The sequence below is a fragment of the Globicephala melas genome, chromosome 6 (assembly GCF_963455315.2).
Source record: "Globicephala melas chromosome 6, mGloMel1.2, whole genome shotgun sequence".
Taxonomy (NCBI): domain Eukaryota; kingdom Metazoa; phylum Chordata; class Mammalia; order Artiodactyla; family Delphinidae; genus Globicephala; species Globicephala melas.
Window position 1 is genome coordinate 109437537 of NC_083319.1, and position 241380 is coordinate 109678916.

Sequence of the window (241380 nt, forward strand, 5' to 3'; positions counted from 1 at the left end):
ATAGCAGCATTATTCATAATAGCCAAAGGTGGAAATCCAAATATCTAAATGTCCATCAATGGATGATTGGAAAAACAAATTGTGACTTTCCAAATGTGATTGGAAAAACAAATTGGAAAAACAAATTGTGAAAAACACATTTTCCAATCAATGGATGACTGGAAAAACAAATTCACACAATGGACTGTTATTCAGCCATAAAAAGCAAAAAGTACTAATATATGCTGCAATTTAGATAAACCTTGAAAGTATTAAAGCAAAAAAAATCCAGAAACAAAAGGACATGTACTGTATGATTCCCTTTACATGATATATCCATAATAGGCAAGTCCATAGAAACAGAAAGATTAGAGGTTATCAGGGGATGGGAAGAGGTGGAATTGGGAGTAGTTACTTATCAGTGTTTCTATGGGGTAAGGAAAAGTTTTTAAAATAGAGCTCTGGTGGTTGCACAACATTGTGAATACACTAAATACTACCAAATTGTATTAAAGGCTAACATCAATTAAATAAAAAACTTTATGTAGAAATAATAGAGCTTACTTTCTTAAAGAAATTTATTTCAGACATTAATTTTTAGCCTTTTGCTAAATTATCCAGTAAAAGGTAGTTACCAAATAACTTATTTCTTGAGCTGCTGCTACACATTCTACTCCAATGGTAGTCAAACTTGGATTCTTTTCCTGGTGCTCTAATATTAAAAGTAAACCATATACTTATAGAGATTTACTTTTTCTTGTTCAGATATAGATAAGTAAAAAGGTTTCCACTAAACTCGTAATTTTTAAAACCCAACAGCAAAGAATTAAAATTTTTATGTAAAACTTGTACACTGCAGCTTCTTGAGTCTCTCATCTTTGGGGAGGCTCTTAAGTTCTCAATTTTTCATGTTTTAAATTGCTCTAACGAGGATTTAATTTCACTGGATAATCAACACTCAACTCTTACTCTTTTCACTTTTTTATACAACTACATTTTATGCACATAATTCTATGAAACTAACATTGATTCATTGTATTCATAAACATACATTTTAATGTCAGCAAATAATTTCAAGCTTTTTTCATAAGAATGGAGTGTGGTTTTATAGGAAAAAATAAGCCTACAGACAAGTTTCGATTGAAAAACTAAGTCTTTATAGATTTAGGTAAAAATATAAAATATAGAGGTAATACTTTCTTCAAATAAACCACCACATCTTGTAGCTATGTGGTTCATCTTCATACAGCTAAGAAAAAAACTTCTCATGGAGATTTCTGGAGTACTGGAAACCAGAGGTTTCTGTAATACCAATTATTACAAGCTCTGGCTCATCAATAAAGTAGCAAGTAAATCTTTAAATGGTCACAGCAAAAACAAAGACCAGTAGCGTTAGAGTTCACCATTATTTTCTAGCTGTCAATACACTCAGAACAGTTAAAAATACAAAGACTCACCTTCTATTGAACCAGTATGTTCTCTTTTTTTTTTGTTTTTGAACCAGCATGTTCTTTAAATTTGGCTACATAGCAGTTCCCAATCAGGGGTGATTCTGTCCCCACCAGGGACATTTGACAATGTCTAGAGATATTTTCGGTTATCACTTTTGGAGCTCTACTGGTTCTAGTGTGTGGACTCCGGTGAGTCTGCCAAACCTACAACACAAAGGACAGCCTCCCACAATAAAGAATTATCAGGCCCAAATGTCAACCTTGAGATATCCTGAGCTACATTAATGGTCTCGGCCATTTCCATCCTGAAATTTGTACCACAATCTCAGAACACTTCACTGAAACTGTTGTTCTGTTCTGATGTCACAAGCTATAAATTTGATTTGTAACTCTAAGACCCTGGTTAAATAATACAATCTCAGGAAAAGCAGAGGTTAAAAATATTTAAGAGAAAACTGATAGAGAATGAAATATAAAAAGGAAATAAAATAGAACTCAAGTCAGAGCTATGTATGACCAAAATTTTAAGATCTTGTTAGATTTCTAGATCTCTCCAATTTATTAGCTTTAATCTGCAGTGTAAACAGTACAGAACATGACTGAAAATTAAGGGGCAGGGCAGAGGTTCTTTCTATATTTGTGCCATATAAATACCTTTTCACTAAAACAAAATTTAAAGAAACAACAAACTATTTAATTCTATGTTCAGGTTTCAATTTTCAGCACTGTGTTTACCTTTGCTGACACATCACGTCTTCTTTGGAAGGAGGCAGGCATTAAACTATTTGTTCTTCCTGATATTTCAAACCTGTTAGTACTAAAAAGCACTTTAAAAAATAATAGTATTTAGGATATCCTTAATTCCAAATCAGACTGTCCCAGAGAAAGCAAATGTGCTACATCTGTTACTTCTGTTAGTTCCTCAGAATTAAAAAAAAGAAAAAAGGTAACAAAATAATCTTCACATTAAAATCTCAATTAATACTGGTCCCTAAATAAAAGTCAGTTTAAAATAAAAATCAAGTTTCACAAAATAAATACACTGAAGCAACTATAATAGTAATAACCTTTATTTAAAATATTTTTTAATCTAGGAAAGCTCATTTTACATGAGTTTCCAACTAAATATTAGACTCAGAAACAAAGAAAATAAAACCAGAGAAAATCTTCTGTAGAAAAAATACACAAGGAACATTTCTACATGTGAAAAAGCAGTAAGCAGTCTTAACATGAACATCCAAGTCTTACTCTCAATTCCATCTCTCCTAGTGAACACCACTATCAACCTTGAGATCTGACTTGTTCTTGTCATTCTTCACTGAGTAGATGAAATATGTTAAGGTGTCTTTTTCATTCACTGGAATTGACCTAAAGTGGCAACCAACTATCTATAAAGAAAAAAAAAATTGAGGAAATTAAATTATAGATATTAACAGATTTTATAAACTAGGTAAAAAATACTGTCATCAAAAGAAAATGTGTGATGGTAAGAGCTATTTCCTTTTAAAAATAAATTTAAATTTAACAAAGAACCAACAGGATGAAAAGCATATAAGAGTAAGATATTGTGAACAAGAGATAGTGTGATTTCAAAGGATCCCTTGGCCCACTCAATTAACTATACATTAATTAGAATGTGTATTTCCTTTTACTTATTTTGAATTTTATAACTGAGATCTAGATTAGGATTTAAGTAGTTTTACTTTTAAACTTCAAATATCAATGAAACAGAACAGAATGTAGGAGTCCACATGCATCATATAATGGTTTAGTCTCTACTTATGGAAAAAGGATAAACATTAAGTTGAAAAAGCTTTGGTACTATAGAAACAAATCATGAATTATCTTACAAATATGTCTGCTACAACTTACATTCATTCATTGGCAATATTTTTTGTTAAGGTTCCCTGAAAATTATTCTGAATAAAAATTATTGATGGAAAATGAGAAGGGAAAAAGGGATGTCCACTGAAGAATGTTTACCTGCTTTCTTGCCTTTTCATTCTGTGCACTGCAACTACGAATAGAAGTATAATAGACTAAACTGGGGCGCTGATATGCATATTTAGATTCTAGAAGATAAAACTTCTTAAAGAGAAAGATAATTAAGAGACTTAAGGAGGACAGTCACTCAACTCTGGAATCATTTGTAAATATCTGCATTTCTGAGTAAGTTATAACACTCGTGACTATTTGGATTTCTCATTTCTAAAAAAGAAAATAACTCTAGAAATAATTTAACTTTTTAAAAAGAAGATCAGATTATCAAAAACTTCAAGTTTGATTTCCGCATTTAAAAAATATATACATTTAAATGTAACATTTAAAATAATCATTTCTTCAGTTCTCATTTGTCCCAAAACAAAGGTACCTTCACTTGATTAGTAAACTGTATATATATCAATATAGTTTCATCATGGCAGGCAATATCTATATTTATGTTAATATTAATGTACTATACAATCTAAAAAGGATGTGATCTTTTAAATCAAATTTAAAGAAAAATTAGATTTTTGTTGCCTAGGCAAGAAGGAAAGATGCAGCTCTGGCTAAAGCCTTAATATACCGGACCTTAATGTTAAAAAGCATTCTACTCATCTTCTATCTTATTCAATATGCACATTTTAGAAAATGTTGGATTACTAAATTCAAGCTGAAGAATATAAGAAAACTTATTTATATATTTACTTATATCCTGTCGAATAGGTTAAGCATTTTTCTTTTAAATATGATTGAAGTACAAACATATAAATCTATAAATATCTTAATATGATGTACAGATTTCTTGGCTCTATTATTTCCTGAGAACACAAACACACTCAATTTTATAAAATTCACTGAAGTACTACAAGTCCTATATCAAGAAACTATAAGTAAAAGCTTGGATACAAGTCTTTGCATCTTCTAGATGTAAAAACATGGGTGCTTCAAATAAAACTAACATCAACCAGGACAAGTTCTGAAATAGTTAAATCAGCCAGGTATGGGAATACTGTTTAGGGGCTTATCTGTAAAACCTACTCCATCAAAAACTTCAAAAAATAAATTCTAACAAAGACATCAAAGTTTATTAATTTATTTTATTAAGCCTCAATTAGGTGTTCAATAAATGTTTACTTAACAAATAGAATTTTAAAAAAAACAGGTTTCTAGAATGAGAATTAAAAAACCTTTCACTCACTATTTCTGAAAGTCATTATTGGAAGATGCTTAGAAAACTGCACACAATCCATTGAGTAGTCATTACACAAAGGAATTTCCTACGTGGTAGACAAACATTTCTTCCACAATAGCTTTTTTTACTAACTTTGATTTTTCTAACTCCTGATAAAAGGTATTGTTATATATGCTACATTAACAATGTCATTAGCATTTAATGACCCTTTTTTATATGAACAGGTTCATTTAAAGGTTAAATAGCTTAAAACTCATATATACCTCCACAAGCTGTGCTTTATTAAGTCCTGGTCTGGTTGGGAGTTTGAAGTGTCTTTTGTATCTCCTAAGTGTATTCACCTGTAATTGGTATAAATCAACCTGGAAAAAATTAACATATCATTTGTTAAAGACTTAGCTTTGTTATATATAACAACAATGCAATTTCAACACAATGAAAACTTAACTCCATTATTAAAAATGCCTTTTATATAATCAAAACTACAAATGTATTAAACACTTCAATCTTTTGAGCATAATTATTAAAGACCAGGGACCAAAAAAAGAACTTATAAGACAACAGAGCTCTAAGAGTTGTCAATTGAAACTGTAACAAGTCCAATTGTGTAACTGCATGTTAACTGGCCATATTTAATTTTGCTTTCATTTTCAGATTTTTCAAATGTTTTAAGTATTTTTAAAATTTGTTCATATTTTTTAAATAAAACTTTCAGAATGGAGGACTTAAGATTTACATTTAACATACGAAAACTTTCACCTACCTCTGGAGTATCAATATCTTGAACAGGTGAATCTCCTCCATCATCATCACTCCCTTTTCTCTTTCTTCTGTTTCGAACGCTCTGAATTAAGTTTTTATGATAATCACAAATGTAAAGATGCCTTGCCTGAAACAGAAAAGTTTCACAGACTACTTATGATTGCCGTAAAATGTGTCTATGTATTAAAAATATGTAACAGTGAATTATTAAAAATAAAAACAGTCCAAACAGGCCATTGTTAAGACAACGCACGTTTCTTTCTACTCCAGTCCTGAACCCAGTTAAAACCTACCATGTCTGGTAATATTGTTAAGAAGATTGGGGGTGGGGCGGGGAGAGGTGCCAATAAGGGAAGCGAGACACAGAGAAGAACGAGAAATTCCTACCGTCTGGATTCTGTCATCAAATTGCAGCGATGGTGAACTAGATTAGTTCAGTCATGCTGTTTTTTTTTTTTTAACAAGGGGAAAATGATGCTGTTCACAATTTTGCTATTTGATAGCATTTTCTCTACTTAAAGAGCATTTTAAAATACCGTAATGTATGCTTCCTAACCTTGCTAACTTAATACTCAAATTATAATCGAGCACAAAACTATCCATTTTTACAAATAAGTTGCTGATTTCACATCCTAAATTTAAATTTGAACTATGAACTTCTCTGCGTATTAAATAAATGCATTTATCAGTAATACGTTTTTCCAACCAAAGCTATGTGAAATTATTCAAGTATACCTGAAAAGTTTCTCATGAACACGACGGAGGAACTAACTGAATATGCAGAAAACTTTAATTACATAGTTCTGAGAGCTGTACCGTAACATCTGAAATACCGGGTTTCGTACATTAGCAGTTACTCCTTAAAAAAAAAACAATTGAGGACTGAGCTAATAGGCTTTTAAATTAACCTCTAAGCTAAGGGCAAGCTAAAAAGATGCACAATGTGTGCCGGTTCTGGCATCTTGTTATTTATTACCGTCGCCCAGAGCTCCGGTAAGTGGAAATGGCCGTTTCTAAAAACCTCAGCGACGGTCAAAAGAACAAACGTGCGAAAGGACGAAGAAAGAAACCCTGATGGCTGCCAAACGGAGGGCAAAACCGCAGAGGCTGCGCGCTCCCCACGTTGGGAGCGGCTGCCCGGGATGCTGACACGGCCGCTCGGCTCGCAGCCAGGCGTCCCCTGCACCCGCGCCCGCGGGACGGGGAACGGGATCCTTGTCGCCCGCGGCGTCAGGCCCTACCAGCACTCCACTGTCCCCAGACCGGGGGAGCTACTCCCCGGGGCCGAGTGCCGGCTCGGGCAGCAAAACAAAGAAGGCGCCTCCGTTCCACAAGGAGCCGCCGGGCTGCAGGACAGCTACTCCGGGCCCTCTGCTCGGCCGCCCCCTTTGTTTCGCGCCCCGGCCTCCGCGGAGGAGGAGGGGGAGGCAGGGCGCGGGTGAGGTGGCGCGCGAGCCTGTCGGCTGCGGGCGGAGGGCCGAGTTGCAGCACATTGTTGTTTCCTTCCTACTAGAGACGCCGGAACGGGCTCGCGCTGCGCCCAGGTCTGGGGGCCCCGCACCCCACCGACGTCCCGTCTGCTCCACTCCCCAAGCGCCCGCGGGGCGCGCAGGGCAGGCCCGTCCCGCCGTCACTTACGCTCTTATCCAGCTCGATCTTCACCTTCTTCTGGGAGATGCTCTTCTGGATCCTCTTGCTGAAGCTGGCGTTGCCCGCCGCCCGGCCGCACCGCTCGCCGTCCTCGCGCAGACAGCACAGCTGCCCCGGGCCCGGCCCGGCCGCTCCCGGGGGCCCCGCTGCCGAGACCCCACCGGCGCCCGGCACCTCGGCCCCGGCGCCCGCGCCGGCCCCGTTCCCAGCCGAGGCGGCGGCGGCGGCGGCAGCAGCGGCGACCACGGCGGCCATGACGACGGCCGCGTCCCCGCCGCGGCTCATGTCTTCGGGCGTGAAGCCGTTCATGTCCCCGCGCTCGCGGAGACGCGCTGACAGAAGCCCCGCTCGCCGCGCCGCTCGCCTCTCGGGAGACGTCGGGGTCTAGGCTGTCCCTCAGGCACCTGCCCGGCGGCGGCTACTCACTCTGCGCCCGCGGCCTCCGGACAACACCGTGGGCCCCCGGCCTGCCGGTGTCTGCTGGCGCCGGGACAGTGGACGGGGCTTGGGGTCGGGAACCAGAATCTGGCGTCGCCTGGAACCGGGACGCCGCTCACTGTCACATGGAGGAGACTCCTCAGCAGTTACACCACTGCGCCTCCGCCTCCCTCCGGCCCTCGACCTGCGCAAGCGCGTTGCGCCCTTGCCCGTCCCGCCCCTTCCACTCTGTCGCATGGCACCACGGGAATTGTAGTTTTCTTCCGGGGAGCCAACCTGAGCTCCAATCTGACCCAGCGCTTCGCGGTTTAGGGGAACTACTTATCCCAGCATTCATGGCGCGGAGGCGGGTCGGGCCTTTTTTTTTTTTTGGGTGAAACACGGCGAAAACAGGGGCGTGTGTTTGGGGTTGCGAGGTTTTCTGGCTTCTGGTCTCTCCCGGGAAGTTGGGCTGTGTTTAGCTACTGAATTTTGCAGAGCTGGCAATTTATACGAAGAGGTTACTCAACTCCTGAGGCGAAGCACAAAACGCGGGGGGGCGGGAGTAGGAGGGAAGGGGAGGGAGCTTGTGGGAAAGCAGTTTCGGGCTGTTTTCGTATCTGTGGAAAAAGTTTTTGGTATGACTACGTTTTTGTGGGAAACCCAGACCGAGGAGAAGCCCTGGCATTTTTCGGGTCCCGGAGGTCCCGCAGCTAACACACGGGATCTGATAGCAGTTCCGCTGACTGACGCCCCAGACTGTCTGTGAGGGCGCCTGCCGGGGGGAAACGCGCGTCCCGACCTCGGCGCCGGGATGGGGCCGATGTCGGGCTGGAGGCCGCCTCCAGATCCTCGCATTGTCCCTGCGAGGAACGCGCTGGCTTGCGGGGCGCACACTGTCGCTTCTTGAGGTGGAGCTGCTGACAAGTGGACTTAACGGGGCTGCTTTTCGCTTCCACCCCCTGCCTCTCCGCTTTCTCCTCGAGGGAACTGGGAGCCGGTCTAATAGCATTTAAAAGGGACGTGTAGCCCCTCCGAGTCTCGGTCAGCCTGGGGCTCCCGGAGCCCGAAGGCGCGCGCCCGACCGACAGCGCAGGGAAAGCGCAGCTCCGGGATCGTCGTCGGCGCGCGCGTGTCTGTGTACGTGTCTGCGTGCGCGCGCGTGTGCATGTGTACGTGTGCGTGCGTGCGTGTGGAGGGCGGGGTGGAAGGTTGGGAGAGGCTAGTACGAAAGCTGCGCCTTTGCTAATTGCAGCGCGTCATTATTTATCAGTACGTATATCTTGTTTAACTATCCCATTGTTTAAACAAAGATAGAAAGCAGTAGGGTTTTTTTTTAAAGTTCTTTTATATTTACTGAGTAAACTTATTGATAGATGAATTTTTAAAAATGTAAACTGTCATCTGCCCTGAAATTCAGTGCCATTCAGTCCATCTGTGCACTTATGTTTTAGGATATAGCAAAGGAAGAAAAAAAAAATGTAGTGGGCAAAAGAAAGATGCTGAATGGTGAGTATTTGTGTTATCTTTTCAAGCTGCACTGCCCAACGGTGTGTCTGCTAGCCTTATGTGGATATTAGCACTCGAAATGTGGTTATTGTGACTGAAAAACTGAACTGTTAATTTTAATTCATTTAAAATTTTAAAACTGATTTCAGTTATTGGAAAACTTTTAAATATGTTTGGAACAACTTGGTTAGGAATCTATTTTTTCAACTTAAATTTTATGAAATCTAAATTTAGCATCTGAACTGTGATGTGCCGGTATGTATAAACTACCAGCAGGATTTCAAAGACTTAGTACCAGACTTTTTTTAAAGAATATTGATTAGCTTAGTAACATTTTTTATATTGATTACATGTTCAAATGATTATATTTTGGCTATACTGGGTTAAATAAAACATTAAAATTTACCTGTTCCCATTTTTCAAAATGTGCCTACTATAACATTTAAAACTACACATGTGGCTCACATTATATGTGTATTTAGATATTGTTGGCTTGAAGTATTAAAACGCAGAATAATACTGTTTATAGATGTATTTTCTTAAATAGTAAAAATGAGACTATATCGATAGAATGGACACACACCAGCTTCAAGGTGGTGGTCATCTCTTAGGAGAGAGGCCAATGGATGGTATCTGGGAATGGCTAAAAGGTGGTTTCCATTTGTAAGTTTTTATTTGTTAAAAACAGTCTAAAGCAAACGTGATATTGGGATGTTGGATTTTCATATTTTTTGTAATTTTATATAATTTAAAATAATTTATAATATTGTTTGGTTCTTGCCCTTAAAAGTTTATAGTCTACCTTCTGCAAATGTGATCAAATCAGTTCATGTATGGTATAGTTATATATCAATTTCATATGAATTTTACTGAAGTGACGAATTGTGACTATGCTTCCTTTACAGACAATACAGTAATTTTAGAAGTTTCAGTCACTCATTTATTGCATGCTAGGATCTTTTCTAGGCTCTGGGGGTACAAAAATAATTGGGAGAGGGTCCTAGCCATTTTGGAGCTCACAGGTAGCTTAACAAGCACATGATACATGCTATAGACTGAATGTTTGTGTCCCCACAAAATTCATATGTTGAAACCTAATCCTCGTGTGATAATATTTGAAGGTAGGGTCTTTGGGAGGTGATTAGGCCATGAGGGTGGAGCCCTCAGGAATGGGATTAGTGCCCTCAGAAAAGAGGCTCTAGAGAGCAACCTCACTCCTCCTGCCATCCATGGGAGAAGACGCCCATCTATCAACCAGAAAGTGGACACTCACCAGCCATGAACCGGTCAGCACCTTGATCTTGAACTCCCCACCCTCCAGAACTGTAAGAAATAAATTTCTTTTGTTTATAAGCCACCTACTCTATGGTATTTATTTTTTATAGTAGCCTAGACAGACTAAGACACATACCTCAATAAAATTAGAGGAAAAGTACAGACTTAGCACACAGAAGGAAATGATTCACCTCTGAGAAGTAGAAAACATTCCTGGAGTAGGTGACATGTAAATTTGAGATTTAAAGTATCTCTTCAGTGAATCTGTCCTCCCTACAAAGAAATTTTCTTAACAACCATGGATCATTGTTTATGTCTAAAACTCCTCATATTCAGGGCAGGTAATAATTTCTTGCTCTAAGTATAATTCACAGTCAAGGTTGGAATCAGGTTTTGGGGAGCTTCAAGTTTATATAATCTGAGGGGTCTTCTTTAAGAAAAATATACAGAATTATGAATGTAAAATTAGATACAAGCCTTTTAAGGGACTCTGAACCTTACATCCATTAGCTTCATGGTAAATTTACCTCACAATAGACAATATGGAAAATGATTTATGAAACCTAAATTATAAGAGTGTTTTTGACATCATCAAAATATTCTTTGCTTTCTGAAAGGATTCAAAATATTCTTTGAAAAGCATTTTCCCCTGCCTTTCTTCCCTCTAAAGCTTTTAATATAATTGAACTTTTCTGGTTTTATTGCAAAATAAGCAATTAAATAAATTAATTTCAAAATATGCAAATTAGTACATAATCTTCACATGAACATAATGGTAAATTCAAATAATACAAAAAGTTTCAATATGAAAAATAAAAGCCTATTTCCGCTCATCTCCCCAAATCTGTGTCCCTAAAAGCAACCAATGTTAGCAAGTTCTGTGTTTCCTTCTAGAAAAACAATTATATGCATATACCAGTATATACATGTCTATACATGAATAATTCTATTTTATTGCAGCTAAGGATCATGCTGTTTTATACCATGCTTTCTTTTACCTAGTTTAAAATACAGCAAGCACACCAAAAAAGTGCACAAAACATAAATGTCCAATTTAAGCAGTTTTGGTAAAACAAGCATCTATATAAATACTTCCCAGGTCAAGAAATAGAACATTGTCAACAGGGCCAGCTTTCTGGGCATGCAAACAGCGCAGAGGCACAGGGCAGAGGCTCAGAAGCCCACCCCTTCCGACCCCTTACTCTCTCCACTCTGCTTGTGGTTCAGTGCTCATCATCATCATGAAATTCTTAACCATTCATCTTTGAATTTCTGGGTTCTGGCGGATCTCTCCTTGCCCATCTCTGCACTGGCCTGAGCACTCCGAGCTGACGCAGGATGTAACCGCTGTGGTGCGCAGCCCCTCCCTCTCCCCGCCCCTCGCTGAGTTGGGGGTCAGGCCGCGGCTGCCTGTGAGGGTCTGCCTTTGACCAAAAAGAATCGCTATACCCAAGGGAGAGCGACGTTAAATAGCAAATTAGAAAACACCATGACATGTCGAGAGAGAGAGAGACGACGGAAGAAAGAAAGAAGATTTTTGCATTGGGTCCCACCAGTTGTGCCGCTGGCCTTGATTGACAGCCCTGAGTGACCGCATGTGCTCCTCCTCCATCTAACCCCTCACCGGCCAGCAGCAGCTATCCTGATTTCTGGTATTCACTACCTGCCTTTTCTTTATAATTTTACCGCACAATTATGAACTCTAAAAAGACATTTTAGTTTTTTGTCTGTTTTTGAACTTTTTTAAAGTGGAATCGTGTACTTTGTTATTGTTTTCTCTGGCTTCTTCACTGTCTTGAAGATCTGCTTGTACCTCGCTTAACTAGCTCTTTTCATTGTGGATGAATAAAATACACTTTATTTAACCATTTTATTGTTGATGGACATAGGGGTTGTTTCCAGTTTAGGGATATTAAAAGCAACCTTGCCATGATCATTCGTGTACATGTGCCCTGATACCTCTGTGCTTACAGTTTAATAGGACAGGTATTTAGGAACAGAATTGCTGAGTCATAGAGTATGCATAGCTGCAACTTTACTGGGTACTTCCAAACTTTGACACTTCCACAAGCCTTTTTTTTTTTTTAAACGATCCAATGGATTTGTCTGTTATCTCTCGATTTTACACTGAGTGTTCCTGATTACTAATGAGGTTATATGTTTATTGGTCTTTGGGCTTTCCTCTTTGGAAGCTTCTGTTTAGGACTTCAGCTGTTCTTCTATTGGGTTTGTGACTTTTTCTATTGATTTGTAGTTCTTTATATATTCTGAATAAGAGCTGTTTCTCGAAGTTATGTATTGCAAATATCTTTCCTACTCTATCACTTGCCTTTTGACTGTGGTGGCGACTTTAGGTTAAAGTCTTTTAATTTTTTAAAAAATATTTATTTATTTAATTTGGTGGCACCAGGTCTTAGTTGCGGCACTCGGGCTTCTTAGTTGTGGCATGCGAACTCTTAGTTGCAGCTTGCATGTGGGATCTAGTTCCCTGACCAGGGATCGAACCCCGGCCCACTGCATCGGGAGTGCGGAGTCCTAACCATTGCACCACCAGGGAAGTCCCTAAAGTCTTTTACTGTGGAAAAAAATATATCAATCTTTTCTTTTATGACTGGTCATTTTTGTGACTTAATAGTTCCTTAGTATCTTAGTACCTTCAAAATCATGAAGATACTTTTCTATATTACCTTCTCACCAGAGTGTTTTTATCAATTTCATTAGACCTTTCAAAGGACTGATTTTAGTTTTGTTCATGGTTTCTATGGTATTTTTTTCTATTTCAGTTCTTCTCTTTTATTATTTCCTTCTACTTTGTTTATTTTGCTATTCTTTTACTAATTTCTTTACAAATATGTTCATTAGAAGGTATACGTTTCCCTATGAATACTATTTTGTCTACATCCCACACATCATAATATTATCTAAATTCCTTCATGATTATTTTTGATGCCTAAATTATTTGGATGGAGATGTCTTAATTTCCAAACATATACAGATGGTCTCGTATCTCTAAATCCACTAAAATTTAATGAGGTTTGCTTTTTAACCAATATGGTTGATTTTTTAAAATATTCTGTATGTACTTGAAAACAATGTATATTGTGCTGTTAGGTCAGTGTTCTATTTATGTCCATTGGGTATTATTAAATGGACTAATCAGTCTTATGTATCCTTACAGACTTTTTGTCTCCTTGTTCCAACTAATTACTAAATTAAAATGTCCCACTTAGCTTGTAGATTTATTTCTCTTCTTAGTTCTGTCAATTTTTCTTCTGCATATGTTAAGACCATATTATTTATACAAATTAAAAACTGTTATGTAAACCCAGAACTGAACATTTTAACATTCTGTAGTGACCTTCATAATCTCTGTAATGATTTTAGCCTTAAAGTCTATTTTGTCTGGTTGCTATCAATATAGTTACAACACCTGTCTTTTACTTAGTGTTTGCATGATATATTTTTCCATCTTTTTACTTTCAGCCTTTCTGTATCCTGATGTCTTAGATATGTTTCTAAAACATGTGGTTTTGCATATTTTCTTTTTAAATCTCGCCTGATAATCTTCGTGTTTAACTAGGGCATTTACTAGGGTTTTAACTAGTCTATTTACAGTTATGTAATTACTAATATATTTCAATATATTTAAACCCAAACATATTAATCCTTCACTTTTTGTGCTTTATATTTGTTGTGCCTACTCTACATTTTTATTCTCCTTTTTTTTTCTTTCTTTTGGATTTTTTTTTATAATCCCATTTCCCCCCCAATTAGTTTGGAAATTATACACTCTTTTTCTATTCTTTTGACCCTAAAACTTACAATATGTTTTCTTTACTTTTTTTAGCCCAGTATTAATCTTTACTTTGCCCTCTTTCTAGAAAATGCAAAGTTCCTTTCAGAATCACCTTTTTTTTTTCTGGCTTCTTTAAAAATTTTTTTTCTCTCTTTGATTTTCTATGGTTTCACATAAAGTAAAATGCCTTTTATTTTTTTTAATCCTGCTTGTACTTCACTGGGCTTCTTATAGATTAACATCTTTAATCAATTCTCAGAAATTTTCAGCCATTATCTCTTCACATATTGTCTGGGTCCTTATTCTCTCACTCATTTCTGGGACTCCAGTTTGATATATATATTAGGCTATCCCAGTGTATCCTCCATGTCTCTTGCTCTATCTTCAATATTTTTTATTTTTAATTTTGTCTCTCCTTCCCTCATTTGGGATGTTTCTTTTAACCTATCTTCCAGTCAGTCATTCTCTATTTAGGTGTGCCTAATCTGCTCTAAAATTTACCCATAGTTTTTTATACCTTTAACTATTCTATTTTCTAGTTTTATAATTCCCATTTGGTTATTTTTCAAATCTTAAATGTCACTTTTTATGATTTCCAGTTCCTTGACAAAATTTATAAGCTTGACTTATTTTCATGAACATAACAAGCATAGTGGTATAAAGACTATGTTTGTTATCAAGTCTTTTTGTCAGTTGTTTCTGTTGGTACTGGCTAATTCTTGACCCTTCTTTCATCCCATTATCTTTGATTGTTTTCTATTCATTTTATTTGAAAACTTAATTATGGAAATAATTTGAGGCATTGGATCATGTTCTGTTCTTCCAAAGAGGAGTTTCATTGCCTTCTTTCAGGTCGTTAAGGGTTCCAATAGTCCTGAACCCATGCTTGAGGATTTCTGAGTCAAACAAATGATTATAGTCCATATCCCCACTTTTGGCCTATGCTTCTTGGGGGTCCTGTCACAGAGTGGGAGATATTTCACTAGGGTTACCCTCCTTAATGTGTACTTGACTTACGCCTAGATCCAAGTGACTGCCAAATGCTCAGCTTTTTTCTCACCTTTCTTAAGTTGCTTGTTTATGACTAGTACTGTTTATGTTAAAACAACATCTGCAACCTAATAGTGTTCGGAGTCTAACATCTTGGTCAGCCCATCTCTGCTGCTTCCACCATGATTTTCTTCTCACCAGAATGTGAGGCATACAAAATGCAGAGGTAGTTCCCAGGTAATGCTGGAGTTTGCTCTACAAATACAAAACTATCTGTGGCTGACTACCAATTTGGAATGGTATTAATCTTCAAAAATAAGTTGAACGTAGCTTTAAATCCCCAGGATCAAAACAAGAATTCTTGGGACATCTCATCCATAATCCAACTAGATTATGATAAGATCCAATAAGACCTTCTTACACATTCCCATACAATGCTCTAGTTTCCTGGGTTCAGGAGAAACATTTTACTAACAGTTTTCTTTTTAGCGTATCAAAATAAAATGCTGCTTGTCTCTGAGCCTCTTGCATTAAAATTTTTAAATCTAAACTGTAGGCCTTATATGATTTTCCATTAAACTACTTTGTTACAGTATCTTCTAGACATAGCCTTAATGTCATAGTAGGTGTGAACATCTATATAATTGGCTCTAATTAGGCTGGTGATAACCAGAACATTCTTGTTCATTATCTAAAGCCAATAATCATAGTACTTTCAGAGAATTTCTTCATTTCTTTTGAGAACATGGGAGAAAAATTAATTATATCATCAATCTATAAGAACATGGGGTCTGCTTAGTTCTTAAACCTCTTATTCCTTTTCTTGAAATCTATCCACAGCAACAAGGAGAATGAAAATAAGTTCATGAATTTTCAGCAAACAGCTGACTAACAAAACCCCAAGGCTCCAAAATTACATGTGAACGCTGTAGTAGGCAACTGAGACCAGAAGCACAGTGCAGCAAGTGTACGTAGGAATTCAAGAAAACATTTTGGGAGAGATATGAGATTGAATAGGGTCCAAATACCCAAGAGGGAGAGAGAGAGGATAGAAAGTGCCTAATCAGAGATAGCAGATCTTAGAAAGCACCAGTAAAATAACTTTCTAAAAGTGATAATATTATTTTGGAAGGCAAAGCCTCGGTCCCTGCAGCCTGTGAATGAATCAGGAAATTGAGAACTGTGTGCAGAAGCTTTTCAGAGCCAGGTTAGGTACTGAGAGGCAGAGGAAATGTGATTTCACAGAGTTGCCATCTTTTAAGAAAGTAAGTCTTTTGCTATAGCAATGGAGGAGAGAGCCCACGAATGATTAGTTCTGTAAAGCTATCCTGGCCCTTCTTTCCACCTCCTGATAACAGTCTAGGAAAATTCAGCTCTTCCAAATATGAGGATTATGAAAATCATATGCACAACAGCTACTCAAAAATACAGTAAGGAAACTGTGAAACAGAATAAAACGATTTTCTTACAGAAGATGAAAATTTACTGGGAAATTGTTACCATAAAACAAATGAAATTTATAACTCAACATGAATTTGAAAAACTTAATGCAACAATCCTAGCTATGAAGTAAAATCACAAAGAAGTAATAAACATAAGACTCAGGTAGCTGGGGGCCAGACAATAGGTTATTAATGCCTACTTTTTATAAGAATATAATCAGAGAATTGAGTATTTTGACCTTTTGGGGATGTGTAGTAAAGAATTAACCTGGACTTCCCTGGTGGCGCAGTGGTTAAGAATCTGTTTGCCAATGCAGGGGACACGGGTTCGATCCCTGGTCCAGGAAGATCCCACATTTCGTGGAGCAACTAAGGCCGTGCACCACAACTACTGAGCCAGCACTCTAGAGCCTGCAAGCCACAACTACTGAGCCCACGTGCTGCAACTACTGAAGCCTGTGTGCCTAGAGCCCATGCTCTGCAACAAGAGAAGCCACTGCAATGAGAAGCCCGCGCACTGCAACAAAGAGTAGCCCCTGCTCACTGCAACTACAGAAGGCCTGCGTGCAGCAACGAAGACCCAATGCCGCCAAAAAGAAATAAGTAAATAAATAAATTTATTTAAAAAAAAAGAATTAACCTTACTGGTCTGGTCTTTGCCCTCATGTCCTGGGAGGTAATCTCCAGGAAGAGTAGGTTTGTTTACCTGCGGGCCTTGGGCCACATGGTATCCTCTCTACGTCCAGAGGGGATGGAGACTAAAAATCAGCCATGAGGGCTGTCAACCATGTCTACATAACTGAGTCCCAATAAAAGCTCTGGAAACCAAGACTCAGATAAGCTTCCCTAGTTGGCAATATTCTGTGTGTGTCATTGCACATTGTTTCTGGGAAAGTAATGCTGTCCGTGACTCCACTGGGACAGGACAACTGGAAGCTGCACATTTGGACTTTTTCTGGACTCTGCCCTGTGCACCTATTCCTTTGGTTGATTTTAGTCTGTATCCCTTTGCTGTAATAAGCCATAAGTGTGAATATAACTACTTACAGTGAGTTCACTGCATCCTTCAAATATATTATCAAACCTAACAGGGCTCTTGGAAACTGTGAACTCTGAAGCTGGTGTCAGATGTGAGGGTGGTCTCTTATGGACCACTTCCCTAACTGTGCAGGAAATTTTTGAAGTTTTGCCACAAAGTATATAATCAGATTTTTAAGTCATGCCTACTGATAGGATATATTTTATTTGTTCACAACAGACTCCTATGAGAGGTTGTGTGGACTATTTGTGTGTTTCTGTGAATTTTTGGTAATACCAATAGTTCTTGCTACATTTGTTTTAATGCTGTGTTACCTTTAATGTGGGTGTTATATATGGTTCATAAAAGGCCTCTTTTTGTTTAAAAAAAGAATGAGGGTGAATTAGATACTGTTCTGATAAGCAAACATAAATAAAGTCCTTTTTTTTTTTTTTTTTTTGCCATTGGCACCTTCTCAGTCCCACTAGAGAAACTGTCACTCCTATATCCAGCAACAGTGCCTTCAGGGTGTGGCTACAATGAGGAATTAACATTTTTCAGTTACTCTTCTATTCATATGCTATGTTCTGTCACTTTAGCCACTTTCAATTCTCTTGAAAACCTTCCTTCTCATCTGCTTGGCAAAACTCAGCTCTTGTTCAGTCCAGGCCTAGTGACCACTCTTCCTCCACAGTGTTTCACTGCAGGTCCTTCTGCCCATCCCTAGCGAGTACTGAATTGTTAGTACTCAAGAGTATTGAAATGTCTCTGGCCTCCCATTCCACCATCTATCTCCTCATTTTCACCCAAAGACCAACCTGCTATTTAACAAGAAAATTGATACTAATAGACAGAAATTTGTTACCTGTGCTTACCAACAAATCTGTATTCTAACAAAACTTGCCTTCTTTGGTGGAAGAGAGAAGAATCCTTTTATTTGTGTCCTAGATGTTATTACCTCTCACCTCCCTAAGTGTTTTGTCCCATTAGTTATCTTCCCCTCCATCCTATATCTTCAGTCTTTTCCTACAACCTGCAAGTTGCTCAAGTTTCTTGCATGTTAAAACAACACCCCATACAAGCCAATCCTCCCCTTAACTCTAAGAGGCAGTCTAGATATTTATCTAAGCTCCCTCACTGCCTTAATAGTCAAGCTCCTTAGAAGGGTAGTGAGCATTTATCTTCAGTTCTACACCTCCCAGTATGTCCTATGCTTGAAACACTTCTTCCATTCTCTCCCCACCCCGCTGTTTCCCATCACCTACAGGATAAAGTCTGAGTCCTTCCAAAGTTGGCCCCTGCCTTGCCTTTTTCTACCACTTCTTGCCTTGCACTCCACGCTTCTGCATTACTGAGCCACCCAGAACACACCACGCTGTCAAAAGCATCTGTGCTTTTGAGTGTGCTATTTTCTTCTTTGGCAACTGTCATCCCTTGCTTTTATGCCATCCATCTATTCATCCTTCAAGCACTATGCTGGAGTCATCTTATCTCTGAAACCAGCCTCTTAGAAATTCGATGGAACCAAGTAGATAGTACCAGTACTCCTCATCTGAATCTTGAATCTATTTATAAAGAAGACCAAAAAATAGGGCTGGTAGAGAACCATAGGATCTCCTTTCTTACTGATAAAGCTAATATTGGGGAATGCAGTCCCCCTCTGTAGGCAATAACAATGAACTGGTCAAATCACAGGTGAGCTGGAAAACCACAGACTGCCTTTCCTTTGCCACGTGGCAGAGAACAGAGCAGAATGTGTGCAGTCTGAGGCAGGCTGACTCCCAAGACGGACGGAGGAGGGGCTGGAAGAGGAATACCCAGTTTCTTTCCGACTCACCAGATAAGTCATCCCACTTCCTCAGGGCAGGAGTGAGTGAGGGAACTGAGTGAGGTAAGGAATCATTTCCCCTCCCCTACTGGCCATTCTGTGGGTTTCCTTCTGTTGGTCCACCGTGCTTAGACCTTAAGCCCAGAGTCCTCTGGGCATGGGGTTGTCCTCTTCGGGAGGAGCTCAGCATTCAACCAGGGTAATTTTGCTCCCACTTTCAGAAGTCTGTCCCCCTCTCAATACTCATCACCACCCCTTTGTGATTTCTCCTAGATCACAAAGTGTGTGATGTAGGTCTGTTCCCACAGAAGGCTCTGAAATGGTTCAAAACATGACATTAATCCAATCCCTTCCAAGGACTATTCTGTGCCCAAGGCTGAAAATTCACTCTCTCTTCTATTTCCTACCTCGAATTCTATCTAGGCACGTTGTGACCATAGTAAGCAGAGACTCTTTACTGACTTAAAATTAAAACATAAAGATACTTCAATAATAAAACCACATTTGAATATAAACAACCTCCCATTGTCAAGTTCCCAAAGAAAAATAAAATTCCCTGCAAGTCAAGCCCCAGTCTTTAAGAAGTGCTTCCCTAATTGTCCTTACAAAGTCAATCTATGCCCTTAGAAACTGCATCTCAGTTCTCCAGATCCTGATTCCTTTTGGGGAGTCATTCCAGTCTGCCCCTTTGAGATCTTGCCTTTCTTCCTCTGTCAGATTTCTTTGGGCCACAGTCATTTTCTGATCTAATAACAGTGAAGGTGTTTCCCCATTTTATAAAGTTTTAAGAACACTTAAATCCAAGTGCATCTCCATTTCTCTCTTATACTTGTCTATCCTGGAATTCAAGATCTCATTTTACCATTTTGCATCTTCCTAGCCTGTTCCCCCAGAAGCTGTCTCTCCAAGAGGTCAGATAGTCTCCTAAGGAAACCTCTCTCTTCCTCCAGTGCAATCAGCCCATCTTCCTTATTTTTTTAAAAAATTAATTAATTTATTTATTTTTGGCTGCGTTGGGTCTTCGTTGTTGTGCACAGGCCTCTTCTAGTTGCGGCGAGTGGGGGCTACTCTTCGTTGTGGTGCACGGGCTTCTCATTGCGGTGGCTTCTCCTGTTGTGGAGCACAGGCTCTAGGCGCACGTGCTTCAGTAGTGGCACACAGGCTTCAGTAGTTGTGGCTTGTGGGCTCTAGAGAACAGGCTCAGTAGTTGTGGCGCACGGGCTTAGTTGCTCCGCGGCATGTGGGATCTTCCCAGACCAGGGCTCGAACCCGTGTCCCCTGCATTGGCAGGCGGATTCTTAACCACTGCACCACCAGGGAAGTCCCCCATCTTCCTTATTTTGTCTCTATACTATTATTACTGTTCAGAAGACAAGACTGACACGTACTTTTCAAGCCACCCTAGCTTCTCCTTGACTTTCTAAGCACATCTGATTCCTAGAGACAATATTCTAAGCACAGTCTTCTAAACTCCCTTTTTAACCTTCGGATTTGTAATCATTTCATTGAGTTATTTTTCTAACTCCAACTCAAAAAGATGGCATAGTCTTTATAATAAGAACTCCCATTATTTATTAATATAAGTCCTCTCCCTTCCTATAAACGAAGCTACAATTTGACTGTAGCATGGCAGATAAAGCCATGGTCAGAACAAATGGAGTCAAAGAATTAAAGTCAACCTAGTAGGTAATGAGTGACTCTCAAGAGCCTGTGGACAAGCCACATGAATCCAGGAGGTTAGTACTGAATAGTTTCCTCCTTTGGCCCTGTAGGTAGACAAAAATAAAATACAAATGGGTAGGATTTAGATATGCCTATCCACATTGTCTAACTAGGCCTGGCAGTGACAATTTGAAGCTAGAAGTTCAAACATAAGTCCTTTATAACACACATGAAACTTGGGTGCAGGATATGTCCTTGACTGTAGACCCAGCTGAAAAAATACAGTATAAGCAGCAAATAATTGACTGCCTCTCATGTCTGATGGGTCGGTATAGGGGAAGACTCTTTTGCCTACAATCATGTCCTTGTTTATTAGGGTTTCCACAGGCTGTAGAAATCAGCTGATTTGTGGGGGGCTGCACATCCACAAGTGGGCAAAGGTGCTGCTGTCTGCTAAGACTCCTGTCTGCTAAGGTCCTCTTGGCCTTCCCTTTACTGAGGCCTCTGAAGGTCTTATAAGTTTGCTGAGCCTAGCTTGACCTGTGAAGCTGAGGCTTCACTTGCTTAGGCCAGCCAGCAAGGCCCACCTGTCTTTGCTGGAGGTTATTTGCTTGTTAGAGGTATTTTCTTTGCTGGGACTCATGCATGCTTCCTATGGCTAGCAGGGCTCTTCTAAAAACAGCTATTTGCCTATTACCATAAATTTCAGTAGCCCACCAGAGTGAAAGACCCACATGACCTAAGAGTTAAAGACACCCTCAGAGAGCACAGCAGTTAAAAGCAAACTGTGTGAGTGTAAACATCTACCACATTACAGAGTATGAGCCTCAAAGGCCAAGGTCGAGAATTCATATGGTTTGGGCTCAAAAACTTCAAGCTACATTCCAAGCTCACTCCAGAAGTCTCAGTCTCTGCATGTTTGGTCTCCATCCACCTCACTTTTTGTCTTATTTCTTGATGATTTTGGCCAATGCACCAGATTTGGGGACCTTGAAGGGGCCCATTAAATAATATGAAGCAATAGGGAAACAAAAGACATCATATATGGAGACTGAATATTCCCTTATTTCTGATATATAGAGAATTGACTTGTACAGCAGGCAACTGAACTTAATTCAAAAACCCCAGAATCAGAGAGCTAACCTTTCAACCAAAGGCCACACCCACACAGGACTTTGAAAAAGAAGGCAGGAGGCAGAGAACAGAATGCATGTTTCCTGAAAGCAGCTTGCTCCTAGGAGAAAAGGGAAAAGAAGTGGCTGGGCTGCCCACACCCAAGTTCCTTTTCTAAACTCTCCACTTAGACAATTCACTCCAACTCCCTATGAGTGATTTTTTTAATCTATTACCAAAAAATGCCATTAGAAACATTCCAATATATGTTTATGGGACTATGTTTACATATACATAAGCATTTCCGAGGACATAGACCTAGGAGTAGAATTTCTGGGACATAATTATGTCTACGATCAGCTTTAGTAGATGCAGTCAAATGATTTCTCAAAGTGGTTCTGACTACCAGAGTCTAAGAGTTAGATGCTCAGCATCCTTGTTGACATTTTGATATGTCCAGTTTGTAAAATTTTATCCATATGGTGATATATAGAGGTATCTCATTATGGTTTTAACTTACATTTCTCTTACAGATGTGGAGCATATTTTCACAGCTTTATTAGCCGTTTGGAAAAACTTTTTGTGAAATGTCTGTGCAAGTCTTTTTGAACATTAAAAAAATGACGTCTTTTTCTTACTGATTTGTAGGAGTTCCTCATATTTTCTGGATATGAGATCTTTGTTGGGTATATTTGTACTGCAAATATCTTTTCTCCCGCTGGGGCTTGCCTTTTCATACCCGTAATTGCACGCTTTGATGAACAGAAGTTCTTAATTTTCAAAAATCTTGTTTATCAATGTTTTTCTATGTGATTAATGCTTTTTGTGTCTTATTTAAAAATTTTTTGCCTACTGCAAGGTCATGAAGGTATTGTCCTCTGTTATCTTCTAGAAGCTCCTGTTTTACCTTTTACATTTAGAACTGCAATCCACCTAGAATTGATATTTGTGTATGATGTGAAGTACTTCAATTTAATTTTTGTCTATGAGGATACTCAGTCTAGCACCATTTATTTTAAAAAATGTCATCCTATCCCCATTGCACTGTAGTGATTCTTTTGTCATAAATCAAGGCATTTTATATATGTAGGCCTTTTCTGTTCCATTGATCTACATGTCTATATTTTCACCAATACCACACTGCTTAGCTACTGCCACTTAATAATCATCTTGATATATGATAGTGTGTCTTCCAACTGCATTCTACTTTAATATTACCGGCTTTTCTTGGCCTATTGCATTTCTACATAAATTTTGGGATCAGCTTGTCAAATTCTTTAAAAATGTGCTGGGAATTATATTGTGATCTCACTAAATCTACAGATGAATTTGGATTTTTAAAGAGTATTTAAAATTTTACTTTATATTATACATATATATTACTTTACGTATTACACTGTTGCTTTCTTTCCAGTTCTTTTACTTATGGAGGGGGCAGGGGGAAAAGAAGGGAAGGCTTTATTACACCGACCAAGACCTCCAATACATGATTGAGTACAAGTGTGATAGTGGATCTCCTTGTCTCATTCCCAATTTCAGGGGAAAACTTACTTCAACATTTCATATTAAATGCAATGTTTTCTGTAGGGTTTTTGGAGTTATATTTATTAGATTAAGGATGTTCTCTTTTACTATTACTTTGCTAAAAATTTTAAAAATCATAAATGGGTGTTGCATTTTATGAAATGCTTTTTCTGCATTTGGAGATGATTTTATGATTTTTTTTCTTTTCAGTCCATTAATGTAGCAAATCACAATGACTGATACTTTTAAGTGTTAAACTAATCTTGCATTTCTGGAAGACTACCAAATTTGTCATCATGTTATCCTTTTTCTATGTTGCTGGATTTATCAATATTTTGTTCAGGATTACTGCCTGTAGGTTCATAAGACACTGGCCTGTAATTTACTTTTCTTGTAAAGTCCTTATCAGGTATTGTTACCAATACAGTAGCTAGATTTAGCAAATAAAAGTGTGGGACACCCAGTTAAATTTGAATTTCAAATAAACAATGAGTAATTTTTAGCATTATAAGTATATCCTGTGCAATATTTTATACTAAAAAGTGTTCATTGCTTATATGAAGTTAGTTTTAATTGGGCAACTCTAGTACCAAGGTTCTGTTTACTTCATAACACAAGTTCAAAAATGTTTCCTCTTTTTGTATTCTCTGGAAGAATTTGTGAACTTCCTAAATGCTTGCTAGACTTCACTGGTGAAAAAAAATATGTGCCTGGAGTTTTCTTCATGGGAAGGTTAAGTACAGGCTAAGTTTATTAATAGATGAAGGACCATTCAGATATTCTATTTCTTCACCTGTCAGTTTTGTTAAGGCATTGTTTTTCAAGGAATTTGTCTATTTGGCCTAAATTTTCCAGTTGACTGATCATGATATTTCTTATCTTTTAATATGTAGGGACTTTATATTCTCTTGATATGTTGATTCTTTTGAGAAATGTTCTTTTTGTCTCTAGTAATAACGGACACAAATTTGACTTTGTTTGATGTTAGGGTAGCTATACTAGATTTCTTTGGCTAACGTTTTTATGATACATCATTTTCCATTCTTTTACTTTCACTTTTTCTGTGCCGTATTTATGGCGTATCTTGTTTAAACAGCAGAGGATTGGGTTTTGCTTATGTAATAAATCTGACAATCTTTGTCTTTCAATCGAATTATTTCGTATATTTAATTATGCACTTGAATTTTAAACTACCATCTTGCTGTGTGTTTCGCATTTGTTGCATCTTTGTTCATGTTCTTCTTTCTTGCCTTTTTAAAAAATCAATTAAATATTTTTTATTGTTCCATTTCCCCCTCCATTAGCTCGTTATTATAATTTTTAAAATAAAACTTTTGAGATAATTGCAGATTGTCATACAGTTGTGAGGCACATTATAGAGATCCTGTGTACATTTTACCCAGTTTCCTCTTGCAAAACTATATAGTTCAATATCACAGCCCAGAATTGACACTGACAGTCAAGATTCAGAATATTTCAATCACCACAGAAATCCTTCATGTTCCCTTTTATAGCCACACCCATGTCCCTCTTGACCCCACCCCCTCTTTAATCCCAGGAAACCACTAAACTGTTCTCCATTTCTATAATTTTTGTCATTTGAAAACAAAATATATAAAAATACATGAAATTACACAGTATGTAAGTTTGGGGATTTTTTTTTAACTCAACACAATACTCTGGAGATTCACCCAGGTTGTTGCATGTGTCAATAATCTGCTCCTTTTTATTGCTGAGTACTTTTTATTTTACAGTACCAATGTAAAACAGTCTGTTTAATCATTCACCTGATGAAGGACATCTGGGCTGTTTCCATTTGGGGGCAATTATGAACAATGCTGCTGTAAATATTCATGTACAGGTTCTTGTGTGAACATAAAGACTTCATTTTTCTGGGATAGATTCCCAGGTGTGCAGTTGCTGGGCTGTATATAGTTTCATGCTTAGGTTTTTAAGAACTGCAAACTGTTTCCCAGAGTGTCTGTACCATTTTATATTGCCAGCAACAATGGATGAGTGATTGATACAGCTTCCCTGTATTTTTTCCACCATTGGGTGTTGTCACTAATTTTATTTTAGCCATTCTGATAAGTGTGTAGTGATATGTCATTGTGGTTTTAATTTGCATTTCCCTAATGGCTAATCATATTGAACACCTCTTCATCTGCTGATTTACCATGCATATACTGTACCTGCTTGGGTAAGTGTTTGTTCATCTCTTTTGTTCATTGTTCTAATTGGATTTTTTTTTTTACTGTTGAGTTTTGAGAGTTCTTTATATAATATAGACATTAGGCCTTTCCCAGACATGTGGTTTGCAAATATTTTCTCCCATTGTGTAACTTGTCTTTTCATCCTCTCAATGTTTTTCACAGAGAAAATCTTTTAGTTTTCATGAGATCTGATTTATCAGTTTTTCCTTTTATGGATTGTGCTTTTGGTGTTAAGTCTAAGAACTCTTTCCTTAGCTCTAGATCCCAAAGATTTTCTCCTGTGTTGTTGTTTTTCTAAAAAGTTTATAGTTTTGCATTTTATGTTGAAGTCCATTATCCATTTTGAGTTAATATTTGTGTAAGGTGTGAGGCTTAGGTTGAGGGGTTTTTGTTTTTATTTATTTTTTGGTAAAGCACAACTGCTTTTATTTTATTTATTTTTTATTTATTTATTTGGCCACGCCCCATGGCATGCGGGACCTTAGTTCCCTGACCAGGGATCCAGCCCTCAAACCCATGCCCCCTGCAGTGGAAGCGCAGAGCCCTAGCCACTGAACCGCCAGGGAATTCCCTGTGTGTTTTTAAATCTATGGGTGTCTTTTATCAGTTGTGCAAAATTCTTGGCTATTATTTCTTCAATTATCTTTCCTCCATTTTCTCTCTTCATCTTTTGGAACTCAAGGTACATGAAGCTAGACTTTTTCACTTTGTCACATTTATCTCTGATGCTCTTCTATATTTTTCATGTTTATCTCTGTGTTCTAACTGGTTATTTTCTATTTCCTGTCTCTCTTTTCTCATACTGGCAACTATTTTTTTTTCCTTTAATGCTAACTAGTCCTTCTTGTATTCATACTGTACTTCTAGGGTTATTTTCCTTCTTCAGTAGTACTTACTTTAGAAGTCCTGTTAGGGCTAGTCTGTTGAGTCTCACAACTTTCTTTAATCTTAAAATATTTTTATTTGCACTTATATTGCAAGATCATTTTGCTGGGTGCACACAGTTCTAGGATGACAGTCATTTTCCTTCAGCACTTGACATGTATTATTTCACTGTCTTTTGGCTCCCATTGTTGCTATTGAGAAGTCTGTCTTCCTTCATAGGGAAACTGTCTTTTCTCTCTAGCTTCTTTTTAAATCATTTATCTTTGATATTCTGCAAATTCAACTTGCAGTATTTGTTGTTGGTTTATTTTTATTAAACTACTTGAGTTATTTTGTGCTTCTTAACTTTGAATTCATATTTTTCATTATAAAAAATTCACCTACAATATTAAAATAGTACCATTCCTTGTTTTCTCTGTCTCTTTTTTTCTCGAACTCATTAAACATATTGGAATAGTGATAAACATTCTATTTCCAACGTTTCTCAACTTCATTTTTGAATATTTTTCATGTCCTTCTTCTGTGCTTCATTCTAGGTAATTTCTTAATAACATCTTCCAGTTTAATTTTGTTTTCAGCTCTATCTTATCTGTTTAGCCCATTCATTAATATGTCAACAATTATGTTTTTTACATCTGGAAGATCCAGTTGGTTAATTTTCAAATCTTTCTTGCCGTTCCTAATAGACACCTGTTACTTCCTCATCTTTATCATTTTGTCCTTTTTCCTATTAAGGATTTTTATATTCCAAATCTAATGACTGCAATATCTGAATTCCTTGGGTTTGTTCAACAGTGGCTTGCTTCTTCATTTGCTTGGTCATCTTTGATTTTGTACTTAATTTGATCTGTGATTTTTCCGCAACATTAAATTGGAATGTTCTCCCAACTGAGGATTCTCATACGTTTCTGTGAAGAAACAAAATGTGCTACCAATATGCTTTTTAGTTTCTTCAAAACGCCTGAGTTAATGTTGGCTCCAGTTAGTTTCCCTTCCTTGTTGTGGGCCTACAGGTTAGTGTCACACATTAAACTGCTGCCCTGGGCATTTGTTCTCAGGGCTGACCTGGGCCTCAGGTTTACCTAGCCCTCAAAGCTACCACTCCTGAGTTTAGCTCATGTTTGGGGTCTCCCCCTACCCTGGCCCTTATTTTGGCAGAGGGGAATTCCTTAGATATTTCCATTTTCTGCCATCCTAGTAATGCATTAAAAAGAATAATTTACTCAGGAAATAATTCTTAGAAGAACACAAAAATACCCAAGTACTTAGTTTATCATAATGCTGAAAGCTGCAATCACACATCCCTCTTTTACATGGAAGGACAAAAAAAAAAAATCCAGTTTGGATTCTGGGGATTGCTTTCAAGTCAAATCAGTACTATTACTTCATTGATTAATTCATTTAATTGAATTTACAAGCACTCATGTACCAAGTGCTGTGTTAAAGGAGAAGAAAAGAAACCATCTCTGCCCAATTGGGGTCTAGCTGAGAATAGACCCCCTAAACTAATAAGCAAACAGATACACATATTATTACAGTTAGTGATGAGTGTGATAACTGTTATGAGAGAAATTTGGGCAGCAACTTTATAGTTAAGCTTAAACCTGAAGTGAAGGAGCCAGCTATGATGAGAAAGAAGGTAAAAGTCTTCTAGGCAGAAGGAATAGCTTGTGCAAAGGCCTTGAGGCACAAGATTTGGCGTTTAAGGAGCTGAAAGATAGTCTATATAACTATGGCGTGAGGGACAGGGAGCCATGGGGGCTGATGTCAGAGACAGGATGATGCAGGGCATTGTGTGCAATGGTAAGGTGTTGGATTTTTTTTTTTTCCCAAGATTATTTATTTATTTCTGGCTGTGTTGGGTCTTTGTTGTGGCACATGGGCTTTCTCTAGATGCGGTGAGCGGGGGCTACTCTTCGTTGCAGTGCATGGGCTTCTCATTGCAGTGGCTTCTCTTATTGCAGAGCACGGGCTCTAGGCATGCAGGCTTCAGTAGTTGTGGCACACGGGCTCAGTAGTTGTGGCTCACGGGCTTAGTTGCTCCGTGGTATGGGGGATCTTCCCAGACCAGGGCTCAAACCCACGTCCCCTGCATTGGCAGGTGGATTCTTAACCACAGCACCACCAGGGAAGTCCAAGGTGTTGGATTTTATTTTGTGTGAAACGGTAGGCCACTGAAAAGTTTTATGCTGGGAAGCAATTGATCTGACTTATGTTTTGAGAAGATCATTCTCGCTATTCCGTGGAAGAAGGATTGTTAAGGCCAAGAGTTCCTGGAATTAGGGAGACCAGAGTCTATTGCTGTATTCTGGGTAAGAAATTATTGCAGCTTGAACTTGTGTGATTATTGCAGAAATGGAGATAATTAGAGATTCAAAATATATTCTGGAGGGAGAACAGAGAACGTATGTTTTGAATGTGGTGGAGCCAACCCAAGAAGCTGGGCAGAGGAGACCATGGTGACTAATTATGCTACATTAACTGATATCTGAAAGGTCATCACCTCACTACCACTTTCTGTGACAGAGCCCTGCTGAGCTTCTTGAGACGTAAGTTTTAAAATATCAAAGTGAATGCTGCAGGGAGAGCACAGGAAGAGGGCTGCGGGGAATCCTGTGAGCTTGCCTTAGTCAGAGGGGAATGCAGAAGGATTACGACTAGTGTGTCTAACTGCTTACTGCTCATCTGTGTGTCCTGATAAGTTACTATCTTAAATAATTTACTCCAGAAATAAAATGACTTGTCCTGGGATTGCTATGCAAAAAGAGGGGAAAAAAGTTATTTAAAAAGTTATGAATCACTGGCTGCATAAAACAGAATACCTGCTTAACAGTATTGTTGGGCGTTTATTTTTCTGAAGTAATAGAAGACTGGTGATGCTTCAGGAGTTCATCAGTGTCAGGGTCGGTACCTGTGATTTTCCTGACTTTCCCCCATGCTGTTTAGAGTAGCATTCTCATGATTGACTTGAACCAGCAATAATCTATGAATACCCTATTTATTATAATCAAGGTATTTCTTAATATAAGAAGGAACAGGAGAATGGTTATTGGGTAGGTGATTAATAGAGTTATCTACCACTGTCTAGAGTTAAGATGAATAATAGAAGGACTAGAACAAGACCACGTTACTTAAAACTCTTGAAACATGAAAAATTCTTCCAGAAGTTAGCAGAAGTGAGTTATTGATCTTAATGAGAGTTTAAAAATAAGTCCACCTTTTGTAAACCTAAAAGGAATATGTTCAGTTATTAATTAAATTGACAAATTCACTCGGTGAATATTTGAGCCTATGACATATATACAGCACTGTGCAAGGTCCTAGGAGAGATATAAAACATGATACACATTCCTTACCTTCAAGAAACTTCCAAACAATAATTGTTTGTATTAGACTTTCTACTTCATAAAACTCTTTCCAGGCATTATTTCCTTTGAAATCATAACAACTCTGTGTAGAGGAAATTTTTATCTGATGAAGAAATTAAGTGCAGTAGACCCTTCAGATCCTTGCTGGTAACTCTCTGGCCTTCACCACTTCAATTCCTCAGGCTGCTTTCCTGTTACTGGTGTCTGTATCTTTGCCCGAGGGCTTTCTCCCAAGAATGGAAGGCAGCCCTGTCCCTGGGGTCAGGGCAATTCGGAAATGCAGGGAATTATCAGGCTCTCATCTCAGCAGCTCTCACCTAATGACTGACAGGGTCTGTTGTACAGATACCCCAGCTCTCTTGCTCCTCAGGTAGGTAACTTTGAGGCATGTGTTTCATACCATTTCCAAGTTTTCCCATGGGATTATGCTCCAGGCATTACCAGTGGTAGCTGGCTTAATAAGGCGCCCTTTATTTACTGCCTTCCCTTCTTTGTCTCACTTCCCCACCTCCTACTGGTGTTTCCTGAATCCTCCAGATAAACTACCTGCACTCAAATCCTTGTCTCAGGATTATAAAGGGCATTTCCACTAGGTTATTTCCCCAATACTCACACAGCAGCTAAAGCGCTTGGTCCAGTGGGTGGGCCCATGATTCAAGCCAAGCCAGCTGGAATCTTTCCCAGAGAATTTTGTTCAATCTGAAATAGGGAGAAAGGAGCTCTCTTCCCTCTTTTCTGTTCTTTTTTTCCCCTCCCTTTCAATGTATTTCTAGTAGAACAGCACCTGGCACAAAGTAGGAACTTGCTAAATATTTCTGGAATATTTAATGTATACAAGTCCTACAATTTCTTTGCTGCTGATTGACATTTATGATCAGATGTTAATTTAAAATGTATGAAATACTCTTGTTACAGTACATCCTAGTGCCATAGCACAGCGTAGTAGTTGAGAGCATGGACTCGGGAACCAGACTGCTTGAGGTTCAAGCTTGGCCACTTGCCAGTTGTTTGACTGTGCAGGTTGTCAATTGTCTCTCAGTTCCTTTCTCGCTCTACTCTCTCCTCTGGATTCTGGAACCCTAAAGGGTTCTGGAACCCTAAAGGACATGTCCCAGACTCACTTGCCAGGAGGTCTCCAGTTCGGTTCTGCTGACAGGAGATCAGTGGGCAGGAGGAGAGTGGAAGGCACTCCTCCTTTCTTCGGGCTCCAGCAGCCTCGGCAGCACTGTGCTCCTCTATGATGACTCCAGGAACAGGGGTGCCCGAAGGCTGCTGGCTTCCTGCAAAGCAGCTAGCAGAGATAGTTCTAGTAACGCCAACAGTTACGTTCCAAAAACCTCAGAAGCACACATTTGTGGGTTTTGGATGACACTGCTTTCTGTTTTGTGTCCCAAGAGCAGGGATGCTGGCTTTTATCGAAGTACCCTGTGGATAGCCACACTCTCTCCCTTTTGCTCCTCCAGTCCTTCTGTAGGGATTCCGTCAAAAATAGAGGTAATAACATTCCTTCTGAAATACCCAAAGTGGTTTTTCTTTTCCTGACTGGATACTGGCTGATACTGTGACCTCAGGCAAGTAACTAATTCTCTTTGCCTCAGTGACTTCCTCTGTAAAAGTGAAGATAACACTAGTATTTCTATCTCATTGGCTTTAGGAGGATTAGATATTTTTAGAGCACTTAGAACAGTGGCTGGCACACAGCAGACACTATGTTTATTAAATAAATGGTACCGTGTATCACATTCTGTTGTTAAATACATATGGCATTAGCCATAAATTTTATAAAACCTAATGTCCCTCTGTATACAGCTACCACTTTGTGCAACCTGGCCCATGACCCGCCCTTATCATTACTGCTTGTCACAATCACCTCCCTGCATCTTCTGTCTTCTCCTTGGCTCATCTCTTGTGTCATAAATCAGCACGTGTGTTTTTACAGTGTCTTTTTCTCTCACTTGCTTTAGACATAATACAGACATTTTGGAGGCACGCAGGTTTAAGGTTTTTATGAAGCGACTGTATTTTAGGAAGCTGCAGTGGCGAGAGGGGTGTGCAGGTTGGGAAGCAGCATTGGCACTGGAAGATTTGCATTGGAACCTGAAAATGAATCCAGACTCATGAAAGTAGGATGCCAGGAATCTTGTGCAGGAGAAAAGATTGAGAAATACAGATTCTTTTGGTTAAATCTTATCCACATTAAGAGTATTTCACATTTGTGTGGAGTTACCTCACTGATTTCTGTTTTTGATTTTTGAGAATAGACTTTCTTTTGATTTCCTACTCACCAGGGAGAGCAGACTCAGATTCTATGTTACATTCACTCCATTCCCAAGATCCTTCAGACCAACCCTCACCTTGCCACCCCCCTCTCAAAAAACAACACAAAAAAATGTGGGAATGAGACAGGCTTAGAGGTTACTGAATAGACAGAGCACTGCTGTGTCTGTACAAAGGTGGGGTCATTGTCCAGAGACCTGGTTACAGAAATTCCTAGAATGACAGTTTTCCACAAAGTAAGATCAGTTCAATTTTTTTTTTTTTTGCGGTACGCGGGCCTCTCACTGTTGTGGCCTCTCCCGTTGCGGAGCACAGGCTCCGGAAGTGCAGGCTCAGCGGCCATGGCTCACGGGCCCAGCCGCTCCGCAGCATGTGGGATCTTCCCGGACCGGGGCACGAACCCGTGTCCCCTGCATCGGCAGGCGGACTCTTAACCACTGCACCACCAGGGAAGCCCGATCAGTTCAATTTTTATTGTCCTTTTAACTTTCAGCTTGTCCTACTAGACAGAGTAAATACTCTTTCTTCTTTGCTAATTAGTCCAATCTTCAACTCTGCATAAGTGCATTGTTTTAGTCTAATTAGAATTCTAGACTTTGAATTTTGATGGATATTTTTTAAAGTACATCTGAAAAATCTCATATTGTTTGCAAACAATTTTTAAATACCATCAAACTACTAAGCATAGAATCAAAATTATTTAGGGGGCAAAGTTGTAAATATTTCACCCTTATGAGTATTTACACCAGAATTTACAATTTTTAGTCATTACCAAACTTAAAACTGTCATTGGCTAGATATAAGATCAGCACAGTATTAATATATCACAAATTTACTTTAACTGGAAACACCTACAAAACAGTAGACAAAAAATTATTTTCAAAAAAAATTACAACAGAATTATCTTCCTCCTGTATGAAAGCCATAGATATCCAGCTAAATATGGGCTAAATTAACAATGTTATTATACAATTCAATAGCTGCTGACTCTCTTAACTACTGTTTCCTAAAACAGAAGAGTAGTATTCACTCCCTCCCAAATGATGCCTCTATTTTCATACTGTATTCTGCAGCTCTTACTGTTAAAGTTTAAATTGTTCTTGACTATTTTGGATTCAGTACTCTGCAAGTGGAAAAATAAGTCATTGGCCTTTAAAAAAAAAAGGCTTCACTGAGGCATATTTTACATATCACAAACTTTCCCATTATAAGTGTACAGTTCAGTGATTTTCAGTTAATCTATACAGTTGTGCAACCATCACCACAAGCCAGTTCCAGAACATTTCCATCATCTGAAAAAAGTTCTGTTGTGCATCTGTGCTGTCAGCCGGGCTCCCACCTCCAGCCCTAGGGCATCACTCTTTAGCTTTCTGTGTCTATACATATATTTGCCTTTTCTAGAAATTTCATATAGATGGAATCATACAATAGGTTGTCTTTTGTGTCTTGCTTGACTTAGCATAATGTTTTTAAGGGTTCATCTATGTTATAGCTTTTATCAGTGTTTGTCCCTTTTCCCCCTTGATTCTTTTTTTACTGATGAATAGTATTCCAGTGTATGGATACACCACATTTCTGTTTATTTATTCATTAGTTAGTGGACATTGGGATTGTTTCTAGCTTTGGGCTATTACAAGTAAGGCTGCTATAAACATTCATATACAAGTTATTTTTGTGGACATAGGTTTTCCTTCCTCTTGGGTAGATCTTAGGAGTGGAATTGCTGGGTAAATATGTTTAAATCTTGAGAAACTGCCAAACTGTTTTCCACAGTGACTGTACTATTTTATATTCCCATCAGTGATGCATGAGTGTTCCAATTTTTCCACATCTTCACCAACACTTGCTATTTTCTTTTTGATTATAGTCATCCCAGTGGGTGTGAGATGATATCTTACTGTGGGTTTAATTTGCATTTTTCTAATGATTAATGATGTTAAACATATTTTCATATGTTTACTAGCCATTAGTCATTGGCTTTTGAAGCATAGACTTATTCAAGACCTGGTATCCGGGCTTCCCTGGTGGCGTAGTGGTTGAGAGTCCGCCTGCTGATGTAGGGGACACAGGTTTGTGCCCCAGTCTGGGAGGATCCCACATGCTGTGGAGCGGCTGGGCCCGTGAGCCATGGCCGCTGAGCCTGCGCGTCCAAAGCCTGTGCTCTACAATGGGAGAGGCCAAAACAGTGAGAGGCCCGCGTACCGCAAAAAAAAAAAGACCTGGTATCCTACATACAGGAGGATGAATTTTTGCACATGCACATACCTACATGTGTATGTATATAAGTGTATATATACACATACCTGTGTAACTAGGACCCCAATCAAAGTACGTACATCATGCTAGGCATATTACAGCTTAATACAAATGATTACTTTTATCATATTCTGAACAACAAAAAGATGCTTACAATTTAACTGCATTTATTCCTCCTATCTCTTCTTAGAATCTACTTCTACATGTTATAAAAATGCACAAGACATTATTATTCTGTTTTAAACAAATAATTTACATAATTACCCTTGCCTGTGTTCTTTTTCTCCTCCTGAGGATTTAGGATCATTTTCCTTAAGCAGGACTGAGGGAATGAATTCTCAGCTTTTTCTTGTCTGAAAACATCTTTATTTTGCCTTAATTCTTGAAAGCTTTTTCCCTGGATATAGAACTTTAGGTTAGCAGTTTGGTTTTTTTCTTTAGTAATTTAAGGATGTCCTTCTATGATCTTCTGGATTTCACAGTTCTGTTGAAGAGTCAGCATTCAGGCTTATTGTTGCTTTTTAAAATTTACTGTCTTTTTCCTCTGATTCCTAAGATGTTTTCTGTCTTTAGTTTTCACATTTTTTATTATGATTTGCTTCAGATGACCTCTTCTACTAGAGAGGATTTGACCTTTCCTCTGTAGGGCAGAACGAACCCCTCTAATAGGTAGAAGGATAAGGGACTGATTATCTCAATCCAATGAGGGACTGAGCTGTGTGTATCCAGGCTGTGTTGTAAGACCCAGTTCACATCTGGCTCGTTCCTGATCCTTAGACATTGTCACATGCCCTTTTGCTTTAGGTTTTGGTGGTCTCTGTCTCCTTAGCTCTGAAAGACTATCAAAGATTCATTTCTGTTCTTTCGGTGGACGTTTAGTTCACACTGATTCACAAAAGTAATAGTTGTTTTTTTATTTTGAAGAAAAACAAAATACCTTCGTTTTCTTATCATTTTTTGTTGAAAATGCCAGCAGCAGAACGAGAGGCTTTTGTTTTTTCTTTACCTGCATTTTCATTTCTTCAAAAATTTACTGTTGAGCTGCATCACTAATGTGACTCTTAACAGTTAGGCCTCAGAACTAGTGGTCTACTCACAAATGGCTGTGCCCATGTGATAACACTTGAGTATGCTTTTTCTTCTCCTCTGCCTTTCAAACAACTTGAAAATATTAAACTCCAATGTAAGATTCATCTTTCAGAAAGTAATATGTATGCAGAGCAAGTAACGGCTTTCCGTTTTTTACACTAACTTTGCAACTTGAGAGAACAATAATAATTTTATATGCAACTTACCTTACGGAAAGTATACTTAATTTGGACTAACTACATGAGTTAATCAATCAATAATAATAATTATTGAGAACTTATCACTTACTGCTTTGTGTGTATGAGGGGAGGTTACAAAAAATGTATATATTTTCTTCCCCTCATGGTTTTCCAGTATGATTTGATGATTATGAAAAGTACAAGTTTTTAGGATAACTGACTGAATAAATGATATGAATTTCAATAGGTAGCACAACCCAGATTATTTCTACACAATCCTGTCAGGTTGACATTGTTGTAGATAAATTCCAGGTTATCTACAGAACAGCTATTTATATTATAGGATAGGGGACCTACTTTGGAAACAGCTTCGATCTTAGCTCATAATTAATTTATTGCTAAATATCTATGCTGTTACAGTTTGTGAGATGCTGAACTCAGGCAAAGTTTGGCAAATAAAGTGATAGATTGGTATCGCCTAGGGGGAAAAACCCTGGTAAGATCATTTTACTAGAAGACGAAGATAACTGAGCAATAGTGTGTAATCTAAAGTTTGTTCTATGTAGTTTATTACATTTGAGTAGCTATAAAACTCTTACTTCATTAAATACTGTTTTGAAGTAACTGGGCTCACACTTATTGGTACTTATAACCAAAGGATTTCCTGGAAACAAATTATTTATCTTTTAAATTTTATTTATAATCTCTTGACCACCTAACAACTGCTAAAATTAAAATATTTCCTCACATTATGATCACATATTTGCAGAATTATAGCATCATAAAACTTAGAGATTATCCCCCAAATGTCATTTTACAGTTTGTCAATCAAAAGTCTAGAAATGTTAAGTGTACTGTTCAAAATCACAGCCCTTGTTGGATTTTAATTTATACATTTTTTATGAGAAACATAAACACTTTCCCCTTTATCATCTTTTAGGAAGATGTAGTATTCTAATAAAAATAAATTTGGAAAATTAGTTTTAGAATATATGAAATTGATATGTTTCTGAAAAGAAATGGCTTTAAAGTTGAGTACAACCTTTTTTTTTTTCTTTAGAAATACAATCTTATTTTCCCATTTAGAACCATAACAGGATTAGTGGCACAATGAGAAACACCTTTAGTACTACCTCTTCATAGGACATTTCAGTTTTCTGATAAAGTCATATTAGTCATGACATAGTGAATATACCAAGTAATTCATAATAGTGAACTAGGTCTCTTGTATATTTAATCCATTTTTTTTGAACAACCTTTGGGATTAGAGTTTTGTGTGTGTGCTACAAGATTCTGTATATAGTTGCCATTAAAAAAAAAAAAAGTTGTTCTATAACCAACCACTGTCTAGATCTCACTTAAGCCTTCTTTCATTTATGACTTCACTGTGCATCTCAATGTTACTTTTAGGTCAGGAAGTACAGCAGAGTGAAGTCTTGGCATGGAGGGTAAATGCAGATTAAATATAGAAATGTTTTCCTGTTCTCTGCTGTGATGGAATAAAGAATGGAAATTGGTGTCAGTGGGGTTGGCTCCTCCTGATGGTTGTACGGGAAAAATCTATTCCAGGCCCTTCTCCTTAGCTTGTAGATGGCCATCTTCTCCCTCTGTGTTTTCACATCATCTTACCTCCATGCTTGTCTCTATGGCCAAACAAACCCTTTTAACAAGGACACCGATCATATTAGATTAGGGGCCTACCCAGCTCCAGTATGACCTCATCTTAACTAATTACATCTGCAATGACCCTATTCTCAAATAAGATCACAGTTACAATCGTGCTATAAAAGCACACAAAAATCCAAATGGAAAAAACAAATCATACATTATTCAAATAGCAATGAACAGATCACTGATGTCTTACTTTTCAACTTTATTTTAAAATTCAGTGGTATTGAGGACATGCACAATGTTGTGCAACTAACATCCATTTCCGTTTGCAAAAACCTAGTTTTTAATTAGTAAATCTAGAAAATTAGCTGCTGGAACTGAGGTTCTAGCGAGTATGATCACCGTGTCCAAACCAAATAGGAGCACACAGTCTAACAAATGCCAGCGAACTTACTGAGAAAGGAAAGAATATTTAAAATCTGTTGAAACCAACTGTCACTGTTAACATATGGGCCAAGAGGAAAAAATAACCCTCAAAACTAAACACAACACAGAAATAGCATAAGATGTCAGTCAACGTCCTCCTACCCCGGGAAAGGCGGCTGGTGATGCCTGGAAGCAGTAAGCTAAGGTCGCTTGGCTGCGCTCTCACCAGACACTAAAGCGAAGATTCTTAACCTGGGCTCTGAGGAGCCTGGAAACGCCGCGGCGCGCAGTTTGGCGCATAAATGCAACGGGGGGTGCGGAGCTTTCACGCGAGTCTCGAAGGGAATCTTTGATAGGGAAAAGGTTTTAAAAACGATCGCGTTGCGGGGACCAGACAGTGACCACTGCGGTGACAGCGGGCTGGCCTCGGGAGGGGGGCAGGGGCGTCGCAGCGCTCAGGTGGAGAGGCTGAGGGGTGGAGGGAGGGGTGTGGGCCCGGCCCCGGGGCCGCGGCCCGGGATCGGAGCCCGGATGCAGGGGCGGGACCGGGAAGACGCCGCCCGCCCCGCCCCGCCCCGCCGCCCGCGGGCGGCCCTGTTTACCCCGGGATTTGACGCCGGGGACTAAGGGGGAGGGAGGAGTGGCCCCTCGCGGACTCCGTGGGCGGAAGGCGCCCTGCTTCGCGGGCGTGCGGTACCCCCATGGGGACGGTAATGGCTCCCTCCGCCCCTCCCCGGTCCCCGCCACCTCTCTTCCTCGGGTCCTACCCCAGCCTCAGCGACACCCGGCGGCGCCGGCCGTCGGCCGCAGCGCAGGCTCCTCAGCCTCCGTATTTGTTATTCTCCAGACGGGGCGGCGACCACCGCTCCGGGAGCCGGGGCTCTGGGCCGTGCTGGCGCGGGGGACAAACAGGACCTGGGCCGCCGTCGGGGTCGGCGGGGCGAGCCGCTTCTGCCCCCTCAGCGCCCGCAAACCGAGCGCCGTCGACCCCGGAGAGCAGCCCGCGGACTCGCGACACGGTATTTTTAAATCTGGCGGGGCTTCTCCACGGGCCAACCGCGCCCCCCGCCGCCCGCCCCAGCCAGTCAGCGCCAGGCCCGCCATTTTTCAAACCCTCTTCCGGCCGCCAATCAGGATCGAGCAGCACATTCCTCTCCTGACCGGTTCTAACGGGTCTAGGAGTTAACTACCCGGGCGACCCACCGAACCTGCTAGGCTGCGGCCGGGGGGACGAGCCTGGCGACACACCGGCCATTCGGAAGCCGCCGTGGCGAGGGGGCGGGGCCTCTCTGAGTTTGAATAATCCCCAGGGCCAATAGGAGCGGCGGGGGGTGTGGCCTGTGGCCTGGCTCGTCAAGTTGCCGTGGCGCGGAGAAGTCTGCAAAACAAGAGACGGAGGATTGCGTTAGCGACATACCACTTCACGCCGGAGCCGCGGGTAGGAGCGTCGCGGTCGGACCCGGCCGCTGCGCGGTACTCTGAGGAAAAGCTACCGCCAGGCAAGAGCCGGACCCGGGCCTGGGGTGCGTGGCCGGCCGACCCCCTTGCCTCACGGCCGGCCCGGGCGCCTGCGGCTCTCGGGGCTCGCCCCGCGGGCGGAATCCGGGTGCTGGCCGGGCGGGCCGGACTGCGGAGGCGGGAAGCTCGTCCGGGCCCGTCTCTGGAGTGTTTTGGACGCGGGGCGCGAGGCGGCAGCTCGGAGCAGGGCTCGCGGCGTGGAAGCCGGGGGCTTTCCTGTCAGGAAGGGCCGGGCGGGGGTGGCGGGCCCGGGGGGTGGGGGGCGGCGGCGTTTGGGCGGGAAGGCGCCTCGCCCGCTAGCGCCCGCCGCGCTCTCCCGCCAGGTGGACGCGCCGCCGCAGCAGCATCATGGGGAAGGGCGACCCCAACAAGCCGCGGGGCAAGATGTCCTCGTACGCCTTCTTCGTGCAGACCTGCCGGGAGGAGCACAAGAAGAAACACCCCGATTCCTCGGTCAACTTCGCCGAGTTCTCCAAGAAATGTTCCGAGAGATGGAAGGTGAGAGCGAGGGTCCTCACGCGGGCAGGTGGCCGTGACATTGAACTTGTCTCCGCCGCCGACTGGCCCCAGTGTTTTATTCGGAGTCAGAGGCACAGGACTTCGGGGTGCTGGTGTATTTTAAGACGACGGAGGCAAATGTGGCCCTGAAGAGAACCCTGCCTTTTCGGGGACGGATGTCGGTTTACAGTATTGCATTTTCACTGCTGCTTTCATGCCCACAGACCATGTCTGCCAAGGAAAAATCCAAGTTTGAAGATATGGCAAAAAGTGACAAAGCTCGCTATGACAGGGAGATGAAGAATTATGTTCCTCCCAAAGGTGACAAGAAGGGAAAGAAAAAAGATCCCAATGCGCCTAAAAGGCCTCCGTAAGTTTTTTTTTGTTTGTTTTTTTTTGTTTTCTTTTCAGTCAACTGAACTGCCCCCATGATTTTTCATTCAGGTCATTACAGCTCTGTTCCTTCCTTTCAGATCTGCCTTCTTCCTGTTTTGTTCCGAACATCGCCCAAAGATCAAGAGCGAGCACCCTGGCTTATCCATTGGCGATACTGCCAAAAAATTGGGTGAAATGTGGTCTGAGCAGTCAGCCAAAGACAAACAACCCTATGAACAGAAAGCAGCTAAGCTAAAGGAGAAGTATGAAAAGGTGTGTTGTCTGCATTTTTTGGGGGCAAGGTTGAAATCTGGTAGCCAGTTTCTAAATGAGCATGTTAGAAGTAGGTGTAAGCTGTATGTTAATAGGTATAAGCTGTAGTCAGTTTTCCCTGACTAGCAAGTGGGGAACCTTCCGTAGGTCAGTGTTAATGGTTGTCAGCTTTGCTTTGAAAAGGTCTAATGAGAGTTGTACACTTAAGGAGTATAAGCTAATTGGAACCTCCTTTCTTTGGACTGCAACCGGTGTTTGTAGCCCTGGGAGGTTGCTGCATTCAAATGTATTTGTGGTAAAATGCATCTCTTAGTTGAGAATGGAGGATTAAATGTTTCATGTAGGTGTATCTAAAATGTGAGGTCAGGGGACAGGCTATGTGCCGCTAACAGATGATGGTAGTGAAAGTACTGACAGACATCAATCTGATACACCCCCATTATTTTACATCATTAGCTTTCGAAGGCCTGGAGGGAACAAATGATCTCAAAACCAAGTTTTAGACAGTCATCGGGGTTATTGGCCAATAATCTTAGATTGTTTACAACTTAGTGGTTTTCATGGTTGAGTAATGACACCGGATGACGATTTTATTTTTTTGACAATATCTCAGGATATTGCCGCATACCGTGCCAAGGGCAAGAGTGAAGCGGGAAAGAAGGGCCCTGGGAGGCCAACAGGCTCCAAGAAGAAGAATGAACCAGAAGATGAGGAAGAGGAAGAGGAGGAAGAGGATGAAGATGAGGAGGAAGAGGATGAAGATGAGGAATGAATGGCTATCCTGTAACGATGTGTGTGCAGTGTGCGTGTGTGCTCAGGCAGTGGTTTTGCTAAGAATGTGAATTCAAGTGCAGCTCAATATTAGCTTCAGTATAAAAACTGTACAGTTGTTTGTATAGCTGATAAGATTCTTTGTAGAGAAAATACTTTTTTAAAAATGCAGGTTGTAGCTTTTTGAGGGGCTACTACATACAGTTAGAATTTAAAGCTTTTGATGAATGTTTCTGAATATTTAATGGTTTCTTTAACTTTTTGACTTGTGTATGGTAGCACAGCAAACTCATAGAAATTAGTATCAATAGTGAATTTTGTGTTTTCTAGAATGAGAGTGTTGCATTGTTTTTTTTAAAAAGTTTTTGTAATAAAATTATGTATATTATTTCATTTGTCTTTGTCGTATATGCTCAATTAGCTTTTGCTTTAAAAGTCATGGTCTGGAACCATGTCAACTTTTTTTTGTTTTTCTGCCTAATAGTTCTCAGACATGGTTGATTTAGTATAATGTTTGTTTAAAAGTCAAACATGCCCATATTATTCATATTTACAAAGTGTTCTTTAAAAACCAGCGGTGGAATTTAATGAACTTCAAAAATTTATGCAGTTTTATAAAATGAGCAAGGTTTGTTCTTGACATTTATGTTCATTTGTTAGCTAACTTGTCCCTTTTTTTTAGGTGACATTTTATTTTGAGAGAAACTTTCTTTTTTAGTACGAGGCAGAGGAGCTCATACAGTGACTCCATACCTAAAAACACATAAACTTTTAAAAACAATAGGAACAGGTTTACATTTTCTGTTGATAATGATCTAGTTTGGGGTAGAATACCAGAGTGAATTTTGAGTTAAATCTTAAAAATCACTGTGGTCTTAAGCCTAGAATTCTCAGTAACTAACCCAAGAAAGCTTTTGAGATGGTGGTTGTGATTTTCCATGACTGTAGTTAGGCGAGATTTTACGAGGATATTTATTTACAGGTGAAAGCAGTTACTAGGAAATGCTCATTTGAGGAAGCAGTTGCTTGCATTGGAATTTAGATAACTATTGTAAATAGTTATCAAGTTATTAGTGAAAGTTAGCCATCTGTTGTCTAAGAGATTATAGAAGAAACCTATTTGTCGATAGTTTCATAGTTAAACCTGACAATCTTGGTTACCTATCAATTATTAAAAATAGGAGCCAAAATTCTTATTACCCAACCATGGGAGCCTTGGTTGTCCATCTTATGCTATATTTGGAATTATTTCTGACACAGGAAATACTAACCAAACTTGTTAAATGGAAGGTAAGGTATTAGCATAATTCCCAGAGCAGATGGACTGAAGTAGAATCTTCAGCCCTCTTAGAGATTGCCCTCCATTAATATCACAGTTGTTGTTTTGGGGCTTTTCCTGATCATAAAATGAAAACTAGTTTTATGTATTTAAAAAGTATTTCCTGGTGTTAGGTGACTTAATGCTAAAAAATTGGGGGTAAGGTGTTTTAGAGACACGCCTAGGTCTGGATCCCAGTTCCCCAGCTGTACCAAATGCTAGCTGTATGGACTTTACCTCTGGGCTTATTTCTCCTTATCTGTGTAGGGTGTCAGTACCTACTTCGCAGTGTTTTAATGATTAAATGAGAATGTTAAGTATTTACAACAGTACTTAATGCATAGAAAAGATACTAAATAGGAGTTTTTAAAATTGAAATAGAGTCTGTTTCTTAAGGATTTCTATATCTATAAATTAGACCCATGAAGCAGACCTATCTGGTTCCTTGTCACCTTTCTTTTTGGGAGTTTTTGTGTTTGCTTTCATTCTGTTCTTTAAATGAAATATAGTTTAAATGTCTAAGAGTGACTCATTCTTTTAAAATCAAGAGTTGTTCCATAATCTCAGCATTTGAGATGAGTCCTCATATTTGATATTTTCTCTAAGTGTGGATCAAAATTTAAAATACCCTTGTTTTCAGGACTAAATGACTTCAAGGAGTGGTTATGTTGGAAAGCTCTGAAATGGGGGTAAGAATCAGGTTCTATCCCAGTCCAGCCAGTACTTGGGGATGTGTTTATGAAAACCGCCTGCCCCCCCCTTTTCTTTTTAAAAATAAGTCATATCTTGATGGTAAAAAATGTAAAAGGGCTATATAGTGGGTAGTTTACAACCTTGATTTCCAACTACCAGGTTCTCCCAGGGGGCAACTCCAGTAATGTAATAATTGACCCTTCAAGAGAGACTGAAGCACAACAGTCATATGTGCATATATATCAATGTTGCACAAAAGGAAGCTTATTATATATGTTGTTCTACCCCTTAATTCTCATCATTTTAGATTCTTAGCACAACAGAGCTGCCACATTTCACTTCAATAGCCATCTGCATAGTAGCCCATTGAATAGATCACAATGTAACCAGTTCCTTAAAGATACTTATGGTTGTGGTTTTTTTTGCTTTAAGAACAACATTGCCATGAATATCCTTGTATGATTTCAAAAAGTTCAAAAGTTTGTGCATTTAAAATTGTGCTAATTATAATAGCTAAAACCTGTACTTGGTATATGGCAGAAACTGCTCGCTCTCAGAAGTTTTACTAATGTGTACTGCACAGCAATGAATGTCTATTTCCTCATCTCAGCAACATTATCATTCTCAAACTTCATAATCTTTGCTATTCTGATATATAAAAAATGGTTCCTCCTATTATGAATTCAGCATATTTTTATGTTAAAGAGCCATTAGTGTTTCCCGTGGTCTTCTGTCTCATTGGTCTTATTAGTAATTTGTGGGAAATAAGGAAAATGACCCTTTGTGACCTGCATTGTAAATATTTTTTTCTATGTTGTCTTTTGACTTTATGATGCTTGTCTTCATGCAAAGATTTGTTTTTATGTAGGCAAATTTATTCCCTAGTGGCCTTGGGAGGCCTTTCCCACTCAAAGATTATAAAAATTGTCTTTGCTTTCTTACTTTTTATTACTTAAATCTTTGATCCTTCTGTAATTTATTTTGGTGCAAGAACTGAAGTAGGGTCTCAAATTTCTTTCCAGATGGTAGCCACTACTTTTGGTCTTTTAATCTATAAAAGCTGTGTTAGAAGATCCTGCGGTCCCTTATGTAACTTGCAAACTTGCTCAGTATGGGACAGTATGCCTTTTTGTGTTTTGCTCTTTAACAGCATCATTTACTGTAAGTACTAAACCATAAGTTTGTCTTAGCCAAACATAGCCTTATCTTAAAGCTGACTTTCTATTACTACGTATGCCACTAAAAATGTTTACAAAGCAGTAATGATTTTATTTCTTGGGGAATAGCAAGAAGAAAGCTAAAGGGCCTGTTTTGCCGATGCATAAGATCCAGTCCTTTTAAAAATAAAACATCTCTCTCTAGAAATAAGCCATTTTTGTACACTTCGTGCCAGAAAGAGTTAACTATTGTATAAACATTTGTAAACATAAATGCCCAGGATGAAGGGGACAGCCATTGTTTAGCTCAGTCCTGTTGCTGGATGGAAATGTGGGTCTAGGATTCCCAAATCTCCCCAATTTTCAAGTGGAACCAGAATTCTAGATATTTAAAAAATGTGAAATCTGAATTGTAAATATTGGCAATGAATTCAAATGTCAGGCTCAAAGAAAACATGTCTGTAGGTAAGATTCTGTTAAGGGTCACCAGTTTGCCACTTCTATAAATTAGTGTAGGTAAATGTAGGATTATTAATAACATTTACTTGAGTTACGGCTGTTGGTAAAAGTATAAGTACAGGCCTCCCCGCTAAGCATTATTTTCCTAGTTGTCTAGAAGTGCTTCTCGCCCTGACTGGAAACTCATCTAACTTCTTAACCTGTTGTAAAGGTAAATATAGACATTGTCTCTGAGGTCTTAATGGAATATTGGGCTCCTGAACCTTTGTTCTTCAGGACTTAGCGCAGACCTCTCTTAGCCTCATCCTGGGAGTTAACATGTCTATAGAATAGTGGCTCAGGAGCACGATTAGTGTTATATTAAAAGGAAAAAAAACAAAACTTAAGCAGTATGTAGTATCAAATTTCAGAACTGGTCCAGTCTCCTTTCTTCAGGAAGACATAGCAATCAACGAGGACAGTGCCCTAGGGCAGTAGGTAAAGAGAAAGCAAAATTGTAATTCATAGATTCATGTGTTATTCTTTGATTCTCTACATTTTTGCAATAAAGGTGAGATGGCTTATACAAAGAACAAACTATATAAAATACATACAAAAGGAAAAACGAAGTTAAGAAAGAAATTAAGAGTGAGCTGATGAGTTTACACTGGGAATCAGATCAGTATGAATAGGGCTGTTTCTTATCAGTTTGGTAACGTCAGACCTCACGTGTAACCTTTCAGTTTCCTCAGGTGTTAAAATCAGAATTTTTTTTTGAGCATTAAATGAGACAATACATCTAAGACATCCTAGTGGCAAGAAATAGTGAATAATAAATATTAGCTAAAAGTATGCATAATAATATGTATGTGTTAATAATATACTTGCTATGATAAGAGTACCAGATTCACTTCTGAGATTCTTAACAGTTTAGGTGGAGAGGAAAACTAGTTATGTGGAAAGTACAATAGACCTTCCTCCCACAGGGCTCTGGGGATACTGAGTACTGGAGTTATGTCCTTGACTCCAATACTAAATTTGGGAATTTGGACAAGTTATTTAACCTTTTTTAAATTGAAGTATAGTTGATTTACAGTATTGTGTTAATTTCAGGTGTATAGCATAGTGATTCAGTTTTTTTGCAGATCATACTCTATTATAGTTTATTACAAGAAATTGGGTATAATTTGTGCTATACAGTAAATCCTTGTTGCTTATCTATTTTTACATCTAGTAGTTTGTTAATCCCACACCCCTAATTTGTCTCCTCTCCCCTCTTCTCTTTCTTGTCTGGTAACTATAAGTTAACCTCTTATTCAATCACATTTTATCCACATATATTTCATCACATATAAATGTGTGACTTACTGTATGTTTTAGTTGCTTCTGATTTTACAAAACGTATTTGTTGAATGAAGTCTTCTGGGAATTGCCCTTTTCACTCAACACTACCCTACTGGCTTGTTTTTAACTGGTTCATTCACGTTCACTGCCTTGTAACATTCCGTCATGTGATTATACCACAAATGATCCACTCTCATGTTGATGGGTCATTAGGTTGTTCCTGGAGCTTTTGCTGTTATAAATGGTAGTGCTATAAAAATTGCTGTACACGTCTCCTGGTGTTCAAGTGCAGCCCCCTCCAGTGACCTGCCCTGTCAATTCCAGCTGTCTCTGCAGCCTCTTCAGCTCGGCTGAATCACCAGGGTTGGAGCTCCTTTCCTGTACCGTGGTGGGAAAAGTTCTCCAGGCAGGCAGACATGCTGAACCGGGGTTCACCCTGTGTGCTTCCTTTTTCTCAAGTTATCACAGTCTGCTTTGCCTGTCACCCAATTCCTAAAAACAGCTGCTGCATATATTTTGTCCTGTTTTATAGCTGTTTAGGACAGCAGCATTCTGTTTAGGACAGTAACAATTACTATGCTATGGCCAGATGAGGAAGTCTATTCATCTCTATTTTCTACTGAAAGTTTTAGTTTTGTTTTGGGCATTTAATCATTAAGACAGCTGGAGTTTATTTGCTCATATCAAAAGCCCAAGAGAAATTTCATTTAAACATAATTTAAAGAATGTTCTTAGACATTCTTCCAGATTCACTTAGTTCTATCCAAGGGTTAAATTATAAATTCGACCACTGAAAACTACGTTCTACACATGAACGGTGTGAGGTAGAGATAACAACTTATTCTCTTATGGATAACCATTTCACCCCCAGTGTATAAGCTTAACTTATGAGCTTAAATTCTTCACTTGGAAAGTGGAGGTAATGATATCTCACATATGAAACAGGTACACACACACATAGCCTTTATAGAGGGTCTGCAGTGTAGCTGTCTTAGTTCTGATTAAAGACCGACTTTAAGACTTTGAAACCAGGTTAACAATAGCTACCATTTATATTACCCTGATTATATGCCGGAAACTATTCTAAGCACTGCATGTATGTTAACCCATACAAGCCTAATAAAAATCCTATAAAACAGGACTATTATTTCCCCCCTTTTACAAATGGGGAAACTGAGGCATAGAGAAGCATCAATAACTTGCCAGGGTCACACAGGTAATTTGTAATGGAACAGGGATTCGAATGCAGACAAGTGCACCATACTGTACTATTCAGATGAGCAGATTGTAATATCATTCTGTTATGAAAATTAAGGCACCCTTATGCCACCTCTGCTCAGACGTGGGCCCAAGGCCTGATCCACTTACAAAACCAAAACCCACCTACCACAGTTATGGGCATTTCAAACTTTTTTTTTTTTTTAATAAGCTTTTTTTGGGGGGGTGGCTTCCCTGGTGGCACAGTGGTTGAGAATCTGCCTGCTAATGCAGGGGACACGGGTTCGTGCCCTGGTCTGGGAGGATCCCACATGCCGTGGAGCAACTAGGCCCGTGAGCCACAACTACTGAGCCTGTGCGTCTGGAGCCTGTGCTCCGCAAGAGAGGCCGCGATAGTGAGAGGCCCGCACACCGCGATGAAGAGTGGCCCCCGCTTGCCACAACTAGAGAAAGCCCTCGCACAGAAACGAAGACCCAACACAGCCAAAAGTAAAATAAATTTTTTTTAAAAAAAAGGTTTTTTTTTTGGGCCGCACCGCACAGCATGTGGGATCTTAGTTCCCCAACGAGGGATCGAACCCACACCCCCTGCATTGGAAGCGCAGAGCCTTAACCACTGGACCGCTGGGGAAGTCCTCAAAATCTTAAAAAGGAGATTGGCAAAGGAATTATCGAATTTAGTTCAGAAACAGCCCTTCTGTTAATCTCTACTCCCAGGGACAGTGGTCCCCCCCAAATCATTCTGACTTTTGTCCATTTTTTGGCAACAGATTCTAATGAATAATATGCATTCTCATAGTGCTCGGTACTTCTAAAAGTGCTTTCTCATGGATTAATATTCATATACCCAATTACTGGCCTATTAGCCCTCTGGCTCAGGTCAGGTACTTGTCATGTTCTCCACTGAATTTTAAGTGGCTTTTTTCCCCCAATTACAGTCTGTCCAGAAATGATGAAACATATTCCCAGATCCCTGTGAAAGGCTATCTCTTAGGAGATAAATGAGCCCCCATTCACTTCAGTCTGGTGTTCTGTCACTTTTCCACGTTTCTCAGGCACAGCAGCTGAGAAATGAAGCCATGACAACAGCCGAGCTTCCCAGACCAACATGGCCCCTCTCTGGAAAGCTGGCAGCCATAGTACCTTCTCCTGAGATGTCGTGGGTTTTGCTATAAGGTCCTACAGCCCGGTTCTCACTTCATGTTGGTAGGCTTCCCTTCTTTCTACTCACTTGATCTATCAGGTTGTAAAGAATTTTGACTTAAATTTTTGCTTTCAAAGGGCAATGATATAGTAGAATACACTGCCAAGGAAAATATACGTTGCTGGGTTGTTTTTCGTAATTGGTAAGTGATTTTTTGTCTGTTTTTTTGTTTTTGCGGTACGCAGGCCTCTCACTGTTGTGGCCTCTCCCGTTGCGGAGCACAGGCTCCGGACGCGCAGGCTCAGCGGCCATGGCTCACGGGCCCAGCCGCTCCGTGGCATGTGGGATCCTCCCGGACCGGGTCACGAACCCACGTCCCCTGCATCGGCAGGTGGACTCTCAACCACTGCGCCACCAGGGAAGCCCTGGTAAGTGATTTTTAAAAATTTTCTATACATAGGCAACCAGGGTCAAAAATAAACCTTTATATTTCCTTCTTAGATAGGTAAGCTCTGAGTACTCTAAACACACTCTAAGCAGAATTCTAACCAACACTCAAGCACATACTCAACATATAACTGTGGTCTATGATATTTTAACTATTATATTAGTGTATCTTGTAAACAATAAAATCAAGTAATTATTTCAAACATGTGGTGTTTAGATAACAGAAATGATTGCAAGTACTAAAAAACCCATGGATTAAAATACAGTATTTTATTTTTTTCTCACCTAAAAAACAAGCAACCCAGAAATAACATATACATAAACTTCTCAAATGTATCCCTAATAAAATTTTGAATATTTATACAATTTCTACAGAAACATACAGTGTATCAAAATCTGCATAAATCAAATTTATAAAATGTGTAGAAATGCATAGTGATATTATCAACTTACAAAGCAAGGATACGGGAATTATTTCCAAAGCAGCCTACAGTAGAAAAGTCATTATGGCAGCAGCTTCTGATGTGTTTTCGTGTTTGGTAAGGTTTCTGATTTCAATATATAGAATCATTTTTTATAGAGTATCTTAACGAATTGCACAAAATACCCATTTAAAATTTACATGCACAGTTTATGTGCCACCTTTCTTAGGCCTATGCATAGTTAACAAGGTTATAATCTACTCAACAAAGAAAATGGAGCCTTTTTGCAAACACGCAAGTAATTAAAGTACCAATTCTCTTAGTTTCTTATTTATAGTTGATTTATTTTGCAGTTATATAATCATATAAATGTATTCCTTTTTAAACATCCCTAGAGATGAATGAAAGTTCAAATGGTTGATCAGAGATCAGTAGCAAAATACAAATTGGCAATTCAAAAATTATAAATAAAACTCTGTTTAGGATGTTGAACTTTGACTCTACGAATTTAAGAGCTAGGCTTGGAAGAAACAAATCTGTAGGCTTTTCTTTTAAACAAATGTAGGGTTTTTTCCCTTTTCTTTTTTAGGCTTTAATTAAATATATTTCCCTCTGGTAGTAGTTTGTGAATTCCTTTCATTGATATGATTACAGGATCAAAAATCTTAGTTTACTTGCCATTCCCTACCTCATCACTTTTAAAAAAATTTGTTTTGCATTCGACATAGCATTTTAACCTTGTAGGTAATAAAAGATTATTTAGCAATTAAAATCAATTGACCACTTGCAGTATTTGGTTTTCTTCTAGTAGGTACTATCTTAATAAATGTGTAAATTCAAACAAGTCTTCTTTTCACTGGAAAAATACTAATAGAAATATGCTTTCAAAAAAATTAAGAAACACTAGGGAACTAACATAATCTAACAGAATTCATATTTGTTAATGAACTATAGTTTTAAATAGCTTTTTTAAAATTTAAAAACTGTGCAGGGAATTTCATGAAGATATAAATGAAACGTCTACTCACCCTTGGCTTCGTAAATTGCACAGCTTACGTTGTAACACACAGTAGTCTTGTAAGGCTTAATCCAACAAGGGTTTGGAAATTCTCACCTCGGTCAGAACAAACCTTTGATGTGTTTACAGTGGTGTTTTGTTGTTTTTGTTACCCCCTCTTCAAGGTTTCAAAACTGAGAGTTATCTATAGTTTTCTATGGTGACAGGGAATGGGGAAAAGTCAATCCCCAATGTCAGGGGACATTTTTCTCTAGTTAGCAGACCCCCTGCTGCCTTAGGAGTTGGTACTGATAGAGGACACTGGGAATGCCAGCAAATAGGGGAGTTAATGCCGTACAATCTTCAAACCCTACGGAATAGCTCTGGATGTTCCATCTTGTCATTTCTTTTTTCAAGCAATACAACGTTCAATTTCAGAGCAAATGGTAGCACATTAATTCAGTTCTGAGTGGTAAAAGTATTCCTCAGACAGGTGACAATTCCATCATTAATATCCTACAAATTGCATCAAAAGCTCTTGAAATATACCAAGAAATGAAAAGAGGCACTAAATGTGTTGAAATTCACCTTTCAAAAAAGCAGCATGACTGTGAAGGAAGGCCACCTTGGCTAATAACCTGTGGCAGTGCTTCAAAAAGATGTAAAATTAAATAAAGATACAACAGGTTGATAATCACCAAGTTACATATGACGATCTGGTTACTCCAACCTTTTTTCAAGTGTGTTAAAAAAAAAAAAACAAAAAACAACAATCAAACTGCCTTTCAGACCCCTGAGTGTAATCCCAAAGAAGACAACAATGCTTTTTACTCTGTTCTAAATAAAACAGAGCTAAATGCACAGATTACCAACATCATCTTAAAACAAAACAAAAAAAAGATGTAAACATCTACAAAGTTTAAGGTAAAAGCAGTTTTGTAAACAGTAACTGCAGATGATAATGTTATCGTAAAATCACAGTTTATCAATGTCCTCAGACTCCTCAAGAGCCTCTGGGTTTGGAGCTGTAGTTGCAGCAGGTTTCAGGAGGTTTTCAGTCCTGTATAAATTTACGTGTCAGTAGGTAGGTTACTGGTTTCTTTCATTCCTTCTAAACACTATGGATGTTATTTATTTCCCACTTTTGAGTCATTTTGCTGGAGTCACAGTCGGAGATGAACACTTGATGGAGGACCTCCGAGCGATCCAAGCACTTTCTGGAAGGAATGTGAGTCAGTCTGTGCAGGTTCTGGAAGACACAGGGAAACACAGTGTTACATTTGCACTGTGTGATATCACTGACATTAGACAAAGTCACAGCCTGGCTTTCGTAAGAAGACTATTCAAGCGAATTGGGCAGGCATGAACCAGGCACACCCCAGAGTCTGTGTTTCTCTTGATCGTCAGTCTTCCACATCCTGTTATTGTTCAGTCATGATGTACTGCTGGTACCTCCAATTCAATACATACAAACTTAAATTCATCATCTTCCCCTCCAAACCTGCTCCTCTAGCTCCTATCCTACTAATGACGATACCAGCTTTCCCGTGCTCAGGACAGCACAGCTCAGGCTGCATTTCCCTTCTTCTTTCCTCCAAGTCGCTGGCTGAGGACGGACATCTGCAGTGGCTTGGGCGTGCATCCTTTCCCCTCCCCACCGCCCTTGCCTTGGTCGAGCCCTGGTCACCTGCTGGAGGTTCCTTCAGTACAGCTCAGGGCTGTTCAGAGTGTGGTCGTCAGACTAGCTAAGATTGGGTCTGTAAGGTTGAAACGATTTCATAATAATACACAGAGCCCCATCTGCCTTCTTCATCGTATGGACATTTATACTGATGGCGCAAAAGCCATGCTGGGTGAACGTGCTGGGGCCGTAGCATCAATCACACAGTCATGTTCTCCATGGACGAACACTCACAATTAAAAAAGAAAAAAAAGCCAGTTTCACTTGAGAACGCCCTTGACAAAGCAGTAAAAACGTATTAGTTTTTTTTTTTTTAATGATAATAACGTTTAACATTTATTGAGCACTTGCTCTATGCCGGGTAGACGCATACCAGATGCTCTAGGTGTATTAATTCACTTAATCCTCATAATGAATGGCCCTGGGATGTAGATCGTCTCCTATTTTTAATTTTTTTAATTAATTAATTTTTTAAATATTTATTTTTTTTTTAATTGGGGTATAGTTGCGCGTCACAGTGTTGTGCTAGCTCCTACTGCACAGAGAAGTGAATCAGACATATGTTTACACATATCCCCTCCCTTCCGGATTTCCCTCCCATCCATCCAGGTCACCACAGAGCACCGAGTAGAGTTCCCTGCGCTGTACGGCAGGCTCTCACTAGATATCTCCTCCATACTCAGCGGTGTATATATGTCAATCCTAATCTCCCAGTTCACCCCCCACCCTTTCCCCCCTGGTGTCCACGTATTAGTTTTATTAAATCTTGACCCTATGAGATAGTATGGGAAGAGTGGACAGCACATGAGCAGTTGTCGGGACCCGAGGGTTGAACGAGCTCCTTCTCTCGTGGGATGTCATTCTGACTTGAAAGGACAACCTGCAGGCAGATTACAATTATGCAGACTTGGGACTGGGTAGCCATCTTCCAGAAAATAAAGTGAGCCCATCACTTCAAGGAAAAAATATAAAGCTGACAGTATCTGTTGCCATTGGTAAAATTTGAGTTTTCAAGCAAAAATTCGAGTTGTAGGAAACTTGTATCCATTACCGTGAACTTGACAGCTGCACAAGACTTAAAGACTTTTCTGATGAAATCGGTGGTTATATTTGTGATTTATTTGGCATTGTATGATGAAATGTGCCATCGTTTGGAAGATTTACATGACTTAGTGAGCCACTGTTTTCCAAATGAGCAGCGAATGTGTGATGTTACAAAAGATCCACTCCAGTGTGAGACAGACCAGTGGGTTTAACGCAACAAAGAACAAAATGTTCACTGATAGGAGTTCAGATTGCAAACTTTTAAGAAACATTGCAAAGCTTTTAAGAAACTACCACTTACGCACTTGTGTAGCACTGAAGAAGAACAGCCTCAATTATCTGAAAAGGCTATTAAATTACCCCTCATTTTCCAACTGCACGTCTATGTGAGGCCGGATTTTCCTCAAATACGCAACTAAAACAACATATCGCATCAAACTAAACGCAGAAGCAGAGTAAGAATCTATTAAACCAGACATTAAAGGCATTTGTGAAACTATAAAACAATGCCACTCTTCTCACTTTTTGGGGGATTATAAAAGTATTATTTATATTAACGTGTAATATGGTTATGATTGTTACATTTACGTGAATACATACATAAATACAACAATTCTCAGGTTTAATTCCCAACTTAGGAAATACCGTTAGCTGTAACCTCTATAACACATCTATCTGTCTGGGGAGCGTGTCAGTGGTTTGTAAGGATGTAAAGGGGGTCCAGAGACGGGGCAGAGTGGGAACCACTGACCGAGCTGGCCTCCTGTTCACCAGTCCATACTTGACAATATTTCCAGAATTATTTTCCTAAAAGTATCCACTGTTTCCTATCACTGTGATCCTTAACTAATGTCAGTCACTCCCTAAAGCCCACAAAACAAAGTTCCACGCTCTTTCCCATGGAGAACAACTTAGGGAACCAGAGCAAACGCAGTTCCTAGAATTCTCTACACTTTGATGCCACGCCTCTGCTCACCCGTTTTCTCATTTATTCTCCATGAAAAGCCTTTTTATACCTCAAGACCTGGTGCAGTGATACTTCCTACATGAAACTCATCAGAAATAACTCCTCCTATTAATCTCTCTTTTGCTGTCCTATGGCATTTTGCTTATTTTTACTTCTGCATTTTTTTCCTTCTCTGCCATTATAGTATGATGGGCTTTAGATATTTTTTGAAGGGCCCCAGTGAATATTTAGTAATGTCTGATGCACAAACGGATATTCAGTGCTTTGCCCTTTAAAATATCTAAAATATGTACATTCCATTCTTATCCACTGCTTCTTGTGTCGTTTTGCATCTGCTAACCTTCTTTTACTAGTTTACTAATATTGTCCTTACTCACCCCTAGCCTTCATTGCTATTATTCATCTTTCTTTGTGTAAATAAATGTTCTCTTCTCTGGGGTTTATGTTAATCTTCTCCTTCCTAACTTGTTATAAGAAAAATATCAGCAACTGACACATACTTACCACTTCATAGTAATTATCTATGCACAATGATAACTGGGAATATTCAGCTGGGTCATATCACTATGTGGCAAACAAGCATTTGCTGACAGGGAGGACGTGACAACGAATACAAGATGCGTAAAGAAAGTTCAGGGCTGCCAGTTTCTTCAATCTGGGGCAGCCTCCCCAACTTTTTGTTTCACAATAAATTGATTTATTTTAGCCAAGTCTAGACTTTGAAAATTATTCAGAAAACCATTATTATGTTGGAATCCTCAACCTGGCACAGAACTCTGAATATTCACAGCTGAAACAGAAAAACTGCTCCCACAGACTCAAGTGAAAAACTAAACATGGGGCTTCCCTGGTGGCGCAGTGGTTGAGACTCCGCCTGCTGATGCAGGGGACACAGGTTCGTGCCCCAGTCCGGGAAGATCCCACATGCCGCGGAGCGGCTGGGCCCGTGAGCCATGGCCGCTGAGCCTGCGCGTCCGGAGCCTGTGCTCTGCAACGGGAGAGGCCGCAGCAGTGAGAGGCCCGCATACCGCAAAAAACACACACACAAAAAAAACTAAACATGACCTTTAAAACAAACAACAGGCAACACGTATCCTGTTGCATTTAGCAAGCAGCCATGATGAGAAGCTTTGAAGGCCTTGAGTCCAACATGTTATTTGTTCGTCTCTATCCCCACCTGCTGGACAACAGGCAGCAATATTTTAAAAGTTAATAAAATAAAATGCAAAAATAAATGCAACGTTTTCTATGTGTCATACATAGGTATACTTACACATTATATAGGTAATTTTAATGAATGACTCTTTTGGATTAAAAAGATCGACTTTGATATTAGAACAATGGTGATGACTGCCTCAGGGAACACTGGTTTTCCTGTGTTGATAAGTTAGCAGTGGGTCTGCATGGACTCCAGGTGGCCTCCTTCCATGACAATACTACACCAGAGGATAAAAGTGATGCTTCAGTATGGAACAGTGAGTCACTAGTGCTCAGGAAAACAAATGAGTGAGTGAGACGGACATGCAAGTCAGTGTGAATGCAGGTTTTAAGGTTTATACGTCTAAATTCCACACAGTAGGTGTTATTAAAATGAAATTGCATGTATTTCAGAACTGAAACACAGAATACCTTGAAGTACTGCCATTCCTTAAATTCATTCAGATTACAGTGTGTAATCATAATTTTGGATCCATCAGGACCCTTCGTCAAACACTGGTCATACTGCATGAGTTGATTGGCTTCGTTGATTCGGAAAAGCTATTAAAGAAAAAGAAAGAGAGAAAGAAACTTAACTCCTATAATTAAACTCAATGGCTATGCTATTTCTCTACCATGTTTCTGTGTGTTCAGAACTGTAAGTCCAAACACAGGAATTATTCATTTTGATGGTAGTAAAGACCCCTTCTAACTCTTAAAGGATTACGTTCTTTAGCCTCTTAGATACAGAATGGGTCACTAACATAGGAATTTCGTACCAACGATGTAAGAAAATGAAAATGTGGAAACAGACCTGATAATGTTTCACAATGTAAATCAGAGACAAGAAAAATACTCACATAAGGTAGTAAGAGAATATACTAGTGAAATATACATGATTGGCAACAGCATCCCAGCCTACTGGGGGGAAGATGTGGATACTGTTAGGGAGCTAGGCTTACATAGTTACACACTCATGCAAGAATATATTCTAATCTCCTACATCGGACATAAATTCTAGATTCTGGTTGTTTACATGAAAACCAGTATTGCTCTTATCCCCTCATTTAAGTAAACGTTTTAGCACTGTCAGTTTTTCACAGGATGTTTTACTTTACCAAAGAATCACAATCACCAAATGGAAAACCAGGCTAAACCCTGGCTCAGTCAGCTCAGCTGCTTCCAGTGCAGACGGAATTAATCGCAAAGCCCGGCTGTTTACCTGATTCCCGCCCATCCTGTGGCAGGGGCCCAGCTCAACAAAGCCTCCGTTTGTCTTCCCCATGCTGTCAATGCAGTACACAGTTTCAAAGCCTCTGATCTAAAAAAAATGAACGAAGAACCACAGGGAAGGCGACAGTTTAGACTCTAATAAGCTCTCACATGGCTTCAGAGAGCTTCAAGTTAACCGGGTCCCCACTGTCCTGTCAGGCCTTGAGGAGCTCGGAGCTACAGTCGTCTCTGAAATCACTTAAGTCTTGAAGTCAACACGAATGAGCTCATTCCAACTGAGGGTCTTGGCCTCCAGATTTTGATAAAATACCACAGAAGAAAAAAATACAAAGATACCATTAGTACCATTTCAGATTCATGATCATTCACGTGAATGAGAAGGAAATAGAGCAAAGGGAGCTGACCATGGCGGTCACAGACACTGGCCCCCGTGTCTAGGCCAGAGTGAACTTGGGAGGTAAGGCTCCCACTGCCGGCAGCAGCCTCCAGGGCCTGGGCAGTGAGGCTCCTCTGTGACTACGGATGTCGCAGGTGGGCAGCAAACACGCGTTTCCATGTTTGAAATGCACATTTTGTATAAAAAACAAAAACAAAAAAACCCACAACTTTTTCCTTATTGGAAATATTATAGATTTATATCTCAATTATAAATTACTACTGTATTTGGATAAAATGCTTTATTCATTCCTTCAGTTGGCAAACACTGAGCACCCAGGAAGGTAAGAGCTTCAGAGGAGAAGCAAGTCGGGGTCGGAGGCTCTGCTGTCTGTAGAGAGGATGTGGGCGGAGCTGGAGGCAGCCCCGGGAGAGGACAGGGCAGGGGTTCACCCTGGAAGCTGCAGGGAGGGTGCAGAAGTGCCTTGTGAGGTGCAGGGGCCAGCGTGGGGAGGGTTAAACCGAACGTGTGTTCAGGGTGAGACTGTAAAGGGAGGATGGAACATTCCATCTGTTCATTGGCTCACGCTTTTATTTATTCATCAACTATTACGTGAGTGCTGTGTCAGGCATGCTGAGGGCTCTGATGCGCCAGTGCACAGAACAGATCGGATCCTCGCCCCAGGGAGCTTACGCTCTAGGAGGGAAGGCCGAATATAAGCAAAACCGTAACAGACACGTTAGAAAGTGACAAGTGAGAGCCGAGAAGAGACAGATGAGCAAGTTGGCGGGTGGGAGTGTCTCGGGGGGCAGGAGGTGCACAGAAGGCCTGGCCGTGCCTGCAGACGCTCCCTCTGCTTCCCCAGGGAAAGCATACAGGGGGAGGGAAGAGCAGGCGGGTGCAGGTCTGCGGGAGGAGGATGAGCGGGGAGGCCAGCCGGGCTGTAGTGCGGCGGGGAGTAGCAGCGGGGGAGGCCGGGGGCAGCGGGGCCCCCAGAAAGGGCTCTGCCCCCAACCAAGGAGTGCCCGGGGCCGCCTCGCGGGGCTTGGAGGAGTGACGTGGCCCGGCGGCCATGTTGACAGCAAAGCGGGGGCAGACAGGGCTCGTCTCAGTGGGAGACGTGGTGGCTGAGAGCAGAGGGAGGAAGGTCGGTTTCTGGAACTGGGTGTGGAGTGTGAGAGGAGAGCAGTCAAAGAAAGCTCCGGAGTTTGGGGCCTGAAGCATCAGCACGGGGGTTGGCTGGCGGGTGGGGGGGGGCGTCCAGCCTCACACACCCTAGTCTGGGCTTTGGGACAGAGATTTGGGTTGAAGGGGGGGGCATTTGAGAGCCCTCAGCATGTGCAGGGTGGACTCTGAAGCCTCTACTGGGCAAGCTCACGGAGAGAATTCATCCCTTCCACGGAGAAGGCGTGTGCTAATGAGATGTTCCCCAGAGCAAAAGAGAAGCACATCGCGGTCCCGACTCCCAGGGGCTTTGGTCTACTTGGGAGTTAAGACAGAGGTGCAGAGAGAGCAAGAGCGAGCGAGAGAGAGAGGGTGGGGGGAGGGGGGAGAGGGAGAGAGAGAGCGAGGGGGGGAGAGAGAGAGAGAAAGAGAGAGAGACAGAGAGAGAGAGAGAGAGAGAGAGGGAGGGAGGGAGGGAGAGGGAGGGGGAGGGAGAGTGAGAGAGAGAGAGTGAGAGAGAGGGCAAGTGCAAGCGCTAGTGCTGGGGCTCCTTAGGGACAGATCCGGCCTCTTTCCTCTGTATTTTTCTCATTCTGTCCCATGAAACAATCTACCTGCTGTTGGATCCAAATAAACGTCTTTAGATGCACATGTGGCCTCCTTTCTGGGCCTGAGATCTGGACGGCCCAGCGGGGTGTCTGCTGGGCTCTTCGTGCCCCCCTGGTCCCTCCGGGTCCCTCCCCAGCCGCCCCCTCTGCCAACCTCCCCACCCTGGCGGCCACCCAACCCGATACTCAAATAAAACCAAACCAGCTGTCCTGCTGGCCCACACCCTCCACTGCCCTGCCGGTCAGGGCGCTTCCTCCAGATGAACTAAGCACCCTGACGGGGCCTGCGTCCCACCACCTCCACTGTCACCACCCAGTCCCAGCCACCATCACTTCTCCCTGGAACTACCCCACTGCTTCCTAACCCGCATCCTTGCTTCCACTCTTAGGCCCCACTGTGACTGAAAACACAGCATAAATGGAATCCCATCACCTTTCTGTTTAAAGCCCTCCTGTGGCCTCCCACTCTCAGGAGGACCGCTGCCCTCCCCATCCGCCCCTGCGCCTCATTTCACCTCCTCTGTTCTGCTTATCAAACACGCAGAGCCTTCCCGGCTCACAGCTGGCAGGCACACCGGCATCCTTCCTCGGAGCACCCTTTCCCAGCTCTCTGATTCGCTGGCTGCTCATCGTTCAGATCTCAGACCCACCGTCACCTCCTCCGAGAAGCCTCCCTTACCGGGTCCCTGAGTCCCCTCAAACAGCAGCTGTCTATTTCCTTCACAGCCTTTTCCACCACCTGTCACTACACTCTGTTTTCTGTTTCTCTTTCTGTCCCACTGGCATGCACACTCCCTGAGGAGAAGGTCCTTGCTTGTCACATTTTCTGTCTAGCGGCGCTCAACCGCTATTTGCTGAAAACATAACTAAGCAAGGTCTTGTGGGCTTGAAAGTTCATGGGGTGTTTAATGCACCTACAGGGCAGCAGATAAGGCACAAGAGTGGGTGCATTCAGAAAGGAGGCTATAGAGGCAAGTTTGAAGAAACAAAGACAAAGCAACACAGATCAAGGCCTTTGGTTTTCATTGTTTTCAGTTACCCTCAATGTCTGGGTGCCTACTGCACGTGGGGCCTCCGCGTAGGTCACTGGGACACGGCGGTGAGCAGGGCCCCGGGGCCCTAACAGACGGTGATTCCGAGTTAGGACAGGATGGCAGGCCTGAGTCTCGGGATGGAGTGGGGAAGCATAGAAAGGCTTTTCACTGTGGGCAATCTCCACATGGGCAGTGTAGGGTGGGTAGGAGGTCGCCGAGAAGGGAGTCGGGCGAGGGGTGGGGAAAGACAGGAGCTGAAGGGAGCTGACAGAGTCCCGAGCAGAGCAGACAGAAGGGACTTGGGGCGGGAGGTCAGTGCAGGGGAACTATCCAGTGGAAAGGCTGGGAGGTTAACAGCTTTTCACCAAAGTTTCCCCCAAGAATTCTTCTCTCTCCTCCAACATTCCCGTCTCGCTCTGCTTTCTCCCAAGCTCAGTCTCCATACACACACACTTTGAGATCTGACCCCCGGCTGATACTCACTTCTCCCCAGTCGACATTTTTGGGCGGCAGAGGGTAGTGTGAGGTGATATCATAAGCTATTTCTTCCATGAACCATTTGAAACTTTTGCAGTTGTGATCTTCTCGAAATTTCTTCAGCTCTGATATATCCCCATATGGTAATGCCTTTGATTCAGGGCGACTGGCATAGAAGTAGTCTTTATACTCATCCCACCAGACCTCTACAACTCTGACGTAATTCTGGGAAAAAGAAAATTAGCGTCATTATAAAAACCAAAAATATTTGTACTGTCATAAACAGCCTCTCGTCGACATATGAAATATGACCAACATACGACAAATTCGTTTCAGTAGGACCCGATACTTAATTACAAATGCAAGCGAGCTCGTGACTCTGACATGTCACTGTCACGCGTGTTCAACCAGAGTGACGGACACAGAATCTGGTGTCACTGTGCCGAAGGTCCCATACTCTAAGATAATACATTCTTTTTTTTTTTTTTTTTTTTTTGCGGTACGCGGCCCTCTCACTGTTGTGGCCTCTCCCGCTGCGGAGCAGAGGCTCCGGACGCGCAGGCTCAGCGGCCATGGCTGACGGGCCCAGCCGCTCCGCGGCATGTGGGATCCTCCCGGACCGGGGCACGAACCCGTGTCCCCTGCATCGGCAGGCGGACTCTCAACAACTGCGCCACCAGGGAAGCCCTAAGATAATACATTCTTTCCTGCTGATGGAGCTGAGCGCAGAGGGTTGGTGAGAGAGGCTGGCTGGCACCGGGCACCCCCCAACCCCTGAACAATCTCCTCTCTGAGGACCATGCTGCTGGCACGTGCGGGGGGAGGGGTCTCCCATCAGAAACCACTGGGACAAACAACAAACACATTTCTGAAAGTGGCTCTGCCCATCTTGTAAGAGCTGTAACTGAACCACTGAACCCAGAATTAAGTGGATATTTTCCCCATGGGGTGCATTTTGAAAAGCAACTAAAGAACAATCATGTAAGTTGACGTGTGAGAACTCACAAGGATCTAACTTCTACTGTTTCACTGAGTGAGCACTCGTAGGCGTGAATCGATGCGATGGACGCAGCACAGACCCAGCGAGGCCCTTGCGCTTGGACATCACGGGGCAGCAAACTTTATAAAGGGCCCGGGAGTCAGTCTTTTCAGCTGGGTGGCCATCCAGTTTCTGTTGCAACTACTCACCTCTGCTGCTACAGTGAGAAAGCAGCACAGGGAACATGCGAACGAACGGCAGAGCTGGGTTCCGACACAACTTTATTTACTGAAGAAGGCTGGGTTTGGCCTGCTGGCCGCAGAGCAGGAACATCTAGTGTTCTGATTAAATTTTCTCTTGGCTACAAGATAACTATCAAAAGGGTGCACGCCTGGCCGTGGGCATGTTTCTGCAAAAGCCCGTGGGCTCAAAAAGCTTTAAGCGGCAGCCTCCTAAAAGAACACAACATTATTGCTAAATATTTTGAATTCTTGCAAATCCACCCAAAGTTAGACACAGTCCGTGTCTTCCAGGTAGTCGTGAACATGAAGAATTAAGTGCACACGCATAAGGTTACGGCAACAAAAAGGAGGAGCGTTTAATTGTTTGGGATGGAGAGGCGGCGACGGCTCAGTCCTGAAGGAGCGGTCAGCCAGGAGGGACTGGGACCTGGGGCAAAGAGCAGTGCAAATATATGATAGATCACGGTGCATGTGGCGTCCTGAAAGAGGTCTATCACCACAGCTGGAATGCAGGATTCACTGAGAAAAAAGCTGCCTCGGTTTCCTCCTTTTAAGATGAGGATAATTAAGAAGTTAATCGGTGCGAAGTGTTTAGATTTGTACACACAAAGCACTCACGAAGTGTGAGCTATTAGTGATACTACTGATCGTCTCCAAGGGCTTTGCATGTCACCCATTAGCTGACAGCCATCCGAAGGGTCCTCGCAGGCAGCAGACATCAGATTCAGATTTGAGGGGAATAACCGGGGCAGGGAGTGGAGGTGGCCCGAGGGGTGGGACGGAGGGTAGAGAGCCACCTCTGAGGGAAAGTTAAAAGCTCTGCTCTGAAGAGGCCAAGTCTGAAACATCTGAGGGCCATCTAAGAGGAGGGTTCTAGGGACTTCCCTGGAGGTCCAGTGGTTAGGACTCCGCACTTCGCTGCCAAGGGCTCGGGTTTGATCCCTGGTCAGGGAACTAAGATCCTGCGTGCCACGCGTTGCCACCAAAAAAAGAGAGAGAGAGAGAGGTGTTCTCTAAGACAGCTGACCGTAAAGGTCTGCAGCTCAGAGAAGACCACCGGCTGGAGAAACAGCCCTGGAGGGTGGAGGGGACACGCAGAAGCAGAGGACAGAAGCCGCTGGTGAAGGCTGCGTTTGCTGGTTAATCTGACAGTGTTGAGTGTTTCCCTCTCGTCTCTTTTCCATTTCCTTGTAGCACCGGCCTTCCTGAACTGACCTGACTTTCCATCAGTTCTTCGTGGTTGTGGGGCGGGTTCCAAGGGCGGCTGTCTTCCTGCAACGCTGTCGGGCCCAGTGTTAACTGGCTGCTATCTCTGTCTTACTGCAGAGATTTAAATCTCGTCCCCTGTCCTAGTGGGGCTCCGTTTGGCCACTTCTAAAAAACTTTGGTCGGTTAGAGGGCTGTGTTGGTTCTTAAAGCCTAGTCTCTGCTTCTGTTATCTATTCGCTTTGGGGAACGGTCCTGAGTTGCATCCGTAGCCAAAAATAGACTTCCTTCTGCTTTTGACTTGGTTAAGGGCTCCAGAAAATGAAAGACACCACAGTCATACGCTCTTAGAGTCTATGAAAGCCGCCCAAACAAAGGGCTTCTAAGTTGTCCCATCAAAGAGAGAGGCCATCGTCCTGCCAGCATTGGGGCTGTGGCCTCTGTGTGAAGCTCTCCTGGTCTGTCCCTGGTTTGAGGGACAAAAGTTATTCATTCACCTTTTGCAAGCACTGTTGAAAAATGTGATTTTGTTTACTACACAAACTTCTATTATAATTACTTTACTTTTCCAAAACCAAACAAAAATAGTGTTTCACTCACGTGTGACTAAGAGACCTTGGTATTTCCCTTTCAACGACTTTCCTACACGGTGTCAGGTTTTAAAAATTTGAGTTATCATTTTTTTTTTTTTTTGCGTACACAGGCCTCTCACTGTTGTGGCCTCTCCTGTTGCGGAGCAACAGGCTCCGGACGCACAGGCTCAGTGGCCATGGCTCACGGGCGCAGTTGCTCCGCGGCACGTGGGATCTTCCCGGACCGGGGCACGAACCCGTCTCCCCTGCATCGGCAGGCGGACTCTCAACCACTGCGCCACCAGGGAAGCCCTGAGTTATCATTTTTTTAAAAAAAATTTTTACTGAAGTATAGTTGGTTTACAATGTTGTACTACTTTCAGGTGTACAGCAAAGTTCATCAGTTATACATATATTTCCACTCTTTCTGTTAGATTCTTTTCCCATATAGGTCATTACAGAATATTGAGTGGAGTTCTAAAATCTGAGATATCTTGACGGAGAACATTCAATACCATTCAATAATGGAATTCTAATCAGAGTGGGATACAAGGAATAATCCTAGAAAACAATAAGAAGTTTCATGAATAAGCCTAGTCTAAGTGAAAAGTGAGAGAAACAGCGTGACTGCTTCAAAGATGTCGCCTGGCCAGCGAGCTGACATTCCGTGGCCACGTGGCACATGCGTGTTAGCTCCCTAGCCTTCCCAGTTTTAACCGAAAGACTCACCTTTAGGGTAGGAGAAGACCCGACATAGACAGGTGGAGGGTTCCCCTGCCAGCCCTCAAGACGGTAGATGTGCCCGACACGGGAACAAGGGACAAACAGTAACTTGCCACCGCACTGCCAGATCTGTCAGGAAAGACACACGTGGCAGCTGTCTCAAACGCCCAATCTGTCCTGTAAACGTAAACCTAAAATCTAAATTAGACAAGGGTCTACGGGGAATTCACCAGCTAAACAGATCCTACGATAACTTCTTGTTTCTCAAGCTCACATACTAACAAAGAGGCCGCTGGGGAACGCAGGCGCACAGGGCACCCAGGGGCCTGTCCTGAGCCCCTGCAGAGCCACGCAGACTCCTGCGTCCTAACGCGCACTTCATCTCTCCCGGCGCTAACACGCCTCCTCCCACCTGGGGGATTGTTACCATAACCGCCTAACCGGCGGCTCCTTCGCCTCCGCTTGCCTCTACTCAGGCTCCCTTATTTATAGCAGGAGATTAGGTTGCTGAAGGGCAGCTCTGGGTCGTGCTCTCCCGGGCTTAGTCTCTCCCATGGGTCTCCACTGCCTGTCAGATTAAGCCACAGTCTCTCAGCTCAGCACTGAAGGCTCTCCTCACTGTGGACCTGGCGCCCCTGCCCATGCCATCTTCCTGGATGCCCGTCGGATTCACACTGTCAGCTTCTGCCAGACGGTGGGTCCCATGCCCGCCCTGCGCCTTTCCCCGTTCTACCCCCACCTTAGCTCAGCCCGTCTTCCTCGTTCTGCCTCGAAAACATCCTCCAGCATGCTGCGGCCTCTGAATCACACCACCTGAACGTCGGTCTACCTTCTGATCGTACTACGAATTTAAGCAGAACTCTCATCTCTCATCGGCTGTAAGTTCATTGACAGCGAGGACCGAGCTCCTCCTCTTCTGTCCCTCAAAGTGCTGAGCACCGGACATTTAAGACAAGAGGTAACGCCTATGTGTTCAGCTCACACTGGAAAATACTTCTTTCTTTCGGGAAGTGGCGGGGGGCACGGGTGGGTGGGTACTGCAGGAAGGCAGCTCCAGGGTCAGTGTGAGGACACACGATCACTGTTGGGGTCTACCTCTGTCCTGAGCTTCAGCAGTGGATGGTCAAACGGAACCCCACACCTGCTGATTCCCGCAAGGGCTCCTATCACAAAAGGCTCCGAGGTACGGAAAAGCCTTTGCGGGTGGGGCGGGAGGGGAAGGAGAGGAGGTATTTTTACTTCTGAAGCTCGCTGGCTTCCGTTTTTAGCTGAGCCAAGTACGTATGTAGTAAGTTTGGAGCTTGCATTTTTGCCTTATTTTTCCCAAAAGGCAAATATTTTTGTTAGTCTTTCCTTATAATTTAGAGAAATGCATTAAACAGGTTTTTTGTTCTTTTTTCCCCCAAAGAAACCAGCCTTATCTGAAAGTCACAAGAATCCATAACTGCTTAGAAAACTGCATTTGTTTCAATGAAATGTTACCTTGTATGAGATCTCAAAGTTTTCACCACCCCAAATCTGGAGGCCTGGATCGTAGAGACCCAGCTCGAAGAAGAAGTCTCGTTCAATGGCGAATAATCCTCCAGCCATGGCTGGGGACCTAAGAAAAAGAAACGCTGAAATAACTTTTAAAGACAAACCCCCAATACCCCTTCAACAACAGATAACAAGCCTTTATGGAATACAGTATAAGTAGTGCATAGAAGAGACAAAACTGATGGCCAAACATTAAGAAATTATAAAGCCTTCATGAAACAATCTGTTCATAATTCCTTATGAATTTACTATAATTTCTAACTGAAATCCTGTTATAGTTCGTTACAAATTAGAGCATTACATCATTCCGCCATTAGAGGGCGCCTTGGTTCCTTTGTTTATTTAAAAATTAAGCCTTAAGAGTTAGTTAAAATAGAATTTTCTCTTTCACTCCTAAAAATACTGAGCCATACAGCCGTGGTCTGCTAAATGTTCCTGAAATGATTTATGAGTCATTCTGGGATGAGTGAAACCATACACCATGGAAGTAGTCTCTCATTTTTTAATTTTATAGCTCAGTGGTTTGCCAAATAAGGGTGTAAATCATGGTAGAACAGCCACGGTTCATTCAGAGTTTGCAAATATAGCACAGAAATGACACAGGAGCATTAGACACAGCTATTTACTGTGTCAGGAGGCAGGGCTGCCAAAGAGTGATCTGTGGTCCTTCTTGAGTGGGACCTTGAATTGGGTTCTTTTTAGAGACAAGAGAAAAAAAGACTTGATAGCTTTTTAGGGCAAGCCACTCCCACCGTTGGGAATAATTTTCACCCCGTACCGTTAGGAATAATTTTCACTCCGTTCCCCCTTCCCCTGGCAACAATGAATTATCACTGCACTCGATTCTTAGGTAGACCCCTCCATTAGAGCCTCTTCATCAGCACACCTGATATTCAGTCTATCACCAATTCCTACTGATTCTACCATCAACACACATCTTGAACCCACTTCTTTCCAGCGTCACTGCTGCCATCCTAGACCAGGCACAGGAACCCTGATTGTGTCCTCCGCTCTCTTCTGCCCCACCAAGCCCCAGCAGGCAGCAGGCAATGCCTCCGTGCTCTGCCCGACCCCGTCCTGTCCCAGGACCCTGGCTATGCTGCAGTCTCCTGAACGGTCCTCCCTCCTCCTCCACAGGGCAGACTCATCCCTCAGGGCTCGGCCTCAGCGTGGCTTTTGAGACACTTTCCACGAGCTTTTCTTCTCACCACTCGTCACACTTGCTGCTCCAGTTATTCGTGCAGTTAACTGTTTAATTTCTGTCTCACCCACTACATGTTAAGTGCCACGAGGGAACACATCTCTTTAAAATTTATCCCCAGAAAATAGCACCTGGCACATAGTAAGCATTCATTAAATATTAAATAAATAATGAAGCACGGGGCTTCCCTGGTGGTGTGGTGGTTGAGAATCCACCTGCCAGTGCAGGGGACACGGGTTTGAGCCCTGGGTCCAGGAAGATCCCACATGCCGCGGAGCAACCAAGCCCGTGCGCCACAACTACTGAGCCCACGTGCCACAACTACTGAAGCCCGTGCACCTGGAGCCCGTGCTCTGCAACAAGAGAAGCCGCTGCAATGAGAAGCCTGTGCACCGCAACAAGGAGTAGCCCCCGCTCGCCACAACTAGAGAAAGCCCGCGCACAGCAACGAAGACCCAGCAAAGCCAAAAATAAATAAATAAATATATTAATTAAAAAGATAATGAAGCAAGAAATATTTTCGATATTAAAGGGAAGCCACATCAGGGGAAAGTCATTCTTTCATAAGGCTTTTCTTCTTGAAGGAGAAACAGCCCTATTGCGTTTTCAGTTATACTTTCATGCCAAATTTATTTAACTGTCATTTAACATTACTCTATTATAACTATGCCTTTTTGATCTTTAAATATATTCCCACTTATCTCAGTACATATTTGAAAATGTATCTTAGCATGAAAACCAGGGAGTAACGTAAAGAGAAACCTTCCTTAAATTTTTCTACCACATTTAAAAAATTTTCTTTCCTAGCCCATGGGATTGGTAGAAATAGAACTATAGTTATTAGCCCTTATGTTTTTCCTCCCAGAATTATTTGTGAGTCAGGGTAAGTGGGTAAGCAGTAGATTCCTGGACAATTTTTGAAAAAGAACTTCAAAGAGAAATTTGGAAAATGTCAAATAAAGCTGAAAGTTGTATAATTTCCTTATGTTTGCCATTTCAGTATCCTGGTATCATGACATGCCCAAATCCCACCAGCTTTTTGCATGACATTGGAGACACCTTCCCCAAACTGAGTTTGAACATCATCAGTAGCGTAACAGTAAGAGAGAGACCAAAAGCAGAACCATAAGATCAGAAAAATAAAATCAGACACATTTAGAAGCCTACATTAGCATTTATGCAAACATTTAATTTGGGGCCACTCTTTTGAAAGATGGTAAAATGTTCCAGTGAAAAGACCAAAGAGAGAGTAGCACAAGTTGTTCTATTTGAAGAGCCACAAGAAGGGAGAAAAAGGAAGATTTTGGAATGAAATTTCCTTTTAAATCAAGTGCTCTTCTGAAAATGAAGTAATAAAGGATTCTATGTAACATTTCCCAAAGTCATGTATTTTTATTCATCAGATTTAACTGGGATGAAATTAGTATTTAAGAGTTAGCATATAAAACCAAAGGAAGAAAAAAAAACTCTTGTTACTGTCTTTCATTGTCAACACTACCTGCAAAGCATCAAAGTGGATATAAAACTTGGATCGTAAGCAATGTGAGCATCTTAAACTTACAGAATGACATAATCATCAAACGAACAAAATTTCATGTCTAGTCTACTAGGACATGATGGCAAAGATTTTCTTTTTTTCACCTGTATTTGGAACTAATGCCATAAAGCGTGCTCACCCCCAAACGGAGTTTGCTTTTAAGGAAAAAGCAACCACAAAGAAGCAAGTGTGAGTTTAAACCTCTGAAACAGCACAAAGAAAGAAAGCCTTTCAGAATCTGAGACAGCATCTACAGTTTTAATAACAAGTTTCTTTTTTTTTTTTTAGCTTGGCAAGAGGTTAATAGGTTAGCAGCAACTGGAGAAAAGAGAAACAGGTAAGTGATTTAGTGATTACCGATATGGTTCAGTTTTTGTCTTTCTCATTCTCTTCTCTTGAGGGGTCAGAGGCACCCGTTTCCAGAGCATACTCCAATCCCATGCTCCTCGGGCATACCCATCTTCGTCACCACCCCCTTGGGGTACAATTTCATAAGTGTTGCCATTTATGACATCTATAATCGGCACAGTGCAAGTGGTTCTGTATTGTGTTGATGATGGCAGCGAAGATGAAATGCAAGGGCGTGTAGGGACCCACATGTTTACACGAGTACATGGGGAAGGAAAAAAAGAAAAGTACTTAGGTAAACGTTCCACATAAGAAAAGGAAGTAGTAATCTTTACCGATAAGGTTCAGTTTTATGTTTTCTTTTGGCCTTTTCCTTGTGGCTTAGAGGAATACGCTTCCATAGCAAACTCCAGTCCCAGGCCCCTCTGGCAAAACCATCTTCATCCCCACCTTGCTGTGGCTCAATGGAATAATCATTCCCATCTATGTAATCTATCAGAGGCACAGTGCATGTGGTTCTGAAACATTTACAGAAAATGAAAAAGCATTTAAGAACCCAAAACTGACTAGTTGAGCATGCCTAACTAGATTATCTCTTGTTACTGTGGGTTTGCTTTTTTTTCTCCCCCACTAGGGGATTTTCATATCTAATGGGAAATGAATGAATGCTTTGAAAAGTCAAGGAGGCTGTTTTCTTAAGGGAAGGAGAGAGGAGATGTCCCTGGGCTCACAGACACATGTCATGAACGAAGAGCCATGAACTTGAACTTAAATAGGATTTCCTCATTTTCACTGTGGTCCTACAGGCAACACCCTCTTGGTAACTTCCCATTATTTACCAGATTTCCCTGCCTGTTATTTTCCCTCCTTACCCCTCCATTAAACATGAGTGTGTGTGTAGAAAGATAATACCTGCGACACGTTCAGCAGTGCTCCCAACTCTTTGCTGCTTCCTACTTCTTTGGAAGCAGTGACTGTGAAAATCTGTTTTTGTACATTTACTTGATCTTCTTTTCCTACTTCTTTTATTGGGAAAAAAACTTTTCTTTTATTGTAAAAAAAAAGTACTGTATTGTATTCTGGCTTTTTAAAAAAACAAGGAAAGAAAAATCCCTCAAAACCTGCTGAAGAACATAAATAGTGGCCTGAGAATTTGGAGCAAAAAAATATTATACCTTTTATGTGGGCTTCATGAAAATGCTAGAACTATATGACCAATCAGGTGTAGAGCCAGCTCTACAAAGATAACCGGTATCCTGCTTGTTCCAACGTTCATTTTATCAGAAAGAATTTTAAAATGCATATCCTAAAATGGAGATTATAGTTTTTGACAGCCACGTTAAGGTGCTTTTTAGATGTTTAGAAACCAATGAGAAGGGGAAAATTAATGGGGCTTAGAATTTCGATACAGGGGAAAGGTACTTTATTCCCTTCAGACACTGGACTCCCATGGGCGAGTGGAGGGTCCCTGTGGTATGACCTCCCCTCACCACCCCGAGGACAGCCAGCTTTCACCAGGAGAGGTGAAGGCTTGTTATCTCTCCTTATGATTCTCAGATTTCTAAGTATGTGGTGGAAGGTGTCCCAGAGAGATCTCAGTTGGGTAGTTTATAAGCTGTCTGATCTGGGGCAAACTAATTAATTTCTGTTAGCCTCAGCAACCTCTTTAGTACAAAGGAGGTAGTAACATCTATCTTGCAGGGCTGCTGTGAGGATTAAATCAGACAGCACGTGAAAATCGTGTCTGATAGATGCTCTGATGATAAAATCCTCCAAAAGTTCTCCCTCTGTCTCAGGCCATTGCCACAGGGACATGTCTTATTTCTTCTAGATTCTGAAATAGTCAGGATTCTGGACTAAAAGCAAGGAAGGCTTTGGGAACTCAAAAACTGCTGCTGCCCATCTACTGTTTCAGACTTTCTGTAAATTGGTGATTACCACATTTCCACAGGATAGCTGTCTACTTCTAAACTTGAAAGGTCCTATGGGAACCCAAGGCCTTGCCACAGGTAAGAGCTGGCCCTTACTGTGTAAAATAATCACTTCAAAGGGCATAAAACCACCCATAGGCAGAATTCCAAAGCATGCTCCTTCAAGCCTTTAGAATGTTACCACAGTGTGCGGGAACAATTAATATTGCTCTTAGAGCAAAGCTTTTGTAGCCAGAGGAAGATGATTCCGAGTGAGATGCCCTAGGCTCATCCCAAATGTCTAACTGCCCGCATGTGAATCAGCCCCAAGTAGCCACCTAGATCCACCCAGGGAAACAACTAGCTAAAAAAGGAAACTCAACATACAACTTGATGCACTGAATGGAACTGGAATCAGAAGAATGGGAACATTATTTGTCCTAGGATGAGGTTTACTTTTCAACCAGGAAAGAAAAGAAGCAAGGCAATGTTACCTGTCCTTTGATATGGGAGCTACGAGTGGTGCATACCAGTTAACTGCCACCTCACAGTGGGCATCGAGGTATATCAAAACCTGGAAAAAAAAAAAGAGGCAGGGTGAAAGAAAACTCATATACAGCACGACGTATATCACGTACAATTTAAAATTAGATGCTAATATAAACTGGCATTAGAGTCAATTTTGATATTTAAGTTATGTGTTTAAGGTAGCATTTTCAATTTTAAAAAATTAAAAATTAAATGGGTACTTAAAAATGTAGATGATCTTTTAGTTACCAAATCCAAAATGTTGACATAATAGATATCAAATGTGTCCTACCTGTCCAAGTTTAGCCTTCTGGGCACCGATACTTCGTGCCTGAATTAAACCTTCTCTTCTCTCATTTCGAAATACCTTGACTAGGCCATTCCACAGCTTAATATAGTCATCCAGTTTTTCTTTTAAGTGTTCTATGAATAAAAAATTCAGTCAACATTATAAATTATAGTTATGGCTAATAAACCACTTAAGCTATTTTTAAAAATTAACTAATTAATTTATTTTTGGCTGTGTTGGGTCTTCATTGCTGTGCGCAGGCTTTCTCTAGCTGTGTTGAGCGGGGGCTACTCTTCATTGTGGTGCGCGGGCTTCTAATTGCGGTGGCTTCTCTTGTTGCGGAGCACGGGCTATAGGCGCGAGGGCTTCAGTAGTTGCGGCGCACATGCTCAGCAGTTGTGGTTCGTGGGCTCTGGAGTGCAGGTTCAGTAGTCGTGGTGCACGGGCTTAGTTGCTCCGCGGCATGTGGGATCTTCCTGGACCAGGGCTTGAACCCATGTCTCCTGCATTGGCAGGCGGATTCTTAACCACTGCACCACCAGGGAAGTCCCCACTTAAACTATTATTTTTCTCAAGAAATGAGGATAGGCAAACAGGTCCTTTGAGTACTCAGTAATTTTACACAGACCATACTGAATGTTAAATGTATAGGGAGGTAAGGTGAAGTGTATTACTCGAGTTAAAATTTGAGCTTAATATACCTACGGAGAACTAGCTAGCCTGAGAATTATCAAACCTCTCTCTAAACATTAAATAAACGATGACTATGCCAACTGACATGAAAACTGAAAAAAATCAAATGTTAATATCATATCTAGAAGCTTTCAGGCACAATAGTATTTTTGCTTTTGGAAGAAGCAGTGGTTCAGGATTTCTGAAGATGTACTGCCTATAAAATAACATGACATGGCCTTTGGGATCCACACAGGGTACAGGTTAATATTTGTTTCTGAGCCATCTTTCTACTACAATCAGTGTTGAAGGGAGTAGTCTTGGTGTGGTGATGAATATAGTTCCCATCCAGTTGGCAAGTAACAATAAAAGATCCCATTTTCTCTGTATTTTAAGCATCAAGTGTCTGTATATATATGTGTGTGTATGTATATATTTATAAATAAATCTTTACATATTAATATAATAAATACATATATCATTTCCACACATATGCCTGTATTATATGTACACACACACACACACACATATATGTTTGCAGTTTGGTAGAGAAATTTTTGTGTTATAAAAACAAGATACATTTGCCAAACTTTCCATCTTGGCTTCCTAGTTGCAAGAGAACAGTTTTTGTTTGTATTACTATGAGCCAATGAAACTGACTCATCACAGCCACAACTAATTCCTGGATCCTTAAAAGATGTTTCTTGAAGACACAAAAATTATTTTTAAGTTGTTTAAAATTTTGGCCCATGAATACAAAAACAACCCCCAAAACAGCTGCATTTAGTGATGAGCCCGTGGTTAAATGGGCAAATCAGGCTGTACATTTAATACTTTATTCGTTTTTAAGGAGCTTATAATTAGCAAGATACTCACACATGGGTATTCAAAATTGAGAAGAAAAAATTTTCCATTCTCTACTTTGGTGTCCAGTTTTAATGAGAATTATAAATAAAATTCTCATGCTGAATTACAATGTTTCCCCAGAAAGTCTTGGTAATTTTCCTTTCAATATAAGTTTTTTTTTGTTGCTGTTGTTTTTTTTTAAGAAAAGCTCTTACCTTCCTATTTTTTTTTAGTTCTGTACAGTCCTAAGTTTTTTTTTTTTTTCTAAAGCCCCTTCTGACTTGCATTAGGTACTTTTTCGGATATGTGATCTAAATATATGTAAAATAAATTGTTACGGCCAGAAATGAGTTGATGGTGTGCTCTTTAAATTTAGATTCTAGTTAAGATGACCTTGGCTGCCCTTGGGTCTCACTACAGTGGACAGATCAGTGCCCCGAAGGAACACGGCCCCTGCTGGGGGATGATCAATCCTCCCCAGCCCCAGCCCGGACTGCACGCTGGGCCACCTGACTTGCTGTGGCCAATGAGAAGCAGGCGGAAATGATGTGCTCCCGCAGCTTCCTTCCCTGAGTGCTGCGAGTAGGACACGTTGTCCGTGTAGCCCTTTGCCCAGTGCACAGGTGGAGAGGAGTGTTCTCTGTTCAAAGGCCCCAGACCCCTACGTTTTGAGGACACTGTAACTTCCAGAAACCCGAGGGTTCTGAGCAGCCAGCTCTTTTGTGAGGTTTTATATAAATTAGTTAAGTATTTTGTCTTTAAAAGAAAAATTATAACTCAGAGGTTTAATTACTGAATATATTGGGGAAAGAAAACAATCCAAGTTTTCACCTAAGGCAGATTTACCAAATGCTGTATAGTTTTACTGAGGATAGGACTGACAGATGTTCAAGAGTGTTTTGAAATTGGGAAGAGTAATTAAAGACCTTCTGTACTTCTGTCCAAGGGCAGCCCCAATCAACGACCTTCCCGACGCTGTTAAGCTAAGCAGACCCTATATGTAATTGCTTTTAAAATGTGTTACAAGAGGCTGTTAGAGATTTGTAACAACAGAAGCACTGATCACAAAAAAATTAAACTGGACAAAACACTTAAGCCCCCAATTTTGTTCTTTCCTCGGGCCAAGCAAGAAAGCAAGATTTTAGAATGGGAAACACCTTTTGGTGTATCTTCACTTTTTTTTTTTTTAAAGACTATTCTGAGCTTTTTAACTTGTATTAATAACATAGTGGTTCTTAAAATCAGTACAATCATAGACATGGGATTTCTCCAAGCTGTTTTTGTAGACTTAAGTTTTGCTAAATCTAAAACATTGTTGGCACCAACAATATCACTTAAAAACATATTTTCAAATATTTATTTGAGACAGGAATAGTATTCTTAGTGAAAATGATCCCGTTGTAGAAAATTGCAACCAAGATGTCTAAGCTAAAGGCATTTGATGACTGAAAATCTAAAGTTATACATTCCCTGCTGTAATTAAAAATGATTAGTTGAAGAAAGTGGTAGGTCATATTTCTGTTTCTCTCCATGCTAATATATGTATACAAGATCAAGATTCTGCCTCTGTCCTTGCAAAAACAGCAGAGGTTTATCCAGACTGCAAGAGTTCTAAATTAAGTTTTGGAGGAAGCTTTTGTAAAGCCATTTTGAATGGTATTTTCATGCTGCCTATGTTCTGACTTCTTTTCTAACATTATATCCAGTGGCATCACTACTTATACACAAAAACTCTCTGCAAAACTCATTTGCCAAAAACCAGATATCCTGTTGTCATTGAGTTGTCTGCGCTCTTTGGTCAGTTTTCAAAGGTTTCAACTCAGCTTTATGACAAGCAAAGAAGAATAAATAACTGCCCAGACTTGGGTTTTAGCAGCATAATTACATGCTGCTTTGGGGTCTGAGCTATAGCATTATCTATCTTTTGATATTTACATCATTAAGAAGATATATTCAGCTTACAATAATGGATCTATTTGAAGAAAAATATTTTAACTTAAAAAACCCCACTTATCTGGAAAATCACTGCTCCATCTCTCTCTAGCCAAGTTGAACCAAGACTAACCGATGTCTCCCTAAATGTGTTAGAGCTTGCTCCACAAAGAGAGTAAAAAAATAAAACACAATTTCCTTCTATTCAATTATCTTAAATCAAATCTAGAACAAAATAAGCTTTAGTAGCTACTTTCTTTTATAAATAAAAATAGTCCATGGTTTCTGGTCAAATTCAAAATACACTGAAATGCAAAATACAAGCTATTAAACAGGTATATAGGTTTCAGTATATAGATGTGGACGGAGCTTTGGGTGGCACTGCAATATACCTGCCATTGCATTTTTTCAGTCATTCAATAAATTACCTCTACGATTAAATTTTTATAAAACCCAATGCCCAAAGAATTGGTATAGTATAAGACCGCGGTTAAATACACAGACTTACGAGCCTATAGATTTGGATGCAGCTGTTAATTACTATCTCTGTCACTGCTGGCAAGTTACTTAACATCTCTGAGCCTCAAGTGCAAAATGAGGATGAACGATATGTATCACAAGGCTTACTGTCAGAACTAAACAAAATAATTCACATACAATGCTTAGCATAGTGCCAACTTGTTGATAATAGATGTTAATTATTAATTTCTGAAGACTATTTTGAGATCACCTTTTTGCAATTGCTTATAATTATTTTATAGACAAAATGCCGATTCCATAGCCATTACCTTTGTTACTGAAATCGTCAATTAACACGATTTCTGCTAAGTATTTCCTTGGAGTCCTTTTAATTACGCTGTGAACTGTTCTCATGAGGGTGGACCACCCTTCGTTATGGAAGACGATGACAATGCTGGCCGTGAGCAGGTTTTCATCATAATGCCAATACTTGCATCTACAAAAGGAACATTTCATCATATTTATTCAGAGGTAATCTGCAATGTTTGGTTCCAAACTTACTATGACTACGTCTTCTGATTGGATTAAATATTATGGACTTAACTAAGGTAAGTGAATGAAATACATCTTATATTTTAACAGAAACCCAAGGTAGAAGAGAGACGCTGGTATGAGATGAAGTTACTCATATTCAAGCTACTTCTTCACCAACCGGCACTTATTGCGACAAAGAGAACTAATTTGTGAATTTATGCTTCTCAGCTGGGCATGGTATTAAGGTTTGTTTTCCATGACTTCAACCTCAGTTTATTTTCTGCTTTAAAACTTGAGCTTCTGGTGCAAGGAATTTATTTTACTTGCTGTGAATAAACCACTGTATAACTGTGTTTGAAAGCTGTCCTGTTCTAATATGGCTAAAACATTCAGAAAAACATGAAATGGGCTGAAGTGCAGCATACGAGAGACATTCCAAAATTAACTGTTGGATGAATAAACAAAGTTCTAATAGTGTTTAGAGTTATCAGATTGACTAAAGAAGGGTCTTTAAGTGTTTTACGCAAAATTACTTCAAATAACTGTAGCAGGGATAAAGTTGCCAGAAACCTTTTTCTAGTTGGAAAGAACCCCCCTGCCCCCCTACACGGTCGGCCCTCCATATCTGCTGGTTCTGCATCTTAAGATTCAACCAACTGTGGATCAAAAATATTGGAAAAAAATTCCCGAAAGTTCCAAAAAGCAAAATTTGAATTTTCCATGGCAACTATTTACATAGTGCCTACCTTGTATTAGGTATTACAAATAATCGATTGAAAGTATACAGGAGGGTGGTGTGTATAGGTTATATGTAAATACCATGCCATTTTATATAAGGGACTTGAGTATCCACGGATGGATTTTGGTATCCGAAGGGGTCCTGGAACCTATCTCCCGGTGGATAACGAGGTACAGTTGTGTGTATATTATACATATACAAGCATATGTGTATACACATATATGTGTGTATGTACACACACACACCCACTTTTTTCTGTTTGGTTATGGGAGAAGAACAAGACAGTAAGAACACGGCAGACGAATGAGAACAATCTGAGACCCGTGTTCTTTCTGCAGGAGTTAGCTTTCAGAACTAGCATCTGGTGCCTATTACCTTCTCCTTGGTAAGTGGAAAAGAAAGATTTTTTTTTTAATCCCAAAGCTTTTCATGGAGGAGTAAAAAAGCTTGTTCCCAAGATTAAATTTAAAACCATTAAAGCAGCAATTAACATTATCAGCTTGATAACCTATACCACCATTATCTAAAATAGGACCTGGCCCAACAGAGATGCAAACAATGTTTTCTCTGGGTATTTATTTCCATTTCAACGTAGTTCTCAATTGTCTGTGTTCTTAGAGGTTGCTTTTATAGAAATACAGACTGAGTCTGGAATCCATCAAATCTTATTTCTTACATCTGCATTTTCTTGTTAAAGGAGTAGTAAGTACCTGCTACGTTCTGAGCTAGGCACTAGCTCAGCATCAAGGAGCAGACACAGTCTCTTCCCTTATGAAGCCCACCGCGAGACACAGAGCAAATGTCTGCACTTTCTCTGCGTGTGACAGTGGGGAAACCATGGTGCTTTGACAGGTGGCCCTAATTCAACCTCAAGACAGGTGGGCAGGAAGGCGTCCGGGAGCCATGAGGTGAGAGTGAGACCAGAAGGATGATTTAAAAAGTACTGACACCAAAGAAGTGAGGAGGAAAAGATAATAGCACACAATGAATTGTGTGCATGTGATTCAGATAAAAAATGAATAGACGGAAGATCTATACCTTTGGAAGGTAGAATTAAAATATGAAAAAAACTGAAGAGGAAAAGTTACAAAAGGGCATTTGCAGTATAATTACAAATACCAGCATACTTATTATGTGTCAGGCACTATTCTCTGTGCTTTACTTTTATTAACTTATCTAACCTCCCAACATCACAATGAGGTTAGTACTATTAATGTTCCCATTTTACAGATGAGGGGACTGAGGTCAGGGATAAATGACTGCCTAAGATCACTCAGCTAGAGAGTAAGGAAGCCAGGACATAAACCTAGGCTATCTTGGGTTTATAAGAAATCTTGTTAAAAGTAAAATGAAAGAAAAAGAAAAAACACTAGCTATACCTATCTATGAATGGCTAAGAATTGATCTAAGGTCTAAGGTCTAAGAACTGATACTGACATTGAATATAATTGAATATAATGTCAATACAAGGCACTCATCGAGCTTATTATTATGTGATGGGAGCTCTCTCCCCTCCCCCTCTTCCCTGCCCTTTGTGGCCTGGAGATACCCCAGGAATGGGGAAGGGGGTGGGGGCATGGTAGCCTTCGGCAACAAAGAGGGCTTTTCAAGGTTGGGAGGGGCCACGTGCTCTTTCAGAGTACCAAGTTGAAAAATACAGTAGTGGAGGGATGCAGATTTTGAAAGAAGATGTGATGAGTGTTTCTGGAGAGAAACTAACCTGGGCAGGTATGTCTAATTTTGGAAGGGTAGGGACAAATGATCTCCCTCCCCGAAACTGCAAAAACAAGCAAACGCTCTGATGGAGATTCAGGCAATAATTTTCTTCCCTGAGTCTAACCACTGGGCCTAAAGAAGCAGAACTGGATGGGAAAGACACAGATTTTGGTTTACAACAGACACCAGAATTGGTGAAGATATTTAAGTCATGGAAGGAGATTTGGAACTTGCTGATTTCTAAGGCAAAAAATGACAGCTTGGAGAAATGAGCCAGATGAGGACTGTTGGAAACAGAGGGAATGAAGGAGAGGAGGAAGGAGGAAAGTGAAGACGAGAGGGGGCCCACAGCGGACACCTTCCTGTCCCAGGGACTGCTTGGGCAGACCGTCCATCGGAAGGTCTGGACGTGCTACCTTGCATTCCTACAGGACAAGGGGACAAGAGCTGGAAGAGAGTGTGTTCCCAATTTCTCCATCTTCCCTCACCTCTGTACGGTTTGGAAATAACTCCAAAGATGTAAACTAGGTTATGTGCCAGTAACTACAACTCTTGGTATATATTTTTCCTATTTTCTTTGTCTTAAAAATTACCAAACAAAAGCAATATTTTTTTTGAGTCCATCTCTTAAAGTAAGGGAAATAAAAGCAAAAATAAACAAATGAGACCTAATTAAACTTAAAAGCTTTTGCACAGCAAAGGAAACCATTGACAACATGAAAAGACAACCTACTGAACGAGAGAAAATATTTGCAAATGATATGACTGATAAGGGGTTAATATCCAACATATATAAACAGTTCATATAACTCAACATCAAGAAAAACAAACAACCCAATTAAAAAATGGGCAGAAGAACTGAATAGAGATTCTTCCAAAGAGGAAATGCAGATGGCCAACAGGCACATGAAAAGATGCTCAACATCACTAATCATGAGGGAAATGCAAATCAAAACCATGATGTCACCTCACACCTGTCAGGATGGCTATCATCAAAAAGAACATAAATAACAAATGTTGGCGAGGATGTGGACAAAAGGGAACCCCTGTACCCTGTCGGTGGGAATGTAAATTGGTGCAGCCACTGTGGAAAACTGTATGGAGATTTCTCAAAAACCTGAAAACAGAACTACCATACAACCCAGCAATTCCACTCCTGGGTATATATCTGAAAAAACCAAAAACACTAATTTGAAAAGATACATGCACTCCTAAGTTCATAGCAGCATTACTTTCAGTTGCCAACATATGGAAAAAACCTAAGTGTCCATCAACAGGTGAATGATTAAAGAAGAAGCAGTATATATATATATATATACATATATATATATGTGTATATATATATATGTATATATATATATATACACACATACACACACACACATATACCATACACATACATACATACAATGGAATACTACTGAGCCATAAAAAAGAATGAAATTTTGCCATTTGCAGCAACATGGATGGACTTGGAAAGCATTATGCTAAGTGAAATAAGTCAGAGAAAGACAAATACCATATGATATGACTTATATGTGGAATCCACAAAATACAACAAACTATGTGTATATAACACAAAGAAGAACACTCATAGAGAACAAACTAGTGGGTACCAGTGCGGGTGAGGGGCAATATTGGGGGCAGGGAGGTACAAATTGTTGGGTATAAGATAAATAGGCTCAAGGATGTATTGCACAACATGGGGAATATAGCCAATATTTTGTAATTACCACAAATGAAGTTACCTTTAAAATTTGTATAAAAAATTTTTTTAAATTGAAAAAAATTACAAAAGCAATACACACTTTGTTGTATAAAATCCAAACAATATAGAAGCATATAAAGTAAAGGTAAAAGCTGCCCCCTTCCCTCTCCCCAACAAATCTCATCTCCTAGAGGAAATCATTGTCACTAGTTGTTGTGTTTAGACATTTTATGCTCATGCAGACATATAAATGTATGTCTAGATATGTCTAGATATATTCAGATGAGTATGTATAGATTCTTCTTTCACGTGAGTATGTATAGCTTTATCCTGTTATCTAATTCTTTGTAACTATTGCACAACATTGCAAAGTATGGCTGTTCCATCATTTTTTTAAATTAATAAATGTTTTTGGCTGTACCACGTGGCTTGCGGGATCTCAGTCCCCCAACCAGGGGCTGAACCGGGGCCTTGGCAGTGAAAGCCCAGAATCCTAACCACTAGGCCACCAGGGAACTCCTGGCTGTTCCATAATTCATGTGACCTTTTCCTTATGGACATTTCCGTTGGCTCCACACTGTGACAATGATCATCCTTATGCATAAATCTCTACACTCGCCCTTGCCTGGAATGCTTCCTACAAAAGGCTCAAGACTGTAAGCCCATTAAGGACAGGAACTTCATCTGCTTTGCTCACCACCATCTAACACAGGGCAGTTGCTCAATAAATATTATTGAATTGCTCTAAGGGTAATTTTGAAATGCCTCTAGATGTGTTTTCTCCTCTGCGTAATGTCCACTCTCCACCCTACGGTCCAACTATTTTGAGGTACTGTCAAGAATCAGTCAGTCCATACGGCAGGTGGAGACAGAGGCTCTTCTAGCAGGAGAGGGGGAAAATCTGGAGGAAGACCAAAACAGAGCAGATAGTTGATAGACCAGAATAAAAGCAGATGGAAGGAGGGGCTCAAGCCTGGCCTCCCTTTCTGAACCTTAGGGGAGAGGCCCATTGGGGAGGCTGCAGCATGGGGTAGAGATGATGTGGGTATGCGGGCAGGGGGAGCTAAGCAGTCCCTTCCCACCTCTTCTGTGCAGTGTCCTTGGCTCTCGATGGAGCCAGAGAGCGTAGACGTTTTCCACCGGCTGTCAGCAACAGAGTTAAGAACCAGGGCTGCCAGGAGCCACCATGTAAGGAGTAAGGCGACGTGCAGGGAAGCGACGGGGTGGACGGCTTAAGCCGGAGCCTGGCCCGCGGGCTCAGAGGATGCCCATGAGAGCCGGAGGGGAGATGAGCGCCCACAGCGGGGCAGGCGTGGGGAGGGGCCCACAGGCTGGGGTGCAGCAGGTGAGCAAGGTCAGTACACCTGGGAGCCAGGAGTGGGTGGCAGGGATGGCGGGTACTGGCCAAACTGCTGCCAACACCTCGAAGGCGCCACCCTCCTGTCGCCCCCCGGGCACGGGAGCAGCCGGAGGGGGACGTGCACTGCAGGCGGGCATTTGCGCTGGGAGAGCGCGCAAGCAAGTGCCGATGACACTGCAGAGCCTGGACCAGAAGACTCAGTCCTGAGAGAAGCACCCTGTGTTGAGGTCAGACCTCCATTCTGCAGCATTTCTCTCACTTTACTGGCATAAAATCTGTAATAAGCTCCAAGAAGGAGGGCCAACGGAAACATGATGCCACCTTGCAATGGATGGGTTCTGTTACAGACTTCTGAGTAGTTTCTCCTTTCTGGCGCTTCATTTTCCAAGAAAGCTTAAAGACCCTCGGCACCAAGGGCATCGCGCTCCGTGCTAGTTATTGCAGAACTCTCTGGCCGCACATACTTATAGCTGATTCACAATGCTGTGTTAGTTTCAGGTGTACAGCAAAGTGATTCAGTTATACATATATATACACATTCTTTTTCATATTCTTTTCCATTACGGTTTATCACAGGATATTGACTATGGTTCCCTGTGCTATACAGTGGGACCTTGTTTATCCTGCAGAGTTTTTCTTAAAAGTAATTTTTACATAATATTTCCATGGCACCTATGTGGTGTCAGGTGCTTGTATCAGAAGACAGGAATGACGAATTTTCATAGTGACTTTTCTATAACTTAAAAAGTCAAAAATAGATTTCATAACCGAAAATGCCATGCCTATTAACAATTTCCTTCCATTTTCTGTGTCCCAGCTAGGTTTTTTTAACTTCTTTAGTTTGATATAAAGCCTTTATGTATTTAAGCTTTATCAATAAATAATATCTAATTCAGCAGACTATGAAAAACTGGTTACAGTCGGAAGGTTGCTTGGCAAGCCTGAGATCTGATCATCTTGCTGGGGTTTTTTTGTTGTTTTTTTAAAAATTTATTTATTTATTTTTGGCTGTGTTGGGTCTTCGTTTCTGTGCGAGGGCTTTCTCTAGTTGCGGCGAGCGGGGGCCCCTCTTCATTGCGGTGCGCGGGCCTCTCACTGTCTCAGCCTCTCCTGTTGCGGAGCACAGGCTCCAGACGCGCAGTTGTGGCTCACGGGCCCAGTTGCTCCGCAGCACGTGGGATCCTCCCAGACCAGGGCTCGAACCCGTGTCCCCTGCATCGGCAGGCGGACTCTCAACCACTGCGCCACCAGGGAAGCCCCATCTTGCTGGGTTTGAAATCTCCATGCATGCTCTTCCACAATAGGGATTGCTGAACAGACTAAATTCAGACTCAGGCCACCTCTCCCATGGATAGCTGTGGGTACAATGACCACGTCTCTTCTTTGGGTCCCCTGTTCTCACCCCCAGGTAGACTATTCCCTTCTTGATAATATATTCTTTCTTTTGACTGGGCACATAAAATTGAAGCAGGAAAAATTATTATTATTATTTAATCATTTTCTCAAAACTCTACCTCTATGCCTTGAAGAGCTTGTATCCCTTTCCTTGATTATTAGAAACTCTAGGATGGTCTAGTTATTTTTCCCCAATGTTCTTATCAATCCTTCTTATCAGTCAGTCTTCCCTTGAAGGTCAAAATTAAGTCTGTACTAACAGAACCCATTCTTCCTCCAAGATGAAAATGTCAGCTCATCACCACAAGTTCTGCTCATAGCTGGAACAGTGTTTTCATATATTATGTTAATATTCCATACATATTGGTTGATTTGATTTCAAAAATTTTTCTAGGAATACTCTTCACAATGTTGTACTATATCATAGAATACCACACATTTTCTTCATTAATGAATTAGATATTAATGAAAAGGAGAATAATAAATCTCTAACTTGTGCTCCATTGGGGTTGAAAGTCAAAATCAATGAACACAGGATTAATGGTTGGTTATGCAAAAGTTTTTCAGGATGAAACTCAGTAACTGAGGAAGCACAGTGTCTGCCATGCTTCCTCTGGCATGCTCCATATGGTGCCACAGTTGGGAGGCAAGAAACCAGAACGGTATGAAGGCAGGGATAATGGGTGGCTTTAGCTCCTCACGCCTGTAATCTCCATCAGGTCCACACTCCCAATCAGCTCAATCTAAACCAAAAACCACATGCTGGCCACGTGTGCAAGCTTTTAAGCAAGTGCCCTGGTTCCAACCGGGTAGCTGCATCTCAACTTCATCTTCCGGGGGAGAGACGTGAGGGGCTCAGGTTTATTTCATGTCCAAGTGACCAATGTGTTGGAGAAGAAGGGGAAATTCTTAGCAGAGCAGAATGACTTGGACCAGAAATTCTCTAGCTCATCAAGGCTGATTCCTAAGGCAGGAAGCTACAAAAACCACTGCTTTGCGTAATTCACAGAACAAGCAGCAGGACCGTTATCTGCCCAGATTGCTGGTGGCCTCCTGTGGCCCCGGGCTCTCTGAAAAGCTTGTATCTGTCCTATTTCCATTTTCCCCTAGCCTCCTCGGGTAGGCAGTTTCCTGGCATCCCCACAAGTAGTGGGGGACAGCCGTCCCGTCCTTACCCATGACAGCTCAGCTGTCAGTGACCATCAGACAGTCACAGCACAGTTGGAATTCACAGCTCCAAACAGCCAGCGGCTTCCTAAGGTTAAGGTTACATGGTTGTTGGCCTCTGCAGCAACCGTGGACCGTGTACAAAAACCCTGGGGCGGGAGCCTTGGACGACGGCTTCGAGAACAGCTCCATCTCTGCCGCCCCACCGATGCTCTGGCTTATTTAGTGTCCTGACAAGCCAAGCAAGTGTGAAGGGCATGCTCTCCACGAAGATGGGTACTTCACAGATGGCAGGTGCCAGAGTGGCTCCACGGGGAGACTCTGTCCCTGTGGTGGGGATGAGAGTGGCACCAGGGACCTCGGGCCAAGGGTTTGGGGAGCACTGGCTGGTAGGCAGCAACAGGAAGCCCCCTGCATGAAGGAGTCCGGGAAGATTCGTTCCCAGGGAGTTCAACAGCTGACTCCAGAGCTGGCTGGGAAGAATTTGAGGGACCTCAAATTCTAGCACAGCGGATAATGTTTGAGCCAAATAAGTGGTATTTTTCGTATTAGTTACTGTGATCCCATTTCATCCCGGGCTGAAGAAATGAAGTTCTACTAGCTTGTACGGTACATACACGATCATACCTGAATAGTCCTGCGGGAGGCCCCGCTAGACCACCTGATTTGCTCAAAGTCACAGCTAGTGACAGAGGCAAGATTTAGAAACGAAGCCTTTAAGATTCTTTCCCCTAAACCACAGATTTACCAAGAATTACTCACCAATATATACTTAAAAACAAACAGGAGGGTTTCCCTGGTGGCGCAGTGGTTGAGAGTCCGCCTGCCGATGCAGGGGACATGGGTTCGTGCCCTGGTCTGGGAAGATCCCACATGCCGCAGAGCGGCTGGGCCCGTGAGCCATGGCCGCTGAGCCTGCGCGTCCGGAGCCTGTGCTCCGCAACGGGAGAGGCCACAACAGTGAGAGGCCCGCGTACCAAAAAAAAAAAAAAACCCAAACAAACAGGAAAATGAATTCCTTATTTTTGCTCAACACCCAGGGGATATACAGCCATGAACAGACGGCTGCACTCAGCTCTGCGGAGTGATTTGTGCCTGATCCCAGGGCTGAGAATGCCAACTGCATCAGGGCAAACTAAGAATGCTGACTCTGTTGCTGGGTAGCTGTCTTCAAATGATCTTTTTTTTTTGAAAAGGAAAACAAATTCGGACAGATGTGTCCACTTAATGATCTGAAATGTCAAACCACAATTTAGGGAAAAAATCTGGCAGGGAATCCTAGTACTGGACATATGTTCTTGTACATTTCTCCAAAACTCCCTGGGAAAAGAAAAAGAATATTTCACAGTGGAAGCCGAATGCTTCCAGCTATATTGGACTCTCATGTCACACACGCGCTTTCACGCCATATTCTGATTTTACAGAAACACCAGCTTAGACACCAATATATCTAAGCTGAGACGACCACCGCTACCAGGAATAAGGGTCTGGGTGCTGTGGCATGGATGTAAACGACGCCAGGGGCATGAACCCATACAGGTTTGCATCTGTAACTTATTTTTATTTTATTTTATTTTTTAATAGAACTTCATATTGGAGTATAATTGCTTCACAATACCCTGTTAGTTTCTGTTGCACAACAAAGTGAATCAGCCATATACATACACATGTCCTCATATCCCCTCCCTCTTGAGCTCCCCTCCCACCCTCCCTATCCCACCCCTCTAGGTGGTCAGAAAGCCCCGAGCTGGTCTCCCTGTGCTATGCGGCTGCTTCCCACTAGCCATCTATTTTACATTCGGTAGTGTATATATGTCGATGCTACTCTTACTTCGCCCCAGCTTCACCCTCCCACCCCATGTCATCAAGTCCATTCTCTATGTCTACCTCTTTATTCCTGCCCTGCAACTAGGTTCGTCAGTACCATTGTTTTTTTTAGATTCCATATATATGCGTTGGCATACAGTATTTGTTTTTCTCTTTCTGACGTTAATTTATGCTGCACCTTATTCCACAAAGGACTTCAAGCAGCTTACAAAGACACACAGAATACAACAATATTACAAAACTCTAAAACAGGAGGGGGAAAAGATGGATAAAGAAAGAACAAGAAGAAAAAAGAGGAAGCAAAAACAAGATTTTAAAAGTGCATATGTGAGGGCCAAGGGGTCCTGTGTGTACAGTCCTGGGACACCCTTCACAGAGAAGACACTCAGGCGGCACCCCCTGAGCTGGGCAGCAAGGTGGCCTCGCACCCCACCCCCGCCCCATACTTCGAATGGATGGGCCACAATTTGGCTTGAATTTTCTAGCAGGGAAACCTGGTCAGGACTGTGTTTAACAAACCGGTTGTTCGGAAAGAGTGCGATATTCTTGGCGCGAAGACCAGCTGGGATGTTTTTTCCAGGGGGCCTCGTTATGGTAAACGCAGTGATGAGCCTCCCTGGGCTGTCTTCCTGGAGGCTGTCAGTGGAGACCAACGGCACTGTACCAAAACACAAGTCAGTGTAACAGTTGCGTGGAGACCAAGTTGGGAATTTAAGTTCAACACTGATTTGGAGATCACACTTTGCAAACATTCCTTAAAATGTTTACTGAGTATTTGTAGTGAGGTGGATGGACCTAGAATCTGTCATGCAGAGTGAAGTAAGTCAGAAAGATAAAAACAAATACCATATGCTAACACATATACATGGAATCTAAAAAAGCAGTACTGATGAACCAAGGGGCAGGACAGGAATTAAGACATAGACATAGAGAATGGACTTGAGGACACGGGGAGGGGGAAGGGGAAGCTGGGACGAAGTGAGAGAGTGGCATGGACATATATACACTACCAAACGTAAAATAGATGGCTAGTGGGAAGCAGCCGCATAGCCCAGGAAGATCAGCTCAGGGCTTTGTGACCACCTAGAGGGGTGGGATAGGGAGGGTGGAAGGGAGGCTCAAGAGGGAGGGGATATGGGGATATATGTATATGTATAGCTGATTCACTTTGTTATAAAGCAGAAACTAACACACTATTGTAAAGCAATTATACTCCAATAAAGATGTGGGAAAAAAATGTTTACTGAATCATCTCCTATTCCGTGTTTCATCCCTCAGTGAGTGATTACATGCCTTCTCCATGTGCTCTGATTTCAACAAGGAAGTCACCTTGACCATGTGCAGGACCCGTATTTCCAAAGGCAGATTCTGACCCTGGTAATGACGGAAAAAAAGATGTAAACTTACAGGGCAGCATGGTGACTTTAGGCTGGACTGAGCAAATAATTTCCCCACCAGAGCACTGTTAGGTATTAAAGGAGTTATCAATACAGGCCAAAGAACATTTATTTATGGAAGGTCTTAAACACTGATACTAATGTTCCTACAGCAAAATGAGGATATAAATACACTAGATCATTTTTTTGAAGACTGAACTATAAAACTCTGAATACAGATGTGGAAAAGAGTACATAATGTACAACAGTTAGCAGAACAGGCAATTTCTGGGGCTCTAAGAATATATGCAGTATGTTTAGCGATTTACCTTCATAAAGGTATTAAAAAGACATGTTGCCGGTTTAGCACGTGGTATAATGGATACATATGTGATGTTTAATAAATATTGTGGAAGAGGAAGTGGGTAATAGTGTTTCTAGAAATCATTAAAGCAGTATCCTTCTTTTCCTATATTAATTGAATTATCTTCTCTCTTCCATCTTTGCTTCACTGTAATTTTCCGGAACTTAATGCATAGCCAGAAGTAAGCTGAAGTTAGTTATCAAAAGGGTTATGCTCAGAGACGGGATGTTATTGTGAAGGTAAATGAGTGACAGGGAATGTTCATTCTCACCCCGAAGAAGGCAGACAGATGCCAGCAAGTCTCAAACCACCACTCTGGAAAACACTGTAGCTCATTAAACACTGCCAAAGGAACTCAAGGACTGAACAGCTGTGAGATCACAAGTGAGGTGACTCATCAATTTGTTAACTTTTCTCCTCAGAGGCCCTGGGTTTCTAATAGGTGTACAGATGGGCCACACACAAGGGAGACGATGACCCAAAAAGAAAGGAAAAAGGAAAACGGCAACACGAATCTGATCTGTGTGGGGTGGCAGCTGACAGAGCAGTGGGGACCAGGGGTGTGTTGCATGGTGAGAAGAATCAAGGAAGCAGCACCAGGCACGAGGAAAGGGTTACTAATCCTTTGTTCTGGCTGGTCCACGGGGATCAGTCCTGCTGAATAATCCTTGTGTGGCACAAACACCGAGCCAGTAGCTCGGTCATCACAGCAAGCAGGGGACCGGTGAAGGAATGTGGCCCTCCCTGCACGGCGCACCTGTGTAAAAACTCCTGCCTGGCTGCGAGGTGATTTTTATTTTCCTCTTCTAAGTTTTCTGTTCAATATATATACTTCCCTCTTTCAGAATATTTAGGAATAAAATTGCTACTTAAGACAACTACAAGTGAACAGAACATCACTTGGTAGCTTCGAAAGCTTCACAAGCATCTAACCTCTGGGCAAGAGGTCCGTCCTGGTACCTCTTTTCTAACTAAAACCATCCCATGAAGGCTTCCCAGACCTGGAGTTCCCCGTTTCCCCCGGCATTCACCCAGTGGGCGGCTTTGCCCCACTGCATCTTTTCTAAGCAGCAGGGGGCACATTTTATAGAAACACTACTATTTATACCCATTTGCATTTTGATTCAATAGTAGGCTATTGGACAGATTTGCAAATTAGACTGCAGGTGCCTGTGTTTCACTGCTGCCATTTTTCCCTCCTGATACCAGCTGGTTAATTATGCCATCGAATCCCATCACCCTGTTACACTGGTAGAGCAGGGGGGCGACACAGAACGGGGTGCAGGAGGATGGCTGTCCCCAGAGCAGACACCCCACCCAGGGGGGGAACGGGACGCACACACACAGAGATGTGAGAGCTCAGGGGGGGTGGTTAGAAATCTTGTGTGGGGTCCGGCTGCCAGCTCGTGGAGGTTTATAAATCGGAACAGTAAAGTCAGCTCCTTCAAAGTGCCAGGATAGTGTTTCCAGCATCCCTGAATAAGTATGTTTAATTATCAGCATTTTAGATGTGAAGTATTTCATGTGGAAGAAAAATTATACTTCTTCAAAATCCACCCAAAGTCTCAGAAATCAATCCGAAATATTCTGAAGCAGTTTTTAAAAATTATATACATTTTGCAGCAATTGAAATGTGTTCAATTATGTTGCTCAGGGGTAAAAAGGTTTGCCTTTTAAATTCCTCTCAATACCTAAGTGGACATCACTGGTTTATTAACACATACGCCCACCCCCAGTTCCCGCACTCTGAGCCCCTCTGACAGGCCTGGCCATGTGCCCACCGTGCTTGCCCGGTGTCTGCTGACCGGAGATGAGCTTCATAGCACCGAACCCCACAATGACCTTTTATACTAAGGCCTTCGTGAGCGAGGAAGCCGTTTCTGCAGCTTCCTCATTTCCTAAGACAGTAGGATGCAGAAACCATTTTCCCCCTGCAATTTCTACTCATAAAACACTGTCATTTAAAAAAAGGGCATTTTTTTCCCCTAAGCTGCTAAACTCAAGACCTCAGAGGAGCAATTTAATTGAACTCTGTGGCTATGTAAAGTCTTGTTTTCTGAAGCTGATGCCAGTCTGTTAAGTCTTTCTTTTGGCGAGCACAGACAACCATAAGGGTTACCGTCACAGTTGAAAGGAAACAAGTTTGACTGTATTTGCCTCCTAAGTATTCCCACTTTAATTTTAAAGATCTCTCCATGAAAGGATCCAGAGCCTTACATACTGCCAATAGCAGTACTTTCCTGTACCTCTGCAGAATTGTTAAAAACTAGAGGCTAGGGCTTCCCTGGTGGCTCAGTGGTTGAGAGTCCGCCTGCCGATGCAGGGGACAAGGGTTCGTGCCCCGGTCCGGGAAGATCTCACATACCGCGGAGCGGCTGGGCCCGTGAGCCATGGCCGCTGAGCCTGCACGTCCGGAGCCTGTGCTCCGCAACGGGAGAGGCCACAACAGTGAGAGGTCCGCGTACCGCAAAAAAAAACCCCCAAAAAACTAGTGGCTATACTTCAAAGTACATTTCATTACCATTTTGTATTTTCCGGTTCTAGAAATATGCACACATGTACGTTATCTTGCTCTTTTCTGCACAGGACTTTTGTAAATAATTTGCCCACGGGACTTCCCTGGTGGTCCAGTGGGTAAGAGTCCTCACTCCCAATGCAGGGTGCCTGGGTTCGATCCCTGGCTGGGGAACTAGATCCCGCATGCCACAACTAAGCCCCGGCGTAGCCAAAATGAATAAATAAATAAATATTTTAAAAAATTATTTGAAAAAAAAATAACTTGCCCACAATCAGCTGGGGGCGATACCTGCGGTTTTATTGGATCCCGCTGGTATGTGAAACCTTCCCAGCACCAAGCCTGCAACATTCCCTTCTCAAAAGCTGTCCATCCCTCTTCCTGCGTTATGACAGCTGACTTCATGGCCATGGCCCATTAGACTGTGTTGTGCTCCTCTGAAATGAAGGCTGAAGTAAGAGTCAGGTGGGATGGTCTTTGTTCATGTGCTACTGGAAAGAATTTCAATCACTTCTCTAGAGGAAGAGGGGAGATAAAATCTTGAAATTAATATATGTTCCTGGTAAAAAGTCTAGACTAGTTACTAGGAAATTAAACACTCAATACAGCATCTAACCACGTGGGTGAGTGATGCATTGGGGCCTGAGAGTAAGATACTACCACTTTTACACGGTCACCGGTACCTGAGAAACTCAGGTTAGGTCTGCTCATCAACAGAGACTATTTCAGCACTAAATCTAATAAATATTCTGAACAGTGCAGCATACCTCCTGGTTCATGGCCCCTGCGCTGACTGCAGCAGCCTCTGTGAGCCCATCCTGGCATGATTCCAGCTCCTTCCTAAGCCTCTTTAGCAAGAAGAGTAAAGGAGGTATGGGGGGAGGGGCGGGAAAGGAGGGGTGGGAGGAAGAAAAGAAAGATGAATGGGGGGGGTACACTGAATCACAACCAGGCCAGTTTATTTCTGTTCTTTGAATGGAAAATCTTAATAGTCTATGCTCTTTGGTCTTGACATTTCTAAAAGCCATTGTCAGATTTTCCTTCCAGTGTAAATTAACAAGTAAAAATATTTGGTCTATTAGATTTACTATTTTTCAGTGTTACAAAGATTTGCATTTACTCTAATGGGATATTGGGCGCTTTGTCCATTAACTCTATACTAAATATTTCTGTGATTAACCTGCACTCTGTACTCAAATATACAAAAACACAGTGGCTCCTTATTATTCGTGGGTTCTGTCTGTTAATTTGCTTACTCTCTAAAACGTACTTGTAACTCAAAATCAGTACTTGGGACATTTTTGTGGTCATTTGACGACACGTGCAGGGCAGGGAAATGTGAACAGGTGGGCACAGGACGACGCTCTTACTCTGGTACTGTAAACATGTCCTTTACAGCGCCTGTTTAGTCTACTTCTTTCTTTCTTTTTTTAAAAAATTAATTTATTTCTGGCTGTGTTGGGTCTTCGTTTCTGTGGGAGGGCTTTCTCTAGTTGCGGCGAGCAGGGGCCACTCTTCATCGCGGTGCGCGGGCCTTTCACTGTCGCGGCCTCTCTTGTTGCAGAGCACAGGCTCCAGACGCGCAGGCTCAGTAGTTGTGGCTCACGGGCCTAGTTGCTCCGTGGCACGTGGGATCTTCCCAGACCAGGGCTCGAACCCGTGTCCCCTGCACTGGCAGGCAGATTCTCAACCACTGCGCCACCAGGGAAGCCCTAGTCTACTTATTTCTTATTTTGTGCTTTTGGTTGCTGATTTCGCTGTTTCACGTGGCCCCCGAGGTTGGGCTGCAGTGCTGTGTGGGGCTCCTATGTGTGTGAGGTTGTGCTGAGCCTGATAGAGAAAGCGTGTGTGTCAGACAGGCTTCCTGCAGTCATGAGTCCTAGGGCTGCTGGCCTTGGATCCAATGTTACGATGCAACAGCACACTAAATAAGGTGCCTTTAAATAGAAACACACACAAAACAAGGTGATGCACAGATCAGTGATGCAAAGGTGCTAGAGGCGTGTGAGCACCTATCCCCGTGTTTCCTCCGGCAGTGACGCTTCTGTATCCCTGACCCTGTGTCCACAGCGGCTTTATGAGCATCACCACCATGAATGATGAGAACTGACTGCCCATCAAAATGCACACGCACAGAAGCTACATGTCAGTGGCCAGCTATGAAGCCTGTCACTCTGGACTGCCCACTACAAAGGGGAAGCATGGGGGGGGTGGATTTCTATTTACGGGCAAACGCTTCTGGCTGTCAAAACAACCTGCAGGGTGTAAGAGGTAGAGATTGAATTACATTCTCTCCATTAAAATTAAATTTATGCTTCGAAAACATTTATTAGACCAGAGAATAAAACTTTAACCAGTAGGGTCATAAAAAGTCACGGTAAGCTGGGAACATTCTGTAAGATATTCAGGGAAGCTTTGTATAAAAATGTGCCTTGAAAACTGCAGGAAGCTGTCAAAAGAAGAGAAAAAGAGATTGAGAGAACAAGAAAAGAGGGAGAGAAAGACACAGAGAGAGAGAGAGAGAGAGAGAGATTTTCAGCACTTCGCAGCGGTAGGAACAGAGAAATGAGCCTGTTTCACTGGCAAACCTACCCTTTTAAAGGACAACGTGGTCTCTTGCTTACATGACAGTATAGGCTCCAAAGAAGCTTAGAGTCAGAAGAAATACAGGGTTAACTTGGAAAACAGATCTACCTCTTATGTGACAGTGAGGGTGACGTGCCCTAAGGATGAGGCTGAACACACACCTCGTGCGATGCGAGACCCTCGCAGAGCAAGAGCTTTTGTAGGGACTCTGCCACACCAGGCGGGGGTGACCTCCGACAAGTGGGGCTCACGTTACCGACTGTGTCACATGCCTTTGACGTTCTTTATCACATTTAATGCTCACAATAATTTTATGAGCCAAGTGCTATCACCCACATTTGCCAGAAGAGGCTCTTCTGACCCCTCTCAGCTCTGTGTGAGGTCCCCGCCTCTCTGCATCCGTGGGCCTGGGGCTCCCAGGCACCCGCGGCCCCTTCTCCTTGGGCTCAGGCCCAGCCTGCTGCCCCAGCCACTCCAGGGCAGGGCCACTGCAGAGCCCACTGGGTGGGGGGCTGCCAGCTCCGACACCCCTCGGCCATGGAGATGCGCCATCCGGGAGGTCTACAGACAATTTAGGGAAAAGCTCCTTCGCAGCATCTCCTCAGCACTCAGGTGACAGGGTTGCACGACATTGGTGGGTCTGCCAGATCCCTTAACACTGACCCTCTGCTCGGGGACCACACCCACCTGGCCCTCTGCTCTCCCTAGAACGGCTTCTTCCAACTTAGATACAAGCAGAGGCCCTTGCTACAATGAGTCAGGATTTTCAGTGCCTACAGTTAAAGAGAGTCACTTTGCAATTGATAAGATACTCCCCTTTTACGCAGACGTAGAGAATGGACTTGACACGGGGCGGGGAAGGGGAAGCTGGGACGAAGTGAGAGAGTGGCATGGATATATATACACTACCAAACGTAAGATAGATAGGTAGTGGGAAGCAGCCGCATAGCACAGGGAGATCAGCTCGGTGCTTTGTGTCCACCTAGAGGGGTGGGATAGGGAGGGTGGGAGGGAGGGAGACGCAAGAGGGAGGGGATATGGGGATGTATGTACGTGTATAGCTGATTCACTCCGTTGTACGGCAGAAACTAACACACCATCGTAAAGCAATTATACTCCAATAAGGATGTGAAATAAATAAATAAAAGGATACTCCCCTTTTGTTCCTAAGTAGAACATTTTATTACTGCAAAGACGCTTCATAAACACAGAGCACAGATAACATGCTTACACGACTCTGATGAGCAGACCTCCCTGGCCTTCTACACGTGTGGAGAGAGGCCCGGGGAGACAGCACGCCTCCTGTGGCTGGGTCATCCTGGAGACGTGCCTGCTCTGGATTTCCAGTTCCCTGTCCACGAAATGAAGGAACAGTGACCTCTCCGGCCCCCTTTGGCTCTAGAATTCTGAGTCAATGGAATATTCCACAGATGACGAGCACGGTTCCTAAGGTGCCCGCGCCATTCCCTGTGAAAGCTGCCATGTGATCGCGAAAGTGGGATCTCGGGCCCTGGTTCCCATCCACTGTGACTGCTGGTTTGCTAACCGTGTCATCACGGGGAAGAGGCTGCTGAGGCTCCAGCATAAGCCACACGAGGAAGCGCAGGGAGTGATGAGCTTTCAGAACATAAAGCAAGTCTTTCATGCTCTAAAAACCATGAATATACGTATGCACTTTGCGTGCGGAAAGAACATGACAAATATTCACCAAACAGTAGCTGCCTCTGGAAGGGGAAAGAGGGGACCCCTTCCTTGGTCGATGCGGCAAAATGGGCTTCCTCCACCCCCGGGGCTGGCACGCAGGAAGGGTAACAGGGGCAGCTCTCCCAACAGGATCCTGTCCTGGAGATGCTGGCAGGGTTGGTCTTGGTGACACGGAATGGCTGACTGCCTCCTGGTTCATCCGTCCTGGTCCCCTTCCTCCTTCTGTGGAAACCAAAGAAGGGTGAGCCTGGGGTCCTGGCTCACCCTGAGGACCTCACCTGCCGGCCGGCCTGAGGTCTCCCCGCCAGGGCAGGACAGTGTCATGTTGCTGCAGGGCTGGAAACGATGCAGCACGTGCCTCTGCCTGGATTCTGCACCTATTGTGACTTTCCAGGAAGAGCTGTCACACCTGGTAGGGCCTCAGGGCCCCCGGGGGCAGAAAGAGGCGGTACCCACACTCGGCTCAGCTGGAGTGATAACAGCTGCACACCAGCTGCTTGCTGGCTGGTTCTACTTGGCTCTGCATCTAGAGGAACGTGAGGAAGACCCAGGGGAGGATGTAGAAACGTAGAAAAAAGTACTTTGAAAACGGAAAAGACCTTGGTGGACGCCTAGTTCAGTGGTTTCCAAACCAGACGGAGGAGCCGGGGGGTGGTTTCAAGGAGATGCGAGAACCAGAGCACAGAGGTGCTCCCTAGAAAGCCGTCGGCAGAGAGGCTTCTGCCGACTCTGTGCAGGAAATGAACTAAAAACACTGACCACCCCCTCTCTTTACAGATGAGGAAACGAGACTCAGAGAGGACTGTGGGGCGGTGTGTCCTCAGAGAACTCCCGCCCTGTCAGGACAGAGCTGTGTCATCCGCGTGTTACACTTCATAGTGGATACTGATGGGACAAAGAAGACAATTCGGTCGTCCCGCAGGGTCTGCTTTGTCTTATCGATGACATTTTGTCCTGTATCATAACCACTCACGTCTTAGTCTTAGTTACTATGGCTTTGAGTGCATTCTTCTGATTCCATTGTATACCTGCTCAAAGTTTTGCAATCATTAGAATAGAAATAATAAGTGCCTTCTGACTACTCAGGTATTATATAGAAGACTTTTGTTTAAATGCAAGAGGGGGTGAAAATAATCAATGCATGGCAAGTCCTCAGGTTGCTATAGTTCCCTCATTAAAAACTTGGTCCCAGGCTTCCCTGGTGGCGCAGTGGTTGAGAGTCCGCCTGCCGATGCAGGGGACACGGGTTCGTGCCCTGGTCTGGGAAGATCCCACATGCCGCGGAGCGGCTAGGCTCGTGAGCCATGGCCGCTGAGCCTGCGTGTCCGGAGGCTGTGCTCTGCAACAGGAGAGGCCACAACAGTGAGAGGCCCGCATACAGTAAAAAAAAAAAAAAAAAAAAAAATTGGTCCCAAGACTAATTTTAACTCCAAAACTTAATTTTTTTTGTCTATATAAAAACTGCAGATGATAAAGCACCATTTTCTGTCTGGTAATTTGCTTAGGGGGAAGGTGTTGCATGGACTAGCTTTATAGATATCCCCAACCAATGAGTGAGCAGTTTAGAAGCTAACTTAGGTCACCTGAATCATGTCTGACCAAACGTTTTCATCATGTTAATACTACTGACCTCATTTTATGATACATTTATATGATACAATTATATGATAATTTATATTATCTGTAGAATTTAGAAAACATAGACAACTCGTGTGCACTGTGCTATGAATTCCTGAAATTGTGATCAATACAAAATATTGATTTAATAAAGTATCCAACTAATAAACTGTTGAACTTTGAACCTTGGGGTCTGAATCCCTGTTTTCTCCCATGAGTTCCTTTTCTGAATCATTTAAATTATTACGATGACGGTAAACTACTCCAAATTTGGGGGCTGATCGCATCATACCATTTGAAAACACTGCTGTCCCAAGAATAGTAAAGCTGGTCTTTTTTCTTTCTTTTTTTTTGGCTATTACTTTATCCCTTAATCCCATGTAATTAGAGATAGGATCTCATTCATACTGTCAGGCCACCTACCCTTTTGTAGATGTTCTAGCACTTCTGTAATATAAAATCAAGTTCTTATTTATCAGTTAATTAAAATAGAGTTCAATTAAATTTTGGATTAAGGATTTAATGATCTAAATCATTGATAACCCTAGAATCTGGTGAAATTACCAACGAATCAGGTAGGAAAGATCTCCTTGAACTTTATAAAATGTCACTGTATTCGTCAATGATAAAACTAGAAGACTGAAGACGACAATTTTTTTTTTTTTTTTTGCGCTACGCGGGCCTCTCACTGTTATGGCCTCTCCCGTTGCGGAGGACAGGCTCCGGACGCGCAGGCTCAGCAGCCATGGCTCACGGGCCCAGCCGCTCCGCGGCATGTGGGATCTTCCCGGACCGGGGCACGAACTCGTGCCCCTGCATCAGCAGGCGGACTCTCAACCACTGCGCCACCAGGGAAGCCCGACAATTTTTTTTTGAAGTCTCATTATTTTTATTATTCATCTAGTTGATTCTAAAAATCTGTAACAGTGGTTCACAAAGTACGGTCCACAGATCCCTGGGGCCCCAAGACACTTTTCGGTTAGGTCAAGATATTTTCATGATAATATTAAGACCTTAGTACCTTTTTACTATGTTGATCTTTAATCTGATGGCACAAAAGCAAAGGTGGGTAAAATCGCTGGTGCCTTAAGGCAAAGCAAGGTAATGGCACCAGCAGGTTCCTGTGATGGTGATGCCCCTCACCCTGCGACAGCCAGCGTTAAAGCCAGTGCTGCTTACACTGCATGTCCTGGATGAAGGAGTGAGTCTTCCTTGGGGAGGGTTTATAATTTTTACTCAATCTCAGCCCTGAGCACATGCTTCAACGTCCTGTGAGACAGGTGGGAGGCGTGCAGAAAGGGTTTCTGTTCCCACCGAGGACGGCGGTCATCTCGAGGATGAACACCATGCGTCCGAGCTCCCGAACCCGCCGAGTCCCTCACAGAACGCCGCTGCACTTGAAGGGACCTGCAGACAAACCGAGGCCAGTCAGGCTTGGGGATTTGGCATTTCCTCAAACACAGATGAAGGGAGCCTGTCACTTCAAGGAAAACAACTGACATCATTCGCTGCCGATGATAAAACTTGAACATTCAAGCAAAACTTAGACTCTTGGAATTATGACAGCATCCCAGGAGTTGAAGACTTTTCTGATGAGATCGATGATGACATTAACACGTGGGGCTTTGTTGTGCTTACAGTACAATGAAACTGTCAGTATTTGGAAGATCTGCATTGCTCAGGAAACCAGTATTTTCCAGATGGCCAACACGTGATGCTACAACGTCATGTAAGAGCAGAAGGCCCGTCTAAGGGCGAGACTGACTAACAACAGGGTAGGGAAGGGTCTTCGGAGGGATTCAGATTCTACGTGGCAATTACTTTAAAAAAGCTACCACTTGTGTTTTGGTGTAGTATCAACGAAGAATATCTACAACTATCTGAAAAGGAGATTAGATTGAAAGCACTCCTTTTTCCAATTACAAGTCTGTGCAAGGCCAGATTTTCTTCATCCAAGACAGCATATGGGCACAGACTGAACGCAGAATTCAGCAGTCTTCTACAAACCAGACATTCAAGGCACTGGAAAAAATCCAGGGCAATTCTACTCTTATCAGACTTTTTTTTTTTGAAAATTTAGTTATTTTTCATAAAATATGTTAACATGTAATAGCTTTTTCTTATTATTATTTGAATTTAAAACTTCTGTTTTAATTTCAGTATGGTAAATTGTGATAGAGATAGTCCATATAAAAAAACCTTAATAATCTGGGGCTATCGATAATTTTTAAGCAGGTAAAGGGGGCCTGACCAAGAAGGTGAAGAATTGCTGGTCTATAGGCTATGAACAGGCCAAGCTGTTAAAACAGGTGGACTGTTACACGTTCTACTTTCACATAATTCATTCCGATACTTGCTGATATGTAACTAAAATATCAATTCCTACAATGACCCAGATAAGTATGGTACAAAATTATCTTCAGAGGTCAAGAATATAAGCATCATCAATATTTTTCTCGTTACTTGGAATAATTTCACTCGCAAGTATTAGTAATTCTCCCGATTAGAAGGAAAGGGAATGGAAATAAGGGATAATTCAAGGGAATGGGTTGAATAACTTAGAATAAAGCTCAGAGAAATATGCACCAAATTCTGAAAGTGTCATCAGTGGCCCCCACTGACTGAAAGGTGGACGAGGTAAAGGGCAGGATAGGGCCTTTTTACAGTGGGATGACGGGCAGCTATCTCCATTCCAACCCCCAGTGTTTGTCATATTAAGAGAGAGAGAGAGAGAGAGAGAAAGAGACCCATGTATCCAGGAATGATTACTGAAACACCACTGATAATGTTCAGATGTTCTGCCATGATGTAGCCTGAGAACCCATCACAAAACCCTCACTGCTAATACCTAACTTCATTTTACCTTCATTTATCTGGCGGTTCAACCGATCTGTGCCTGCTGTCCCCACAATGTTCTAAGTCCCATCTCTGTTCTTTCCACTGTGTTACACACCCTCCACCCCTGCTTGGCACCTCTGGCCAACGTTACCTTGACTGGCCCCTTAGAGCAGTAGGGATTATTAACCAGGGGGGATTCTGCCCTACAGGGCCATGTGGCACAGTCTGGAGACACTCTGGGCTGTCACAGTTAAAGGCAGGGAGGGGCGGTGTGTGCCACAGGCATCGGTTGGGTGGGCACAGTCCAGAGATGAGGCTGAACATCCTACAAGGCACAGGACAGTCCGCCTGACAGAGACCATCAGTAGTGCCGACGGAGAAAACCCGGCTTAGAAGCAGGAAAGGATCCTGCAGTAATGACATATAAGGCCTCTGCCTTTTACCTTTTTCTAACTTTCTGTTCTCCTCTTTCAAACAGTTAATGTGATGTATATACTGTAATATCCACCTCCACCCCCGACCCTGCTGCCCCGGGCCACTGGTTTAGCGTCACTAACAAGGCAAAGCGGTGTGGAAGCCCGAACTGGGATCCCGCCACCCCAATCTTCTAGTTAATGTGACCTTCAAGTTATCTGCTTCTGAGACTCAGTTCCATCCTCTACAAATACAGAGAAAAAATAATAACGCTGTTTCCGCACAGTTATGAGGATGGGAGACAGCGTGTCAGAGAACGGAGCTCACTGCCAGACATACAGCAGGCGCTCCACAAGTGGACAAGGGTGCTGTTGACCCCCACGGGCACTAACTGAGCACCCCTTTCTCCACCAGCCGCTGCAACGGAGAAGTACGGAACGAAGAAGCGGCATCGCGGCGACAGCTCCTCATCTGGGAGTAAAAGACAGGCTTGGACCTCAGGTAAGGCGACCGAGAAACATCCCCACCGCTTGAACAAGTGTAAATGAGCGCCCCGGGGCTGGAGCCTGGAGTCCCGCGGTCACGGCACCGTCCCAGCCCGCGCTCGGCCCCAGCCGAGGCTGCGCCACGGTGCCACAGGCAGCCAGACCCCAACCGAGGTGGCTTCAGCCTCTGCTCAGGACAGACCCTTCGCGGTGTGCCTTGAATAAGAGCACCCGATGCTACTTCCCCACTCAGCCGGCGTTCACACGGCCCGGAGGGACAGCCGGCAGGAAGGAGTTCGCGGGCTTCCCGGAGCCCCGTCCTGCTGCTCCCCGCTCTCCCAGGAGAAGCCCCAGCAGGCCTGCACCGAGCGCGTCCGCCGCTGGGGGGAGCGCCTGCCTCGCGAGACGCGACGCAAGCGCGGGGCGGTCCCGTCTTTCGCGGGAGACCCCCCCACCCCCAACCTCCTGCGTCTGCGGGGACCGTGGCGTATCCCCAGGGTCTTAGGAACCTGGAGCTCAGGCGCTCAGATCTGTCTCCGGAGCCCTTTTACCCGGCTCTGGTTTGCTCGCTGGGACTTGCCTTTCTGCAGTACGTGCGGGTGTTTTGCTTCTGATTGAAACGGCAGTGCTCATTCTACAGCGAGTTACTGGGTTATTAAAAAATGAGTCTCCTCCACATTGGCTACGTTTGGGACAGTGGACGCTCCCCTGGGATTCCATGAAGAGGAACGCAAAACCGTGGCCATTTCCCAGTGATGAACTAAAGATATTACTGAATGTGAACTGTGTTTTTATATCATTTTAACTCATGTAATAACTTGTTCCTCTTGTATGTTGCAAGGATGACAAAAGAGCAATTCTATTTGTGATACTGAGTGCATTTTTAACATATTTGGCTTCAAGTGAGCAAAGGTGATGGACTTACTGACAAGTGTACCCAGGGAGTCATACAAGTTATTCCTGTTGCTCCTCCCCCAGGCCCTGCTTGAGAGGAAACAGTGCTGCTGACCCACCTCACAGCTCTCCCCAGGGACCTTCCCTGCCCGGAGGGGGAGCTGTCAGAACTGCCCCCCTGCACGGCAGGCCCCCAGGACAGCTGTTCTCTTGCTCTCTGGACAGCCCCTGCCTGACTGGTCCCACCTCACCTACACCCACTCGCATGGCTGGCCTTCTCTCCTGGAGCCTGATCAGTAAAAATGCCTACGTACTCGCCCCGGGCCCAGCTGGTGGTTGCTGGTACTGTGCTTCCAGAACAAACGGTTGGTTTATGCGTGGCCTAAAAATAGCCAGCTTCAGGTAGATGATGCCTCTTAAGTGTGGGCAGCACCTCGCTGGGTGTTTGGCTTTGACTCACTGCAACAGGGGCACTTCTGCTCCAATGCCATACACATTTTTTCCCCTGGAAGGCCTTCTGTTTTGTAAAATCATGCAGAAAGAAAGAGAAAGAAAAAAGAAGAAAACAAAGGAAGGAAGGGAGGAAGGAATGGAGGAAGGAAGGAAGAAAGAGGACTTAAAGGAACAACAGGGCTAGGACCAGACCACTGGAAACCCAGGGCGCATGGGGACCAGGGCCCTAAAGAAACCAAAGTCAATCAGTTAAAATCGCTACCAACGTGCAGTTTCATCACAGCTCATCCCTTGCATCCGCGCAGCCTTGAAGCCCGGGGGCTCATCTTCTCCTTGTGCAGGTCCTGGGAGATATTATCTTCTAGCGCAGGGCAGTGATACCAGAACTAAAAGGTGGTCCAGGGCAGCCTTTCTCCTCTATCATGTTCTGCTTGGCTTCTCGGGGACCCCTAGGGTCCACGCCGCCCAGCACAGTGCAGCGCCGGTGTCCTGAGGACCTCACCCCGTTCCTGGCGCTAGAGAGAAAGACTTTCTTCTCCGGATCTTCATAAATACACTGTCCTGGCGGTCACTTTAACTGTGGGACACCTTGCCGGCCCACCTCCAAACATCACCACGCAGGAGGAAATGGAGGACCCCCAGGACCACTTCCCTGTTTACCAAACACCCGAGGGCCCTACGCACAGGGGACACAGTGAGGGACCAGGCTGAATCTGACGGTCTGGTGGCCGAAGCACCAGGGGTCGTGCCAGCCTCCGGGTGGAAGGGCCCATGCCTGACGTCCACCGGGCACTGTGGCAGTTCAGACGCTCCCTGCTGAGCGACTGATGACTTTTTAGCAGAGGATAATGACCAAACACTCTGAAATGACCGTCAGCTCCAAATCTCAGATGCTCTAGTAGGAAAGGGTACCAAACCCCTCCCCCCCTTCATCTCCATGTCAGAGCTCTGGATGGGTGGGAAACTCACCCTGGAGAGAAAGAAAGAGTCAAGGTCTCCCTGACTCTGTCACTGGGGTGGGATGTAACCAGGTACCTCGCAGTGCCTCCATGCACACAGCTAGCCTCCAGGGACTTACTGTAAACTCCCGGTTGGGGGTGGAGAGCTGTGCGAAAACAAGTCAAGCACCCGGGGTTACACTTTTACCAGGCAAACCCTGTCCTTTTGTAACGTGGTGGGTGGGGTGTGTGGGGAGATGAAGCTATGTTCATGGGAGAGACCTCAGTGATCACATGGGGTCTCGGCAGTACAGAAACGTCCCCCCTGGGGACGGGAGCCACCCCTGGAGGCTGCTGAGGAGGGGGCTTTGAGGCTGCTGGTACCCTGCTAACGGTGGCCCGGAGCAGCAGATGACCTCCATGTCCAGTTTCTGGAGGCAACCCTCTAAACTGCTGTGTGAACTGGGGGTGACCTAAGTCACCCCAATAGCTCCAGTAACTCCCATTTGGCTAAATACGGCTCCTGTGGTCAGCCAGGACCTGGAACAAAAATCGGCTGTGCCCCCATCATTGAGAAAATCCCAAAGTGCAGAGTGTGTGTGTGTCTGTGTGTGTGTGTGTGTGTGGTGTGTGTGTGTGTGTGGTGTGTGTGTGTGGGGTGTGTGTGTGTGTGGTGTGTGTGTGTGTGGTGTGTGTGTGGTGTGTGTGTGTGGTGTGTGTATGGGTGTGTGTGTATGTGGTGTGTGTGTGTGGTGTGTGTGGTGTGTGTGTGTGTGTGGCGTGTGTGTGTGTGGCGTGTGTGTGTGTGGTGTGTGTGGTGTGTGTGGTGTGTGTGTGGCGTGTGTGTGGTTGTGTGTGTGTGGTGTGTGTGTGTGTGTGTTGTGTGTGTGTGTGTGTGGTTTCAGACGTGTATGTTTAGAAGAGAAAGAAGAAAAGAAACTAAGTATCAGAACACAATTTATGCTTAAAGTTCATGTGGAAAACCTCTGAACTCACAAAAAAGTGGCTCCCAAGAGTAAAAACTTTCAGGCCAGTTAGAAAGCAACACTTCTTGGATGTAAAAGCAGCCATGTCCACTGCAGGTCACCTGAAACCAATGTCAAATGTGCTTCCTGCAGATTAGCTCTACTGCTGCCAAACTGCAGTCTGGAAAATGAGACGTGCTTTGGGTAAAATCCGAGAGAGGGAAGGGGTGCACGCCAACGGTCGCGACCCGTGCCGTTTGCATGGCGTCGTACAGAACCAGCGCTCACTGTGCTAACAGAAACTAGGACGCAGCACTGAAGTGCATGTGCACATACGTGATCCACATACACATGTGTGTCCATGATGCACAGACAATTCTAATAATTTGTTTTAACCTCTTACGAGCGGCTCCTTACATTTAGTCAGTGTTAATGGAAACCCATGGGTCACAATGTATAGGAACTGAAATTAGAAAAGAACCCTATAGCCTATTTTGAAAATACCAACTATTTGATAAATTATATTACTATATTCTACACAAAGGTATCAAAGAAAGCCCTTAACACAGACGGAGAATGAAAAAAGCTCACGACCATAACTACCTTAAATAAAATTAAATATCAGTATTCTGGTATCAGGTAAGAAGAGAATTACCTAGTGTATAAGGCAGGAATGTCAATGTATAGTATCTTTAAAAAACCACCTCAGTTTCTCACAGACAAGCTTAACAAAGTTATTAACAATCATATTAACATTTGCATGGCTCTTAGAGTTTTTGAAGCACTTTAACATCTATTATTTCGCTCTGTCAATGCAACTGAGATAGCTTTCTACAAAATAGAAATGCAACAGGAGTGCAGGCAGGAGGAAAGGTTAAACAGTAGAAGCAGATGAATTTGTTCAACAAGTCAAGATACTTATTAATTCATTTGTTTGAAACAAAATAGCTTGGATTAGATACCCCTGCTTGTCTGCCTTCTTGGGCAGAGAAAGGGCAAGAATAATTTCCACATATTTGCATCCGCCGTTAGTTCACAGTAAAGGAAATAAAATCCTACGCTTTATTAGAAGAAAACCTAACGTAACCGCAAACAGCACTTCCCACAAGTGGGCTCGGCCCCCTGCGGGGCTCAGCACGGGGGAGGGGCACTCGCCCGAGGCCCAGGTCTGGGGCACAGGTGCTCTGTGCAGAGCAGCTTGTTCTGATCCTGCCCCCTCCTTGGTCAGTGGTGGCCTTCTCCCTGTTTCTGAGCTTCAAAGCCTTGTACCGATGTCTGATTCCTCCTTCCCCTCCGTCAGCTGCCGGCACCTCCTGTTCTAACTCTTGTTCTCCCCCTGAGTCTCCTTAGTCTGGTTCTGGGGCCTTCACTCAGGTTCCTACTGTGATACTACGGACCATCTACCAGGTCAGGCCCCCACCCGCTCCGGACACCCCAGCAGCCTGACACTCCTCAAGTTCTCTCGGTACCCCTTCAGTGGGTCTTCCCTGCACCGCATTCAGTGCAGACTGTGAAGAGCGGCACTGGGGGCCTGCAAACGCCACCCTCTCTGTCCTACCAGCTGTGTCTCTATGTCTCTGCACTCACTGCCCCATCCACGTAAGCCACGGCACCGGACTTCCTCCCGGTCCACGCCTACCGTCCTGCCCTCTACACCTGTAACCTCCTCCTGGGAAACCTCCTCATCGACGGGCCCGTCCCTAGTGCTCACCCCGTAAATCCTTTCCTGACTTCCCTGTAACTCAGTGCGGCCCCCCTCTCCTTCCCTCAGGCTCTTTACGTCGCGGTAACCTTTCCCTTCTCCCCAGGGATAGATGGCGAGCCCCTTGAAGGCAGGGACTGTACTTTCTTATTGCTGCATCCCTGACGGGCTAGCACAGTGCCTCGTTTATTGGAGAGACTCCATCTCCGCTGAGCTGTGCAGAAAATCATGTATGTTTTTTTATAGAACACAAGCGTGAAGGCAGGTGAGGTCATTCTTGGCTCAAGCCTTTAGAAAAGAAGGAGGCCTCCCGTTCCCTCCAAACACTGTTACTCACCCTCCTAATGAGCGATCAACAGCCAGTAAGTGACTCAGCCCGGGGATGTGATTCAAAGCTGCAACAGACGTGAGCCTGAGTCACACTGGCAGCTGGGCAGTTCTGTCCTGCTTTTCATCCGAAAAGCCGGAGGGAACGGCCACAAGAACGAGTGAGTGAACCAGGGGCAGATGTTGTAACTGGACAAACAGCTCGAAGCTGGGTTTCCAAGCGTGGCAGGTGGCTCATTATGCGTGACAGAGGCAAGAGAGCAGGCTAATCAGGCCTAGATCCCACAGCTGCGGAGATTCAAGCCCTGTGCAGTACGCTCTCCGGGGGGACCGAGTGTGAGGGAGGGCGTGTGTGTGAGGTGGGCCCGTGGGATGCTTTCACTTTGCCGGTAGAGCAGAAAAGTGCTAATATGCACATCAGATACTACGTGAAAATTAGCAGTGCTGTATTTGCTGTTGACCTTTTTATTTTGGCGAAAACTCTTAAGATTGACCACGTTCTAAATTATGAATAACTCAACTTAGAAATTATTTACGAGTCTACACTGAATTTTACAGTGTTCAAACAGGAAAGAAGCCTATCCCATTTTTTAAAAAAGGGTGAGAAAGAATCAAATTTAAAAAATAATCTGGATTGAGTTAAAAAATCTTCTGGGAGTATGTTTGCACATTTTGAGTATAAACAAAAGTTTTCTCACTAACACAGAATTTTAGAAAGGGGTTTAGGATCATCTGCTAAGATAGCCTCGGTCCTTTTATCTGACTGGGGACACAATCCTTGCAGGAACATGCAATAATCTTATTTCTAAGCACTGCTCCAGTTATGCCAGAGAAAAGAACAAAGAAATGATCAGCCTATGGAAAGGCATGGCAGGAGGAAGGAAGGAACATTAGAGGAAAGAAGAAAAGAAGGAAGGTGACGGGTTGGGGGGCAATGCAGTTAGGAAAGACAGCGAAAGGCAGGAAGAAAGACGACTGTAGGAGAGCAAGACCCAGAGAGATGGGAGCTTCAGAGGCGCCTGGCATGTCTGAAATCATCAAAGGGGACGAAGGCTTTGCCATCAAGGGAGGTGCGAGGAGATGCAAGATGATGCAGACACGGCGGTGTGGGGGGAATCCACACTTTCCAAAAAGCAACAGAGGACCTCAAAGCTGCATAGTTATAGAAACATTCAAGGGTAGACAAACTGTGACCTGAAGAAAGTGCCACAGCAATTAAGAAAGAAACAGCCACTAATACTTAAGTTTCTAACCCCCAGGCGTGTGGTACGACTTTTAGTCTATTATGTCCTTTAATCCCAATGCCAATCCAGGGGGTAGGCATGGGTAGACCCACGTGATGGATCAGGTAACTGATAGGGAGGGTAAGGAGCTGGTCTGAGATCTCGCGTCTGGTAATGGAGCCAAGGTCTGATCCCAGCGGACTCCTTCATTCACTCCTTCATTCACTCACTCATTCATTCACTCTCTCAACAGATGTTCACCACTGGACACGGCCAAGCTCCTGGGTGTCACTTACTGGAAGTAGCTGGTGAAGAAAAAAGACAAATTCCTTGCTCTCGGGACCTTATCATCTAGTAAGAAAGACAGTCAATAGCTAAATTAACCAATGTCTAATTATAAAATTTGAGAGATACTAGGAATGAAACGGCCAGAGAGGAGTAATGGAAAATAAAGCAGGCCAGAGAGTCTGACGGAGCCTGAGGGTTGGGAAGGGGCCACAGAGGAAGGAAAAAGCCCACAGAGGTGAGGGAGCTCGGGGGGGGGGGGGACGTGCAAACGCCCTCCCGCGGGAGAAGACGCACGGCCAGAGCGAGGTGGGCAGGCCCGGAACGTTTTATTCTAGGTGCTCTGGGAGGGCAAAGAATGATGTTACCCGGGCTAGGTGTGAACAGGCAGGAGGCGCTGGCGGGGTTCTAGGAGAGATGACAGTGGCGTGGCCGTGGCTGGTGACAGGGGAGGTGGAAGGGTGGACTGGAGACGGAGCGTGGTGGCAGGAAGAAGAGGCCTGGGGGACAGAAGGGATGTGAGGGGCGCAGGAGGGGGAGCCACCGAGAACCACGCTAGTCCTGGGCGCTGCCCTGCCGTGTATGCATGTATGCCTTTGATCTTCTTGGCATGCTTCTTTCTTCCTTTTTTAAAATTATAGTTGATTTACAATGTTTCAGGTGTACAGCAAAGTGATTCACTCACATATGTACATATATATATACATATGAATATATCTATTCTTTTTCAGATTCTCTTCCATTATAGGTTATTTCAAGATACTGAGTATCGTTCCCTGTGCTATACAGTATGTCCTTGTTGGTTTTCTATTGATATCCTACATCTTAGCACATTTCTTATACCGAAGAGTGAGCTAGATTTTAAACTGATTTTCAAACTGGTGTTTTACTTGTGTATCTTTTATATTTAATTCATGTGCTAAAATCTCCATTTCCACACTGAGCTCACCCTAGGATGGCCACCCTGCCCTGGTCCACACTGTCCACGAAAGGATGGGGCAGAGCAGGGAGAAGTCCTTTCTAACCGGGCCACCTGGGGTAGGACCACAGCTCTGCCATTTCTCTGGGCAGATACAGAGAAGTCACAGCGCTAAGCCTCAGAATTCACATTCACACGTGGCAACTCTCTCACAGTTTGCTTGTGAAAATCAAATAAGATCACTTGCAGGAAGTCCTGGCCTGTAGCAGGAAGTCAGTGTTAGACTCTCCCCTTCCTTTCCTTCCCCATAATGGTAAGGAGAAGGCCATCAAGAGGTCCTCCGAGAACCCCCCCCGTGACAGACGCACGGTCTGAGACTGTCTCGGGTAACTGGGATGCACTCCAGGGAGGACTGCAGATCCCGTGTGGGGTCCTGAAGTGTCCATGCACGGCAATTCTCGCTCTATAACAACGACCTCAGCCCCTGCCTAGGGGGGCTGCCAGATAAAATACAGGATGCACGGTTAATTTGGCTTTCAGATAAACCACAAGTATTTTTAATGTATAAGTATATTCCAAACACTACTTGGGACATACTTATACTAAACATTTTCCATTGTTTAACTGAAAGTAAATTTGACTGAGCATCTGCTATTTTTTTTTCTTTCTAAATATGGCAAATCTGCGACCAGGCAAATCTCTGCATCGATCAGGAATAACTGCTCCCACACTCTCCCTTCACAGTCCCCCGAGATGCTCCAATTCTTCTCTGTACTAGAGGTTATGTCCCTCACCACCCTGGTTCTCTACTGCTTCTCTTTCTTTCTTCTCTGCATATTTCATGCACCCCCCTCTCACTCCTATCATATCAATATAGGAAGGTCCAAAGTCTCTGGAGTAGCCCTCTGGTAGGTCCGGAATTTGACTGCAGGGTCATAAAGGATGCTGCTGTGGGGACCGTGTGTGTGTGCGTGCGCCTGCTGTGTCCACTTCTTAAAACGAGGACTGTGTTAACCACGCATCACAGGGAATACATCTGGAAAGTTTTGTAGTAGCAGTGAATTAAACTTGCATCCACACCACGGAAGCTAATGGAAGCTGCTTAGACCCTCTGAGTAGAATCAGTTAGTGAATAAACTGAAGGAGAAAAAGCTTTGAGTTCATTCAATAATCACCACTATCAAAAGTCAAGAGTTGGAAACCCTTTGTTTTAAATCACACTACAGGAAAAGCACTTGAACGTGAGGGCTACGGTTTCATCTGTCTGAAGGCGCCTTTTATACAGTACATACTCGGGAGCTTCCGTTCCCAGTTTCAGTGCTGAGGGTAAGAACGGAAGAGGGCAAACAACCAGTTAGTTCCAGAGGCATCCCGAGAAGCATTCCTGTTTACCGTCCCACAGCAAGACAAGGAGCTTTGTCCAGATGGAGAAACAACACACAGAGAGAGACAGCTCTGTTATTTGCACATTGTCAGGTGAACTTAAAGCACCTCCTATCAAGAGTTACTTCACAGCCTGGTACACGCTCGTTTTCTCTCTGTGGACTGGGAACAGAAAGTTCAGACCGGTGCCCGTCCGGGGACAACACTTTGAGCAGCAGTGGTAGAGGAGACCCCAGAATTTTATATGCCACACCCTCAGTAAAACAACACAAATGGGGAGATCTCCCCCTTCTGGCCACTTCGTGGACCAAAGACCCTCTTATTCCCTTTCAGTGAAGGCACAAAATATGTTTTGCACTCTAACCATCTAAGTAAGTCTAGGTATCTATGGAAACGCGCGCCCAGGTCAGAAAGGGGAGGGGTTGTGCTTACTCTTCTTGTCGTAAGTCACTGACGCTGCGGTCCAGGGAGATCATGTCACTCGCCACCATGTTAAATCCAAACTCTTTAATGCTGGCTTGAACTGCATGTTTGAATTCTGGTCCCAAAACCAACGGCTTGGCTTTCTCTCCAGGGCCACCAACCACTCCGTGAGGCTCGGGCTCTTTGGGTTCAAAGTTACCGAGGACCCCTGGGCGGAGCACAGGATCACGGTACGTGAAAGTCTGAGGCTTAAATGTGAGATACTGCCTCTGCATTATGTCTTTCTGGTTATCTCCTCCAGCATGCCGCTCTTGTTCATGTTTGGCCTTGTTTTTTCTTCTAATAGACTCTAAGTCCACTTCTACTCCTTCAACATGAGGCCAGGGCACCACGGGTTTGAATCTGTCATCCCCAGGAGCTAGTCCATTGCCCCCTCGGTCAGGCATGGGGTTATTAACAGCTCTGTCTTCCTACACAAAAGGGAGGGGGATATACAGTGAGTACATGAAGGCAACCACAACAGAGTTTATGACACCAATTTTCATGTTTTCAAAATAGCTGAGGCAACAATCAAATGGTCTGAAATATGAAACAGAAGCAGGCCATGAATCAGGGCCCCCATTAGAAGGTACCTTTCCCAGGGGGAGCCAAGAAGAGACTATTTCCTTGCCTAACCGTTCCAAGACAAAGAGGTGGATGCATTTTTTTACTTCTCCCCTTATAAACACGACTCTATCAAAGACCCCTTAATAAAGCATATTGCTGTTTTCTTTCTTTTTCCCTATTTTTTTGGCTACGCTGTGCAGCATGTTGGATCTTAGTTCCCCCACCAGGGATCGAACCCATGGCCCTTGCAGTTGGAACCACGGAGTCTTAACCACTGGACCGCCAGGGAAGTCCCAAAGCACACTGTCACAGGTCAGAGCAAGGAGGTTCTAGGACCTGTGACTAAAGGAGGCACTTAACAGGTCCTGTTGTACAGTGTGGTTTTCCCAGTTATCTGGTGTACGAGGAATATGATGTTTTGTCGGTCACACAGCCACGTGGTGGCCGTGCTGTTAGGCATCGCCCACCCCGAGGCTGGCTTCGTGCTCCAAATGCCAGAGGAACAGGGCTGGGATTTGCACTCAACAGCCCCCATTAGGTATTTCCTGCTCAGTGAAAGTTTAGCTGAGTTCCAAACTATATTAAAAAAAAAAAAAAAAAAAAAAAAGCCCTAGTGACTGTAACTGAGTCAGCTGGGGCTTTTAAACCACACCCAGTACCTAAGTTGGCCACGTTCCAGAAGCGTCCCAAGGAAACACAGACGCTGTGTGTACAGGTATTCTGGGAGGGGTGTCTCCCTTTCCTCACCCCCTGCACATATCTTCCCGTCAGAAGTCCTGAGTGCACGGTGTCCCTGGTGGCGCAGTGGTTGAGAGTCCGCCTGCCAATGCAGGGGACACGGGTTCGAGCCCTGGCCCGGGAAGATCCCACATGCCAGGGAGCAACGAAGCCTGTGTGCCACAACTACTGAGCCCACATGCCATGACTACTGAGCCTGCGCTCCAGAGCCTGCGAGCCACAACTACTGAAGCCCGTGTGCCGCAACTACTGAGCCTGCGGGCCACAACTACTGAAGTCCGCGCGCCTAGAGCCCGTGCTCCGCAACAACAGAAGCCACCACAATGAGAAGTCTGCGCACGGCAACAAAGAGCGGGCCCCCCCCCACCCCCGCTCGCTGAAACTAGAGAAAGCCCACGCACAGCAACAAAGACCCAACGCAGCCAAAAATAAATACATAAATAAACAAACATTAAAAAAAAAAGAAATTCTGAGTCCTTTTGCTTCTGGGGTGTCACATGTGAAGTTTTTCCTGAATCCATGCACAGAGCCTTGTTTCTCAACGTCAGCATCACCTCCGTGGCTTTAAGTATACTGACGTCTGCGTCCCACCCCTCAGACACTGTGATTTAATTGGTTGGGGCATCAGAATTTTAAAAGCTCCCCAGGTGATTTCAATATACATCAGGATTGCGCTCCTCTGGCTTAAAGGGAGCACCTCCAGCTATAACCAGCAGAGGTCGATAGAGAATGTGTGCAGCTGGGCTGCAGCGAGGTGAAGAGGTCAGAACCGGAACCGCAGACGGCCGGCTGGTCTGCCACCCACCTCACGCCAAGATCCCCTGGTTCCTTAAGAGATTCATGAAAGAATTAGTACCCCCCTCCCACTGACATGTTTCTACAGTGTTAGAGCTGTCTTGAAAAATGAAGTTAAAAACTTTAAAGAGTACAGAAGTAAGGCTCCAGGTGTGATGCTGATATGCAGGTTGCCGTCTACCAGTAGTTTATCTAGAGACAACGGTCTCTTTGGAAAGTCAGCTAATTCAAATGTGAATTTAGTCGATGATGAAGTTTTGGTAACGCCTAGCTAAGGATTGACTTGAGAGAGTTCAAAAAGGAATTTAACAAGTTTATCTCTTTGTTTAGGTAACACTATAAGCATGTGATACAAAATTCAAAGGCTCACAAAGGGCATACAGTGAAAGGCAAGTTTTCCTACCTTCCCTTCCGCAGAGGTGCTCACAGCCAGCACTTCCTTGTGAATCTTCCTAGAGATATTACATGCAGATATGAACACACATGTGTGTGTATGACAAGAATTTTTTTCTGAACGTGGGACACAGATTTTAATTGACCGATTAATTTTAAAAGGAACCGTAAGACGTTACAACCAGTTCAAAGGTGAATCCAAAGAACAAATACATAAATATCAAGAATACTGCAAAGAATTTACAAATAGAGGCAAAACTGGTAAAACTGGTCAATATCCAGAGAGCAGTAACCGACTGCATTCCACAGTACATGACTGCCATTTCAATGGACAAGACGTCTGTGCATTACTAGCAGATTTCTATCATTTACAGGACGGTAAAACAGCTCAGAGATAATGAAAGGGTGAGATAACATAGAAAGCCGAGTTAGATAATGCACCCCATAATCTTTTTGGTCCATTTCAAAGCTTCTCCACGATTTTCCTCCTGTAGCACAAAACAACATAAGATGCAGCACTTTGCCTAACCATCTAATGTGATGCCTGTCCAGGTACAGGTGGATAAGGCTTCTGGATCAGGTTTCTGACCACCGCACATCTGAGTCAAGTAGTAGGGACGTAGCTGAAGCCTAACCTGTGAGCTCTAAGGGTCAGAGTAGGGCTAGTCTGGAGGCAGGAAGCAGCCTTGCCCAAGATCCGTGTCCTGAAGCACTGAGGGCTCTGGTGGGAATTAACCCATCCTGAGGAGAGGAAGCCAAGCACGCCTCTGTCACAAAGAGGCAGGCGCGGAAGCTGGGGGTGATTCCGGTGATGGGAAAGTGTCCTTTTCTCCACTTATCTCCTGGCTCTTTCCAAAATTATACTATACAACCACAGTGTTGTAATAAACAAATTAAAATAGAGAGGTCATTATAAAACTCTCAGATACTGGACTCAAGTCGTTGATGTTGAACAAAGTACCCCACAAAAAAGGAGGAAGACATGGTCCCCCCACTTCAACTTTCCACATCAAGGCTCCAGTGAACCAAAGAATGAGGGGAGGGGAAAAGGGACAGAAAAGTACACTGAACAGGTCACTGAAGGTCAACAGAGCATCCTCTGTAGTGCCTAACATTCCACTGGGGGAAAACGGCTTACTGGAAGAATGCGCAGCATGAGAGCACGTGAAATCAGGTACCCGAATTGTGAGAGACGTGCTGTGGTTTAGGTGCGTGGGGTCTGATGTGAGACTCGCAAACTTGAACGTTTCTCAGACTCCCCCACCTCAACAAGAGAACGTTTAATGGATTCGAACTTCGTGCTCATCTTCCTCCAAAAATTGTTTCGATCTTCCCTTTGTGTAACCTTTGACTCTTTTTGGCCGCCAGGCTCGTGCGATCTTGTTTCCAGACCAGGGACCGAACCCAGGCCCTCAGCAGTGAGAGCTCAGAGTCCTAACCACTGGACCACCCGGGAGTCCCCTAACCTTTGCTTCTTGGTGTTCTCTGTAGATCTGTTAGGGGCCTGCCTGTCACTCCTACTCACTCTGGCGTCTACTCTCCCGAGCGAGGTGCAGGTTCATTTGATCTTTCCTACCCCCGTTTCCTCAGCCCACATCTCACTTCTCATCTCCGGGCCCACAGTCAACTGCTTCCTCAACATTTCTGCTTGAATCAAACTGGCACCTAAACTGAAAAGACCCCAGAATGAACTTCCCATTTACCCCACGTCACACACCCGTTTCCATTACTGTCCTCCCCACCTCGGGGACGGGAGCCGCTGCCCACTCGACCGATCAAACACCAGTCCTACGTTGCATCCCCAGCCGCTTGTTCTGACGGCCTACCAATCCCTGACTCCTGTCAACCCTACTGCCTTGTGTAGCTCCTGAGCCCGGCCACTTTCTCCATACCCTCACTGCCGTGAAATAAGATTCGTATTCTACGGCAAGACAAGAAAAATTTCAACACAGAAGTTCTTCTCTGCCCCTTGGCCTCCTCTCTCCCCCACTGTGCACTGTGTGTCTGCATTATACATCAACCCAACCCCCCATCGGCAGAAACACCTGCTCGGCCATCAGGAGCGACTTTCTCCCAGCATCAACAAGACAACTGCTTAAAAGACAACCTTCCGTCTTGAGCTTGTAAGGGCTCACGTGACCCACCACGATGCCACTTAGATCTGGATCATGTAAACTGTCAATGATACGGCATTGGACGTAGCGCCCTCTGTCTCAAAAAACTTATATACCTGTGCCCGGACTCCTAACAGGCAGAACAGTTCTCAGAGCTTTCTGAGATGCTCTTCCTGGGTTATAATCCTCAAATTTGGCTCAAAAAATTTTTTCCATTTCTTTCGTAGATTGATTAATTTTTCTGCCAACACTGCCAAGGCCACTCTGCCCTCTTAACAGGATGACTAGAACAGGAAGAACAGTGACGACTGCAAACACTGTGTTCTAAGTGCTTCACGCATATTAACCTATTCAACGCCAAGAGTTAGGTTCTGTGATTACCACCCCCATTGCACAGACGGAAGAGCCAAAAGAGAAGTGACCTAATGTCGAGATCAGTACAAGGCAAGGCTGGAACGTGCATCCGGGCAGAGCCCGTGCGCCTGAACCCCAGGCATTAGTGCTTCTCCCTCCAACGCGTGTACTCGCTGTCTCTCGTCATTACTGTTCTGCACAGCAGCCGGTGTGACTTCCCTGAAATTCAAGTATGAACACGTCCCTTCCCCTGCTTCCAGGCTCCACGCCGGCCCCCTTCCCTCAGGAGAGCAGACACTCTTCCCAGAGCTTTTCCGGCTCCAGCCTGCACTCATCTCTCCACCTCACCCCCTGGGGCAGGAGCAGGAAACACTCCAGGCTTTTTAGACCTCAGCGTCTCTGCCGCAGTTACTCAAGATGCCATTATAGTGCCCAGAGCAGCCAGACAGTACGTAACCGAATGGGTACAGCTGTGTTCCCACAAAACCTTGTTTACAAAGACAGGCTAATGGGGATGGATTTGCCCCCAATCCCTGCACTAGACTGGAAGTTCCGTGGAAGGGGAGGGACCACGTCCATGGGATGCACCACTGCACCCCAACGCACGCAATCCTAAGTATTTACTGAATAAATGCATGAATCCTACAATATCTGCCTGACTTATGAGAGAGAGTCTGAGAGGGAAAGGGAGAACACGGACAGGCAAAGAGGGGCTTGATCAGACAGAAGCTTCCTAGCGATACTTTATATTCTCTGAAGAGAGGAGGACCTAACTTTATATTCTGTGCACAGTGCTGTATTCTTAATAACGCTGTATAACAGACACCAGAAAAATTGAATTTGCTCACTTCTCAAAGCCTCCATGTCATTAAATCTGAAGGCAAAACCAAATACGAGAATTGTCTGCCTAACCCCAAGTCAATTAAGAATAATCACGTCAAATCGTCATGTTACATGATTCAAAGGATGACTGTAAAGTAGTACAACACTCAACTCCCCGGAGAGGGAGAACTACAGGCTCCTTCTGCCTGGGAGGGAATGAGAGTCAGCAGTTGCCTTTGTGATTTGCTGGTGTTCAGATACCTTCATAAGCACGAGCTGATTTCCTTAACAGTCAAAATCAATGGATCACTATTGATGATTGGAAATGGAAAATAGAATCGGGAGATAATCTTCTAAGATCAGTATGTTTGTAAAGGTGGAAATGTACTGAAAAACAGAATCACGAATCACCAGATGGAAATACGGGGTTAACAGGAATCAGGGCAGACTACTCACTTTCCATCTTACAATTCACCAAGCTCCCCCTTGACCCCAAATCGCCCTTACGCACGATATCTTTCCAGGATGGTCATGCCTCGGTAGAAATGATATGAATACAAAGGAATTTAGAGCAAAGGAAAGTAACACAGCCTTGGATCTAAAATTCGAGGTGAGCCTAGAAAGCTAAGCTCATAATGAGGAGCTTCTGCAGCCACCAGATCTCCTGAGAAATCAGCTCTGCTTTGGGACGTGGCCGCCACTAACAACTGCTCGCGATTTGGCTGTCATTCTGCCTGAGCCACAGAGTTTACAACATAACAGGTCAAATTGAATTCTACAGTTTAAAGACCCTCTTGATAAATTAGAAAAATCCGATCTGCATCCCTTCTCCAGCTGCACTCACTCACCTAGGAGGAGCAGAAGACAGCAGGGAGGGAGGGATGAGAAGAGGCAACGAAGTTCAGAAGAAACGGGGTGAGCCTGTGGGCGGGGTGTCCCCAGACTCTCCCCAGCGTGCGGCAGGATGTAGGCATGGGTGGGGTGCTCCAGCCTCAGCACCCGGTTTCTCTCTGGTTACTACGGCTGGATTCTGAGCTGGCCCAGCCCCTGCTGACATCCTGTGCTCAGGAAGACCACCCACTCTGGCTCCTTTCAGAGGCCTGAGAGTTGACCGCACTGCCCTGGGCGTCGGTGGCCCTTCTGGGGCATGGTGGGTGGGGTGGAGGGGAGTGTCAAGTAATCTGTCTGCTTCATCAGGGCTTGAAATGGATACACTCAAGATGAAACAGAGGACTCACCAATCCTTGAATACGTAGGATGTCCTCCCTTATGGAAAAGGACCCTATTCAAGTACATTTGAAGACCAATGGCAATGTCTCTGTTAGCAGTTACGGCAGAACTGGAACTGGAGGAGGGTCTGGCTTATCAGTGAGAAAAAGCATTACATTCCGACAGAATGACTATCTGCCCTAAGAAACGGACTGACTCAGTAGGGATGCCAAGCACCAGGCCAGGATATAAACCAAAAGGGAACAGCACGGAGAAGGCAGCACAGCTGACATCACAGTAACTGCTCCACCAAGAGGAACTCAGGTCAGCAGCCCTAACACCACAGGCTAGACCTGGGCAGGTAACCACCAGTCACAGGCCACTACACAGTAAGCCAGGGGGACCGAGACTTACTCTAGGGACAGTGCATCCCTGGACTGTCTGGAGCTCCTGTTACATCGGAGCTGCTAACATTGGCAGCCAGTCACCAATGGGAAAGGCAGTGCTGCACTTTAACCACCTACCAGGTTCAGAGTCAATTAAATGCCACTCCTCCTTAGTCAAATGAGCAGTATATGATATGCAGTATATAATACAGATCTGTCCTGTAGTTTGTAAATTAATAGGTGTCCTCTGGACTTCCTGGTGGTCCAGTGGTGAAGAATCCACCTTCCAATGCAGGGGGACGTGGGTTGGATCCCTGGTCAGGGAACTAAGATCCCACATGCCACAGGGCAACTAAGCCCGCACACCACAAATACCGAGCCTGCGCACCAAAACTAGAGAGCCCGCGTGGTGCCGCAACGAAGAGCTCACGTGCCCTGGAGCCCGCGTGACACAACTACAGAGAGAGAACCGCAGGCCACAACTGGAGAGAAGCCCACGCACCTCAATGAAGAACCCGCGCGCTGCAATTAAAGATCCTGCATGCTGCAACGAAGACCCCCCCCAGCCCACCTGTCATAATTAAGACCCCATGCAGCCAAAAAAATAAATAAATGAAAAAAAATATTTAAAAATATAGGTGTCCTCCTAAAAAGTGGCTCTATGACATTTTTGAACATTTACTCATGTTAATAAAGGGAGATTTCCGTTGTAAAAGTGCCTCCTGATAAATCTCATGGTTGTGCGGCTAGTCGAGATCTGTAGATTTGTATTTTTGTGCATATCACATGGTATTCTTAAAAGAAGTGTCCATCTGCACTGGCACAATGATTTTCTGAAGACAAATTTGCGATCTGCCTGACTTGTATAATGAGAAACTTTCAGTTTGTATGTAAAATACTACACAGTCAGTAGAAAAGTATCAACTATTTTGGGGCAACCAACTATGTGAGCTATTGAAGACAGCCCCGTGAAGGTTATCTAAAATTAGCTACATTTTCTGATGCCTGGAGCCGGCTCTCAGTTGATGCTGTCTAGCATCCTTTAGTCCACTCCCTCTGGAGGCTGCAGGTTCCCTTTTTAAGCAGAAGGCAAAGGCAGGCACTTCATCCCAGCTGTTTCTAATCCACTCAAGGTTTTTCCTCCAGGTCAATGATGAAATCTGGATGCTGAGAGTGGGAAACACTGACCCCTTCCAGCCTTTAACATTATCCAAGAAACAAAACAAGAGTTAAGTAGCTTTCTCCCCACCACTATGTATAAAAACATTGCCACGTCAGTTTCATTATGTTCCACCTTTGGATAATAATTATGCACTGACAGTATCCCAAGTTATAAATTAGCCGGTGTCCAATTTCCATCGTTTTCTCTGGTTCAAGTAAATACTTCAGTACGTTTCTAATATTTAACATCACTCATACCATTGGACACTGTATGTGGGTACACTTTTCTTCTTGTGTTTGTGGGCGCACCTCTTCATTCAGGGTTTAGGAACATCACTCTTTAACTAGAAATATTACCTTTATCTCACCAGAACCCAAACTTAATGGACAAGTAAGAATTTCGTTATAGGACATACATTTATTTAAACTGTTTCACAGATGAGAGGCAATACTAAAAAGAAAGACTTCTGAAATATTAAAAAAATTCTAATTTTTAAGTTTGATCTCTTTCAACTCTAGATTACTCCAGTGATTAGGTATAGTTTAAAAGCGGTTGACAGTGATATTAGTAAGCGTGGGTAACAAAATCCATCACGTTTCCTCAGAAGCATATGGTACACTTTAAAACAAAACTTAGTTTAACAAAACTAAAATAAGTGATCAAATTGGTTAAAATTATGATAAAATTTACTTTTTAATAACCATGTCAATGCACTGCATTTTTTAAAAGGTATCAGGGTAAACTGCAAATCAGGGTAAATTCCTTAGTAATAAAAACTTTCCATTTTCAACATATAAATTCAAATTACAACTGGAAAAAGGGAGATTTCACACAAGATCCTTCTCTGCATTAACACTATAATCTCTAATGTTCTATTTTGTAAATGTGAAATTATCATTAAGCACCAGCTGTTCAAGCCAGCAGGTCTGAACGCCCCCCGGGCCCCCATTCTCCCAGGTCCCGAATATTTCTAACACTGTTCTTCCCAAATTGCCTTAGGATCTGTTCACATGTTTCTCCCCAGTCAGACGAGGGCTCTCGGAGGACGGTTATCTGTGTGTAGACAGTAGGTACTCAATGCGTGCTTCTTCATGGACTGAGCAAATGGGGAACATCTAGCTGGGGGGGGGGTCACATCACCTGTTTATCTGCTGGAATATAAACTGGCTTTGAATCCACTGTCTTATGCCACTGCTGGACTTGGTTTAAGTTAGCATTTTGAGAATCCAAATGAGATAACTGAAAACATTACTTTCCCTACAAATCTAAAATTTGAATAATCCTTTTTTTAGTTTCTCTTCTTCAGATCTGAATAAATCATGTCTGCAAGTGAAATTTGTTATTTCATGGAAAATGAGTACTTCATTTAAACACAACAAAGTAAACCTGCTGGTGTTAGTCTGAGCCTCTAGTCCAATTTATCTTGCCAATGGTCTCCTGCTAAATTTGGTCCTTGTTTTTAAAACAGAAATAAGCTAGAGATTCTAAATCAGGTCAGAAAACGACCAGATAGTACTCAAGAGGGAATACATTAAAAGAAGAAATGGGCAGATAAAGGACCAAAATATAGGTTAATGTCTACAAATAGGAAAATAACAAACTGGTTATCCTTTTACAAAAAACTTTTATTTCGGGCTTCCCTGGGGGCGCAGCGGTTGAGAGTCCGCCTGCCGATGCAGGGGACACGGGTTCGTGCCCCGGTCCGGGAGGGTCCCACATGCCGCGGAGCCGCTGGGCCCGTGAGCCATGGCCGCTGAGCCTGCGCGTCTGGAGCCTGTGCTCCGCAGCGGGAGAGGCCACAGCAGTGAGAGGTCCGCGTACCGAAAAAAAAAAAACAAAAGACTTTTATTTCTGAGACTGTTTAATGGCCCAGATCAAAGTTATTATCATAGACAACTAACCAAGAGGTCTATGAAACATGCAATGTGAACACCTTGACGAAATCCAAATAACTTTTATTTTTCATGCCTTAGCTCATTAACGGAGTCATATACCTACTTTACAGGTTTAAAACAATATTTATTATTGTGAATATTTAGTATTAAATCTCTAGCTGATTCGAACTGAATTTTAAGAATCAAACATAGGTACTAAACAATTGATCAATAAATCGGGACTTCCTACGTGGTCCAGTGTTTAAGACTCTGTGCTCCCAATGCAGGGGGCATGGGTTTGATCCCTGGTTGGGGAACTAAGATCCCGCACGGCGCGGCCAAAACAAACAAAAAACCAAAATCAATAAAGCATTTTGTAGTAGATTTCAAAAGGTGACGAAGCTATATTTGCCAAAGTTTATGCCATCATTTCAGTGGTAACAGCACAGATGTCGAGACAGGGCTGTAAGAACGAGGCACATCAATGTCACTTAAAAGCCCCATCTCCCACAGGTAATGAAAGGTGGATTATAATACCTCTTAGAAATCATAAAAGGATATAGTGGGTAACTCTGTGTTTGGGAGCTAAGCAATTACTGAACTTTAAAAAGAAAGTTCTTAAGTGGTATTTTCATTCTAAAATTTCTTTTTAAATTGTCAACATTTCATAATAAATATCCTACCACATTATTCCTACAAAATGACCTGTCTAAAAATAAGAAAAGTATTGGGGAAAGAGTGAGGAGAAAAAGATGAAAGCAAAGCAAAGAGAGAAAGAAAGATGGTAGATTAAAATCTGTGAAGATTTTTAAACACATGAATAAGTTATGTATGCATATATATTATGTATGTGATGATGGAGAGTGGTAACACACATTTAAAAGCCGAACAGCTTAGTAGGATAAGATGCGAGAAATGAACCCTGCTGAACAGACCCTGTGAAGGAACCATCGCAGCGTTCTGTCAGGTGGAGACCGGAGGACCCACTGAGAGCTGAACTGGCAGAAGATGAGGCCCCGCCTGGCCCTCCTCTGCCCACCTGCCCACCCACATACTTTGGGACCTTCTCTCAGCCTGGGCCAATCAACTCCACTTTCTTACCTAGAAGAGCTGACACGTGCTCCACTCTCTTTTCCAGATCACCTTTAAAATATTTTAGAAGAGCGAGCGCTACATCCGTCCCTGGGGACCATGCTGTTAAAACTTCTTTTTTCTTTTTTAAATCCAGGCACATGCTTATTTAATCCTATCCTTTGATTCTTGTTTCCAATATAACAATACACTTCATAATCTAATACCAGTCAACGCCAAACAGTTTAACTCTTAATTTTCCTTCACATCTGGTGATCCCAGTGAAAGCACTAATGATTTCCAAATCTTCCTGAAAACTTTCTTGGAAATTATGTCACCAAGAGGATCATCAATAATTCTTAGTATGTTAAGGAAAACATTTTACTAGGGGAGAGCAGAACGAGGTCAAACGTGGTATCTGTGTCAAGAGAGAACTACTGTAATACCCTTTTGAAAGCTGAGAAAGCAATGTCCTATTACCTCTCCAGGGGAGAAGTTCTAGAATGAACACAGCACTCCCACGTGAAGTGCTGCTACTTTGCAGAGGGAAATGCATCAAACAGCCTTTCCTCCAGGGCTTCCTTGCTTTGCCCCGAACACAAAAACAGCATAAAAGCATATAAAACAGCTCATAAAACAGCATGGCAATGTGGGGCTTTACCACACATACACTGTGATTGGTATAAAATAATCTTCTCTTGCAAATCTGAAAATAAAATCACCTCAGGAAAGAAAATACCTCAAGATTTTCAGGGCAGATGTATCATTTTAAAGCGTGGAGTAACATTTACTACATGTACTACCACGTAACATTTACTACCCTGTGGACAAGAAATCCATTTTGGGAGGGGTGACAAGGAATTGTAACTATGTGAGAAAGAAAAATACCCTCAGAGTAGATCAGGGTTATTCATGTAATAAACTTTCTGAGCTTTTACCTTTCATCTACAACAGGCCTGCTCTCAAGAGGGAATGCTTATCCAGGGATCCTCTAGTTTATCATGAGCGGTATTTGGCATTCAGGTTAATATTTATATGTGTCATTAAAAGGTAAAAGAACTAAAAAAAAAAAAAAAAAAGAAAGGTAAAAGAACTGTCCTTCTAGTTATCCAAGTATTTATTATAGGTCTGCTACCCACCAGGCGCTCTCTGACGTGTTAGAAGGCGGCCCAGGCTTCTTCGCAGGGGAAGGGAAGCCGGAAGCAGCATGACCTGGGTTTGCAAACATTCCCCATCCCAGAAGCGGTGGGAAGGATTGCGAGATGGGAGGAAGAGTGGGGCCTGGCAGCCTTTCTAGACCGAGGCAAAGGCACCAAAGCATAAAAAACACAGGGACTCTTCAGTGAATGCAAATGGCCTGGTGTAAGGAGTGGAGAGGACCAGTGGGGAGGTGGCAGGAGAGATGCTGGCGGTGCCTCTTAAAGGCCAAGAGGTTCTGACAGCATCCTGTGGAGTGCGGGCGCCTTGCGGGGAGCAGGCCGGCGCAGAGCTGAAATCTGGAGCGAGGACTCTGATGGAGCAGATGAATGCGGAGAGGGGGCCAGATGTTTTCAGAGTAGTAAGAAACCAGTTTAGAAATAAAATGCTGGGAAAAGCTATGCAGGAGAGAATTTCAAGAAAGGAGTCATCAACAGGGCCCAAAACTAGGCGTGTTGTTAAACTAACGAGAACCCCAAGGCCTGAGGGGTGGCTCAGCTCTGCAGCAGGACCCACTCACTGGCTTCAGGACACACGGTGACACCGGCCGAGGCCCAGGAGCCTGGGTCCCGAGGCCTCGGGGCTCCCATGGTATCTCCTCTCCACGCGCAGATGCAGAGAGCCCACTGTTTCGTCATCCCAGTGCTAGGGGCACCCTGTGGTCCTCGTGTTCTGCCCTACACATTCCTCTGAAGCGTCCGGCTGACGGGCTGTCGAGTACGTGCTGAGCCCCTACTCTCCCGGCCGCGGGGACACAGCGGTGCAAACGCACCCCTGCTACTGGGGAGCCCTCCGTCCAGGGGGAGACAGGCAATCAAGTCATCACACAGGTGAGGTGCCACGTGAGGGCTGGTCTAGCCGGGGAGGTTAGGGAAGGCTCCCTGCGAAGGAGGGCTTATGCAGGACGAGAGGTCGAGAGAGGAGGGGAGAGTCCTGCAGAGCCCCCCAGGGACTCACGTGGCTCCAGCACAAAGAGCGGGGCGGGGGGGGGGGAGGGATGGTTACCCGTGTGCAGACGGTAGGTACCCAGTGCATCTTTCTAGGACACCGCACAAGCCATTTGAGCGACTTCTCGGCTCTGTGGGAAGCAGGGCCACAGCTGCTGGTGAGGAAGGGGAAGCACCTCGTCACCACGGGGAGAAGCCGGTCCGTCAGGGACGCTGCTCTGACACACCCCAGCCAGCCTCGGCCGGTCACACGCGAGCGCCACCAAGTCTGACAGCCCTTCGCGACGAAGGGAACGGAAGAATGCTGGCAAATTAATCTGCGTGGTACTTGGGACAGTCAAGTCTCTCCAGATACTTTGGTTTTATTTGCCAAAATCTTCTGATGGCCCTAAGTCATTCAGGTTAAAAGAAGGAAATTTCCTTCCTTTACTTGGTACTTCGAAGGTGAGCAAGACATTTATCTTGGTATCTACGAATGAAGGAAAGCAGGTAGGAGAGGAAGACAGCAGCCAAGTGTCAGACAAAGCACAGCCCAAGGCAGCAAAGTTCACACAGAGCCTCCAGAGGTTTAGAGTGAAAAAAAGGAATTAAAAAGAACCCACAGTGGTAAACCAATTTCTCACCCAAGTGCTTTATTGAAAGCTGATTTCCAAGGTGATGACCACAAAGATGACCACAGGGTGAGGAGGGGGCAGGGCCCTGTGACGAAACGAGCCCGTCTCCTGCCATCCTCGCCATCACCCTCGGAGCAGATGAGAAAACCAAGGCACAGGGTCTGAGGGGCTTGCTGAAAGCCACACACTCTGGGGGTGGCAGGGGCGGGACACAGACCCAGGGTCTCTGATGCCAGAGCCCACGTTCTGGACCACCTTACTCTCTCCCGGGAGGGAGGCAGCCACAAGTTTTTCATACCTTTTAACTATATAAATTGATAAATATCAAGATTTTTGAAATGCAAAAAGTAAAATACAGCCCTTAGAATCACTGTCAATTTCAGTAAATTCATTCCAGCAAAAACGTCCAGACTTCCCCAGCAGTCCAGGGGTCAGGACTCCAGGCTTTCACTGCTAAGGGTGCGAGTTCCATTCCTGGTCGGGGAACTAAGATCCCGCAGGCCACGCAGCACGGCCACACAAAAAATATTTCCTTTAGTTTCAAACCAATACAACGCTATTAACTAGGATTAGTAATAAATAGTTCAGACAGGGCTGTTTTCATAGAAGTAATCTTCTAGAAATCCAATTAATACTTCAAAAAGTAGTAGTAACTTGTGATGGGGCCCACTAGCCTAGGTGACTATCAGGCTGTAACCAAATGGAATATATACTCATCTCATGTGACTTTATTTCTACAGAGAAAAATATAAATTATTGTCAGTTGGTCACTGTGGCACACAGGACCTATTCTGATTTCACAGAAACACAGAATGGTTTTCAGAAATCTTCTATTTGTCTGCCACTGACAAATACGAAGTCAATACAATAAGGTTTTCAAATTGACACTGAGAAAGAGTTACAGCATTTCCACTGCCCTAGTCACCTTACTCCTGTTTTCCTGAAACAGAGCCTCGGTTTCGATCACATGGAGGTCTCACCAAGACCCTATTTTCACCAAATTTCTTGCACATCTACTTTGGGCAATGTGTGTTGCTAGCCTTCTAGAAAGCTAAAAGGCAGTGATGAACCTGAGAAACATAAAATCTCTTTTTATAAACATACATCAGTGGTTCTTAAACTTTTTAGGGTCACAAAGATCTCGCACCCTCTCCTCAGGAGAGAGAAAAAAAAAAAAAGAAGTACAAACATGGGCTTCCCTGGTGGTGCAGTGGTTGGGAGTCCATCTGCCGATGCAGGGGGCGCAGGTTCGTGCCCTGGTCCGGGAGGATCCCACATGCCGAGGAGCAGCTGGGCCCGTGAGCCATGGCCGCTGAGCCTGTGCGTCCGGAGCCTGTGCTCCGCAGCGGGAGAGGCCACGGCAGTGAGAGGCCCACGTACCGAAAAAAAAAAAAAAAAAAGTACAAACAGTGTGACTTTGGTAGACCTTTGTGTAGAACCATCTAAGCTGTATGTATCAAAATCCTTAAAAACATTCCCTCCTTCTGACTACAAAATTTCGGAAGTGGGATGTATTCTAGGGGCACAACTCTAATTACAGAAAGGATATTATGCATAAATGTTCAGTGCAACATATACTAGCAAATATACTAGAAACAAACAGAATGTCTATAATGAAGACTAGTCAAGAAAATGAATGCTGCACTTACACAACTGAACAGTACTTAACTATAAAAATGTTTAAGAAAAATAATTCTTGTGGAAAATCCTTATGATATAATGTTAGTTTTTTAAAAGTAGGAGACATACATTGATTATGCATACTGCTTACACCATATGATCTCTTTTTACAAAAAGAAAAGCATAGAAATGACTAGAAGGAAAGAAAGTTAAAAGTAGTAGTTGCCTCTGGTGGTGAGATTGTAGATGATATATTTCTTATGCCTTGGTTTTCCTTAGTTCCTATATTGAACATATGTTAGCATAAAGTTTTTAAAAATTGTTAAGCTTCCTTTCAAACTTTTTTTAAAAATTATTTACTGACAAAAACTGCCTCATTAGAAAACAGTTCATATAATAACTTGAGTTTTTTTCCTATAAGGAGGCTGTATATCACAGTAAGCTCTAAAGTTTGTTGATTGCCAAAGAGGTTGCCATACATGATTTAGTGATAAAACAGAGAGAGAATACACAACAAGCAGAGCTGAGAGAAGGCTCAGAGAAATAATACTTATAACCACAGAAGGATTAAGCTCAAAGTTCACACACAGGGCACAGCTAGGAATATTCTTCATCTGAGGACACGACCAGACTTTAGGCAGCATTAAAACAAAAACAAAAAAACTCAGCTTTAGCAAATGTTTTAAAAAAGCACAAAAACCAGAATGTGGTGAACTCAATTATTAATCGGTCAATCATCAATTATCAATCACTTAAAAGTAAAGGAGAGAATTATGTCATATCTTCTAAAATGAGACAGTCATGAGGTGGCAGCCCATGTCCTGTACTGCACAGCACTTAATGTGAAGATGCTTTTTTTAAAAATAAGAACAAATAAATACTTCACTACACTTTGTTCTCTACTGATCTCTCCTACTTATACCTGCTCCCAGTTACATCATCTTAAGATACTTCTTTAAAGGGGAGTTAAATTTAAAAATTTAAATTAAAAAAATTAAAGAAGTTAAGAGTCTTTATCTTACTTTCTCTCCAAAGCAGTAGACACACATGATAAATTAGAAATAAGGAATTAAAAGTAGTTGGATTTTACATTAATTTTGATGTCATTTTTTATTATATTGTCTTTTAACCGCATACTAAAGTATATGACATACATATAATTTTAAGACACTTCATTTCCAGTTTAGAGAATATTATAAAGCAAAGAAATTATGTTGCTGGGTGTCAAAATTTTGTGTACTGAGAAATAAGATTAAGTTTTTAAAACTCTAGAACAAACATACTCTAAGTATGTACTTCAAGATCCTCCAATAGAAAAGGGAACACTCCTGCACTGTTGGTGGGAATGTGAATTGATGCAGCCACTATGGAGAACAGTATGGAGGTTCCTTAAAAAAGTAAGAATAGAACTACCAAATGACCCAGCAATCCCACTACTGGGCATATACCCTGAGAAAACCGTAATTCAGAAAGAGTCATGTACCATAATGTTCATTGCAGCACTTTTTACAATAGCCAGGACATGGAAGCAACCTAAGTGTCCATCGACAGATGAATGGATAAAGAAAATGTGGCACATTTATACAATGGAATATTACTCGGCCATAAAAAGGAACAAAACTGAGTTATTTGTAATGAGGTGGATGGATCTAGAGTCTGTCATACAAAGTGAAGTAAGTCGGAGAGAGAAAAACAAATACCGTATGCTAACACATACATATGGAATCTAAAAAACTGGTACTGATGAACCTAGGGGCAGGGCAGGAATAAAGATGCAGATGTAGAGAATGGACTTGAGGACATGAGGAGGGGGAAGGGTAAGCTGGGACGAAGTGAGAGAGTGGCATGGACATATATACACTACTAAACGTAAAACAGATAGCTAGTGGGAAGCAGCCGCATAGCACAGGGAGATCAGCTCTGTGCTTAGTGACCACCTAGAGGGGTGGGATAGGGAGGGTGGGAGGGAGACGCAAGAGGGAAGGGATATAGGGATATATGTATAGCTGATTCACTTTGTTATAAAGCAGAAACTAACACACCATTGTAAAGCAATTATACTCCAATAAAGATGTTAAAAATAATTCAAAAAAGAAGATCCTCCAATAAAAACAAAGACAGACATAGCCTCAAAGCAAGTGAACTTACAACACGCAGCCTGACCTAATTCAAAGGAAACCATCAGGCCTGTCCTTTGCTGAGAGCACTGAGTCCCCCAAATCAGGGAGAGAAACACCAGGGGGTCAGCGACACCCTATTTCAGCCCAAGCGAAAAGCTGGAAGGGGGTCTCTGTGAAGCGAAAGCGAGTCACTTTCTTCATCGGAAGACACAGGATGAAGGATGAGAGAGGAGTCCGGAATTCCGGGGTCCCTAACTTGCGTCAGCATAAGACTGTCTCTGGCACTGACTTCTTCAAGAAACTTTCAAGCATGGTTATAGAGGGAACAAACTTTTGCGGACTGGATTAGAGAAGCTAAACACCTGAGGTTTGCAAACGACAGTAACAGGCTGTCTGCACGCAAACACTTGGCCCGGCCAGTATCCTACAAGGCAAGGGTTCAAGGCTGATAAAATTGGGTTAAAAGAAAGCCTTTAGGGTTATGATGAGTGACACAAGAGCAATCTTTTTTGACTTCTTTTAACATACATCTTCAATAGGAAAAATAAGAAACGGATAGTCACAGAAAAAACAAAGTCTTTGTCCAGAATGGTTTGTTTTGGAGAAACCACAGCAAATTTACTAGCGATGTGGTAGGCGCTGTGAGAACCCCCAGGATCCCTGACCCCAGCTGCAGGTGGCCGGGCGCAGGATGGTCCTGGCAGCCAGACCTCCTTGGGAACCCCTGCTGCTGCGGCGACCACAAGACTGCCTCACCCAAGGCCAAGGCTCCTTGCGGGACGAGGCGGCCCAGAGTGACCGTCCAGGCAGAGGTCCCAGGCCCAGCCTCCCTCTCTCCATGGCATGGACACCTGTGATCCGGGGCTCCGTGTGTGTGAGGGCCAGGACTGCTAGAACCCCCTGGTGCAGCTGGGCCAGCCCCTCCCTCCCAAAGCGGCTACCCCCAGAGCCCCGGTAACAGAGCCCTGCACCGATCCCAGCTCAGAGCCCGCTTCCTGAAGAACCCAACCTCCAAGAAGATAAACCTGGTATTTTCCTGAAGAAGCCATTCAGTAAGCAGAGACCACAGCATTTAAGTCAGTTTCCTCCCCTATAAAGTTGGAATAATAGCAAGCAACTACAGGGTCACTGCAAGGAGGGCGTGAGGTAATGCACAGAAACACTGAGGGCCGGGCAACACCGCATATGCAGTAAACGTTAGGCTGTTATTAAGTAAATATTAAAATGTTCCTCAAGATGGATTACTGCTTAAAGACCTCTAAAGAACTGTAGGGAAGAGGCCATAGAGAACAGGTTCTGAAAAATATGTAAAGTTACTGTTCAAGGCAGTTGCTCCTAAGCTCCCTACACAACTCCCACCAAATTCCTGACCTTTCTTATGTTTCCCAGGCAATCCCTTTCCCATGTCTTTACATTTCTCTCTCTGTGCCAGTTATCCAGCAATTACATTATACAGTAATCCAATTATAAAAATGGCTCAGGAGGAATAAAAAGGGGGGGAAATATTACCCAAAGCAAACAGATCTCCCACATTCCAGAAATCCCAAGACTGACCAGGGCAGGAGAGCACGGATTTACTTGTAAAATACAAACCTACCAGCTAACACTAATATCCCCCCAAGACTCTGATTCAAAAAATCTGGGGGTATAGAAACTTGTATTTTCTAAAACTCCTCAGGTACAGAAAGAACTGCAAAGAAATCTTCAACCTCGGGGTTGATTTCTTAGTAGTAATATTGACATTGTAATTTTAAACATGTATATATGAAGGAAGGAAGCAAATATATTAGTAAGAAGCAAGATTTTCAAAATAAGACATAAAAATGTTCAAAAAGTTTGTTAAATTTAAATTGGAAGTATCAATATGAACTCACGAATTAAATGAATGAATACGAGTGGAGGGATGGAGGGAGGGATGGAGGGAGGGAGGGAGGGAGGGAGGGAGGGATCAGGGCATTGGGCAACTGCCAAAATTTAGAACACATACGCTTTTCACTCCCTACTAAAACCATTTTAATATTTACAATTGACTCTGAGCATAAATTTTACTACTATTTGCACTGTATATTATCCATCCTACAACCAACACAATGTGAACAGTAATGCTCAAAATAAAAGGAAACAGGAAATCTAAGTGGCTGAGAAAATGGCCAGAATTGCTCTTTAGAGTACCTTACAGAATTTCCTTCAAACAGCCCTCCACTAAAAAAACATGCATGCATGTGTGTGTGCATGCACGCACACTCGCACGCACGCACACACACACCCTTCACGACGGCTATTGCTGGGTGTTGTTTCTATAGCAAAGGAAACAAAATATTCACAGAGAATTTTAGGTAAATGTGATACTATAATTCTGTAATTATACTTCTCCATAATTTAAAAAATCCTCTCAAATTTACTTTAAGATAAAGCTTTTTAGCTTTCAGAAAAACTTCTCATATTTATTCAATTAGAGAAGTACTTGGAATAAAACTACTCACCCAACCCCAAATTCCAACAATCTCTTCTAAGCCTGCAGCAGCTGAATAAGATTCATTCTTTAAAAACTATCAGAAGCCATTTTTCATTCACAAATGAAATGACTTCTAATCTACAGAAAACATCTATGCTAAGATTTGAGGATAAACCATCTATCTTTACTATCATTTAAACTTTTTAAGAAACTCTGCCAAGCTCAACGGATAGCATAAGGGATAGGAATTTAATGTTTTCCTAACTTGTCTCCAGAAGCCAGGAGAAAATTTAATGAATTGACTCAGTCAGAGAAATTAAGGTTATTATGAAATTTTATCAGCCAGCTCTCTGGAGTCTCATGGCTTTACGATGGTATTTTATAAACAACTGTTGGCACCCTTAGTATTTTTTCCCTTAAGATGGAGCACCTATTAGTAGGGACTGTCTTCCATAAGCAAGGTGGCAAGTTGATCAGCCCAGTCCTTAAAGAGTGTCTGAGTGAAGTCAGGCTGCAGAATACCCGTGCCTCCCCAGATCTGCACAGAAGTACGAGGCATATTAAATTCCACCCTCACTGTGTGTCATTAAGTACAACATATGGATAAATATGGGTATGAAGGTTTAAGGAAAAATACAAACAGCTAAACCACCACCTCCTATCAATTAGGGCGAAGAAATGTAGATAACTCTGACCCTCAAGTCTCTGGGTGAAGCAGATATTAATTAATTTATTTATTTTTGCTGTGTTGGGTCTTCGTTTCTGTGCGAGGGCTATCTCTAGTTGTGGCAAGCGGGGTCCACTCTTCATCGCGGTGCGCGGGCCTCTCACTATCGCGGCCTCTCTTGTTGCAGAGCACAGGCTCGAAACGCGCAGGCTCAGTAGTTGTGGCTCACGGGCCCAGCTGCCCCGCGGCATGTGGGACCTTCCCAGACCAGGGCTCGAACCTGTGTCCCCTGCATTAGCAGGCAGATTCTCAACCACTGCGCCACCAGGGAAGCCCTGGGTGAAGCAGATATTAAATCCAATTCAAATAAGAAGGCTGCACAGAGAAATTTTGATTTGCTTTTTCTTTTGTGGAAAACTGTTTTAAAATGCACAAAGTAAAACATGCTTTTCACTTCAACCTTACATTCTTAAAGATGTCAGATATTTACTAGTTCTAAGTAGGGCAAATTAATGGACTATTGCCACATGAAATAAAGACGATATATTTTGACGAAAGGAGGAGGTATAAAACATTTCGTGCATTTAGATTGTACTGACTTGGAATTGTTGATCAGCTACAAGATTTAAGTTTACCCTGGCACTTTGTATGAAGAAAGTGTTTGCTAACGTAAATCAGTGGCTGAAAAAATATTAATGGAGGGAAGAGTTAACCTACTGAACCATCTGACATGGAAACAACATACGGACATCATTCTCAGTAATCATTAAAGCCAGTTTCAAGGATCTGAATGTTTGTGAAGATGCAGTCGAAATAACAGTTTCAAAAACAACTGACAAAGAGAATTGTGGTTTTTATATGGTTCTATAATTCTAACATTTCATTTACCAGAAATGAGCTCCTTAGTTAATTCAAAAAGGTAGTTTTACAGTATCCCATGCCTGGAGAAGTCTTGAGACCCTATCAACGATAGCTAAACCTAAAGGACCATTAAATTTTCTATAATTAAAGGACCTTACTTACTGAATTTTTCGTATCAACTTCATTTTCATGTACTTTTATCCTTCTCGTACAACGAAGACTCTGGCATGTTTTAATTTTATGCCTTTGTAAGATCGTCCAGAGAAACAGATTCACACACGGGCTTTATTTTATTTTATTTTGGGGGGTTTGTTTGTTTTGCTTGTCATTTTAAATATAAAATTAGTTTCTACAGCTAGAGAAAAACACCAATATCACTGCTGCTGGAGCTGTAATCCCAGCCCTTGGACCAACTCTAGAACTTTCACTAGGAGTCCAGGGGTCGAGTGCCCCAGGGACTGTTAGAATGCTCCTGGAAGGGACGCCCCATGCCCAGGACGTCCTCAGGTGTTGGGGTGAGCGATGGGCCCCCGCCCAGCTAGCAGCTCTGATCCTTACCTAACCAGTCCCCCTAGGACTGAAGTGGATTAAAAAGAGAGGAACAGAAATTTGAGGGGGCTCACTCAGAACCTCTTGGACAGCTGGATTTGCAGCTTCAACTAACTTTCTTCGTGGGTCCACCGTGTTCCCAGCAGAGAACAGAGACCAGGGTCACAGCATCTGCCTTCAAGGAGCTGAGTCTGGGGGTGAGGAGAAGCCGGCAGGCAGTGACGATTTGGTTACAGAGGGAACAGGTGCAGCGTCCAAACTACAGCTTGGCTCCGGGCACTGGCACGCGGCCACGACCGAGGCAGTGAGTGTTCCCGAAGTACGGCCTCAGGCTGAGGGCCAGGATGTGCCGGTGTGGCCTCTGGTATGGCAGAGGTGTGGAGTAGCATTCTGTAAAATGCTGGACAACTACCGGGGCTGGAAGAACAGAATGAAAAAAGTCCACAGAGCTGCGAGTTTGGGAGCAAGGAAACGCTCTATGGAGAGCACACAAAACGTGTGCAGTAACCGGCGTTTTCCTCTGCCTTAGGGAGCGTCAGTGTCTGCCTGTTCCTTTTCCCTTTGAAGGTTTCTTACAATCTGGTTGTTTTCTCAGGGCCCTCAGTCCCCTGCAGACTCCTCTCCCTCAAGCTGAGATCCTGCTCTCTCCCCTGGAGCACACTCTGTGTCCCAGGGGCAAGATGCTTAGAGATAAGAAGCCTGAAGCCACTGCCCCCTTTACACGGTGATCTGGGTCAAAACACAAGTTAATGACTTCTCAGCATAAAGCTTCTCAGCTTATCAAAATCCAAAGGCTGTGATACTTTTCATGATGTGGGCTCTTCCGGAGTTTTCAAGAGAGCTTTGTACTTACCCTGTCTTGTGAACTGAACTTTATTGTTTAAAGGAACAACACTTGAACTTCTTTTAAAACATCAAGGTTAAAGGAGACAGTCTAATGATTGCATCTTAGCTGTGTCTTGCAAAAAAATATAAACAACGTTGGGTTGCATGTTATTTTCAGAGGCATCCTGATCTTTTCTGCGAACCAGAGATTGTTTGAGGTTTACCAAATTTGCCTGGAGCGGCAGAAAAGCCCCTGTGTTAACTTTATGAAGTGAAATACAGAACATTAGCAAAGCACAGGGGTCAACATCTCAGAAACGCGTAGTGGAAGAATCCATTTAAGCTTACCTAAAAACCTTAGTCTAAAATCAAACTTGCTATAAAGAATTATGAAGAATTCTTCTTAATAATAATAGGAAAGGCTGTTCGTGTAATTCATTCAAGGAGACGAAAGACTTTTTAAAACTAAAGTTGATAAAAACAACTAGATTTGGTGTGCTGCATGCACGTCAGTGCTTTACTATTTATCGGGACAGTTGTATGTTTTAATTTAATCTTTAATATCATAAGACTGAGTTTTATTACAAGTTTTTTGGTTGGCAGACCTTCAAAAATTACTAAGAAATAATCACCATACAGCTATCAGATTATAGTTTAAGGATGTGTGCAAATAGACTCCTTTATTTGATGGCAAAGTATAGTGTGTGATAAAAATATCAAGCCGAGATACTTCTCAGACAATGGTGATTATTCCTATTTGTCCATCACAGCTCAATTGTAACACCGTCTGATCAGTTTTGCAAACATCGCCGTAGCTTTTTCTTGCTGGCTTTCAGCCCACTTCTCCTTAACATTCTTAAATGGCACTGGTTAACAAACCCCTAGTTTACGGGGAGCAGTCCCTCACTCGGGGCACCCGAACAGCACACGGAGTTTAGGATCAGGTGTAGCAGTTTTACTTGTGCAATAAAAACACTGTCCAGCATAAAAAGAAAAATGCCGCCAGATAGGTGGAGAATGTAAAAAGAGAAATCATATTTCTTCTTATTTAGATGAAGCATCTTGAATACTAAAAACACATCAGAGCATTCCAAATAAGGAGTCTTCTGGTTATCGTTTGGTCAACTTAAAATTATTAACAAACATGTACATTTTTCTCAGATATTTAATATATTAGAAGCCAATTAAGAGCAACCCATACTCTACCCATATATAACCCAGTGCATTATTTATTATATTACATTCACTTGCCTAAGTGGAATTTTTCCTGAAGTGATCAAGTATGTTAAAAGGGAAAACAGGGTTGTGGTCCCAGGTCTTAGTATTTTCCATAAAAGGTATTTTTAAAATTTGGCTATTGTACTCAGTCATAAGAAATGTACTCCTGAAGAAATAATCACTCTTTAATGCCCAGTAGTAGACAGACAGAAAGACAGGCAGACAGAAGGACATACAGATGGCACTCTGAAACACTGAAGCCACACTGCTCATCTTTACTCTATTTTGTGTTGAGTCCAGTAGTCAGATCTCACGATGTTTTTAATCATTTCGTTAGAGCGAATCAGCACATCTTCATCATTACGGCATTCCAACAACAGAAGGCCACCATAGCCCATGAAAAAGGGAGGTGAGTCAGAAGACGGGGGCAGACGAGGAGTCCCTGGGCAACATGGAGTTAATCCCTTGATGTCTTCGGGACTCAGTCTGAATTTTTCACTTGTAAAGAGTTACAGGCAGGGCTTCCCTGGTGGCGCAGTGATTAAGAACCCGCCTGCCAATGCAGAGGACATGGGTTCGATCCCCGGTCTGGGAAGATCCCACATGCCCCGGAGCAACTAAGCCCATGAGCCACAACTACTGAGCCTGTGCTCTAGAGCCCGCGAGCCACAGCTAGTGAGCCCACGTGCCACAACTACTGAAGCCCGTGCACCTGGAGCCCGTGCTCCACAACAAGAGAAGCCACTGCAATGAGAAGCCCGTGCACCGCAACGAAGAGCAGCCCCCGGTCGCCGGAACTAGAGAAAGCCCGAGCGCAGCAACGAAGACCCAACGCAGCCAAAAATAAAATAAATTAATTAAAAAAAAAAAAGTTACAGGCAAAACTATGGAGACAGTAAAACGATCAGTGGTTGCCAGGCAGGGGGCTGAGGGGCTGAACAAGCGGAGCAGAGAGGACTCTCAGGGCGGTGAAAACAACCCCGTGATACCGTAACAATGGAGACATTCATTATGCATTTGTGCAAACCTGCAGAACGTACGACACCAAGAGTGAACCCCAAGGGGAACTACGGACTTGGGGGGTGATGACCTGTTGGGGTAGGTTCATCGGATACAGCAGAGGTACCGCCTGGTGGGGATGCCGATGGCGGGGGCGGCTGTGCGTGGGGTGGGGGGTGCTGGGGGTCTACTAGAAAACTCTGTGCCTTCCTCTCAATTTTACCGTGAACCCAAAAGCTCTCTTTAAAAAGTCTTTTTTTACGAAGATAGTCTGGATAATCTAGACTCAAGACTCTTTCAACTGGGAGCCATATAACCATCCTGATTACTGTTAAAAGGCTGCTTAAACACTCTGGAACTTGCAGGGCACTAAGAATACCATTATTTTATTTCATAGGCCTTGTTAATTACTTGCAATTTCTGCAGACAGACTTATACTGATTTTTAATAAGGATGTCGATTAAAGAACTAGGAAAATAGTTAATTATTAAACTCACTTGCCTTAAATAAAACTGTCAGGTAATCCTTTAGGTTTAGTTACGTCATACAGAATTAGTGTTATTTTAACACTGATTTTGCTTTTTAGCAAACAGCTTGCTCCCTCATCTTCAACTCATCTAAAATAATCCTGGCATTACCTTTGGATGACCTGAGATTTATTATCTATCCGTGGAGTACATGGGCTGCCCTTGTCAGTTCTGTGTGAAAGAAAGAGAAGAAAGCCAGTGACTCACGCCTGGTAGAGAATTCCATAAAATCACAGAGCAGGCAACCATACGGCCTCTGCTGGTAGCTGGCAGTTCTGTCACTCATTTCAAGATACGGAAATTTAACCTGCAAAACTCGAGCTGAATGTGTTTTCCACACTTTGAAAACTGAGAGGCTGAAGAATTTTTATATTAGGTCATGATGACTAGAAATGCATTAAAATAATTTCGATAGACTGACGGCAATTTTGATACAGATTTTTAAAAGCAGTTTCAAAACAGCAAGCCACGATGCTATAGACTAATGCTAATGTCTAAAAGACATCAAGAGAATGGAAGGTCATATAAACTCCACCCAGTCACGTCCATCACAATGAAACTTCCATTAACAAGAGCACAGACAGTGTGTGTGTGTGCGTGTGCGCGTGCACGTGTGCGCGCATGTGCACTGGAACACATACCACTATGGTATTGTACGTTTAATTTCCTGGCAACCAAAAGAATAATCTGAAGGTCCCCTTTGCTGCCAGTCCCTCTGTTGTTACTAAAGATCTACGTACAGGATTAGTACCCTTCCTTACATGTATGTTGGCAATAGCAAGAAGCATGGTACAGCAAGGATGCCAGGTTTGTTACTGGAAGACTCAGGTGTGTACCCTTACTCTCCCTGGGAAAGCTGGTCATGCTGGATGTGTTTAGTCATAGGTAAAATGAAGAAACTGGGCTAGCTCAGTGGTTTTTAATTAAAGGTGCTTGTCAGAATTGCCTATGTACCTTTTTTCAAAACACACATGCCCAGGCTCACACACAGTTTTTTACCATACCAGATCCCAATGAGAGTACAGACAGGAAGGCACATTTTGAGAAAGTTTCCAGGTGGTTCTAGAGGCACCCCTAGTTAAGAACTCCTAGAAACAGTTACTTTCAAAAGAAGGACAAAGTAAGATAATTCAAAATTTAGAAGATGACCTCACATGTGGCTACTGAGCACACGAAACGCGGCTGGTCCAAAGTGAGACGTGCTCTAAGTATAAATTACACACCAGATTTCAAAGGCAATGGAGAAAGTAAAGAAGCTCAATATTTTTTTTATGTTGACTACATGCTGAGACATAACTTTGGATATACTGAGTTAATTATGTTAACATTAATTTCACCTGGGTTAAAACTTTTTACTGTGGCTGCTAGAAATTCTACATTATATATGAGACCTGCATGTATTTTTCTGGTGGACAGCACCAGAATAGAGTTTCGGTCAAGTATCTTCCATAGAAACCGGTTCATCTTTAACATTTTAGGTTTTTGAAGAATCAAAAAGAAGGATGGGACTAATACACCAGATGTAAGAGGAAAAAGAAAGTAAAAGTGATTTCCTGCTCTCCTTGTCTTCTGATAGAGATTTGTGCAGGGGTGACCACGTTTCACTTTGCTCTAAGTGTGTTCACGAAACCGTCAATGAACGTAATCTCTGAATGCTGAAATTCCACCTCCTCGTACACAGGTGCTAAGCCCACTGAGACGCCAAAGCAGAGGTTTCCTGGCATCCTTCCTGCCAGGAAGCAAGCACTCATTCCTCTGGCTGGAATGAGGCATGTTTACGCTGTGGTGTTTCTGTGCAAGTGTAATTAAATAAGTACTTCTTGAATCACTAGGTGCCTGGCTCTGCCTGAGCACAGAGGCACACAAGGTCAGGAACTTCTGTGCTGCGCCCCGGGAGGGAAGCCAAGGATGGGCGGTTGGGTTGGGGTGGGAAAGGCACCCAACCCGAGGGGCCTCAGGCTGCCTGCACCCTCCCGGGGGCACAGTGGCGAAGGAGGACAAGGCTGCCAGAGATGGGACGGCGGTGGGATGCGACAAAGGACCGGTGGGATGCGACGAAGGACCGCCGGGCCGAGGGTGGGAACGCCTGCAGTGCCGAGTCCGCCTAAGGGACCATTTTCCTTTTGGCTCCAAGTAACTACGCAAAAACGTTCACAGAATCGGAAAGGATTAGGGTTTTTCAATCCTAGTCCTGGGAGTGAGTGAGAACAAAACCTGGGTGGAGAGGGGATGCGTGTGACACAGAAGTCCCACTCTCCCTCCTGCCCCTGGGAAGGTACCCAGAAGAGCTGAGAGATGGGCTGACCTGTGGCAACCCCGCTCAAAAGGTGCGACGCCGCAAACGTTTATTCTACAGAAGAGAAGAGGGAAGGCAGCCCCAGCTCAGAGGGTTTGTGAAGAACAATGATGCTGCTGGGTGGGGAGAAGCTTGCCCCGTAGATATTAAGATGAACTCTGAAATCACAACAACTAAAGGTTTGGCACCAGCGTAGACAAGAGACAGATCAATGAAACGAAGTTCTGACATAGACTCAAATGTATGTAAGAATTTCGTATTTAATAAAGGTGGTATGTCAAAACTTTGGAGTATTTAATAAATGATACTGGAGCAACTAGTGAACCATTTGGGCAAAGAGTAGATCTCTAAACTATTCCACCCACAAAAATAAGTTCTTAATAACTTATTTTTAATAAGTTAATAAATAAGGAAATTAATAACTAAGATTTAAATGTAAGAAAGAATTAATGGAAGCACTGAAAGAAAACATGATCTTAAACGGAAGAAGTTTCTAAACGTGGTACCAGAGGGGTAGCAGTCAAAAGGAATCATCTGTAGGTCTGATTACAGAAAAAAATGTGAAATCCTATCCACCCAAAGCCACAGTAAGGTTTGGCTTGAGATGGCAAGGCTGGACACATTCGCCTTTCCACCTCCTGAGAACCCACTTAAACCAAAGACAAGGTACCAGGAGGAAACCGTAACCGGGAAGAGAAAGGCAGAGGGCAGGGCATCTCTCTGGAAGGCAGGGGGCTGATGCGAGAGGGCTGCACGGGCCGTGGGGAGATGGACGCCAGTCTGTGCAGACCACAGAGGAGAGGAGGCTCAGTCCCCAGGGGCAGAAGGGCAGGAAGGAGGGGGACACAAAGCGGGCGGCCCAGCCCCTCGGGAAGTGCAGGCCCACACTAGGCTTTCCTTCCTCGGCAGCCCACCAAGCTCGGGGAGAAGTAGGTGCGGTGGGTGTGCCTTGTGTAACGTCTGGCACAGGGATGCACCCACCCACCTGTGCTTGCCTTTTGGAGAACGTCTGCAAGGCCCGCTCAGCGCCAGCCCCACGCCTCACACTGGGGACAGACCAGGAAAAAGCCTTAAAGAGCGTCTGCTTCTCAGGTTCTCAGAAACAAGGAAGAGTTGTTGCCCTTTGGCAAAATAAAGACAACTGGTATCATACAATTATCAAGGTTGCTACGGAACAGCGATAATCATCAGAGAGAAGAAAAATCAATGGATATTATGAACTTGAGAATTAGACTTCCTAACAATTCACCACGACAGGATCTGCTCTGTTTCCTCTTAGACTCTCTCCTCTCTTTCTCCCTTTAGAAGTATAAACTCAGGCAGACTGTCACTCTTCTCAAAACTCAAAAAAAGAGGGGATATATGTATACATATAGCTGATTCACTTTGCTGTACAGTAGAACTAACACAACATTGTAAAGCAGCTATGCTCCAATAAAAATTAAAACAAAACAAAACAAAACAACAACACCTTGGAAGTAAAATACTTCAATAAAGAAAAAAAAAAAAAAACGCTAAGAGATACAGATCGGGCAGTTCTCTTCCTTCCTGTTAGGTAAAGTAGCAAAACAGCATCAGAGTGGGAGTTGATGAAAAGATGTTTGCGGGGTCTCGACAGCCTGGCTGGAGCATTCCTGCGCCCTGCAGGACAACCCACATGGAAGGCTGTAGCACACAGTCTGCAGTTACCAGGAAAAGGGTGCTCTTCCTAAGATTTCCTCTCTGATACCATCGGTTGGTCGTCTGCTCTGAATGGGAGCAGGCATTTCCATTAACTTAGTGCAATGTTGAACTGAATCCCATAGACTGAAAATGACTTCCCAGCTTGGCTCAATATAGAGAGAGAATTTAACCCAGTTCTCTTTGCTCAAAATAGATTATATCCTAGTCCTACAATAGCTGTGAATGCATTCAAAGCACTTAAGGATTTTTCTTTATTTTTCTTTGGATTCCACAAGGCAGCAAAGTGCATTGAGAATGGCAAGTATTTTGCAATTAATCATATTAATATCAGGCTCTTCCATATCCTACCTATGTGACTTTGGCCAAATTTGTAATTAGTGAATAAGTCAATTTAATAATCCTACTTTTCACTGAAAAGGATATGAGGCGGTCTACCTAAAGATATACCAGAAAAATACAATTTTTAAAATATCAGGCAGAGGGGGTTCGCTGGCAGTCCAGTGCTTAGGACTCAGCGCTTCCACTGCCAGGGCCTGGGTTCGATCCTTGGTTGGGGAACTAAGATCCCATGTGCCGTGCAGCACGGCCAAATTAAAAATAAAGAAAATAAAAAGTTTTAAAATCTCAGGCAGAAAAGAGAAATGAAGGCAGTAAAATCAAGGGGAAAAAAGGTAAAGCGCAAACTTCATTCTAAAAGGTATTATACAGTTGCTAAAAGTAAGTAAAATAATTTGGCTCTGAACTTTAAAGACATTAAAACAAAGTCAAAACAATAATTTACAAAGCCATTAGGCAACATACTTAATCTGAACAAATTTATTTGAGATGGATAATATCACAGATCTTGAAGGTTTATCGTGAGAATTAAATGCTCTATGGAAACACCTAGTGTAATCCTGGCACACAGTTGCTGTTCCCATAAATATTCTCTCTTCCTCTTAAGCTTTTGTGATACATCTCTCTATTTTAAGCTGAGGTTCAAAAGCGATATTTGAGAAATGCTATTCTAATCCCTCTCTCATTGAGAACATTACTTTTGTCTCAGTGAAATAAAGAGCAACATTCAACACACTCTATAATATAGAATTTCAGAATTATAGAATCTCTGTACTAAAAAAATGGAAATAACTATATCCTACAAAATAAATTTGCTGCAAGATCCTTAATGAGGACACATGCACCTCTCACCCGTTAGCATCCTCTACAGACCAGACAGCATTAATTTAAAAAGGACTAAAACTGCTGTTAGTGAGCAGAAGAGACTATATGCTATTCAGATAACTAAGTCTTGCACTTGGAATCTTAAAACATGTAGGAGGTTGTCAGCTCTCTGATATTAGTGTAGTAATTAGGATTCCCCAGGAAAAAACAATGGTATGTCAAGTGAGATACTCATATTTCCCCTTTCTTAAAGTGAGGAAACCTATAGATTTTAGAAAGCGCATCCAAGAACAAAGTGGTTTAGAACAGGGCAGCACGGATGACACATGCAGATAACTGAGAATGGTTTGAAAACAATTAATCTGAGTGGCTTTCTTTCTGCTTTAAATAATCAAGGAGAAATGTGGCTCTCTGTAAGGGAAAGGCCAGACTTTCTTTCTCTTGCCATAAAATTGTCATGTTGCAAAAGGTGAGTGCCTTTCAATGGAACGTGATGTGATTAATTCCAAAGGGCTGCGACAGAAGTTAGAAATATAACTGGTTAGCTAATGACTTCCTCCATGTACAAACAGAATTTGAATAATTCCCTTAGCTGCATAAAAACCCCTCATTTATCTAAGTTGTTAGGGAAAGAGTTCTTTGGGTTATGAATGTGTGCAGCAACTGAGACTTTTGTATTCTCTACCTGGACTGTTAAATCTTCCAAGAATTTGATAAAATGCCAAAACTATTCCAGATAAATTTTAACTTCTGTTGATTCAGAAGCAACATGATGCCTCTTTTAGTGCCTTACTGTCACTTATGATCATTCGCTATTATTACAGAGCCATGATTCTCATCCCCTTTCAGCAAGTGGCTCATTGCAGATTCTGATCTGTTCCCTCCTACCCTCCACCCTATCACCACCTCCCCACTTGCCCAAAATAGAAGGAAGACAACTAAACTTAAGACTTACACATCCTCAAGAACTTCTTTTTTTCGTTAGAAGTAAACGTGGGTAGAAAACAGATGAAGCAGGTTTTAATCTCCTGTGTAGGACAGTGCCTACGTGGTGGGTGACCAGGGCTGAAGGGCATCGGGCACCTGGGCCGTGCAAGGCACCAGGTGGAGCCTCTGATGAAGATGACCATGGTGCCGCCATCACCTTCTGATGGCGCGGACAATGGCCACGCTGATGAACGGGATAGGACTATCACACCATCGTCAGCAGCAGCATCTATTTTAGCAGGTGATCCCTACGTTCCAGGCAGTGTCCTAAGAACCTTGCGTATACTAACAATCCCCAGAAAGAGGCACTACCGGGGTCCCGAATATTCAGTCACTGAGGTCCAACAACTTGCCCGAAGTTCTAAAGCAAGTAAGCGGCAGAGCTGGCATTTGAACTCAGGCAGCCTGGCTCTGGCCTCAAGCACTGCAACATGCTACTTCCATCACAGGTCTTGTCACCTGGCCCCTGTTGGTATGGAAATTAGGGTTTATTCCTGGAGACCACGCCTTACTGTGCCCCTTTCCTCCCTCACATGCAGAGTCCTGGGCTTCCTTCCCCCAAGCAGGAATCGTAAGGGGTAACCGTGCATCAGGTGACAGTTAACCCTCTGGGCAGCCTGCTGAGGGTGGTAGGATCCCCATCTCACAGATCAGGAGGGCGAGGCTCTGAAAGGTTATGTAATTTGCCCCAATTACCTGGCAACCGGGAGGGTGGCTGAGGGCTCCCAGGCAGAACCTGCGGCTCCAAAGCCCTGCCCCTCCCTCTGTCTCCCGTCCTCCCTCCACTCGGCCTGCACGTCCCCACGCTCCTGGGTCTGGGCGCAGGGTGCCTGGTGAGGTGTGGTGGCCAGGATGCCCCAGAGGTGGAGGACAGCCCAGCTCCCACCACCCCCATGTGTGTGGACACTGTGATGGCACAATTAATCCCCGGACGAGAAGGAACGGTGGCGAGACTTTTTTTTTAATATTTGATCACATTAGGTACTATGGCATCTAAGCTCGAAACAAAATAGGAATATCTCTGCTGACAAGTAGTACCATTTTCTATCCCTTTAAAGGATAAGATTTCAGAAAGAAAGAGAAAGGTCTTTTTCACGTTTTGGAATTAAGTTGATTAGGAAATGAATTACTTTTTTCATAGAAGCTGGTCCAGGGTTTATCAAAGCCATCCCTACGCCTTCTCTTGCTATATGCATGAAATTTCTTTCCTGTTCTAAGAGAGCATGTTATGATAGGCTCCAGATGCAGTATAAATTTATAAAAGCTCAGGTTACAGAAATCCTGCATAGCAGAATTGTTGTGTTTAAGACAGGAATATGATTTCAGTGATAAGAATCTGAGACTCTGGGGTTACTTTACAGAACTTATAAAAAGAAGGAAGTCGTGGAATCAGATCCCTACTACCCATATCTTGACAATCTCAAATGATATAGTTCCTTCTGTTTCCCTGCAAAAAAATAAATAAAAGAGAATCTAAAAATTTCACTTTCTCTGAAATACACATACCTCTCAAATTTACCTCTACCTCTGGATGTTGGGCAAAGAACCCAACTTGGATATGCACCGATCTGATATTTAAACAATAGAAATGAAGATAATGTTCAAAAAGCAAAGTCCAAATATGGAAACAGCTCTGAGGTTAGGTTTATTACACTACAGCACCCTAATTGCTAAATTAATTTGCTTTCATGACAACCAAACAACAATCTTCATATTACCAACTAATAGTGCCTAGGCCTGCTCCAAACTCCAAGCTCTTTTTAGATCTTGTGGAATACATCAAATGCCTTAGTTAAATACATTCCAACTCCAGACTCCCTCCATTATTAAAATATGAACTAGGAAACTGCAATGTAATTATATATAACTTAATGTCATGCATTGTGCAAAGGTTAATTTTTTTCTTATTAATTAGGGAACTATCAAATAACTGTAAGTATCTCATTCATATCTGAAAGCAAGTAAAGTGAGCAGTTAGGGTTATTATTAATTTCCATATAACTTGAAGGCAGCTACACTTTTGAATGTATAACATCAATAAGAGGCACATTTTAGTTTTCAGGTTTAAATTAAAATGTCAATAGAAGCCACATGGTGATATGTATTTTTTCCATATGACATTATTAAACACCACATGACATTTTTGAAAGCTTCTTTGAACTCCACACCAGATCTCGTGTCTGTCTACTGTCCAAGAAACCACACATCTGTGTACTCAAGCCGAAGTCCCCTTCCCCACCTCACTAACCACACTCATAGTAAGCACGGAATGGAACAAACTTCGTAATGGCGATCAGACTGTCCAGAGATTCATCAGGGTAAGGACAACTCTGCTCCTACACTGAGAAACCATTTACCTTCAGACCCAGTGTCCCTAGAGAAGAAAATATGTTTCTGGCTTACACTCATAGATGCTGGAGGCCCTGGGAAGTGAGGGGTACTCTATGCTACTTTTGTTCCTCTGCAGAATGATCCTAAGAAGGAGAACCGACTCAAGCATGTAAATTTAAATTCTGGAGTGAATGGAATTGCATTAGATCCAGAGAACTGGTCCAAATACAAAACTCACTGCAAGGTTAGCCTAGAACTTGAGCTGGTCACTCAGACCCCCTTCAATCCGTGGAAGACTGTTCTGCTTGCCCGTCTGACAGACGGTTTTAAATGCCCTTTAAGAAATAACTAAAGTTGGTCACAAATACTTAGGGAAGAGGCTGAACAAGTAAAAATAAAGTATAAGAGGTATGGCAGACTTGTTTAATGACACTTCATCAAGCCCAACACATAATTCCAAATCCCGGAGGCACATTTTGTATTTTGGTCTTGAAATTAAAGAAAGGGCTTTATAAATACTTCATGTGTATGTGAAACCTAATCTTATGAATGAATTGAGTTTTTAGTATTAAATGGGCACTGAAAATTAGTACCTGCACCTTAACTACTGATTCTGGGCTGAAATTTAGCTGAGGAAATCTAAGTCGGAAGTTCTCAGTTTCACACAACCTTTCACTGGTCTCTTCAGCAGCAACAAAAGATAGAGAGGACATTGTCAAGATTGGGTCTGGACGCACCCATGGCTAAAAGCCAGATTACATTTATCTTTTATAAGATAAAATCCTAATCTAAGGCTCACATGAAACTACCTCCAAAAAAGTGCTTAGATTCAAAACCTAGTATTAGTTTCATTTTATTGTCAGCAAACATCATCTCTCCCTTGTTTCTAACCATAATGAATCCTTAAATTTACACTCAAAGCCACAGACGATTACTGTGATTATGAAAGTACTGAGAACAAAAAGTTCCCCAAACTTTCCAAATATTTTCTAAAAATTGCAGTATGGTATTTACCAACCCTGGGTAGTAAGACAGACTTTCCAACTTGATAAGTGAACTAAACTCAAGGCATGTACAAAACATGTCTCTATAAATACTGTGTATTAAAAAGTTATATTAGGGGCTTCCCTGGTGGCGCAGTGATTAAGAATCTGCCTGCCAATGCAGGGGACACAGGTTTGAGCCCTGGTCTGGTAAGATCCCACATGCCGCGGAGCAACTAGGCCGGTGAGCCACAACTACTGAGCCTGCGCGTCTGGAGCCTGTGCTCCGCAACAAGAGAGGCTGTGATAGTGAGAGGCCCGCGCACCACGATGAAGAGTGGGCCCCGCCTGCCACAACTAGAGAAAGCCCCCACACAGAAACGAAGACCCAACACAGCAAAAATAAATTAATTAATTAATAAACTCCTACCCCCAACGTCTTCTAAAAAAAAGAAAAGTTATAATATTAAATCTGACAATAAGGACTCCAATTAGCTTACATCATTAGCTTCCTTAACCTTCTATTAGCTCTTAAGGCTTTTAATACTCTGTACCCTACAAATACAGTAAAATAAATAATAAAGTCATGAAGCAATCAGTTGAACCGTTAAAAAAATATTTAATTGGTTCCTAGACTATCAAAAAGACCTTAAATCCATTTACGAATAAGAAAGCTGAAAACTAAGTCTAACTGCTTTCGCTATAGAATTCCGTGACTACATAGCCTGTGAACAAAACTTACATATTAGCCAAAAACTCAGAGTAAATACAGCAATAAATGATGAATACTGTCGACAACTGAACGTGTTTAGCCTCGTCTTTAAAACTTAATAGTCTACAGCTTTGGTACAATCATCTGATTTTATAAGCCACTCGGACACCTCCCCAGTAGATGACAGATTTAGTCCCAATTCATTAAGTGCATATTGGTAGAAACCAAGTAAATATGACACTTTTTCTTAACCAGAAAAAAAAAATTTAATTTTTGAGATTATAGTTAAAGCAAATGCACTACTCATGAGCACTATCAACTAAATGCCAACGATTTGGGAGGTAAATTCCTTTTTTCTACTTTGTTGGCTTCTGGGTTATCATTCATGTAAATAGAAATCTCTACAAATTTCATATTATACACAGTCATACTATATATCAGTTAATGATTCTTTGTGAAAAAAGATCAACAGAAAGCCAGACAGACATCTTAAAAAATGATAGAAAAACAGATTATACTCTTGTACAAAAACACGCTTCATCTTCCTTGATGGCCACACCTCAGACCCAAAGGTCAGGTCTGGGGAGAGAAAAAGACAGAGGCAGCGACAGAAGACATGAGGGCTGAGAAGCAACTTCCTGCCTGGGATTTGAGAGCCCTGCCCAGAAACCTTCTCTGCTTTATATATATGATTGCCATGACAGTAATTCATTTGGCTTGAGGCAGAAGGTTATTTCTGTACGGGGCGCCGTGTTACTCTTTGTGTATAATTTGTGTATAAGTTACAGAAGCCCATTTAAGTTAGCTTAAGCAAGACAGCATTTATTATAAGGATGCAGGCAAATGTCACAGAACCGAATCTGCAGGAAGAACAGGTAGGTCTCGGGGAAATCAGAAGGTTCTCAGGCAGAAGTAGAATTGTCTCCTGTGCCTGTCCTTCTCTGTAACATCCTTCACCTCTGCTTCTGGGGAGAAAGTCCACCCTATTCCTTTCTCTGATGACTGGTTTCCTCAGAAAGACTTCCAGGTTTTCCTCCCCAAACTCTGCCCTGTATGTTTGATGTTTAAGGAGCTGACCGTGGTGCTGTGTCTACAGACCACCTCTTGTGGACAATGCCACGTGACTCAAAGGTCCCAGGACCAAGACTGTAAGTGATCGAGCTTAGATACCTCTGTTCCCATCAGCTGTGTCCGTGGGACAGGGCTACGCCTTCCAAACCATGGACAGGGACAGAGACCAGGATGTGGTTTCAGGTCCCTTAGAAACAGAATGTTATGCAGAGTATAACATTCAACACCGTCACAAAGAGGAGCACGGAGGGAGAAAGGTTTAGGCAGATGCCCTTTGATTCCCCCCACCGCGCCACTACAATTTAATTCTGTTGCCTTTCAAGGCAATGACGACAACACAGGAGCTCACCTGCCCCTATAGAAGTGCCCCCTCCCCCCGAGGCATGGCAGCCGGGGCAGCTTTCAGTGTCTGGCGATTCTGATACCCCTCAAGACAGGTCCCACATACAGAAACTAGAAACTGTTCTGGGGGAGGGGCGGGAAACTAATATGAAAATGGGACGAGATAGCTTCAGCTTGAAGATAAGGAAAAAATAATAGGACTCTTTTGCTTATAAAAGTGAACATCTCAGCAAGAATATGGCTGAAGGACAGAAAATCTTAACGGACAGGGTGGGAGGGAGGAGGCCTGTCAAATTCAAAATTCTGAAACACGAAGATCCCCTTGAAGCCGAAATGAGGATGTTTTTAGGACAACTGAGTAACGCTTCTCCGTAACATAAAGTACGTACAGGGCACATGCCACCTTCGTAACTACTTCCTTCTCCCCCCACGTCCGAGTCTCTGCCTGATGCCCTTCCCCCTCCCCACCCCCCCGGCCCAAGTCCCACCTCTGCGGATGAGCCCCAAAGTCAACTCTCCTCCACGAGCCTCTCGTTTCCACTTTCCAGGCACAGTTCATTCTATTTTAATACTGAATGTGTAATATTCGTTTCTGCACATTCACCTTGTTCCACAAACTAGGCTGTTACCCCCCTGGGGACGGAGCGTGCAGCCTCATCATCTTTGTTTCAAGGCCCAGCAAAATGCAAGACACCGACAAAGTTTAAGTCGTTTTTAAGTGAGCCACAGACCCTGGAAATAAACTCAAGAAAGACTCAAGGAGATGTATAAATAGTAGCTTCATAACAGGTTTCCAAAGGAAAGAAAGGAAAATCCAAGCTGCGTCCTTAACTCTGAGGCTTTGAGGATGGAGGTGAGCTCTCTCACGTGAACACACCGGGGTCCAGGTGTGAGACAGCGCGAGACCTGTGCATGCAGGTAGGGCATCTGGAAAAGAAAGCCTATTCTTGTCTCACTGGGAAGTCAGATCCACCTCGGGGCCAGTCCAGACCTACTCCCTGATTGCTCTCTCGGCGCTGTTTGGCCCAAACCCTTCCAGGAGGAAGGTCCCAAAGGGAGACTTTATATCCAGGAAGTACCGTGCTGGTCATTAAACCACTGTCTTCTCGGCCCCAACCCTCCCTTCTCTATTCCACCCTGGCATCAGGACCTCTACAAACTCTTCTCCCTTTAGGTCTTGGCAACAGGAAGCGCTCCAGGGCGGCAGGAAGGCTGGCACAAGAGATCCCTACTTTGCTTGCTCTCCGAGTAAAAGCCCTTCGCCACAGCAGCTGGTGTGGTTCCAGATTCCAGCATTTATCCCACCCAGCCCTGACCCCCAAAACAGCCTCATGACGTTCTAGAGATACAACAGGCCAGGGCCCTCACCAGGCCACCCCTGAGATCTGATCCCCAACTAGCTGGGCCCTCCCCTCCTGTGAGCTGCTAAATTCTGATACTCCCACTCCCCCTTTCATCCTCCCCACATTTCTGACAGTGGATAAAGTGTCCCTCCCGATGCAGGGAGGGGGGACTGATCCAGTTAGCAGAAAAAAGAGACCAAGAAACCATTTAATGTATTAACAATCTAACAAACAAAAGAACAGGATTTTAATGTGATAAATTAATTACCACAGTAATTCAATGTGATAACACTATGTTAAAAGTGCCCCTTGGTGATTACAGGTGCATAAGAGGAACTTAAAACTTTCTCCTATTGATGTGAGCTTAGCAGACAAGCCTGAGAGTCTCAGAACCAACAGTTAATCAAGTGATACAAAAAGTCACAGATTTTACGTTTGGGTAAGAAGATCAAACATACAGCAGCTACCAAAACCAAGGTGATCTTTCCAGGGAAGGGGAAGTTAGGTAGAAGCCAAAGGTTGAGTGACAAGGGGCTTTTGACCCCTGATTTACAACTTTATCCTTAAAAAGCTTACATGCTATTACTCTGTGGCAAAGACCACTACTGCCAATTTCCTTTCTCCTCTTCCCTCTCAGAATTAACCACCTCCTAACCTTGGAGCTCTATCCATGCATGTGGCCACCCAGAATAAAGATACATTTCCAACATCCCTCAGAGTGAGGATATTAGGCCAGTGGAATGTAGCTGAAGGTGATACTACAGATGGAGCGGCAACCCCTTTCTGCTTCCATCCTTCCCACCGCAGGGATGCATTCTAGACCACGAGGGAATGACAGAGCAACAAGGCAGAAGGGGCACAGATCCCGATGATGTCACGCAGGACCGCGGAGGATGGCTGGTCAGTCTGGGTATTTATGTAGGAGGAGAACCCCTAAATTTTTAGATTTCTGTTACAGCAGTCAAATCTGTATTTTGATACAGACCCCAAATACCTAATTGCCATGTCTTCACATTCACGTGGAACCAGGGGGGCCCAGTGACACCTGAACCTCTGATCTGCCTCCCCCATTTCCCCAGGGAAGGCTGGGATGGTGGCAGGAGTCCTCTGTCTCAAAGCCATCCAGAGGCGTTATGCACACTGAATACGCAGTGAACACGCTCAAGACAGATGATGGTAATTTTGTACACAGAAGTTCCCTGGAGCACAGGAAGACTATCCATGATTACTGCAGGCAGTTTCCAAAAGAAAAGGTAGTACTTTCAGTGTGAACCTTATTAGACTCATACTTTAAAATTAGAAGCTTTGCTCAACCTTGCCTGTGCAGAAAAATTTATCCACAAAACAAATATGATGCATCTTTGATTTTCTGTGCCTGTAAAATGTCTGTAAAAGCAGTTTATTTGGTTTAGGGGACATGGTTTGATATTTTCATGATATGAAATGAGTTTCCAGTAGCTGAAACATAATTTATACACTGGACATCTAATTCCACATGAATAGCAATCTAATATGGGTTATACTTAAAACGATTTGTCTCACAACCCAAGTCAAAGAACCACTTATGCTGGGATTCCCAGGATAAAAGATATTCTTAAATATAAATACTTAGACTCATCGGGCTGCTCAGGCAATGGGGCAAGACGTCGGTGACGGCCAAGCATGGCTGTTCTAAGAAACCTCTTTGAACTGATCGGTAGGATTTTTCTGTAATTGTGAAATACGTGCTGTGTATGAGAATTTACAACAGAACTGAAGTCATGCTGGGTGAATAATGCAGCAAGATCAGGGAGTTGTGTCCCGCTGGAAAGCAACACAGGGGCAAGCCCGGGTGCCGAGTGCTCCCTGGAAGAGGGGTCCTCCCTGGAGGAAGAGCACTGGCCCTCTGGTCCCCCGGGAGCTCTGTCACTTTGATCCAGCTCCAGCAGCCTGTACTCTCCGGATGCCAGCATTCTCTAGAGACTGAGTCAGTGACCAGGTCCCTTTGTGAAAGACGAGATGAAATCTCTAAGTTTACTTCCTATGGGACTCTTCAGAGCTTTTAACAATCCAATGTACACTGTGAGCCTCTAAGGGGCTGATATAACATGAAACAGTTCTCAGCCTTATTGGCCCAAGAAATCTTGGAAGTAACTCCTGCTAGTACATCTTGGTTCACAGTACACAGTTCAGGAAGTGCCACTGGGTGGTACTGGATCCCACCGGAGAGGGTGGGCTGGGTTTGAACTCTGGTTCCACTACTTACAAGGCCAGTGACCTCGGGCAAGGCGTTTAATTTCTCTAAGTCACAACTTTCCTCATCTGTAAAATGTCAGAAGATTAAATTGAGAATGTGGACAAGCCTAGAGGGGAGCATAGTAAGAATTCAATAAAAGTTCCTGATTAGTATTTGATGCTCACCAATCCATTTTCAGACTAGAATTCTGGGTGAGGAGAGACAGTGCTGACCTATTATTTTATATATATATATATATATATATATACACACACACACACACACACAAATAAATAAACAATATGTATGTGTGTGCTTAAAATAAGATTCAAGGTCATAGAAAAGAAAAGCCTTATCACTGCACAGTGAAAGGCGTAGTCCAACTATGCAAGGATTAAAAGGGCATAATTCTCATTTTTAAACGTTCCTAATATAGAGAAGAGTATTTGAGAAAAATCCAGAAGTGGCAGAGCTGAATCAGTAAAAAGAAAAATGAGTCTTCACAGCTCAGAGACAATAGGATCAGGGTTAGTAAAGCTAACAACGTCTTTACTGAGCCTCATAATTAACCCCAGGGCAGTGACTTAGATTTCTTACTACTCATTCACTAAGCAGAGGTTTAAAAGCTCAGAGTGTTTAGCAGCCACAACTCAAAACTAGTGTGGACGGTGCTGGGGAAGAGTATGAGAGACAGTGGGATGAGCGTCCTGCACAGACCAGCTTCTCGTCCAGCTCCATTTAACCGCTGGCTTAGCCAGGACGCACCCAAAATGAGTTTAAACAGCAACTTTTATAAACCATCCAACACAACTCAGAATCATATCGATGCCTTTTTTCTTTTTTGGAAGGGGCAGGTGGAAAAACAACTTTGCAAATGTGATGCACACGACAGTGTAGGGTCTGCAATTTCCAGCATATTTCCCTCATGTCCTCTTTCCTTAAATCACCTCCACACTAAAATGACCAAGTGCTAAAAGATTACCTTACAAAACAGTATATATCCTAGAAACAATATATAAATTAAAATATTTCTACAGTAAAATAAAAAAGGCAATCCACAAAGTAGTACATATAAGGTCTTTGTCTATAAATGCTTAAATTTGAGCAAGGAATACACCAGACAGATCATAATAATTAGCTTTGAGTAAGATGGAGTACAGGTGATTTTTAGTTTCCTATTTTCTTTCACATTTTTATATTTTCTACAGTGAACGTATGGTTCTAGGTACTTTTGCCGCAAACATTTTTGCCTCATAACGAATTGGCTATTTTGCAGTAGAACATAAAATAACAAAAAACAAAAATACCAAAAAAAAACCAAGAGGGGCATGAAAAAAGACAGTGAAATGTGACAAATGAATAACTAAATTAAAAAGACTTCACTGTGAAGTACAAAATATTTGAGTATATTAAAAATGTGTGTAGACCATGGCAATACTGCTCGAATAACTGGTTGTATCTCATGGCAACCGTGGTGTGCATCAAACTAAGAAATCATCTCTCAGGGCAAATTGTCGGCTTAAGGCCACCAATGTGGTCCTAACGGGAAGAACTGCTACCACATTTCGACCAGTTGAAACCAAACCATCAAACCAAAAACTGCCAAGCAGTTATTTTATCATTCAAGGTAAAACTGCCTGACGGCCACTTGTTATGTGGCAAAGAAGCCTACAGCGAAGCTGCTTACGGTGAAAATGTGGGTATGTGAACATGCATTTCCTTCAGGAGAAAAGTGTGACTCACAAGTAAATAAATAAATGATAGCCTTTTCCTCTCTCCCCATTTTAGAATATGAGTTCACCAAAGGGCATAACTTTTAAGGCAGAAGTCTAAAGTCTAGGATACTCATCCCCTTTTCACTAATAATTCAAAATAAGGAATTCATAACAAATTTGCATAACGTAAGTATTATCATTCTTTTAAGCAACTCTCGCAACGACACAGGAATTATTATGCTCTTCCAAGGAGGAGGAGGAAGGGACGGAAGAAAGAGAAAACAAGATGTGCGACACTGCAGGTTAACCCGGCCCCGGGGGCTCCGACACGGGAGGCCTGACGGAAGCCCAAGGGCAGCGCTGGGGCAGATCCTGGGTCTACTTCCCGGACGAGGGTAAGGAGGCTGGGAGAAGCCGTCCCCAGGCCAAGACCACCTTCAACCCAGGGTCCACGTGCCACTTTTACCATGTGACTGACGGCTTGATGTCAGCTTTCGCTTTTAATCTCCAGCTTGTTTGGCGCAGCTTCCTGCTCTACGAGCCAGGAGGTAAATTAATCATCAGCAGAATTCCCCCAGGATACTCAGTATTCGAGGGGATTAACAGCAATAGTTATCAACACGGACGTAGGGTGAGGGCCCCATCCTTCCCCTCCCCCCAGGACCCTGAGCCTCAACAGAACGCCTCCCCTTTCCGTGGCGCGTCTTCCCACCTCTCCCGGTTCACACTCTCTGCCCTGCCCCAAGCCCTGGAAGGAATGCTGTAATCCACTTCAGTGCGCCTTCCCTAGGAATCTTTTCTCATTAATTCTGCACTGATTTGGGTTTTTCATAATCTCAGTGACAGAGTCAGAAGAAACCACCAGTGAAGTATCAGATTATTTCAAAACCACGAGGCTACCGAATGTCTGGACCCTAAACAGGGCTTGTCCTTACTTGCCTGGCACACAGTTTACACGACAGAAACGTTACGATCAGGAGTTGGGTAGGCTCTGAGGCTGCACCAGGAAATAAACTTCCCCACAGCACAGACGTGACCTCCACTACCTCCTGGTGACTGGCCTACACGGCGAAATTCTAAGCCGAGTATTCCTGGGCTTCAGGTCTCTTCCGCTTGGGCCAAATATCCAATACATTTTAATTCCTTACAACGCCCGGGACAGGAAGCATTTACAAAGCCTTGTAAATCATCCAGATGTAGGCCCAGTATCCTTAGAACCTCAGCGAAGTCTCTCAGAGAAGAAACTGTAGTCGTATAAATCCCAAATAACGCTAGCTTTCCCTCCCCAAACCGAGTTTTCCCACCTTTCTTTCTGATACTCACTAACCTTCGCTGCAGCAGTAAGTCTGGCATCTAGGAGATGGGTCCTTTCAACACCCCAGGGGCCCCCGATGGACCCGCCGTCCACTCCCTGAACACACTCGACATTCTCTGGGCGGGCAAAGGGGATTCCGAGTGGTGGTGAGCAGATCGGAATGCAGATTTCTCTGGCTTTCTGCTTCACCACAAACCAGTCAAAGCCTGCTGGTTTTGTTTGTTGTTTTACTTTTCTGGGTGTCAGTCACTATTACAAATTTTTTTTTTTTTTTTGCGGTACGCGGGCCTCTCACTGTTGTGGCCTCTCCCGTTGCGGAGCACAGGCTCCGGACGCGCAGGCTCAGCGGCCATGGCTCACGGGCCCAGCCGCTCCGCGGCACGTGGGATCCTCCCGGACCGGGGCACGAACCCGCGTCCCCTGCATCGGCAGGCGGACTCTCAACCACTGCGCCACCAGGGAAGCCCTACAAAATGTTTTTAAACGTACACCTGTGATATCCTAAATAAAAACAGCTATGAGTAGCAGCACTGTCCCATGGATTTAGGAAGCAAGTGAATCAAATATACATCTAAATGGAAGGCACGAGAAACAAATCAGGGACCCGACCTAATATGGCACTGCACATTTTCTGATTTTTTTTTTTTTTTTTTTACCACCTAAAGACTCTGACAAGTGGATAATTTGTCACCTGATGAGAGATGGTGGGAATGGAGAGAAGTCGATTGAAACTTCCACTTGCAGGGTATTAACATGTCAAAGTACCAATAGCATGGTTTAAAAATTTTTTTTCAAAAATGTTAGCAAGTAACGTTGCACGCTCCACTTAGTAATTTAAATTTGATTCGAATTTCGTCACTGCATATATGAGGCGATTTAAAATTTTAAGCCCATGCCAACCAAGGAAAATCTGCAGTCCTTTGGCAGAAAGGAATCTCCTACAAGAAAAGCAAATCTCTAATGTTACTTCCATTCCAAGTCAATAGTTCACAAGATAAAACAGCTTCTTAGAGCATCTTGTTAAAAAAAAAAGTGAGGCATGTAAGAGTTGTGGGGAGAGGATGCACAGCAGTAACAGAAAGAGCAAAAAGGTTAAAAAGAGAGAGAGAAAAGGTTCATTTCATTGTCTGTAATTTTAAAAAGGAAATTTTATTTTATCATTAGCACTGACTCATCACAAGAGTTATGGGTAGAACAGACGACTGTGAAGGTTCAGTTATCTTTAATTTAAAAGAATTGGGTATTTTCAGAAAATGCAACCTCTGTGTGTTAAAAAAAATTCTGAGTAAGCTGCTGGCCTCACCATTCAGAGGCAACATGCTGGGTGCCCAAATGGCAGGCTGGATTTTTCTAGCTACTCAGTGGTCAATAAAATATATGACTGACGTTTTTAACCCTGAAGGAATTATTCTCACATTTGGCACCCACTGGGACCCAAAGACACCGACCAACCACTCCATAAATGTCTCATAACCAGAGAAGGAAATCCCCTGTCCCAAGGGAGGAAAAAGTAGTTGAACAGATTTCAGTTTTCATGAAGAACTGAAAAAACTGTAGAAAAGGTATGGCAATTCACTAGGAAACAAAAATGCTGAACAAATACAAATATATTACCTTTGCTGTTACCTTAAGTTTGCTTTTCTGTAATATTAAAAATCATCTCTTCCTTAACTGTCACGACTATTTCCTTTTGGCTACTCTTTCTGCATTGTATCTATCCTTCAAAGCCATAAATCACTACACAGAGATGTTTGCTTTCAAACACAAGTACCTGTTATTTAAGTTAAAGAAGGAGATGCAAATCAGAACACAGGTTACAAGCCACTCACTTTATCTTCAGGAAGTGATTTTTGCCAACACAGAACAAAGATTTTAGCGTCTACTTTTCTCTTAGTGTTACCAGTTAACTGAGCAGAGATCAAGGATGACAACTGCCTCTTAGGAAACAGGACTGTACACTGTGAAACTATTTATTAGACTCTGGCTGCAATTTTCTTCCATTCAGTCACAGGTACAGGCTGGCACTCTTCCTGCGGCAGTAACTCATGGAAAGGAAAATGAAACCACGTTCATTAAAGCCTTCCTCAGATTTCAAAGGGGACGCTGGAGAGAGAATCTGAGAATACCCGCGTAGAACACACGTCCTCTGACACATACTTCAGGCCACGCCAGTGCCTCTTTACTCAAGCTGGGAAGCAAGCAGAACCTGGGGAAAGCCTGGCATTTGGGGCTCTATCATCTTTGCAGGTTTGATGTCGCTCTTCAAAGTTTTCGAGGTTAACAACTGTGCTTACGTGTGCTCTACATTTATTTTAAAATAGAAGTTATATGTGCCATGGTTTGGAGTCTAAATGCTAATTACAAAAAGAAGCGCAAGAGTTATCTCAATTTCACACAGAAAATGTATTCCTTTAAAACACCAAGGTACTTGGAAATCATCCTCTTTTAGCACATTTTTAGAATAGAGAATTTTAGAAAACTATTTGCTAAAAGTATTTTTCTCTTGACTACCCACTAAGATCTCCCTGGACTGTAAGCAAATTTATTTTAATTGGCCACCACAATGGAAACACTCTCGTGTAAACTTTTTTTTTTTTAATTTAACTTTTATTTTGTTTGGATGCACTGGGTCTTCGTTGCTGTGTGCAGGCTTTCTCTAGTTGCGGCGAGCGGGGGCTACTCATCCTTGCGGTGCGTGGGCTTTTCATTGCGGTGGCTTCTCTCATTGCGGAGCACGGGCTCTAGGTGTGTAGGCTTCAGTAGTTGCAGCACGCGGGCTCAATAGTTGCGGCACGCGGGCTCAGTAGTTGCAGCACATGGGCCCTAGAGCACGTGGGTTTCAGTAGTTGCAGTGCATGGGCTCAGTTGTTGTGGCTCACAGGCTCTAGAGCGCAGGCTCAGTAGTTGTGGCACACGGGCTTACTTGCTCCGCAGCATGTGGGATCTTCCCGGACCAGGGCTTGAACCTGTGTCCCCTGCATTAGCAGGCAGATTCTTAACCACTGCGCCACCAGGGAAGTCCCCCACAGGATTCTTTTGTAAATACTGGACTTCGCATTTCCCCGAGTCCATCACGCAGAGCAAGTTAATGAAACTGCATGCCTATATTTCCCCATTCTATCAATCCTTTGCTTAAATGCTAAAATGTAATTATATATTTTAAGTGATCAAAACTTCCAATCTTGACAGTGATCTTTTAGCTTAAAAAACTAAACCCTCTACCAGAGTAGAAAAATCTGCATGTGTAACTTAATGAGATTTCAGTCATTTCCATTCCATTACTCTAAAAAGCACTTTGTACTCATTTGTTCTGTATAATTGAGAGCTTATTTGCCAAAAACTCTAATGGATTTTTTAATTCATTTTAAACACTCTGGCAAGAGTTAGCAGATTTTTGAATAGGGGGTTTAAAACACCTTCTTTTAAAAGAAAGGATGTAAAATCCTACACATTGTCAAGGTAACAAATACTAAGACTTACATGGGACACCTTGCTGTACTAGAGACTAAAAGGCTAATTCTGTCAGATTAGTTAAATATTAAGAAGTATGATGATCAAATTGTCTAATAAGAATTGCATGGTAAAATATTAAATTGCATGATGAAATATTGGGAGAAAGGGGCTGGATTTAAATCACCCCAAGTAAGCAGAATTAAAACCTATACCTAAGAATAGTAGAAAATGTCTAAGACAAGTTTTCAAACGGCTGTATAAAGTCAACCTTTGATTTCTCAGGTACACGGGCCATTGCTGACCAACAACTCCAGTCCAGTATAATATACTGCAGGGTAAATTTTTCTAGGCAAATATTTCCCATCACAAACATATTTTTCTTAGCAGCATTAAAAATCAAGCAAACAAAAATATCTTAATTGACTTAACCCCACTTTCCTAAGTCATTTTTGAAACGTTTATACAAGTGCCTAATGAACCATTTATAAATCTGAGTAGCAGCAGAATCTCCCTTCTGATTTTCTGTATCTGGACATCTTTATCCAGGTATCTTTGATACATTCTGGCAAAATGAGGCTCACATGACTCACTTAAGTATATGGATCACTTTGGTTTCTGCTGGGGTTATAAGGGAACTATTTTTCCAATAAGAGACGTTAATAATATGTATATGAAATATTTACTTTAAATTCAGCAGAATAAAATTATTTGAAGTACTATAGTAAATGCTGACAAGTAAAGAACCTCTAGAGCACATTCAAATAGCATGACCAGGGACTTTGTTAACATACTATTGTAACTTATTCTATTTTTTTTTTTCTGTTTAGCCTTTCTAAAGAATTTATCAAAAAAGTTCTCACAGAAGCATAAAGATATTGCGTTCATGTTACGATATCACTTCTCAACAAGTGTAATTCTTAAAATTCTGTAAAACTGTTCACAAGTGTATCTTATCCTGCACTAAGAACCTGAGTCTACTGTTTCACTTCAGTAGCTGGACTCAGTAGCTGGGCTGGTTCGCAATGAAGGGTTCCAGCTGGAAGAGTCAGACATTCACACGCTTGTGAAGCTACCTGCAAGCCTTGCTCACACTCATCAGAGCGTCTTCTCACAGGGTTTTCTCCTTCTTCTGGTATTTTTATCAAAAGGGAAAATCAAGAGTCAAAGGGTAATTACAGACAATCTCATAAATAAAAACGCTGGCACACCCACCATCTCATAAGAGTGACAAAAAAGTTTTGGCAATGTCTCACTTAATATTTCTTTAAGACATACTTACTCTTTAAATATCAACTCTTTTTATAAGGTGTACACATTACCAGTGAATACCTCAATCTTAAAGCACCTTATAAAATAGTTTATAAAGATAAGAACTACAGATGCTAAAATTAAGCCGGATAATCACTGAACATGTAGCTTACTACTGAGGAGAGCAGCATCCTCCTGAGGCCCAAATGTATTCTTAAACCCAGGGACTCAATAAAAGATTAAGGATGGGGAAAAAAAAGAGATGAGGTCATCTCTGCTATTCTATTCTCATACAGAACTGCTCCCAATAGTATGTGATTTAATTTTAATTCATCCAGTTTAAAACATCCTTGGTAATAACATATTCCAATTGCTTGGCATGGAAGCCTCTTAGCAGGCTTGTTGGTATTGATATAATACTGCAGCTAATTGTACCTTCTAAACTTCGGAAACCAGGCTGTTCTACAGCAATTCTACAAACCTAATTAGATAATGCAAAGTTAAGGTTTTCCTCAAGTTTCACTGTAGCCGTTCTTACACTCAGTGAGCTGGATCAGGCATCCCTACTGGCATGTTTAAATGCTTCTCGGGAGCCACACTTTAAAACACTACAAAGGCCGAGGAGCCCAGAAGGGAATTTATAATGGAGCAAAAATGAGAACATTTCTCATTTTGAAAATATTCAGGATTTTTACCAAATGAAGCAACTGCAAAAAAAAATAAAAAAATAAAAAAAATAAAAATAAAAAATAAAAAAATGAAGCAACTGCAAGTTACTTCTCCCCTCTCCAAAAAAGATCGAAGCCCTGGGTAAGTGCAGTTCAACTTGTCTCAGGGTTGCTTTTAGGATCATAGCACTGAACCAGAATTAAACCGTAGACCTCATTTCAAAAAACCAACATCACTGAAATGCTGAGCCTACAGTTTTGCTATTGTTTCTTCATTTAGTTACACATCAGCCAAATTAATGTATTATTACAAACTAAAAATTGCCTAATATTCTCAGGATAAAATTCCTTTCCCAACTTCAAATATTAAAATGTTGTTCTAATCACAGCTTTCCAAGTTACCTGGATTTCAGACTAAAAGCATGCCCAAATGCCTAATATGTATTATCATATTTTAATACAATGTGTATATATAGTCTACATTATCAAAATTACATGACTGTGGTTCAGCTTAAAACATATGGACACCTGTGTCTCTATACACACACGAGGTGGGGGTGAGTGGCCTAATTAAGGCAGAACAGAGATAACCCCAAATGTGGGGGAAGTCCTCTTCGGTACTCACGGCTCTCTAGTAAAACCCTTTCTCGATTTGTAGTTTTCCCCTAGGGAAGATGAGTGTTCACCACTTGAACTTCTTTTTTTACCTGAGCCAATGTTCCTGGGCATCGCATTTACTGAGATGCGCTGCAGGCCCTCCTCTACCCCAGGTGCCGGGGGTGGCGCAGTGGGCAGGTGTTCCTGCTTCCACGGCCGCTCGCTACATCCTTCATTCTCGTCAGTTCTTGTCAAATGCTGTGGCACTTGGAATTGCTGGTGGTCGGGCAAGACTCTCCAAGTCATCTGACTTCTGCCCTGAGCCCTCTTTCATCTTTCCTGCTCCCGGCATTTCCCCCGTTCCTCTTTCATGCCCACGTTTTTCTCCTCCGTCCACGCCCTAAGCTACCACTCCAGTACCCAGGCCCCAGACTGGAGCTGGGCTCCTACCCAGGAGCTCACACTTTGCATCCAGCTCTGATGCCCGTTCTGGGCTCCATCTACCCAGCAGACACCTCCACACCACTGACCTGTGGCCTGTAAGCACTTTATGCCCAAACCGCACAAATGTTCTGTCTTACGGACCCCCAACTCTACTTGTGCTCTAGACCAGCACTTCGCCAAGTCTGGTCCCTGGGCCAGCAGCAGCATCACCTGGGAACAGTTAGCAGCGCAAATTCTCTGCCCCACCCCAGACCTCCTGAATCAGAAAGTGCGGGCAGGACGCCAGATGACCCGGGTTTTAAGACACTCTCTGGGCGACTCTGATTCCTGCTCAAGGTTGAGAACTGCCGCTTCAGTCGGTTCTGTTCCTTCTGAGGCATCAGCATCCTCCCTGCCCGTTCCACCAGCACAGCCCCTCCTCCAACCAGCCAAACCGCTAACTCTACCGTCATCATCATCATCTCTCTCCCCACATATTCATTTCCTTGGTCCCCTCCCGGTTTAGGCTCAGCATGAGCTACAGGGACATTTCTCTCCTCACGGAAATCTGGCCTAGGCACCGCTCCCAGATCACTCCTCGGAGCCAGCCGGAACCATTCACAGTACTCAGTGTTTCAGGGCTCAGACTCCGTTTCTCTCGCCAAGCTCTCTTCCACCCCTCCGGGCCCCGACCCACTCTTCTAGCCACCATTCCCCAGGGTCTGCCGCGATCTTTCCTGCTTCTGCGTGCCCAGGCCCTGTCCCCGCGCTCACCGTCCGACCTGCCCTCCCGGGGACCGCTCTGACTGCACCCCACCCCGTGGCCGGATGCTGCTTTCCCTGTGACCCGGGGACCCAGTAGCTAGTACGATCCTCCTCTCACCCTCTGCAACTGTTATTCGTGCGTCTGGCCCACAGACCTGAGGCAGAAAAGTAATTACTCGTGTTGTTTATCTAGGACAATGCCTGGTGCGATAACCACGTAATTCATCACCCAGCCCAGAGCATCGACGAACCCAGCTCCCACCACCACCTCGCTGGCCTTCTATCTACTTCTCATGCATTCCTGCCTCCTCCACCCTCAGGGCAGCCCCGCCTGTCCCCTCGGCTGGAGAGGCTCTTTCCTGAGAGCTACATCCGGGACTCAGCTCAGCCATCACCTTCCCCGCCTCCCCCGCGGGGTCCTGGGCCCTTCCCCTCCGCTCATCAGCGCCTCACATGCTTCTCTCCGTGTGAGATGACCTCGCCAGCGTCTCTGCGGGCCCCTTCAATGGTGTCCACAGGAGCTCATCTGTGTTGTTAAAATCTGCGGGAGGTCAGAGGGCACAGCAGAAGTCAGGACTGTGCTGAGACTCTGTAAATGACCTTGGGCAGGGTTCAAGGCTCTGTAACTCAGTGAGGATTACATCAGACTGCATGGGAGGGTTATTGCTACAATTAACACCACACACGCAGAATGCTGACCTGGCACAGAGGACTCACAGATGTGATCTGTTATGACAGCGTTTTTTTTTACTACTTTATAGTACCTCCAATGTCTAGAGCAGTAGATGGTACTTCACAGACAACAGGTGTTTGAATCCTTGACTCAGGGGATCAGCAGCTGAACGTCACCACGCCCCAACTCCATTTCAAAAGCTTCCAAAAAGCTGCTCTTACTGCTGAATCAGTAAAGCCCCAACCCAGTTCCTCAGCCTGCCATTCAATACCTTCAAAACAGGGCCTCAACTTACTTTTCCAACCTCCAGTTCCACCACTTGTCGGCCTTCCCTCTGGTCTCACCACATTCCTACCGTCTGGAACCCTGTCGGAACCCCACCAACGCTCCAGGTGGAGCTGAATGCCGGGCTCTGGCCTCCGAGCATCCACCTCCTGCAGCTGGGGAGGAACCTCTGGGTGGCGGTGACACCCTCACGTGTGAGAGGAAATGGAGCCTGTGTCCTCAACACCCCTGCATCCCCGGCACCAGCCCAGTACCTCCAGTTTCCTCAATTCACTGTTTAGAGCAGGTGGAAGGCTGGAGGCTGGGAGGTGTGGTAACAAGGCCTGATTCCTGAGTGGAAAGAGAATGACTGCTCTTATGGACCAACACCTTCTGTGTGGTTAGTAGGTCATGACCTGAGTAGCATCTTCCTTCCGCCAAAGCTTTCTACTTCCTCTCCAGCATAGCCTCTCCGAGGCCTGGAGCCACGGATGGTGCTTAGTAAACACTCAAGGGATATTCGAAATGTCTGTTGAGTGAATGACAGCCATGTTTACAGTACAAACACCTCTCCCAGTTCTCACAGAATTCTGTCCACGTGGTTAACACATATTCTACCTTCTCACCCTTCCCTCTTCCACCACAAGAACTCCAACCATAAAATCATTCCTTTCATAGCCTCAGGCTGTGTCCGTTCTACTCTAGAAATTTTAAATTCTTGATTCCACTGCTTTTCTTCTTCTGTCAGATTGTACATTCATTCTTCAGGGATGAAAATTAGAATCTAAAATATGAACAAAGGCAACAGTCGAGGTTGGAGCTGAATAAGCACAACCATGTTCCAATAGTCACCAGCTGTTCAAATCTTCCTGACCAACCTTTTTTTTAACAAATCAAGTTAGAAGTTACAAATATTCTGTTTACAAATGGCCCAAGCTCAGAATTGTGATGTTCATTCACGATGCATTCCTTTCTTTCTCCCTGCCTCTAATTCACTATTAACAAATCGAAGCCCACACCTTATCTCCCATTCCATGCAGCCGACCCCATCACAAAATAGTTACCCAGATTCAACAGCTCAACAGTTTCCATTCTTTTTTTTTTACTAATAATCGTGCACTCCCCGAATGGCTATTCTAAGCCTTCACCACCCGCTAAGGAAACGTCCTGTGACAGTTCCCATAGCGAGGTTTCCTTACCCAGCTACCAGAGTAAGGATGGAGAAGGAGCCCAGGCCATGTGGGTGCTGCATCCTTTTTTTCAACTAGGATGTGATCCCTTTAAGAACAGGGACTTTTCCTTGAGACTGTCTTGGTATTCTCAGTGGGGGAAGGGGGTGGTAGTAACAGGATTGATGCCTGACCTTCCAGCACTGGATGGGAAACACTTCCACAGAATCGGCAGATACAGCAATTCTCAGGAATGTTTGCATTTCCAGGGTGTAATGAGTGCTTCAGCACCATGGAAGACGAGGGAGAAATTCCATGGGCAGGAAACAGGCATTCCGCCTCCCAAGGACTCAGTGCTTTGCAGGTACCTTTAAGAAACCTGAAAGCTTCTGATTCTCAGCCACCCAGAAGAACGCACGTGTATGCAAAACTCAGCATTAATTTCAGGAGGCCTATGGAGCCTAAATTTCTTAGACTTGGTAATCAGGGAGTTTTTAACTGCAAGGGTGGGGGAGGACAGCAAAATGAAATGAAAACTAATCCCAGGGCATTTCACTTGGGGAACAAACAACAGTGACCTCTTAAGACACTACATTTCTTCTAAGTGATAGCTCCATCCCTAATAAACAAGCGTCCATTTGAAACAGAAATCTCATGGTCAAGGGCAGAGCTTTCCTGGTTGCAGCGGATCATTGCTGAGATAAAAGGCTTTGTTAAGGTAGAACCTGACTAACTGGGTGATCAATTCAGTCACAGCCTCATTAAGCAATGCTCCTTCCCACTGGTCTTAGCTTATCCCATAAAACCTCTCCATCTAGCAATGGATGCTCTGTGCCTAAGTGGCATTAATAGTTTGAGTCAAGTAACATTTGCACATACAGAGAGCTGCCGGTTTACATGCAGCTTCTCACGAGTACTGAATTTGCTGTTAAAGAGCCACTGAAGGTCTTTCAACATCTCCATTCCAGACCTGTATTTTCAGAGACTAATGATTCAACGTTAAACACTCAGCGCCGAAACCCGGGAGAAATGGTCTGGGAGATACTATAATTTATTAATTAAAGGTACTGTCTACGCTTTGCAAGTGCTAAACAGATGGTTTTAATAAATGCTGACCTTAAAATATTCAGAGGACAAAGCCTAAGATGATAAGCCTTCCCATTATAACCATAAAACGTAACATCAGAACGTATGGATTTTGTCTTCAGAACCTTCCATGTAATAAACAATCTGTCATCCTTCTACCGTCTATCGGGTGCTTCTGGACACCTTCCTTCTCCTTCACTCCCACATGCAGACACCTAGTCCTGGTGCCTCTGCATCTTCGTTTAATAGCTCTTGAATCAACTGACTTTTCTCTCCTTCCACCGTCACCCTGCCAATGCCATCAACATCACATTTCACCTGGGCTATCATAACCTCCAACAGGATTCCTATCTGCTCTAAACCAATTCAGCTAGAGTGGTCTTTTCAAAGCACAAATCTCAGCCCACCTCTCCCCTATTTCAAAATCCTTCGACGAGCTCCATCCTTGGAGTTAATGGCTGCTCTAAAGACCTGATTCCTGGCATGGTCTCTCTGAACCCTCGCCCTCCATCTTGTGATTACGCTGGCCTTCTTCCACTGCCTCAGCTCACCATGCTACCTCCTACCTCAGGACCTTTGCACATACTTCTCCCTCTCAGGGGTGTCCCCCTCTCATACCCAGATCAACAGATTTCAAATCTGCAGATTTCAACTCAAAAGCCATTTCTTCCGGTAAGGCTTTATATGACCAAGTTCCTCCATTTTCTTACCCCCTATGGGTTTTTTTTTTTTTCATAGCATGTGGTGGCACAATTTTTATTTACAGATTTGTGAAATCTTGATTAATGTGATTTTTGACCCACTAGCCTACAAGATCCATGAGTTTAGGAGCAAGGAGTACTTTCTTAACAACTAGCACCAGGACATGGGAGGTACTCAAAAATGTTTGTTGAATAAATCAAATCGTATACAACAGCGTACAATTTGAACGGTAAGATCACTTTTCACATCATTCACATCAGAGAAACAGCAAGAGGCCCGGAGATGGGAAAGCGAAAATAAATGTGTTCCTCTTGTCTTGACCACAGGTGACGCATTTTGCTGGGCAGATCTAAAGGAGGAAGTAGTCCAGGGAAAAAAAAGCACCAGGCTACGGCAGACTTTTGTGCCTGGAACACTGAAAGTATGAGGCAAAAACCTGCACAGGGTGGACCCACCAGGACCAGCTTGCTAGAATAGAAGCATAACCTGTATTTGGTAAATGGGATTGTCCTAGACTATCTCAGGCCATTTATCAGAATCCAAAAAAGCCCTATACATGGATTAGTGTTAAGGAGAGGCAGGTGTTTCACAGTGAGTGGAGTATGTGTAATCATAATCAGAGTCAGAATTTTCCCGAAAGGAGATGTCCTTCTACTGCTGTATTTCAGAAACATTTAGGTTAGCTTTTATTAAAGGGAGGCAATAGTCCCTTATTTATGCTTTTATGATTTATAAGCTATACCTTAACTTGCTTAGTTAATATTTACCCACAAACTTAATAAAAGGGTCTGGCTCTCCACATACATAAAGCATTCTTCTTAAATTGTTTGAAAGTCTTAAAAAGCTAGCTTCAGTCTTTGGCAAATGACAGAAATTACCCTGGACCCACCGACAAACTTTATCCAATAAGTTGGACCAAAAATCAAGTTATAACCACCTCCTACAGCTATTAAATGAGCTCGTGGCTCAGTACTTGTACCAGCACTAATATAATATTTCAGAGGAAATAGGCATTGGGGCTGACGCTCCATCACCCCTTTAGAAGACTTGTTATCTGAACTGCAGAACATTCTGAATATGGCTAGTTCTGTCACTCTTTCCTCAATTTCTTCCCCCAGGAAATAGCATCTTTATGTCTTTATTAGCTCTCAGTATAAAGGCCATTTGATCACAAATGCTTTCAAACAACTGCAATATTCAGTCGTCCTTTCTCAATAAGTCATTTTGAAGCAAAATCATAAAGAGGTCACCATCACTCCATGAGAGCTGAGGGACTTAAAACCACAAACACATTCAAAAGGAAAACTGGGTACTTTTTATTACCATTAACTTAGATGACTTAGACGGGAATCCACCCCAGACGTTATAAAGAGATTCCAGTGCCGTTGTGTCTTCAAATACACACTAAAACTTAAGAGTAAATCTCAAGCGTAAACCTTCTCTCATCACAGGGGCAGGAGCAGATAAGGGAATCTCTTCCTACGATTCTTAGTGTTGAAAGGACGCCTTCTCCCTCTACTTCCAGACGCTAACTTTCCAAATGGAAAGTTAATAAAGGCGACCCCTCGGATGCAATGCAGACGCTGTTTGCACAAGGCGCTGGAAGCAGCACAGCTGCCCAGCCCCCGAGCCCCCGGCTCCCGCGTCCCAGGGGAAGGAGGGGCGCGGCCATAAAGGCGGGCAGGTCGGGCCGGGGGCGCGGCCGGGTCAGCGGGGCCGCAGCCCGGGGCCCAGGTCACCCACGTCCCGGGGCGCCGACGGAGCCCCACAGACCGGCAGAGTCGGGCGGCGGACAGCGCGTCCGGAGGAGCCCTCGGCGCGGGCGTCGACCGCACAAGTTAGTTTGGCGGCCCCGCGGCCCGGCCGCAACCGGGGGAGGGAAGAGGGGAGGAGAGGCGGGCTCCGGCCCGACGGGGCGGCCGATGGAGGGGGCTCCGGGGCGGTGGTCTGCAGGCGGGCGAGAGCGGCCGCCGGGAGGGGAGGGGGGAGCGGGGGAGCGGGAGGCGGAGGGAGGCCGGTCCTGGGCGAGGCCTCGGCCGCGCATCGCCAGTCTCGGCGCCGAAGCCGAGGGGGCGGCGCTCTCCGCGGAGCCGGAGGCGGGGCCGCGCGTTCCCACCCGGGCTGGCAGCCGGGGGCGCCGGAGACCGGGAGGAGGGGGGCGCCCCGGACGCGCGGGGGCGGCCAGACCCAGGGGCCTGGTCCGCACCGGCGGTGGCGGCGGCCGCGGCCCCTCGCCTCCGTCAGGCATGCGCGCGCCACAGGCCGCAGTCCGGACCAGCCCCGCGTCCCCGGCTGCTGCCGCGGCGGTCCTGGCCCGGCCCTTCTCTCCTCCAGCCCGCGTTCCAGGTGCGGAGGGCGGCCACCGAGCCCCCCCCGCAGCGCGGGGCGGGGTGGCGCGGGGAGGTGCGGTGGGGGCTGGGACCGGACGCGGGGTTCGGGGCCCCCACCCGCCCGTCGCGCCACCTGCGGAGCCCGCGCTCGACCCGCCGACCCCGCTCCCGCCAGGCGCGCGAACAAAACAAGTTGCAGCTCTCCGCCGCCGGAGGGGGCGGGCGGGTCACTCACCCTCATCCTGCTCAGCGGGCTCGGCTCGTCCGGCCGCGGGGATAGGGAGGACCAGAGGACCACCAGCACCAGGAAGCTGCCCACCACCAGCAAACTGCGTAAGAGGAGCCCGATCTTCAGCCTCATCTTCCTCCGGTGGCGAGAGGCGCACAGCCGGGCGCAGCCGCCGCCACCGCTCTCCCCTCCCTCCTTCCCCCTCCGCGCTCGCCGCCTCCTCCTCCCGCCCCCGCCGCCCGGCGGCCGCCCTCCCCGCCTCCGATCCGGAACTCCCCTCGCCTGGCGGGCCGCCCCACCCCCGCTCTCCCCTCCCTCCCCCGGCCGCTCCCGCCCCCACGCCCTCGCTGGGCGGCCCCCGGCCGGTCCGCAGCCCCTTCCCCGCCGCTGTCCACCCGACCCCCCCAGGTCCTGCTACCATGCGACTAACTTACACTCTCCCCAGGTCTGTCCTCAGCCTCGGCCCCACCGCTCAGCCCTAAAAGCTGCCCGGGTCCCCAACTTTTATTGTCCTTTCGGGCTGTAACTCGGGCCTTAACGCCGGGCCCCCGGCCCCCGCCGCGGGGCGGGCGGGAAGGAAACCAGGAAGTCGCGGCGGCCGTTGCCGCAGCTCCACGTGGCTGATTTATAGCTGGGAGGATATTTCCTTATTGATTGTGCTCGCTTCTTCACACGGCTCCTTAAGGAGCAGGATTTGTATCCGAAAGGCCCAGGTGTGATGTGCAAATATCACCGGACCCCAGGAGCTCTACTTGGAAAGAGGGTAGTACGTCGCTGTCTCAGAGCTAATTAGAAGAAAAACAACCTAGTGGGAATAAGCAATACCAACCTTGTTCAAGGGCTAAGTTTCTATTCCTAGGACCGAGGATTTCGGGGTTTGTAAAACAATACTCAAAAAAAAAAAATACTCCACCCTCGTCGCCTCCTTCAGACCCGATTTTTGCCGCTTGATGGAGGTTCCTTGATTTCTGTTTTTCAAAAGCCTTTCAGAAGCCTGAGACCTACATTACACGGGAAAGGGTATTGACAAAATGTTTAGCCAGATGCCCTGGCCGGAGGAAATAATTTTTGTGCCCATATCTCCCAACAAAGATGTCAGTCGCCTCTATTGCCAGATGCACGTGATTATGTTATCAGTGTGACCCCGTATCTGCCTAATTCAAGTTGAACAGAATGTTTAATATCTTCTCTTAAGTTTTAGGATGGTAAAAGTTGATCCTTCTTCCTTAATATTGTCTCCTATCTGCAGGTACTTTAAAACAAGTGAAACCCGGTTATTTAAATTTCTAGAATGAAATAGAGAATGTCATTCAGGATAGATAAAGAATTGTACCAGACCAACTCCATGTGCTTCATGGTTTGGGTTACACTACCTAGTATATTGGGGATTTCTGTAGATGCCAATCATTTCAGAATTCCCACGAAATATTTGCAGTGAACAATAGGGGGAAATGTAGAATGGCTGACAATATGTTCAGGTCTGTTCTTGGCTGGATAATTGTGCAGAGTAATGCATGTAAGCCCAATACATACAGCACCTGGAGGGCTGTCATGGGTTGAATACAAGTCACTGTCTGACTCAGCATTTTTATCAACTACTTAAATCAAAACCAGTTGCTTTTCATATAGGACGAGGGAGACTGCTGAAGACCTTTTTTTTTTTTTTTTGATGAAAAAGACCTGGACTTTAATTTGATTGATAAAGTATGAACCGGCTGGGTAATGTAGAAAGCTACTGCCCCACTCCTGAGTCAATTCAGGTCCATGTGGGGACCCAGGCATCACCTGTACCCAGGTGATTCTGACCCAGCTCATCTGTGCACCACCTTCAGAGAAACAGTGAAAGGAAGGGGTGCTTGGGGAAAGGTTTATTTAAATAACTGTGGAAAGCAGGAACAAGATCATTTGTGGACCCAACTTGGGCTGTTCACAGTGGGGAGGGCTCCTTTGCAAAGCAGACGTCCTTAGACAGAGACTGGGCTTGGAGGAGGTGACCTTCAAGGGATCTTACTCCTATCACATGAGGGAATAATTCCATTTGAAGTCAGCAGCCGAAGTCTTCCAGGAGTAATGAAACCTTCTGTTTGTGCTCTCATTTGCGCAGTCAGAGGAGACAGCTTTTGATTATTAAGAAAATAGGAAGCTTTATTTTTACTCTTATGGGCATAGTCGGGCAGGTGTGCAAATTGAAAGTGGTCCTTATCACTCCCTCAGGCAATCAGAAGGATTCTTGGGCAGAAATGGTATTCAGAGATGACCCTGCCACCATCTTTAAGTTTTGCACAGAGAACTTAAAATACGTGTGAAAGGACACAAAATTAGAAATTGACCAGTGGGTATATGGTTGTAAAAGCCCAGGCTCCTCTGAGTCCTAGCAATGTTTTTTTTTTTTGTTTTTTTTTTGCGGTACGCAGGCCTCTCCCATTGTGGAGCACAGGCTCCGGACGCGCAGGCTCAGCGGCCATGGCTCACGGGCCCAGCCGCTCCGCGGCATGTGGGATCTTCCCGGACCAGGGCACGAACCCGTGTCCCCTGCATCTGCAGGCGGACTCTCAACCACCGCGTCACCAGGGAAGCCCCTAGCAATGTTTAAAAGAAACTCAAAGTATAAAATACAAGCCTGTTGCAGCATTTGCAAGGAGGCAGCCTCAGCAGAGTTGACCCAACGCTTTAGAAAATGAGGAGCTACATGCATCCAAAGCTTAGTTCATGGTCAGTCACTTAACCTCTCTGCACCTTGGGCTCTTGTCTGCCGGACAGTGATTGCAATACTCACCTCACAATATCATCAAAAGGAATAATGGAGGTCAAGTACATATGCAAATATAAAGTACAGATAGAGTAATGGGGCAAGTCTCAGTGTGTCTGGGTGCAATTCGTTTTTTCTGAATGAATACTACAGTTACCATATGACAGGGATTGTTGTAGGGGAATACTTCTGGTTTGTCTAACCCGGGGTTCGCCGGGAAAGAGGGTTGAGACCAGAACTTAATTGGAGGGACATGGGACGGCCAAGAGAGCCTTGTCCTCTGTCAGGTTATGGTGGCTCATGTGTCATGTGGCAGGTGGTGACATGGTGTCTTCAGCTGGGGGCTCCACAGTAATGGCGGAAAGATAATTCTTTTGAAGGCCTGGTGTTTGCAGGATGCTTCACACGTGTTACTGCATTTAATCTTTACGCCACGTGAGTGGGGCTGACGTCACCATTGTTCTCAAGCTGGGATTCAAAGCAGACTAGATTTCTAGAGAAATCAGATTTTTAGAGATTAGATTTCTAGTCTCAGAATTCGTGTGGCTGCGTCCGTGCTCCTTGCCAAGCCGGGCTAGCCTTCTGGGCCCGGAATATAAATGTTCTTAGGATGCAAAAGGTCAGGGCCTCAAGATTCGTTGCTTTTAAATTCTTCCCCTGTCTGCTCTGTCCGAGGGGAACCCACCATGAGGAGCTGCGCCCTTGCCAGGGCTGCTGTTTAGAGGTGAGATGCCCGCTCCGGGGGTCTAACCACTCCTTCCTTCCTTCTTTATCCTGCAGCCAAGCTGAATATCTGAGTTGCTAAGTGTGTCTTGAACTCCCTTTGCTTCCGGGCGGGGGATTCTTTTTGCCTGAAGTGACACAAAAGCTTTCCCATGCTTCCTCCCGAATCCCTCACATCCCCCAGGGCCCTCCCCACCAACACACTGGGACCGGTACCCTGCTGGGTGCTCTACCTCTCCCTCCCTGATAATTACATAAGGTATGTGAGGACGGAGCCTTGTCTGTCCAGTTCATCCTTGTATCCCGTTTGTAGAAAGGGTTCAATAAATATTTTTTGGTGAAATAATGAATAATTGGATTGAGAATATAAACAGAAGATGAAACTTAGAAGAAACGCCAGGACTATATCAACTACTGGTCCTCCTTACCTGGAGCTTCTCCTTCCAAGGATAAAACTTTGTGGGTTTTATTTAATTAGAAAGGTGATTATTTTAGCTATCGTGGTTATCACCATCAGCTGGTAGACTGTTATTTCCCCTTACTTTGAATCCTACTAGGGTTACTCAGGACTAAGAAGGAAGTGATGATTTTAATTTAAATTCAGATCATTGTGTCTACTGAGGTTTCCAAAAAAGGAAGAAAGGAAGGAAAGAATTAAATTGTATTGAAATGGGAACACATAGCCATGGGCAAGTACTATTAGCAACCAAAGTTCAATTTTAACTATGTGTGATTGTTAAGAGCTCAGGTTAAATTAGTCTCAGTGACCTATAAATTACTGGTTAAATATCCTAGTGCCTATTCTGTAAACCGTTTGATCACCTCTTTTCAAAGAAGAACATCCGTGATAGTATTTTTAAGTTAAGAATGTATTATAGGGAATTCCCTGGTGGTCCAGTGGTTAGGACTCGGTGCTTTCACTGCCTGGGGCCCAGGTTCGATCCCTGGTCAGGGAACTAAGATTCTGAAAGCCACGCGGACAAAAAAAAAAAAAGTATTACATTGTTTAGAAAATAATTGTTATTTAAAATTTTTTAAGTATAAAAAATATACTTTAAAAAATATTTTTTTTTACTTAAGAATATGTTCTTAAGTTTGTTAAGAATATATTAATTTTGGACAGTGTTTATTAGTTATCTCTTACTGCATGACAAATTACCCCCAAATGTAGCATTTTAAAGCAACAAATTTTTACTGTTTCATGTAGTTCTGAGGGTCGGGAATCCAGGAGTGGCCCAGCTAGGTGGCTCTGGCCCAGGGTCTCTCCTGAGGTTGTTGCCAGGCTGTCAGGTGGGCCTGGAGGAACCTGCTTCCAAGTTCACTCCCAAGGCCAACAGGCAGGCCTCACGGGCTACTGAGGGACACTTCAGTTCCTTGTCACAGAGCTGCTCAGGACAAGGCAGCTGGCTTCCTGCAGGGAAAGATCTGGGAGAGGAAGGGAGGGAGAGAAAGAGAGAGAGACAGGGGTCCAGAAGCTGTGTTCTGGTGCCGTGTGGAAGGGAGCCACACAAGCCTTTGAATCCTAGGAGGTCAGGGTCTTTGGAGGCTTAAGAACAACACTGGAAATCAGAATACTCGTTATTCCATTTATTATTTGTAGTATTTCGCTTACCATTATGATATGCTGAAGTCTTTCAAAAAGAATTCAGATCTTAAATAATTGCTCATTTCTGATTATCTTGCAAAGAAATACTCTGTGTCTTCAACTCTAAAACGAAGGTGTTGGGCCAAAGAATCTTGAACACCCCTTCCAATTCTGAAATTCTGATTGTCCTGTGATATTAATAGATGGTTGAAACTTTTAAATTTACACTCTTGTGTAGAATACAACCAAGTCAAATTCTGCCTCTCTACTTTTTTTTTTTTCTGGCATGTATTACTATTTCTGTAATAAACTTAAAGAGATAATTCCTGAGTTGTGCTCATCTAGAATAAAGACTGTTGTCACTAGGGCTTCCATTTGATGAGGTTAATGGTCTCCTACACTGTTGTGAAGGCAGAAATGCTTATTTTAAAACCCTTTTAACAACTACTGAGTCTGTGCTCTAGAGCCCACGAGCCACAACTACTGAGCCCGTGCACCACAACTACTGAAGCCTGCGTGCCACACTACTGAAGCCCTCGCGCCACAACTACTGAAGCCCGCACGCCTAGAGCCTGTGCTCCGCAACAAGAGAAGCCACTGCAGTGAGTAGCCCGCACACCACAATGAAGAGTAGCCCCTGCTCGCTGCAACTAGAGAAAGCCCGCACGCCGCAACTAGAGAAAGCCCGCGCGCCGCAACTAGAGAAAGCCCACAAGCAGCAACGAAGACCCAACGCAGCCAAATATAAATAAATAAATTTATTAAAAAAAAAAAAAGCTCTTTTAGATTGAACGGTGTAGAACACTACCTCTCCAGGAGTCTGTAGTGTTTTCAGACTCCCATATTTCAGAAGTGCTCTTCTGACTTGACCATTTATCTAAGCGGCGACTGAACCACATTCTGTCTCCTAACAGTCTTATTTGGAACCCCTTCAGCAACTTCCCATTGGTCTCAGAATTAAGCCCCAACCTCTCAATTTATTCCAAAGACCTTTGCGAGCCAGCCTCTACTACCTCCACAGGCTCAGCTGGGCCACGAGTCCTCTTTTCCAAGCTAAACTGCAGCTATGTTGACCTTCTCTCCGTTTCTGGAATGGGCCAAGTTCTCTCTCCCTTCTAGGCCTTCACACAGGTTATTCCCTTACCCGAACACTCTCTTAGTTTCAGCACCAACTACCTCCCACCAAACTCCCATCATCCTTCAGAATCAGTTTATACATCAGTTCCTCCAGATTCCTCTGTTCTCTTCAGACCCCAGCCCTACCCTATGCTGTCCGAGCCCCCTGTTCATGCTTGGTCATGGCATGTAGGGCTCAGCTTTGTCATTGCTTACTCAGCGGTCTGTCAGCCCCATCAGGCCATGTCCTCATTTGGTGTCATCTTCCCAGACGTTCACAGTGCCTAGCACACAGGACCTGCTGTGTTGGGGGAGAAGGAGTGAAAGCATAGTTGACATGTGCTGTGTTTCACATGCTCACTCTTATGTTTTAAGCAAGTTTGGAAACATTGTGTGATAGAAGATATACTGCATACATGTACAGGAAGAGAAAATGTTCTTGTTCTTTGCTCACTTGTTAGAAGATAACTGAAGAAAAGATGAACTTTCCAGTGTGGAATCTAGAAAAATTATACAGATGAACTTATTTGCAAAGCAGAAATAGAGACACAGACGTAAAGAACAGACAATGCCGGGGCGTGGGTCATGAATTGGGAGATTGGCACTGACATAATCACACTACTATGTATAAAATACATAACTAATGAGAACCTACTATATAGCACAGGGAACGCTACTCAGTGCTCTGTGGTGACCTAAATGGGAAGGAAATCCAAATAAGAGGGGATAGATGTATACATATGGCTGATTCACTTTGTTGTACAGCAGAAACTAATACAACATTGTAAAGCAACGACACTCCGATAAAAATTAATTTAAAAAATGCAAATTAAAAAAATGGTGAACTTTCCAGGCATTAGCAAAATGCAGTATGGCATAGTTGGAAAATAAAAGATTTGGAATTACCAGGTATCTACTTCCTGTTCAGCCTCTGATTCTCAGATCATTTAGGGTAATCTCTCCGCATAAGCTCTCTGCAGTCTATACCTCAGTTGCTTTGTATGCAATTCTGTTGTTTGTCTTTTGAGTTGTCTGAAAAGGCTTCTAGGCATAGTCCATTACTAAAAATAACCCAATCTTTTTTATAGCTAATAAAAATTATATCAGGTACTTCTGTCACTAAAAAATAAAAATCTTAGAAACCGAAGCTAGTCACTCTCCCCACTTCACCTCAGCTATAAAATTCTTTATCTCAGTTTTCCCTAATCTTTAAGCGTTTCAGTGTCTTTGTACGACTTGATAATGTGTATAGAGGTTCAGGTACTTTTCTTCCCCATGCTTTAATCATTTTGAATCAATAGATCTTAAAAGGCGATAATATCTAAATGTTTTGCAAAAGTATTTTAGAAGTAGGTGGCTTTGCCCTGGGGAAGGAGGGTGCACCGTTCTACATTTTTATCTGACCAAAATGAGTGCTGTAATTCCTAGATAATAAACTGAAACTACCTATCTGCCCACTGATGTGGAAGTTTATATGCACAAACTGTCATAGGACTTACAGTAATACCTTGACAAATTTCAGTTTTGAAGACTTTTTTATGTCATTTAACCACACTCTGCTGAGAACTTGAGTCTTTCTTCAGTGAATTTCATACTCTAATTTCATGAAATTTTAATACTTGAAGGGAAATTAGAAATGAGAGTCTAGCCAACTCTCATTTTATGTAAGATAGGTGGGTTCTTGGTGCCTCTTACTGAAAGAGCTTCTTTCTGTTCCACCTCTGTGGCATCAAAGTTATGCTCCGAGAGATTATCAGTACAGTTGTCCCTCGTTATCTGAGGGGGATTGGTTCCAGGACCCCTCGGACCAAAATCCGAGGATGCTCAAGTCCCTTGTGTAAAATGATATATATTCACATATAACCTATGCGTATCTTTCTTTATACTTTAAATCATCTCTAGGTTGCTTATAATACCTAATACAATGTAAATACTATGTAAATAGTTGTTAAGTACAATGTAAATGCTATTTAAATAGTTCCCATTAGTGTGACAAATTCAAGTTTTGCTTTTTTTGTGTGTGTTTTGTTTTTGCGGTACGCGGGCCCCTCACTGCCGTGGCCTCTCCCGTTGCGGAGCGCAGGCTCCGGACGCGCAGGCTCAGCGGCCATGGCTCACGGGCCCAGCCGCTCTGCGGCATGTGGGATCTTCCCGGACCGGGGCACGAACCCGTGTCCCCTGCATCGGCAGGCGGACTCTCAACCACTGCGCCACCAGGGAAGCCCCTCAAGTTTCGATTTTTGAAATTTTCTGGAATTTTCTTTTTTCCAAATATTTTCAGGACCTAGAACCCACTGTCAGCAGACTGCCAACTGTATTAGCAAAACAGAGGCTGGTTTCTCTTGAAGGTATCAGGTTCCCATATTAAAGAATGTGAGATTCTAGGTGACGCATTTTGCCAAATCTCTCTGGCCAGACCACAATAGGTGTAGCTGGATGAGCAGGCTCTCTGCAGGGAGGTGAAGCGGTGTGGAGCAGAAGAAAGGGGCCAAGGACGAAGGAACATTGTCCTGCTTGGCCAAGGCAGCCTGCAGCCCAAAAGGCACATGATGGGAACGACAAAGAAGCGCTTTGCACCATCTTCTGAATGGTTTTGACTAGTTATAATAAGATTGGGTTATTTTTAGTAATTGACTATGCCTAGAAGCCTTTTCTGACGCTTCAAAGGAGATAAGCAAAGTTGCATACTAATGAAACTGAGGTGTATGCTGGGTATACGCAGGGAGATTATCCTAAATGATCCAGGAATTAGAGGCTGGCCTGGGAGTAGATATCTGGTCATTCTAAGCCTTATGTTTTCCAACGACGTCATTCTCCACCTGGCTGATGCCCAGAAATTTCATCTTTTTAGACTGAACGATGAACAGTACATTTTCTCTTTATTTGAACACGTGGCTCTATGTTAATGACGACTTGGAGGGCCACACCTGGGAGACGTGGGCCCAGAGTGGTGATCTTCACGGGAGCTCAAAACACTGTCATTTAAAACTTTGGTTTGTGACTTTTCACTTGTGAGGACATATGATATGCATGGGTGTTATTGTGGTACCTGTATGCAAATCGAGACTTAGTGAAGTATGGTATTCTTAGAGCTATTGGTCAAGGCAATGCGAAATAGATCTTTTTTGCATAAAAAAATACTGTCGTTTAGATAAATGTACCTTTTGGCATATTGCAAAGAGTTTTGAAATTTAATTCCTTTTTTTTTTTTTGGAGAATGGTCTTTGAGGTCTTGGTCTTATGGGATGGCTTCTATTTCTCAAACTATGTGAAAAGATTTTTAACAATCCCTTGTTATGATCTTTTATTGTATATTTATAGATATTTCTATTTATTCAGCAGTGTTTGGAGCACGTATCGTGTGCTAGCCATTGTTTTAAATCATGGGAAACAGCAGGAAACTAGAGGAGCAGAAATCCTTGTGGTCATGGAGTCAGACAATAAACAAGGTACGTAAATGATCATGTATCGTTATCGATGCTGGTATATCACTTATGTGCCAAGAATTATCCTAAGAGCTTACAAGAATAACTCATTTACTTAGGTGGTGTAGTAGAAGACAAACACTGTGGAAAGAAATCAAGGAGGGAAGTGGGATTTGGAATGCGGATGGGAGTGAGGGAAGGTTTCAATTTTAAAGAGTCTGAGACAGTCGCATTGAGGGGATAATATCTGGACAAGATCTGAAGGGCTGAGGGAACAGGGCGAATGGCTACCTGAACGGAGGTGGCTTCAGGCTGAAAGGGCAGCAGATACAAAGGCCCTGAGGCAAGAACATTCCTGCTTGTTTTAGGAAAAGCAAGGACGGGAGGAGAGCTTTGGCTGCGAAAGTGTGGGTGGGGTGGCCCGATGTAACTCACATCCAAGTAGGACCACAGCCTCTGGCTTCTGGGTTTGTTAAGGAAAGGAACAACGATAAAAGCAAGGACCAGTTAGGAGGCTATTTTCATAATCCAGACAGGGGCTCGTGGTAGCCTGGACGAGGGTTCTGACCGTGGAGGTGGTTAGAATAGGTCAGAATATGGGTATATTTTGATTACTCTTCAACTATTATGGTTCCAAATCACTGAAGTTGTGCTGCTTCCAGGCTCTTTGTAAGTAGTTAAATTAATAACCTGTAAAACAAACTCTTTAAAGGCTCTGGCAGCACACGTTATTTAAAGAAACTGTGTAAGTGATTACTCGGCAATTTGGTTTAGATTTTCATGTGTACAGTGTATTCTCAAGTGGAACTACCTGTACTTGGAGATAGAATCTCCCAAGTAACAGTGGCAGTTTAGGTGCGGGGCCAACTGAGCTGATGGAAACAACTGGAAGTGCCAGGTGAAATACCTCTGCAATCTTTCTAAATGCGTCCATGCATGGGTAACAAGAAAATAAATCCTAGGGTAAAAGACTGAACAGACAGGTAAGCTGAGTATGGAAGCTGGCTTTTGCCTTGGAGCTTTGGCCAAACCTAGGGTGCCTGAGTATCTTTTACATCCTGAGTTCAAGGATTTAGGAACAGAAAACAAATTCAGGGTCCATCCCAAAGTGGAAAGCCTAATAGGACCTCAAAAACTAGGATCCCTGAAGGGTTCCATCCCCAAGGTGAGAGAGAACTGAGTGAACACATTCCCCTCACCCTGAAGAGAAACGTCCCTCTACACATACCCTACACCATCCAACTAGGAAACTAGTCATCATAATGCGGCCCTGACCCTGGTTTGCAGTCAGAATTCACACAACCTGGATGCCTAGGAAAACCTCAGACCAAGAACTTAAAGTGATCCCAGACTAATGGTGTCACAAGGCATCTGAACTGCAAATGTGAATCCTTTTTGAAAGAACTCTCTTCACCTCAGGCTTTGAAAAATGTCCTGTTCCTGTGTCCCTAAGAAGATGAGTCACTCACAGTTGAAAATCACTGAACTCCTAAAGCCCTGGGCGGGAAATAATATTCTACAAAATAGGCTGCCTGGAAAACTTAGCAGTTAGAATTACCAGACACAGAATATAATCACATTTAATACACTTCAAGAAGTGAAAAGAGAGCTCTGAAAATATGAGTAAAATTGAGAAAAGACCTAATTTCAAGAAATAAAAAAATACTAAGTTAATGGACGGGTTAAACAGTACAGTAGAACTGTTACTGAAATGTTTCATCCCTTGGCTTCTGGGCCCTTGGTTGTTTTCCTGTCTCTCGGGCCACTCACTGTCAGTCTCATCACAAATTCTGCTATGTAAAAAGACAGCATTGTTTAGAATTCAGTTCTAGTTCTTTTTCTTTTCCTCAGTTTCGAATCTTTGTGAGGATTGACCCATTCACAAGGTTTCATTTCCGTTAAGTGGAATTCATTTATTTTCCCACCAAATCGTCTATTCTTCCTAGGCTCCTGATTTAGCCATTGACACTTAGAAAAGAAATTTCTAAGACATCTTTCATAGTTTCTTCCACTTTTCCTTCCAGATTTCATCATTAACAAGTCAGGACCACCCCATCACTGATGTTTCCTTTTGCATCTCTTCCCACTGCTATGATTCACATTTCTTTGCAGTTTCTTTACCATGTTCCCATCGTTTAATCTCCTATTTCTTAAAACCATTCGACCTACCACTACTATTATTTTTCTAAAATATAAGTTCAATGATATCACCCCTGGAGCAAAAACCTCTAGTGGTTCACCTTACATTGTGTCCTGGAAGTATAATGGCCTCAAATGAGATACTGAAGCATACTTATGCTAAGTACATCCTAAAGATTGTAGGTTCCGTGAACTTTTCGGTACAGAGTGTTAGAAAACGAGATGGATGGTGGAGAAGGAGAAGATCCTGCAGGACCTTCTTAAATAAGTTCTTGGTAGAACATTTGTCTTCTAGGGCAAAATCATGCGCAGCGACCTGTTCTGCTTAGGTTGGAGAAGTGGCAGTAAGTGAAATAAAGTACATTCGCGCATCCAGTTGACGACGAGATAAATGACTTCAGCTGAGATTAAGCAAACTGAAAAAGTCAAAATAAGGCCCATAGAAAAGGTGCTTCCAAACCAGTGAACAGGAGTTTGGAAGATTTTAAGACTTTGAGGAAGAACATCAATGAATGAGGGTAGACTTACTGCTATGACAAACCCCACAACTTCAGGGGCTTCATACAATGAAAATGTATCACATCACAGTCCCATCCTCTTTGCAGGTTGGGGGGAGGGAAGGGACTCCGCCCCTCCCAGCCCGTTAGGGATCCAGGCTTTTCCCATTCAGTGGATCTCCCATCCCCTGAGGAACCCAAGCCCTCCACTGGATTCTTTGCATCTAGCTGGCAGTTTAGGGAAAAAAAGAGCAGGTACAGGATCCCCTGTGATGTGTTTTAAGAGCCAGGCCTGGAGCGGTGAACATTCCTTCTGATAACTTTTATTGGCTAGAACTCAGCCACATGTACTGGTAGGTGAATAGTTAAATGTTGTATTTGGTCCTTCAAATCATGTTTTAGAAAATATTTAGTAGCATGGGAAAATGGAAACAGTGAGTGGGGGAAAATATGATACAAAAGTAAGTGCAGGGCTTCCCTGGTGGCGCAGTGGTTGAGAGTCCGCCTGCCGATGCAGGGGACACAGGTTCGTGCCCCGGTCCGGGAAGATCCCACATGCCGTGGAGCGGCTGGGCCCATGAGCCTTGGCTGCTGAGCCTGCGTGTCTGGAGCCTGTGCTCCGCAATGGGAGAGGCCGCAACAGTGAGAGGCCCGCGTACCGCAAAAAAAAAAAAAAAAAGTAAGTGCATTCTGGTTCTAACTCGTTAATAAAATAAATATTTTCATTTAAAAAAGCCTATAAGTAAATAACCCACTAACATTTTGATCTCTGTCTAAATAGTGGGATTGTTGGGAATCTTCTCAATATTCCTCTTTCTTATCTAAATTATTGATTATGAAAGTGTTACTTTTCAAAATAAACCTTATCAAAAAATTTTTAAAGAAAGAAAGTGGTGTGTCTTTAAAAGATTTCTATATTCCTGGAAATTACCCATCAGAGGCCTTGTACATAGTAGATGCTTAATACGTTTTCAAAGATTCACCATATTCATTGACTGAATAGAGTAATTAAATGGAAAAAGCCTAAGAACTAAATGTTAAGGAACTGTTATTTCCCTAATGATGCCATGTAAATGTGGTAACAGGTGAGCCAAATCACCACACTTTCTATGATAATCTGATTTCAGTTTTGTAACACTTAAGTCATATAGTAGATGTGGTACCAATACTAGCGAGTTACCTGTGTTACCTGAACTTTATTCATCTTGGTACTGTTTATGCCATTTTTAGTCATACCTAGAGTAGTATACATATTATTGCTTAATATTTTCCATTCAAATTACATACTTTTATAAAGTTAAGTTTAGCTTTGTACTAAACAATGATACTAGTAAAATCACAGGACTGTGTTATTAATTTTTCAACACTTATTAAAATTAATGCATAATTATCAAAATTTTAAAAATTCACATTCTACTTAATCATCCCTTTTAACCCCAACTTTACTACACTTTAGAAATAACTGACCTATTATATGTCATATTTATCTACTTAATGTTTTAGGTTCAAGCTTCTATAATGTTTAGGTTCAAGCTTCCATGAACAATACAGGTTTTGCCCACCTGACAGAATATCTAGTTTTATGAATTATGCTCTAATTTTGTGATTTATGTTCATGTATAGGTGAACATAAAGTGAACGTTTAATAGGTACTATAAATAAGTTAACTTACTTTTTTAACAATTTTTTTTTAAACGATGAATACTCCATCTTCCCCACACCCATCCCATTAATGGAATCCCACTGATACGATGCAGAATGTTTCTAAGGCAAAACAAAATAAGTCAGTTAATATATGGAACTTTTTTTTTTTTTTTTTGCGGTACGCGGGCCTCTCACTGTTGTGGCCTCTCCCGTTGCGGAGCACAGGCTCCAGAGGCACAGGCTCAGTAGTTGTGGCTCACGGGCCCAGCCGCTCCACGGCATGTGGGATCTTCCCAGACCAGGGCACGAACCTGTGTTCCCTGCATCGGCAGGCGGACTCTCAACCACTGCGCCACCAGGGAAGCCCTGGAACATTTTTTAAAGACCAGAATTCTTTGGTTTGCACGTAGCTCACATGAGTAAAATAGAGAGGTAGCTACTGTTTCTCAAGATCGTAATCCTGCTCCCAGAGATGATAAATGACAGCAACAGCAAAAGCTGGCCATTAATTTCACACTTTGGGTGCAAATTTCTTTTTTGAATGACAAAGAATACAAACTTTGGGTTTTGTGACTCTTGAACTAAAAGTACAGAGGGAATTGTAGAATGTACATCTGGGGAAATCCTTAGGATAGAGACCTTTTCCGGGATGATTTATGTGTTGTCTAAAAATTAAGGCTGTGGTTTCTCGGTTGTTCCTGGCTTTGTGGTGATTAAGTTTTTCACTTTTTAAAAACCAAGTGTTAAGAAAGAGGTGGGAACCAGGAAAACAGGGTGAAGTCAGCGAAAGAAAACGGAGACCCACAGCCAAGGGGATGACTTAATAGGTCACATTAGGTGGGTTATGGTAAAAAACCGACAAGATTTTCTTTTCCTGCATTTTAAAAAGAAAACAAAAATCTTCAGCACAGATCCCATCTACAGAGACTGGAGGGTCTCGGAGGACAGGAGCTGACTGATGAACACTCATGCTCATTGTGGGGCACAGACTTTGAGAACAAGCCTTTTCCTGAGTCCCGAGGACCAGACACGTTGGCTGAACTGTTTGTTATTCTTACCAATGGGGTGTGGCTGAGATTCCATTACATATATGGTCCCACCACGTGATTCATCCAGCGGGTGTATTTTAATTATTGAACCAAGACGTGAGTAATTGGAAAGGAGGAAACCTAAGAAGAAACACCAGTTCTTCTGCATTGACCTATACAGGTCAGGAACTAGGAGGTCTTTTGTCTTTTCTTTTGACGTCTGAAAAGAAATATTCTTACATCTCCAAGAGAAAGAGCAAGAAAACAGAGGGATGAAACACGCCTGATCGAGGGCCTGTAGTCAATGTCCCATTTACGCCATGTGTCACCTGCTTGAGCCCTAACCCCTACTATCCACCACTCCAGTTACCCTGATCTTTCCTGTTCTTAGGGTATGATTTAAACAGCCTGTTCTCCTCTTTTTGGAAGTTGGATACAAATGATAATCAGTGGTGAATTTGGCCTCACTTTTGACTGACCCCATTAGGCTTTAAATGGGAATCACAGAGACCCACAAAGGTACATTGCGGTTGTCCTGGCACCAAGCACTAATGGGTAGAGTTCACAAATAAAATAATAGAAACGATTCTGTCTTGCGTGGACTCTGGGGAAACAGCAGACAGATACCCCCTCTGGTCAGTAGCTGGAGGAGTCCGGGCTGTGTGGCCCCAGAGGCAGAGCTACAGGACAGTCCCTGCTGTGCCTCGAGGACAGCCCTTGCCCTGCCCCGATGGGAGGACTGTTGTTTAATTGCTGGCCTTTACAGCCACGTTGCATGCGTAACCGTCATCTTCAGGGGACCAAAGTACCTCTGCTGAGTTTATCATAGTGCAAGAGTGTCTCAGCTTCACAAACTGTGATGGGGCAACCTAAATTAAGCTTTTTTTTTTTTTTTTTTTTTTTTGCGGTACGCAGGCCTCTCACTGTTGTGGCCTCTCCCGTTGCGGAGCACAGGCTCCAGACGCGCAGGCTCAGCGGCCATGGCTCACGGGCCCAGCCGCTCCGCGGCTTGTGGGATCTTCCCGGACCGGGGCACGAACCCGCGTCCCCTGCATCGGCAGGCGGACTCTCAACCACTGTGCCACCAGGGAAGCCCCTAAGCTCTTTTACTTGCTTTGTTGGAAGGGGGGACCAAGGTCAAAGAAACTGGCCTTAGAACACACCGTGCTGCGAATAAGATTTGAACCCATTTCTACAAACTCCCAGTCTAAGGTTTCCTTTACTCGGTGGAAACTCCTATATCAAGTTGAAGACATGAATCATTTGCTCAATTTAATTAAGTGTTCGTAAACTGAGCATGGGCACTGGAGACACAGCGCTGGATGAGCCGGGAAAATCCCCTGCTTTCACAGAGCTTAGAGGCCCAGAAGGAAGGTGGACAGTAAGTTATGTAAGGTGTGTTATGATGAGACCCACTTCAGATTCAGTACACGATGCAACGGGGGCGCCTCATGCTACCTAAATCTGGTGGATCACAGAGGGGCTCCTTGAAGAGCAGACTGATGCAGGAGTAGGTGTTACCCAGCCAAGGAGGTGGCTGAGGGAGATAAGAGAACAGAAAGCGGTCCTACGGCTGGTGTGAGTGATCCACGGAGCGCGATGGCTAAACCAAGGATTTTAGAAATAATCTTAAGGACAACAGGAAAGGGAGGAAACCAGACCACAGTGGGTGTGGATTGAGAGCAACAGAGAGCCTGGAGTCCACATGGTTCAGCTTAGAGTCCCTCGCCTCCCATTACCAGATAATGTTAAGAATGCACAAATATTTAATTTCCTAAAAGACTGAAGGAAGAGAAACCAGCGCTCTTCTTCAGTTCAGACAATTTCTGTCTGCTAAATAGCTGCTGCATTCTAGGGCATGTGATACCTGTACTAGGCGCCATTCAGACTCAAGGAGCAAGTAACTATGTCCTGGTGTCTGCTTACCCATTACATTCAGAGCAGTGCTTATGAGCACCTCACTGACAGCAATCTGATGGAAAGACAGGACAAAACAAAATGCAACAGCTGGGCCCGTCTGCAAACAGCTATTAGGCAGACTGCTTAACATTTTAACAAAGAACCAAGTTGATCTCGGGATTACCTCCGAGAGTAAGAGAATTTGGGAGTTTTATTTTTTTTTAAATATTAAGAACAAATTTCAATTTTATGCCACCAAATTACTTTTTGCTTAAAAATATGAGTGCAGGGCTTCCCTGGTGGCGCAGTGGTTGAGAGTCCGCCTGCCGATGCAGGGGACGTGGGTTCGTGCCCCGGTCCGGGAGGATCCCACGTGCCGCGGAGCGGCTGGGCCCATGAGCCATGGCCGCTGAGCCTGCACGTCCGGAGCCTGTGCTCCGCAACGGGAGAGGCCCGCGTACCGCAAAAAAAAAAAAAAAAAAAAAGGAGCAGGTAGCAAATTGACTCAAGAAATGAAACTGTTTTCATCACAAGGAGACATTTTCAATGTGATTTGACAGTTTTCCATCAGCACGGATCAAAGAACATCAACCAGTGGACTAGGCCCTGGAAATATTTATGACTGTCCAGTTTGCTTTCTTTTTTAAAAAAGACAAACTATTCACAGTATTAAAAGCATTTGTATAACTTTCTTCTAACACACTATGCACAAATTTTCATATCTCAACGTGGAAAGGATTCTGGTTGTATTTGAAAGGTTCGAGGGTATGTAACAAGCCTCACCGTTCACATATGATTTCACTGATACATTCATGCAACACATGTTGAGTGACTGTGCCAGACTGAGGACACAATGTCCTGCTCTTATGGAGCTCACAGCCTGGGAAATCCAAATGGAATGATTAATGGTTTTAGAAAGTGTTTCTTTTGCTTGGCCGTTCTTCTCACTACTACCTCTAATTAAAACTTTAACGTTCTATTTTATAACGATTTCCAAATATCCCTTTTTACTATTAGAATTGTGTGAAAACACTCTTTTTCTGGGTACCTGTCATTCAGTGTTATGCCATAATGGCTGACATCATGAACTTATCAAGAGTTTCACTGCCATGATTCACTCTAGTTGATGCCTTATGTTCAAAAGGAAAGAAAGGAAAGGAAAGGAAAGGAAAGAGAGAGAGGGAAGGAGGGAGGGAGGGAGGAAGGAAGGAAGGAAGAAGGAAGGAAGGAAGGGGATGCTAATGAGCATTGCTACCCGTGAAGCTCTTTACGGATAATGTATGATAAGAAAAGAAAAAAATTGAAACAAAAAATTTGGGGAGCAGAAATCTGGGAGCACAGAAAAAAGTAAACTAGAACTAGAATTGTGCAACAAATTAGAATTATTATTTTTTATTTTATTTTATTTTATTTTGCGGTATGGGGGCCTCTCACTGCTGTGGCCTCTCCCGTTGCGGAGCACAGGCTCCGGACGCGCAGGCTCAGCGGCCATGGCTCACGGGCCCAGCCGCTCCATGGCATGTGGGATCTTCCCGGACCGGGGCACGAACCCATGTCCTCTGCATCGGCAGGCGGACTCTCAACCACTGTGCCACCAGAGAAGCCCTAGAATTATTTTTAACCAAACTTGAGAAAACAGGAGGTTAATAATCCGTGAATGCAATCTAAGGAAAATCCTCAATTGCTTAAGCTAAGGATTGAGAAAATCTTAAATCAGATGTGTTAGCAAGAGCAAATAAATTATTACAATGCTTTAATTCAACATTAAATAAAATTTCAATCACCAGTTCCTCTTGTGAAGTCTACCAAGCGACTTGAACTGTGTCTCTTGCCTAGAAATAGGTCAGTTAAAAAAATGATTGCAAAGGAGTATATGATGATGTCTGATTTCATGAGTCATTTAATGCTTAATAAGAAAAGCAAATCAATCAAGGGGGAAAATATCAATAGTTCAAATCTGTTGCATCTGAGGTTTTAAATTTTATTTTGCTTCTTTAATTTTGAAATCTCAGCATTAGAAATCAGAATTTTTCATTACCTTTCTCTTTTCTTGTCTCAAGTGACCGTTTATTGAATTCATTGTATTATATATGGAAATTTTAAAATGCAGATTGTTTTACTTCAAAGGTTTTTAAAAATGTTGATTGCACAGAGAGAAGGTGCTGGGAATAAGAATTCACACCTGCATACAAGCAGGCATTTAAAACAACTGTCCATCATTTAAAATCTGCATTCTCATGCTTTAGCATCAGTGAGTTAAAAGAGGAACTTTACCACTTAGAGTTTCCATCAACCTGCATTTACTGATCCCCTGCAGTATGAACCCTGTGGTTTCAGAGCAGCGCAACCTCACCCAACCATGTGCAGCAGCTCCAGACTAGTCCCTCGTCTTCATTTAGACCTACCGTCTACCACCCAGCTCAAACCAAGGGGGGAGAGGGGGTGGGAGGAATTGGGAGATTGGGATTGACATATACACTACTATGTATAAAATAGATAACTAATGAGAACCTACTGTATAGCACAGGGAGCTCTACTCAGTGCTCTGTGGTGACCTCAATGGGAAGGAAATCCAAAAAAGAGGGGATAGATGTATACGTTTAGCTGATTCACTTTACTGTACAGCAGAAACTAACACAACATTGTATAGCAACTATACTCCAATACGAATTTTAAAAAACTCATTGGGGGGCTTCCCTGGTGGCGCAGTGGTTGGGAGTCTGCCTGCTAATGCAGGGGACACGGGTTCGAGTCCTGGTCTGGGAGGATCCCACATGCCGCAGAGCAACTAGGCCCGTGAGCCACAACTACTGAGCCTGCGCGTTTGGAGCCTGTGCTCCGCAACAGGAGAGGCCGCGATAGTGAGAGGTCTGCGCACCGAGATGAAGAGTGGCCCCCTCTTGCCACAAGTAGAGAAAGCCCTCGCACAGAAACGAAGACCCAACACAGCAAAAATAAATAAATTAAATTTAAAAAAAACAAAAAAACTCATTGGGTAGTAAAGTTCCTTCTCATTTCTACAAATTCGAAGAATAGCTGTTTCAAAGCATAAAGTACAAGAAAATGAAAGATTGAAGGACTGAATGCTAGAGTTTTGCAGGCGGGGTTTCAGCAGAGCGCACAGCCTCATCCCCCAGGAGGGCAGTAGGGATGCTACGCAAGGACCACTGTGTGTTCCCCAAACTCCTCCCGGTTCTTCCGGAAGCACAGCCTTAGTGCATTTCCCAGACCCTCGTACAGGGGTCACGTGACTGCGTTCTGGCCAGTGGAAATTACGTACACCACTTGCAGGCCTGGCCCCTGATCATCAGCGTACACAGTCCTCCAAGTTCTGTCTTTTCCTCTGCCCGTCGTCAGATGAACAGAATTCAGGGGAAGACAAGGTCAACGGGCTGGAAGAGTCCCTCTGAGGGCATGTGTGGAAGAGTCCCCCGCTTCTTCCTACTGCCCTCGTACTGGACTGTGACCAAGGAAGAACTTAGCCTCCACTGCATTACACCCCCGAAGCTTGGGGTTGTCATAGAAGTTATTACACGATAAATAACACAGGTGTAAAGCGAGATGGTGGCCAGGAGAATAAGAAAGCAAGTATCCTTGAGTTACAGTTGGCCGCTCATGCCACATTGCTCTGTGTGGACATGAAAATAGCAAAATCAGAACCACAGACAGGGGACTTCCCTGGTGGTTCTGCGGTTAGGACTCCACGCTTTCACTGCTCGGGGGTCCAGGTTGGATCCCCGGTCAGGGAACTAGATCCCGCGTGCCGCAACTAAGACCCGGCACAGCCAAATATATAAATACTAAAAAAAAAAAAAAAAAAAAAAAAAAAACCCACACAACATAAACAAAAAGTTACTAAGCCAATATATTAAGGTTCAGCTACAGTTGAATACCTTGGCGATCATCCGTTTTTTTCTTCTAAGGTCTACATGTCTGTGTCACCTTCCCCAGACATGTAGCTGCTGCCTTCCCCTTGGGAACCAATTGTTCACATGTCCCCTCCACATTTCCCCTATGATTATGTAGCTTCATTATCCTGCATTCCTTTCCCAAGTTGTTAAAATTATTTTCTGTTTTTCATAAATTGTTGATAGCCACATCTTTGACATTAATGAATCTGTAAGGGGAGGAAGGTAAGCTCAATTATTTCAGCATAAAAATAAAAGCCAGTTTTTAAAAAATTGTAATTTTGTTCTTGTTTAATATTTTCTTTTGTGGTTTTTTTCCCCTACCAGATATTGCAGTATGTTATTATGGTCTGGTAATCAAAACCAGAATAATGATGATGCCACAATAGACCGATGGATTGAAATAGAAGACCCCCAAGCATGTAAGAAGCATAATAGAATACCCAGAAGTATATATAAATGCCACTCTTTTCCTCGGAGATTTTTTTTTTTTTTTTTTGGCCATGCCACGTGCCTTGCAGCATCTTTCCCGACTAGGGGTTGAACCTGGGCCACTGCAGTGAAAGCCCGGAATCCTAACGACTAGCCCAGGGAAGTCCCTATAAATGCCACTCTTGTGTGTACTTTTTTTTTTTTTTTTTCCGGTACACGGGCCTCTCACTGTTGTGGCCTCTCCCGTTGCGGAGCACAGGCTCCGGACGCACAGGCTCAGCGGCCATGGCTCGCGGGCCCAGCCGCTCCGCGGCATGTGGGATCTTCCCGGACCGGGGCACGAACCCGTGTCCCCTGCATCGGCAGACGGACTCTCAACCACTGCGCTACCAGGGAAGCCCTCTATATTCTTTTTTAAAATAACACAGTGTAACAGCAAAGCCACCAGAATGGCTTCCAATCTTTCCCGCCTCCTAGTTCACCCCCCACCATGTAATCCCCTCTTACTTTGTAGCAGGGTTGGTCTGTGTGGCCCTAGAACAGCAGGAGGGATGGCAGGTCCTCGGGATTTAGCTCACACTCCTCTTTTGGCTCCCTCGTTATGGGGAAGTAGGTCGTCTCGCGAGAGGACACTCAGGCAGCTCTGGAGGGGCCCCTGTGACGAGGAACTGAGACCCAAAGCCAGCAAGAACCCAGGCCTAACAATGAACAGGTAAGTGAGCTTGGAAGGCAGTTCAAGTGGCAGTTGAGCCAGTACCCAAGCGTACCATCCAGAGTCCTAAATCTCAGGAACCGTGCGAGACAACGAATATTTGTTGCTTTGTGCTACTCTGACAAGTTTTGGGGTAATTTGTTACACATTAGATAATTCAACCACAAAGCACATAAAATAAAATCAATAAAACTAATATTGGTCCATGATTAGTAAAGTACACGATTTGACAGTTTTGACACTTCTGTTTCATCTTGTCTTCCTCAAAATTAATTCCTTTGAGTAAAACATGTGATTACCAGTGTAACTAAAGGATTATTTTCCATTTTATTAAACTCATTAAACAGTATTGCAGTTTATTTGCTTCTATTTAAAAACATGATATGACTCTGGGAAAAAAGCTACTTCAAATTAGCCTAAAAACTATTATTTCTTTCTATCAGTGTGTAAAAACATGATGATTGCTTAGTAGAAGTTCCTATGAGGTGGACTGACTTAAACATATATTTAAGCATAACATTCTAAACAAACAAGTTCTTTTGAAGTCCTTGAAGATAGTTTTCTTTCTTGTGAACATCCCCCTTTATACTCCTAAGATTGTTTGCAATCTCTGTCATTATTCTTGGTAGAGTTATACTTCAACAGAGTAACTGAATGCTAACAGTTCTGAACTAGCGAAGCTCCAAATAAAGAAGCTTTATTATGTGTGAGGGTGCTGGAAAGACTAAAACCCCAAGTTCTGAGTCAAGGCGATCATTCTGAGCAGCCTGTGTCTCTGCCAGGGTTACAGCACCAGCGTTCTCCGTGCTTCACTGAGGTTGGAATCCAGATATTGGTACTGAATTGTCTCAATCTGGTCACAGTGTTCGTTTTACTTTCCCACTCATTTTCCCTCAATGAGAATGACTGGGGATAATTGATTTTTCCATGTAGAAAAAGAATGAAAGTGAATCTCTGTTTCACAATGTTAAAAACAAAAACAGAAACCCGAGTGAATCAAGGGCTTATGTGTGAAAGGCAGAACCTTAAGCATTTTGGAAGCAGATGGAGAGATTATCCTTAGGACCTTGGAAGAATTTCTTCATTAAAATACAAAAACCGCAAATCGCGAAGGAAAAGATTAGAAAATTTGAGTACACTGTGAACTTCTCTCTCTCTCTCTCTCTTTCTCTTAAGTATTATATTATGAAGAAGAATTTTTAGGGAGAATAATGTGACTTAATAAGCTTCATTATTTTGACAATTCTGGTGCAAATCGTAGTAATACAGAGTCAGAGATCTGGCTCCAAGATCACTTTTTTTGTGTGTGTGATTCTTCGTTTTGATGGCCTGTCATAGCCTTAATTTTCTCATTCATATTTTTCTTATATCCTGAATTTTCTCAATTATTGTTTTCTTTTTGTACTTTAGTATCTTTGTAAATTACATCAAAACTAAGGGGGTAGGTAATAAATAAGTTGAACAAAACATTAGATTCGGTTTATGCTGCCAACAGATAAGTATTTCTAACCCGAGCCTTCAAAACATTATAAAAATTTTATAGTAAACAATGGAGGGGCTTCCCTGGTGGTGCAGTGGGTAAGAATCCGCCTGCCAATGCAGGGGACGTGGGTTCGAGCCCTGGTCCAGGAAGATCCCACATGCCACGGAGCAACTGAGCCCGCACGCCACAACTACTGAGCCTGTGCTCTAGGACCTCTGTGCCACAACTACTGAACCTCTGTGCCACAACTACTGAAGCCTGCACACCTAGCATCCCTGCTCCGCAACAAGAGAAGCCACCGCAGTGAGAAGCCTGTGCACCGCAACGAAGAGTAGCCCCACTCGCCACAACTAGAGAAAGCCCGTGCACAGCAACGGAGACCCAGTGCAGCCAGAAATAAAAAAAACAAATAAATAAACAAATATTTAGAAAATGGATAATTTATGGAGACTTTCTGGCAATACTGAATGCAAATACAGGTAAATCTTCTCCAACTAACTCAGTTTTGGAACGTCTAAACATCCTATAATTTCAGAGACACAACACCATACCTATCAGTAATAGATAATACTTTCTAGTTGTCTAAAGATTCAGTTTGTCAAATCATCTCGTTAATTTTTATCAGGTTGGGTCTTGCATTGCGTTTGCTAAATTGGGAGAATAACAGACTCAGATTCTACCTGCAGTTCCTGTAAGCTCTCTCAGAATACAAAGGAGCATGGGGCCCCACTTTTGTTCCTCCCAATTCAATCCTGTTATGCGATGCAGAAGTTACAAAGCTTTCATCAGCAATTACTGACTACTCTTTTTTAATTAATTTTTATTGGAGTATGGTTGCTTTATAATACTGTGTTAGCCTCCACTGCACAACAAAATGTATCAGATATCATACATATACAGATATCCGCTCCCTTTTGGACTTCCCTCCCATTTAGGTTACCACAGTGCACTAGGTGAGTTCCCTGTGCTATACAGCATGTTCCCATCAGTTGTCCATTTTATACATTGTATCTGTGTCAATCCCAGTCTCCCAATTGCTTCCACCCCACCCCTTTCCCCCTTGGTATCCATACATTTCTTCTCTGCGTCTGTGTCTCTATTTCTTCTTTGCAACTAAGATCATCTGTGCCATTTTTCTAGATTCCACATGTATGCAATAATATATATTTGCTTTTCTCTTTCTGACTTCACTCTGTATGACACTCTCTAGGTCCATCCATGTCTCTACAAATGACCCAATTTCATTCCTTTTTATGGCTGAGTAATATTCCATTGTATATGTATACCACATCTTCTTTATCCATTCCTCTGTCAATGGCCATTTAGGTTGCTTCCATGTCCTGGCTATTGTAAATAGTGCTGCTATAAACATTGGGGTTCATGTGTTTTTCTGAACTATGGTTTTCTCTGGGTATATGCCCAGTAGTGGGATTGCTGTGTCATATGGTAGTTCTATCTTTAGTTTTTTAAGGAACCTCCATACTGTTTTCCATAGTAGCTGCATCAATTTACATTCCCACCAACAGTGCAGGAGGGTTCGCTTTTCTCCACACCCTCTCCAGCATTTATTGTTTGTAGATTTTTTGATGATGGCCATTCTAACCCTTGTGAGGTGTTACCTCATTGCAGTTTTGATTTATATTTCTCTGATTAGTGATGCTGAGCATATTTTCATGTGTTTGTTGGCCATCTGTATGTCTTCTTTGGAGAAATGTCTATCTAGGTCTTCTGCCCATTTTTTGATTGGGTTGTTTGTGTTTTTGATATTGAGCTGTATGAGCTGCTTGTATATTTTGGAGATAATCCTTCTTCAGTTGCTTTGTTTGCTTTGTTTGTTTATGGTCTCCTTTGCTGTGCAAAAGCTTTTAAGTTTAATTAGGTCCCATTTGTTTATTTTTTAATTTATTTTTATTTATTTTTTTACATCTTTATTGGAGTATAATTGCTTTACAATGGTGTGTTAGTTTCTGCTTTATAACAAAGTGAATCAGTTATACATATACATATGTTCCCATATCTCTTCCCTCTTGCGGCTCCCTCCCTCCCACCCTCCCTATCCCACCCCTCCAGGCGGTCACAAAGCACCGAGCTGATCTCCCTGTGCTATGCGGCTGCTTCCCACTAGCTATCTACCTTACGTTTGGTAGTGTATATATGTCCATGCCTCTCTCTCGCTTTGTCACAGCTTACCCTTCCCCCCCCATATCCTCAAGTCCATTCTCTAGAAGGTCTGTGTCTTTATTCCTGTCTCACCTCTAGGTTCTTCATGACATTTTTTTTCTTAAATTCCATATATATGTGTTAGCATACAGTATTTGTCTTTCTCTTTCTGACTTACTTCACTCTGTATGACAGACTCTAGGTCTATCCACCTCATTACAAATAGCTCAATTTCGTTTCTTTTTATGGCTGAGTAATATTCCATCGTATATATGTGCCACATCTTCTTTATCCATTCATCCGTTGATGGGCACTTAGGTTGTTTCCATCTCCGAGCTATTGTAAATAGAGCTGCAATGAACACTGTGGTACGTGACTCATTTTTGAATTACAGTTTTCTCAGGGTATATGCCCAGTAGTGGGATTGCTGGGTCATATGGTAGTTCTATTTGTAGTTTTTTAAGGAACCTCCATATTGTTCTCCACAGTGGCTGTATCAATTTACATTCCCACCAACAGTGCCAGAGTGTTCCCTTTTCTCCACACCCTCTCCAGCATTTATTGTTTCTAGATTTTTTGATGATGGCCATTCTGACTGGTGTGAGATGATATCTCATTGTAGTTTTGATTTGCATTTCTCTAATGATTAATGATGTTGAGCATTCTTTCATGTGTTTGTTGGCAGTCTGTATATCTTCTTTGGAGAAATGTCTATTTAGGTCTTCTGCCCATTTTTGGATTGGGTTGTTTGTTTTTTTGTTATTGAGCTGCATGAGCTGGTTATAAATTTTGGAGATTAATCCTTTGTCAGTTGCTTCATTTGCAAATATTTTCTACCATTCTGAGGGTTGTCTTTTGGTCTTGTTTATGGTTTCCTTTGCTGTGCAAAAGCTTTGAAGTTTCATTAGGTCCCATTTGTTTATTTCTGGTTTTATTTCCATTTCTCTAGGAGGTGGGTCAAAAAGGATCTTGCTGTGATTTATGTCATAGAGTGTTCTGCTTATGTTTTCCTTTAACAGTTTGATAGTTTCTGGCCTTACATTTAGGTCTTTAATCCATTTTGAGCTTATTTTTGTGTATGGTGTTAGGAAGTGATCTAATCTTATACTTTTTCATGTACCTGTCCGGTTTTCCCAGCACCACTTATTGAAGAGGCTGTCCTTTCTCCACTGTACATTCCTGCCTCTTTTATCAAAGATAAGGTGACCATATGTGCGTGGGTTTATCTCTGGCTTTCTATCCTGTTCCATTGATCTATCTTTCTGTTTTTGTGCCAGTACCATACTGTCTTGATTACTGTAGCTTTGTAGTATAGTCTGAAGTCAGGGAGCCTGATTCCTCCAGTCCATTTTTCTTTCTCAAGATTGCTTTGGCTATTCAGGGTCTTCTGTGTTTCCATACAAATTGTAAAAATTTTTGTTCTAATTCTGTGAAACTGCCCTTGGTAATTTGAGAGGGATTGCATTGAATCTTTAGATTGCTTTGGGTAGTATAGTCATTTTCACAATATTGATTCTTCCAATCCAAGAATGTGGTATATCTCTTCATCTGTTTATGTCATCTTTGATTTCTTTCATCAGTGTTTTATAGTTTTCTGAGTACAGATCTTTTGCCTCCTTAGGTAGGTTTACTCCTAGATATTTTATTCTTTTTGTTGCAATGGTAAATGGGAGTGTTTCCTTAATTTCTCTTTCTGCCCTTTCATTGTTAGTATATAGGAATGCAAGAGATGTCTGTGTATTAATTTTGTATCCTGCAACTTTACCAAATTCATTAATTAGCTCTAGTAGTTTTCTGGTGGCATCTTTAGGATTTTCTGTGTGTAATATCATGTCATCTGCAAACAGTGACAGTTTTACTTCTTCTTTTCCAGTTTGGATTCCTTTTCTTTCTCTGATTGCCGTGGCTAGGACTTCCAAAACTATGTTGAATAATAGTGGCGAGAGTGGACACCCTTGTCTTATTCCTTATGTTAGAGGAAATGCTTTCACTTTTTCACAATTGAGAATAATGTTTGCTGTGGGTTTGTCATATATGGCCTTTATTATGCTGAGGTAGGTTCCCTCTGTGCCCACTTTCTGGAGAGTTTTTATCACAAATTGGTGTTGAATTTTGTCGAAAGCTTTTTCTGCATTTATTGAGATGATCATATGGTTTTTATTGTTTAATTTATTAATATGGTGTATCACATTGATTGATTTGCCTATATTGAAGAACCCTTGTATCCCTGGAATAAATCCCACTTGATCACAGTGTATGATCCTTTTAATGTGTTGTTGGATTCTGTTTGCTAGTATTTTGTTGAGGATTTTTGCATCTATGTTCATCAGTGATATTGGCCTGTAATTTTCTCTTTTTGTGATATCTTTGTCTGGTTTTGGTATCAGGGTGATGGCAGCCTCGTAGAATGAGTTTGGCAGTGTTCCACCCTCTGCGATAGTTTGGAAGAATTTGAGAACAATAGGTGTTAACTCTTCTCTAAATGTTTGATAGAATTCACCTCTGAAGCCATCAGGTCCTGGACTGAAGGTGAGAAGCCCATATCACTCTAGGCTTCTTCATACCCCTCAGAGACCTAAGTATTTTACATGAATATCACTCTATTACAAAAGTATAAAATGATGTACTACTTTGACACTGAAAAAGTGAAATGTCTAATTAAAGAATATATTCAAGATGTATGATGACACCTGCCAGAAAACATAAGAATTTCCTAAATCTAATGCACTATTATAGATTGTACCAATTGATCATATTAGCATAAATGTCAAAGTAGGATTCTGAACACCTGAAAGTCATATTGCTTTGGGAGAGAAGAAACTAATTAGTGACTTGTGCTCCTGTGGTGATCATTATGGTGGTTTGCAAATTCCATATTGTCTCTTTTTCAACACATGGTAGGGTTGTATTTCCTGTGCACTTGGAATTAGGTGTGGCAGGTCATTCCTCTGCTACAGAAAGTGAAAGCTCCACAGGGCAGTGTCCACTCCACCACATCCGGTTTTCCTGTTGCTTGAAAATTCACAATATTTGAGATGGCAGCCTCTCAGCCCCGGGGACCCCTGAGGGATTATCAAAGGCAGAGTCCTGCTTCCAACCTGCAGTAGAAATAGAGCATGAACAAGAAATAAGTAAAATGTGTGCTTTAAGCCACTGAGATTTTGGAGTTTGTCACTGTGTCACAACCTACCTACCTGTCACAATACCACATACAAAGGTATACAAGAATCATATCATCAAGAGTGAAATCCAGACAGGTTGTCAGCCTCAATTCTGTTTTGTTCTATCAAAAGAACCACTGGCAGTTGCCAGGAGAAAGCTATCCCAAATTGTGTCCATTATATGAAAATTATAAAGATGTGGCTGGTTAAGTAGGGGTAGATGGTGTATATTATAACACATAGTAGCCAGAATAATACCAGCCATGTCAGGCAGCCTAGTGTGCATTTCTCTGCATTTATTTATATTAAATGAAGAGGAAAAATACTAGGTGATTTTTTTTTTTTTTTTTTTTTTTTTTTGCGGTACACGGGCCTCTCACTGCTGTGGCCTCTCCCGTTGCAGAGCACAGGCTCCGGACGTGCAGGCCCAGCGGCCATGGCCCACGGGCCCAGCCGCTCCGCGGCATGTGGGATCCTCCCAGACTGGGGCACGAACCCGTGTCCCTTGCATCGGCAGACGGACCCTCAACCACTGCGCCACCAGGGAAGCCCTAGGTGATTATTTTTTAAAGTAATTTATTCCCATTCCATTTGGGCTCTGATATTTATCTGCCTGACCAGAAATGAGCCAGGGCAGCATTTTGGGAGTCCTTTTATTTCTTTATTTTTAAAATTCAGTTTATATTATAGATACCATTGAGTTCAGTTAAAAGTTTTATTATTTTTCTAATTTTAAGAGGGAAAGAATCTTATTGATCTTGTTCAAAGCCATGTCCCTGGCACTTAGAATAATGTACAGAATGAGTAGACCAAAAATAGTTTTTGAATGAATGAACGAATCTATGTTTTTGCTAGAAGTTTTTATTATCTGCAAGGTCAATATTAGTTAACAGTCTGATGTGGCTCTCTCAAAACTCAGGTATCATTTAGAGTTTCAATAATAGAAGTATCAGGTCTAGGACAAATGGAAAATATAATTCATTCTACTCTTCTTAGCTTTCTGGAGTGTAATATTTAGTTAATTCTATTATCACACACCAAGACAGGTACTGATAAGTTCTACTGCAGAACTTCCTTAACTTTTTTTTGACACCATGGTGACCCCAGAACATGATAATGTTTGTAGAATACAAGTGGGTAAATAAAAGCCTTCCTGGGCCACTCTTAGGGCCGAAGGACTAAAACGCTGTGAGGAACTAACATATTTCTCTTAGAGGATCCTTTATTACTAACAGAAGTTGTTTAAATGCTGATAAGGAAAGAGTATTTATATGACAAAGGAGAGAGAGTTTCTTTAATTCTAAAAACCACCACAGTACACAGGAGAAAACATAAAAATGAATATGGTGCTTTCTTTCTCACATACACCACGGCCAGGACATCCAGAGGAAATGATGGTATTTTGGCACATTTGAAATGCAGCTCAGCTCCGTTGTGTCAGGAGAACCACTGGAATGGAAGGAGGGGCTTGAAGGAACAGTATAATAGTTATTCTAGTCACAGCTAATTCAGGACCTCCCGTGTCAGGCACTTTGCATACATTGAACGTATGGAATCCATCTGGGATGGGTATTATTTCTTGTACCTTTTCATTAAGGAAACTGAAGCTTAGGGACATGTAATGTTACATTCAGGTCCGTGTAAGTGGGAAACGGCAAGCCAGGTTTGAATCTAGGACAGAGCCCAAATCCTATGTTCTTTTCTCTGCAAACAGGGAGACAGAAAGGGCTCATGTGTCCGTAACTGTCTTCAGGTGTTAAAGTATTCTTGAGTGGAGGAGAGAGTAGAAGTTTCTGATGTTCCAAGAGGTCAATCTAGTACTTACGAATGGAATCGTGATGGAAGACAGACTCGATTTCAGAATAAGGGAGAAATGGTTATCTATGAGGGTAGAATTTCCCATGCAGATGGTGTTTAGCAAGTGATTACTTCTTAGTGAGTTTTATAGGAGACTCCTGCTTGGACGACCTCTGCTTTACCTCCAACTTCAAGAGTATGACAGTATAGTACGTAAAAAGCACGAGAAGATTCTGTTAGAGATATTGTTTCTCTTACATGAATTTTCTTAGGAGGGATTTGTATTTTGGACTAACTATTAATACATGTGGATGAAAGCCCACTTCCATGAGAGAAGGTTCAGTCGTTTTCCTAAGAGTTTACAAGTGCCTTTCTTAGAAAACTGCCCTGTTATTTTGAAGCTTCCAGAACCTCGTCAGAAATACATTCATTCTGAAAAATCAAAATATAATCTCAAGCATCCACCATCAACAGGATTGGAATGGAACAAAGAGAATCTATTACTTTCCTTGATCCTTCCCAAAGAAGTGAATGGACATCGGTTAACAAGAAATCTTAGAATCCATAGATTGTCCTACTTTGGGGAATGGTTTAAGCAATTTTTAATGTGGTCTTGTTGGTGTGTGTGTGTGTGTAAGATGTATTTATTTTCAGATTTCCTCCGATGCCTTACTGCTTTTTTTTAAGGGGAATAATACCCCTTTCCTTTTCCCACCCCTTCCTTCCCAAATACACTTCCAGTTTCTGCTTTAGAATAGCAACTAGTCTTATAAAGCAAGGATTCTCTAGGAAGAATATTTTCATCCTTGAGAGAGCACAGGAGGACTAACATAAAGCAGTTGCCCCTGAACAGGACAGAGAGATTGCAGAGCCGGGCCATACTCCAGCTGCCTTTGCCCCCTCTCTCTCTTTCTACACTTCACTTCCTTTAGGCCAGGCCAGTTGGTGCCCCATTGACCCTCCAGTCCTGTGAGGAGTCTGGGGTGATTTTGGAACTGCAAGTGTATCGCCTTGATTTTGTATTCCCCAAACCAAAGGTGATTAAGAGACAAACCAAAGCCATCACAGGGAAGGAAATTCTAGATAAGCAGGTCAACTTTCAGTCACTTGCAAACCATCTCCCTTTTCCTTGGTTAAAGGCACCTTTCATTATAAGGAAGGAAAAAAGGTTGAAGGCAGAGGGAAAGTCTGGTGGATCTGGATTCCAGATAATTCTGTCATTAATAGCATTGATTATTTGGTAAATGAAGGTGAGCCCATACATATCAATAAAATTTGCTGAAAGATGTCTACCTAGATGAAATATCTGTATAATTTATCTCCTGTCCCATCCTTCCTACAAATTTTAAAAAGCCTATTATGTACCCAATAGGTGATCGACAAATTCTTGTTGAATAAAAACAAATGATATTGTATGTTTGGGAGATAATGATGGTACAGGTCATTGTAGTTTCATAATCTTTGATATCCATATCTTGAGACAATTACTTGAGAGGTGAAACCATCTTAAAACTGAAGTTCTTTCCGTTCAGTAGATCCGTCAGTGAGGAGCTTAGACAGACTCAACACATACCTAATTTTGCTTCATAACAATAGGGCCAGTGACAGTTTCTTTTTTGATGAGCCCAGAAAATAACATAACATTTAAGAGAATATTTTCAGGATTCAGACTGCTGGACTACAGCTCCATCACTTACCTGCTTTGTCACCTTGAACAAGTTTCTTACCTAGGTTCCCTCATCTGTAAATTGGAGGTAACTCCTAGGGCTACTGGTAGGATAAATGGGATAAATCTTTTAAGAGTACTTAAGCTTTTACTTAGCATAGGGCCTGACACACAATAAGTAGTAAATGAATGTTAATCATTATTGTTATCATCATTAATTAATCTATCATTATATAGAATAAAAGGACATATGTACACAGGGAAGTGTAACACTAATAAATAAGAAAGTCATTTGGCTTTCATGTCTGTGCACTTAAATTTTCTTGAGGTTTTAGATTGCTGTGCACTGTTTTTGTTTTCTAGTTTTGTACATGTTTCAGTAGTTACAGGACAGTAAACTACTAAATACTACCACTCTATAGAAATATATGCAACATGGTTACATGCTTTGTTAAGTATCGCCAAGCTAAGCCTATTCGATTATTTTCTCCCTCAAAGTACTTTTATGTTTTAAACAAGTGCTTCTATGAAGCCTGGGCAGAGTTCAGAATATTTTCCTAGAAGGTAAAGAACAATCCTATGTAAATAGAGTTGGAAACCTCTTTGAATTGAGCTGACAGTTCAGTACCTTGACATGAACAATCTTGCAAAAAGTTACTCAAGTTCTAGGCAATCCCTGATTAATTAGTTCAATTACTATTATGTGGGCCAAAGAGTGAGGTTACATGCATCCTCATGGAGCGAGCAGTGTCATTTGTTATTAGTTTTCAGACTCCTTCCATCAGCTTTCCCCCGGAATTTTTTTTTAACAGCATTTAAATTTAACTTCTTGTTCACCTTTCTTACTTCTTGTTTTTGTCTAGCATGATATTTAGGCCTTCAGGTGCATATGAATTATTTATGCACCCATATGATTTTCTTTCTACATCTCCTCACTGTGTTTTAAGTGAAAAGTCATGAAGGAATATTAAAGAAGATGAGAGCAAAACCGAGGGAAGTGCAATATAGTTGTGTGTGTGTACTGATAACGCCAGCCAGCAAGTGTTACTGGGCTCAGCCGGAGGGGGGAAAAAAAAAGAGATATTCTGTAGTTGCCTTCGCTGGTTGTTCGTTTTATATCACCCTAAGGCAAGATTATTTCCTAGAAGTCACCATTGTGTAATAGAACCTGTTCTCACCTCGAATCTCCATGGCCCCCTGCTCCAAATACCAGGTAATTTTACTACATCATAATACGTTTTGTTAGCAGTGTGGGGAAAGGAGCTAAATGAATGTTGGATCATCTGTTACGCCAGTGGATAAATTACCAAGTGCCATTTCTCCAGATCAAATGCATTTGCAAAGCAAACCCTGCAGTAGCTTGCAAAAAAGAAGACATTGCTAGACTCATAGTTTACGTTCATTTTAAGTCATAAATCTTTCGAGTGCCTTTTAAGTCCACAGATACGATTATGTATGTCTTTTCATGCCGTTCACAGAGAGTAGAAGAATTTGCTATACTGCCATCCGAACAATTCATATCCTTCCCAGGCCTTTCTCAAAGACCCATCCCTCTTAATCTTCTCCAAAAGCCATAAAACGCATGCATTTTTCTGTGATGGAGAGACAGTTTTAGTCCGAAATCCCCAACTTTGCATTTGCATCTTCAAAATCTCTCTGCAGAAATAAAAAAGAAAAAAAAAATCTCTCTGCAGGGAGCAAGCTTCTTTCTTGGCTTTAAAGTCAGAAAAAAATGGAAATGGTGTTTCATGTCTAACTTGATCATCTGTGTCTTTCTATCACCCCAACACCTGTTTCTTTCTTCTATCCTCATAGTCGGCCATACAATTTTTGTGTTCAAAATTATACCTCATCCATCACAGAGTTAGAGATCAGAAAAAGAGCCGATCAAGGTTGTTGGGAAAGAAACCTTCTGCTGGCTTTCAACTGGATTCAGAGAAGGTGCAAAGTAATACATTTTAGTGGCGTGTAGCATTAAGAAAAAGGACCACAGGGCATTAAGTCAACTACAGCAAAAAATGAGTGATTATGTTTTTCCTCTAATACCTAAACCTGCTCCGATATATCTAGCAGAATCTTTTATTTCTTTGGCAATGAAAGAAAACCTGCTCGCATAGAGAATGACCTCTAAAGCAACTGTGCAGCGATATGGTTAGGGTGGTGTATTTGCCGTCGAGAAATCGAGAACAGCCTTGCTGTGTAACCTTTAACAATTCTCAACTCTCTTGGTGTCCTGTGCATTGATTTCTGTCTTGTAAGACATACACTGCCTTTTATCTACTACAGTAAGGACAGAAAAAAATCTTTGAGACCTCCCACCATAGTGTTTTCTTGTATGAGAACTTTAATTTTAGTTTTAAGGGTCGCAGGTCCATTTACTTTCAGATATCAGCTGTGTTACGGCTTCCTTTCTCAGTTATGGTGTATCCTCTGTTTTAGCTACTGCCATCATTCTCTATTATCTTTGGTCACCCATATAAAAAATATTAGATCCCGAAGAGCCACTGCAGGCCTTCATGTTTTTCTTTAACGTCATGCCCCTGGTAAGCGGTTACTTTTAACTCCCTTCTTTGCTAAATGGTTCATGTTGGAAGGTATACTTTCTAAACTCTTCTCCAGTGATGATGAAACGGACTAGAGTTGATAAATCTTGCCACGTACAGATTTTCAAAACTCCCATTGATCCACTGTGCTTTCATGTTAAAGAAAGAATTGAAACATAAGGGCTAAAACAAGGTAACTTCAGCTCCAGGCCTGGGGAGGCCAGCCAGCCACTGATACGGGAGTTTCGGTATCAGAGGGTTTCAGAGCCTTCCCTCCGTGGATAATCAGTTTCACACCTGCACCTGGGCGTCATCACCAAGGTGGTCACCGGCACGGGGCTAACGGAGCTGTGGGTCGTCAGGTCAGCCTGGCTGAAGCGTATAACTTAGTTATCCTGGCAGAAGTGCTGTCAACTGCCCCACAGGTCCGTGCCTCTACCCAGTGGTCAGACTGAAGGCATTTTCTTGGCCCTCCAGAGACGGATGAGAGAGGAGAGCTCAAAGTGGCCTGTACGTGGATCTCATAGCTACATCCTGACCCATATATCAATATTTTAATACTGTGATGGGAATGACCTACTCTGAGCACCGACACAGGAGATTTCGGCTTTGACAGCAGAGGCTCTGTGGTTTCATAAACCTCCACTTCAATCAGCAGAGATCAAAATGTTCCTGTGAATTCTCTGCATATGCTCAGGGTAAACCCGTTCACGTAAGGACTAATGTCATTTTTAGAGAAAACGCAGGAATGTGAAAAGGTGGCTGCCCAGGGCTTTCCCAGCACAAGCAGCCTACCTGGGACTGAGGCTAGGAGGAGATGGGCAGGAAAGCGGCTCCCGGCTGCTTCCAGGCCCCCGGCTGCCGGGACTTCCCAGCTTCCCTGCTGCAGCCTTTTCGTGAGCCTTGAGGTCGGGCCGGCAGCAGGTCTGGCCACCTAAGTAATGTTGGGGTGCAGGCTTTTTAGGAGGTGTAGGGGTGTACAGTGGTCATGGAGACAAATCCTCTTCCCCAGCAGAGAAGTGCCCACGGGGAAAATGGTGCTTTCTTTCTCTTTTCAAGGTTTTTATGAAATTGCTCACGGACCGATGCATGAGTTTCTCTGTAGCTGTTCCTGTTTTCGTTTTTACAATTTTTGACCCTCCCAACTCAAAGAGCTGGTCTCATCTATACAGCATTAAGAGATCATTCCCCTTGTGTGTGTGTGGTTAAAAATGTTTGATAACAAATGTATACATGCGGCTTTCAGAAGTAGTAGTCTCATTTTACATTTGTGTTGTCTCTTTATACTAACAGTAAATGCAAAACAGGTGCTGAAAAGAGCCTATAGAGCAATTCTAGCAGGGATGACACAGCAGCTGTAACGTCTTAACAATTAAGGGTTAGCTGAAAATCACGTTAAACTCGGGACAGTGCCCGGAACCCTCATCGTGTACAGGTGCCACAACTAAGCAGGCGTGGCTGCTGTGCCCTGTCGTTATTCAGAACTGGAACCGGCCTGTGGACTCCTGTTTCCTCACCCCCTGGCCTGCTCGTTTTTCCAAAGGACACAACTGTGGGACTCTGGTAAGTTTTGACTTGCCTTCTGTTAAGAGACTTATTTCTATTGAGAGCCCTTTACTCCCAGCTTAAGTCATAAGTGAAATTACACAGTTTTGTAAACTGTGCTTAAGTCACATTTGTCTTAATTTCATAAAGTTATATTGACGATAGCTAGCGTAATCCTTTTATTATCAGCACTGAAATACTGTTTTGGGGGGAAGTTAACAAAACAAACTCAAAATCGGTGGAAAATCCTTTGAAAGACTCAAAGTGCCAATCAATTTTTTTTTGCCAGTATCAGTTTACAGGAGGTTAGACGTGAAGTTTGATTTCTTCTTCCAAAAGCTAAAATTGCAGTTCACTTCTTTAATTCCTTCCTCCCCACCTTTTAAATAATTTGCCTCGGGTGAGATTTCGGTTCCAAGTGTGCTATTCCTGCTTTCACGTCAAGGCTATAATTAAGTCTTTTGTTTGTTCTGATTTGCAATTCCTTCCTGGTACTGGATAAGAGCTAAGATTTTGCTTCTGCAGGTCCTTCCTATCTCCACAATAAAAGTGGAGATAACAGCAGAATGATTACTAGCTTTTGTAATGGGCATTATAACAACACACGACAAAACAAATTCACCTTAATATAAAATGGGATGTAGAATTTTATTTCATCAGCCACCTGTCAAGTTAACTCACTTATAAATTCCAAGATAATTTTTAATCTTTGCGTTAATGTCTCTTTCCATTTTCATTCTCAGAAAAACATCAGATTTTGAATGACATGCTATTTCTTGGGTTTATGTGTACTTTCACTTTTCAAAAGCAAGTAATAGACTATGTTAAAGCATTGCTTCATTTCTTCCAGTCTGGTTTTTTTTAAGGTCAGAGCGACCACTCCATTCAGAATTTGGTGCTGGGGAAAACCCCTTTCTTTCTGGTTACTGTTACACAACATCGAGTCACTTTCTTTACTATGAAGGAGTACATTTGGCATCGGAAAAAAATAAATCTGACCTCGTAATCTTAGGTTTAGCACAAGGTTAGGTGCAGAGTAAATATCTGAGAAATACTTTGCCATCCTAAAAACAACGGAAATCTTAATTTTTGGATGACTCTTACATCTTACTGACTCCTCTGCAATTAGGCAACTGAGACCAAAAGTCTGAGATTTCAAGGTTATACAGTGGGTCAGGAAGTGGGAATAAAAGCCAGCTTCCGGAATCTTTGTTCTGTGTTCCATTAGCTAGATGAAAAAGGGGCTACAGCCTTGATCAAAAGGACACCGTCGCTCCGTCAGTTTTCCTGGGCCAGACCCCTCAGACCCCACAGTGCACGACTGCTGTTGAAGACCCTCTGCGCTGTGACCTTTCCTTGCTTATTTGAACCAATTTACCTGTCAGTGCCTCTGGCCATGAAGACACTGTGCTCATTCCTGCTGCTTGGCAGTGCTCCATCCTTTCCCTGCACGACACTGTCTGTGGCTCTGCAGTCCACCACCCTGTGGTCCATCCTCTCTCTGGAGAGCAGCCCTGGTCTTCCCCCCTCCACTCAGCCTTCTCTTGATGCTGCGATTCCCATCCCTCACTCCCTCCTCTGAACTCTGAAACTTAGGTCTCTGCCATTTCACATTTTTATCTTGTTCGTTTATGACTTTACATTTCATGCTCTTTATGAAGTATATTTTATATCCATCATCAGCAACACAATAGTTTTGTACATCTTATGTAACTGAAGTCAAAAATTTCCAATGGGGGGCTTCCCTGGTGGCACAGTGGTTGGGAGTCCGCCTGCCGATGCAGGGGACACAGGTTCGTGCCCCAGTCTAGGAAGATCCCACATGCCGCGGAGCGGCTGGGCCCATGAGCCATGGCCGCTGAGCCTGCGCATCCAGAGCCTGTGCTCCGCAACGGGAGAGGCCACAGCAGTGAGAGGCCTGCGTACCGCAAAAAAAAAAAAAAAAAAAAAATGCCAACGGGCTCCTTTTGTTCCCCCCCATTCACACCCCAGTTCTGGTGATTTGAATTGGAGACTAAGTGCTATGGACAGAATGTTGCTGTCCCCTGCCCCAAATTCACATAATGAAGCCCTAATCCCCAGGTTGATGGTATTTGGAAGTGGGGCCTTTGGAGTTAAATAGGCCAGGAGGGTGGAGCCCCCATTAATGGGATTAGTGGTCTTATAAGAAACACAAGAGAGACAGGATGTCTCTCTCCACCAGGTGAGGACACAGCAAGAAGGCAGCTGCCTATAAACCAGGAAGAGGGCCCTCACCAGGAACCTGACCACGCTGGCACTTTGATCTTAGACTTACAGCCTCCAGAAACTGCAAGAAAGAAATGTTTGTCATTTAAGCTACTCAGTCTATGGTATTTTTGTTGTAGCAGCCTGAACTGACTAAAATACTAGGCAATGAAGGGTCAGAGTACAGTCAGGAAAAGAGAACCCAAACCAGGCAGTTTAATAGAAAGGATTTAACATGGGGTACTGGTTACAAGGGTGTCAGAAGAGTTAAAGGGCAAATGGCAAATGGTGAGGCCAGAGATTAGTAACGGCGAGAAGTTGCCAGCAGCTCCAGGGCTGGAGGGAAAAAGAGAGGGGGTGGCTTGGCAAGAATGGGGGCCACCAAGGTTGAGCTGCCTGGGGGAAGCCGGGGCCGTGGAAGAGGCACAGCCGCTGCCAGAAATACTGGCCAAAGCAGGGAAAGAAGGGGAGGTGAACTCTGGCTTCTCCCCACCTGCCATGCCCCACACTCCCGCCAATGACTCTTACTGGCCAAATTGACCAGAAGCCAACTGGCAAAGAACCTGGGCAGTGTGTTTTGCAGAAATCAACCCTCTGTGGTACAAACAGAGCAAGGGACACAGAGGAAAGAGATCTAAGAGCAAATAGGCGAACGATTACCACACTGATAGGCCAGAATCAAACAAACTCAAAGCTATTCCTCATGTGGTGAAACTACAAATAGTTCAAAATAACTCACAGGTTACTTGTTTCCAATATTTTTACTAGGATTACTATTTCTGAATGACCACCATTTAATAATTTAGACTTCTTAAATAGTAACTCAAATTCCTTGTATCTTATTATAAATTATAAAATAAATGCCAAGTCTTATTTCTTTCCTTTGGCCTATTTCAAAAGGATCATAACCGTTCTGGCATCTAACTGTCACCTGTAAAGAAATAATTTCCAGAATATAGCTCCTAAACCTAACCTAGTCCTTTAAATTCTAGCTGCTCCCCCACTTATAACCTAATTAATGACTTTTCCATCTGTTAACACATTGAAAACTAATCTCATCCTTTTGTTATTAGCTGTTTTCTATTTGATGTAATAAGAATCCAACTCAAACTAGCTGAAGCCAAATAGGAAATGTATTGGCTTAATCGAACTGGGAAATCTAAATCTCGTATTTCAGGCACACTCAGATCCAGGAGCCTGAATGATATCACCTAAATTCTGCTTTTGTCTCTGTGTCTTATCTCTCTCCTTGCTCTGCTCTGCTTGCCTTTGTTTAATTTAATTCTGGCTTCAGGTGTGATATGTAGAATTCCGCGAAGAGCTCTGATTGGTCTGCTCGGGTCACATGCCCACCTGGAGACCCATTGGGAAGACCGAGTCTGTGGTGGATTCTGATTGGCTAGACTTAGGTCAGGAAAGTACCACTTGGACTGGGTTGAGGGTGTGATCTTCCCCACCCAAATCACATTACAGTTTGAGAAGGAGGTTGTTTCCAAAGAAAGGTGTACTGAGAAGATAAAAACGTATTCAATACACTCTTCCTTTCTCCTATGAATTTCTTTTTTTTTTTTTTAGTTATTTCTGAGATATACATTTTAGAGTAATAACTAGAATTATGACTTATAACATTATACCAGAACATATAAGATTTTTAGAAATTTCATGTAATGTGTGAAACATTTATATTAACATATTTCCATACAAATAACCCAAAGAAAGTTTAGTATTAGTTGTTTGTTTGTTTGTTTGTTTGTTTATACTGCAGGTTCTTATTAGTCATCAATTTTATATACATCAGTGTATACCTGTCAATCCCAATCGCCCAATTCAGCACACCACCATCCCCACCCCACCGTGGTTCCCCCCGCTTTGTGTCCGTATGTTTGTTCTCTACATCTGTGTCTCAACTTCTGCCCTGCAAACTGGTTCATCTGTACCATTTTTCTAGGTTCCACATACATGTGTATGTGATATTTGTATTTCTCTTTCTGACTTACTTCACTCTGCATGACAATCTCTAGATCCATCCACGTCTCAACAAATGACTCAATTTCGTTCATTTTTATGGCTGAGTAATATTCCATTGTATATATGTACCACATCTTTATCCATTCGTCTGTCAATGGGCATTTAGGTTAGTTCCATGACCTGGCTATTGTAAATAGCGCTGCAATGAACACTGGGGTGCATGTGTCTTTTTGAATTATGGTTTTCTCTGGGTATATGCCCAGTAGTGGAATTGCTGGGTCATATGGTAATTCTATTTTTAGTTTTTTAAGGAACCTCCATACTGTTCTCCATAGTGGCTGTATCAATTTACATCCCCACCAACAGTGCAAGAGGGTTCCCTTCTCTCCACACCCTCTCCAGCATTTGTTGTTTGTAGATTTTCTGATGATGCCCATTCTAACTGGTGTGAGGTGAAACCTCATTGCAGTTTTGATTTGCATTTCTCTAATAATTAGTGACGTTGAGCAGCTTATCATATGCTTCTTGGCCATCAGTATGTTTTCTTTGGAGAAATGTCTATTTAGGTCTTCTGCCCATTTTTGGATTGCGTTGTTTGTTTCTTTAATATTGAGCTGCATGAGCTGTTTATATATTTAGGAGATTAATCCTTTGTCGGTTGATTTGTTTGCAAATATTTTCTACCTCTTTTAGTCTTGTTTATGGTTTCCTTTGCTGTGCAAAAGCTTTGAAATTTCATTAGGTTCCATTTGTTTATTTTTGTTTTTATTTCCATTACTCTAGGAGGTGGATCAAAAAAGATCTGCTGTGATTTATATCAAAGAGTGTTCTTCCTGTGTTTTCCTCTGAGAGATTTATAATGACCGGTCTTACATTTCTCCTATGAATTTCTTAAAACATTTCTTTTGGCCATGTGGCTTGTGGGATCTTAGTTCCCCAGCCAGGGATGGAACCTGGGCCTCCACAGTGAAAGAATGGAGTTCTGACCACTGGATTGCCAGGGAATTTCCTCTTAAAACATTTTTGATTTTGCTATTATAATTTTGTCAATCATAAAGTTACAAACCACCTGCTCCCTCTCTGTTGCCTCCAGACTCAGTTCATCATCAAATCCTATAACGTCTTCCATGAAAATAATTCTGTTATCTGTCATTTGCTTCTATTTTCACTGACCCTACCTTGATTCAGACCAGGTTTTCTCAGCCTTGTCACCACTGGCATTGTGGGAGAGATGACTCTTTGTTGTAGGGTGTTCTGTGCATTGTACGATGTTCAGCTGCACCCGTGGTCACCACCCAATGGAAGCCAGAGTGCTCCACACTGTGTGACAACCAAAAATGTCCCCAGACATTGCAGATATCTCCTGGGGAACAAAACACCTCCTGGTTGAGAACCTCTGATATAGACATTCGTTATCTTACACTTGGTCTGTTTCGATCGTCTTTTAACTAGCTTTTCTACTCCCATTACCAATCCTTTTACTTTTTTCCCCATACGGTACTGCCATAATAGTGTCATTAAAGCACCACATTGATGACGAAAATCCTTTCAGAAAAATTTGCTGGTTTTTCTCAACCTCCTACTGAATAGAGACCAGATTCTTTTACTGATATCTGTATTTAAACCCATTGCCCATTACTGCTCAACTAAACATGAGGGAATATTTTCCACTCAAACTGGACTACCCAACGTTCCCTGACTCTGCTTTTATTTTCCAAGTTGTGGGTCTTGCTGCTATGTAAGCCAGCAGTGTCTTCAATCAACCTCAACCCATTCAAACTCCTATGTGTCCTCCAAGGCCCAGCTCAGTACCACCTTCTCTTCTCCTCCAGGAAATCTTCCTTGTATCTTCCTCCTTTTTCCCCAATACACTTCCAACTGCTCTCACTTTTTACAAACTCTTATTACATTTTGGCTCTTGTCACCCATTTGACTGGTAGCACATACATCTTGCATTGCTATGATTTATGTTAATATCATCTTTCCTACTGGAGGGAAGAGATTGAAATATGTGATACTATCCCTGGCATCATCACTGAAACGTGTCTTAGGGCAGGTTATAAATGTTCCCCTCTTTTTGTTTCCTGATTAGTTTAGTGGAGATAGTCACGCCCTTCCTGCCTATCTCACTTGTTTTTTTTTTTAAATAAATTTATTTGTTTATTTTATTTTTGGCTGCATTGGGTCTTCGTTGCTGCATGTGGGCTTTCTCTAGCTGCGGTGAGCAGGGGCTACTCTTTGTTGTGGTGCTCAGGCTTCTCATTGTGGTGGCTTGTCTTGTTGAGGAGCACAGGCTCTAGGCACACGGGCTTCAGTAGTTGTGGCACGAGGGTTCAGTACTTGTGGCTCGCGGGCTCTAGAGCGCAGGCTCGGTAGTTGTGGCGCATGGGCTTAATTGCTCCGCAGCATATGAGATCTTCCCAGACCAGGGCTCAAACCCGTGTCCCCTGCATTGGCAGGCGGATTCTTAACCACTGTGCCGCCAGGGAAGCCCCCTCACTTGTTTTTTGAAAATAAAATAAATAAGATGAATTCATCTCACAGAGATATAACAAAGGACGACACAGTTCTTATTTGAATCTTCATAAGATTCACAGTGACTCGCTGGTCAATAGGGATGGGTGGGGAAGTGAGAATAGAATCTTCATTCCGGAGAAGAATTGTCTGTGGATGTGACTGGCATAGACACCAGCCCAGTATTTTGTACTTTCACTTAGCTGTTAGGTTGATTACCATTGTAACCATTCTAAGAGTGGTAGAAAAAACGAAGGAGTCATAGAAATGTAAAATGGTGCAGCCACTTTGGAAAACAGTCTGGTTGTTTCTCAAATAGCTAAGCATAGAGTCACCATATGACCCAGCAATTCCACTCCTAGAAATCTACCCAAAAGAAATGAAGACATATATCCATAATAAAACTCATACATGAATGTTTATAGCAGTACTATTCATCTCAGCCAAAATGTGGAAACAACCCAAATGTCCATTAACTGATGAATAGGTAAACACAATGTGGTATCTCCATTTAATGGAATATTATCCTGCCATAGAAAGGAGTGAAGCACTGATACACGCCACAACATAGATAAACTTGAAAACATTATGCTAAGTGAAAGAAGACAGTCGCAATAGAGCTCATGTTATATTGTTCCACTTATATGAAATGGCCAGAACAGGTAAATCCGTATAGACAGAATAGAGACCCGTGGTTGTCTATGGCTGGGGAAAGCTGTAGTTGCGGAGGCAAAGTAGTGATATGTAAAGGGGACGGGATTTTTTTTTTTTTGAGGTGATGACAATGTAATTGACAACGGGGATGGTTGCACATACCTGTGAAAATACTAAAAACCACTGAATTGTACACTTTACATGGGTGAATTGTTTGCTTTGTGAATTATATTTCAATGAAGCTGCTTTTAAAGAAGCCAAAACTCCAAAACCAACAATCCAGAAAAAAAAAGAGCATACGACTTACCAATGTCCGCTTAAGTTTCTGGAATCAAAACAGTTAAGATATCAAAGACTGAAATGTTAAGCCCAGGGCTCACGTCACGCATGTCCTTGGTGTTAGTCCTTTGTGGGCTCCCAGTTCATTCTTAATCTCCTGGCAGAAATTCTGTTCTGCTTTCTCTGCACCTGCATTGTTCTCTGATGCTGAACGGAGTGATCCGTGGACCCACAGAATGCTAGCAACTGGCCAGTACTCATTCTCTGTTTTCAACTTAGCTACATCAGTTTGTCAAAACAGGAAGTTTTACTGTAAAAGATTATACTTTAAAAAAAATTTTGATTGGAGTATAGTTGATTTACAATGTTGTGTTAGTTTCAGGTGTACAGCAAAGTGAATCCGTTATACGTGTACATATATCCACACTTTTTTAGAGTCTTTTCCTGCATAGGTCATTACAGAGTATTGAGTAGAGTTCCCTGTGCTATACAGTAGGTCCTAAAAGATTATACTTAAGGTGGGATATAGAGGAGAAAATCCTATGCTTCCAAACTATAGGGAACAGTTAAATGACATTTCTCCCAAGTGGTTACATAAAAGAAAGTTCGTGCAGACGGTGACTTTTTGTTGTCACAAGCTTCCTGTCTTCTTTGCTCTCCCAGACGTGTGCTAAGATCACCACTGAATTGCTGTAGAGTTTTCACGTCATTGTGTAATGCATAGATTGTTGTACATAAATTCAATTTCATTTCTCTGGTCTATTTCCCTTTTTAAGTATAACAGGGGTGTGTGAGCCTCCCAGTCCTTTCCTGGGGGTGGGTGCTTGAACCTATGAGAGACAGTTGGAAAGCTGGGCCTTATGATGCCTCTGCAAATATCCCCTCTGGTGCCTGACATTCTGGGCCTCTCGCCTGCCTCGATGGCCTCTGTGTCTTAGCACAACCGGTGACCCAGCCACTCCTCTTTCTCTTGGTGCCAGAGGGAACGGGACAGAGAAGCCTCTGTTACTTTCCTCCTTGTTCCCTTGGCCCTTTAGCCTTTTCAAGAGGAAAACATCAGATGACACAGAGTATGGAATATTTATCAAAACACAGTCACAGCGATAACCGGAAAATTAGCGTTAACATTGATTAAGCACCGTTCACTATGGGGGATGCTTTGCTGAATCTCATCCAGTCTTGAATAAGTATTATTATTGTGCTTATTGATAGGTGGGTGAGCCAGGTCTTAGAGAGGGGGAGAACTTGCCGCGGGTGACACGGTTAGTTCCCGGTAGAGCCAGGATATTCACCTTGGCGGTCTCTCTGATGCTTTTTAACAGAGATTAAAAGTACCAAGATTCTGGACTGCCCTGGTGGTCCAGTGGTTAAGACTCCACACTCCCAGTGCAGGGGGCACGGGTTCGATCCCTGGCTGGGGAACTGGGATGGCCCGCGTGCCCCATGGGAAAAATAAATAAATAAAATTTTAAGAAAAGGACCAAGATTCAAATTCTAAGTAGTCTGCAACTTTCTCTGTACCTTTGAAGGAAAGGACCGCAGGCCCAGGCTTTCACCCTGTGTGTCCACGCGCCAGACACCTTCGGTTTGCCCCGCAGACCTTCCCTGCGTTTCTCTCCTCTGCTTTGTACGACCAGGTGTCTGGTGTCACCCCCTGTCGCGTGGCTGTCTCCCTTCACTCAGCACTCTGTCTCTGGGTTCTGGTAACCGCACCCTCCCTTCACCCAAGGGTGGTAACACCTGCCTGGCCAGCCCAGGGAGTCTCACTAATCTCTGGTTTCCCTATGCCCTGCCCACGCCTTTGTAAACAGACCTTTTATTAAACTCTCCTGAATTTCCCTTCTCTGCGTGGGCCATTTGTTTCCTGCTGGGACCCTAATTGATCCAGTCCCCGTGGGCCTTCCCCCAACCCTGACCTGGTTCTATCTTCAGGTCCCACCCCCACCTTCTTCCTGTGGCTGCAGGAACATCTGCGTCTGCGCCCTTCCCCAGAAGGCCAGTGTTCACCTCTGCTTCTTCCCCGGGGCCTGCAGACTCTAGTTGGCCTTGGGAGGGCGGGGCCTTAGGAGCAGGGGAGGGGCCACCAAGTCCTTCCAGGTCTGGCTCAGTCCGCCGACCTGGGAGGGCTCTGGTCACTGGAGCCTTCATAACTGACTGCATCTCTCAAGGACATACGCCAACTGTTTGCTCAGAGACAACGTGACCTCATCTAATCTGAATGAAAACAATTTTTCTTATGAGCAGGGCTGCAGCCCAGACCCACAGAAACAGCGGATCTTCATTATTGGTCCTCAAATCATCAGGTTCAGATGCTTTTCCACCCTGCCTCAGGCCCTGGCAGCAGGAACAGAAGCCCATAATAGCTTTTAGTGGCTCCCTGGGGAAGGTTACCGACTGTGATGAAGAAATTTTGATTCAGAATTTGGGGAGTGGGCATTTGGAGAGACGTTCCGATGCTTCCTTGTTGATGAGTGAATTGAGAGGAGCAAACTTGCTTCCGTGGAATTATTTCTGCTTCCCCTTTTCCCTCACCTTCTGAATATAGGAGAGAGTCTAGAGTCCTAGGGAAAATCTTCAGAGATGGACCCATTCCGTTTTTGAAGGGTGACGAAGTCTTCTTGCAGGAAGTTACAGGGATTGTCTAGGTGGAGGGAAGAGTTTGTGCAAAGGCCCAGAGGCAGGAGAAAGCATGAGACGTCTGGGGAACTGAACACAGGACTGCACGTTGCCCAGAGCTCAGATCCTCAGACCCTGAGGATGAGAAGTCAGATATGGTACCAGTAAGGCCACATGGGTTGTGTAGAGCAGGCATCTGTTCCGGGTGGTTAGCGCCCTGACACAGGGTGATCTAACCCCACCGTGGCCAGTCCCAGTTTTAGCACTGAAAGGCCCATGTCCCAGGAAACCCCTTTCGTTCCAGACAAACCAGGAGGCGTGGTCATCCTATGCCGTGATCATCCTATGCCGTGATAGCAGTGAACTATTTTGGACATCACGCCTGCACTAACATACATGCACACGCGTGCAGCGAATTCTGTGTGTGGATGTGTGTTCTTGGGTTCTTGCTGCGCAAGGTGATGTCTTTAATGGTCCTCTTGCTCTTTAAGTTTTGAGCAGGAGTTTTAACTCAAACTGCGACCCAAGATGACCTCCCCTTGCCCTGACAGGTGACAGTATTTTTTCATCAGTGTGGTCTCTCAGGCATCTTGAACTTTCCTTTCCTGCTAGCAAACAGAGTTTTCCCCAAGGATCTTTGACGAACTCCCTTTCAGACTTTTCCTGCTCGGAGGAAATTCCTTTTGAGCCTCAGAAGGTGGCTGGCTGTATTAGAACAAGCACGGCTACGATTGGAATGTTTGAAGACTGTTCCAAAACATTGTGGGTTCGTTTCAGTTTTCATTTTAGCCCTTAACTTACATATTTAATAGAGACCTGATATCTGCAAGGATAGCAGATATCCCAGCTGACTTTGGCGGCAGGCAGAGGGTTCTTCCTATCTGCCGCTCTCTGAGACAAACAGCTGTTCTCTGAATCTGTTCTGCAGGCAGCTGCTGTGTGCTGCAGCCCTGCCAGGACAACTCCCAGCTCTGAGGCCATACCTGGAGGCCTAGAATGTCACTGGACGAGCCCAACTAGGTGATGCATCCCAGAGAAGACTGTCATCACTCCTTCCTAGGCATATCCCCGACTCACAGACATCTGCAAATGATTTGCTGTAATATGGACTCTAGGTTGAGTCCAAGGTCTGAATCTGCCTGCTTAATGGAAAGACATATTTGTGTTTGGACAATTCCTTCTTTGTTAGGGGCCCAACATTCATGTATGACTCTGTGAGGACGAGTCATGACCTCCAAACTTGAGGAGTTATCATCGTCACTATTATTATGAATTATTTTCATTTTGCTAGAAAATCAGCGTTGGGAACACAGGAAGATAAACTGCCCAGGTTCATATCCCCAGAAGTTCCTTTCATGCTTCACTCGCTCCCCAAGTCACATGTGCTATGTCTTAGCCTTTGCCAAATCCAGACCAATGACAAAAGCTGGAAGGTTCCCTCTGCTCTGGCCTGTTCATCAGGTGACATTAGCCTGCATTTTAATTTGTATTGTGTTTTCTAGCTTTGGTGTCAAAATTAGCTGCCAGCTTTTTCATATTTTTTTTACACTCTAGACTCGTTTATGTGGTGTAGAAATGAACTATTCTTTTCTTGATCTATTCTTTTCTTGCCTTAAAATCATCCTGGTTCTGGTATACTTTAGGGTTTTTTTTAAATCTTACAATTTCCTTACAGTTTTTGATATTTTAAGGTTTTCAGTGTAGTTCTGAGTCAGTTTTTTCCCTTGGAAATCATCTATGAGATCTAGATTTTTAGGTTTATTGGAGCAAAATTATACTTTATCTTCTCATAATAAAAAAAAATCTTGTCTATATGCAAGGCATGCTACATTCTAATTTCTAATGCTGTTTATTTTGTGTCTTTTATTTTCTTCTCCAAAGTTTGCTTATTTTATTGGCCTTTCCAGTGTATTTGCTTTTATTGATATTGAAAGAGTAAGAGTGAGAAATGGAGTGAGAATGAGAGAGAGAGAGAATGAGAACTAATATAAATTAGATCAACTTTATTACCTTCTTTTGGGTCTACTTGGTCTATTTCTTAGAGAGATATATCAAAATCTCACATTTCTTATTTTACTATCAGCTCTTGCTTTATAGGTTTCACAGTTGTGTTTATAAGTACACAAAAGTTTACTACTGTTATATATTCCTTGTGGTTTGTATCTTTTATAAATATAAAAATGTGTTCCTTTTTAAAGTCAGCAAATGCTTCTTTCTTTACATTTTATTATTTCTAATATTAATGTTGCAATATCTAATTTCTTTTAGTCTGTTACAAATCTTTTACATCTTTTTATTGCCGTCTTTTCCCCGCCATGTTGTGTACTTTTATTTGCTTTAATGTCTGCTAAACATAGAGCTACCTACCTCTCTCTGGTTCATGTCATAATTTTATGGGTTTTTTTTGTTTTTTTTCTTTTTTTGCTGTAATTTTATGTTTTTGACTCAGTAAAGGAAAGACCGCATGATAGAGATCAGTGAAAGGGTTCACTTGCTCTTTGTTTCCTATCCTATGCAAAGCTCACGTAGTATCTAGGTATTAACCGTACTATTGCAGCCATCTGCTTGAAGGTGGAAATCTTTAATCAACCCACGTAGTCCTGGATTCGGGGGCTGCGTTGCTAACTTGTGATTGCAGAGCAGAGGGACAGACAATGGAGGGGACTTATTCTCAGCTAACATGAATAAGCAACCTGCTTTGTATCTTTAGAAGCTTTTCTGATTTTTTTTTTCATTTGATCTTTGGTGTTCTGAAATTCCTCCAAGAATAGTTTTCAATTTTCCTGCTTGAAATTCAGAGTCTTTCAAAAGACTTCAGCTTGGGAATTTTTCTAACATTCTTCCCTTTGATTTCCTAACTCACTAATTTACTCCTTGGCTCTGTCCGTTCTGCTATTCAGTCCATTGACTGGGTTTTTAATTTTGTCAATTACATATAAAATTTTCACAGATGCAATATCTTCTTAAATCTTTCCAAATATAATAATTATACTCATGTGGCAGGTACTCTGTAGGTTTACAACCTTGCCTGTCTCTATTCTAGGTGTTGTAATTTATAAAACCTTGCACCTGGCTGAGGTTATGAAATATAATTCTGGCCAAGTTTGTTGGTGCTGTCTTCTTTACTTCCTTCTTTTTCATTCATTGGATGCAGCTGTGTGGTCTGGGGTCCCAGCAGCTGTCTCGTGACCATTAGGACTAAAGCCACTCTTTTTTTTTTTTTTTTGTGGTACGTGGGCCTCTCACCGCTGTGGCCTCTCCTGTTGCGGAGCACAGGCTCTGGACACGCAGGCTCAGCGGCCATGGCTCACGGGCCCAGCCGCTCTGCGGCATGTGGGATCTTCCCCGACCGGGGCACGAACCCGCGTCCCCTGCATCGGCAGGCGGACTCTCAACCACTGCGCCACCAGGGAAGCCCTAAAGCCACTCTTTAAGGTGGCAAAGAAGAAAGACGGAAAGATCACACATCCTTGAAGGCATCACCGAATAGCTACATTAGCCTCGGGCTACCCCCTCCATCCTACTCTCTATATGACAAAAAAAGAAACCTCTAAGATTCAGTTGGATTTTCTATTAAGCAAAGCAGTTTGCCATCCCTGATTAACACAACTGAGTCTGAAATTCTCTTCTGATTGCTCTATTAGCTCATTTCTACTATTTTTGTTAGGTCCTCTGCTTATGGAGTTTGGTTCTCCTCTCATGGTGTTGGTTTTCTTCAAGTGATTCTAATTCTTGTTCTTTAAGAATCCCTGCTTGCCTACCTGTAGAGGTGACCTTGTCTTGTCAATGATGATTGTTGGGGAGAGGCAGCCGCCTGTCCTTGGTGTGGGACACTTATCTTTCCCATTAGTAACCAGCTGGGGCCCAGCGCTGCTTTACTGGTACAACCCAAACCCTCCGCTATAACTGGTAAAGGCCACCACTGCCTGCTGCTTGGCAACAGTGGGTTGAGGGAGGGACACAGGAGAGTGGTCAGCCCTGCCCGGGTGTGCCAAGGCAGCCACTGGATTAATCAACACAGACTCCCCACACTCCTCCCCCATTCCCAAACCCCACTCCCACCACTTTTCTTTGATAAGATAATCCTTTCCCTGAACTGCTGCTACCCTAGCAGACTTTTTCTCCTCCTGTGATAAGATGTGCAGTTTTCTCTTGTTATTATTGCTTTCAGTGTCCATCCAGTCTGTCTTCTGTATCAAACACGTTTTTCTACTGATGGTACTCTCTCTTATGTTTCACAGTAGATGCAGGAAGAGGCTGGAGAAATTTGCGTTTCTAATACGTTCCAAGGTGATGCTGAACCACACTTTGAGAACCACTGCCTTAAAATATGTCTCTCATCTAATGAAACTTTGGAAAACAGGTGCGTGCATGTGATTAGTTTACCGTATGGATCCGATCTCAGAAGTCTGGTTCATTTTAAACAAACTTTTATTTTCTGAAACCCAAGATTTTGATAATTGGGTATTCACAGCTGAAGGGAAGACCAATTAAAATGCTAGTTTTAAGTTACCCCCTCCATGCTTCCTGGCCATTTAAAATATTCCAGATCTTTCTATCACTCCTGAGTGATCTCTTCTCGTTCCCTTCCAGAGCTCAGTGTGTTCACATAGTTCAAACGCTGAGTGAAGAAAAAAACCCCTGCGATGTCTGTGTGTGAGCCTAGTTTGATATCTTTGCATGTATGATCATGTAGTATTTATGGACAGAGAAGAATTTGGATATCCAAACACTGTTTCACAAATCTACATTTCTACAAGGATAAAAAGCCCCAAAGTGCGGTGTCTCAGGCACATTCTACAGCACTGTCTGCAATGGACTCAGATAATTTAATCATCCACTGAAGGCAAGTCATGTGTCATTTTCCCCAAGTAACCACTGGTACCCGAGGAACCCAAACAGAAGGGGAAGGCTAAGTATGTAAGGCTTCCTTTTGTCTTGTGTCCTGTTTCTTCTTCCAAATTCATTTTCAGGCCCAGGCATACGATGACATGCTAGTTTTCAAGATTAAATGTTCATATCCACTTTCTACAGTTTTTCAAGAATGACTGTAAATGCGTGAACGTATTTAGAGGAAGACTTGTATGCCTGTACCTGGATCATTAGGACACAAAGTATAATGTGCATATTCTATGCATATCATTTAATATGTGTGGTTTATTTTAACCTTGAGCCTTCTTCCTACCGTATAAACAAGACTAGTCTTTCTCCCTGAGTCTCCTTAACTTAAATATTTGAATGTGCTCTGAGGTTACCTTATTCCCACTACCTGTCATTGAGTGCTGAGCTCAGACACTGCCTGTTTTAAGCTCTAACTAATTTAAATTTGCAAGTCATTATGACCCCCTTGACTTTGAAACGCACATTTCTTTAAGTGCCAAAATCACACTGCAGTGAATCAGCTTACATGTAAAGATAAACAACTTTAGAGTAAAGGAAATCTCCATTAACCAGTCTTGTATTAGCTGCAATCTGAACATATCACACGTATATTTTCGGCTGCAGCATTCCCACTATAACCTAACAACTAAAAATACTACCTGTGTGCTTGAGGGTAAGTTATGACTGTCATGGGAACCATAATTTTGAATTTGATATTTGTGGGCATAAATCTCAGCTCTGTTTCTGCCTAAGCATTAACTTAGAAAAACCGTTTTGGAGGCTTCTTTGCATATTGTAATGATAGCGGTTGGCCCGACTCTGAGCTGGTGCTAGTTTTCTTTAGATAGGGTTGTGTCTGAAGATGTCCCCTGACACAGGGCACCTAGTAGATATCACTCCGCTTCAGCAAGAGCATTGCCTGATTGCAGTGATATGCGGAGAAGGACAGATTGAATCCTCACTGATGCATGAGGATTTTCTAGGTGAAAGAAATGACGAAAGAAGAGAAATTGCATCTTGGAGGTTTTTGCGCACTCTCTGTATACAAATTGTATTTATCTTGAGAACAGCTATGAGCATAAACCTTGGTGGCTTTTCCTTTTGTTTCCTTTTTGGAGAATTTAGAGCATCTAGTTATAGACCTGGAAAAGGAGTTTACTCTTTCAGAAGACCAGCGCCCTGACCTGTGACATGGAGGTGATGACACTTACCTTTCAGGGTTTTTGTGAAAACTGATGAGATAAAATGGGTAATGCCACACGTAGGTACTTCCTGAGGAATTGTTAGTATTGTTGAAGAAACTGAATCAAAGCAAGAGAATAACAGTTACCACAAGAGATATTAGCCAACTTGGAGCAGTGTGTTATAATCAACAATGCTTTAAAGAATGATTTCCAGGAAGAAATCACATTTAAAAATATACATATAACTATAACTGAGAAGGGAGAGAGAATGAATATTTATCTGAGCAATCACTTTGTGTTTTGCACTATTGAGGTATATTAGCTATCCCCTGCTACAGAACAAACTACCACAAGATGCAGTGGCTTACAACAGTCCACACTTCTTAATGCAGTTTCTTTGGGCTAGGAACCCGGGCAGAGCTTAGGTGGAGCCTCTGCTTCAGGGTCTCTGAAAGGCTACAGCTGAGGTGTTGGCTAGGGCTGGGGTCTCATCTGAATGCTCTACTGGGGAAAGATTTGCTCCTGAGCTCACGGGGTGGTGGGACTGGGGACCTGGTTTCCCACTTGGTTGTTGGCTGGAACTGCCCTCAACTCCTTGCCATGTGCGCCTTTCCAATGTGGAAGTTTGCATCATTAATGCAAGCCAACAAGGCTGTAGAGAAAGTCTGCCAGCAACATAGGGGGCTCAGTTTTATTAATCTGATCGTAGGAGTGACATCCATCACCTTTGCTGTATTTCATTGGTTAGAAGCAACGCCCAGGTCCCGCCTATACTCAAAGGGAAGGGATTATTCAGGGTGTGAATACGGGAAGTGGGGATGGTGGAGACCCTCTCAGAGTCTGCCTGCCATAGTAGCTAACGTGGAAGTAATGGAAATTGAAATGAGAGCAAAACGAACATAGCACTATGTGCCATACGTTCTCCAAACATTTACATTTGTTCATTATTCCTCCCAATCATCCTGTGAAGTAGACCTTACTATTATCCCTGTTTTGATCATGAACACTGAAGCACAGAGAGCTTAAGTGATTTGTCTGAGGTTACACAGCCAGGAAGTGGTAGAGCTGGGGTTTGGACCTTGACATTTTCACTCCTGAGCCCTTATTCCCAACCACGACTCTACACTTCATGTACTGTAGAGCTCTAGACCATAAAAGTTATAAATAGTAATTTATTGACATATATGTTAGATTTTAGTCATTTCTTATTTTCTGTATTTGAAGGGGTTGTCTGACTAGTAGTAGCTTTACATGAAATGAGAGTGTCCTGGGTAGGTAAGATGATGTATTGCTGCTGCACAGCAGGTGCTCGGTCTGTGTTAGTTTCCTCCCCTTGTTTTGGTAGAGAATGGGCACAGCAGAGTCAGGGTAGCACTCCTCAGGGCAGGCTCTGAATGACTCAAGATTTAACTGTGTTTCCGGATGACTAGCTTCCTGAGGACCGAAAGTACAGAGCAGTGTTTCCAGGGAGCAAAACGGTATCCCTAAGCTCCGGAGACGATATTAGGATGTTTGCTTTCAGAGCGGCACGCAAGTGGTATGTGAATAAGTCTCTGGCTTTGGGTGAATGGATTTCAGAGACAGAGTGAAGCAGCAGTTGTTTAAAGGGGGATGGTTTTGGCCCCATTAAAGCTCAGATACAATCCTCTGAGTGGTATGATAAGTACGATGTGTGTAAATTGACCTCTGCATCCCATAAAGAGTCTTCTTTATTTTCTGCCAGGTTTACTCACTTCTGTCATTTTTTTAAAAACAGTTTACTGTTTTTATTTTTCTAAATATTTATTTATTTATTTATTGGCTGTGTTGGGTCTCTGTTGCAGCTCGCAGACTTCCTCTAGTTATGGCGAGTGGGGACTACTTTTCATTTCGGTGCATGGGTTTCTCATTGCGGTGGCTTCTCTTGTTGCGGAGCATGGGCTTCTAGGTGTGTAGGATTCAGTAGTTGCAGCATGTGGGCTCAGTAGTTGTGGCTCGTGGGCTCTAGACAATGTGGGCTTCAGTAGTTGTGGCTCACAGGCTCTAGAGCAGGCTCAGTATCTGTGATGCACGGGCTTAGTTGCTCCACGGCATGTGGGATCTTCCCGGACCAGGGCTCAAACCCATGTCCCCTGCATTGGCAGATGGATTCTTAACCACTGTGCCACCAGGGAAGTCCCACTTCTGTCATTTTGAGGCCCAGTTTCATGCTTTCTGTGCTACCCTCCCCCTTACTCAATAAAACAGCATGGAGAGAGCTACATGACTCCAGTAGGGCAGCTCTTCCTACTCAATTAAGAAAAGAAAGGCACAGCAAAGTTATGCCGTGTTCTCCAAATGGTACTGTTCCTTCCTATAGGACATTTGATTACTAGAATAGAGCGGTTGCAACAGTACTTTTCATTTCTCAGTCATCTGAATATACTCTCTACATTTTCATTAGTATGGATAATTGAGAATTGAATATAAGTGACCACATATTCTCCATGCATATAAATGAGGTTATTGGTCATGTAGAAGGAAACGTAATTCATGAATTATTCTTTAACAAGACTTTAACAATTCTAGTCCATTAGTGGCCATTGCATTACACTTGGAAATTAAAATCTGGTATCATTTTCGATGGCATAGTGGGTACCTTTTGGGATGCTGTTACGGACCGAATTGTGTCTTTCTGAAATTCATATGTTGAAGCCCTAACCCCCATATTTGGAGATAGGACCTTTAAGGAAATAATTAAAGTTAACTGAGGTCATAAGGGTGGGGTCCTAATCCAGTAGGACTGGTATCCTTATAAGAAGAAGAAGAGGCAACACAGGTTTCTCTCTGAGGGCACACAGAGGAAAGGGCAAGTGATTAGCAAGAAGGTGGCTGTCAGCAAGCCAGGAAGAGAGGTCTCACCTGAAACCACCCTGCTGGCATCTTGATCTTGGATTTCTACCTTCTGAAACTGTGAGGAAATAAATTTCTGTTGTTTAAGCCACCCAGTCAGTGATATTCTGTGATGGCAGCCCTACCAGACGAATAAAGGTGTCGATCCAGTTAAACTCCCATCACCTGCAGCCCTGTCCTCACTGCCCATTTCCTGCCAGTGAGCCAGCTCCCACAGACGTGGCTGAGTCACTAGCAAGTGAGCCACATAACCCTGCCCCCGAGCACAGCCACGTAGCCAAGTGGTTCACCCTTGATCCAGGCTTGTCCCGCAGATTCACTCTCGTAGGAATTCAAAACAGGGACTCAGCAACTCTGGTTAGTTTTGTTGAGATGCTTTAACAGAGTATTTGAAGCCTCGGCTACGGTGACCTTGTGCATGCTGCCCTAGAACAAAGGAGGTCTTTTGGGAGAAAGAAAAGAATAAAGCAGATGTGCAGATGTGCAGAGAAGAGGAACGAGAATCCGAGAGCATGGTCTCAGAGAGGGACGAGTGACCTTGGCTGTGGACCTTCTGGTTCTGACTTTGTCTCCTCAGGGGCCCTGGTCAAGTTGTTCATTTGGTTTCTGTGAAATACCTCTGATTCTTTACAAAAATTCCTCATTACTTCAGCCACCTCTAGGCAGCTTCTGTTTCTTGCAACCTAAGGATTTCTTAATAAGACATATGGAAGCGTGTATAATTAAGGCCTAAAGCATGAATTAAGTAGAAATCCCATAATAAACAGAAGGTGAATGCATGAATTTGCTAATCCTTCTCCCTTGCTGTGGAAATAATGGGAATTTTATTCCTAACCCGTGGCAGTATAGGTCTCTATTTAGTTCACTTATTTTTTATTTCTTGTTTATATCCTACATGATAAGTTTTTCTGAGGAAGAGCCTGTCTATGATCTATAACAGGGGTCCCCAACCCCCAGGCCACGGACTGGTACCGGTCCGTGGCCTGTTAGGAACCGGGCCTCACAGCAGGAGGTGAGCAGCTGGTGAGTGAGAGAAGCTTCATCTGTATTTACAGCCGCTCCCCATCGCTCGCATTACTGCCTGAGCTCCGCCTCCTGTCAGCATTGTGGTGAGTTGTGTAATCATTTCATTATATATTACAATGTAATAATAATAGAAATAAAGTACACGATGAATGTAATGCGCTTGAATCATCCCGAAAACCATCCCCCTGCCCTGGTCCATGGAAAAATTGTCTTCCACATAAATGTCTTCATTCATTCATTTAAAAATGATTAAGTATGTGCTTTAGAGAAGTTCTAGATTTAATCTTAGGTGAACAACTTTGAACTAGACCTTACTTCTGTCTTAAGTGTTTCGTGTTAGCTGGTGGTGATGGACGCAAGGCACCCAGGCGTGGCCACGTGGATGGTTCACTGTGTAACTCCACGGGCAACTTTGAGATGTCTGTAAGCCATGCACCCTGGGCACATTCAGTTCATAACATCCAGAACTGAATGTGCAGTGGAACAGCTCTGCTCAAGGCTGCATGGTGACTGCTATAAAATGCATGAACAAGTCATACGGGGCATAAGTAATCCTGCCCGGGAGGAAGGAAGAAAAGGAGGTCGGTGAAGGCTACACTGAACATGAGACATTTGACATCCAAATGACAAATTTCCAAGCAGCATAAACAGAAGACAAGGGCATTCCTAGCATGGGGAGCAACAAGAATAAAGGCACAGTGGCATCCAAGGAATGCATTCAGGGAGTGGTGGCGTCAGGACCTCTGGAGATCTGCTCGTCCGTGAAAGCAATAGGAACACTGGCAAACACTGTCAAAATCCACTTTTTCAGAACTCTGGAAATTAGCCACAGGCTTGTAACTAACCAAGGAGTGTTTATTCAAGAAAAATGGCAGAACCTCAAAAACCCAGGAAGACTTGTGACATTTTAACTTGCCCTCATCCCACTCCCTCTCCAAGGTCTGCTGTAGCCCTGAAAACCAAACAGCTCACAACCAGGGAAGCTGTGAACTCCAGGAGACTTGCCACCACTGGAGGAGCCAGAACTGCTTTGGAGCCCCGTCCCCAGAGAACTGTCACTTCCTAACTTGTCCGGCACCTCACCGAACAGCCCCATCTCAAGCTGGCCTTTATTTGACCTGACTCAGAGCTCTCTCTGTGCGAAAGTGCCCACCTGTGAGCCAAGCAGTCAGCAGAAACTGTCCCCGAGGAGTCCAGAGGACTTACTAGACAAAGACTTTAAATCACCATTGAAAATATGTTTGAAGAATACCCCTCGTTTAAAATATTACAAATTGAAAAAAAAATTTAAAAACTATTACAAATTGTTATGAGAAACAAAGTTCTCATACTTTGAGTTCTCATACTTTTGAATTCTGTGATCAAACATTGATGAAATAATGAGTTGGAAAATTTCTGTATTGCTGGATATGTCAGCACCTTTCATGTGCAGATATACAATGTGATTATCCAGCAGTGGCATATTATAGGCTTTTCCCCAACTTCTTCGACTACAGAAACAAAATGTCAGAAAATATTTATTTGTAGCTTATGGAAACCGTAACGATGCTTTCACATAGTTTAGGAAATGGAGGCCTAGACCGTGATCTCCTATAACAGGGTAATTACTAAGGTAGGAATATCTGATTTGGATGTTGCCTGGTACAGCGTCTCAGGCATCCTACATGCTCTGTGATTGTTTGCTGAAGGAGTAACTGTAAGAAGGAGAGCTAGAGGGAAAGAAATGAGTGAGAGGAGTAGTAGCAGCAACAAAGCAGGATGAAGTTTCCCGCCTGCCGGCCTCCCTCCCCCATACCCGTGCTGGTTGTCCCCAGAGCCCTGCCTCTGAAGGATTTACCACATCCTTCCTGCCTCAAGACCCCACCTGATCTTATCCCAACCCAGACCTCACAAAGGCACTTTAATTTCATCATCATCCTTCACTATTTCCTCTCTTTTGCTGGTCCCTAAGTCAAGTCCAGGTGAATTTGGAGATGTATTTATTTAACTCTCAGCTAGGACCTGATGCCCTGACATCTCAATTCAGGTTTCCAGTACTTTGCCAATCCCAACCCTGGACCATAACCTCCAAGATGCCTGTTTCCCTCCAATTCTCCCCTCTCTGTGTTGCATTGGAGAAGGGGAAATTGTTGCGACTGGGCAACTCAAGGTGTGCCTCGGAAAAACCTGTCTCAGCCTAATCCGAGTAGATATTTCAAAGAAAGTTCCCTGAATTATCTTGATGTAGATAATATCTCTTGCACACACCTGTGCTTCTAAGACAGGTTTCCTTGCTGCCTTCAGGGATTCACCTCTCCTCTCCATCCCTCTTCCTTTCTCTACTGTGCAGCAGAGGGTTAAACTAAGTAACAGAACAAAAAAGGGAACACTTTGTTTTAGAATATTTAGCGTGGGTAGGGTGAGACTCAGACGTGGAAGACGTTCCGCTAGACAAGAGCACCCACCCTCGTCCTAGAGACAAGGCAATATTATCTCCTGAAGACTCCACCCAAGTCTTAGCACTGACACAGGGAGAGTGCTGAGGTCTTAAAGAATGCAGGGAAGAGAAGAGGTTAAGAAACTAACAGTAAGAAAGAAAAAGAAAGGCATTCAAAGTGCAGTTTAGGAAATGGAAATGGATGGGAATGAATCTTATGTGAATGTAGGCACTTACTAGGCGTTCTTAAAAGCTCCCGGCAAGTGTGCATTTAAGCAACAATTGTCCATTTTCCCGGAAACATCTTTAGAGCATATTCTGATGTGGACCTTTTGAATAAAGCGATCAAAAGTGTTTCTTCTCATAATGAACAATAAGACTGCAAATTGAAAAACTAGCAATTAAGAGGGAGCAGCTTGACCAACATGAAGAAGGTAAAGAGAATTCAACTGTTGGCTTTCACTATGCCAGAGTATCTGGAACCTTTTCAGAGCACTGTCAGGAGAGCTATTCCTGACGTTTAATTCAAGTTCCCAATATATGCCCCTATCTCGTGGGGCACCTGAGAGAAACCTGAAGGTCCAGGGAGTCTTTGGAACAAGGTCATCAGAGAGGAGTGAAAGGGGGTGGCTGCCTGGTGGACAGACAGACAGCCCTGCCTCCCTTCAGTCAGTGGTGTCTCTTGGCTGTTATTTGCCCTTCTGAGAAACAGGACAAAACTGATAACCTTTAGGGATGAAAAAACACACCTCGCAGACAAATAAATCATAGGAACATCTCAAAACTCAGAGCAAGGGAAGGTGCCCAAAAGGTTGAGGCAACATTCACAACATGGTGAAAAGATGGTGGGCAAGCACTGGGCAGGAAGGGTGGGGACAAAGTAAAATAAACCACATCCGGTGAGAGCAGACAGGAAGGCTGAAGGGAAGCACAGCGATCCTATGAATATAGGCGCATAAATATGCAATTTGTATTTCTGCACGTAAGCGTCAAATCTGACAGCTATTTATTGAGCAGGAACTCGGTAAGGGATGTATCCCATCTGAACGATGTAAAGCTACCAACGTCCATCATATCTGAGTTTAAGATTATGAGTCACTGAACTTGTGCCCTGAAATCTGCACAGGGTCTTCGACTATCAGGGCTCCCATTTGATTATCAGAGTGTTATTAAATTCAAAATATTTACGGTTCTTTTCCCAACACCAAAGGAAATAACATAATATACACTTGGGTCTAAGATTTTACTCTTCTTGAAAGATGACAAGTTGGCCTGTCCCAGCTTTATATATATAGTGTCCTGACAGCAGGATACGAGACCCCATAGTCAGAGACACAGACCATTTATTACAGCAAATCAGCAGTCAGAGAGGCATTACATACTAGTTCCTGCATCCCTGTCCCCACAGTGATGTGACGTGACGAGGGCCCAATGGTACCTATGCAATCAGTGAGAGTACATCCCAGGAGCAGATCCCCAATGAGGAGATTCTGAGCTAAATGGGGCTGCTGGGACGTCTGCCCATTCTCCCCTCTGGAGACAGGGAGATTTCTCATTATCCTGGACTGTTAGCCAAAGTCTCTGGGTGGAAGAACTGGGCTTTGCCTTTGCTACCCCGGGATGTCTCTGTTGAGATCCGTTTCTAACCCTCTCCAAACTTGGCCTTCACTCAGAAGGCTTAGGTCATTCCATGGCGTACTGTCTCCCAACAGTTTCACTTTCTCAAACATTTAATTTTTTCCCATTTAAAAATGTTGCGATTTTCTTAACTTCTGTCCTTTTATGTTTTACCATGTTTCACAAATTCTTCTTTTCTGCACTTACGGTTTTCATGTTTCTATTACACAGGAAAGTCTTTGGCCCAAGACTGATTCTTTTTTGTCATCTTCTTTGATTTCATCATTTACTCAGTATTAAACATTGTATGGATTGTGTATGATGTCATAGGAATTCAACCAGTACAAAAGTATATAAAATATCCTTCAACATTCCATTATCCAGTGATAACTGGGTACCTAAATGCACACATGGAGACACAGTATTCATGTTAATGAGGTCACTAGCATGCAGTTTTGAAATTTTCTTTCATTATGTCATTGACTACTTTTCATGCTAATTAATACAATATTATAGCACACTTTAATTTGCCATTGACATGACACACTTTTTTTTTTTGCGGTACGCGGGCCTCTCACTGCTGTGGCCTCTCCCGCTGCGGAGCACAGGCTCCGGACGCGCAGGCTCAGCGGCCATGGCTCAAGGGCCTAGCCGCTCCGCGGCACGTGGGATCTTCCCGGACCGGGGCACGAACGCGTGTCCCCTGCATCGGCAGGCGGACTCTCAACCACTGAGCCACCAGGGAAGCCCGACACACTTTTTTAATAGTAGCCAGAACCAACCGTGGAAGAGAAAGTTCACCCCAGAACTTGCTTCTTCAGTGTAAAACTGTTTTCTAATTATAAGTTACCCACCCCTTCTCTGAGAGTGTCTTCAAATGAAAGCTCTTTTGCAAAACCTACTGTTTCTCCCGAGCCAACATTGGAGATCCTTCTTCTTTGCAGGGCTTATAAATAAACCTAGACTAAGGGCCTAAACTTCACCAGGACTTCCCCTTCATCTCTCTCTTTGCTCTTCTTGTGGATCAGGGCTGCTCACTGTTGTGGGTTTAATACATCCCCCTGGCATATAACATAGACCCTTCTCTATCTTGCTTCTTTATTTCTCTTAAATCACTAGGCTGCTGTCATCTCTTTATGGCACAATATTGTGCCTTGTCCATCGTATTTCTGCCAAACACACCAGGCTTTACCATAAGACTCATATAAGGAATTTATCAACAGTGTTAGTGGCCTCAAGTGAGAATTGCCTTTCCTTTCTCTCTTTAGCTCTTTATTTATAATATACTTGTTTCTTTAAACTATTGACTTTGCTTGCATATGACATTAAAAACCAGGTTTTCCCAGACAATCCTTGAAGTTTCAAAGAACAAAGCAGGAATTCTTCCCCTGCTTAGCATCTTTTCCATACCACTTGCTGGAGATTGAACATTTGTGTTCCCCAAATTTCACGCTTTGAAAACCTAATCCCCAGTGTGATAGTACTTTGAGGTGGGGCCCTTGAGAGATAATTAGGTCATGAGGCTGGAGCCCTCATGAATGAATTAGTGCCCTTATAAATGAGGCCTCTTCCACCATGTGAGGACACAGCGAGAAGGTGCTGTCTATGAGGAAGCTGGGTCTCACCAAGACACTCAGTCTGTGGCACCTGGGTTTTGGACTTCCCAGGCTCCAGAACTATGAAGAATGAATTTCTGTGGTCCATAACCTACCTAGTTTACGGTATTTTGTTTATAGCAGTCCAAACAGACTATGACATCATTCATTTTCAAGGTCTCATATAAATTCATCTGAATAAGCAAATGAATTGCTAAGAATAGATATCTTGGATGACAAGTTGGATTCCCAGGAAAGCAGACTCTGAGATGGAGTTTCGTGGGCAGGGTATCAACTAAGGAATACTTTTAGTACCAGCACATAGAAAAGGAGAGGAGGAGAAAGCAGGACAGGGCAGGGGAGGAGCCGTGAGGACCTAGGGCCTAGGGCCTTCAGGGGGCTGTGGAACTAGCAGTGCCCTTAGGGTTGTCTGCCCCGACCTGGACTGTCACCAGCTGCGGCCTGCCCTGGGAAGGGGTGTGAGCTTGGGTAAGGCCCTCTTTCCATCTGCCGCAATCCCTGAAGGCCCACAGCATCCCCAGTGCTTAAGATGCTTCATTGAGGGGATGTGGAGTGCATCCCAGGATCCACCACTGCTCTCAGAATCAGTCCTTTCTGGACTTGTTCCGGAAATGAGTCTATGCCGTGCTCCCTTTTTTCCCCTTTTCTCCTGGCTAAACTTCCATCTGTTTTTAGTTCCTAAGCCTACTCTACCCTGTCTCCTCTTGCATACTCAAAATGTAGGAAATGTCTTTAATCTTGCTCCATTTCTTCTCTTCTCTTACCTGTTTTGACTCTGTTGACCAAATTGTCTCTTGGACATTGTCTTTTGACATTTCACTCCAGTATTTTACCTTTGTTTTTTCCTAGCTTGTACTTGATGAATATCCTAGCAGTTGGGAGTATTTACTTGATCTTTGACTTTGTGCTTGCTTTCTGTTGAGCGTTTTCTATATATCGTATTTTAATCAGTTCCCCTGTTTTCTGACATGTTGAAAGCACAGATTCTCACTCCCCTAGATCATTTCTCTTACATTTTCAATTTCTTTCAGTTCTGACAGAAATTTTCTTGATTTCATTGCCAGAACTCCCATGTCAGGAAGTTTAATAAACAAACGAAATGGAAGACCGTATCCAAATATATTCTGGGATTGAGACAAGTCTGAACTCACACGCCGGGCTGTAGGAAGTTTATGGGCCTGAAGTGAGTGGAGGCGTTTTGCCTTGAGCCCTGCGGAAAGGGAAGGAGGGGTAGAGGGGCGGCTGGGGTGCATCTTTGATTTGATACAGGGACTCCCCATGGATGAGCCTTGTGGAGAGAGCGGCTCCAAAGGGGAGCTGAGAGCTGTGATCACAAGGGCTACAGCCACACAGGGGCACATGGGTGGCCCTGCTCTGGGGACAAGATGACAGATGTGACCTAGAGGGGAGCAGGTTCTCCCTCTTGCTCGGGGAATCACTCCTGCTCTCAGAGGACTGCAGGAGGCGCAAAGCTTGCTTGAGGGTTGGCCAGGCCCCAGGAAGATGCAACCCTGGCGGGGAAGCCTGGTGGCAGATGGGCCTAAAGGGCTCTTCGCAGCAGGAAGGTCAATAGGTGATTTTCGGTTGTTTGCGTATGTGGCCTCTATGGCCCACTTGGTCCCCTCCAACGACCTTCAGATTTTTCATGTGTCCATTCCCCTCACAAAGGCTTGGCGAGTGGGGCTCATCTATTCCATGTGATTCTGGTGGATATCACGGAAGTAAGGCATGTATGGCCCTCAGGGTCATGGCTGTGCAGTATGAGAACACACAGCGCGGGGGGGCCGGAAACCACGGTGGGTCTTGACAATAGATGCCCCACCACCAGGAAAAGCCCCTCGTACTAGAGAGGGGGTGAATATCCACCAGGCAAGAATGGGAGTCCAATAGGACTGTGTTTCAATTTCAAGGAGCAAGAGATCCCAGATGACATCTGGGTTCCACAGAAATCCCACGATTGCTGGGCCTGTGCTGGCGACCCTGCTGCCCACCGTGTGTCCCTGCTAAAGTCCACATGCTGAAGTCCTCACCCCCAGCATCTGAGCATGTGCGCTGATTTGGAAAAAGGATTGTGGCTGATGAAATTGGTTAAGTTAGGATGAGGTCACCCACGAGGTCCCCTGATCCAACGTGGGAAGTGTCCTTAGAAAAAGGGGAAATGTGGACACAGACATACATACAGGAAGGACCCTACGTGAAGGGACACAGAGAGAAGATGTCCATGCAAGCCCAGGACAGAGGTGGAGAGCAGCCTCAGGATGACGAACCCTGCTGACTCCTGGATCTCAGACTTCCAGCCTCCACGACTGTGAGAAAGTAAATTTCTGGGATTTTTGGTTTGTTTTTATGCAGTTTTATTCATATTTCTTTCCCTTTTCTGTAAACAACATAGGAGAAATTGGAGACAATAGATGTTGTCCCCAGAGATGTTTTCCCCAGAGAATTAGGTCTTCACTTAAAAAAAATTTTTTTTATTTTTTATTGGAGTATAGTTGATTTACAATGTTGCATTAGTTTCAGGTGTACAGGAAAATGATTCCATTATACATATACATGTATCTATTCTTTTTCAGATTCTTTTGCCATAGAGCTTATTATGGAATATTGAGTAGAGTTTTCTGTGCTATATATTAGGTCCTTGTTGGTTATCTATTTTATATATAGTAGTGTGTATATATTAATGCCAACCTCCTAATTTAAAAACAGAAACAGACTCAGGCTTAGAAAACAAATTTATGGTTACCAAGGGGGAAAGGTCTTCATTTTTTAATAAACGTTTGTCAAAATTTACTCTGGCCAAACTATGCTTCAGTTAAGCAAGGCAAATTTATATAAAAACAATAATAAAATGATAAATTGCTTTAAAGGATCTAGAAATAAATGTCATAAAAACATTAAAAAAAAAGAAAACCTTGCTACAAAGATACTGCTTTAATGTCCGATATGTTTGGCCACAGAAAGTTGTCAGTCCTGTTTGAAAAGTCAAAGGAAAATCATTGTTTAGATGTTAGCTTTTTTCTGTAAGATTGTGAGTTCATGTTCAGTAAATGGGTCTTTTTTTCTTCCAGTTTTATTGAGATGTCATTGACAGACAGCACTGTGTAAGTTTAAGGGGTATAGCATAGTGGTTTGACTTCACACATCATGAGATGATTATCACAATAAGTACAGTGAACATGCATCTTCTCATAGAGACAAAAATTAAAGAACTAGAAAAAAAATTTTTTTCCTTGGGATGAGGACTCTTAGGGTTTACTCTCAGTAAGTTTCCTATGCAACCCACAGCCGTGTTAAGTATATCTGTCCTGTTGTACATTATATTCCTAGTACTTATTTATCTTATAACAGGAAGTTTGGACCTTCTGACCACCTTCATCCAGTTCTCCCTACCCCCCTCCACCCTCTGATAACCACAAATCTGATCTCTTTTTCTATGAATTTGTTTGTTTGTTTGTTTTTGAAGTCTAATTGACCTACAACACTATGTCAGTTCCTGGTACACAACCTAGTGATTTGATATTTCTCTACATTTCAAACTGATCACCACAAGAAGTCTAGTTAAGAAATGTCACCCTACAAAGATACTATGTAGTTGTTGACCCTATTCCCTACCCTGTACAGTTCATACCTGTGACTCATTTATTTTGCAGCTGGAACCTTGCACCTCTTAATCTCCCTCACCTATTTCTTCTCTACCCAACCCACCCACACGCTCCCGCGGGCGACCGCCTATCTGTTCTCTGTATCTACGACTGTTTCTGTTGAGTTATATTTGTTCTTTTGTTGTCGTTGTTCTTCAGATTCTACATGTAAGTGAGATCACACAGTATTTGTCTTTCTCTGTCTGACATCCTTCACTTAGCATAATGCCTTCTAGGTCCATCCATGTTGTCATAAATAGGAAGATTTCACTCTTTTCTATGGCTGAGTAGTATTCACACATTTCTGTTCCTTAAGCCACCTATTTGTGGTACTTTATTACGACAGCCCCAGCAAATTCACAGACCCACAGGGATGAGCCCTGACGCCAGTTACTTCACACTTTATCTTTTCATACTCAGTATTATAATTTTCGAAATGTTAGCTTAAAAAGCGCACCTGAGCACTGTAGTCTGCTCTCACCGTCTCTCTGAGTGTGTGTAGACGCGGTATCTGGTTTAGGTCTTCCTGCTACACGTCCTGCTGTCTCCTTGACTGTGTGACTGTCACAACCTCTAGATTCCTACGAACCCCCCTCCTCTTTCCTATATTGGCTCTGAGGTCCTGCCTTGAATTTCATCTCACATTCTCATTGCCATTCTCCAATTCACACCCTTTGCATTCCTTTCTCCTGCAGAAGGATTCCCGCCACTGCAGACCTAGGATTCTCATTTTCTTTGTTTTTCTCTCTATGACTTCTCTGAATGTTCTCACTTCGTGTCATTCTTCTTCTAGCAGATGCAGAGCTATTTCTTTTGAAGCAAATACGCTTTTGGTTACTTTTCTTTGACAGAGAGAGTGCCTGTTCATCCTTACCTGTTTTATTTCTTTTTACTCTTTCACAACTGGAAATCCATTAAAAACTTGTAAATAACCTACATCTCTTCTGGAAATCCCTTCTTAGGGCCGAGTTTCCTTTGGACCCTTTCTATTTTCATTCTCACCCTTGAAAGTAACAGTTATGACTGACTTCCTCCATCTCCCCGCCCCTTGCCTTTCAATAACAAATTCTTCAGCATTTTGCATAGACTTCTCTTCTTTGTGATCCAAGTTTCTCATGAATATTTTCTTGCACTGTCTCCCGCCCGCAATGAACCTAGAGAAAACAAGTAGGCAATAACCAGTAAAACTACGTGTCTTCTGGGGGCAGTCTCACAGTCATTTCAATTTTTCACTTTTCCTTGAATAGAATTGGTTTAATGCAAACACCAACTGTCAAGGAAGTCACGCCGATGAGCCATAAATGCTATAGAGTGAAAACAAAATGTTCAGAGCTTATTCTTTTTCAGTACCGTGCCATAGCATTTAAAAAGTATTACTGAGTTCATTGCCTCAATATTTACCTCAAGAGCAGCTCAAAAGGGCCTTTTATTGTTAGTGTTTTCCTTATCTTGAAAAACATTGTAACTGGAGTGGGAAGAATAGCTTTAAAAGTTTTATATTTTGAGCCTACATTTCATGGTAATGACCTTATACGTTTATGAAAGCACTACAGGCATCACAGCAAAAATCCAAAGCCTTAGGAGGCTATTAATAATTTAGTATCTCAAGTTCACGTGCAAATGTTACTCCCACTCACCAGTGAAGTGTTCCTTATGACTCACGACTAAGACCCTATAAGTGTGGAGATGTGGAAGTGTGAAAGGATGCTGTTACAGACACACCGAGCACCAAATCCGAACACGCCAACTGGGGAGGTTGTGAACACGAGCTGCTGGAGAGTTTTCCTTGAAGGTCTTAGTTAAAAAGTTAAACTCAGGTCTAGACTTTTCCAACAGAGTGGAATGTTATCCAGATTTGCTTCTGAGATTATGTTGCTAGAATAACTGCTTTCACTTAGAGTTGTGCTAAACAAAAAATGCAACCTTTGAAACAGCGCATAGTGACACGGTAGACTTGGAAGGACCAGGGGAGATGGCCCGGAGAGGTGGGAGCTAAGACTTTGGGGTTCCCTTGAGGGTGCACCTCTTTTGGGCAGGAGGCTGCCCGTTTTTCCTAGTCCCTGTGCCTCTGGGATTAGAGGCAGGGTTGGCTCCCTCCTCGTCCTCCACTGGTATTTCTGTACAACTTCCACAGTCTCGTTGAAAATCAGGCTTCGTTGAGGAAAACACACCTTTCATTCTGCTCGCCTCCCTTCCTTCTCTTTGTCTCTCTTGCTCACTCACTAGTGAGTTTATGTTGGTCTAAGGTTGCTCCTTCACCCTGATTCCTGTTGTCACATCACATGTACACACATGGCCTCCCCCACACCTTGACCCCCATTTTCTCGACTTCATTTCTCCACAGCTTTCTCCTCCACGTCACCTCCCCCCACGCCCTGAGCCACGACCTGGAGCTGAGAACACCCAACACTTCCCCACCCCTGGATCACAAGCCTGCCACACGCCCTCTGGTTGCCGCCTCCTGTCTTTCCACATTTCCTTTCCGGTTCCTCGTGTTCTGGCCAGATTTCAAACTCAGGTGGGCATCGACTGTTCATAGCTCTGGCTTCTCTCTGCTCATTCGCCTATTTCATCTTTACTTTATTCCACGTCTTATGCAGAGTCTACGAGCCATCATTTCCCTGTGTCTCTCTCAAGATTCCAAAGTCATGTCTCTGCCTTTGTCATATTCATCAGAGGAAACGTCGACCCTAGCTGTCCCTTTTCTTCATTTCTGTGCCCAGGTGGCTGAAGAACTGCTGGAGAAAACCTTACAGTGGGGTAGGTTTTAACCACCACCAGGTCACAACGGGCAAACTTCAACCAACCTTCAGCATCACCTGGAAATCCATCCGTGCTGCTCTGACGCAGGTGCTTCCCAGTCCTTGCCAAGACTCTTCCGACTAGCCCCCTCCTCAGTCTTCCAGTCCATCAGCCCCATCTCTCTTCAGCTGTGGGGTAACCTTGCCCTTCACTTTACCAAGGAGCTGGCAGCCACCAGGGGAGCATTCTCAACTTCCTTCCCTCTTTCCTCCTCTCTGAGATCAGTCCTTGCATGTGGTCAGGATCTCTGCATCTGCTGATTCAGGAAGGTTCTATTTCCCATCATCCATTCTCTCTTTTATATTTTCACTGTTTCCTTCCTTAATGGATCCCTCTGTTCAGTGCTGAGGTATGTTCACGTCTCATCCATTCAGATTGTTTATGGACCTAATTAACCCACTTCCACCTTTATCTGCAGTGCTTGCCTTCCCTTTACAGCCAACTTCTTGAAAGGCTTATTGTCTGCACTTACTCCGCTTATCCACCCGTTCCACCATAATCAACACACGCCAAAGTAGCTTCTGCTCTTTTTATCATCGAAATATAACCTTCATGTCACTAATCCGGCAGACATATTTTGTCCTCCGTGAAACCTTGGTCTCCATGAAGGGCCACTTTTCTGATTTTCCTCTTATTCCTCTGTCTTCTTTGTCTCCTTCGACTGCTATCTTCCTCCGTGTTCCATCAGCATCACATTTTCTCCTTAGATAATCTCTTCCGTACTTAACGTCTTCACCATCAATATTCCGATTCAGTATCTTTGTCTTCTGCTCGCACTTATGGGATAAATATGCAACTTTCCAACCAGTATATACACCTGACATCCCTAAGGCACCTCAGATTTGACATTTCCCAGCTAAAAGCATTATTTCTCACACCCTCACTCCACCCCACCAAACCTATCGGTGCTAGAGTTTTCATCTCTCAGTGGATGCCAACACTGTCCAACCACTGCTAGAATGAAGCACACAGTGAAGAACTCATCCTTGACATCTCTGTCTCCTCTATCCCGTTGGTGGTTAAGTCCTGTTAATTTCATCTGTATTTTCTCCCATCTCTGCTGCCACCGTCCTAAGTCTAAGCTACCGTTACCTCCCTCCTCGGCTACTACTCCAGCCTCCTAACTGCATCCCTACATCTACTTTTGCTCCTGTCTAATCTCACAGGAAATGTGATCTTTTAAAAACACACATCTCTTATTACTACTTTCCCGCTAGGTATCCTTCAGTGGATCTCTGTTGCTTTAAGGAAAAAGGTCAAAGTCATTGACATGGTCTCTAGAGCCCTGGAGTCCCTGGCTCTTCTTCAGCCTTGTCCCTGCCACATGCTCTGTATCCCTCTGCTCTGGCCACAGGGACTATTCTTCAGCTTTTCATATGCACCATGATCCACCCCAGTGCCTTTGCATGTGTGTTTCTCATTCCTTGGATATCCTTCCCCATTCTTCATTCTAGGCTCTTTCACCAATAACTTATTATGTGGGAAATCTCTCGGAATAACTCTTTTATAAACCTGAAGGCTTTCACTCTCTGCTGTGAAAAATATTTCCTTCTTATGGAAAACAGAAGGAATCAAAGTGCCCATTGTCTATTGTTCTTAAGCAAGTTTCATACCAAGATCTGTGATTCCCTTCCCCAGAAGAGAGAAACTAATGCCGGCGGAATATGTTGCTCAAAGACACTCTTGTTTATGTTTTTGTTTAGAGCTTATAATTGCTTGCCTTTTTATATTATTAGAAAAATGGGGGAAATTTGTTCCTGGGAATCCTGGATTAGGTAAGAGAATAAAGATTGATTATCACCCAAGGCTGGCCATTTCTTTCTCTCTTTTTTTTTTTTTTGATGTTTCTATTTTTTTAATTTTTATTTTATATTGGGGCATAGTTGATTAACAATGTTGTGTTAACTTCAGGTATATAGCAAAGGGATTCAGATATATATGTATTCTTTTTCAAATTCTTTTCCCATTTAGGTTGTTATAGAATATTGAGTAGAGTTCCCTGTGCTATACGGTAGGTCCTTGTTGGTTATCTATTTTATATACAGTAGTGTGTGTGTGTTAATACCAAACTCCCAATTTATCCCCCCTCCCCACCTTTCCCCTTTGGTAACCATTAGTTTGTTTTCTAAGTCTGTGAGTAGGGTTGGCAATTTCAACCCTAAGGAAGGAAGTAAAAAGAATCAAACTGCCTTTGCCATTTCTCCCTCTGTACAATAGCCCGCCAGCCCTACAGAGGGGCAGGTGTTTGCAGTGATGCCCAGAATCTTAAAGATACTGGAAGAATCCCACCTTCAGATAGAAAGCTGGAAGCAGTGTGAGTCATATCGTTTTTGTCTGAGAAACTGTAAAGTGTCAACTGCAAACTGGCACTTGCCATCTACCTCTACAAGGATTAAACCATGACCCGCTGCAGCTGCTGACCTTCAACACCCCCTGAGAGGAGTTCAGGGTGGAGAGCAGACATGAGGCACTCTGTGCTCTGGGAAGAACTGGCAGAACAGGTCTTCAGATAGTTAGATATTTTCAGGAGACAATTTTATGAGCCCGATTGCTGTATCTCCTCATATTTAGAAAAGCATGAAAATCCTTCATGGTGACGTCTGGTCCTCATGACCAGCAGAAACCATGAGACTAGCAGAAACCTTCTGCAAAACAGTATGTGCTTGATTGGATATACCCCCCTTCATCAAAGTCACATATATGCTGACCTTCCCCCATACCTCTTTGGAGCAGTTTCTCAGAGCTCTCTGAGATGCTGTCTCCTGGGCAATAGTCTTCATTTTGCCCCAAATAAAGCTTAACTCACAACTCTCACATTGTGCTTTTTTTTTTTTTTTTTTTAAGTTGGCAAAAGCAATGGCAAAACCCTTTCGACTGTCTCTGTCTCTCAGGGCCTTGATACTTCCATCAACCTTATATTTAAAAAAAAAAATCAAAATCATGCCTAAATGGGCAGGTCCCAAAGATACTTTTGGCTCACAGGGAAAATTGGGGTTTCCTGGAGAAAACCCTCCCTGAGTCTGTAGACGCGGTCAAGTCCCCCACTGCAGGCTCCTGTATCACGCAGTGGTTTTACTTCATAGCATGTATCCCATTTGTAGTTGTAAAATTGTGAGATTATTTGATTGTTATCTGACAGCTCCATCAGAATCTGAGCTCCAGGGGTGCAGGGACCACGTCTGTGTGCCTCACCCCGAGTACTTCCCACAGTGTCGGCTTGATGAACCGTTGGTGGGATGAATGAATACCTGGGTGGATGGACGGAAGACTACGAGAAGCCTTTGGTTCATTATTTTCTGTGCAGTTAGTGGTCTTAGAAATACAGAATCAGCCTACATGGGAAAAGAATCTAAAAAAGAGTAAATATAGGTATATGTAAAACAGATTCACTTTGCTGTACACCTGAAACTAACTCAACACTGTAAATCAACTATACCCCAATAAAAATTAAAAAAAAGAAATACAGAATCATAATCTGAAAATCCTATTATAATTTCTTGATAATAGCTGATTTATACTTAGACATTTCTTATTCAAATTTTGGGGAAGGCTTCCCAAAGAGAGAAAATGGCATTAAAATAGAGATCATTTCTTTGTGGCTGTAAAGCGTAGCTATGAAAAGTTTTTCTCCTTGATTCCCGCTCTGTGGTGTCTGTTGGAAGGGTGAACTCTGCATCCGTCTGTCTGTCCGTCCGTCCGTGTGTGTGTGTGTGTGTGTGTGTGTGTGTGTGTGTTTCATGTGTTTCATGTGGCCCTTTCCAGCGTCTGTCTGCAACACAGCCCAGGCACAGTAGCTGCGGTGACCGTGGTTACTGTCTGCAAAACCCGCTGCTCTGCGCCCCTCCTTCTTGTGACTTCATCCCGTTTTCACAACGACTCACTTTCTCCCCAGCGCTCTCCGCGGCCACGGTTATTGTCACGTGGCCTAATTTTGTGCTTTTAATGTTCCTTCCGTGAGTCTTGTTCCGCCTCTGTTCTTTGCATGACAAATGCCTGCTCAGCTGGTCTCCCCTGGAAAAGCGGGCTGCCTTAAGCATGACAGCAGGACTTCCGAACAAGCCGCATTCCAGACTGACCCTGAAGATCCTGCCCTTCCGTCTGCTTTAGGGAAGAAAAGTGCACATTTAAACCTCGCCCTGAATTCCTAAGCGGCATTTGGGGAGGAAGCAAAACGAGGAGGTATTTTGCAACATGTTAACCCACTTCCTTATACCTCCCAGTGCACTTTATCTGACAGGCAATTTATTGAATGAGCTTGTACATCGTCCAGCCCAGTGTTGCACCTTTGCTCCACATATCCAGCTCCCAGCACCCCACCTACGTGGTGAAAAATTCCCTTTGGTGGGTTTAAAACTCTGCCTTTCCACCTATTTCTGCCTGTGATTCCTGGTTCCTTTCCCTTTTTCAAAATCTCCCTCTCAGCCCCTGAACTTGATGCACCTGTTTTTGTTATTCTTGCACTTACAGCTCGGGCCCCCTCTTTTGGAGACTCTGTCTCTCTTCCTTTTGCTTGTGTTGCTTTCTTCTGCGCTGGGTAATTAATTTCCTCAACGACCTGCTTGGCTGCTGGAACCTCAGCTTCTGAACGCTCCACTGCCCACTGCCCCACTGGGCACCACCGGCTCCCCACCTCGGTCCCATCCACCAGGAGGATCCAGACAGCTATGGGGCCGAGCTAGTTTTAGTTTTCTTCCAAGAAATCTGAAACAAAACAAAACTTTCTTGGTGGTTGTCACAGTGTGGGATGGGCAAGTTTGGAGTATGAGCGAATCTGGGATGTTCTCTGTACAGTGAAAGACTGTGGTCTGTCATTATTCTACTTTTAGAACAATCAGTCCAATATTTCCAAGTAGAATCTACGTATTCAAACATTTGTGTGAAAAATGCTAATTTTTAGGAAGATATTTTGTTGTTAAGTAGAGAGGTGACATTGTATCTAAATTACTGTGGGTGTTTGGACACCTAGATGTTGAAGGTGCATTGTAACCTCATCCGTGACCTATTTGTTGCTGCTGCTGACCTGGACGCAATCTGACGCTCTTTGCCCGCTCCCGTTTTGATTAAGGTGTGTGAAAAGAAAACTAATCCCTTTATCTCGCCCCCTCATAATCCTTCTCCCCACTTTCTCCTCATGTTACCATTCCCACCATCATTAGGATACCTCCAAGTATAGGTTGTTTTGTAACTTCTTGTAACAAGCAGAATCTGTACCTGAATAGAGGCTAGTGTGTTACCTTGTGACATGTGAAATGTTCTCAAGATTGTCCCGAAAATGCCCTAATTCTTGTCGCTCTGGTTTGATAAATAATCAGCCTGGAGCTGCCCACTATTTCAGCCGAGATATTGGTCTCGTAAATTGTTTGTCAGATTGCTCAGTTGCAGCTAGGTGAGAGCCAGGATACCGTTTTTCTTTGTCTGCTGTAGAAATTTTAATTTATCAGGTGAAGTTCAGCAAAGACCCATTAAAAATATCCCCGTGTAGCTTTTTAAAATTTCACTGCAAACTACCATTTTCAAATGCATAATGACATGTCTTTGCAAAAAGATTATGATTAGTCCCCTTTCTTTGAACTCCAGGCACAGCTTACTTGTGGAAAACAGGATGGAGTCTGTCCGGAAGTCATCGTCCGTGGTCCCCTAGATATAATCAACATTCAACTCTAAATTCAAGTAGCCTTTAGACTGTCTAACCATCAGCATTTTGGGGCACTTTGTTTGAATTCAGAGCTATAGAAAAGCTGCAACATTTTCACTCTTTAATCAATTCAGAAACTGCAGATTTTAGATTCCTCTGGAGAATTAATTAAACATTCAATTATTTTAAAAGCGGATCGTTGGAGGGGAAAT

At 43.2% G+C, this 241380-nt stretch overlaps 3 protein-coding genes across 19 annotated transcripts in view; 1 reads left to right on the forward strand and 2 right to left on the reverse strand.

The window, feature by feature from the left end:
- SAP30 (Sin3A associated protein 30) overlaps positions 1–7633 on the reverse strand; it is a 115647-nt gene extending 108014 nt beyond the window's left edge. For 8 of the 13 annotated variants that reach the window (XM_070045822.1, XM_070045824.1, XM_070045825.1 and 5 more), the window contains exons 1-4: positions 7006–7633; positions 5369–5494; positions 4869–4967; positions 1437–2818 (exon numbers count right to left, since the gene is read on the reverse strand). In XM_070045822.1, the coding sequence (XP_069901923.1) occupies positions 2696–2818; positions 4869–4967; positions 5369–5494; positions 7006–7326 (669 nt within the window). In that variant the 5' untranslated portion in view covers positions 7327–7633 and the 3' untranslated portion in view covers positions 1437–2695. Of the gene's footprint in view, positions 1–1436; positions 2819–3413; positions 3448–4868; positions 4968–5368; positions 5495–7005 lie in introns of those variants that run through there. The other 5 variants (XM_070045827.1, XM_070045828.1, XM_070045829.1 and 2 more) reach the window with 2 other exon arrangements.
- A 31608-nt stretch (positions 7634–39241) lies between these two features.
- HMGB2 (high mobility group box 2) lies at positions 39242–41718 on the forward strand. 2 transcript variants are annotated; one of them, XM_030879221.3, is made up of 5 exons: positions 39242–39394; positions 39737–39911; positions 40136–40281; positions 40385–40559; positions 41173–41718. In XM_030879221.3, exons 2-5 carry the CDS (start codon positions 39762–39764, stop codon positions 41329–41331), a joined length of 630 nt encoding a protein of 209 aa, XP_030735081.1. In that variant the 5' UTR covers positions 39242–39394; positions 39737–39761; the 3' UTR covers positions 41332–41718. The 2 variants fall into 2 exon arrangements, with proteins under 2 accessions (XP_030735081.1, XP_030735082.1); XM_030879222.3 differs by having other exon boundaries at positions 39276–39418.
- A 7622-nt stretch (positions 41719–49340) lies between these two features.
- On the reverse strand, positions 49341–167579 carry GALNT7 (polypeptide N-acetylgalactosaminyltransferase 7). 4 transcript variants are annotated; one of them, XM_060301349.2, is made up of 13 exons: positions 167445–167579; positions 167017–167110; positions 109136–109596; positions 75599–75765; positions 71364–71494; positions 71038–71117; positions 68969–69151; positions 65494–65611; positions 64018–64140; positions 60296–60514; positions 56620–56718; positions 55830–55958; positions 49341–51757 (listed from the first exon to the last, which is right to left on the reverse strand). In XM_060301349.2, exons 2-13 carry the CDS (start codon positions 167020–167022, stop codon positions 51620–51622), a joined length of 1854 nt encoding a protein of 617 aa, XP_060157332.1. In that variant the 5' UTR covers positions 167023–167110; positions 167445–167579; the 3' UTR covers positions 49341–51619. The 4 variants fall into 4 exon arrangements, with proteins under 4 accessions (XP_060157332.1, XP_030735090.1, XP_030735091.1 ...); XM_030879230.3 differs by lacking the exons at positions 68969–69151; positions 167445–167579 and adding an exon at positions 68643–68825 and having other exon boundaries at positions 167017–167208; XM_030879231.3 differs by lacking the exon at positions 167445–167579 and having other exon boundaries at positions 167017–167208.
- Positions 167580–241380: the final 73801 nt, after the last annotated feature.

Bases quoted from the DNA above. Each gene is read 5' to 3' on its own strand.
- HMGB2 (XM_030879221.3), top strand. From the start codon at position 39,762: ATGGGGAAGGGCGACCCCAACAAGCCGCGGGGCAAGATGTCCTCGTAC. The intron at 39,912-40,135 runs GTGAGAGCGAGG...TCATGCCCACAG, and splicing joins AATGTTCCGAGAGATGGAAG to ACCATGTCTGCCAAGGAAAA. The intron at 40,282-40,384 runs GTAAGTTTTTTT...CCTTCCTTTCAG, and splicing joins AATGCGCCTAAAAGGCCTCC to ATCTGCCTTCTTCCTGTTTT.
- GALNT7 (XM_030879230.3), bottom strand. From the start codon at position 167,142: ATGAGGCTGAAGATCGGGCTCCTCTTACGCAGTTTGCTGGTGGTGGGC. The intron at 71,495-75,598 runs GTAATGGCTATG...TTTTATTCATAG, and splicing joins TGACGATTTCAGTAACAAAG to AACACTTAAAAGAAAAACTG. The intron at 51,758-55,829 runs GTATTCTGTGTT...TGTGTCTTCCAG, and splicing joins AGGAATGGCAGTACTTCAAG to AACCTGCACAGACTGACTCA.